Source organism: Trematomus bernacchii, unplaced genomic scaffold (assembly GCF_902827165.1).
Source record: "Trematomus bernacchii unplaced genomic scaffold, fTreBer1.1, whole genome shotgun sequence".
NCBI classification, from domain to species: domain Eukaryota; kingdom Metazoa; phylum Chordata; class Actinopteri; order Perciformes; family Nototheniidae; genus Trematomus; species Trematomus bernacchii.
Window position 1 is genome coordinate 5,335,542 of NW_022987739.1, and position 260,462 is coordinate 5,596,003.

Below are 260,462 nucleotides of genomic sequence, written 5' to 3' on the forward strand. Positions count from 1 at the left end.
GTCAACAGACGGAAACAGGCTTAACATGTCTCCATGGGCCACTTTCAGAATGCAATGTTCCAACAACAGTTTTTCTCTCTTTAACTCTCTGTTATGGGGCCCTAGCTACCAATATCTTTTAACACACCTGAGTCCATGCATCATGTGTTTTATGTCACTTCCTTTACATCATGCTATCTCTGGTAAGGTTGCGTTAGAGTTGTTTTTCCTATGTCAGATGTGTGCTGTGCCGTCCGGGCAAATTGGCCTCATAAAGTAGTTCTCAAGGCGTAACAAATTGTGGGTGGTTCGCCTGGTGGAGCCAAAGTGGTTCTTTAAGTTGATGGTCCCTGTGCGCCTCACGGCTGAATATGAATAATATGTTGATGTGGAAGGGCTTGATGTATTTCAGAGGGGGGGTGATTTATAGGCCTTTGAGAAGAACACTGCGTCCAGGGTAGTGAGGAAACGGCTATCATGTTGAAGTGTGTTTGTGTTTACACCTTTGTTATGACTACAACAGCCATGAGGGCCAGAGGCGTTATTTTTTTGTGTTGTCCTCGTTCCCATTATCCCAAAGACATTTTCTCAGGAGCACCTAAGAGAATGTCTTCAAATGTGGCCCAATCCTCCACGTTTCGTCAAAGGTCCAGGGGCCTCATTTATAAACTGTGCGTACGCCCAAAAGATGGCGTACGCCAGTTTCTACGCAATGTTTGCGATTTATTAAAAAAAAAACTTGACGGGAAAATGTGCGGTCCTCCACGCAAACTCTGACCCATGCGTACGCACTAAGCACAACAACGGGAGAGACGAGAAACTGCGACACCATTGGCAGAAGGAAGAATGGAGAGAAATATGTGGAAATAATACCATAAATAAAATGTTACCTCTCATTTATCAAATATGAAGAATTCATTTTCACAAATTGATTAAAGCCAATCTTAAAATGATTTAACAAACGCCTGTTTGAGACTCCTCAGTGCACACAAAAACATAACTTGGAGAAATAAATAAATACGGAAATGTTATTGATCACCCCTCGATTATGTTCTCTTGTTAAGAAATGTATTCTCATAAATGATGCGGTAAATAGAAGGACATAATTACTTTAAACTGACGCCGTTTTGCTTTTCTATAGGTTGTATAGATACGAGCATGGTTTTATACTATCATGTTTAATCATGTTTTATGCCGTTCGCCAATAGCCTACTTGATAAGTCGCTCGTAAAACACAGGAGGAATGGAAACTAAGAACACCATATGTGGTAAATTGTACAGCTAATATAACACAACACATTAGTTGTATTTCCTTTAACTGGTGGATTATGGATATATAGTTGCTGATCGACAGCTGGAACACAAACCACCAAATACACAAAAATAATTCAGATCCAGTCGTCATGACTCCACTCCGGAGGGATTCCCAGATAATTTCTTACAGTTTCTCATCAATGGGGTGTCTCCTGTCCCCGGGACAAACACACTGCCTAAGGAAGGTTATGTGTATTTTTTTTGTCATTAACTTTTTTCGGACCACTTATTCATTTATTTTGGTGACGATCCGACCTCCCTGCTGCTACTCTGGTTCAAACTGCATCCACCAAACAATATGATTTATCTCGACCTCCCAAAAATAACCAAAATCTGACACGGTGTGAGATGTCTTTTTTAGCTGTTCTGTCGTTATTTCCTGCGATCTTCTTCATGCAGTCAGTCAAAATGAATGAATGAATGGGCGTTTCTTTGACTATTTATACGCAAATATGGGCGTTACGTGAAGCCCGCATTAGCTGCGCCGCATTTCGAGTTGATTGTGATTTATAAAGGGAAACCGGCATAGGATGTGCCGCACGCAAGTCCTACGCCGGTACGCAGTGTTTTATGAATCGGAAAATGTCTGTGCGTATTTATTTGCTTTGCCCTACGTAAGCAACCTTCCCACGTGAATCCTACGCAAGGCTTTAAAATGAGGCCCCTGGTCACTGTGACGGTGACGTCACAAAATGTTTCTGGACGTATCTGAATACATCATTTGCTAGTCATGACTATTTTAATTACATTTCCAATAAGATGACAATGTAATGTTAATATTGGCATGACAATTTGTTAAAAATAATATCGCAGACGCATATTAAAAGTCTTACAACATCAATAATGTTAAGTAACCACCTGCTTTTTCTCTCTCTCACTGTATGACATTTCATCTCAGAGTAATTATCTAAAACCTATAGAACAACTTCTTGAGTCTTATTTCCCACTAGCCATGCCAATCGGGGACTACAGTTTTTTGTTTATTGCCCATGAGCAAGGCACCGGACACCCCCCTTCCCCCCTCACTCCCATTGCTCCCCGGGCGCTGTACAATAGCTGCCCACTGCTCCTAGTACTAGACTCCTGGTACTAGGATGGGTTAAATGCAGAGAACAAATTTCACTGTGTGTGCTGTGTGCTCTGCATGTGTGACCATTAAAGAGGGTTTCATCCCTCCCTTTTCTAATTCTTCTATTATCATGTAGGGAAAGCAGAGAAAATGTCTCATGCATAATGACTTGATGTTGCATGGATAATAATGTTACATGCACAGTATATATGATTTTGTGCCTCGAACATTATTAAGTCCAATTATTCAGCTCAACAATGTATGCAAAGGCCTTACCACTCAACGCAAGCTGCAGTTATTTATTTCCTGAATTATCATCTAGTATGCTAGGCTACAGTTTTTGTGTTACCCTCTTAGCCACAAATCATTAACTGATGTGATCCCCGCCAGCATATATCTGATGCTATGTCCTCTAATCCAGTGATTCTCAAATGGGGGTACGCGGACCCCTGGGGGTACGTTGGGGTACTGCAAAACAAAAAAGGTTAATTAAAAAAATACCATGCATGATTACAAAAATAATCATAGTACAATAAGTTAAATAGAAAACACAATTTTATATAAAATATTCCTAGAACCACCAAGGGTTCAAGGTCCAGTCTTGTGCTTTTCTGGTGCTTAACTGGTTCTTCTCTGTTTTTACAAGTGTGAGGTCACGTTCTAATGACTTTGCTCAGCGCTACTGCTTGTTTTATTTGCCGTACTCGCCATTAACTGTTATTGCTCAGGTTAATCTCGCCCCCCTCCGACGTAAGCGTGAAGTAGTGGTACTTGCCGGGCAGCCGAGTGGGGCCAGCTAAGAACCGGTTTTCGGTACTGAGAGCCGGCTCCGCTGTGGTGGAAACAGGAAGAACCAGAGCTAAATCAGGCTCTAGCCCGGAACCACGCCGAGCGGGAAGCCAGTTGCAATATTAGATTATAACAAATAGACATTGAAATGGAATCGTGGTTAAAACGTAGCAGCACTAACGCAGGGAACGTGGACAACGGAGAAAAAAAGAAAGCCAAAATTGAGCCAACAAAATGCCGTCAATATCAGGAGGCGTATGCTTTGATGGGATTCATGTCAACAAACGGCAACCCGCCTCAGGCATTGTGTTTTTTCTGTTGGAAGAAACTAGCCAACAGCTCGATTAAACCAGCGCACCTCCAGAGACAAAACTTGCTGAGTACAGATCCTCGCAAGAGATGATGCGAAAAGCCTCCACAACATCAGCCAAAGCACTGGAGGCATCCCGGTGTCACTGCTCATCGCTATAGCCAAAAAGCCGCTCACGACTGCTGAGGACCTGTTACTCCTAAATAGTCATTGCAGTGTTATTAAATAGTTTGTTTATAATTGCAAAAAAAATTCAGTTACAACGGTTTAAAAAAAAACAACCTTTCATGCATTGTGGTCACTACATTAGAGACTGCTAATTAAAGGTGGGGTAGGTAATTTTGGAGAAACCAGCTCGAGTGCGCTAGAATTTGAAAATACACAACCGGAAAAATCGGCCACTTCCTTATGCTGCGTTCACACCGGACGCGATGCGAATATTCGCTTCGCTCCAATCGCTCAAGTTTCACCGCGGCTTGCAGTTTGTTTTATCGCGTCATTCAAAACAGACATACCGTTGACGCGCCGCGCCGTTGACGGACAGTTGAGGTTGTTTACACTTCCATGCAAGATCGTTTTGATTATTTCTGTCGTTGACTATGGAGGATATAACAACTATTGCTGCTTTGTACCTTCTGTGGAAGTCCTACAAACGTAGCAACAAACGCCGCTCTGTCTGGGTTCACAATGTAATCAAGCGTCGCACACAGTTTGGTGAATATCATTGTTTAATCAAGGAACTGCGCCTGGATGACTGCCGTTTCCAGCGGTATTTTAAGATGACCTGTGTCCAGTTTGATGATCTTCTCGCTCGGGTTGGTGTCAGGATTTCCCGGATGGACACAAACTACAGGCGTTCCCTCTCAGCTGCGGAGCGCCTGTCAATATGTCTCCGGTAAGTTGCTTTGTTTTGTTTTTTATTAGCGTGTTAATATGAATACAACCTATTTAATGAATCTTGCACGTCATGGTGAATCAATGCCACAGCACTATGAGAGATATATAGAGCCCCTCCTCCAACACACACGAACGTGCACATGACCAATGAGGGCACGAGATAAGTTTGTGCACAGATGGAAGGCTGACAGGCAGGTAGGCCATCCAGTTATTTTAGCCGGGCCTTTAAATGCTGTTATTCTTGATATGCATGGGGTTTTGGATGGTATAGTTGCACATCAGGCACCACAGTGGATTTTATTGTAATATGTGTGTATTGTATTTTATAGTTTTTGCATAATATATCATTTTGTTCAATGGTTTGTTAAATAAATATTACTTCAAAATCTGTTTTAAAAAAATGTTTCTTGCATAAAGATGAACATATCCTTAGTTTGTTGTAATTCATGCATGAAGGAGTTAATAAATCACACACTGATGGAACATCACTATATTGTAATTATTCATATAGGCTTTTTCTATCAAAAATGTTCGGGGTCGGTCAGGGGGTACTTGGCTGAGAAAATGTTTCAAAGGGGGTACATTACTGAAAAAAGTTTGAGAAGCACTGCTCTAATCAACACTATGTCCACACAATCCAACATAAAACCATTATCAAAAAGGCACGTCATGTCAGCTACAGATTTGTATTTGCAGATACTGAACTCCTTCCTCTTCACTATTTAGATGCTAATTTCTCTCACAGTGCGTCTGCTGAGCTAGGAACCTTGAAGAACAAGACGTATAGTGTCTGGATATCATCACGACTGAGGACATGAAGTAAGGAATGTAGCATAGTCTGATCTCTCCTGCAGACATGTTTGCAGTGGAGGTGAAGAGGTGGGAACAGACTTCACAGACAGTGACTCAGCGGCTCGCAGTCATGCCCTTGTTGTCTCTTAGGCACAGTTAAATGATGTCTGCCTTGACAAATTTGTTGGAGAAGAGAATTCTAAGGTTTAAGATGCTTGCATGTCAAAAAGTGCACTAAGAGATGCCTTTTAGAAAATTGATGTGAATCTTCCACTCATAATGTCATAATGTTACCTTATATTACATGTAAGGAAATGATGCTGTATAACATTACTTAAGATCACATTTATCCCGTCAGATTTCATTTCAAAGAAAATGGCATGCTATTTCTAAATGTCAGCGCTAACCTTTAAACACGACAAAATAACACTAAGCATGTCAAAGTACATTTCCTGAGAGATGAAGAACGTTGACATGTGGAGAAAGCAGACTGAAAATGTGAACAGAGTAGAAAGTGCCTGTGTTACATTTCAGCTCCATTGATCACAAAGTCCAATTTCAAAAGAAGCAAACAAGGCCATTAATCAACATTTCAAAGTTGATGATCTTCATTTCTCTTTTTAAAATGTGATCCACACCAGTAATCTTGAGCGGTCCAGGTAGGGAAAAAAACACAACACATAAAGAATGTCCTACCTTAAAGTATGCTAATCACCATAAGGTGACATCACACATGTAGGTGATTGGCAATTATCAGAAAGAGGTATGATTGCCTGCTTTCTGCAATTTTCTGTAATTGACATGAACATTTGGTCTGATGAGTCATCTCCCCATTCACCCTTTTCCCTTCACTTAGGCTGCTTTATGATTGGAAAAATCCAAAGGATGGCTTCAGACAGTGCTGCTGCCAACAGTTTATTACTGTGGCTCTGTAATTGTGTGAGCAGCCATCTCATGTCATTAGATTTGATTATTTCTCTGCATGGTCATATAACAGCAAATAAAGAGAGAGGCTACTTAATTGATTTAGGTGGTGCAAACACTGTCCCTTAACCGCAATCCTATTTTTCCAAGATCCTGATGCGCCCATAAACACTGCTAAACAAATCAAAGAGTGGTCTCATGAAGACTTTCAAGAACAAGATCCTTCCATGGCCTCCCCTGTAACCAGATGTAAACATAATTTAACTTGTATGAGATCAGAGTAAGTGTGCCTCCGTCCCTTTCCTCACAGCACTTGAGGATTTTCTTCTTGACAAATAATCCGACCACACTCATTTCAGGATTTGTGTGGCTTCGCTCAAAAGAGATGTCAGGCTGTTTTCTGATTATATGATGTTTTTCTTATAATGTCCTTCCCCTAGATGTGAGTACTGAACAGTGGTTGACCCTATTCAGGGTTTTCTTATCTGGAATGATTGAGTCTGCAGCATAAGAGGCCCAACCGTTACATCTACTTATGCACTAAGCACTGAGGGTTGAATTCTCAAAAGATTGCACAGTTTCTGTGTTCGCTTAACCTTTTTGATAGCTACTGTATCACAACCTTAAATAAAAAAATATTGTGTTGCCTAGTCAGTGTGTTTACATTGTTGAGCCTTGTACTTTGCAGAGGATTACAATCAAATGCAAAAAAAGGGCAAACTGCTCAAAAACGTGAAAGGCCTTTTCAAGCTGAACTATCATTAGCGCCATGTCTTTTGTGAAACGCACCATGAGACCGGGAAGATGGTGGTTTTAAGTATTTTGATATCTGTGGCTGCTTTCTTCCTTGAGATATACATTTCAAAGGCTTTCTTGACGATTTTCCACATCTATAATCCCTACTACCAGTATGGTTAATGTGAATCAGAAACGGGTTTATTGCCAGGTAGGTTCACACCTACGAGGAATTTGACTTGATGTCATGGTGCATACATAAAATATAAAACGCAGTTTCCACAAGCAGCAGTTAGCTTAGCAAGAAAAAGCTTGTCTGATTCTGTTTGTATGTAACAAAGCCTGACTACCAGCACATCCAAAGCTCTCTTATAAACAATTTACAGCGTATCCCGTTTGTTCAAACAAAATGTTAGCACAAAAAACTGTAAAAATGAAATGATGCAGTGTTAGTTGGATTATGTGCCAGACTATTTATTGGCCGGGCGCAATGACTTCCTGTAGCCTGGTTGTTACCCTGATGTTGCCCGGCAACCACCAGCTAAAGAAAAGATCCAGCAGAATTACCTGAAACCAGAGCCAGGCTGCTCCAGTCAATGTTACTCCGCTGGTTCTAGCTTCATTTTCACATTACGTTTGTAACGTATAGAAAGTATTTGTACTCTTTGAGACCATTTTTATCCTCCGTGGGGAAATTCAACCTCTCTCTTGATTTGCCATCAACTGTGTTGATCAATCAAACAAAACTAACATCATATAGACCAGGGGTGTCAAACTCAATTTCATCGCGGGCCACATTCGCATAAAGGTTGCACTCAAAGGGCCGGTTGTAACTATATAAATATATAATATATATATAAAATAATGTATTATATTACATTATTGCCTCTGAATTGGATTATTATCGGATAGGATAATAACTTAGTAAATAACTACGTCTGAAGCAGAAGTCCAGGGCAAATAATTGCAAGTCTCCTCAGTGCGCATGTCACAAAACGAGATGCATTGTGGGACATGTAGTTTATGGGCAACCTGCTTCTGTAAAGTGGCATGTAACCGTATAATAAACTTATTATATTCTTTGCAAGCTCTTGCAGGGCCACATAAAATGAAGTCGCGGGCCGGATTTGGCCCCCGGGCCTTGAGTTTGAGACCCCTGATATAGACTATGATTGGATGTAGAAAGTAATCAGCATATACTTTGAGCCACAGTAGAAACAACTAACAGGGCATTGCTATATGTTGGTGATTCTAGACATCCTGATGTTCCTATTTTTAACACTAAAATGCTATATATTTAGGGGTAGTCCTTTTAGGCAAAGTCTGCAGGCTATAAGGTTTGCATAAGGAGATTAAACATTTATTAAAGGGCCTTCAACCATTCATCGTATTCACAGTGGGACTGTGCAGAACCCTGGGGCTTATTGGCAATGCAGGTCTGTGAGGGCAGACATTGGGACTGGCCCAGCAGTCAGATGTGGATTCAGTTTCCTGTCCATTAAACATCAAAGTCGAGTCTGGGTTTGCATTTGAAGGGACATAACGATATTATGTATTTTAACGTTCCACAGAAGACGTCAAGCACCAAGCAAACAATTGTTATCCTAATATGAGCTCCTTGTGGGAGCTTTGAAACATGACAGTCCTCATATTGGTTTATGAAATGAGAAGCATTTGAATGACAAGATGTTTTAGAACAAAGAAGCAAAGCAAGCAGGTAGTGGTGTTTGGAGCTTGGCTCAAGCTCTTTCTTAGCTAATAAAAAACATTTTGGCTGGAGACTTTGTCTTCCATCCATCCTTGGCGGATGATTTAAGAGACATTTGAGGATGATTGCTGGGTTGTTGACAAGATGAAGCTAATGATGGATGACTTTGGACTCAACTCAAAGTCTAATACGTCATCTGAGCCAGACTTTTCTACACCAAATTTTGCCTCATACAAATAGTTACACTGTCCAGTGGTTGGAGTATTGAAACGAGAAGTCAAAGAAATTTATGGACAGAGCAGTCTGGCCCACTTCTTGCTGTTGGCACCTTTGTTTACTTCTCCCATCCAGCCTACTGATTCAGTTTTTCCACAATACATCATGGTGATGTCTGTAATCACTGTTTTTTTCTGTTTAAAAATTAAAATAATTGGAGCTCAGTTAATTTGATTCACAACTTTTGCCTTGCAGGTTTTCACACCTTTCACAGGCCAAAGCAGAGCCGTTGGTGATGTCTGTCAGTGTGTCAGTGCCACCTCCAAACTGCAGGCTGTCCACTGTACAGATTGTTGGCTGAAATACTAAAGGGACAATTTTATTAGCTCACGACCCAACCTTCTGATTAATAGTACTTGGCTGCGTTATTGAAAATAATCCCTGTTGTTGATTATCCAATCAAACCCTTCTGAGTTCAGACTGCATGATTCAAGACTACCTGCTGATCAGCACGACAACATATTCCCAGCTGTGTTTTAATGCTGCTTAGGGTTTTATTCTAGGTATTTCCACATAGTGTTAAACCCATGCTGAAGTTAACTGACAATAAAGCTACTCTAACAAAAATAACACAAATATGACTTTAATACTATGACATGCTAGTACATAAAGATAGATTACAATCCAATTTAAAATATATTATGATATGTATTAAGTTTTAAAATCTCACAGGTGGAGTTGTATGTAGAGTGAGTTATGATGATGAGGTAATGTTTCTGTATAGGGCTTTTAGCCTTGAACAGTACATATTTAAGAATTTGGTAACTTAGCTCAGGTTTCTTTACACTGGCTCTCTTTTTTCTTCAGTGATTTCACATTTACTCTTGATGAGATCCAACTTCTGACAAGACGCAGTACACATTCTTGATACCTGCCCATGACACGTTTTCATGGCTTTCCTCTGCGTTTACCCTGCAGACTTACATGATTCTCAAAGTCAGGAATCGGAACAAGTGGCCTCTGTTAAGCGTCAATCCAGTCCAGACAGTAATTCACATTACCTCCAGGCTAAACTGCCAGCAGAATTATAACTGGTGCAATAAAGCGTTGGAGACAAAGTGAATAAAAGTTTAAGAAATACAGATCGTCATTTATGTATTCTTTTTTTTTTTGCCGCTTGCCAATTGGACAAACTTGTAGGTGTTCAAAATCTCAATTTCAATTCCAATGGAAAGGTCAGTTGTATACACTGGTGATAATTACGAGACCTTTAGCTTCTATGATCATGGACAGATGGTCGACTCACAAATGCAAAAGTTCTTACTAAGGTTAAACTGACTGACAGAAGTTGTACTGTTTTAAGATATCTTTCTGAGGTTCTGTTTTATCCGTTCGATCAACTCTATTTCTGATAAAGTAGTGCTGCCTCAGGAACTAAAACACTGGCAGGGACACTGAGCTAACAAACAATTTGTAATAATGTTAAGAAACTACATTTAGGAAAAGTAAACCTGAAGGAATCAGCCAAATACCTGTCTGAAGCATCATGGTCTGCCATGAACGAACAATAACAGTCTTTGTAACTGACAATTAAGGAATAGTGTTGTACTATTTGCACAGTACATGAAAAGTGATTTTCCACATTTACCACACAGTTTGGAAACAAGTCCAATAGTGTATATTAAAGTGTTCTCAATAAACCCAACAGGGCCACCAGGAAAGCCCAGAAAATTGGCATATCTGCAGAGTTGAATTGTTCGAACATAAAACAGTGTGACCCAAATGAAAGAACAGGAGAGGTTTGTCTGAAGTCGATGAATGAAACTATTTATTATGGAGAGCATTCCCCACATTAAGGCTTTAGCTAAGGTTCAACCATAGGGTTCAACATAAAAGGCCCATTTTTGCACGCTTTTTCGACTTGTGATTTATATTATTCTTAGACCAAGATAGGCTTATATGAAACTGATAAACCAAAAAAATGTAAATGTGTGGGGATTAAATGTGCTGCTTGTTAATCATCACTTTCATGTCGCTGAAATGTGGAGCAGCCATGCTCCAGCGCACAGCGTGCCTCGGTGTGACGGTGAGACGGCTCTCTGCAGCCCGGATGGAGGAAGCTCAGTCCGCATAGCTGACGGTCACACCGCTCGGCCTGGAGGTTAATATGACATTTTTTCACCCAGCGAACTGCCAGATGCATTTCAACCGGCGTAAAAAAGCAGCTATTTAGTAGCGCAATTTAGAAACAACCGTTCATTTCGCCGTGCTTTCATGGCGTCTGGCTCCGGAGATGAAGAGGGGAACACGGAAGGCGGTTCATGGAGACTCATAGGCCCGGTCGAAGGGCTCTCCAAGAAGCGCTGCCGCCTGATGTACTGCTCCCTTGGCTTCAACTCTGATGTCTGCCTCTTCTACGTGAAGGGGGAGTTTTTCGCCATGGATGCTCGCTGTGCACATTCCGGTAAAACATCAACCTATCAGTCGCTTATGTTAACCCTTTAGCTATCTAGGCAAAATAATGCACAATATAACGTTTTTATTATTGTAGCATATGATAAGGGTATTCAGCGTATTGTAAAGAATGTAACATCTGTGGGTCAGACTAAAACTGTACACAAAATGAGTATCTGGTTTATTTCTCCCACAGCTGATAGCCTACGGAAATATCACCCGTGACAGCCCCCTGCTGTCACATAGCTTTATCAGTTTCACACCATGTTATTCAAGCCTCACCATCACATTTTCCCAGAAGGTACACATCAAAAGCTATTTGTTTTGTTTTTTTAAAGCGAGAAAATGTGAGTAACAATTTCCTGTTTCTCCCAGGCGGTCCTCTGTGTGAGGGGGACATCGAGGAGGCTGACGGAGTCCTGCAGGTCTTCTGTCCCTGGCACGACTATGACTTCAACCTCAGGACTGGGAAGTCTGGGACCTCTTTACAGGTCAGAGATGAAATATGTCCTTGCTGTATTACTTCTTCACAAAAACAGCTACATTTCATTGCTCAGAATAGAACCATATAATTCTAATGTGAGTTAGAGTAGAAAAAACATTAATTAGATCCCAAATGATTCCCAAAATATCATCACGATTCAAATATGCATCAAACTTCCAAAAACATGCCCAGTAGGCAAAGGCTTCGCTCGCTGACTGCACCTGGAAGTTAATGTGAACATTTGCAGTGACATGTAGGCAGATCATCCTATTTTATTAGATGTAGAAAGTTCCACTGATTGACACAGCATGAGGAATCAAAGTCTATTCAGAGTTAACGTGTTGTTCCCCTTTTATTCCCCTTTTCTATTGTTTGCTTGCAATGAACAATCCAAACAAGAGCTTTACTTTCCATAAACATCTTGTTCAATTTTATAAACCATTGTTTCTCCTGTACAGTGCATTACTGTGATGTCACCAGTCAAACAATAGAAGACATATAAAAACAATTATTCTGGGAGGGTTTGCTCCATTTTAACTTATCAGAAGTGACATTACATACACTGTAAGCTTACTTGGTTTTTTAGCAGCTGTATGAGTACCGCAGTAAATTACAATTTGTTTATTCCCTCATGTGCCTTTGTGTTCTCTATTTTGATTGTTACAGCAACAAGTGTATGAAGTCAAGCTGGAGGATGGCAACGTGTACGTGAAACACGCCAATCGTCTCTCCTTAGAGCCTTTTCCTGCGGATCAGAAGAGTTGAAAAACCTCAGCCCTTTGTGAGGCCCGTCTATTTGTAATACTTGTTCCACAAACCCAAGCCATCTGAAACATTCCTGAGCCTTATCTATCATGTTCACAGACGGTTTCTGCTTTGATTGCTGTGAACTCAGGACAATATCAAGAGGATTGTCTGAAGAGGACATGACATCATGAAACTGAGATATACTTTCTGCTGTTCCAGGTAGAGATTCATCACAGATACTGAGCATGGAGCGCTCTAAGGTCACTGCAGACTTTTATAATACACCAGACCGTAGCAGATATAACTTCAAAACAGAAAGTTTACTTTTCATATGTAATATTACATTTTTACTGCATAACAACTATTTTGCCTATTGACCAGATTTTGTAGGATTCTTTAAGATAATCATCTTATTATTTCTGATTTAAATGATATAGAGTAATATAGTTTTAAAGCCTATGTCTTTGCATTTGAGCTAAAACATAAAACATTTTTTAGCAAGCAATTACTGCCCTGTTTTGCTCCCAAATGTCCTTTCTTATTTAAATACAAAAGGACAATTGACAACTAACTATAATTGCAATGAGGGGATGAATTCGCATGCATCCAGAAATAATGAGTCTTGCTTTACAGTCATGTTAGAGGTAATATGATTTATACAAAATATGCAAAATGCAATGATAATCTAGTGATTTTTAAATGCAGTTCAAGTGGACAAAATGAATAGTACAGATGAGTATGAAATTAACATCAATGTCTTGGTTTATATGAGAAAAACACACGTAGATTGTAATTGTTAGTTGTAGTATGTAATTTTGAAGTCCTAAGTGACTGCCAGTCTATTTCAAAAAGTAATACAAGAGTTTCCACTAATTACAGTGGAGTAATTTGTAGAACCATGTCATGGTGGTAGTGTAATGACGTTAATATCCAACTAAAAGATCTTATTGTTATTACTACCATTAATTATCTTCAATGTCTTCAACAAGCATTACCAGAGGCTTCAAACTCTTTAACTTGCAAGCGATCAGTCACACTTGTTGAGATGTGGCCTTTGCATACATTTAGACATTTATTCCATTGATGTCACCAAACAGAAAACTCCCTTTTAATGATTTGATTTTGGACCGTTTTTTTAACCCGAATAGAGTTCCAGCAAGTAAAACACACATGAAGGGCACTGCAATTACGTTTGATGGCAGTCCCGGAGTTAAGACTTCTCACACAGCAATTCTCTCCACTCCTGGCCTGTGCACAGACAGGTTCGTCTTGTTATTGACGCAATTGGACTCAAAAGAAACAGTTAAGGCGCCGCAGGAAGGTTCATGACCTTAAATGCACCATTGACTCAAAAATAAATGTTTTTTCTAGCTTAATGTGCGTGTGCACTGATGCATTTCTTACCCAGCGGTGAGGGCAGTCACTCACTGTGTTTTATGTCAGCTCCATTTTCTGGCAGAGGCACAGGGCCCATCCTGAAGGTGTCAGAGGCAACACACACTTTCCCCCCTGCTGTGATCCTTGCTGTGCAACTTTATTACAGTAATAATTCCACTGGCTAAAAATGTCTGTAGTGTGCAGGAGTGTTTTTTCTGTGTGCATTATAACTCATCACCTGAAGGGTAATAGACACACACAATGGACATGCAGCTATTTTGAGTCAGTAGAAAAGTCGAAGTAAACATTGTCAAGATTCTGCACAGTACTTATATTCTGTGAGTACTACTAAGAAAACCAGCATTACCATATGTTTCCTTAAAGTTATTATATATGCTGAGCTAATTTGAATGCATTTAGTTTCTTATGAGAATTATGTATCTGGTTTATATGTAAAAAATGTCTGCAGACTGCATTGTTACTTTAGCCGCATTTTATTTCAACTACCTATCACATGCACTGTACTGTAAGCTTCTGTTGTTTCGTATGTTTCAAACTATATTTATTGTTGTGACTTTTGCAGAGCTCAGCATTTCATATGTATTGTTTAGATCACAAATTAAATTATTGTTTGTTTGCATCACTGAAAACAATTTGTTTTCTTACATTCAGAAATGTGAAATTGTTAAACCGTTTAAATTGTGTTCATATACTTTAAAAATTACACAGAAAATAGTTCAAAATGTTTACACAAAATTATTTATTTACAGTCTTGTTCGTACAATAATAGTAGATTTCATACAATACACAATTTACAAATAAAAACTTAATTCAGAGAGAAACAAGATGCATCGACATGCAATATTTAAGCGTTTACAGAGTATTATCACAAGTTATTTATGTAATTCTTCTACTCCCTAGAGCACAGTGGCAAATATACAACTCTTCACAAACTCCAGACAGCGGTGGAACGGTTTAAGAAAGACCCCCTGAATAAATTATGGTCTGGTTGAGACCAGCTGGACTGTTCAGAATAGAAAATGGATAAATCGGTTCATGCTTCATTTACGGAGAAAATCTTTGTGGTCTCTGGTGGAGGGAGAGTATTTTTTTGCCCTAAGGTTAAATTGTGCTGCCTAGCTTTACATGCAACCCCATTCTGTGACAAGGAGGCAAACTCTGGTTTAAAAAAAGCAATCCACTTTGTGTTGTTGTTGCAAAAACAACCCAAGTTTAGCCAGTAGGTCTGAGGGGATAAATAGACTTGATTGTCGGCTACATCTGTAACAATAGTATACTGCCAATTTGATGAGATACACATTTTTATTTCCATGCAGTGGGGTTTTATCTGTTGGAACCAGGCTTCAATTCTCTTTACTTGATTCTAAAGACTTTGGAAACTTTTTTCTTTAGTCATTAAACCAAACATTGCAGAGGTCCTTTAATCTCCTTTGAAGTTCCCCAGAAGACAAAGTAACTGTTTGGAGAGCTCAGCTAACTTTCCCATGCAAAGCCTTACATAATAGCTTACTCAGCCTATTATTGCTACCTTGTCCTCCAAATTCCCCTGATAGCTTCTCCTCATGAATAAGACAATTCTCCTGTCAAAGTTTTGTTCGCCTCTTTTCCATGTGCAACCTATTTTGAAGCCTGAGATTCTGTAAGTGATGGTCTGGGAGGCCAAAGACCACTAATATTTTCCTTTCTTTTTTTCCCTTTACCAAACAGTTTCCTAAAAATGATTAAATCCATCACTAGATAAACTTGCTGTTATTTTTTCTCTTGATGTCTTTGGTCTAACATTTCCTCCAGTTGCTCTACAGCTGTTGGGCCTCCTCAGCTGACCTCACACAACCATTCCTTTTTTTATAGGACTTATCTTCCCACACCTGGATTCAATCATCATCTTTTCTGTACGCTGTCGATGCTATGCCTGCTTCGGGAAAATGTTTGTTTTCATCTAGAGATCTGAGTCGTGGACGGCCCACAGTCCTGTGATTACAGAGGTCAGCGATAATGGCAAGGTACCATGTGTTTTCACCCTTTAAAGCTGTTTTTGAGTGTTTTTCTGGAGTGTGCTGCTCTTAGTTCATAATGGAAAAATGTAGTTTTTTTCGACATGGGGCCAAGTTTAAGTGTAGGGTTACAATATAGTGTATGGCTTCAATTTCTTGCATGTAACTTCACAATGGCACCACACAAACAATAGGTATGTTGCATATAAGGAATGATAAGGTAATCAGCTTAAATGGAGTTACCTGTACAGTTAATGGTTTGACCATACTCCTCTTGGGCTCAGTATATTGTTGATGACTTAACTCTATCCTTTGTACATTGGAAATTAACTTGTTTTTCTCTCTCCGGTTCAAACTGTTTTAATAGTTCTCAAGAGGATTTGTAATTTACTTTGTAATTAACAGCAGGCTTATGTTTACTATTCAGCCTCTCCTGGTTTCTCCATGGACCATTCCCCCCCTCATATGGTCTTCAATTAGTTCAGCTTGAAGAGTTTTTTCCCATGGGTCTGCAGTTGCAATTTTGCGCATAAACAAGTTTTGCACTTTTATGACAAAGAGACATTTCTTCCTATCACCAACCTCAATGTAAATAGCTTTATTTGTGTTATTTAAATCTAATATTCTGTCTCAATATATCTCATTAACAGGATTTATGAAAACATGGCCTTTAAGTCCACAAGTGTGTTCACTCTTTAATTGTCAGAATCATACAATAGGTATTGTAAAGGAAAATAAGTCTTCGCCGAGTTTAACCACCAGAAAGATTGCTCTCTGTGAAAAGATCACTGTAGTGTACGAATTGTAAAATCTTCTGAGCCATGCAGCAAAGTATAAAAAAGGTTAATAGGTCCTGCGCAGTTCAGAGCGTTGAAGACTGATTACATGAGAGTTAAGTTATTTTGTGTCAGAAGAATCCTGTACAAGATCTCCTACACACACCTTTACCACATTATCTGCCTCACGTACTAAATAAGTTCTTGCTTCATTTAGCAGCAGCACTCTTTATGTACTATACTCGTTTGTTACATGCTAATTTTGAGAGCTCAAGTTAAATTATATAGTTATTGCACTTGCACACAGATGCAAAGGCAGCTCACAAGCGCATTACCCGACAACAAAATTCCCTTTAGACACTGAATAAGTCTCTCGAATGGTTTCTGAAAACTGGTATATTTGGAAATATGTATTTAGGTAACATTTTCTTTGGTTTTACTTTGTAATGTGCAAAGGACAAAAAGACATTATGTCATACCTCTAAATCAACTATGCTCTTTTTAGACTGCCTGCTGCTAGTAAGATCCATGCTTGTTTTGGCCATGGTCTTGTTCTTGCACATTTTAAGTAGGTGTGAATGGACGTTTGGCTGAATCACAGTTGGCAATGTAGCATGCTAGTGAAAAACATTAAGAAGCATGACTGAAAACATCCTCTGTTCCCTGGGTGGCATGTGTGTGTCTCTTAGGTGGAGAGATTTTTTCTGGTTTGTAGAAAAAGGAATCAGTGTCTTCTGCAGACAACAAGGGCCTAAAGCTGGTTCCTTTCTGATCTTGAAAATACATTTAAATGGAAAGCAATGAAGTGCTTGGGGCGTGACGTACTATGTTCAGTTTGGTTTAAACTCAAGCTTTGAGAGAAATCGGCAAAACGCCATGGAGAAATTGGAATGCTAAAAATGAGATCTATAAAAGTAACAATGCCAAACTTCAGTCTATTTTCTTCATACATAAACTCAGACAAAAGCTTATTAAGTAAATGCCAGTCACAGCGTAACACATAGTCAAATATTTGCATGTCTTGGGAGGAGGAAACAATATACCAATCCCTTCAAGTAAGTATACTGGTAAGTCTAAACAATATCTTCAATCAATCTCATTCATTTGGCTTAGTTGCTGTCTGCCTCAGTTTTATGCCTCCACAGTTATGAAGGAGTATCATACTCATGAACAGACGGGCAACTTCGCCATCCTTGATTTGATGACATCCTTGTCATGAGTCTTGACAGAAGACCTACAAATAAAAAAGAAACGGTATTTAAAACATTCAGGTATTATTGTCAGTGTTAAGTTACATGAATTCATCCTAACTCATCCTACAGACCTTGAAACATCTATTGGCGTTGCTGTGTTTGCGTGGACACTCTCCTCCTGGTTGTAGAGCTGACTCTGCGACTCTGGGCCCTGCCCCGCTGTTCTGAAGGATAGGCCACTATCTGGCTGGATAATCCCTGCACCTGCAGACCTGCTGACTCCCTCATGTCCCTCGCCATCTGAGACAGAGTCTGACCCGGGTTGGTCTGCAGACGCTGGAAAAGGCTTTCTCTGTTAATTTTCCTCTCTGGACAGCTGAAGGTCAACGCCACCCCAGTGTCTGACTTCATCTCCCTGGAAAAACCGTCTGAGGTGCCGTCAAAGCAGCGGCCTATAGCAATCTCTTTGGCCACCCTTGGGTTCTGGTCTGTGACTGTGTAGATGCCATAGTTGTGTCCCAAAGGATCAAAAGGGGCTAGCATGGTGAATCCATGTGACTCGTTGTTGTGGGCTACTGGTGGATGTTTGATGAGATACTCTTGTAGAAGGCCATTGGTGCCCGTCCTGCGACAGTTCCCCTGTGGGAGGAGTGTTATGATGGATCTGTCTACCTCATCTTGATCAAACAGCATGCCGCTGCATTTGAACTCTACACAGGCTGCTGAGGTGTTGGCCTCTCGCATGTCCCGGGTGCTGCGGATGTCTCTTATTCCATAAAGTTTGCCTTTAGTTTCTCGGTGTGTTCCTCCCGAGTTCTTCGACCTGACCATCACTTCCTTCTGTCCATGGATCTTGACCTTAATGAAGCATGCTCTGAACTCCTGGGGACTAGGCCACCATGAGAGGTAGTCTCCTGTCCAGGTCGTCAAATCATTCTCTTCAAAGGGAACAACATTGTATTCATACTTGTCCTTTTCCACTCTAAAGAATCTGAAATGATTTGCATCGAAAGGGGCATTTTCACAACCGATTAAATTCACATATGGATATATTGGCCCATTGGTCTCGTCAAAATTATTTTGGTTAGGCTTTGCCAAATTGATTTTGAAAGCTGTTTTCTTCAGAGCTGGATCCTCATGATCTGACCGCTGGTAGTCTATTTTATCCAGATATGGCTGAGACACTCCAATGATGTTTGGATTCATCTTAGGTGAGGAAGGAGCTGCCTCCAGTTCTTCCCCACCCATCATTGCTGTGACATAAGCTGTGTAAGCATCAGGCCTTTGGGCATCACAGAAAGCTGGTAAACAGGCCCCGTTGTTTCCAGTTATGACGCTGTCAAAACGACCCCATGCCCTAGGATTAGAGGAAAATCCAGGTTTGGGTTCCAAATTTATCAAGGTGATCACAACACCCTCAAGCTGTTCACTAGATAAGAACTTATCACTCATGTAGGCACGGACTTTAACATAGCATCGTCGGTTTTCTGGCACGTCTAAATTGAAGAGTCTACGTTCTCTGATCTCCATGTTGCCTATTAGGAACGTGCGGTCCTCTCGTTTGCTCCGCCCATGACCACCAGCACTTGTTGTGGTGTAGGAGAAGTCACTCTCCTCTTCCCAGACTCCCGTGTCCGGATTTAAAGACCACAGTTTCATTTTGGGAATGTGTTCTTCCATTTTGACATGCTGCGTATCGAGAAGAACTTGAACAGCTCCAGTTCCAAGTACCTCCTTGTTGGTCTCATCTCTGAAGTCCACAGAGAACATGCCATAGGTCCGCAAAGGGAGCATGTCACCCTCGTCATCTACAAAGTTTAGATCGCCGGGGGCTGCGGCCGCCGTAGTGATATTTCTTGGGTCAATGAATGTGACGCTGGCTTTTACAGTTCCCTCATAGAGTTCTCCATTTTCCTTGTGGAAGGAGTTGGGAGGAATAACTAACTGACCAATGGGGTCTTCCCCTTCAATTTCCCCTAGATTAATAGAGTTGGTCTCTCCTGCATTGATATCAATAGGTGTCTTCTTTCTCATCACCTTCACATTATGGTAGATGGACCCACCTTTCTTATCAAGAAGGAACACCTTGGGAGTGTCAAGGAAATTCTGAGAGGGGTCAACAAAATTGACCACCAATCTCTCTGTATCAGGATTAATGTGCAAAGTGAACCCTCCTTGGAATCCAGTGGTGCCCACCCTCTCTTTACCAATGTAGATGTGCCCGAAACGCAGAGGCTCATCATTATCAGCTGTGACCACTCTGCCACGGACTATTACATTAGGCTGCAAACATTTCTGACAGCTGCATTGTGTCACAGCTCGGATTGGGAGGCTGTAGCTCCCACAGTCAATGATTCGACTTTCCATATTTTGGACTCCGCAGCAGAAACCAGTTCCATCTTTGCAGCGCATATCAAAGTCTAGGGAGCCAGCACATTTGTTATGAGGGCAACGGCCTGCGTTGAAGTGCATGGAGTCGGTCCCGGGTTGAACACAGTCCATCGGCAGTCTGATGAGGTGCCTCTCAGGGGTGGAATTGCATGCTGGCTTTCCTTTTGCTGAGAAAAGGAAAATAAATTGCATTAGCTGGTGTTGACATGAGAAATATAAAAGATCAATTGTAAAACATAAAAAGCGTAACCGTTAGAATTATCCTTTCTCTTGTCGTATCCATGAGTGGAACAAAACAAGTGAATAAATTCAAACTTTCCAATTTAGTTTTTAAAATATATTATTCCTGCCTTCCTGTTTCACAAATTGATTAAAAAAAACATGCATCATTTATTGTAACACACACACCATGTCTAAATGGCCTGGCACAGAGTTCCTGTGAGCGGCCAAGTTGGACGGTTAAATGTCTTCGAAAGAGTAATACGACATGATGAGGACATGTATTTACCAACCATCCAGATAGGAGATGGAAAGAAATATTTCTTGTTCAGCCAAACATTGACAGAATACTAAATGTGCATGATATAATGGTGGAACTTAAAGTCAAGTTTCCTTTTGAACCTCCAAATCTCCCAAGTAAGTTGATAATTGCAGACACATGGAGCAGTGTGACGCGTTTGAAATATTATTCCTGTGCTGCTAATGGCTTTACCAACAGGACTGAGAGTTTCCTTCGATGAAAGATTATGTAACTTCTACTCTGTATGAACTGTGGTTATCACATGTTATGGGAAATCTAATTCAACTTCTGAATAATATAAAATGTAAGAAGAAACCACACTGTGTTAAAGGAATAAAAGGAGCAGGTGTTACCCTGCACACATATAGCGTCTCTTGCCATAATGGCTTTTGGAGTGCAGGGATTGGTCTGTGGACTTTCATAGATTACTTTTGCATTCTTTTATAAAAAGCTTGTCGGTTAATCTGTTCCTCAGCTAACAAGTGCCTTAAAGATATAAGCAATGGGTTGCTTTCCCACAAGGATCTGGAATCACCTACTTGTCTGAATCTGAAAGAGAGAAAAAACTGGATTTATAGACAATCTTGAGTTACATCTCTCAAGTTCTAAAGATATTGGGAGTGTGGTTTTCCAGTGTACAGATCCATCTCATACAATAAAGCTTTGCAGTTGAAGAAGCCACTGCTTTAACCAAAATCAACATAATAAAAATGTACGTGTATAAGCGCCGCCAATTTGTGCAAGCTCTGATATTTGAATTTTCCTGTTTTCTTAGAATTTAATGATTTATTTTCTCAGAAGAAAGGCAGTCTATTAACAAACCCTCCATTGGTTTTAAGACACAGGGGTTTTGTTTGAATCCTCTTTATGCATGGTCATGGCTCAATAATGTCTTGGTTGGAGCTCAGTGCTGACATTCCTCTTAAAATGTGAGTTCAAGCCCAGAGGCAGCTGCTTTTTATCCACTAAAAATAAATTGTGGTTGTTTGCTTTTTGTCAGTGGTTTCACTTGGAACTGTGTAGAACTTTGACTTAACTCGTCATTGTCAAATGCACTGGGACCGCAGCCATGCTTAGCTATAATCCCTGTGTACCGCTATCATCATAGTCGATTATTTTCTGTCCAGGCTGATGATGATGAATTATGGTTTACATTACTGTGCCGTTTATGTTTTTTTTACTGTGAGAATAAACGTTTATTTTCATTTTTCTCCATAACTTTTTAGCATTTCATGCGCTAATATATGTCATTAAGCTGACTTCAAACCAGCAGATTGGTGTGGTTAGGACTGGTCTACAGATGGATGTACTCAATTGCTTTCAGTAAGAGATCCAAGAATAAACATATATACCCATCACAGTGAGGAGGGCTGCAGAGGACTTGATGCTGCCTGCAGAGCTGCTGGTCTTGCAGTAGTACAGCCCGGACTGCTCTGGCTTTAGGTCCCACAGAACGAGGTCCTCTTCATACTTGTACACCTTCCTGTCCAGCAGAGTCCCATTGTGGAACCTTTGGAGAATAGTTACAGAGACAAGAACAAAAAAATTGTTTCCATTTCTTTTTAAAAAGATGTTTGTTCGTAATGATTGATAATTATATTATAAATAGATCAAATAACTTGGAACAACTTCACCTGACTCTGCAGTTCCCTTTAGCCTTTATTTAGTGTCTTTCAGCTCATTGTTTTGGTTTTCTAGTCAGGGACTAGCTTTTTTTTTTGTCATGTCTCAAGGTCTTTATTAGCTTTTTCTGATAGAAAAGGCAGATGTTTTCAGCCAAAAAGTCTCTGATAAAAAACGTTGCATGCTACCGGCCCACTACCAAACAGCAGAGGGTATTAAGTTGCTAACTGATGAACATATTAAGCAGCTGACAAGACATAGACTCAGAACCGGTTAAAGACCAAAACATCTGAGAAGTTACTGATTAATGCTCCTTTAATAGAAATGTTAAGGGACCTCCAAAATATAGACTTACAAATATGCAAAAGTTATCACTCTGTAGCTAGCTAGTTCTGTGCTTCATCTATCATTTATCTCACCAGTAGTATTTGTCAGGTGCTGGTGATCCCGTTGCCTTGCAGCACAACATCACCCGTCCTCCCTCATAACGCACTTTGTCCTCCGGGTGCTTCACGATGTATGGCTTTTCTGTGGAAAGCGGAAAGAAACAAACCCTCAAGACCTTCCTCTGACTCTTGTGAGTGGTTCCACAGAGTTTTGAGATCTCATAAAAGTCACTCAAATGTGTCACTTTACTTTCACATTGGTCCCTGTGCTTATGAAAAATGATTGTTAAGGGTATTACTTTCACAAAAGGAGAACTGGCCTATTTTTATTTGGTCTCCACGCAACCAGCAAGTTGGTGCTCTAGACGAAATGACTTCTTACAATGGGCCAGACTGTTTAAGTTTTAGCTCTGTCAATTTCCGGTTTTCTACTATGTGAGAATATATTTGAAGGATTTAATGGCTTTGGGGAATATTAAAAGTAGGTATCAGGAAACCCTTAATTGAAAATGAAAGTAGCTCCTTTTAGAAATAGCTTGCCACATTACCGTTAATAGTTAATCATCCTGGTTGAATTGATTAAAAGCACCAAACATCAATAAATAATGTATTTATATTTCACTTGTTTCTTTATGAGCACTCACCAGCTGATTTGAGGACTGCTCGTACCGAAGACAACCCTGTGGTGTTGCTTGAGGTGGAGACGGTGATCGGAGCAAACTTATCCTTCCTGATGGACATCAAGGTGGAGCTGGAGGAGCAGATTCCTGTGACCCTGAACTGACCGTTGGCATCTGTGCGGGCTAGGGTCACTTTGGGCTTGCTGGCCAGAGCCACCAAGGCTTCTGCCACAGGAGCCCCGGTCACACTGTGGACCTCCCCCTGCAGTATGTGGTTATCACATGAGCACCGGCTGCAGTCCTCAGAGGGGCTGCCCTCAGTGCACCGGAGCTGACATTTGGCTGTTGGGAGAAGATACAGATATTTGAGCACTGATGGATGGAGACAGCAAGAAAGACATCATGACTTCTTCAGCGGTACCTGGGCATGGACTCCTTCCACACTTCTGTATTTCAGCGGGCCGTCCAGAACACTGAACCGTCACTGAGCTCCTCACACAGGTCCTCCTCCTGATCCTGCGACCCCCACCACAGGTCACTGAACACATCCCCCATCGACCCCACGGCCTCCACTTGGCTGATCACATAGAGACAAGGAATAATGTGAGTTTCAAATGATCTTTTAAGATTGGGATAAATCGTATAATTATTTCTGTCATTCAAACTTCTTACATAGTGGTCTAATGGGAGCTGTTATCTCTTTTGTGCACAGGCGCACCATTAAAGGCCACATGACAGGATAATTAGGCTGCAATTGAACAGTATTGTGAGCATAAAAAGAACAAGAAAGCTGATTAAATAGATAACTGATTACAAGACTAGAATAAAAAACACGTAAAAACGTAAAGTTTTGAATGGTGCATGTAGACATTTTTTATGTCAGTAAAGTTTTTAATATGCTGTCTCGGATTTAAAAATATCAAAATGACATTTCTGCATATCATAATTTTAGCTTATTTTCCGTATATATTTCTTATACACAGCTGTATAAAACAATAGGGTATTTTATTCACCTCCCTCTTAACCCTTTAATAAGAGTGGTTTGAGGGTTGGGGAAAATACAGAGCAGCTTCCTGATTGTTCATTCAAAGACATCTCCCCACATACAGTATTCATTCACATTCTGATCTATCTCACCTGTACATGGAGGGTTGGAGCACTCCCTCCTCTCTGAATGGTGTCCCTGGCATGCTGGCACCAACAGGAGAGGCATGGGCTGCGTGTTCACACATTTCCTCTGGCGGACCTGGATGCCGACATCGTTACAGACCGTGGTTGAACAGGGACCCCACGCACTCCAGTCAGTCCAGTAGCTCTGCACTAAACACACACATTGTAGAACAGATTAACATCTGAGAAAAGCTAATATTACGTGAATCAGGAAATAGTTTCTAATGAGCGTTTCCTTGCATGGATGTGCATATAAGTGAACCCTAAGCTGCTGTCTTCAGACTACCTGGGTGACACTGAAAGCGGACATGGTAGTTGGAGCAGACGCGGCCCTGAGGCTGTTCTCTGTTGATGCACCAGAAGCCCTTCTCCAGACTGGAGTGGACCACTTCCCCTGTCTCTGCTGCTGCAACCCAGTCTGTGGTGCGGGCCTCCATGGCCACGGGCCGAACACAAACCCTCTCCCTGTAATAGAACCGGATCGCCTCCAGACGCTCGTAGTCTCCATTCCCCCCAGGATGGTCGATGTTGAACCAAGACGTCCACTCTGTCACGCCTGGAAACACATGGAAGGGAGACATGGATATAAAAAAACTAGAGAATAGAGGGTTAGAATGGAAAATAGTCAGAAAGTAAGAAGTTCTCATGATGAAGAAATAGGGGAGGGGGGATATGAGCTGGTCTTACATTGAGGGGAAACATGGGTCAGAACCAAGAAAAAGCAAGTGGGAGGAAAACTGAAGGGATGGGTTACAAACTTTAAGAGGAGGTCTGCTACCCCCATTTGAGGCTGACTTCATGCACCCCTGGGAGCTTTACATTGTCCAGGTTATTTCCAAGCCCCCTGGCCTAACCGATGAGGCAAGTTGTCTACTTGTTTAGTCTGCTGCATGTTCTGAAACCTGAGTGTTTCCTCAGGAGGAATATGAGCGATTCAAAACCAAACAGGCATCAGCAACAAACTTGTTTCTTTTGTTCACAAAGTAATTCATTATCCTGATGAATTAAGTGTTCTGTTGGCCTGCGGGTGCACAGTTAATGGAAGAACAATCTGGAGACAGGCTAATAATGGTGCTCTTTTCTTAAATAAAAAAAAAATGGATAAAGTCATCAAACCATTGGCTCCAACTTATGGCCATGTTGATAGGCGGCTCAAATCTGCAGGTTTAACTACAGTTCTCAACCTCCTGTGGTTTGTATAGCACCGGTACACACCTGTCCCTTTCATCTCACACAGTGTGTATTTGCCTAATGGCTGTCTCTCAGTGCCACACCTGAGACCTTCACAGTTCAAAACCCTGGCTTTGCAACCAGCTCTGAATATTTATGCTGAGGAATTCAGTACCTGTCGTCTGTGTGTCAGTGAAGGTGTTGGCCGCTCTCCTGCTCCTGTCTGACGGGCTCCTGGTCCTCAAAGGTCCTGCAAACAGGAAGAAAAACATCTGGATACAAAGCAACAAGCAAATAGGATACTCAGTGTATGTCCTTCAATACACAAATACTCCTTATCGCCTCAGAAACCCAACTTTCAGTAATCTAATTCAATTGATTGTCAGGGTTTTCAGTGTATTTCAATGTAGAAATGTTATCAAACATGACATTTTTGTCAGCGTAGAGGTTGTTATTTAGGAAACAAAAATGAATCAAATCAAATCACATGCTTCAGTAAAAAAATCCGATTTAGCTCATTTTATGTTGTCTTAAAAACCTTAAGACTGCAGCTTTTTCAAAGATTTGAATGCACATGCAAATAACCTGACATGTGCAGGCTTTGTATTTTTTTCTACCCTTTATTTTGTTTTCTCTTATTTTGTTTCAATTTGTTCATTCTAATCACAGGTCCTTATGCCTTCTGGGATGACTGATAAGGGGGAAAAGGCCAAGAAATAGATGGATTTGTTGTCTATATTTTCTTTCTGTCCATGTTTCTTTCTTACAATATTTAATCTTTCTAATTTCTCTCCTTCCATATCTGCTCCTTTCCCGTCTCTTTCTGAAGATTTTTCTCACTGCTGCTTTCACTTTTGACACCCCCTTCTTCATTCAAACGGTGGAACATCCTCTCCATCCATCATCCCCCTCTTGCTCTTTGTCATACATCTTTCCATCCTTCAGCTTATTGTCCTCCTCCAGTCCTCCTTTCTCCTCTTGATCCATCAACGAGTAGCCGCTGTTGAGAATGCTAATCAAGCTCCAGCTGTGACAAATCAGCGCATGCAGTCATCTGTTCACCAGCAGCCCAACTTCACTTTAACTCGCAGAACACACACACACACACACACACACACACACACACACACACACACACACACACACACACACACACACACACACACACACACACACACACACACACACACACACACACACACACACACACACACACACACACACACACACACACACACAACCACTTCTATGCAGCAATTTGTTGCCGCTTTCCTTTTGATCTTAATTATAAATGATTATAACGTATACACATGACTTGAACACACATAAAGCATGCCTGTATCACTAAGTCATTCTTACATCATCCTCTTTCATGCATATACACACAAACACACACACACACACACACACACACACAGTTTTACTATGGCACAGTTTGAATACATGTCATGATCCACGACAGAAACTAAAGTAGCTTATGCAGCTTCAGTCAGTCACTGTGTGTGTGTGTGTGTGTGTGTGTGTGTGTGTGGGTGTGTGTGTGTGTGTGTGTGTGTGTGTGTGTGTGTGTGTGTGTGTGTGTGTGTGTGTGTGTGTGTGTGTGTGTGTGTGTGTGTGTGTGTGTGTGTGTGTGTGTGTGTGTGTGTGTGTGTGTGTGTGTGTGTGTGTGTGTGTGTGTGTGTGTGTGTGTGTGTGTGTGTGTGTGTGTGTGTGTGTGTGTGTGTGTGTGTGTGTGTGTGCAAGCACTTCGTAAAGTGTGTGTGTGGCGCAGTGGGCTAGTGAGTTGGTGTTTGGATCAGGAGAGCACAGGTTCAAACCCCACTGCAGTCAGCATGTCGTTGTGTCCCTGAGACACTTCACCCCAAATTGCTCCTGTGGGGATTGTCCACAGTATTGAGTATGTAAGTCGCTTTGGATAAAAGCGTCTAACATGTAATGTAAAGAGATCGCCGAGTTTACGATCCGAGACTTGCAGCACAGAGGCCAGTATCGATCCCCACTGGTTTTACGGCTCACTTCAACTCTTTATTGTCACGCCAGCAAATTAAATGTCTTTTCAACCCTTCTGATAGATTTAGCAAAGCAGGATAGCAGAACAAAGATCCACTGTCCAAAAATGTATTACATAAGTTTAAGAGGTAACATCGACAGTCAGCTGACCCTCATAGTGGTTAGTTGTTTTATGCCCCTGGCTTTAAAAACCATTGATGGGTTTCCATATTGGCTTTTACTCTCTGATACACTGGAATAGCTGGATAAACAGAAGCAAATGCTTTCCCACCGGTCTGCTGGACAGATGTGGCTCTGCCTGCTGATTTAGGTTGGTAAATCAAATCAAATCGTTTTTCTATTTCTCTTTTAGAAGACACAACATTTTCTTAGGGATGAGGGGGACACAAACTACCCTTTTACTTCAGATAATTAACATCGACTTCCACCCTTGTGGTAAATTAATTACTCTCCCCACTCGGATTTATCTCCAAGAAATGATAAAGCTGTTTTCCTGCTTCTGTTACCTCACATTTTATTCCTTGCTCACACCCAACACAGAGGGAATTTACAGCACAACCATTTGGCTCCTGATGATCAATACAAGATGTTTGAGAGGGAAAATAAAATAACAAACGATTGTGTGAGTTTCTTTATGAGGTGTCTAATGGTTTCAGAACGCAATAGAAGAAATCCGATTAGTTTCAGCACAAAAAAAATGTTGGGAAGTGACCTCAGTTGTGGCCGGTAAGAACTGGCCTGTTTCCCGCGGTGGACTCACAGAGCTTATTGTGTATTTCAAAGGTATGTTAACACTTTATGAATTTTAAAAGCCAGGAGATGTTATTGGTTCACTGCTTCATATGGCTGGTATGTGTGGGAATTCACCTCAAAGTGAAGCAAGTTTTTCAATCCATAGGGATAAAAGTTTGAATTTATGATTTCCTTTTAACTCCTAAAATAATCCAGGTGAAAGTGCTCCGCTGGAACAGTATATCTTGTTCATGTTGTCTTGCTGTGTGTGAGTTGTTTTTTTGTTTTGCTGACACAGATGTCTAAAGAAGTTTGACTTTCAAAGCTAACGTTGCAGCCAATACATCGTTGACACAATATTTAATCCATGCCCACGAGGACGTCACTGCCTCTATTGGCAGGATTAGCAGGACATTACAAATCACTGTGGAAAAATACATTGGAATTTTATGATGTTACGATTATTTGGTAAAGGTTTGGTCAGGTTTCGGCAACAAACATAATTTAGTAAGATTCAGGTAAACATCGTAGTTTAGGTTCATACGAGAGGCTGCAATAACTTCAGCAAGTGCCCCCAAAACAACGTAGGCAAAGAAGGAAGTCGTGAAGTTGTTAGAGGGAGGAGATCGGTGCGGAAGAACAGGTTAACAAAACATTAGTCGTATAAAGGGGTGACAATTTTTTGTTTCCAGTTTCAAACTAGAAGTCAACACGTGGTTTCTTTAAAAGCATGACTGCGATCGTTCCTAATAACGTGTTTCTTCCGAACACCATGACAACAAGCTTCCCGAACCCAAATAGAATACTTCTTTGTTTGTTTTGCAAAACTATTTTAGCCCCTTTTTTGCCTTTTAAAGGTGGGGTAGGTAAGTTTGAGAAACCGGCTTGAGATACACTTTTTGTTATATTCCATGGAATGCTCTTAACATCCCGATAGCAATGAATATCTTAAGTGCTTGGACAAAAAATCCATAAAAAAATGTCATCTGTGGAAGCCGTAATACTGTAAAAAGCACGACCAATCATTTTAGCCGGCCCGGCTAAAATAACTGGATGGCCTACCTGCCTGTCAGCCTTCCATCTGTGCACAAACTTATCTCGTGCCCTCATTGGTCATGTGCGCGTTCGTGTGTGTTGGAGGAGGGGCTCTGTAAGGAAGTGGCAGATTTTCTCCGGTTGTGTATTTTCAAATTCTAGCGATCTCGAGCCGGTTTCTCAAACTTACCTACCCTACCTTTAATTGATAATTCAAGTAGTTGGACGACATGCAGAAAAGTGTTGCTTTTCATCAGGGCTAGTCCTTAGTATATGGGCGACCAGTTATAAGTGAGCTACTGGAGCGCACTCTGTACGGTTTGAAAACCAAACCATGAGCTTTCTCTAAACCTGATTAACCATTGGATCAGAAATCCTTCATTGTCTCATTCTGGAAGAAAACCACATATTTTGTAATTTAATTTTTGAGCACTTGTTGAGTGGGGTGAGGGGACCTCATCGTTATGGACACAATAATTAACCTGTTGTTAAGGTTATGAACCAAATAAAGGCTCAGGCTGCTCTGATTGGTTAGCTGGCCGGCTCTGTTGTGATTGGTCAACCACTTAGGCTAAGGGTTGGGACATTTCTATCACATACAATTTGTTGGAGTGCTAACCAATAGGAGCATAAGTGTTACAAGGTGATGTCAGTATGTTCTGGTAGTAAACAAAGGACTAAAATTGAGGCTTTTCAGGCAGGGTGGGGAGTGTGTGGGAGAGAAAATCCCTCTGGAGTGAACTATGGGATGTATGTAACACACTGTAGGAAAGGTAAAACCCACAAAAAGCATAATAGGCCCCTTAAACAACAGATGCTGTCGTACTAGAGGACAGTATCACCTCTGTGGGTTTGTTATTTTGTTTTGCTCACACAACACTATTTACGATTTTGACTTTTCACAGCTAATATAGTCAAATACACATACAGCTGTATCACCTCTCACCTCTGACATGAACTATGCCAGGTGACGGTTATTATAAACCTCAGCCCGCCTCATAACGTTACAAGATACAACATAGTGGCATCTACATTTTAGAGGAGACCTGTATCTGTGGCCTGCTTAGCATCTCGGATCCACATATAGCACAAGGCAAGCACCTGAATACCACACTGTCAGAGACATTTGTGAAACAAAGCTACTGGATTACTTTGTATCCAACACTGCAGTCATTTCTAACTTCTCTGTAGCGACAACTGCCGTTCTTATTTTAGAGGAATATGTTTGGGTTTAACGATTTACGTCACAGAGGTTCATCCTGAAACACAGCCGGCATACTTATAGACAAGGTACACAGAGGCTCTTCTATTAATAATCACCCATGCCTTTGCAAAGGACAGCCTCTCTCTGCTTCACTTGCTGAGTGGGAGCTTTCTGCTTTTTTCCAGGATCTAATAAAAAAACTACTAAGAGAGAAGAAAATACAGGACTTTATGAAGTTGCACCCGATTGCCCCCAGAATGGTTTCAGTCAGATTAGAGCGGCATGGTTGTGCCAGATGTTTATTGGCAGAGGGACAATGCCTGAGTAATGTTTATCATATTCAAGATCGTTACAAGAAGGAGAAGACATGAAAACACCCCTCTCCCGGTATTATAACCTATTTGAAAAAGTCGCTAAGAGAACGAGGTTGTTCAGTGCCTGGCGATGAAGTCTAAAACAGCAACATTTCACACATGACACAGTGATGTGATTTGTGTGTATGTGATGATCTGTTTGCCATGTCATATGGAAGCTGTTTATGTGTTTGGCTAGTGTCTTAGACTCTTAGCTGAGGTGTGTGGTTTCAGAGTCTGTTTTTCCTCTCTGCATCTATCTCTCTCGCTTTACTCCAGCACTTTCAAAATGCAGGTCTGATTCCTAAAACATCTGTGGCTCATTAAAAAGCATCATTTTTTTCTTCCTGACATTTACTAATGATACAAATCAACCGCATGATTTTAGTATTTGCAAAGGTATAAAACGGCTTTGCTCATTTCCCCCCTGACGCTATTAAAAACAAATATGGGCAGAGTTGAATTATTTCCGTGTTAAAAATATCTGTCCTTGCATGAACCTCTGCACCTGCCCACAGGTACCGAGCCAGGAACTGGAAATGCTCAAATGAAAGCAGCTGATTAGCCCTGCAATAAATAATATCTTGGCACACTCACATTTAAGCATAAATATAAAAGAAAAGAAAGATGCCTTGGAGGTTGTCAATAATGGGAATTTTGCGGATTTTTCTTTGATCCTCTGTAATCCCTGTCTCATTCATTAAAGTCAGCTGGCCAGACAGCTCTGTGTTTGGAGCAAACACTGGTCAACATCTGGAGAACGAGCCCCTCGGTCTGACTCACGACGGCCATCCAGCTGCTGCGCTCATACACCACCTAGCTAAGCCTGACATTCATGCACCATAGAAGAAGATTCAATCTCCTTTGGTTCGAGACGGCAGATTAAAGTCATTTAGAAAAAAAGCCTTGGAGCTGAAAGCAAGACTTATGCTAAGAGGTGATAATGCTACAATGTTCCCGTTGACTTACAGTAGGCATTGAGCAACAGTCTTTAAAAAGGAAAACAGCTCGTAAATCTGTAAACTCTAAGGTGTATGGAGAGAATGACGGAGAACAAGGCAAGGAGAGAGTGTTATAGATGTAGGAGGCTAGGGAGAGAAATAAGTGGAGAAAGGAAAAGGAGGGAGTCTGATGGAGTTATAGAGACAGAAGGGGGGAGAGGTGGGAAAAGTATTTGTTAGAAATTCCTGAGGGAGATATATTAGAAAGAAAAGAGGAACAGATGGAGACGTACAGTCAGGGGTGAAGACGTTTTTTAATCTTTTACTTAATAAAAGTCACAATGTAAAAGAATACTCTGAATTCCTGGCTTCAAGTCCTGCAGTGAAACTTTTACCTACTTTGCATTAAAATATATTACCAGGAATAAAAGTACAAACTATGCAGAATCCCCCACTTCCGAATAATGTACTTTATTATTATTATATTATAATTATTGATGCATAATTATACTCCAGTGTTGCAGCTGGTAGAATTCATTTTCATCTACTGCCGGGAGTTATTTGCTGATTATTGCCAAATCCATCAAATAAATGTAGTAAAAAAAAAAAGGTCCTTAGAACTGGGGTTGAGTGGAAGACTCAATAAAGTACCATGAACTGTACCAGAACTTAAAAATGGATCTTAAGAACTGTACTTGAGTACATTTAATTTCCATCACTGCATTATCTCTTCAGTGGTAGACTTAGGGCGAGGGGGGCTGTGACCGTCGAAAAGGAAAGAGTGACATACTGGCCAAAGTGACAAGGGAAAGAGGATGGTAAAGTCATTTCACCTCCACTCTTTATCCCTCCTTTTATTCCATTTTCACATTTATCTAACCACAAACCCAGCAGGTGGGAGAGTGGGTCTCTTGGTATGTGATTATTGCTTCTTGTTTCCAAGGCTTTCTTTATATTTAGGGACTGCTGGCACTGTGTTGAAAGGTGAAGTGAGGACAAAATGCACCACCTTACTGCAAGCTGTGGATGTACCGCTTAAGGAGCGTGGCAAAAAGTGTAAAAATGTAACAATCCATTTTAAAGCCAGGCATTCACTCGCAGCTGTAACGCTGAATTCACAGTCAATCAGAATCACCATTTTTACATTTACCCTCTTTCCTAACCAAACTGTCTTTTATACACTCCATGGGAGATAGCACAAAGCCTCTGCAAGGCATTCAGACATCACGACTCTGAGGACTGACAAGATATGGAGGCTATTAAGGTGGGTTTGCTTTTGTGAACTGCCAGCTTCCTTTCTTAAAAAAAAAGTGAATAGGCAGAAAGTAAATGGGGCGCAGCTGTAATGTGGACAGAGAGAGACAGCTTTGGAACAGTGCTGCTGCTGGTGTCATTCAGGAAGAGTGGCCAGCTTTCATAGGGTGATAAGAGGGTAATTTGGGGGGGAAACTAACTTACTTTATCTGGAAGGGGTAGAGCATAATTGGTCTGTATTTAGCTGACGGGTAACCACAGTCAAACAAAATAAACTGAGACGATAGTAAGAGTTAGTTTGACTTTAATGTGAGATCATAAAGTCTGTTTCTGCTGGTGATAGAAGCAGCTACTGTGCCGCAGTCGGTCATTTTGAAGACAAATACCAGTAGCACTTTCACTGCCAATAACAGAACTTTTTACGAGATAAAACTAAACCACAGGGACCTCCTCCACTTAACCTCCTCTTCTATCACCATGTGTTGTTGATTAGCCGGGCGGTGAAATGTGCTAGTTACACACAACACAAGAGATTAGGAACTACAGAGGTGGTCTACAAAATAACACACAGCCAAACACACACACCCTTATCACATGAGCTCACCACCAGAGTTCTCCCGCTCTGACATCCTCAGGGAAATACCGTCAATTAAGTCAACTCTACTGTTGTTGTGCACATGTGTGAGCATTCAGACCGGCGCTGGCCCTCTTTTGATGAGATGAAAAATAGCTTAACTCAAAACTAAAATCATCTATAAAAGGGCTTTTTTCTTTTATGAAATCCCTGATAATTTGACATTTACAGTATTTTTGCTGTTTCTGCAATTCTGGCGTCCATTTTTTGAAAAAAGCAATAATAACAGTTGAATTTGTAATCTTCACTTACCTTGGCCCAGAGCAGCTGAAGCCAGGACAGACAGCAGGAGTGCCACCTTAATTAATTCCAACATGGTACCACACCTTCAGTTACAGTTGATTTTTCTCTGATCCTCTACAGACTTGACATTAATGTAATAACAATAAGTGTTGATTCTTCAGTTAAAGCTGATGTAGCCGCTTCAGGTGTGAGTGATGGAGCAGAGCTGCTGCTCCTTGCTCATGTGAGGGGAGTTGCTGAGTTGGAGACAGGAGCTCAGGCTTTTTAAAAAGAAGGGGCATCGGGAGTGCACACCAATCCAGCCCCTCTCTGCTCACCATTGGCCAGTGAGACGTAACATCTGGGTCCCCCATATCATCTTCCAAATAAGATGAGGGCATGGTTGGGGTAGAGAGAGAGACACACACTCATATAGAGAATGTGTTTGTGTGTTGGGGAATGCTGTTACCTACAATAAAAAGGTGTTTTCCATTTGTCTAAGCACGAGCACATCAATTCTGACGTCTTTTTCATGTTGTCATGTGTTTTTTATTTATAATACTCTTCTGCTCCTGGGTAAGTGTGTTCATCCACAGAGCAGGTGTGTAAGTGCATCTGTGCAAATACAGAGTTTTTGATGTGTGTTAATTAATTTCCTGAATAGTTTTTGAACATAACAAATATAGGAAACAAGTCAAATAAAGATATTTGACTGTCAAGCTTACTTTTTATTTCATTTTTCTTATTGGTTGGCAGTCTGAAAAACATAATGCACTGATTTTAAGTCCAAAATCCTGTATTAATATACAAATGACAACTGTGTCTTCATCAGGGTATAAAGGATATTGGTTTGAATCATAATTTATATGATTAAGTTCCAATCATTAAGGAAAGCTATTCAAGGCAACTTCATAGTTGATTCTGTGTTACATAAGGCAACGTTTTTCTAATAGTCTTTCATAAAATGTCATGTTCTTCACTGCCCCCCCCTGTTCTCTTTCTCCATCTCACTCTTTTAATCGGTCTCTATCAGACACAGGACAGTACCAGATGCTGCTCTGCCTCTGGTTCGACTTCTGGTTCAGTTTTGTAACTCTTTAACAGTCGCTGATTGCGCTGCGATGCTCTGCCAAGGAGTGGAAGTGTGGTCATACTGTATGGCATGCCATTCAGGAAATACTCCCCAGAGCGCAGACACAGGAGGGGCTCAAAGGTGCAATGCACTCAGGCTCCTTTACATTATGGAGACTGTTGGGGCTTATACCAAAAAATGTTAATTAAATGTGTTATATACATTCAGCTTTTCAACAAAAGTATAGCAACAACATCCGAAAGATGTTTTGTTTAAATAAAGGCACCTCTAAAGAAAGATGTTGTGTAGATATTTAAAGGAGTCACAATAATGTCTCCATCTTAATTAAGATTAGATAAAGATAGAAATAAGTTCAGGATATTAGTGTTCAAACCTATGGTTCAAACCCTAAAATGTTACCAATTTAATTATAAAAAATAACATTAATAAAGTATTAAAGATTGTTTTTTATATTTCTTTCAAAATTGTTTTTATTGTAATACTGTAGTTTTTCAAATAGTTCTCTACGTCAACATGTCAGCTTTAGTTTAACAAAATATTTTTCAAATAAAAAACATGCAGTGTTTAACTAAGACCCATTAGAGCCCATTTGGAAAAGACCCTCTACTATACATTGTTCAAATTTGACCTTTTCTGTGTTGTATAACGCCTGGCACTAAATCAAACTTACTTCCTCACTCCTTTAAATAGTTTGACTGCATTTCTTCTCCTTGTTAGACTCTTTATCGCTGACTGGATATTGCAACAAGTGCTGCTGTCGGTTATGATAGTTCAATTCTACGGGCCACCGACGACACCAAAGCTCATTACTCAACGGCTCTCATGAAAAACACGGACGACAGAGTGGTGACAAGTCGTTGTTTCCTGATTGGACAGGCATGAAAGACAGGTCCGGTGAACACTCAGACATATTTCTGAAACTCTCGTCAGTTTCGTTTTGACAGATTTAATACCACAGAGCACCATCAGATCGACATTCCTTTTTACTGACTTTCTACACCCACTCACACATGTGCACATACACTGGGCATTAGTATTCAGAAGAAGCCTCTTACATTTGTTTGAATACACATTACCTCATCCATAAACAGCCCAGCAGTCCGGCTGAGTCATCCTCATTGAAGCCCACGGCCCATGAGCTCAAATACAAGAGGCCTTCGTCCACAGCTGATTATAGCCTGATCACACCTGCTTATGGCTTTCATTACCAAATCAAATCCAGTTGGAAACCAATAAACAGCAGTTACAGCATGCGCTCCCTAAAGAAGCACAACACTAATTGTTTTTGATGTTCATAAGATTTTGTAAGCTTCTCGGCTGAAGTGTCCTTGTGCGAGAAACCCAAGAATAATACCACTACCACGACTTTTAATCCCCTGGAGGATTATACTAAAACATCAGTAAAATAATATTATTTATCATAACCTTACCTAGATAAAAGACCTGCGATCAGCTAATGGGAATTTAAGAGGAATGGCGTATCTTTGTTGCTTACTTCGAGAGTTTTCATTTTATGTTGAATTTGGCGCCCCCTGTGGACAAAAGCATGAATGTTTATAATTACCAGAGTCCCTTTGGTGGCTATCTTTTCATTGCAGGTGGTTCTGACAGTCTGCTCTGCTCATTTATGGTTATACTATTCCTAGAACTATCTAACTAAATAGCCAATGTTCTTGCTAATGGTCTCTTTTACTTAATAGGTCATGCATCAGTGTTACAATGAGACTCTTTCATAGACAATTAAAAGCCTCTCTTAGTTTGTCTAAATCTACCCTAATTTGGGTCTTTGGCCTAAGGGGGGCAGTGGAACAAGCTGAAAACAGAATCATCACCTAATAAAAGTGTTTGTGAACATGTCAGTAAATAGTTGCCTATTTTACACATCCAGCAGAAATAGAGAAACATTTATTTAGAGTCCTGTTTTTTTTGTACTTCATAAATGTAAGTCCAACTCCATTTGGCTCTGTTTTGTTCTCCACCAATTTGGCATTAGCTACTAAATGCTACCCCCTGTCCACCAGCTAGTTGCTATCTTTGTTGTCTAGTAGAGTACAGTTGATCAGCTAAGAAAGAAACTGCATGTGGGGGCTGCACACATGGTCGATAAGAGCAGAGTTACTGGCACCAAAAACCAAATCAATCACTCAAAATTGCTCAAAGTTAGTCTCTGATTCTTTGTCGGTCCATGAGCTACCCGCTTTCACAATACATGCAGTCATTGTTATATTCATGTGAGTCATTGTTAATATGAAATACACTGATCAGTGCAGTTTTATGTGAAGGAAAACCAAACACAAGAAATTGAATCCTTGAAGGGGTTTCTTTTGTTTTTATTGGACAACAAGAACGGTCTGGGCCTTTTACAGCTGATGAAGTAACGGAGACAAAAGTAACTCAGAAGTGCAGGCTGACCAAACAAACCAGAAACACATAAACAAAAAGTTCAAAATGGCCAATCTGCACAACATCTTATCTCGTTAGCACAGTTCAGTAAAAAGTTCAACATGAGAAGAACGTTAGAAAAGTGTTGAAGAAAAAAACGTCCCAGTGGCTGGCATCATAGAAAATTCATATTTCTTTGCTGACTGTGAACAAAAGAAGTGAACATATTTAGCAAATTAATCAGAAAAACAGTGTAATGCTACAGCTTTCACAAGTAGACTGACACAAATACTCCTCATGCCATTCCCTGCAAGGACTTGACTCAAACCACAGCTTCTAAAAATGATCCTTCTACTGCAGCTCAACATTTAGCTAAGGTGTAGCGTGATCTACCCAACTGTTAACATTAAATCACATTAACAATCCATGAAGTACAAAACAAGAGAATAGATCAACCTTACATTTTTGAAAATGAGGAGTGGACACTGGCTCTTATTTTTCCCATGTGTTACAATTCTATGAGACAGTCTGTGCCAGGGTAGTCTGGGAGGTTAAGGTCGTATTTTTTCTGGATGTCATAGGGCAAGAAGCGTCCGGCCAAAAAATGTTTCCCGGAGAAACTCATGGCGCACTTCTTTGGCGCTGTGAGTGAGATGAGAACTTCTGGGTTAATCCCATCTTGACTCGGTTCCTCTGCGTCCCAACCTGAGGAAGACAACACAGCGGTGGAGAGGAATTTAAGGAGACAAGGATTGTAATAATTTTCTGCCTGCTGTTCTCACACTCAGCAGGTAGTGTATTTGGGGTATGATGAGCTCACACTAGGCCGGCTGTAGTGTTAGATTTATCCTCCACGTGTGCCTCCAGACATGGAAACTCCTGCTTGGAAGCCAAGGCTCCTGGGGAGCTGCCTGTAGACTCATTTATCAAGTCGTGTTTCTGAGACTTCTGCCTAATATCTAGTTTGAGTAAGTGTTGCACGATTAACCGAAATGTAGCTACTCTTTCAACCTTTTTTAGTTAAAAACGGTTCAATATTTCTCAACATTTGGTACTAAAGTACAAATTTGAGAAATGTAGGCTTTAAAACGGTTCAATAGCTTAGAGCTTCTAGCTGCTTGTGACTTTTAAACTATGCTGGCACTACAGATTAAGACAGAACATAATCCCACTGTAAACGTAGAAAATACGTCATTTGAATACATTGACATTTCGCAGGGCAGGTCTATGATACATCATATATATTTAACAATAAACCAATTAAATAGTTAAGATGTAATTGTTAATACATTCTTAACACTCTTTGGGTATCATGGTTAATAGAATATCGTTTAATTTTCAGCTATCCTTTTAGTATCGTGATAACATACCAAAACTAACCACAGTCAACATTTGTGTATTGTGACAACAATAAATGTTTGAACACTTACCTGAGGGCACATCCACACTAGCAATAGGGACCTTGATTTGCTTCAGGGTGACCAGAATACCGGGGTAGGGCTCCTTAATGTTGGCGCAGTCTGTCTCTGGGCCCAGCATGGCATCAATCACTAGGTTGTAGGCATCGTTTATGAGCTGCACCTGAACAAAAACGTAATATTAATAATAGAACAGGAAACAAATCAAATATTCTGAAAGAAGCAGTAACAAGGATTCACAAGTAGAAACTTATTTTTTATTCAAAACGGTCACAACCTAGAAAGCTGCTTCTTACCTTGTTTTCAATAATCTAATGCCATGCCACTATTCAAAGCAGAAGTTTGACTTTTGTAGGTTTTATGCTCATGTGCTCTATTGAGCGTTAGATGAGAAGATTGATACTTTTAGTCTGTCTTCCTGAAAATCAGCGATGTTGAACTACTACTCTTTTTTTGAGGATTCATTTGGACATGCCTTTATTTATAGTTATAGTGTTGAGGGACAGGACATGTGGGGAAAGGGAGCATGGGAATGACATGCCACCAATGGTCCGGCCAGCTGGGAATCAAACCGTGAGGAAAGCCCTAACCACTTATCAACTCGCCTTAAAACTGTTCGACAGTTCGAGACATTCTTACTGTTAAAAAGTATTCCTCTGTGCATAGTTTAAAAATAATGTTGCTGAAACTCTTGGTGAATGTGTTATTCTTTAAAAGGCCTGCTGACCTCTGTGGGGAGATAGGAGAGGGAAGGGATGTCCATCTTCTCACACTGAACTGTGAAGTCCTGGTGTAGACTTTGATAGGAGCGTTTAGGGTGGTAGATGGTCGGCTCATATTCCTGTGTCAGATGAGGCAACAGAGAAAACAACAGAGAGAAGGAGAGAGGGGTTAAAGGAGGAGAGAAACAGAAATGTTTACATAATATTGAAACCAAAGCCTGCCGTTTCAATCAACACTGACCTGATTTAACAAGTGTGTTCAGTTCAAGACAAGTGAAAATACTGTTGACGAGTGATCAGAAGTTGTAGTTTTCTACAGTGTGCTTCCTGAATGAATACTTCCCGTAAAAAAAACTGGAAGATGAGAGGAGTAGAAATCCAGACAACCGCAGTCAGAAGATCTGTGATGCTCAGCAGGAAGCACCTGTGACCCGTGACCTACACACTGACTCAAAGATCAACTTAAAAAAACCATGAGCCACTCTCAGAAGACGTATTACTTGATAAATATTTACATGAAGACATTTAAAGAGCCAGTTATTTCCAATTACACCAAATGGTATATGGTGTATTTTGCCCAGACAAATTTGAAATATTCTGAGCAAGGTGCCATTGACCTGGATAATCCAGAACACTGTCGAACTCTGGTTTCGTTGGCACTATTTTCCGGTAGAGAGTCGTTAGCAGAGATGGGTCATTGTTTTTGGAAAGACACACTGCTATTGATTTCCTGGCAGCATGGCTCTAGGGTTGGCAATGTCGCTCAATGGTTGGTCTGACACTTTGGTCCAGACAGTTATATCCCAACAACTATTAGAAAGTTTGTCATTAAATCTTGGAAAACATTCATGTTCCCCAGTGGATGAATCGTAATGTCTTTGGTGATACTCTGTCCTCTGATCTAGCACCACCATGAGGTTCAGTATTTAGATTTTTACTGCAAAACATCACATGAACATAAATAATGTTAACAGAAAGAGTTTTTCAGATGTGGCTGAGCTGAGGCTGCCTTTTCAAAGGAAATGATCTGTCAGGTCAGACAGACTGCTGCTTCCTCAGGGACACTAAACCAATCAGACAGCCACAGAAACCCTTCACCTGACGTCATCTCCATCATGATCTCCACAGAGCGCAGAACCAGGCCAAATACAATCGCATGTGTGTGTGTGTGTGTGTGTGTGTGTGTGTGTGTGTGTGTGTGTGTGTGTGTGTGTGTGTGTGTGTGTGTGTGTGTGTGTGTGTGTGTGTGTGTGTGTGTGTGTGTGTGTGTGTGTGTGTGTGTGTGTGTGTGTGTGTGTGTCCCTCAGGGTAAGCCAGCAGCCCAGGCATGCCCTTGACCTCATCAGCAGTTACACCATGTGTGTGTGAAACTAAGGAAAGGCTCAAAATGAGTGTTAGTGTCACTGAGCATGAGCAGAAATGAGCCGTGGGACAGAAACAAGCAAAGTGTACAGACGAGGGCTTTCTCCAGTTAATGCTAACATCGCTAAAGGTAACACTTCCTCTCCCCTAGGGATCATGGTGTCTCGTAGTATTTTGTTTTCGAGGGATGAGGTCTGCAGCACAATCAAGTCTTTCTCTGGTGAAACATTTCTGCATGCAACAACACTCTAAAGACAGGTGAAAATATTTATTGTTGCAACTTTTTACGCTTACATGAGATACATGAGGTAAAACGCTTGTGTTAAACCACAATTAATGGTGAATTATGTTGATTAATTACGCCACAATATGTGATTTAAATTGTGTTTTGCTTCACACATTATAGAATATTTCATTACTTTACTGTAATGCCAATTGCAATGTGTCTCACATCAAACATGTGATTTTTCTGTTCAGTGATTTATATACAGCACAATGTAGTCAGCTGAACATTAGATCATGTCCACTTGTACTTCATATGAGCAATACAGTGGAACTAATGTACATAGGACGTGTTTATTATTTTCATCCCGCGGTTATCTTTGATCATGGATATCTATATCTTCTGGTATGCAACATTGAGCCTTTTTTTTATACCTGTTAGTGGAAATAATCAAGAAGCCGGACAGATCAGACACAACCTGCTTTTGTGAACATGGATGTCCCACAGTGACGTGAGAAGCAAGTCGACCTGTTTGTCTGCAGCCGATCAGTTATTTTGATGCTCTGTCTGATCACATTCACAGCTCTGCATCAGGCCGTGTGTGTGTGTGTGTGTGTGTGTGTGTGTGTGTGTGTGTGTGTGTGTGTGTGTGTGTGTGTGTGTGTGTGTGTGTGTGTGTGTGTGTGTGTGTGTGTGTGTGTGTGTGTGTGTGTGTGTGTGTGTGTGTGTGTGTGTGTGTGTGTGTGTGTGTGTGTGTGTCTCACGTGTATGCAAGCATGTCCTCCTGAGGCCTGTACTACGAAGCCGGATTTTCGCTTAGCCGGCTGACCTCAGGGAAAACTCGGGCTTTCCGGTCCTACGACACTGGTTCTCTTTTTAGCAGGCTAGATCTCCATGGTAACTTATGCTGAGCGGCTAACCTCCTCGGGAGGAGGTTAGGTGGCAGGCTAAGAGATCAACTCAGTGAAAGCACCGCCTGCTGACCAATCAGAGCTCCGTGTGGGGAGTTTAAAGCTATCAAGTCATATTACAGGATAGAGGAAATATCATTCATATCATATCACATCATAATGTATCATATATTTCCTTATCTGAGTCAGCTTCTTGAGCCGTATCTGGCCGTGCAACACTCACAGTGTCACATACTGTATGCAGAAGTATTATTTTAAGCAACACATTAAGTTGACGAAATACTCGAGTCAAATGTAATTAAAGTCAGATCCACTCGTGTCTTATACGGGGCAGTGATATAATAAACCTGTTAATGTACGCATTCAAACGCTTTTTCTTTTACCAGCTGTATTCACCTTGCAGGTGCAGCTATGTGGCTTTTATCCTGGATAAAGTGTTTAAGTCATGGATGTTTAAAGTTTAACTTCTTCATATTTGACTAATATTAAAGTTCACTTTTCATTCAGGAAGTATGACGCTGCGCTGTCAGTACGCTTGTCCATGTTTGAGATTGGTCGAATGCTCCAAATACCACCCCTTTCATGTGAACGCGCACCTAACTAGATAGGACACGGCTGGCTTAAGCGATCCACTTGATAACCAGCGTCGTAGTACAGTTTAGCGAGAGCGCGTATGTTTTGGATTGGGCCAACCGGCTAACTCAAACATATCCAGGTTAGGAAAATCCGGCTTCGTAGTACAGGCCTCTGGTGACAGGGATCACATTGCACCATGAAAGCACAGCAATTCACAGTTCATAGTAACTACTCAAGTTTCTCAAGTTAGAGCAAAGTCAGACATGTGGTCCCAGTCGGCCTATTGCAAAATGCAGTCACTTGAAAATAATAATAATAAAACTGTGTTTATACAGCACATTTCAGGATGCAATAAAATGTTTCACAATCGGTGATGAAAAACAGAGGATATGACAAAAACAGAAGGTGACAACATAAGAAACCGAGCACCAAAAAATAGCACACAAAGATATTTAAAAGACATAATCGATGCCTGTTGTTTAAAAGTTATGCAGGGTAATATATTTCCATCTGAGCTGACCTCTGACCTCCTGTCCTTGGCTTTGAGAAGTAAACAGACAGAGAGTGGGTGGCGAGGGAAGAGAGAGAGTCTCCATGGACAGCAATCAGAATGCATCTAACATGGTTTTAATCAGAGCTATCAATGCACAGTAAATCTAGCATGTCAGACACATATGGTAAAGTGTATAGATGCATTCCTCTCTGGACCAAAGATCTCGAAAACACATATCCAATGTTTCCCTTCCAATGAAGTCATAGACAGAGGCAGGGGTCTGTGTACTGAAATGAACTGTGAAAAACAGACTCTATTTCTGTAAAGTGTTAGAAAGGATGCGAGTCCTGCCTCTAAAAACAACCAGTCTTGAAATGTCAGTCAGCGTGTGGCCTGAGGGGTTAGACAACTTGGTCATGACATCATATCGTGGCTGTAAGAGTCAGACGACTTTAACGAGAGTAATAATAGCATGATATCATGACTGTCTGAGTGCCCTTGCGGGGAGTTTAATGGGATAAATGCTCAGAGCCGTTTACAGGAGCTGAAATGAAATTCAGCAAAGCGCTGCAAAGCCGTTTAGGAGATCCCTTGTTAGTTCGTTTGTTTCTTCGAATGTGATATCATCTAAAAAGACTCAGCACGCTACAGACAATGGTTCTTTTGTGGTGTTGTTGAAGATTATAGAGACTTACACTTTTGAAAAGTTGTTTTTGTGCACTGTGTACCCTTTGTGCAGAAGTTTACTTACATACATGCGCAGGTGTCGGGCACACACCAGGCCAATGGAGCCATTTTGATCCGGACCACAGATCACCAGCACCGTCGGCTGCTTCTTTGCTAGAGAGCTGAGAGGATAGGCCTGGTGGAGAGGCACAATAAATAGGCAGTTAGAAACAGGCCCTAATGACTGAGGGAACAGAAAAGCATGATAAATGAGATGTTCAGAAAATAGACAGGGTTATTGATAGAGTGCAGCCAAGCATTATTCAGTATTTATCTCTACGACACAGGCTTCTTATTCAGTGCAGGTAATCCGATCTCTTCCTCTGCCTCTCCCTCATTCTCAGAGTGTCTGACTGCAGCATGCCAGTCATGCCAGACGAGGGTGTTAATGGCACCACCTACATTGTCTCGTTCGTTTACCAGAAAAGGGCCAATCTCATTAAAATAAACCCTGGCAGCAGTGGAACAAATACCAGTGTCCTCGCCATGGGAAGCTTCCGGAGGCTATATGTAACACTCTTTCCATCTCGGCCCCCGCTGCATCAGGCTGCTGGCCACATATCCCCTTGTAAATCCACCCGCACCTCCAGTACCTGCCCCCGGGACTGTCAACCTGAGTGACTAATCCTCCATCTCCAACACCTCAACATAAGGCTGTGTATGTATATGTATGTGTATGAGTGTGGGTACTCCGTCATGATCATTACTACAAGCCCCAAAGGTGTCAGCCTGCCTCCATTTTCCACAGAAGCACAGAAGTTTTACTGGGACTTTCGGCATCATTTATTAAACAAGAATGATTGTTCGTCTTGTTAAAGGTCACAGCATTATTTCGTAAACTAGAAGAAGTTTGACTGAGGGAGTGAGTTCACACAGACTTCTGGATATCCATATCCAATTAAATGTGTGTCGTAAAACCAATTATCCAAGTTTTGTCAATGCAGTAAATAGTCTATGACTGCTGTAATGCTTTGGATCACAGAGCAATAAATTACAGGGTAAGTATTTTTGTTATTGTAGGGCTTATTACAGGATAACATATAAATAGAACAACACAAGAAGTTATACAAATAAAGGTGTAACAGTTTTTGTAATAGATTAATAAAGATGAAACTATTTTTCACATATAACAACTGTATGTATATACTAAGTGTTTAAAGCTATACATTTAGTACATCATCCCAGATTTTTTAACTCATAAAGACAAATGTTCCCTGGCTTCTTTTTAATGATTTCCAATACATCACAGTACCCTGTAATTATTTTATAAATATCCTGTTATTCAAAAAGTAACAACATCATCATTTACGAGTTGTTAGAAGACTTTAGGTCCCCAATCATTGTTTTATTGACACCGTAATTACTTTTAAATTATTTAAGTATATCCATATTTATAGAGTGAGTACGTCAACCATAATTTCAAAAATGATTACGCTTTAATTCATGGTTTGTTATTCAAAGATTGTGTTCATAATTCAAATTAGGACTCTCCGCATTATGGATTTGTGGCCTCCAAATGTCGGAGATTAGCTTAAAACAGGAATAAATTCTGCCACCACATTTAAAATCACTTTCACTTCCACTAATGTATTGAATGCAGGATGAGGTGCTTATGGAAGAAGAGCACATTCCCCTCATTGTATAATTGGATATAACAAGAGTGCATTAACAGGAGCTATGAATCCTGGAGAGGGACAGCAGCCGTTACCTCCATCATAAGAGCCCAGCTGAGAAATCATCACAGACTCAATGAGCCGCAGGAGAAAGGGTTATGGTCGCTTAGGGCCACCGAGCTGATGGTAATATGAGAGGAGCAGGGAGTGATTGCATGGAAAATAGAGACTGAAAATGGATCACTGTAAAAAAAAAAAGCAGTGTCGTTCATTTTCATATCTAATGAGACGGAGGCTCTTAGTGAGTTTCACACTGACTAATCTGATGTTCATGACACATTAATAGCTCATTTAAAGTGGCACCCTCTGTCTGTCTCTGTGTGTGTGTGTGTGTGTGTGTGTGTGTGTGTGTGTGTGTGTGTGTGTGTGTGTGTGTGTGTGTGTGTGTGTGTGTGTGTGTACCTATAATTAATGCAAACAGCTATTACAGTAACCATCTGTGCTCGTCACCTCCTGTCAACCCAATATACTGTAGGTGTAAAATGAAACTTCTATGGATTAAAAGGGTGTGTGTATTCATGTGTAGTATGAAAGAGTGATGGACACAGGGGATAGAATAGATCAGATGGTGTTTTAGTTTATTTTAGTTTGATTGTTTTGGCCCTACCACGATGTTTCAAGATGCTCTTTTCAACATAAATCCCTCTGATATGCATAGTTTTGTAATTGCTCAATTCAAAATGTCAGAGAGGCCATGAAGGTAAAAGTTTCTATACCATGTTATAGGACATGTGACATTAACATCATTTAAATGCATCGTAATCCACTTAAAGCAAAAATATAATTAGAGTAACGAGCACAAGTATTCATAATGCTTAAGTAACTAATAACTCTTATGTGTGCATAAATATATTTATATTCTTTTTACTACACTTAAAACAAATAATGCCACGCATGTGAGGAACCTGCTATGTGTCAGCTTATACTTGTACCATACCATGTGATTAGCAGAATATATGGCACTCTAAGTCTGATAATAATACACATGTTGAAATGTGCGTCATAGAAAGTTGAACCAGCTTTTTGTAAAGAGGGAGAGAGAATATTGGACTTCAGGTCACATGGCCAGAAACACGGCTCCATAAGAAAGCTGACAGTGCTTTATCGGATGAGGGAAAAGACAAATAGTGCTAACAGGTTTTATAAGGTGATAGATAATAGATACTTACAGTTAATTCCATTCCCTCAAAATAGCAGAAAAGTAATATAAATCGTAAAATTAGCTTGGTACTCTCTCCTCCTCTGTTTCTTGCTCCCCTTCATGCTTTTCTACGTAGAAAAGCTCACATCAGAAGGTTTAACGGCCCTGCCTCGATATGTTGAAGGCCTTCGGGAGGATCAGGGATATCAGAGCTGCAGCCATTTCATGCTGCTGGAGAAACCATTAGAGCCACACACTGCTGAAGGTAAGCTGCTATAAAGTGAGCTGGCTGGATCAATTCAGGCAGCGCTGCGATGTGTTCGGACACATTTGTCTAATCTCACTTAGAACAAAAGGTTGTTTCACTCTAAGAAATATCTGTCCTAACCCATTTACTCTGATAGTGAGCCTCCAAAGAGGAAATCAAGAATGCAATTAGCAATAGAGGCGATAAGTAACATTTCTAATAGGTTTCTTTCTCCACTGTTGGAAGGGCTCCTTTGTTTGTGTGCTATTTTAAAATGAAGACGAGGGGTTTCCACGGGACTCTCGAGGTAGACACTGAAAAAATAGCAACTTTAATCATCTATAACCTAAAAAACGTGTAAATATGACATCATTCTCTATGCTTGGTGTATTACACAATAGAAAAAGTCCACAATGATGGCCAAAACCACTAAAGTCTTATGGCCTTATAGTCAGAAGTGATGACTGCTGCACTTTTTTATATCAAGTACAAATATTTTGATACATTTCTATGATGCATTTTATACAAGAAATATTTCATTTCTTTCAATAAAATTGTTTAAACAGCCCTGGCAAGAGCATGAGATGCTATCACAGTGATGTTTCTTTGGGAAAACAAGATTTTATGATTCCCTTATAAACTCGTTGAAATGTTTTTCTAGTTTTTATGATATATTTGGATGTAGAAGGTTTCTACGAGTGCAGACAGATGGTTTGTTGCATCTGTTCTGCAGGATTGTTTTCTGGCTTTTATTATCTCTTCCACTGCAGAACTGTTGATGTTTCCCAGTTTGCTGTTGACATTAAGGCCTAAATGTATGTATGCATCCATGAAATCACATATATGGGAACCTTAAAGTATGTGTCAGTGATGTTTATGAATGACTAACACTTTCAGCATATGAGCTTTAGGAGGATGCTTTAAGAAGGGTTTGAATCAGGAAATGTCATGGGTAGAAGTGCAGGGTCTCATGCAGAGCAGTGCTAGGACCCCCCTCACACTAAAATACACATTCCCACACACACCTCAAATATGTCTGTCTTGATTGTAATGACGTCTCCAAGGGAATACCTCTTTGAAATAAATGTTAAAGACACATGTGCTTTCACCTCGAATCAATCTGAAACACACACTGAGTCTGAGAAAACACAATCATGGTCCTGCAAACGCCAATGCACTCATATGTGCAGAAAAACAGAGCTGTGTATTTGGGGAGCGAACTACAGTCCAGCGGCTCTTGTAAACTTTGAAATAATTTATTGCTGTGCGGTAACAAAAACGCCTCCTGTCTCCACCGAGGTGTTGAAAAGTGCCAGACTGATAGAAATACACGAAAACAGACTCGACCTGGTGGCTGCGGCTGCTGCTGGAGCAGTAAAAGGATTACTTACTAAATACCTATAATCTATCTGGCAAACAGAGGTGTGTGTGTGTGTGTGTGTGTGTGTGTGTGTGTGTGTGTGTGTGTGTGTGTGTGTGTGTGTGTGTGTGTGTGTATGTGTGTGTGTGTGTGTGTGGTACATTTGGACTCCAACAGCAGTAGGCCAGCAGTGAAACCAGCAGAATCAGACTGTCTGCATCTCCTTGTACTGTAATGTTCCTGAAATAGCAGTGATGTCATGTTAGCAGTAGCGTGTGCTGGCGGCTGTGGGCAGCGCTCCGCAGCGTTCAGGCGGTGTTTGTGTAGGAAGGCTCCGCTGGTGGAGGGCCAGGCATGGGGCCAGCGGTGGAAGATGATAATAGAGGGGAAGTGGATGTGGGATTAATCACACACTCAGAACAAAAAGGCTCTGATGCTGCCACTCTGCCTGTGTCAGTTTTGACTTTTTTCTATTTCATTTACTTTCAAAACGGCTTAATTCCATGAAAAAAAATACAAAAAGAAAAAATAGCAAAAAAAAAAGAAACGGCTTAATTCCTCATCCCCCAAGAATGTAATAGCTTTGTTTGGTTAAACAATATAATGTTTGAACTCCTATAAAAACGAACAAATTAAAAACATATAATAAGACGTCATTATGGATGTAATCATGACCCACTAAAACAAAAACTATAAACCGACTTTAATTGTTTTGTTGGTTTCTTGGCCACTTGGGGGCAGTGCAGAAAGGCTGAGAGCACAATATTGACTCATTATATTATCTTGAACTTATAAAAATGAATGTGACTCACATGGTTTATTTTCTCATCCAGTGTAAATAAAGAGAATAATTGATATGGAGTCGGTTTGACACCTCGCGGATATAATTATTCACCCTTTAGCTCTGGTTTAGCTCCTCGAGGTCCCGAAGGACATATCCGGCTTTAGCTGCTAAACGCTCCATTGGATGGTCGTTCACTTCGTCTTTCTGCCAGTTGTTGATGGACACGTTGTGTACATAGGGGATTTAAAGCTATTTTCACATAACACGTCCTTTTGTAGGAGCTGGAGAGAAGTTTGGCAATCTGTTCTGTTAGAGGTGTTGCTCCTACTGTATGTACGTACAGATAATTATCACCTGAATATGCAGCTCCCCTCGGAGCATGGAGCATGTAAGTGTCAGATCATTGTTTTGCTGTACCGTGTCAACATATTTCTACTGCTTAACACTTTTGGCTCCCTTACTCTCAGTGTTGTTTTTGTTTTAGGTGAGAAAAACTGATCGTAATAGCACAAAACAGCAGACAGTGCCAATGAGAGACTTGATGATGACTATAATGAAACATTTAACAGCAAGAGAACTGGATATTTCCCTTGGAAATGATTGGCGACCAAAAGCACTGCAAAATAAAAGTAATATTGCAATCTCTGTGCTGGATGTGAAAATGTTTGCCAAAGGGTTTGCCATATCAATTTTAATAGTGATGTTTCAGAACTTCCTTCTTTGGTCCCCAATTGGCCCAAAAAGAAAAACTATTTATTTCAGATTTGAAGAAAACATCTGAGAAAATTGAGAAATATTATATCTGTAACATATTTAAAAAAAGTCTCGGATATAACAATAATGTCTGCTTGTTTTCATGATTCTCTCTTTCTTCTTATATCAGCGTAGTATATAAGTATATCTTTGCTTTTTCTGAAGGGAGATATTAAATGTCTCCTATTAAACTGTCTGCCTTTTATTGATGTGTATTTGTGTAACTTTTCTTCTGTAAACCACTCATTTGGGCCTCTGCTTCAGCTTTTGACTCTTTCCTTCTTTTTCTCTTCATCCCTCCCTCTGACAGCAGCGCAGGGTTTCATGTGTCTCGTAGCTCAGACTCTTATTCATCACAGCCCAATGAAGAGACCACTGAGGAAACCAGTGTGGCGTTAAACCAAGCCAGTGGTCTGGTCAAAGGGAACCACATGTGCTCCTGACAGTCCTCCACTGACACACACACTCTGGGCCTGACACAGTCCAGACCTCAGAGAAGAGGAGCTGGTCCGAGCGCTGACACAGAGCGAGCTCAGGTGATCAGGCCCAAGGTGAGCCGCTTCAAATGTAAATGTCACAGAAAGTTAAACCATTCCCTGAACATTATAATCAGCTACTTTTTATGGAAGTTAATGCAAATTAGGAAAGTGTAAGTAGCAGCAGCTGTGACTTTTCTGCCCTCTTGTGAAATGAAACAATCACACCAGGATCTGTTTGAGTTTTGTAACGATTACTGAGGCCCAGAGTGGCAGAATGAGCAGCAGCTTTTCTAAGAAAAGTGAAAAATATTTGACCTTTACAGATGTGTTCTGAGGGATAAACAGTGTAGGCTATTAAACAGTTGGGCACAGTTTGGTTTTCTTTGACTGAAGCTTGTAACAAGTTTTCTGAATTGGTTGGGTTTATTCACAAAAGGACAGCAATTGGAAAAAATGCACTACTTTGATTTGACCATTTTCCATTATGTTAATCCTAGCTACTTCAAAATTGATGAAAGGACAGATGGAGAAAAATATTTGTGCGAGTTTTTCAAAATATGATTGAATGTTTGTTGTGTTTGTCTTTCATGTTCAACACAGAATGATGATATGATCCAACTTTGCCCATTTTCGTATTTTGTACATATTTATTTTACTTTTGCCGTTTTACTTTTAACATGGTTCGCAACATGCTAGCCGACCGCACCTACTCTGCCATACAATATAGCAGAGAGGAACTTCTTCTATTGCGAAACTTCGTGGACAAAAATAACCCTCCGACAGACAATGGAGATTCACCATGGCTACCTGTTGCTATTCTACCTGAGAGACGCAAGGAGAAAACAAAATGCGGGTGCCGGGCCGGGCTGCTGGTCAGACTGAGGAAACGAGAGAATCGACCCCCTCTTCCGAGTATTCTTCTGGCTAATGTTCAATCCATTGAAAATAAGCTAGATGAACTCAGAAGCCGGATTGCTTTTCAACGGGACATTAAGAACTGTAACGTGTTAATTCTCACTGAGACTTGGCTCAACCCCGCTATCCCGGACTCCGCTATTGTCCCTGATGGATTCTCTATTTTTCGTCAGGACCGGACTGCTAACTCGGGGAAAAGTAAGGGAGGCGGTGTGTGTGTAATGACTAACAACAACTGGTGCTCAGATGTGAAGATTATTTCATCGGACTGTTCCGCACATCTAGACCACCTCATGATCTCATGTCGGGCCTTCCATCTGCAGAGGGAATTCACATCTGTTGTGATAACAGCAGTGTATGTCCCCCCGCAGCCACTCGCCGACAACAACACGGCACTCGATCAGCTGTTTGGGATTATTGATAAGACCGAGACTTCACGGCCAGATGCGGCGTTCGTTGTGGCCGGAGATTTCAACACCGCCAACATGAAGAAGGTTTTGCCAAAATATTACCAACACATCAACTGCCCGACGCGCGGGGGAAACATATTGGACCATGTTTATTCCCCTTTCCGGAATGGATATAAGGTTCTCCCTCGCCCTCCCTTCGGCAAATCAGACCATATCTCACTACTGTTGTTGCCTGCGTACAAGCAGAAACTTAAAAGGGACAGACCGATTACAAAGACAGTACAGCGATGGAGCGAGGAGTCAGATTCAGCACTGCAGGATTGCTTTGCATCTACGGATTGGACTGTGTTTGAGGACAATAACATCAACACACACACGGACACTGTCATCTGCTACATTGGGAAATGCATCGATGACGTGGTACCGAAGGTTTCTGTACGGACATTCCCAAATCAAAAGCCCTGGATAAACTCCGATGTGCGCGGCAAGCTGAAAGCGCGCACTATCGCGCACAGGGCGGGGGATTTGGAGGAGTACAGGAAGTCTAGGTATGATCTCCGGAGAGCAATTAAAAATGCAAAGAGACAGTACAAAGAGAAGGTGGAATCTGACTTCAAAGGCTGTAACACTAGGAATATGTGGGCGGGACTAAGGACAATGACTGACTACAAAGGAGCAAGGGAGTGTCTGCGTGCGCATCTCTCCCAGATGAGCTGAACAGTTTTTTTGCACGCTTTGAGAGCAGCCAGGCTGTGGAGGTACAGAGGGACCAGGAGCTACACTGCCCTTTTGTTTTAAATAGGGCAGATGTGTGTAAATCCTTTAAAAGGGTTAACCCACACAAGGCTCCTGGACCTGATGGCATCCCTGGCCGTGTTCTCAGGGTGTGTGCAGTTCAGCTGGCAGAGGTGTTCACAGACATCTTCAACAGGTCCCTGCTGCAGTCTGTAGTCCCCACATGCTTCAAACATTCCACTATCGTTCCTGTCCCGAAAAAGACAATCATCACCTGCCCCAACGACTACCGCCCAGTAGCACTCACCTCCATCATAATGAAGTGCTTTGAGCGGTTAGTCAAATCATTCATCACCTCCTCCCTCCCTGAATCTCTGGACCCCCTGCAGTTTGCCTACAGAGCAAACAGGTCCACAGACGACGCCATAGCCCTCACCCTCCACACTGCCCTCTCACACCTGGACCCGAAGAACAGGAACACATATGTGAGAATGCTGTTCATTGACTACAGTTCAGCATTCAATACCATTGTGCCCTCCAAGCTGGCCATCAAGCTCAGAGACCTCGGGCTCAACAGCGCCCTCTGTGACTGGATCCTGAACTTCCTGACGGGCAGACCCCAGGCAGTGCGGGTGGGAAACATCACATCCTCCACCCTGATCCTCAACACCGGTGCCCCTCAAGGCTGCGTGCTCAGCCCTCTCCTCTACTCCCTGTTCACCCACGACTGCGTGGCCACACACAGCTCCAACACCATCGTGAAGTTTGCTGATGACACGACCGTCATCGGCCAGATCACAGACGATGACGAGACGGCGTACAGAGAGGAGGTCGAAAACCTGACATCTTGGTGCCAGGATAACAACCTCCATCTCAACATCAGCAAAACAAAGGAGCTGATTGTGGATTACAGGAAGCAGCAGGGAGAGGGACACGCCCCCATCGCCATCAATGGGACTACGGTGGAGAGAGTCAAAAGCTTCAGGTTCCTTGGGGTCCACATCACTGAGGACCTGACATGGTCTCTTCACACCACCACCATCACCAAGAAAGCTCGACAGCGGCTCTTCTTCCTCCGCAGGTTGAGGAGGTTCAAAATGGATTCCAGGATACTCTGCAACTTCTACAGGTGCACGATAGAGAGTATCCTCACTGGCAGCATGACGGCCTGGTACGGCAGCTGCACCGACCTCGATCGTAAGGCTTTACAGAGGGTGGTGAAAACTGCACAGCACATCACCAGGACGGAGCTGCCATCCATGGAGGACCTTTACTCCCAGCGGCTCAGGAAGAAATCACTACGGATTATCAAAGACCCCCATCACCCCAGCCACAAACTGTTCTTTCTGTTGCCGTCTGGCAGACGTTACCGCAGCATCCTGGCAAGGACAAGAAGATTCGGAGACAGTTTCTTCCCGCGGGCAGTGAGACTGTTAAAAAATTGAACTGTTGAAACAACTTCAAACATTCATCTGCTACTCAGTAGTATGTATCTAATACCTAATATATATATATATATATCATTCCAATAACTTGTATATAGACTCTATTGCACTATTCCACATCATAACTTTATCATAACTTTATTTTATTTTATAACTATTATTCTTTTTGTATTGCTCTTGCTCTTATTGTTATTATGTTGCATTGTTGGAGAAGCCTGTGACATAAGATTTTCAACTACATAATTACTCTGTAACTATGTCAGATTGACAATAAAGAACCTTGAACCTTGAACCTTGAATGGAACAGAAGGATGCAATTCTACATTCATGGAAACATATATGCAAATAAAAAATTGGATATGTCTTGTTTGTAAGAGGACTGATAATCACACGATGTGGGTGGATGGGGATTATGAATGACTTAAAGCCTTGGGCTGTATCCTGCTGTACAAGAAAGTCAGGAAAAGACAGCAAGACAGAAACAGATATATGTGGACTAACAATAATGTAAATCTAGGAAAGTGTGCAGACCTTAGTGATGGCGAGGGCGCATGCTTGTCCCCAGATCTCGATCAGCTGCTGCTGTCCAAACTTGTAGTCCCTGAGCAGCTCTGTCTCGATAGCTTCTGCCTCCCCTTTACTGTGAGACACAGAATAAGACACAGGGTTAGCAAGAGAGGTTTTGTTCAATAACAACATCATCATCAACTCAAACATCGTCGGTATCATCATGCCATCACAAGCGTGCTCGAAGCCTCATTAAAAGGCTTCACACATCATTCTTAATTTAACCCACCAGCAGAAACACACTGAATTTAAAGTGTCTGCAGTGTGAATCAAATAAATGTTCTGCCGGAATGTACTGTTCAAAAGCAGCAGGCCAAAACTGCAAGATACGGCAGGCATTGTTTTTCACAACACAGAAATAACACATAATCGAGAGGTTGTATGAACAAAGCAGTGACCCATCATTCACAGAAATGTATTAAAATCAATCAATAAACTCAAACAAATTTGAATTAATTTCCCCAATATCACAAATGACAAAGTTGTTGCAGGGGGCTTTACAGTGTGTTCAGTATACAACACTCTCTGTCCTTAGATCCTTGCATCAAATAAGGAAAAACCCCACAATGTAGGGGGAAAGGGAAGAAACCCAGGGAGAGCAACAAAGGAGTGATCCCACTTGCAATATGGACAGACATGTATTATATAGTATAGTGTGTGTATGGATTTAAAAAGATAGTAAAATGACCACATAGACAACCCAAATGAAAAAGGATCATTTGAAGGTATATAAAAAAGATTTACTTTAGCTTAAATGCCAGGATGTGCTGTGAACTGTATTTGTGAACACAACCTGCAGTTGATGTGATTTCAGTATTAATTATGCCAGGCACGAATTAGTTTTGTGATCTAATGCTCACACATTGTCTTTGTGCCTTTGCTTCCTCTGGCTGCTGTTGGCACGGTGACAGTGTGACTAATGCTTCGGTGCCTGTTGGAGCTGCTTATAGAATGGAGGTGTATGTGTGTCAGTGTGACAAATGCCTTGTTAAAACAGCACAGCAGCTGGCAGGAAGAAAAGGAGCAGGTCAGGTGAAAATCACTCAAGTCCTAATTTGGGGTCTGATCCTGTAAAGTTGAATACATCTCTTTCACTCTACAGACCCCTGGTGGTCCCCCTTAGTACTGCACCTTCATAAAGAAAACGGATGATTAATGATTATGTTCAGGTAGAAATCAGACTGGATGTCTTAACTTGTTTTTCCATTTTGCTGTACTTTAAAACCTATCAGAGACAACTTTAGAGCAGAGTGATGGATGCAGCAGGTGGAAATTTGATTTAAGAGTTATTATTTCTGATATAAAGATCATATATCAGACCGATAAGAGCAGATGAAAGATGGATCAATGCATAAAATCAGTATTGTGCTTCCATTTAGCACTCAAGCTTTCAACTCTGTTACATATCTTTACCTATCAAAAGAGAGCTCTTTGCCTAAGTGCAAGTGTACGTGTTTGTCTGTGCGCGTGTGTGTGTGTATGTGCGTGCGTGCGTGCGTGCGTGCGTGCGTGCGTGCGTGCGTGCGTGCGTGCGTGCGTGCGTGCGTCTGGGGGGGATGTTTGTTGGTTGTTTTCTTTAGATTACATTGTGATTTTTTCCTGTTACATCATATGTTGACAATCAGATAAACATACAATGTGCAGACAGACATTTGCTTACAGATGAATGGAAGTAATTGAAGAGGGCCTTTATGTGGAAATATTGCTGTTTTATATCACTGCCTCTCTGAACTGCTATTCAGCTCTGTTTTCCAGGAAGAAACAGGACAAATAAACACTATTATTGTTCTGTTTATGCTGAACAATAACAGTGAAGGGCTGTGTGTGTGTGTGTGTGTGTGTGTGTGTGTGTGTGTGTGTGTGTGTGTGTGTGTGTGTGTGTGTGTGTGTGTGTGTGTGTGTGTGAGCACGCCGGTGTATCTATGTGGGGTTTCTGGCATTTACCTGTGCCAGAGGAGCTGCAGCAGCTGTCACCCACGGCTCACCTCAGGATGTTTCCTGAGGCACTGTGACAAGATGATCTTTGAAAAGTTCACCTCAATCCACAGGGTTCTTCCTGGCAGGACCAGAGCGCCTTACAGCTATCATTTTGTCAAACTCATTCTACATGAGGATAGGCAATTTTATTTGCTGCTTTCAAAACAGAGAAATGTGTTCCAGTATGAGTACAAAAAAGTCTAAATCTATTCTGTTGGTGTCGGTGGAGAGCTCTTAACTCAGACCGATACTATCAAAGTAACAGTGCTGCTGCTGAACAGGCACTGACTATTGATTTTTAACTTTACTCACAGAGCAAAGTGTTGTGGGTGTACTGCTCAGCTGCTATAAAGTATATGGTGACAGCCAAGTGCCACTACCACAAGGGGGCAGCTCACAGTGTTCATACTCTAAAGACAGATGGCTGATTCATGCTGCATATGGCATGTTTTTTTTCCATTACCAGCTCTTATCACACCTATAATAATTCTTAATCAGACATTTGTTCACAAAAATGGTACGTATGAGTGCAAACAGTGATTGCATTTAAAGTGTGAGCACCTTGCAAAAGCCTCAACTCGGTGTTTAAGGAAAGCAGGTATGCAGATATAACCTTGCCCTTGGTTTTAATTTAACACTAAATGTGTGCAGGTGTGTGTGTACTAGCTTGTGTAGTGCACGTGCAGATAAAAAAGGGTCTTCTGAGGATTATCCTGTGTTGCACCTGTAGCCACAACCATTCAACCGCCAGCAACCTCTCCCCCAGAGGGAGGGTTGATTTCCCCATGCTTTGTGTGATGTGCTCCTGCAGTTTCTCACCTTCATTGCAGCGCTGCTCAACTGTGATCAACCTGCTTAATGACTCTGTTTACTTTACACATGAGATACGGTAAAATGAAACTTTAATGGGGCCTGTGGGGAGATAAGGACACTTCAGTAGCAAATAGCAGGAGCTTAAAGGCTGCAGCAAAGATACAAAATGTATTTACATAATAATGAAGAGGTTGGAGTTCGCAAAAACATTAAAATGGAAATGTTAACACATGAATAAATCATTGTGGAGCTGAAAGTGAGGCATTTAGAGTGTACAATATATGAGCAATATCATCACCTAATTGTTTCGAACATAACTCTGTTGTTCTATGCAGAAAATATAGCAGCATACCATGTGAACACAATTGCTGAACACAAAAATATCTGCAGCTCTGCAAAAGAAACTGTGAAAGTAAAGTATAAGACAAAAATACAAAATGTACCCTGTCATCTCAGCTGAGAAACCACCCATAAACATTGTGTTACCATATATTCTGCAGCCGTGAAGCAACCTTGTACCATGAGAGGTGAATTAGCCACTGAATGTCAGAAGGGCTTCTATTTGCTAACATTGGAATACTAAAATAGCCACATTTCTCACACCCTCCCTTTTAATTCACCTAATGTCCACCTTTCCAGCATGATCTTCTGGTTAGATAAAGAGCAAGATTAAAATAGCTGGAAGAGAAATGCTGTAGTCGAAATCTTTCAAGCCACACATTGTAGCCTAAACCTGGCAGGGGTAGCTACTGTATGTTATGAAGCAAAATCATAAAGAAACAGACAGATAATGTCCATATGAACATCATATTTTTACACTTACAGTAATAATAACCCTCCAGCTATGTTTTTAGCTAAGCTAGCTACATGCAATGCAAATGTTAGCTACCAGGCTACACAAAGAGGGTGAACATATTAACATAAACATTGGTACAAATATGTTAGCATTGTCATTGTAAGCAGTTAGCATGCTTATGTTACCATGCTTTCTTAACACTGCACTATTGCTAAGTATAGCCTCACAAAGCTGGTAGCATGGCAGTAAAATCAGGCCTTTTTAACAAAATGAAACGCTGCCTGACAAAACAAGACACCTGCAGCTCACGTTCAATGCCTACTTAATGTTGTACAAACAGCCCAGCTGCTGCTACATGCTCCAGATTTACTGTTGTGTAATTAACTAAACTGTCTTCAGTAGTAGAAAGCCATGTGATGGGAACTGTGCTGGTCCAATAAAAAGCCCTCAAAAAAATCTGCCCTCTTCTCTATCCCACTCTCTGCCCTGCCTCTTTCCCATTATCTGTCCACCCCCCACCCCATGTAGTACTCAATCGATGTTAATGATACTTCAGGCCTTTCAAGCGTCATTACAGTGCCACATCAAATGACATGCTGATAAGAAGATCACTGTTTTTATGTTTATTTCTAGTCTCTTCTAATTACCAATCTGCGGCATTTTCATACTAATTAGCTTCTATTTTTGTTGCTGTCTGGTAAACAAAGTGATTATTCAGCCTAAGTGCAGTGCAATGTAAAAGCTTTTATGTTTACTACACTTGCTAATAAGCTACATAGCAACTGTTCACTATGGTAGGCCTCTCTCAGGGATAGATATTTCAGTATGCAGTAGCTGATGTGTTCAACAGTTTGGATAAATACAAAAAGCGCAATAGATCTATGGAAAAAAACTCAGTACGAACATCTATTTGGTGACAATACTAACATCTATATTCTTTTGTTTCACAAATACAAACCTGATCCACTTTTTATTTGTAGTAATTCAATACTTTTTATCATCACTCTTGTACATAGCACACACATTAAATCAAGACTCTGCATTTAACCAATCCTAGTAGCAGTGAGCAGCTATCATATAAGAAACCAGGGGGCACTATCAATAAAAAGTCTCCTAATTGAATTAAATTCTATGTATAAAGTGTAAAATCTGTGACGGTTGCTGTTTGGAAAACTGTCAAGTTTCTATGAAAACAAAATGGCAAGAAGAAGGGAGGGTTGGACTGTGTGGGTGGATGAACAGATGGGTCTTTTAAGCATCTCCCCCGTATGTTTTTCTAAATTATCTCTAAGTCAATTGGAATATGCCTGTGCCGTTCTGTGTGAAAAGTGTAAAAGCTGACATTGGAAAATACACATAAATAAAAAAATGAAATATGAAAAATATGAAAAGAAGCTTCTACATCATGATGCAAAAAATAACTCGGTAACGCTTTTTTGACCCGCTTCACATTTGATGGTATAAATGCAGCAAGAGACCCTGAGATATTCTCTTTTCTTTCACCTCACTTGTGTTGACTCTTTACTTCTCTGTCCTTTAAAGGGGACCTATCATGCAAAATGCACTTTTGTACGTCTTTTATACATGAATATGTGTCCCCGGTGTTCCAGGGAACTCACCAAGTGTCAGAAAACACAACCCTCTCTATTTTCCTCCATACCCAAATCTCTAAAAAAGGGGCTGCAACGGATCTGATAAAAACTGATCCAGATTTGAACACTGTCCTGACGTCAGGACGGTGGCGCTACGGCTATTGGGCCAACTCCACCAATCAGGAGGAGACAGCCATGGCCATTGCCGTTCGAAAGCGCTGGAGACGCTGTAGTACATATGCCAGGCCTGTAGGTGGTGCTGTTCTCACAGAATCAGCCCTTGCAAAAACAGGGGTAAAAAAGTGCAAATTGAGCGAAATGAGGCATGGCTAAAATGCATAATCTGTTTGGTATTTTGAAAAAAAAAAAGTATAAATATGCCTTATATAGGTATGGTCCTACACTATATTATTATAATATAGCATGATAGGTCCACTTTAATTTCCAGCTTTTCTGATCCCACCTTATCATTCACTCCAGTTTACCCTTTTCAATTTCCCCTCTATGTTCCTCTGCCGCTCTCGCCCTCCTATCCACGCCCTCCGTCACTCTCTATCACGCTGATGAAGGTCACTGAACCAGAGTGATGGCAAATGGAGCGTTGACAACAATGGCACGCAGATAAAGGGAAAACATGGGCCGAGAGACCACATGAAAGGTCACTCACCCCTGTTTTTCTTTGAAATCAGGAATTGGAGAGAAAAATTGCAGAAGATAAATGTACTTTATATCACATATAAGCAGAAAGGTAAGGCTGTGGAATTAATATTACTCACCTTAAGCCTCACTTTCATCAGTACCCTAAAGATAATCTCATTATGGACACCCAGCTTTGTTCCAGCTAAAAGGTTTTGGTCATAATTTTGGCGTTATGCTGATGTAAAGCTTATATCCTTCAAAGCTTAATAGCTTAGTATATATTTGACTCCAAAGTATAGACCTCCTTGCTATTAAAACAAGATAATCTGTAGGCTTTTTCAGGTGTCAGTGCATCCGATTTAACATGTGCGTCATCTCAGGACACCTTTCATCATCAGTCAGGCCTCCCGGGGTTTTGCCTACGGGAGGTCCTACAGCAGCCAGCCAGGAGACGATGTAAAAAGGGAAAATCGCAGTGGGAGGGCGACAGAGAAAGGCCGGATGGTTCTATATGTTTTGATCAAAATAAAAAATAATGTGAATACCAGCAGAGAGTGACACATCAGAGGATAAGAAATGCATGCAATAAGATGAAAGCGGAGTCGTTTAAACAGTCCAATAATTCAAGCCGAACAAAACAAGAATCATGGTAAGCATATCTCAATTGGAATGCCCTATGTCACACTATGTAAGTGTGCAGATGTAAAGGTACCAGTCTAGTTAAGTATTGCAATTGCAGTGTGGATTACACAGCATTTCCTTTTTATAACAGAGGTTGCTTCATTCCTGGAATAATGAATAAATCACAGCATAGCTTGCCAAAAACATAAATGAGAATCACAAGGTGTTTACAGTGCCCGACTGCTATAAAAATCACATTGCTGGAGGCATAAAGATACATAGTATTATTTCCTTTTGCATAATTTGTTGATGGGCAGGAGGATCAGGTGCCAATGTGAGGGGAGTGTCTCAGCTGGCAGATAGTAGCTTGCCTTGAGTCTCCATATGGTGTCATTCTAACTGCCCAGCGTGAGCCTCTTCATGCTGCTCAATTCTTATCAAATCAGGATGGCATGATTCACTTTGTTTCAAGCCTCCTTTGGTAATTATTAAGGACTGGCTGTAGTGTGTGTGTGAGAGAGAGGACACACACAGTCACATCCATAAAACTGTCTCCGGCAGCTTCATTCTTTTAAATCAGGGTTAATCCGTTTAGCTGTCTGCTCTTGTTCCTCATATCCGGTGCGACGAGACAGACATTCTTTAGATAATATCAATCAGTGGCTCCAGCATTTTGCTCTCATAACTTATTTCATCCTTCACTCACCATGGACACATAAACCATGAACATGATCATATTTACCTAAAGCCACAGGTGTTGGCTAGCTCATGTTTTTGCTATACTTCCAGTGAGTGTTTGTTCTATCAAGCCATAAATGTTTGTCCATTAGTCAGGTCTACTTCACATGTGGTTGCAAAAGGATAAGGATGTTTATCTAGATGGAGGGTCAACCACACATGGACACAGATACACAAGACATGAGTGGCACACTAACATGCCTACAGGTTACATCATCCCCCCTCCAATGGTCTTTAATCCAATCACCCAGTTATCCTGAATATCCATTTATAACCTCTGCCTCCGCTTCCAACCTAGCTCCCTCAGTTTGAAGCCAGAGGCCATCCGCATAACGAAATACAAAGCATGCGTTGTCACATCCTATCCATTTCCACTCAGGCAGGGTCTTGTCCTTTAGTTACTGGAGGCAGAACAGGATATATAACGCAATTTTAAAAGCCGACGGCCAGGAAACGACACACTGATGACCTATCTGTTTTCAGTGACCTTAAGTAAAATAACAATGTATCAGTTGCTATGTGTTTTAGGAGACAAAGCTTGTTTTTAGAGAGATATTTGTGGCCATATATCCACCTTCTGGACATCGGGACAGATCCATATACACTGACTGCATTGCACAGCATCAACAAATGTCAGCATCGGTTGGCTATACTTTAATATAAAAACCCAATATAGCTTTTTTGCAGCCAGCAGATGATGAACCGAAAAGGTGACCTCATTTTCTTCCCTCGTGTGCCATTTATGGACAGCCAAGGTGCCATAGCAACAATGCTGCCAGAGTCATGTGACCACCCTTGAAGAGAATGCTAGAAGAAAATATTTCACTATGCCATTTTTCCATATGATGTGCTCCCCGGGTTTTGATTTCCTGCACGTATGACTGGGGTGATTTAAGTTTGGTTTGTTGGGGATCCCTCCACTCACTCGTCGACCCTATCCCCCCACTGGTAAGCCTCAGCCCCTAATTAATGTCCCCCTTTGTGTTATAGCCCTGTGTGACTGTTTTAAACTGCATTTTAGCTATTGACCTGTGCTTGATAAAATAAAATATTTTTGATAAATTGAAAACACGTCTCCTGCACCATTAGTATTCGAACCTGTGTATCTATAACTGAAAACCTGTTAATATTTCCTTGGGTGAAACTCCCAAGGTGGCGTTGTCGGAATTGTGAATTGTGTAATCAAACTAACTTTAAACAAATACATTCACCTATCCTCCCTTCTGCGGCTGCTGCCACACATAGAAAAACTGCCCAGAAATAAGCCAAATTCAAGCATTTTAGAATACCCTGTGAGCTTGCATGCTAAATAAGCTGTGCAAAGCTCTCCTCAGTTTTTGTAATTGATGTGTTGATTGAGAGCTTCACCATGTGGCTGTGACCATGTGGCCACATGCATTCACAAGTTGTTTTCCTATCTTGTTGTGAGCAATTTATCAGAGATGGACTAATTCCCCTCTTTCCTTTAATTGATTTGTTTATTTTTTTCCGTTTTACCCACATTTAGTTTTACAGAGAGGGTTAATGGTATGACCTCAACACTACATCCAAGTGCAAAGACACAGTCCCTCACTGGCTTCCTACCCATAAAAACTACCTATCATGCACCCTTCCATTTTCATCTTTATCTAAAACCTAAAAGTAGTGTTTTAAATGTCATACTTGTTATATTTAATATCTGCTGGGTTTGCAAACAGACGTTTCCCCAGCCAAAACCAACTGGACAAATGTTTTAAAATGCATTAGCAAAGATCACAGAACAATAAACATTTGCTAAAAAATACAGTATAAATATGATGTTTTTAGCACACAGAACCACGGGTAGTCTTTCAGCTGGAGTAGCTGAGTGGCATCATGTTGTGCAGGAATCAGACCCCAACATGCAGCAATCTCCATGAGTACTTGCTGTACAAACTGAACAACTTGAGTATAGTTCTGAATGTTAGCAATTTCCTAACTGTAATGGGTGCTCAAAGCCTTCACACTAATGGGGAAAAAAAGGTACCCAGAGTGATGCAGTCTGGAGTTGTAAAATCCCCATTATCGCTCTGTGGGGATAAAATAGAAAGGGAAAAATTGGCTAAAAGAAAGAGGTCTAAACTATAATGGCAAGATAACGAAAATAATTGAAGGATCGGTGGAGAGGGAGCAGATACGAGGAACAGGGGAGGAGAAAGTGACACAGCATAATTAGAACCACTGCCATTAGTGATGCTGAGAAACAAAGGAACAAGTCAGACTAATGAAACCCTGCCATGAAGAGAGCAATCTTCCTAAGACCTCTCTGCTGTATGTGACCAAATAAATGCTTTTCTCCCAGCTGTAAACCAAGAAAACAATGTTTCACTGTCGCAGATGAGCCAGTGTTTAATCAGTGTCTAGTATGATCTATCATTATGTAGCTAATGTTAACTGGGAATTGATATGGCCACTGAAACCGGCTGGAAATGAACAACATGATACTGTTTCTGTATTTCTGGTTAATCCCAAGGGGCTTCTGTCTACATCCTTTACACCCATTTGGATCCAGATGACACAGTTGGTTAGTTACACCACATAGTGTAACAGAGAGGGAACATACCAGAAAGGCCAAGTTGATGGAAAGGACATAGAAAATAAGCAAAGGACAAATAATACACATGGAAATGACAAGTTATGTTATAATTGACATGCATATTGCTATAGATTTTGAAAAGATATGAAGATAACTGTGGTTACAATATGAATAACTGCTTATTCAAAAATGTAATACCCCGTCAAACTTTCAGAAGATAAATGCTTGGTAGTGCAATATCAAAATGTGCAGTGCAGCTAACATTAAGTCAGTGTTAACATTTAATATCCTGCTGATGAGACCCAAAACATGGCTTCTCCAGGGAAGAACATTTACCAGATGTTATCTTTGTTTTTATTGGAAGCCCTTGCAATGAGGCAGTTTTATGATAATGCTTTTTTCCCCTGTTTAATTCTTATTAGTCACAGCACAAGAGGAAGCTACGGGTTGAGAAACAACAAGAATCAGTCAGCACTTAGGCTGCATCTACACGGGTATCGAAAACGAAAACTAACCGAATTCGATATCAAAAAAGTCTTCCGTCCACACGGTATCGGCTCAAGAAACGTGTCCGTCCACACGAGACCGCTCGACCCGCTGTAGTACATATGCCGGGCCTGTAAGTGGCGCTGTACTTCCGCCACAAAATACACCAAAAGCAGCTAAGAAGACCCCCCGAGCATGGTTGCCATGGTTGCCTGGTTGCACTTCTGTTTATGATTTAGCAACATGTAGTTCATGTAGTTCTCCATGTCCACTTGTTGCTGATGGTTGTGGTAGAGGAGCTGTAGATTTTGCACTAACATCTGTAGCATGGTCAGTAGCAGTAGTTACTGACCATGCTACAGCAGTGAGCAGCAGAGGTGGGGAGAGGCGGGGCTATGGCTTCATCGTTATCAGGAAATGATCGTATAGGACGTACACACGGAGCCGTTTGGCCCCCCAGAGCGTTTCGTCCGCAGATCTACCCACCTTGGGACCAGTTACCGTTTGAGGGCTCCATTTCCGCGGTTCCGTTACGGCCTCGTGTGGCCGAACCGTCCATACGATAGAGAACTGTAGCAGATACAACCCGTTTCGTGTCCGTGTGGACGGGGCCTCTTTCACACGGGAACGTTTGCGTTTATGCACAGTATGCGTATTCAAAAAAGTCTTCCGTTCACATGCATTCATTTCATTTAACGTGTCTGTTCAAACGAGGCCGCTGGAAACGCTGTAGTACATATGCCGGGACTGTAAGTGGCGCTGTAACTTCCGCCAAAATACACCAAAAGCAGCGAAGAAGAGCAGCCCTGCAGCAATGTTGCCATGGCTACCTTTCTGTTTACGCCCCGCGGTGTATTTAGCAACATGTAGTTCATGTAATTCTCCATGTCCACTTGTTGCTGATGGTTGTGGTAGAGGAGCTGTAGATTTTGCACTAATATCTGTAGCATGGTCAGTAGCAGTAGCACTAGCAGTAGCTACTGACAGGAGGAAGTGTGTGTGGTGATTGCTGGTATTCAGCGGGATATAGTCATTTCCTCAGCATATGGATTAATGCAACGGGGAAGTTAACTGAAAGAAACCGAATCTGTGGATATTGCATCGACCGACCAAGAAGCACGTCTCCGTGGAGAGGACGGCTCAGAAAGAGAGATATTCTCTACAAACACCGGGTGAGATCGCTCCTTTGTCAATATAATGGATCAATGCATGAAATCTGACTCTGTTTATTTTGTTTAAGGAGTATATTGGGCGTTAACAATTCTGGTTTGCCTTTTATAATATTATTTCATTCAAGAACCCCTTGTGCGTTTAATTAACACAGCTATTTTTGATAGTTGCTACAGCAGTGAGCAGGAGAGGTGGGGAGAGGTGGGGCTATCGCTATTTTTTCAGGAAATATTCGTATAGAGGTGATTACACGGACTCGGTTGACCCCCCAGAGCGTTTCGTTTGCAAATCTATCCACCTTGGGACCCGTTATCGTTTGTGGGGTCAGTTTCTATCGGCCTCGTGTAAATAATAGGGCTATACGCACGCGAAACTATGCAGATACAAGCAGTTTTCTCCTCGTGCAAACGGCGCCTGAGTAATCAGCATACCTCAGTGTTAGATAACCTATAATGATAATGCACAAACAATTTAAATAAGTTAACAGATTTGTTTGTGTTTTATGACATGAGATCAAAACGGTTAATATGAATAACGGATCATATTAGTAATGTTATATGAAAGGAGTAGCTTCTAGTGTTTTAGCATCTTCCAGCTAACCGTTTTGGCAGCATTGCAAGCATGTTTTTAAAAAACTCAACTAGATCTGCTGTATGCTACCTCCCCAGCACCAAACAGGTGAAAAATAAAAAGGTGAAAGTAGCTGATAACCATAAAGGAGCATTTAGCAGCTAGAGAGACATTTCTTTCAGCTGTATAGTGAGTGAATATTGGACTAACATCTAGCCAGGTGAGCAGAGCATGTTTTAAATGAACGCTATGCTGCTACATGTTAAAGGGGCTGGTTACAATTGGCAAAATATTAGTAATTGCAACTATACAGATCAGAAAATACCAGAAACAAACACATCAAAGGCATTTACTAGCTGTCGCAGAAAGCTTTCTTCACACAAGGCGAGTTTCTAATTTCTCTAAGGTGGTAAATCAGACAGCAAAATAATTCTTAGATTAGATTTTTATACTTAAAGATTTAGGTTTAAAGTTGAGATTAAACCAATTGAGAGCAAAAGGACAATGACATATAATATTAACAGAGAACTCATCTTAATTGAATCCAGAGTGAAGGTCACACAAAGGGCCAATCAAGAGGTCAACTTGTTTACGACCAGTGATTGTATTTTACTTTGTTTCTATGGTCAAGCTCAATACATGCTCAAAACTCTAAATATGGCCCTTGATCATAACATTCTGAAATCAGAGCTCTTCTTCTGCAATCTGTAGTTATTCTCCGGAAGAACATTTTATCAAGAGCAGAAAAAAAGGCTTTGGCTAGTGATACAAATGAAGAGTCTGGAGTTCAGGGGTGCAGCGTGGGTTGTGAGTGCTTGAGCATAATGCCTGTCTCCTGCCATCCAAAAGATGAATCTGCTTCATGCTCACACGTTTAAGGGCTCTTTTGTAGCATTGCCAAAAGACAAGAGACTCTCCATGCAAAGCCAGGGGAGACAAAATAGAAAATAAGATGCTTCTGCTTTTGCTGAAAACTCTTCCTTCTCACAAACAGCTTACTCTCTTTCTACCTATATTCATCCTGTTTGGTGGCCATGTGTGAATAGGTGATCTTCTTCTTCTCTTTCTTTCACCGCGCAAAAAATGGTGCCTGTTTCATAAGGCAAATGCAGGTGGGTCAACTGAAAGGCAATTAGATACAAAACACATGCAGCACACAAACAGCAAAGAGCATATCAATGAGTAAATACAGCCTCAAACTCAAACTGCCACAGCTTCTCTGGGTCTCCCACCCTCATTTTGGCCTGAAGCCTTCACACCAAACAAGCTTTTGTTTCTCACAACTACATCCTCACACCTGCACACGTACACACACACACACTCACAGGCCGTGCATAATTGATGAGCACAGCGGTAGGGGGAACCATGAGAGGGACCAGAGGGCCAGTGCATCTAAACTGGCATTCGGTCGACCTTTCACAGATACGCTGGCATGTGCGTATGCATGAATGCTTATGCGTGGGCACATGTGTGGGTGTGTTTACGCTGCTTTGGTGGCAGGTGGCGGGGAGAAATGTGTGAGAGTTGCAAAGAGACCAAGGCTGATGCCAGAGATGATGAAGAGAGTATTCTTCGGAGACGCTGTGAATAAAAATCATGATGAAGAAGTTGGAAATACGGCTGAGGAGCGGGAGAGTAAGACTCCAGTGAGTTTCCTCTAATGAAAGCAGAGCAGCCAGACGTTATGATAAACATTGATAAAACAGGAGCATATAAACTCTAGATTGAGACGCGAGTCAATCACACAAACAACAAAATGTTCTTGCAGTCAAGTATCGTTTCAGACAAGCAATTAGTCAGCCCCTGTGGCATAGTGGTGTGTTATTGACACACACACTTGTTATAGATGTAGCAGCCTCATGACTTCAGAAATGCATACTAAATTCCATCTGCTGATCAAACTTTCCCACAGCTCTAGACCCGACCTTGGCGTCGTCCTTTACTGACAGTAGAGTTTGTTGAGCAGCAGAAACCTCCGGTCCCCCAATGGCTTTTAACCGTCAGGCTTAGCTGTAATGTATGCATGTGTGGCATTTCCCATACATTAGGAACAGAATGTCACACAAGCTGTGCAGCCCTGGGAGACTAGCAGGTGGTAGTATGGGTTGTAGGATTTGTTTTTGGATGGGTGTGTCTGCGTTATATAGCCTACAAATGGTGCTTATGTGAGTCTGAACACGCCTGCGTTACAGTCAATCTTCCTCACCTCCCTCTGAAATGATTAGGTGGTGAAAGAGCAACAGCTGCAGGAGGGGAAGGAGGTACAGATGTGTAAGCCTCACACCATACGTGTGATGTGGAGGAGGAGCCGTCACGCAAAGCCTGCTCCTGCCACTGCTTCCTCGCCTCAGTTTAACTCCACAGGCTTGTATCAGAACAGCCAACTGGCAGCTATTAAACTGATGGTATTCTTTTTCTTTCATAAATTGTCAGTTTTGTCACTGCAATAAGAAGGAGACTGAACTCCTGCATGGATAAGGACAGAATCACAGTCGTTATAAAGTGATTTCTTCTTCAATACATCTAATAATGACATCATCTTTTCATAGTTGCATGTTGCATTATGGGACTTAAATAGGCACAGCCCCTCCAATAAACCTGTATCTCCTGCCAACGGTTACTACTGGTCAAGGCAATTATACACCTCATAAAGTCACTGACCCTTACAGTGATGTCAAGAACAGCCGTTTTTGGTAATATGCATGACTAAATGATTGATCATCATTAAACCTCTTCAACACTGGCTAATCCCATTACCTCGACTTTGAGTGTGCCGTGGAGGAAAATTAAATTGACAGAGGAACTTGATTTGACTGTTACTGCTTCATAAAATCACCCTCGTCCCACTTTATTCTCCGTTTATTGGAAAACACTTTTTAGCAAATCCATGAGAAATATTTTTGCTCTCTTTTACAGTGGCGCTTCTTTGTAAATGATACATGATCATTTCAATACTGGAAGCACTTTCTTATGACTCTTGTTGCATGTTATAAAAACAATATCCTACATTTGGAACAATAGATTAACCAACCTCGATTTTGACAAGTTGTGCCAACCAGCTGGACAAAGCAACTGCATGAAGACACAGAAGAGAAGCCAAAGATAGCAAGCTGGAACAAAAAAAAGGGCTGAAGAAGTATGAGTGAGCGAAACAGACCACAACACCATTACTGATTTGGGTGCAGTCAAAGCTAGAAGTCTGCAGGCAAATTAGTGTTGGAGTGGGTGGAAATCCATGCATTTATTCAGTAGTGTTGTACAGTATGTATATGTGAGTGTATGTGTGAGCTGAGTAGGGGTGAAAGAGTTGAACAGAAGCTAAGAGACACAACCAAGGGCTATTAACTTACAGCTTTCAAAGTATGACGTGATTTCAGAAACATCTCTCGATATGTCCAGGTCTGCTCCAGGGTATGATTGTACAATTTTAACTTGCGATAGCACAAAAGCAGAGCCTTCTCTTTTTATTTTTAACCTGAGTCTGTGAAGTGTCTTTGAGCACCTTAAAAAGAGCTCTACAAATAAATATGTTATACATTTATCACTATAGAAGTAAAGTAATCAGCCTGTAACTCTAAGTCAGTAAGATGAACTGTGTGGCATAACATCCTGATGGGAGTATTTGTCAGATTCCTCTTGGTAAATTATGTTTGCCTGGCGTGCCCCTCCATCATAACTGTGTGAGAGATAGAGCCGGTGGATGTTTGTTGCACTGAGGGTGGTCTATTAGATTTGGGGCAGTGTGGCCATTTGCAGCCGCGAACTTGGAAATGCTGCATTTTTACCAAGAGTCACAGCCTTGTGTCAGGGAGCCATTATTGGCTTTGTGCTTGTTAAGCCGCTAGAGACGGTTAGAGGAAATTCACATTTTGTAACCCCAGTTCTCATATTTCACTTCAAACGTTACGCTTTTCAAATCATTGACTCAAGAGGTTAATAACGATCATTCAGAGACAGTGCCACGAGCATCTGAAGAGCTTGTCTTGAATGGCATGAAGTGCATGCAAATCACTGGGGTCTGCCCGCCTGCCATCTCACATCCAACAACAACAACAATGCTTTCTTTGCTGTCTTACATAATACAGCCTCTTGGGAAAAAACTCCAACGCTGTCAATATAAGCACCACACACTCTGTTTGTTTGGTACTAAATATAGCAGACCTTTATGATTTCTAAATAACATTTACAGTGAGCTGACGGAAATCCCCAAACTGTCAAAAGAAAACTCATGTTCCTCTCCTCTTATAACAGCAAATATTAGATAATGCCATTTTTTGGCTGTGAGAGCAAGAAAGAGATATCAATGTGAGCTCTGAATATCCAACATGTGCAACCATGTTTCAGAGATTTAAAGGAAACCCAGAGCTCCTGTTTGTCTATTGGTGCCTCTCCTTTCTTCATTTTCTCGTTGTCTATTCCACATCTCTCTAGGTATCAGCTCTCTCTTCATAAGCATTTCGTTTTTATTTTTTGGCTGTCGGGGTTGCAGTCTTTTTAACTACATGCCTGTCTCAGCATCACCATTAATCCGCTGGTTCTTGAAGTGGATTCTAGCAGTTACTGGAAGCCAGTGAAGCGAGCGGAGGAGCGGTGTGGTGTGGGAGAATTTAGGAAGGTTGAAGACCAGACGAGCCGCTGCATTCTGGATGAGCTGCAGAGGTCGGATGGCACATGCAGGTAGACCAGCCAGGAGGGAGTTGCAGTAGTCTAGGCGTGAGATGACGAGAGCCTGGACCAGAAGTTGCGTCGCTTTCTGGGTCAGGAGGGGACGTATCCTCCTGATGTTGTAAAGCGTGTATCTGCAGCAGCGGGTTGTGGCAGCGATGTTTGCTGTGAAGGACAGGTTGTTATAGGGTCACACCCAGATTCCTTGCAGTCTGAGTATTGATGAAATGGGTGAGAAACGGTAGAATATCAGGAGCGATAGTTTGAAGGAGGTTTGATGGGATAGGGTCCAGAGGACAGGTGGTAGGACGGGCAGAGGTAATGAGGGTAAGAACCTCACTTGGAGAGAGAGGGGAAAAGGAGGTTAGTGTGTGGGTGAACGGTGGGTCTGGTGACCCAGTGGTGAGTAATGGTGAGTCGGAAAAAGAAGAGCGAATATCATCAACCTTTTTTTCAAAGTAGTTAACAAAGTCGTTTGGAAGAAGGGAGGAGGGGGAAGGGGCTCCAGGAGGGTGGAGAAGATAGAATCCCAATTTGGGATTGGAATAGGAAGAATGGATCTTATCTTGAAAGAAAGTGCTTTTTGCCTGAGAGATCGAAGAAGAGAAAGAGGAGAGGAGAGCTTGATAGGTTAGGAGGTCGTCAGGGTGTTTGGATTTCCACCATTTCCGCTCAGCTGCCCGAAGGATGGTTCTATTAGCACGTAGTGCGTCATTTAGCCAGGGAGCAGGAGGGGACTGACGAGCCTGCCGAGTTGTGAAAGGACAGAGAGAGTCCAGTGCGGATGAGAGAGTAGAGAGGAGAGTTTCTGCAGCAGAGTTTGGAGGCAGGAGTTGGAACGAGTCAGACGAAGGGAGGGCTGAGAGCACAGATGAGGTAAGAGTAGAGGGGGAGAGGGAACGAAGGTTACGGCGGACAGGTGCAGAGTTAGAAGAGATTCGTTTGTTATGTTTGGAAAGCGGTAGAGAGAATGATATGAAAAAGTGATCCGAGGTGTGGAGTGGGTTTACAGAGAGGTTAGAAGTAGTGCAGTTCCTTGAGAATATGAGATCAAGGACATTGCCAGCTTTATGAGTAGGTGGGGATGGAGACAGTGAGAAAGCAAAGGCAGTTGAAAGAGATGTTAGTTCACATGTCTTCCCTGTCTGGAGGTTGAAGTCTCCGAGAAGTACAGTGAGAAGTACAGTGGGAGGGCCAGTTTCAGGGATGTGTGACAGGAGATTATCTAATTCCTCCAAGAAGTCCCCCAAGGCGCCTGGTGGACGGTAGAGAACAACAATGGTTAATTGTATAGGATGGGTTACAGTAACGGCATGGAATTCAAAGGTGGAAGGAGTGAAGTTAGGTAGTTGGTAGAGGGAAAAGCTCCATTTGGGAGAGAGCAGGAGACCAGTGCCACCTCCTCTGCCAGTGGGTCTGGGTGTATGGGTGAAGGAATATGCTGTGGAGAGAGCTGCTGGGGTGGATGTGTTGGATGGAGTAATGCAGGTCTCAGTGAGAGCAAGGAAATCCAGAGACTGCAGGGAAGCGTAGCCAGAAATGAAGTCAGCCTTAGGAACAGCTGACTGGCAGTTCCACAGGCCACCTGTAACTAGATGTTGGGTCTCAGTGGAGCATGTGGGATAGACAAGAGCAGGCCGGTTATAGCGATTAGGAGATGCACGGGGCCAGTAATAATTGCGAGAAGACACATGAACAGGAATGGAGAATATACACATGTTTTTAGCAAGAGTGGATATAAACACCAGCGATACTTAGCTCATTTAAAGTAGGATTTACCTCCTCTTTGCCTCCCTCGTGACTCCAACAGGACTCTATTGTCTTTGTCAGTCTTCAACGGGACTCTATTGTCTTTGTCAGTCTTCGTCAGTCTTTGTCAGTCTTCGTCAGGCTGACGCTCCTGGAAAGTGCTACCTAAAATGGACACCTGATTGCTGAGTTGTCACAGCTGTGGGGCCACGCCCCTTTAATTAGTTAACTCTCTGCAGCTGATGGGCCTCAATAGGGAATTGAAACTGGCTCACTCCTGAGTTGTTAATGAAACTTTTTAGTGGCACAATAGTTTACAATTACATTAAACCCTAAGTTATAAAGTTATGAGTTTAACCCTTAATACAGTTACCCCTACTAAATCAAAGATAACCCTAGCAGCCAGTTAGTTCAGTTTTAAGGTTTCTGTCAAACTAATTGTCCCAAATTTCTGCCTGAACAATACTGTAGCGGTTTTGAGATCAAAATCACAATTTCAATCAGAGCAACTACAGAGCATTTATACAGAGTACACACACTGAAACAGAGAAGTCTAAAAACAGAATGTTACTCACACAATTCTAGAAGTCACCAGTTGTTATCCTGTCAAAATCGAGTTGCACACTTAAAAATAGATCCTAGGATGGGTATCCTGGGCTGAAAGCTTGTTAGTTTGTTGTTAGGCAAAGAAGAAGACACGATATGTTAGTTTGAGGTGAATACTAACAATAAAGATCACTGTAGGCCTGTTTGCATGTACATTGCATGAAGCTTAGCATGCGTAGCAATTTGTACATTATTCTCCTTATTCTGAGCATTATCATGACTTTCAAAGCCAACTCTAATTCATATAATCCATCAGTGAGTAAGGGAGGACGTGGTAAACAACAATAGAGAGCTATATGAAATACATTAACATAATCAAAATACTGCTGCAGCACTCCTCCGATGGGAATGAAAACAAAAGCGCAATCAGGACTCAGCAAAGCAAGACTGTGAACCCAATTACTGACATTTGGGAAAGCCTTCCTGGCTGAAACCACTGGCACACACTCCCAACTACTGACAAACACACACATGATGAAGGCACAGTTGGAAACACAATACCTGAGGACAAACACATAATGTTCCTTTCTCGAACTTGCAAGGACACAAATGCATTCACAGAAAGGAAATACACCAACAAAAAATAATTTATACGGAACATATCCGCTTTGATCTTTCACACATCGCTTTTTGCTTTTTCTTTCTGCCAATTCAATTTCATTTTCAATCATGGTCTACTGGAAGTGCAGAACACAAAAAGACTTAAGAGTAACACCCTCACACAAAGAAAGAGCATTATGTGGGGGAAATCTGTTCAATAAAACTATATGTAACGGTCTTTAACAGACCCATCACCTACATGTCTCAGCCAGCCACGAAATGTCTCTCGCCGGTGTGTCTGAGGCATGGTTTCTATGGCAACTGGCACGAAGCTGATGTGAGTGACAAATGGTAAGAGCTGAAACAAAAGTGGGAGATAAGACACCAACCCCCCCTCTGGATCTTATTGTCAAATTTCTGGTCCTCGCCCTCTCTTCTTTCTGTCTCTTCCCCCTCTCCTCGAGCTATTTTTGTTAATCTGCACCTTGCTCCCTGCATTGATTTCCAGTGGCGATGACATAAGGTGTGCTGAAGTGGGCATTCCTCCCATTCTGTCATGAACACTTTCCTTTTTAATCCCATTTGTCAAAATAGCTCTGACCTGTGTACGCGAGTGGCCCATGGTTGAGAGGAAAAACTAGTTTAAAGGGTAGAAATTAAGACCAAAAGTTTGCTAGGAAACACGGATTATACTATCTACCGTTTAAAAAAAGGGTGTGTCTGATTCCAATGCATTAAAATTATCATTTGGGAAAAAAAGGTAAAAACCTTGGAGTAGAAAAGACAATCCGAGGTGACATTTGTATCTCAAGTTGCTGCTGAAATGACATTGACAGGAGTTGAGATAATGAAAGTCTCCCTGCAGCCTCTTCCTTTGGGGATGTTCCAGAAATAGACGACTGGAGGCATCTCCTAAGTACTTATAAAAGGAGAATAGGACATTTTGTCACTAAGACTCCTCTGTGTTTCATATCAAATTAACCTGACAGGTATCTAATCAAATCTCAAACAAGTTCAGAGAGATGTACACTGGCAGGAAACAGGGTTAAAAAATGCACAACCAGGATAAATCAAGCCAAGGCTAGCATGACGGCAAGCTAATCTGCGCTACCGCTAACTAGTTTGTGTGCTGCCTGCTAACCACTACTGGTTCTCCCAAATGTTACAATGTTATTTAATAGACAACACTGATTTGGGTAATAATGTAGTTTTGTAAGAGTTAATTTTTTAGTTTTTTGTTTATTTTAATGTTACACTTTGAATAACATGTATAACCTGTGCAATTATTCAATTTAGGATTAGGATTATCATTTATTGAAATTTCGGGCAATAATCTGGTTTTCTGTATTTATGTCTAATACTGTACTAATATCGGTACTTTCTGATGGATTATTCCTGCATGCTAAAGCCTCTAATGATTGGGCACACATGCACACCGCTTAGCCAGGCTTTACAAATAAGAAGTCTAATCGACAATTATAAAGTAAATTCCTCACATCTCACACTGAAATCAATAACGCAATACAAGACAGAGCTCATGCTGGGTATACGGCACTAATTAGTGTTTTCCAGACAATGAGAACTAAGATGTTATACTAATGAGCTGCACAATAAATCTGTCCACTTGTTCAAAATATTGTTTTACCTGTAGCCTGTGTTGGGGACTGTGGTAAGATCTGAATTTTGAAGAAATGTCAGTGGAGCCAGCTCAAGTGTTCTTGTTGAAACTGGCCCTTATTATTGTATTTAGGAACAGAACAGGTCACAGAGGCAGCATTCGTAATAAAAAAAAATTCAAACCCATACCACCTAAATCATCTGCAAATATATAAACCCCCCATAATCTCTCTTTCTTCTCTTCAGGCTCTCATGCCTGTCAGATTTCTAAATATCCAAGATATGCTAAAACCAAATGTCAATGTATTCTTCTTAGACAACATTAGACAAACATATATGCTTTAAAGTTCATGGATTTTCACACAAGTCAGAACCTTTTTATGGGTAGAATATCTGAAGCTGACACAACGTATTTAATGTAATGTAGAAAGATCCATTATTATCTTGGAATAAAATGTCTATCGAAGACTTTAAGCAAACCGAATGGGCTTTCATGTTGAGGCAATCCACAGAGATATTAATCAATTTGAAGAAATAACTGATTCAGACAGGTCAATGAGCAACTGTTAAATAAATATGTGTTACCAATTCCATCGAATTATTTGTGCTTTCCCAAAAAATATATATTGTTTATTTTGTCAACAGTGTCTGCAAGTGCAATTGGTGACCAACCAAGGTAATGAAAAGTGTGTAACTAATACTATGACTGTAACCTTTAAATGTCATAAATGAATTACAGAAGGAAAATACTAATTGAAAATAAAAGGCAGGTGAAAATGTTACTTTGGCAATGACAAACCTTGTGTTTTCACTCGTTTCATTAACTGTAGTTAATTAAGGCACAATGTGGACCTGCCAAATGAAATAATAGTCTTTCTCTAATTATAGCCTCGTGCTCTGTTTCACTGTGACAAAATGAAAGCCTGTCTCATTACTTTTATGCCTCAGAACACCTTTCAAATGGCGTACAAAAGGCCTGTCACAGATGGTAGTCACATGCTACAAGATTTACAACTAAACAAATCCTTTGCTGCCGAGTGCGCGCATTTCCTTTTACAACCAAAAATCTGTCTGTGGCAGCGACGACACTGTCACTAAGTCTTTGTTTGTTAGACTAAAATGAGCATTAGATTAGCTATACTGTTCAGCTCATGGTGAAAAACACAAATCATCATTGAAGACTGACAGCAGTTTGTTCGTATTTTAGTCATAAAAAAACAGTTATGACTTTTATATTGAAAAACATGTTTGACTGCCTTCCAGCCATTGCTTACCTTCTCAGCCCCTTTTATTTAGGTTCTTTTAATGATTAAAAATAAGCCGAGAGGTGCCCTGCAGGCAATAAAATGAGAGCATTTCAACAGATGCTAAGTTGAGTGCATTCAGCTGCCTCCAAAGAGACAACATTGCTCACTTCAATCCTGTCAAATCAATCTTACACACATTGATGCATAAACACAGAAATACAAGCACCCTTAACATTCACACATTCATTCGTAATTTGGGTTTCCGTGACTCAAGTGTGTCATTTTTTCTGTCTCGATTACAGTTTCTGCTAAATCATGATAGTAAAGGTAGAATATTAGAAGAGCTCTGTTTCTATTAGAAGATGTATTCTACTAAGCAGCTCTCCACTACAACCACCACTAATTTATGTTTGTAAAATAGTAGCAGGAGATCGAGAACATGAGTATGAGGGATTTACTACTTATTTAGTAAAGAGACATAAAGAATTGCACCACGGCCTAAAGTTAATCACAGTCTCTTTCTCTTGTTATGTCATCTTTATATATGTGTTTATGTAAAGCTTGTAGCCAGGGCCGTCCCTCCCTACAGGCCGATCATGCAGACTGTGTGGGGCCTCACCTTGCGGAGGGGGCCTCATCTTGCGGAGGGTGCCTCAACTGAGCCGAAAATATGCGCTTATGCGGCGCAATTAGTGTGGCGCGGCACGGTTTCGCTGCTGCGAGGCTCCACTAGCATCTAGCAGAGGGCCTCATCACATAACTTTGCGTGGGGCCTCATGTTGGCCAGGGACGGCCCTGCTTGTAGCTGTGAAGGAGGCAAGAAACTGATAAGGGTGCAGCTTCCAAATCAGAGTTTCAATGCACTTATTCCACATTCAAATAACACACACACTTCGAAACTCACAAAATCCTCGAAGTGTGAAGGTCAGGTCACATAATAGCGGTTAAATAAATGACATAAATTGACCTTATTAAATAGTGCCAATTTCTCACCTTCTTGCAGTTTGCCAGAGCCAAGCCAGAACAAAGATAAGCTTTGTGATTGACCTTTTCACTCTGTTCTCTTCTCTTTTCCAACCAACTTGCGCGAGAGCAAGATTATATTTCGTATGAATGTGTCATTTTTGTGAATCAATGTCCCCACAAGTTCCGTGGAATTCTTTAAATGCTAAATATTAAGTAGATTGCCATGACATTTTCTTAAATGTGTCATCAATTCCAATCCTGCTAATTAATAGTGACTCCATGACTTTAACTTAAGCAAGACCATGATCACATATTGATTAAAATGTCTCATCTTTAGATAGAACTGTAGACATTTGATGGATATAAGAATACTAATACTAATTAAAATGTTCCTTCAAAACTAATTCATATCATCCTCAGCTGAAGCCTATTGCTGTTGATGTTATTGCATGCTATTGTTAGCATTAAGCTCAAAGCTGTGCCAAAGTACGCTTCAAACAGTAGCATGTGTAAAGACTACAATGTGGCTCTAAGGATAAAGTTAATTCTGGCAATTTGTTATTGTCAGTTGATGGTGGGAACATGCAGTGCTAACTTTAGCATTTAGCCTAAAACAGCTGCTAACATGGCTAACACTCTTGTTATCACCAGATAATTGTAAACCATAAAAAAGCAATGTTCTAACTCTTACCTCAAGCTAGGTAATACGCAAAGTAACTAAATTACCTTAAATTAATGGATTTATACCTGTCTCTTTCCTACTTTAATTTAGTTAGTTTACACTTTACAGATATGTATTGCTACCTACTTATGAAGCAAAGATGGGAAATAGAATACTTCCTGTAGATCTAATTACTAATTGTATACCATCAGTCCTCATTTTGGTTTGCCCTCCCTCTCATCCACATGCTCTTCTTTTAAACATGTGAGGCGTAGATGTAAAACTTTTATAGGCCTAGCTAATCTGACTTTAACAGTAGAAGACAATTATGTCTAAACAGTGCACTGATATCATCTCTCCCCTCCCGTCTCCCTCTCTACTTCTCTGTCTCTCAACCTCAATCATTTCATTTGGCCTATATATAAATGCCAGACCTGTCACACAGGCAATTGGAACTACCATGGGAATTTGTGGCAGGAAGCTGAAAAGAGGGAAGCAAGCCAAATGAATAACAATAAGCCTGAAATGCATCATTGCCATGGTAGGAGAAATGAAGCCAAAGCAGGTAAAGTTAGACGGCTTTACTCACTGGCAGCAGCTCAGATAGACAGGTATAGGCAGACCAGTTAATAGAGAAAGGACAAAAATAGCTCAGGCTGTTCTAACAATTCTCTGAGCGACTGGCCCCAGGCCTCAGGTCAGGTGTGCTGAGTGAAAAGTCCAAAGAGTCAGAACATTCATTACTGTCAGAGTAGAAGGTGTAGGAGGGGGAAACAACATCATAAAGATACAGAAGGAGAGAAGTTGTCACGATCTGTCTGTGTTGTGTTTTGCCATGTCTAGATCTGTCTTTGGTTTCCTGTTTTATTTTGAAAAGTGTTCACCCCCCGTCTTGTCGGTTGCTTCCTGTCTCTGTGTTCCCTCCTGCCTGATTACCTGATTGTGTTCACCTTGTGCCCCTGTTTTCTCCTCCCTCCTCACCTGTGTCTTGTTTGTGTGATTAGTCTTGTGTGCATTTAAGTTCTGGTTTTTCTGTCTGTCGTTGTGAGAGTCTTGATGTTGCTGGAAGGATTTTGTTCTGAGGGATTTCTACGGATTGCCTTGCCTTGCCTTATTTTACTTTGTTGGCCTAGTTCCGCAATAAAAGTATTTTGGATTTCAAACAACATTCTGCGTTTGGGTCCTGTGTACCTTGCCCTCCAGCCGTGACAGAAGTGTTGCATTCTCAACGTTTTTGCGGTAAAGGGGCCCTGTTCCCTGTGTTCATTTTTCAGGTTTATATTTGCCTTTTGCTCCTCTACTGTGACAAGCTTCCATGCTTTAATGTTCAAAAAGCTCTTTATTTTTCTCATGATGCCTGTGCTGCAGCACCTCTTGTCACCCTCTGTCTGAATCCAGAGCCCAGTCTGCTCTGATTGGTTAGCTGGCCGGCTCTGTTGTGATAGGTCAACTGCTTGGAGATAACGCACCCCTTAGCCACGGCAAAATGTTTTGGAGCGCTAGCCAATAGGCGTGAGTGTTACATTGATGTCATTATGTTCAGGAAGTAAACAAAGGAGTCTATTCAAGGCATTTCAGTCAGGGAGGGGGGGAGTATGTGGGAGAGAACCTCTCTCTTGAGGGAACTTTGGTATTTACATGCACGAAACTTTGGTATTTACATGCACGAAAACCTATATAACACACTACAGGAAAGGAAAACCCCATAAAGCCTCAATAGGACCCCTTGAATTTACACAAATGAGACATGTTTTGATGGCGTTTTCTTTTTAGGAAGTGCAGCAAGAACATTGAGTACAGTTAATCTCACGGCCGATTAAAAAAAATGAAATCCTTTTGTAATACATTTCTTAAGTTCTCTGGCGTGCTGATTGGAGAACATTATTTGCTGTTATTTACCTGTTAAGGGTAGCCTAGACACAACAGAACAACTAGTGATGTGGTCAGAGCACTGACCTTTTAGAAATAGAGGTGAAACCATTTTATTCGGCACAAAAATCATGCACAAAAGCCAAACATTTGCTCTCAACAAGCCATATGAACTTTCACAGCTGAAACCAGGGACTGTGCCAGGTGTGGATTAACTTTGCATTTTTAAGAATTTGTGAAACATATCCATGTCAGTTTGGCTAATCTGGTACTGTGGAGAAACAGCAGTGAGGGAAGTCAGCTGTGCTTGGAATTATTTTTGATCTTTCTAGTTTCACGACCATTATCGCACTAAAACAGCAGGGTTGTCTCATATCGGGATTTTCATTAATTAACTTAGTGAGTTTCCGCTTGCCACTGGCAAATCCATTTCTTAAAACTTCTATATAATTATATCAGATCATTAAGCAGCTTTATCACAAAGATGAATCTGGGCTAATGGATGCATGTTTTTTAGAGTTTAGAGATCTAGAAAGTAATTATCTTCATCTAATTTTAGTTGGTTTCAAAATCATCTCCAAGCTTTTGCTTAAACAGGTTGCTATAACAACTGGGTGTCGTGTATTTTTTGGCAATAACCATGGCAAATATCTACATCATTTTATAATTGATTATGAACAGCAGGTTGGTTTAAAAGTGAATAAATGAGGCGCATGGAGGACCTATAAGTGCATACATGTTTACATGCCTGCACACCTAGAGACATAGAACCTGATGGTAATAGAAGCTGTATAATTAGATTCCACGAGAGGTAGAATATGGGGTTTTTAATTGACTGTCTTAATTGACTGCCAGCATGCACAAATCAAGCTGGAGAGATCTGAGAGATTTGAAAACTGAGACAGAGCCTCTTGGGTAATAGTTAATCAGCCTCAGCTCCTCAGAGTGCAAAGAGCATAATTACATACATTATAGAGGGGGTAAAAATAAGCTCCAAGAATAGATGTAATGTGTAGGTGCATGCATTGATTAAGGTGGCTATATTGTGCAATCATCCTTTGAAATGCACGGAGGAAAGAATGACTGCTGAGTGACAAAACATCGAATTAATAATAGTTTGACCAAAGACAAAAACAGCTTTTTTTGTATTTAAAGGTTGTCTTACGCAGCTTGGGTGTTTGTGAATGTGTGTGCTTCTAGTGTGTCTTTACATGGCTTTATACCCCTAGTGCTGCACAGAAATAAACACAGATTAAAGATGGACAACATAAGTGAAAAAGTCATTGATTCAGCATCTCACTTCAACATTATTGTAAATCTAAAAAAGTAACAAATGCTGCAGGGCCAGAACTTTATTCCAGGCGTTGTTCTCTTTGTCAAAATCTGGCAAGTACATTGCATTAATGATGCAACAAAATTGCCGATGTTGCCTTCAGTCTACAGCATATCCATAGAGACCGTGTTATTAATGGCTGACACAAAAGACCCGTTTTTTTTCAGGTGAACCTTTTTATAATGCTTTTTCTCAGGGAGGATGGCCTAGTCATTACATTACATTACATGTCATTTGTTAGATGCTTTTATCCAAAGCGACTTACATACATTCAGTACTGCGGACAATCCCCACAGGAGCAATTTGAGGTGAAGGGACACAATGACTTGCTGACTGCAGTGGGACTCGAACTTGCTACCCTCTGATTCGAAGTCCACTAACCACTAACCACTGAGCCACAGCCTAGTCTTTCATTAAATGCATTTCTTGTGTGACAAGTTGGATCATGATGACTAAGGGCTGTGTACTAGTTGTGCATTTTAGGATCACAGACTGATATTTGAATTTTTAAGTGGATTCAAATTGATAAATCAATATATGTGCAGTTTGTGCGTGAGTGTGTGTGTATGTGTGTAAAAGGTGGGTAAACAACCTGCATATTACTATACAAATGTCAGGAAATACCAGCACATAGATGCCAAGCACATTAGAAGTAGCGCTATGTTCCTGAAATTCTCCTCCTCTCCGTCACTCTGAGAGTAAAAGTGGTGCTACAGAGGCAGCCAGGGGCGAACCACAATAACCTCGATTGCATAACTGATTACACCTCTCATCCACTAAAAGAATTCTGAATCATAAAATGAGTGGCATAGCTGGTAATATGTATGATAATGCCACATCGAACATAACCTCCCTAATTCAATAACAGCTTATATTTGTAATTTAATTTGAGGCTTCAGTGGAGTGGAAAAGAGCAATGAAAGAAATTCAACACTCCCTAAGCAGAGCAGGAGTTTCTCAGTGCGTACCAAGGTATTCCTGCTGGCACCACCACCACCACCAGCATCATCATCATCACTGGTATTGATGTGGCATTTGCAAAGCAGGTCAACTTAAATAATTGATATCTCTTATTACTTCCTCTACTCTGTTTTCCTTTTAAAGGCTTTCTCTGATTCAAACAGACTTCCATATGAATACAAACTCTAAGTCTCGTGTAAAGACTTTTCTCCTGGGTCTCACAAGGGGATCTAAATGTTTCTCCTCTGTAATTCTGCACGCCACTCTCCATCTGGAATTGTTTTCACACACTGTGCATTGATTTAAGAGCCATCCTGTGAATTGGTGTGAGTGTGAAATAAAACAGAATTGAAGAGCAGACAGAGAAATAACAGAGAAGAAGAAAAAGAGCAAATCATCATTAGAGAAAATAACAGGTGCCTACCTGAGGTAACGCAGTGCTATGGTTCCAGACCCTGCCTCAGCTGAGCTTTGGTTCATCTTGTCCATCTGATTTCTCCCAGCACGACTCTGCAAATATGAGAAAGGATGAGCTATGCCGATCCAAACAAAACACTTCCGTCCCTTCTCTCTGACTCTAAATCAATCAGCACACTGTCTCCCTCTCAGCCCGGGGAATAGACTGAGAATGTAAATGGGCTTCCTCGCTCTGTATCTCTCTGTGATTGGCTCAGAAGCTGGAAGGTAATTACTGGCTGATACTCGCACTCTGAATATTGCCTCTATATATCTGCCTCTCCTCTCTTGCTTTCCTCACTCTGGCCCCGGCTCATTCTCTAATAAAACCAGCTGGCTGTCTGTGTATCAGCTGTGCTCACTGGGAGCCAATTAAGAATCAGAAGGCACGGTGCTCGCCGGCTGATTGGCTCAGGCTGCCTCGATCATAGCTGTTCAGTCATCCAGAGTGCAACCTACCCCCCTCCCATCCCTCAAATTCACACAAACACACACACATTAGTCCTCAGTGGAAAAATGCTCCCTTGATGTAGAATCTCGAGCACGCATCATAGTGGGGAAACACCTTTCATATGGTGTTGGGAGGTAAATGAGGTCCAATAGTCAAACTGAGATGGTAACAGTAAAGAATGTGAGTGGGTACACAGAAGCACTTTGTAGCTACAGCACAAATGATGGGTGATAAACAGAATAACAATGACCTGAAAAGGATTTTGAAGCATGCAGATGGATCAAATGGATTTATGGCAGCTGATGAAAACATGGAAGGAGATAAATAATATCATTAAAATGTAAATGCACGGTACAACAAACATGCCAAGGGAAAGATTTGTACAGTAGTATCACGGGACAACTGTGGCTGCCAAGGAATGAAGCTCATAAGTGGGTCGATGTGAAAAACAATAGCTCACTTTCTTCTCCTTTTCTCTCCCTCCCTCCAGACTTAACGGCCTTTCCTTTCAGCTCAACTGACAGAGTTAAGTCCGTGGTCTTGTATAACAGTTAAGCGTGCAAGTCTTTGTTTTCATGCCACATGACATTACACAAATGTACCTCTTAGGAAGATTACATTCATGTAAGGACAATTGAAGACAAAATGCTGAATGAAAAGTTGGAGTACTTGGCCATCTAGGGGTAATACATTGTTATTGCAGTTTACAGCGAGAGACATGGTAGACCAAAAAAGGGCTGCAGAACGTGTTAAACATTTTTGACAGATAAAAGCAATATACAGAATTTTGTTTCTATATTCAACTTTATAATGAAATCCAGGCTTGACATAAATGTTAAATCCACTACATCTACAATATGTTCCCTTGCCTTACTTAGGTTCCCATTTGAAATATTAACAGTTTCTGTAATTGTTTCCCCTGTTCATACTTCCTGTTAGGAGATCTCTCCGAAAAGCAAGTCAATGCATACTAAATCACAGATTATTATTTTTGGAAATGTGCATATGGTTGAGTAAAGGAGAGTATTATTTTTAAAGGTGTCCTATCATGCAAAATGCACTTTTTTATGTATTTTATACATAAATGTGTCCCCGGTGTGCCAGGGAACTCACAAAGTGTCAGAAAATAAAACCCTCTCTCTTTTCCTCCGTACCCACATCTCTAAAAAACGGGGGTACAACGGAGCTGATCCAGATTTGCGTGCGATATGACGTAATATCGGAAATGTGGACCCCCGGACCTATCAGAAACATTGCTATCAGAAACAATGGGCAACATGTTTTGGACGTAATATGGTCTTTGTTTACATTAGCAAGCATCACTAACACTCAGAGCTAACCTGTACTGGAGAGAGTATATGTAAAAAATCAGGAAATAAAAAAAGGAACTCACCTTGTGGTAAACCCGCAAGAGAATAAGCATTTGAGCTCCATACTGTTTCAGAAATAATTCTTGAAGTGGTTTGGAACATGATATGGCGTTTAATCACAGGAGCATTTAGCTGCATCTGAGCAGAGCAGACAGCCTTCTTCACATAACTCACATGTGCCTGGTGCTCAAAAGGGGGCGGAGCCAGCAGAGAATCAGCCAAACAGGCCTGAAATAGAGGGATATGAGGGATGTGTAAAATCAAATGCATGATCTGTTAGGTGTTTTGAGCAAAACACATCTTAGATATGTTTTTTATATATCTGATACCCATAATATGTCTAAAAATAGCATAATATGAGATCTTTAAAGAGGCCCATTAGGATTTTTGAGGTTTTCCCTTTCCTGTAGTGCAGTGGCGGACTGGCCATCGAGACGTTCGGGACGAATCCCGATGGGCCGGTACCGAATTGGGTCGGACAATTCCCTAGCAAAACCCCCCTACCGTTGACAATTTACTAAAAAAACATGAAAAACAAGATTTTAACTTTAGTTTATTTTTATCTAGCTTTTTCTAATTTAGAAAAAAAATGTTTTATATGTCCACTCAGGTGGACAGTATGCGTTAAAGTCTAAACTGAAAACTTGTAAATTTGGAAAAAATGATAAATAAAGATGTGCAAACTTAAAATTACATTATAATAACTTAAGTATATATATTTAAGGCCCAAAAAAATATTCCAAATGAAGTATTTTCAAGAAGAACAGTAGCAGTAACAGTATGAAGTTTAGTTGAAATATAGCCAGTGATGCATGACGTCCACTTTAGTGGACAGGCGAATAATCATGATATCCTGCAAACATAAAATCAATACTTTGACAATTTATGAATTATATGATTCCTTAGTTGTAACTTGATGTCACCAAATGTTTTATACCTGCAGGAAGCGCTTTCCATGAAAGGATTGGCAGGATATCGGCAGGTGACTTGGTCCATCTGGCTTTCTGTCGTTCATCTTGGTTTAGAGACATTTATCATGCACTTGCACTGACTTTCCACTAAGTGGCAGTGTATGGGATGATGCAATAGGGTCCTATGTAGTGGCTGATGGTGCAACTATGCCATCAAAACCCATGCATATACAAGAAAACACCTCTCTGCGTGAAAGGGTTAGCCCTTTTGGGGAAAACAGGAACAATTCACAATGTTTTGAGAGCTTGCTCCTCACTCACATCGCGGTCAGCAACAGTGGATCAGTAGGTGCGTAAAGTTGTTGTTTGTCTGTAGAAGCTCTCCTTTTTTGCTCCACACACTGGTGATGTAACTGCTAGAAATGAAAGCACTTTCTATGTACACTGCCTCGTGCAGATGCTTGTGTGCAGCAGGAAGATTCAACCAAATAAAAAAAAGACAAGTGTAATGAAATCAACTACAAATGCCATGCAATGATTACTATCACTGTGAAAGTCTCAATACATCCAGGAAGAAACTCAAGATTATTATCCTATTATCATGTTTTTGCCTGAAAAAAAAAATCTAGGGGCTTTACTGGGAATGCAAATGACATTTCTCAATAACTTAAAAAAAAACAGAAATCGTATTTCAAAAATAGTTACCGTTTAATTTTCTGGCGATCAACTATTGTTGTGCTCAAAAATTGTGAATGAACAGGCAACCCAACCATGAAAGAGGGGTTAAAATTAGTTTTATTATTATTTGATAGAGCAGAAAAAATCCAAAAAACAAACAAATACTTCTCATACATTGTTTTCTTTTCCATTTGGGCCGCACTGCATTTCGCAGAGTTCTGACCCCAAACAAACGGAATGGTGAATTTGTTGTCAAACAGCAGCAGGCAGTAGTCAGGACAGCACAGGGTTACACTCAGGAGGGCACAAAATGACCGGCTCGTTCCAGATTGCTTATTTTTGCATCCACAAGACGCGGGCTGCTACCTTGTGCCTGTCGGGAATGTACAGACTACCAGGAAGATCCCCGATGCTACTCTGGGACAGAAATACAAAATCTTAAGCGATTTAAGTTAAACTTCATTTACTTGTATTTCTATCAGCAATGTTGTTGTTGTTGCACCATCCTAAATGATACCCAAAACCTACAGCGATGATACCCCGGTGCAGAGGGATAAACTTCTACCCAGTTACCGAGCGCAGTGCACCATCTTTAGGTATGGATCCTGATAATCAGGGAGCTAAAGAGCGCACCCAGGATACAGGACACACATCCTGACAATGTCGCATTCGATGATCACATCATGGTTAAATTATGAAAAAGTGAGGCAACAGGGCAGCAAGACTCCAGGTGTGTAATTACATAGACATTTAAATCATCATCCCCATTGTTTCCATGTGAAAATTAAAACGAATAGACAGAAAATAGATATTGAGAAAATAACTGCAGGGATGGTCCACCTCTATTGTCAGTTGGGTTTGAGTTGGTTTTTTTAAACATATTGCTAGCAAAACATCCAGATTATTTAAAATATGCACAATCATTTTAACCTTCTTAAATTCAACACGTCAATATTTTAAGTCTTGAATGTAGTGACACTTTCAAATTGTCCACAGAAATGTCTGAGTGGGCCATCCCAGTGAGTGAAATGAAAGAGTTTTTAAAATAACTCCACGAGCAATTGGAATTCCCCTGTTGAATGTAGTCATGTATAATGTTCTCCTCTAGCTTATCCTGTGCTGCTGCAACCTGATAAAATGCACTATAGATCATGTGAAAGGCATAGTGAGCTCAATTCAAGGACCCGACATAAACCATACACACCTTAATGTTAAAGACTAAGAAGTTCATGTCATTTGTTGCTATAGGGGTTTTTGCATAACTACATTCTGAAAGCTGTCCAGCTTCTCGAAGACCAATCGTAGGGTGAGTGGGAGCCACTGGACACACAAGAGAAAACAAATCATTTTAGGTGGAGATCCATTCAAACGTAGGGCATAAGCATATATCTTTACTGACATGACCCTATAAATAAACCCAGAGACAGTTTGTCTATAGAAGAAAAAAAAGAATGCACCACAACCTATATCTAAAAGCAAAACAATGTCAGAAATATGACATTACTTACACCCCCTCAGTCTAGCATGAATTCATGTTTATATCCAGAGAGGGTTCAAATAAACTAGACGCCTTCTAGCAGAAGGGATTCCATTTGGGCTCCACTAGTTCTTTGGAAGTTTTTTTTCTTTTTTGACAATATTCAATACGAATAGTCCTCCAAACATATGCTCCGTGTCTTTACATGAGTAAGTGAAACCCTAATCTTTATTCTTCCTCTTAAGAAAAAACTAAGTATTTAAAAGTAGGTCACAACATGGAACCCAGCAGATGTAAAACCACCTCAACAGTAACATTAGCCTGTAAATTCTTACCTCAACAAGAGGCCACTTCCAAAGTATCAGTGAGCACAATATTCCAAACACAGTATATGACTTACAGATGAAAAGACAAAATCCTAACATTCAGCCATACAAAAACACACGTCAACTTCTCTACTATACACGCTGTGGGTTTGAGAGAAGAGGAAGTCTGTGTGCAGATAAAGATATTTTTTAGTCTTTTCTTTTTTTGCAAAGCTGAAGCAGTTATTATTGTGGATGGTCCTCGAAGCTCAACCACAATCCCTGCGGCGAGGTCTTCAGTAAAGTTCAGTTCGGCCACCACATGGGCCTGAGTCTGACGGCTCAGACTGGAGAGGGGGAGGACGTAAGGCGAAGATTTGAACGTGTGTACGAGCGATTATTAATTTGCCCCAGCCTAATCCAGAGGCAGGGGAGCTCGGGTGTTATTCCTCTTGGTGCAACAGAGAGGATCAACCAACATACAAGGAGGGAGAGGTAACATCGCTGGAGAAGTTTGAAAAATGGTACACGCCCATGTAAACCCCAACCCTCAAAAAAGGTTCCCAAATTCAATTCGACATATTCCTTGTGGGTCAGAAGCCCACGCTGTTGCATCGGAACTCCGTTTGGGGTGAAGGGTTCAGGTAAGGAAGATGGTTGCAGAAAGATCTGAGAAAGAGCTGAAGGAACACCTCTATCCAAAATAAGAAACTAGGCTGATTCTTTCCTGCACCATTGGGCCAGAAGCAGAGTCCATAGAAAGGATTAGAATGATCATGAGAATGGCTGTTATTGATATTAAGAGAGGGAATAGTTATGATGTCAGTAGGGAGGAAGATTGCATTATTTCCATGTGTTGGCTGCTTGGGAGATAGAGCGGGAGGGAATCATGTCCAGCAGGTACTCTCGCTGACGCTCAACAGCAGAGGTGGTCTTATGGGCAGACAGGCTGGGGTTCACATAGGCCATAGTCACACCTGCCGGGAGGAAAATGGCAGGGTCAGTGTACTGGAAAAAGAGCTGTTTAACATTTGTGTATGATCAAACATAACAGTATTTTGACTCATGTGGGAAGAAAGTTAAAGGTCCTATGTCATGGCCATTTCTACTGATCATAATTCCATTGTTGAGGTCTACTAGAATAGATTTATATTGTGCAATTTTCCAAACTCACATTGGTTTCTCATACAGCATCTCTGTATAGTATGTGTATTCACTCTCTGTCCTAAACGGCTTGTTGGAGCTCCTGCCCCCCCCGCCCTCCCTGTGAGCACAGTGGCCGTCTGCGAGACAGCAAGACACAGCCCGAAACACACACACACCCGCAGCCTGGCTGGGAGTTTATGTGTGTGCCAATGCTGAGTTCCGCGGTGTCTCGCCGACCCCACACCAGTGAGCCAGCTCAGTGTCCCGCTCCTCGCAGCAGCGAGCCTCGCAACGTCCCGCCGAGTGTGTGTGTGTGTGAGGAAGTCCGCGGATTGGTCCAAACGTAACGGCTCCGCGGACGTAACGCAACGGCTCTATAGTTACGTCACTATACCCGAAATCCGTCACTATACCCAAGAAGTAAACAATGGAAAAAGAGAAATCTCCAACGAGGCATTCTGGGGCAGCATAGACAGGTCTTTTCTGTGTTAGAGTTTTACTCGCTACAGGGTGTACTTTGAGGGTTTGTGACCCTGCAGACCGTTTACATGCAGAAAAAGCTACATAACACACAAGGGGACGGGTAATAACCGGAAAAGCATGACATGGGACCTTAAAGAAAAAAGTTTGCATTGAGCAAGATGAGAGAAATGTTTGACATATTTTTCACAGGTGATTACCAAGTTGCGTTTGAGGATACAAAAACCGATAAGAGCTACTCAGTATTACTAAAATGAAAAAGCGAGAAGAGAAAAAGCAACTGTGGCACTGCCATGGAGAAATTACTCAAAAAAAGGAGCAGAAAGTGAGAACTGGTGAAGAACTGTGTAACCTTGTCTCATGTTTAGTTACCTGTGTTGCCCCCAGTCTGCTTCCTCCAATTAGCCACGTTGGCCTGGTTACTGCTCCCGGCGCTGACCTTACCCCCGTGCTGCATCGGGCGTGCGGCGGCGTGCTTTCCCGCCCTGCTGCTCATCGCTGCTGCCGCCATGGCACTCTGCAGCTGAGAGGAGGAAGTGAAAGCGTGGGCCATCCCACGAGAGCTCATCGACTGGATGCCGTGTGACATGTGACCCTGTGTGGAGAGAAAGAGGGAGATGTGCTGTGTGTTGGTAGAGGATTCATTTATCATGCTGAAATTGTGTAGGAAAGGTACTTTTTCATCATCAAAACATTTAAAGACCATGCTAACCTGCTTCATGGAGTGGTGTCCAGCCACAGATCTGTGCTGCATGGCAGCCCGGACCTGCTTGTACTGCTGCGACACCAGCACCTCACTCTTGGAGAGTGAAGGAGAGGAGGTTTTAGAGGCAGAGGCGGAGGAGGCCGCCTGCTGGAGGATGCGCTGCTCGATCTCCTGCTCCTGTTGGAGAGCCTTAACGAAGGCCGCCTTCAGCCGACTGGTGTGCTCAGCCTTCAGGGCCTTCTTCTGATTGGACGACATGCATTGGTCACAGAGGATGGTCCCAGCCTTCTCCTTCCTCCAGCGGGAGGTAAAGTCTGTCTTACATTGGGCACAGGTGTATGGCTCTTTGGGAATGGAGCTGGCAATGGCAGCAGCCGGGCCCACATTACCTATGAGAAAACAGAGAGCGTCTTTAGACTACTTTAATCCAGCATTGTACTACATGTGCCTAAAATATCTAAATAGAAAGATCTACCCACCCCTGCCGTGCATCTCCAGAAGTTTTTGCACCACCTCCTCCAGCCCCAACAGGTAGATAAACTCATTATTGGCTGCTGAAGGCAGGAAGTTGAACTCGGGGGCGGGAGGTTTAGGTGGAGGGATCTCCAGCAGCGTCTTTTCCAGCTGCTTACGCAGAGCAAGCTTAGCAGCCGCCTGCCTGCTGGCTGGGGAGTCATTGATGTTAGAGTTGGATGAGGCTGAAGAGCCTTTGAGGCTGGTTGGAGAGGCCTGGACACAAACAACAGAAAACACTTTAGCAACTACACAGGGCATGTCACTGCTATAGCTGATCGTATGCATGAGAGATATGAAATATAACTTTCCCCTTTGCTTACAATAAAAAGATTAGCGTGCAATCTTTTCTTGTGTATTGTATCCTCACCTGAGGGATGTTGACCATGATATTACTGTTGGCCACATTAGCCACCCGAATGAGTCCCTGCTGAATGATCCTCTGGCCCTGGATCTGGACATTGGGCACAGAAGCCCTGGGAGCCAGCAGGAGTGGGGGGGGGCCTGAGCCGCTGTGCTGATGCTGCTGCTGGCGTAGACTGGCTATCTGCTGGGGAGTAACCGCAAGATGCTGAGCGCAGCACACAGAAGGAAACATCATGAAGGTCAAGTAAGGTAGAGACAAAGACAGACATTCACAAAGAGATCTAGACTTCAAATCAAATGAGTAAACTTTATTTGTAACTTTCTAATAAATGCACGGTTTAAAACCACCTCACACTAACCTGGGCCCCTCTGACCAGGGGTGGCATGGAAATCTGAGAGTTGTGTTTGGACGGCATGTGTTGCCCACCCCGCACCAAAGGAGGAGGGATCACTGTGCCTGAGCTTCGACCTATCGCCTGTAAAAACAACAATACAAATATACCATGTTGCTCAGTATTGGCGCGTTTCCACTACAGCGCGGAGCACGGTTTAAGAGGGCTGTGACGTCAGCGGCCCGTCTTTGGTTGCGTTTCCACTTGGCCTAGTACCGGCCGGCGGGTCCTAATTCACAGTTTTTCTGGCCTCATAACATTGTGGGTCTAGGGCCAGAGACAACGAGGCTGAGTCGGGCTGAGTATGCTAAACTAGAGAGAGCATCGCTGGCAAGGGGGCAACAACTACAACAAGATGGACATATTTGACCGTGATTTAATTGTAATACACGTTTCAAAATGATGCCGAAGTAACAACATACTGATACCGGTTAGTAAAAACCATGAATTAATGCTTTGTCAAGTCTGCAGACAGACGGCAGGCCTTTTAAAATGCGTGTTTTCTAAATGGAGATTGGCTAAGCTAACGCAGTACATGCTCCGACCGTCCACACTCACAACAACAGCCTATACAGACATAAATAAAGCAGCGACTGTATTCGCCATGACACAGGCAGTCTGTGGTGTGTACTTGTTTAACTTTTGTCTAGTTTCTGAACAGATATGAGGAGCTGTGAGCTCTGAGTGCTAACAGCTAACGGCTGTGTTGTTTTTCTGGGGTTCTCATTGAAGATCACGTCACGGCTCCGCCTACACTGCGTTACTATAGATACTACCCCAGTTCCTAAACTGTAATGGAAATGCGCCATAAAGTGAGCCAGTCCTAACGAGGCCCAGCCATACCGAGCGGGGCCGAGCGAGGCCGTGTAGTGGAAACGCGCCATATTTCACTTTGTATGAGGTAGAAGGTAGAATGTATCATACATGAATACAGGCTTTACAATACAAGTAGAATCAGGAGATGTGGTAAGTACCTGGAGGGGTCCTTTGCTTGATATGAGGCTACCTCTCACCAGAGGAGGAGGAGTGGCTACAGAGCCCGAAGACTGAAAATACCAAGGTACATTATTAGTCTCTAGAGTTGTATGTACTTGAAGGAAAGAATAAGCAGGGATGTTAAAAGTCATTAATGATGTGAATTGTAAAACAACAAGAAAGTCTTGTTCTGTTTATGGCAGTTGTGTGTTCATGAAACCTGAAAAGACAACACTGATGGATCCATCTCTCTTACATCTACGTTTTGTTTACCTTTTGCACGTTGCTCTCCTTCTGAATCTGGCTCTGTCGTAGTTTCTTTAGCAGCACCAGCTTGGCCTCTTGGAGTCTGAGTTCCTCCTTCAGCTGTTTGATGATGCGCTCCCTCTCCTCAGGAGAACTCTTCTGTTGACACCATGTGAGATAGGAAAGGAGACAATTTGAAGCTGTCAGTAGGGAATTTAAAGTGGTCTTTTCAACAGCTATCAGTAAGAATGTTGTATTTCTCACCATAAGTTTATCTGTGTCAGGTAAGCAGTGGCCATTCATGACAGGACTGGATGGCTCGTTGTCTGACAACACGATCACATCATCGGGCGATGGTGGCTGCCGCTCATTCTTAATGTCACTGAGGGTAGAACATGAAAAGAGACAGAAAACAATTATATTGAGAAGGTATTCAATCATTTGGTTAATACTTAACACTGTGTCCCGATTCAGTCCAGAACACTTTAGTTACTATCGACTCACTAGTTTTATCTTACATCCAGTAGATGGCAGTATATAATTATGATTTCATCGTCCCTGTTGAAGTGCAAATGTGCACTGGGACACACAAGAAGACAAGAACCAAGAGATCAATAATGGAGTAATGGCGGCAGGGGAAGATCGCAACAACCCATTATCTCTAGCGATAGGTAACATCAACGACCAGACCTCCTCTCTCGAGACAGCAAAGCCAGTCACAAAAACATGTAAACAGAGGGCAAATTAACTGCTTTTTAGTTTTTGTATAGGTGGAAAAGGCTTAATGCCTTCGATGAAATGTTAATGGGCTTTTCCTGAGGACTAAGGAGAACAAAGGCGACTCGTGGTGAGCTACATATGCATCAATCAGGAAAGGGGTGGAGATTAGAAGTAAAGGGTGGCTGTCATTTTACAGCGAGTGGACCATGGCGAAAGAATAGATCTGCCTCCATCACAGTGCGAGTCCTATCAGGTCCTGTGGGCTGTGCATGAGAAAATAGAAGTGGAGGCTGAGGTAAGGTAGGGAGTGTGATATGTCAGTATATGAGGGGTAATGGCTTGGGTCCTAATGTGATGTTATGCATGCAAACATGCAAATAAGTTATATAATTGCTCAGACGCTGTCGAGCGAGAGCCTCCAGGGCTTCAAGCTTAGGCCCGGGTTTACCACCCAGACAGGGCCTCACCCCTCCCTTGCCTCCGTGGTGAGGCCTGTGGCCTAGCCGGAGCAGCACAGCCTGGGCCTCGGCTCTGCCCTCCCTCCCAGCTGCCGACACTAGAGTCACAAGCTGAGCAGAGCGGAGGTCCGCTGGAGACGCAGGAGAGGGTGACAGTGAGGGGGAGGGGAATACATGGCCAGGAGCCAACCTATTGTGTACACTCTCTCACTCACTCCGTCACTACTTCACACCCCTCCCCCATCCTTACTTACTTGTTCATCTTTTATACTCAAACTCACTGACTCAGTTCTTCACACTTTTTTTTTTTCCTTTAGCATGCTGCTATCTTCAGACACGCTTCTCTGCTACCAACACAACAGCTGTCTAACAGCTCCCCTCAACACACATCCTATGCTCAGTTCAACAAGGTCAACTATATGACAAAAAGCATATTGTGAAAGCTTAGTCAGCTGAAATACTTATAGTTTTAGTATAAACAACACAAACCATAAACATGTACTGCATTACACTACTTTGTCCAGCTGCTAAAAACTAAATCTATCCCTGTTGATACTTACTTCCTGGAAAGTGCATTTACAAACACCACGGCACTTCTAGAGGCACTACCCTCCTAATCCACGGTGAAAACATGAACAAGCATCAGTTTCGCTCAGAGGCCTTGTTTACATTCCTTACAAACGATATGGCAAATTATTATAAGTAACATTACAGAGGATTGAAGAGCTTTATAATGTTAACATAAACCTAAGCATGCCTTGCCTGATTTTGCCTCTGGTTGCTACTACTGTATTGGGAAGAGCTTACACAAGCATCACAACGAAGTAGTTGGTTATGTAAGGTCCAGTATTTCTGCACGTCTCGGCCTCCCTGATCACGGCTTCCCACTGACCCCACTATAGGATTGCTGATACAGTCATTATTAAGAGGAGTGGAATTCTCAAAGAAGACTAAGAGCCATTTTAAGCCACGTAAGCTTAATGTTAATTGCTGGGCTATAAATAGGCAACAGGCCTGAAAAATGATGTGAAATACTGACATTTGGATGGCATTTATACACACAAAGCATGCAGACCACTTCGTAAGGCAGCAATGCTTCTCTCCCGTGACTCTCTTTTTATACATGAACCCATTCATGTTGTGTTCAGTAAGAGTGTCACTTTCAGAGATGTATCCAATATGGTTTGACTTATATTTTGTATTGATTGGTTTACAAAGTTCGTCCACACAAACTAAGTCTTCTGCAAATAATAAAGTAATCACCCCGCAGTGAGTACGCACACAAACACATGCCGAGGGTTAATCAGGGGTCAAAGGTGACTCCACAAACAGGGCCGACACACTTTGAGCTAAATCACCTCTGTTCATTTTAACTGCCATCCCATCAGTGTGTGTATGCATCGCTCTACCAAACACGTCACATGACATCAGGCATTTCTCTGTGTGGTCATGTGACACACCCACCACCCCCCCCTTGGCCCCTCCTTCTTCCAACGGCTCCTTCCACTGTGGAAACCATGGCAACGGCCAGTTGGAACCAGTTTGTGACACGTAGCCTTCATTTTGTGTGAAGTGTGAGGCAGAGTTCAGGTGCTGCTGTGGGAGAAAATGGAGCCTGGGCCTCAGGAGCCTCAAACTTTTCAAAATGGGGCCAGGCTGCCGACAACCACACAGCGACTTCCTGTACGGCTTCTGTCAGACCACTTGCTGGTGCAAAGTTAGAGAAACCCGAAACGCCAACAGACTCGTCTCCACGCACAACTATGCACTGTTGCATGCAGGCGTGAAATCAAGGCCTATAGAACATAAATAATCCTGGAGCAGCTTTTAAACAAACTTTTACGCAAAAATGCAGGAAAGTATTTGCCCTCGGCTGTAAGTCTGTGTGAAGTCCACCACACATCCTGTTCATATAACCCATAAGATGATCCAACATCAGTGAAGCATAACAAATCAAATGTACAGCAGCAAACTATTCTTTGGGTCTTATGCCCACACAGATATGAACGGTTGGTAAGGAGATTATGCTGTATGTTGGCCAGCTGGAAATACTGACAAAGGCTTTATTGTGGACAAAGTGTTCTGACTATGCAGTACTGAGGCCAAGTGCACAGGAATAGAAGTACTGTTTAAGGTAAAGTGTTTACAGCATTCCTTTCAGGGTTGGCCACAAACTAATGACTCTGACACCATAATGTAAACTGAATAATAATTATCTTTCTTATGACCAACAAGCTCTCAGTCCCCATGCACTAACACTGTGAAGCAATGCTGCTATTACTCCCAGAGTTCAAAAACTGATTTAACCCTTGATATTTGTCCTCTTCTCACCTTTTAGATGTGCTCATATCAACGGGCATGTCTCCAGTCGGCACCTCCACCTTTATAGTGGCCTTCACTTCCCCAGTTTTTAGGATGCTGGTTGCTACTTTAGCATCCGGCTCAGTCAGCTTGTTTCCCTCAGCTTCAGATCCAACCAGGGCCACAGGAGCTTCAGCTGCATCACCTTTCTCCAGCTTTACCCGTTTACTGTCTATCTCCATGTCCTCCAGGGGCTCCTCTGGAGCATCAGGGTCCTTCTCCAGAGCCCGCTTTTGGCTGCGCGTTAGACGCACTGCCTCCTCTGACATGGCTGCTCTCACCCTGGGGAAAAGGAAGAGACATGGATACAGTTACACAGTGAAAATACATTTGCAAAACAGAAAACAAGGTGAATAGACAATCTTGCGGCTATGTATGGATTCAACCTAGATAACAGGGTGCAGGTTTGGACAGTTGATATCTATATAAAGATTAAGATGTAGGATAACCCAGCCTAATTTATTCATTCATGATCAGATTTTGTCTTGCGCGAGATATGTGCAAAGTAAAGATTTTTTGTTTGTTTTGTTAACATGATGCGTCCCCTGGATGGTAAATAATCATTGATGGTCATTGGATTAAACGTTTTTTGACAGCAAGGTCTTTCTTGCTTTATTTCTATGATTTAACCACATTTGTTTTTATAATGTAGGATTATCAGGGGAAAGAATAGCAACCCTGAGACACAATGATAGTTTACTGCATCTTTTCAGCCGTTATTGTGTAACGCAGGATGCATGTCAAAACCAATGTCTAGTAATATGATAAAGGAAAGAAGTGAAATGTAATGTAATGAAGTAGAAGCAGTGCCACCAGTACAAATAAAATAAAGATGTCAACAACAATGTGTTTATCTGGTTTCTATCCACAAACCAAACCACCTGCCATAACCCCAGTTTATGGTGGAACAAATCCTCCATAAAAAATACACTTTTATGTTGAGTCATGTACATGAACCGTGGCCATGTTTGATGTAACTGATATTCTGAGTGACAATCCTGAAATGTATAGGCATCGCCTCTTACTGCCAGTGTCTGATGCTGACCCAAATCTCACTCAGTTCAGTAACAGCAGGGGATAGAGAGCCACTTACATTTCTGGGGGAAACTTATTACACAGCTGAAAAATAGCACCAAACAACAGTCACACAATGTAGGACATGCACTCATTGGAGAACAAGCCCCAACACAGTCTTGAATAAACATTTTTTTATAATTCAAAATGTGATGCTTATAAACATTGTGCACAAGGATGAGCACTTGAATATCCCAAAGAGATCTGTTACAACAGCCTTATTATTAATGTGAGCTGAAAGCAAGTGCACATACACCATAATGTATTTGTTTGAGAAGGCTGACTCAAGGTCTTCCTAGTCCAACATGACGTTGCCAAAGCATCACATGACCTTATCCCAAAATTCCATGAGAGACAAAAAGCACTTCCCAGAAAACCGCTTCAAACTGGTCTGCAATTGAGGCGAAGCGCAGGTTTAACCCCTGGAGAGAGAGTGGCAGCAGGGAGGGAAAGAGACGGGAAGGCCAAAGGCACATCCCACACAGGGAGGGAAGGAGGAGGGAGGAGGAAACAAAATGAAGTCGCACATTCCAAAACGTGTCTAGCAGACAACAGCGGGCGGACGCATCATGACATGATGACTAACTTCTGTGGCAGTCAGGAGCCAACAGCTGCTGGCAGGCATCCAAGACTTGTCATCCAAAAGCCACCTTTTGATAGTTTATACGCATCACAAAAACAACATATTGGAAAGTTTCCTCTTTAATCATTTAAAGCTTCCAAGATTAAAAAGCCAAGCGAAAGGTCATAATTCACCATGAGAATATAGAGTAGAGTCTGGTGTGTATAAAACAAAACCCTGAGTGAACTATAAAGTAAGGGGAGGGAATAAAACTGCTTTTGTAGCATTTTCAACAACTCTCTTTCTGCAGTAACGCTGCACATTGTACCAACACTTCACATCTCTGATTTCAGCCTAGGTTTATTTTTTTACTGCAGATTAAGACACAGGCATGCTTAGAACTTTACAAGATGTTAAGATTCTAGCAGTTAATAAACCAACCAAGACAACCAAAGCAGCTACTATTGAGCTTGTATTGGTGTGCAGGGAGCTTAAAATGAGCCCTGCTCTGGTACACAGCAAGGACAGATGTGCCCTGCTGTACCATCCCTGGACACAAAGGCTATCTATCTGCCAGAGATGACAAGCCTGCGTGTGGGAGGGTAACTGGGTATATGTTCATGTCCATACACCGCACTTCAGAAACCACTCTTTACTTTGTAAGACTGCTGAAAAAGTGGCTGCACATTGTTCCCACTCTAACGATGTGGTGGTGAACCGTGTCAGGTTCAAAATGTCTGTAACCCTCTGGGACGATGCAGTCAGATCTGCACGTTACTATGGTGGCTGCGGTTGCTAGTTTCAGGTCTAGAGACACGTGGCTCCTTCTGTCCCAGAAGAGATGGATAGCATCATGAATCCAGTGATTCAGATGCACTGCTGCTAAGCAACAAGAGGAAGACCAAATGCAGTTGTTGTCCATGCATAGGTTGTGATTATGAGTGTTATGTACACACTTGAGACTGACTGAAGGATCTCTGTACTAGTCCTCATTGTTGCATCACACTCCACCTCGGTAAGCCTTCCGTGAACCACCACTCACTGGAGCCCATTTTCTATTCAGCGCCTTGGGTTCTCTTGTGTGATTTAGGAGGTCATTCACAGCCTCCGGGTTATAGAAGACTCACACTAAGAGCTATGAAACATGTGAAGAACACAAAGAAACTGTAGAAGATATATCTAGAGCAGGGGATTCATAAATACTGTCAGTGTGCCAGAACTGACCCCACCCAGGAGTCCAATCCGGCCCACTGGATTACTTTGCATAGTGTGAAAATCACAGAGAAGTCATAAATTCCAATTTATCATTGGAAAGGCTAGTACGTGCCAGGTTTTCTGAGCAAGATAAACAGTGAGCAGCCTTCTTTGTGTAAAAATACGCTTTTCAGTAGATTTTCTACCATGACCAGACTACCGAATGTAATGTAATCAGCTGCTTTTTGACAAATGAATCTGTATCAAGCGTCCATCTACAAACAATATTGGTAAAACCCTATTGATAAAGGCATAGCAAAAACGTTTTTTTATTTTTAAATGTTATTTAACCACTTACTCAATAGTTTCATTTAATTTGGTGTGATGCAGCATTACTAAATAGGGGTGTGACTATGGAGTTCAAATAATTCCAACACTCGAAAATCGGTGTAAATGGCAAAGAAGGAAAGTAATGTCTTGTTCGGTTTCAAATAAATGAATATTTCCTTTGTGGATTAATGGGGAAATGTACTTTTTGTTTTCTCAAGACATCTCAGGAAGTGTATTCATCTTGTGAAACATTGTTAAAAGGGAAACATTTGGAAGAGTTGTTATTTGTAAGTTATTTAGCAATGGTGTTATTGGTCAGGAGCACTTAGGATTAAATTGGCCTGTATGTAAAGCAGTCTATCTATGTCTTTCACAGTGACACCTGAGAGGATTGGAGTGCAGGCATCGGGACTTCAAGCCGCCAGGTGCTGAGATAATGTTGCACTCAGACACTGCTCAGAGTATTTGTGATGACAGGAGATGACGTAGGGACAAACACAGGTCTATGAGCCAAAATTAAAACTCATTATGATGGAGACAAAGTCACTCTCTCTGTCCAAGTTGAACCAGGAAGGGCAACGAGACAAAATGCCCTTGCTGCAAAATTAAGTATTCAGATTTGGGATTATTTGTATTTTATTTTGAGATACATTATCAATGCTTGTGAATTTGCCAGCAAACATGAGGTCATGCCGTAACGCGGCCGTAACGCGGCGCAGACGGACCCGGTGAAATCTAGGGGTAAGTCGGACTATGTATTTGAGGTAGAAAGACATTTTGCTTAAGATTTTTGTTTTAGTTTAATACATTTAACTGTCCAATGACTAAAACTCATTTATAAAACTCCATTTGTCTACTCCATTGCACTGATTTGTCTTATGTTGTTGTTATTCATTATTCACTGTTTTGTCTCGTCTGCACTTGTGAGAAATTATTTACACTTTTACTTTTTTTTTATAGAATCGGAGGGATGAAACCCTCTTTAATGGTCACACATGCAGAGCACACAGCACACACAGTGACATTTGTTCTCTGCTTTTAACCCATCCTAGTACCAGGAGTCTAGTACTAGGAGCAATGGGAGTGGGGTTGTCCGGTGCCTTGCTCAAGGGCACCACGGCAGGGCCCAGGAGGTGAACTGGGACCTCTCCAAGTAGCAGTCCACACTCCATATTTTAAGTCTGTTCGGGGACTTGAACCAGCGACCCTACGGCTCACCGTCCAAGCCCCCTACTGTCTGAGCCCCTACTGACTGAGCTAATGACACACTAAGTTCCTATTTGTATTCATTGCAAAGATGGCATTAAACGGTGTCTGAATCCGATTAAAACAATGCATGTTGTTGTTATGTGTTAGAAGCTAACATTTTGGGAATAAATAGCACTTGTTAGTTTAGTTAGGATAGTTTTTATTCATTTTTTATTTTCATTCTCATTTTAATCCTTATAAACTCTATTTATTCCCAGTTAAAAAGCGTCTCTCTGGGATCCTCAGGGTGAAACTTCAAGGTCGATGAGGGAGGGGTAAATGTTGTCAGATTGAGAAAAAAATTCACCAGGAGAGTTTTCTCGACTAATAGAATGCATTTTGGGGGTTGGAGCTTAGACTTTCCGACTTTCAATTTTTAATGACCACCCTAATGGTCAGGCAATCAACTGAGAACAGATCCTGAATCAATCAGTGCTAGTAGCGTTCCTGCCAGTTCCAATGATCCCCCAGCTCCATCCATCCAGCTTGTAAAGCCAAATGAAACTGACACAACAATCTCACAAACAAGCCAAACTTGTGCATCAACAAGTCCATCGGGAGATACTTGGAGGGAACTGGTCGACCAAAACCTCGCTGCCTCAGACTCAGAAACCCAGGGTTGCAGTTTATCCCATTATTGTCCACAATAGATGATCAGAAGGCCAGTTCATACCTTCAAACCTTCCAGCCTTATCACATTACTGTTCTTTGATTTACAATACACATGTCCCATGTACTCAGTCCGGTTCAGATTGAAGGAATTTCAAAATGATTACTTTTAGATCAGGTTAAAAATATGACCTGCTCCCAAAAAAAGATTCTGTTGATTTTGCTGTAGGTGAGTCACATTTGATTTGCATGGCATGCTTCCTGTTTTTGGTATATACAAGCACCTTGAAACAAAAAAAAGATGAACTCTAATGTCACTATAAACCTGCACATATCTGGGTGCCACATTAAAAAAGGATTCTCTATAGTATGTAGTTGTGGTTGCTACATCACTACATACAACATGAACACAAATGGCGAGAGGATGATAAAGAGCGCAGGAGACTGAGCCAGTGATTAGCGATCTGTGTCTGTTCCTCTCAGGAGACTATAGAGAAGAGTGTACATCCCTCTCATTTTCAACAGAGTAAAAAAAGCATAAGGGCAGAGCAGATCTTAGATCAAAACAAAAGGCCTATTTAGATCAATCTTAAACAAATATGAATAAAAAAGGTCTGTACTAAGCTGCATGATTTTCAGTAACAAAGCCTCAAAGAAGGCTTCAATGCATTTAGAACATTTGCATTTTTCTGTAAGGGTTGTATAAACCGACATTTACCTTCTTGTCTTTAAAATAATGTAGATGCAAATAATCTCCCATGCATGTGTGTAGTACGGCAGCCGGCAGGATTAAGGTGCAATTGCCTGAAGACAAATGGAAATCGTGTGATCTGAACTGACACTACAGGTTTTATTCTCCGGCGCTCTCCTTTTGTGTCCAGTAGTTCATAGAGTGCAGATCAATGGAAACGGCTCATCCCTCAGGTACAGGGCAGCCTCTCATCTGCTGCACTGTAATGATCTCCCCACTGGGATTGGACCCAGCCAGCCAACACATTAACAGCCATTTTAAAAATACTGAGGCTTTTCAAGTGTGTCCTTAGGGTTCAATAAGAGGGGAAACAACAATTATAATTTCCAATGAAAGCAATACAAGTATGGATTATTATTGCCTAATAAAAGACAGCAAAGAGACACCTATTTTTTTTGTGTGGCTTAAGGATCCTTGTCTTTGTAAAAATGTAATTAATCACTCAAACTGCCGATTTTCTTACTAGCAGCTATGGCTAAAGACATGACAATCTTACATTTGGGGGGGGTTACTTACTACTCGTCGCCATAAAGGTAACTCCTAATACTTTACATAAGTCTTATCGTAGGTATCCAATACGCTTTTTCAATTCCAAAATCATTTCAGGTTGTCAGAGTAAAGATTTTTTCCTTTGGGATATTATCTTAATAGAGAAAAAATACCTGACTACCTATGCTAATCTGTGTTCACCAAGCTAGGAGTGGGGGCAGGGACCCAGCTGAGATGGTGCCATGGTTGGGGGAGGGAGAAGGGTGCAGAGCGCATGTGGTTAGCTGAGCCATAATCTAACTGTACCCAAGTGAAAAATACTCTTCCTTGTCTTCCTTGTCTTCCCTCTCTCTCTCTCTCTCTCTCTCTCTCATTTGCTCACTCTTCTTCCTACCCTCAACCCCTCCCTGCCTCACACACTCCCCTCCTCCTCCTCAGTTGTTCTGTTGTAGGCTCGGCCAGCCCAGAGTGTGTGTGCGAGAGTGTGTGTGCCCCTACTGGTTGTGTCCCGAACGCCAAGGGTTAAACCCCTGCCATTTTAACGCCACTGACAGATCAGACCATTAGGGTGTTACCTAACAAAATGGAAGCCTTTAACCCTGAATCTGCCAGGCCGCCTCTGTGTGTGTTCCTGTGTGTGTGTTTGTGTGTGTGTGTAAGAGAGAGTCAGAGCCCGAGCCACGCAGAGTGTATGTATGTGTGCGCATGTCTCCACCTGGATTCTCCCTCAGCAACGTGACAACGACAACAGCATTAAGTTCAGGAAGTGCAAACCAGACTTTTATACGTGAGCACACAAGAATGCCATATTGCCGCATTAAAACAACTATTGCTTTGGTTGTTTTTAAACAGAGACACACTGATGTACTAGTAAACGGACCCTTATAACAGATGACTAACATACAAATAAGAAAACCTTTATAACTTCCCACATCTCTTCGGGAGTTGGCAAGCACACATAAACACACATGTGCAATGCACAAAACCCGTACGTAGATCTTTTTTAAGTAACCACCTGACCTTAAAATGACATAAGAAATGTCCAAATGATGACATTGTAAAGCATTTTAACATTTCAGGTCAACCTTCTGTCGTGCTTTTCAGTAGCATCAAATGTTTACTAGCTATAATAAAAAGGAACGGCTAAATGTTTTCTAAAACCGTAGACAGGGATAATCTCCAATTTCAGCCAAATTGCTTCCAAATGGTTACTCCATGATCATGTAAAACCAGAAGCCCATACCCACAAACAAACTGAAGTGCCAGGACACACGCAGAAAGCTATCAGATTACATTTCTCAGAAATGTATGGTAGCAGGAAGTGACCAGAGGGAAAAAAGAGCTTAAAGGGTGTAAAGCAATAAAGCGTACCACTCAAGGCCACTAGGAGATGAGTTGCAAAAGAGCATACCACACAATACAAGTGGCACATTTTGAATTGAATTGGCAATCTTTCATTGGGATTAATTGCACATTTTGTACACATTTAAATCATAATATAAGTGCGTCCAATAGAACATCCTTCACTCAAATTTTAGGCTTCTTTGGAGTTTGTCGCTAGTGAGTGATCTGGACCACCAATCCCAAATATTAGTCATAGACCAGAACCTGTAAATGAGCGAAGAACAGGATTGTTTCAACCCCTTCCCCTGCATGGCTCAGCCTAGACTTCAGGTCCGCAATATAAATGTCATGTGACAATATTGCATTATGTTTTATGAATTGATGATTTGTGTGATCAATCCATCAAAAAGACAGACATTCAAACTTAAAATCATCTTAAAACACAGATCTCAGATGTACAGAATAGTGGTAATTAGGGCTGCACGATATTGGAAAAAACTGACATTGCGATTTTTTCCCCCATGCGATATATATTGCGATATGAAAACATACAGGAATTGAAGAAAAGACAAACCATCCTTTCTTGAACTTTAATGCTATACAATTGGTATTTTTTTAACTATATTTAACCGGATGAAGGATTTTAGTCACGGACGTCTGGATCTTAAGTTATCAGAGCAACAAGCTGAGCTAGCTCGGTTAGCAGCGCCGAACTGCCCTGGAGAAACTACTTTATTCAGTGTTTTTACCTTTAATCACCGGGTCCGTTTGCTTTGGAGATTTGATTGTGATTGGTGGTTTGCTGTGCATGCAGAGCCTGCATGTCACTCACTCAAGTACCCCTGACATGAGAGCCGCGCAAGTTTTCCTTTTGTAGCAAGCAGCAAAATAATTGTAACATGACGTGTTTGAGTTAATTTGCCTACTTAATATCGCAAGTCCTTAAAAAAAAAAATTAAATAAATATTTTTTTTTTTAAATCGCACGTCCTGCGATGTGAATATCGCGCATGCGCATATCGCGATTATCGTCACGACACCATATATCGTGCAGCCCTAGTGGTAATCGAACATAATAATATGGCATAGGCAAACAACACCCTCCACTCAAAAAGAAAATCCTCAATCAACAATTCAGCACGCAGAAAAACTTGCCATGCCACATTGTTGACTAGTAAGCCCTCGGCAACCAAGCATTTCCTAAGAATAATTAAAATGAGGGACTATACAAGTTCCAATGAATGAATGATTCATTTGGATGATGTGCTGTAACCTGCAAGGTTTGTTTAGGCAATGGGCAAAGATAGGAAAAGTAAAACCTGTACAATGTAGCATCATTTTCACAGATCAAAATGGTTTACTTGGTAATGGTCTAGGATCATGGTTTTTAACCTTCTTAAGTGCTGCATCTAAGGGGCAAGGAGTTTAACAACCAGTACAGTTTAGCAGTTTAGCCAGCAATTAAATGCTGAAAATGGATTTACATTTTTTTATTACAGTCTTCTAGATTGACAAAACACAGGACAGAGAGAGAAGTCGGCTATTCAGTTGGTAGACAAGTATATTTATTTATTTATATATAATAAGCAAGTCTTCCTTTTCAGCATCACTACTGTTTTGAAAATGTATCATAAGGATTTACCGGTTTACATTCTTAAAGAGTTTTTTACACCAGTTAATCCTTTTTCAACTACATTGAGTGCATTCAAATATTTGGTCAAATTCTTTGTCTTGTACACTTTGGAGGCGGGGGGGGGGGGGGTTGATATGTGGAAACAATCTCACTATGTTTGTTATGACATTGCCATCAAAATGTATCTCTTAAAAAATATAAACTTTGCACTCTAAGCTGTGAAACACAAGTAGTGTAAGAGTGTCCAAATGTGGCTGTAACCTGGGTTATTTCTGCTCCAGCTGAACTTAAAAATGGGTATCATCATCATACATTTAATGTACTTTCCCTTACACTCATAAACACAATGTGTAGTCTTAACAATACTCCACCCAGAGTTTAATCTTTGAAGTATCAAACACCTTCCCTTTGTAGACGTAAAAGGGGGTTTCCGAGAGTAACTAAATGGTGATCAGTTTTTCAAAACAACAGTCTAACAAAATCCAGCACCAATTCACAGACCAATCCAGCCCTAAAATACTCCAACGAAAGTATAGAATAGTTTTGTTTGAAAATGTTACACGTTGCGGAAACTGTTTTAATACAACAATGCCAGTTGAGCTGGCAAGACTGATTAACAGTGCAGTCCAATATCTGCTCTTACTCTCCAGTAGTAAACAACTCAGCTTCCATTTCTGTGGGCAATGAAACAAGTCAGATTAGCCTTCGCCTGGTTGTCGCTCGCATCGCATCAAGTTTGCATCAAGTTGAGCTTTTCTCTACTATCCCCTGTAGTGCCGCTGAAGGCCTTTGGAGTCTCTGTAGCATTGCAGGCGATGCTGGGCTGCAACACTGGGTCACATTTACAATGACTGCTATCTTATCGCTCTCTTAGCTATTGACTCTGTATGAGTGAATGGCTCGTAGGGTTAAATAACTGCTACTGCATGCACTTTTTGTCCCCCCTCAAAACTGTGGCGCAGACAAATAAAGGGTTATTTGCTAGCAGTGGTTTGAGATGTTAATTTAAAAAATATGTTTTTTTTTTTTTAAATGTCCATTCACCAATTGAATCCACTGCAACTGACAGAAGCAAAAGTGACAAACTTTCAGATCTCAATTATCGCCCCAAACATTCACTCTTTACTCTTAAAATACCGCAAAATGTTACGAATGATGACACAGTATTTCTTGTAACAATGATGAACACATGAATTCTTGGGAGACTCATGCTTGTCTTTTAATATGAAGACCAACATTTAAAAAAGGGAACCAAAACATCTTCACTAAATTTCTCTGCAAAAAAAGAGCCTATACAAAAACACAGGGCAATCTCTTAACAAGCAACATCGCGTCTTACTTTTTAATCAAGGTCAATTAATTGGTCTAATTTTTATTTTATTTATACGGCACACTTGGTCAACAGGTGGCTATTTACCAAAGGAAAACTACTAAAATCGGAGCGATAACAAGTACGGGAACTATGGTTGTGGCTTTGGACTAGTCTGAACTCAAAATGTGTTTGCCGTAAAATAAAAAATGCTTAACTTCACTCCATGCATGTACCTCTAACTATTTTAGAAAGGTTGGTCACAAACTGTAAACACACATGCTATAGTTAATATGAAGTCCAACAGGATAAACAAGAAATTGTTCCGTCAGTCAAACATTGGAGGATTGCTCTGCTCAAGCTCCAATAATTGCCCAAGGCTTTTTGTTGGGACCCTGTGGCCAATACGACTACTCCTGTCAGTCCTCTTCAATCTGATGCAATAAACTGGTAGAACAAAGACATTTCTCGAAAGATAGTATATAGATCACCTAGGTTGAAACAATACTATATTTACAGATTTAAGATAGTTCTTATGCCTAACACAATTATTATTGGGCAGACCTGTTTATAACCGACTGAATTTCCTAATCTTTTTATTCTATCACTACCTGTTTGTAGTGCTCCCGTCTTTCCAAAAAAGAAGTCAGCAGGCTACGGTGGCTTAAAACAGAAAGTCTGACTGTGTAGAGATCCAACCCTAACATATATTTCACCTTAACTTTCAGTAATTTTCTTATTCTTTTAACTTGACAAACCTGATTATCATCCTTACAGCTGATTTGTTCTCCGTCTCAATGTATCTACAAAGCCTAGCATTTATAGTTAATGATTGTCTTGCAGACAAGGATATAGTTAGATTTTTGAGAGTCAATGCATTTTTCTAACCCTCTGTTTTTCCACTATCACACGGGTCCAAGCTGTATGACTATCTCTCCTTCCCTATTCTCTGCCCCTTGTCCTCCCTTTTTACTCAGGCTATGTTGAACTATCAGCCGTCCTGGGACCCCTCTTCTTCCCCTGACTGTGTCACCTCATTCCAGATGTTTTGGATTGGGATCTTCATCCTTTGGGGATTCAGCCTCATTTTTAGTCTCTCTCTTCTATGTGCTAAAGGCCATGTCTCACCCCCCCTCTATGTGCTTGTTTCCGTTCTCCTATCTTTTAGAATGGTGTTCTTGAGTTTTGCATGTCTTTCCTTCCTGGAAGACTTTACTACATGTTCTCAACCAGACTAAAGCATCCTATTACTTTCAATACTTAAGGAAAAGTCTATCTAAAAAAGATCTTATAACTTAAAGAATTCAGCTCAGTGTAGCCAGCAGTACGTAAAGCCTTTTTTATGATCGCAAAGCTGATATGTGACATGCTTTACTGGTTGCATTTCCTGTTAACCTTTTCACAATGACTGGGCTCACACCTCCGACCAAACTAACTGCTGTGGTAAAACTGTGTCCTACAGTGGGCTACTCGGAGACTATTGTGACAAAAACACAGCCATATGTGGATGGATGCAAGCAGCTACGCCTTACTAAGCAGATATATATAACACATAGTAGGTCTCAAAATGGTGGTTAATCAATAGAATAGGTCCGAAACTAAGAATATTGTGAGCTATGTTTCTTTGGGGGGGAACATTTACTGTTGGGCCATGTTTGTGTAAAACAGATGTGCTTATATCTCACACCTTCACAAATGATTTCCTGACGAGACCAACAAAAACAATGATGCAAGTTAATCTAGTTAAATTCAGATATATAAGAAGAATCACAATGTTATGAATAGGATCTAAACGTTGACCATGCTTTACATGTATGCGTAACATAAGGGTTGAACTATACAAGAAGGAAGGACAGGAAGAACATGAAAATGCCATACTATATAATATAACCATAACAAACGTGACAAGGGCAACAACGAGCAACCTTTGATCCTGTGACAAGCTAAACTACCATTGGTTGGTGGAAAATACAGATGTATCATCTTAATGTTTCAGCCCTGATGCAGCAGAATAGTAGTGGATATCGAGTCCTGCCTGTCTGGTCATATCACTCTCAGAAGGGTATTTCATCAGAGGCACCCCTTCTCAGGCTAATCCAAGGGCCGATCATAAAATGCAAAGCGACATGTGTCCCCCATCCCTAGCCAAGGGTGCCAACTGTCTGCTTGCTAAAAGGAGGGCACTTGCTAGGCAGAGGTAGTGACACAGACACTATTGTTTGTCTTCAACACTTTAAAAGACAGGTGAATAAAAAAACTCAAGCAACATGACCCCCCTAGCTGTAAAGGATGTGACTGCCTTGAAAAAACATCAAAGGCTAAGCCCAGAGTCATTAAAAGACTTTATAATATACACACATCTCACAAGTTATAGATCCCTCAATTAACAGAAACTGTTTAATATCACAGGAATGTCTTCAGATGATTGACTTCCACGAACAGTATATGTAGAAATAAAACATACACTTAGACCCCTCATTACATACATAATAAGGTGTTTAATTGTATCTCAAATACAGAAATAATGCTATTCTGGTGAAAATGCAAAGTAGGCGTTTTGTTGTCTATAGTCTGGCGTGGGTGATAGCTCCTACCCCGTCGTGGACAGACAGACACACACCCTGACGGAGGCAAACACCGTCCACCATTACGCCTCCATAAAAAGGCTTTTCACGGTTGAGCTAATCTGACAAAGTTGTGAGATCAATGGCTCATGAAGCCATAATCAAACCCATCCGCAGCTCGGAACACTCGGCGAAGAAAAACCCAATGACAATACTGGTTTATGATGTTCTTAAACTTCAGTGACCCAACTTTGCCCAAAGGAAAAGCTACCTTTTTTCTAAAAAACCCATCAACAACAACAAGCTATCTCATGCTAACGTTAACTTGGCTTGCCAACAACAACCTGTCCATCTGTCCGGCTACAAAACCAGCGGCTTACTAACGCGAGCTTACTGCCCTATTGTGGTTATGAACTATTAGAGAGGTTACAATTAAGTAAGTCACTGAACACTAAGAGCACTTACGCCTTTAAATGTAATTCTAGATATTATAATATTTCGATGTCTGCACGCGTCCAAATAGCGATACACGAGAGACAATGAAATCGACCCCATCTCAGTCAGATGCTAGTGTTAGCATCTAGCTAAGCTATCATGCTAACGCCAGCTCCCTGGACACTCGCTTGCCAAGACAGAGAGTCGCTACATGTATTCAATATTCAAAGGTGTTATTGTCATATGCACAGTAGCTTCATTGTGGTCATGGCAAGGGAAATAGAAAGGCTCCTTCAACAATGCAACATACATATATATGAGACATAAAACATTAAAAAAAATAGTGCAAGCAGGACAGAACAGAAATAAAATAGTGCAAGAGAATGTTGAAAGTGACCAATTTGCAGGTAAGAAGTTAACTACATACATGTAAAACATAATAAGATGAGCAAATAACAAATAATAAAGCGTTAATTACATCCACATATCCCCTTTTTATCTCAGAGTTCTGTAGCTTCATTGTAGTTTTAACATATAAAAACTTACATTGTATCTTATTATCGGTCCATCCCAGTATAATGTTTCCCGGGGAAGTTTGTTTAAAATATTCCTCCACTTGTTTAAGAGTCGGTTTGTTCCTGTGCTCGGTTCGGTGTATGTGTGTAACGTTAACTGAGACACACACACTGTGGACATAGCACGTTAGCTTAGATCAAGCTATGCTAGCTAGCCTAACTTACGTTAGCCTGTGCTAACACCGAAAGAGAAACTTCCATTCGTCGTCATAATTTAATTGAAAATTAAAATATTGGATTAGTCGATTTGATAATTAAATACTTGAACTTACGAAGTCTGGGAGGAGCTTGACCGAGTTTCCCCCCGCGATTTTCAGATGTTTGATGTTAGTATTACGCTGGCTTCAGTGTAAAAATCCCGGGGATCCCCTCTCTTCTGTCCGCTGCCACTCCGGTTGCCAGATAATGAGCCACCACAGGCGGCGTCATGCTGCGTTCATACACACCTCGGAAATGTTAAGTTCCCAAGTGCTGCCATAGAATGACAGTGCTGCGTTTTGGGACAGTAAAAGCAGTGAATAAAATGCTAAACTCATGCGTGATTCAAATTCAATTATGATAACATCATAACCTATTATTGTACTAATTGAATTGTATCGCATTTTATTGTATGCCTGTGTGGCACTGGCAATAATGTGCTTGTTTGGGATAGAAGTCTGTAGGCATATGTGAGGTAGGCCTACAACAAGACCATAGAATTATGAAATCAAATATTTTTATGCTGAAGCATAGGTAAGGGTGATTAATTGTTCTCATTGAAACTTCTTACAATCTTTACCAAGAAACTTCAACCTATGTAAAAAAAAAAATAGACATACATAAAAAGTAATGTATCAATTTGACCCTTTTGTTTTAGATGTTTAACTATCTATTACAGATCATAAGTCGAATGTCTATGTGAGTTCCTGCATTATTGACAGTCCAAATGATCAAATGTGTGTACTTTCATTACAAAACTTGCATTTGCAAAATAAATTAACCATGGTAGTATCTTGTCATATGAGTACCTTATCTTGGCATATGTATACAAGCTGTATTTGTCATGAAGCTTCTTTGTGTGCACAAGTCTCTGTGTTTCTACATGCATATGAGCATAGGCACCTTTATTATGGTACTCTGTTGTATTTCTTGTGTACCACTGTAAACCAATTTGAAACTATTCCATAAAAACACCTAGAGTAATAGATAATGATTCTGAATGTATAAATGTATGAGATCATCACATGGGACGACAGTTGCGGCAGAACAGAACTATTGGTTAAAAGGTAGACTTTTTCTTGGATCTGAATTACCGCTTCCTCTTGATCTTCATGTGACCACAGAGGACCCTGTATAAGCTTCACGATCAACATAAAAAAGACTTCAAACTTTTGCTGTATAAGAAGAATACCAAAGTAGCCGCTCCACCTTCCTGTTTTTCATTTTCCTATTCTGAATTGTTGTCCTCAGGGTGTATCTGGTGAGTCTGCTCCTGAAGTCTACCCATGGACACAACAGCATGCTGGCATATGGCTGGACTAACTAGCTAAACATGTCAGAACAAAGCATGTAATCTGGTGTTGCTGTGGAAATTCCTGTGGTTCTCCCCACTAACTGAAAGCCACCTATTATTATTGGCTAATTGCAGAACTGTGCAAAAGAGGAGAGAGTCCTTAAAGTGTCTCAGGCTTATTCTATCTGCTCTATGGGACCGGCTATAATGTAAAGGAGGCCTAAGAGCTGCAGCCTTCTTCTTTTTGTTTGTCACCTTTACACCATATTTTAGAGTTGCAGGAAGAAGATGGACCAAGATATTATTGTCAACTGGGACAGCTCAACAATTATTCATAATAAGCTCAAACCTGTTTTGTTTCTACAGTTTTAACCCCACAGTATACAAAAACCGCTGAGTGTGTAGACTTTTTGTACTATTATTATATTTTAGTACAACACAAGCCGTGAATAGATTGTTAAACCCACTTTAAACTAAATTAATCACACTACATATTGCTTTTGAAAGTTGATCGTTTTGAAGAACCACAACATTTTTGTATTTGTTTTGGTGGTGCAAAAGCCACATAGATGTTAACATTGAACAGGCATTTTCATATATCTTTCTTATGAAAATCCTTTCTTGTTGTGCTTTATATTATGGTATTTTGCCCAAAAAATTAGATGCAGATAAAGTTGAACCGCATATATTTTCTTGAGGAGCCTAAGCAGTGCAATATCATGCATGAAAACACATTGGAAAACTCTGGCACACACATGTCAAACTCAAGGCCCGCGGGCCAAATCCGGCTCATGCTAGATTTAATTTCGGCCCGCAGGATAATTTCTAATTACTATTAGATCTGGCCCACCGGTATATTGCACGCACACCTTCACTCAATCCTGAGGATTTCCTCAGCTCAGAGCCTGACCCCAAACATTGATGAACTTGCACCCAAGATGAGATGCCAAGTATCTGGCTTGAACTAGCATCACAGAGCAGCAAACTGAGTTTCAATGGATGTTTCCTTTTGCACTTTTTTTCAGAGCAGGTTTGGTTTTTTCTTTGAGGGAAATCGTTTTTTTTAAGCTGTTGTTGTCCTGTGGAAAAATGTAATCATAAGAAATGACTCCGGAAAAGCTGCAGATAGAGCCATAAGAAATGAATGCAACTGATGTTTAATGTTGTTTTTATTGGCAATAATTTAAGCTGTGTTAGTTCCAGGTTTAATATGTGCAATAAGTTCATTTCAATAAGTTTTGCAATAAACATTGAACCAGTCCTTCCATCGACTAGTACCTATTTTTTTAAATGTTGGCCCACTGTGTATTTGAGTTTGACACCCCTGCTATAGCACCACCTGCTGTCTTCTTATAAAACATGCCTACTAACTCACGATTACATTTCTTCCTATTGTTTTGCCTGCTGATGTGTTAGACTTCAGTGATATGACAATTCATGTTTGGCTCCAATACAAATAATAATTAAGCATCACTACCCATGCACTGAATGGATTGACAAACAAGCAAAAACAACTCTTAATGTAATAGTATAATGTAGACAATATGAAATGAAATCAGCCCATTACACATTTTCAATCTTATTTTTATTGGAAAATTATTGAAAACAATGTAAGCATTAAAAACATATGCATTGGATAGAATATGGCTAGTACTCAAGCTAAACTGTGTTCTTACAGAGTGCCTCAAATACCAAGCATCCAGATTTCTACATAGGATAGCTAAAAATACATATCACACTTTACTAAATTGACTTTATAAAATGTCACTGTACAATAAAGGTTCAACGAGTGGCAAATCTATACAAACATACTGTAAAGAAACCATTTAGTAGAACTATCAAGACAAATTAAAATATAACAAAATAAAAATAAATTTGCTTTTTTGAATATCTGAAGAATACCGCAAGCTCCAAAAGGCTAAACCTGATTTGTAAAAATGAATACAACAGGGAAATCGTATAATATGGAAGTTCAAAAAAATCTGGTAAATGTGTTGCTTTAAAGGGTTTGTGGCAACCCCAAGCCACCAAATGATATACAACTCAGAAATATTTAAACATTGGAGGCATATTCTGGTCCAAAAAGGAACTGCACACAGTGAATTGTGCACCATCCTAATACAATGTACACTGCCAATACATATCGTGAAACCTTTCAATTGATTATTGTGTGAAAATATATTACAAGAGGTCACTATTCTTCCTACTATGGATTTTGTGCAAAAAAAAAAAAAAATCAACCAAAACAAAATGTATTGTTAGCAACCCAGGTCAAAATCTATTGTACAGGGAGTCCAAATCAGTTACTTCCATGCATGAAAAAAACAAAAAGGATCCATACAAAAAAGGCAAGGTGTAAAATATTTACCAACAGGTACAAAAATATCAACATGAATAAATTAATTTCTTCTACATTTCTTTATTGCCCTCTATCTACCCTCTTCTCTTTCCAACAAATGGAAAAAGAAACCTGGCAAACGTAGCGAAGGCTTCTCTTTATCTGAGGCGAAGAAGCTCTTCATACGTCGCTGTGTGTCCTCCACCACTCTGATCAAGAGCCCACACCTGCCCTGCATCCATGCCGTCAAGAAGTGTGAAATACATGTACAACAGAAGTTGTAACTGCTTTACAACAAATAAAGAAGGGATAGCAGACAATCAGGAAGCAATCGTGAGAAGCTAATAAAGTATAGGCCTGAACTCTGTGACCTGCTATAACCCGTCCTCTCAGATCTCAGCTGCAGTGGTCTGATGGCAGGTTGTTAGGCATCAATCTGCTGCTCGTGATAATGTACCAGCTACAGACACATGTGAGACAGAAGGTCTCTCATAGCAGGCTTGCAAGGCTGGTGGTCGGGCCGTTCTGAGCTTGGATCTGGACAGGAGGAGGGCCATCAGTCCACTGAAACACACAGAACAATACTTTTAATATCAGCACTACAAATCCTAATGAATCATATAACATGTTCTCTTTAGGAGGGTCATGAATCTGTTTCACATACACTGATGAGGTTGTGCTCGGGGAGGCTGCAGGCAGCGATGTGGTCCTGCAGCAGCTGCTGGGAGAAGTTCTGGTGCATCTGCGCTGCTTCATGGGCATCCATGTTGTTCCCGAGGGCCTTGTTCAAGTCTGCAAGCACAACACATGGTGAATGTCTCCCTTCAAACACAGCTTGTTACAAGAGACCAGAGAGTTTGTGCAAATCTTTTTTAACAGATACCAATCCTAAGAAGGTAAAGGGATTAGGGAAAGGACTACATGTACCTTTCAACAGCGCTGAGGACCAGAGCTGAACAGACATGTCAGGGATCTTGCTGGCCAGCTGCATGGCAGGCACAACCATGTTGTTGCTTTCCTAAAGACAAAAGAGAAACCTTTTAGAAAACATAATGGGTGGGAATCACAAAAATTCTCACTTTTTAATACTCTGAGCTTACACCATAAAACATTAGTTAAGTTTGTCCTCCGCAATTAATCATTTGTACAATTTGCATTTTGCTCCGAAAATGATAAATAATCTTCACAAAAGTAACTCTGAACCATGAAATAAGCTTTTGTAGAAACAGCAATTACTTAAGTCAATAGCTCATTTGGCCTAAACTTGAAAAATAAGTTGATTACTGGGCATGTCTGTATTTACCAACAGACGCCTCATTAAAGTTGGTTTAAGGTTAATTTAGTGAGCTCACAAGGGGGGATATAAGGCATGGATTCAGAAGGATTCATTAGTCCTTTGTTATTACATTTTTACAAGATAGGACTAATGTTTCCAGTTTGATGACTTGAGTTGATTATAGCCAAATTAGAGCTGGATGTAAATCAGTTTGTGTGCAATCATAACGCAAACTGCTTTTGTTTTGATGAGCCTTACTCTGTGGTTGCCCAGGACGTAGAAGATGTGGCCCAGCAGAACCAGGGAGCAGGCGGTCAGTCTGTTCAGATCCTCAGCATTAGACATCTTCAGGGTTTCCCTTAGGAAGCGCCTGCAACACAATCATATTTACATGTTTAAATGTGTAAAAAAGGGACAGGGGTGATTTGAAGCTGTTTTTACATGAAAACATTTCAGATTTCACATACTTAGCCTCGTTGTAGCGTCCCTGAAAGAAGGACAGCAGTCCCCTGATGTAGAAAGCTGCAGCACGGAGGCAATGGGAGCTGAATCCAAAACAAACACAATGTTGGAATATATCATTACCAGAGAAAATATTGAACAAATGCATTGCTTTAATGTATTGTGCAGTGTTATATGTACACATCAACTAGAAAGCATCTTCCGTCTCTTACCTTACTGGGAAGTTATGGTCTGGGTTTATTCTCTCTAGGAGGCTGTACAGCTGAAAAATATACAAAAGAGGGAATACGTTTAAAACGGCAAATAATAGTTATAATGTAATGGTTCGAAGGAGAAGACAAGGATCATACATTCATTTATATGCATTTTATACATTTCAAAGGACTGTCCTGACATTTTAGCTGAAGAATGACCTCACCAGCACCATCTAGTGGACAAACTATGAAGTGGCAAACCTTTCTACATTACAACATCAAACATAGTATGTTTGGCTTTACTTGCAGCAATTTTCTGTGGCCATCATAATACAACAACAACATAAGTATATTTTATAAGCCAGCCTACTTAAAGATGCAAAACACAAACATGGTTAGGGGTGGGGATCGAGTTGCAGATCAATCAGATCACTGAATCAGTCGTGCTGCATGCCCCAGTCAAGGTAGGCATGCAACAGTTTCATACTTTTAACACATTTTTACAGTACACACGAAAATCGTATCAATTCCCATCCCTAAAGAAATTGTATAATTTAAAGTGATTCTTTGCTGTAATCAGAGGTGACCGTTATTACTTTACTGACCTCTTGGTGTCGGTTCCCTTCCCGTATGTAGACACTGGCCAAGTTGGTGACAATGTATGTCCACAGCTCCTGGTGTGTGGTGAGCTGAAACACAATCAAATCTTTGAGATAAAAGGAGAGGGCAGCAGCGGCAGAGAGTGAAAGAAGAAAAAGGATGAAGCAAATGAAAAGAAAGAAAGAAAGAAGATACTGGTGGTGACATTATCTGAGGAGAGGCAGCTAATTCATAGTGTACTTACCCGCAACGCTGTGGTGAACTGTGCCTCTGCATTATCCATACAGTTCACTGAGATACAGTACAGACCCTGGGGTACGACAAGAGGAAAAGGTCCCAAAAGTTATCATACTTTTACTTAGGTTTTAAATTGAAATTTAAACAACTGTATAAAAATGTTTTTCTTGCTATCGCTAACATCTGCTACCTGTCTATTTTCTGTATATATATCCCTCTATTAAGAAACGTTTGAACTCCTTAAAAATGTGGTATTTGTAACAATAAATCCCTAAAGAAGACCCTGGAATAATCAATCCAAAACAATTTATTGTAACTAAAATAATAAAGTAACACAGAATGTCTAACACTAAGAATGGCTGGGTTTGTTTTCAGTGGGTATTAAAGGGAACACACTCGTTTCCGTTTAATGTGACTTTTGTTACTTCGATTTGTGAGCATGACCTGAAACTTTCTAATTAGTCTTGGATGGCAAGAGTAACCCAGAGGCCCACACAAATGTTTGAGAGGGTTGGAGGCGGAAATACTCACTAGTAGCGTGTGAAGCTGCGCAGCGTGGTTGGTGAATAACCTCGGGGACTGTTGGCACAGCTGACACACCTGCGAGATCTGGAGGAACACAACAGAGAGTCACCTTCACATCCCCATTCAGGTATGCAAATAGAGCTGTTGGCAGGGCTCTCGACTAACTTTTTTCACCATCCTCCCGGAACCGTCCCGAAATACAATCTAAGCCGTCCCGAAATTAATGTGGACCGCCCCGAATTTAAAATATTAGTTTTTCTACATTATCATTAGTTAAAATCATTCAAAGTGACCTTTAACATAAATAAAACATCCTACAAATCATTAGATGATAATTCATCAACCTTTTTTTTTTGAGTAAATCAGTCAAACAAATAAACAAAGGCCAAATATATTTTTTTAAAACACACAAACGAGAAAGTTACTCTAATATTGAATCCGTCCCATCCAATTAACAAAAAAATCCAACACTGTCCTGAAGACAGAACCCAGAGTAACCACTAACCAGGATGACAGTCTGTAACACAGTCAGGAGACCTTTACAAACTGCCCCACCCCCTCGCACACAGACGGGAGAGAGAGATCTCTCGTCTGGATTGGAAAGATCGAAAATATATCATAGACGCATTTTGTAGTCTTATTGCATATTAGAAACGGAGTTGGCGAAACTAAAACTGCAATATAATGTTTATGTAGCAATAATACATAGGAAATATATTTTTTAAATGTCTCCAGTACCGATAAAAAGTCGGATAACGTTGGAGCTTAACGGTACCACTGTCTTTAATAATTCCGGCCCAGGGCCCGTTTAATACCGGGGCTTGGTACCCATCCCTACATGGGGAGAGGCGCAGCATATTGCTAAGGACTAAATACGATGGAGAGTTCTCATCTCAGCCTTATTACCCATAGGGGATGAAGAGGAGTAAGTAAATAAAGAGGCCGGCGCTCCAGGGTCTGGTTCTGCTGTGCGTCGTGATGTAACGGTCAAAAATTGCAGAATTCCTCCACGGGATGTCATTGTCATTGTACATCACTCAACCCGCGAAATACACACACTCAGTACATAGCTAGACCGACAAATTTGCGGGCACAGCTGTGTGTGTGTGTGTGTGTGTGTGTGTGTGTGTATTTCGCGGGTTGCTAAATGTTTTGTGCGTGTGTTTTTGTTGACAAGGAGGTTTAATAACTGTGTGCTACACAAAACGTGCAGTCAGTTTCATTTTCATCGCCGTAGAGTTAGCAGGGTATTTTTATTTTAACTCTCGTCCCAAAATTATTTTTTATCCTCCCCGACCCTATCTTTTTCGGCCCCGGGACGACGGGACGTCCTTAAGCTCGAGCCCTGGCTGTTGGGCTGGATCTTTTTCACACTTTTCATATTTAATACAAATAAAAAAACAAGCATGACTACATTGACAGTTTACCTCTTGCAATGCAGTTGCCTTGTGGCCCGTGACAAGTCTACACATGATGATGTGCTCCAGTAGAATCACTTGAAAGGTAGAGAGGATGGGGCTGCAGTCCAACACTGAAACATGGAGGTAAACATTCAACGGCTTACAAAAAAGAAGTGGTGCAAAATCACAGTTCCACATTATAGTAATCAATCTTGATGAAATCTGTTTTAGAGAAGCACAGGAACACATTGGGTAACTCACTTTTTAGTTTCTCTAGTTGCATAAGAGCCTTGTCTGTGTACTTCTGAGCTTTCTCCAGATAGCCTGCTTGCATGGAGTGCATGACTGTCACCTGAACAATTAGAGGAGGGGTTCATTTTAGACACAAATTAGTCAAATAAAACATACAGTAATGCACTTCTTCCTCACATTAAAGCAGTTATTCTGCTTTGAACAATCAAAGTTATGTTTAATGAGTGCATTCTACAGAAGTATGAACAGTGAACAAAACAGTGTGCATCCTTTATCAATAAAAAATAATAACAGAACATGAAAAAAGTAAATATTTTAACACATTTTAAAAATGCATCCCGCAGAAACTGTGGTCCTCTAATTGAGGAGAACACAATCAAAAGCAGGGTAAGTTTGGTGTGTTAAGCTGAAGAATTTTGTAGTTTTTTTCAAAGATTTTTGCCACTTTGACAGCAGAGGCCTGAACTACGAAGCTGGATTTTCGCTTAGCCGGCTAACTTCAGGGAAATCTCGGGCTTTCCGGTCCTACGACGCTGGTTCTCTTTTTAGCAGGCTAGATTTCCATGGTAACTTATGCTGAGCGGCTAACCTCCTCGGGAGCAGGTTAGGTTGCAGGCTAAGAGATCAACTCAGTGAAAGCACCGCCTGCTGACCAATCAGAGCTCCGTGTGCGGAGTTTAAAGCTATCAATTCATATTACAGGATAGAGGAAATACAGAAAAACTGCCGTTGCAGGAAAGACGGCCGGCAAAAATCAACTGACTGTGTGAACGTGAACGTGAACATTTATAGAATATCCCCTCTCATCTTCAGAGCAATCTGACTATTATAATATTAGCGTTAAGAAAGCTTACTTAAATATCTGCCACGACATAAGTAACCCGACATTAAGTACAGTCCGCGGCACTGTGAGTGCAGACGTCGATGTGTCCCATTATCATTCATATCATATCACATCATAATGTATCATATATTTCCTTATTTGAGTCAGCTTCTTGAGCCGTATCTGGCCGTGCAACACTCACAGTGTCACATACTGTATGCAGAAGTATTATTTTAAGCAACACATTAAGTTGACGAAACACTCGAGTCAAATGTAATTAAAGTCAGATCCACTCGTGTCTTGGACGGGGCAGTGATTTCATAAACCTGTTAATGTACACATTCAAACGCTTTTTCTTTTACCAGCTGTATTCACCTTGCAGGTGCAGCTATGTGGCTTTTATCCTGGATAAAGTGTTTAAGTCATGGATGTTTAAAGTTTAACTTCTTCATATTTGACTAATATTAAAGTTCACTTTTCATTCAGGAAGTATGACGCTGCGCTGTCAGTACGCTTGTCCATGTTTGAGATTGGTCGAATGCTCCAAATACCACCCCTTTCATGTGAACGCGCACCTAACTAGATAGGACACGGCTGGCTTGAGCGATCCACTTGATAACCAGCGTCGTAGTACAGTTTAGCCAGAGTGCGTATGTTTTGGATTGGGCCAACCGGCTAACTCAAACATATCCAGGTTAGGTTGAACCAGCTTCGTAGTACAGGCCTCTGGTAAATGAATGACATCCCTGGTGTTGTTTACGGAGATCGCAACTTTCATGTGGCAAAGAAAGAGAAGTGGCATTACCAAATAGACAAGGACACACATGTGCTCCTTGGGCAGCCAGTGGAAGAGGTCGGCTGGGTTGCTGGGCAGAATCTCATCATCGTGGAGTGTAGAAATGGTCTGGATGCACTGCTGCAGCTGCTTCAGACACGGCTTCACACTCTTCACCTGAGGGGACAGAGACATGACAATATATAACATTCCAGATTCAAGTGGTTTTAGACGACTTGACGTTATAATGGGCTTATCATCCTTGATCTTTTATGCAATCAATGTGTGCATGCATGCTGATCAACAAGTTTAGTGAGTGTTAGTCAACAGTTTTTTAGACCCCTATGAACACGTGTTCCACTTTAATTTAAACGTTCAAGCTAGTTTTCTTACCTGACCAGCATCCAGGTAGTGTGTGACCTGTAGGACCAGGAAGAAGACCCTGAGGGACTCCTTCTGGATGGGGTTTCCCTGCCAGTTTTCTACAATGGTTCCGCACAGTGTGAGCAGAGGATGCACCTCTCCAAGCTTCCTCTCCATTAGGAGCAACTAGAAGATAAAGAAAAATATATATGTTTTGTTTACAGCCAGTATTACTGCTGGTTAGATAATAAAGTTATTTATATAGACAGAAAAATATACATGTAAGAAATATTTGGGTAGCGTTGGAAAAAATCCTTGTTTATACTGCCAGTACAAAAACCAATACAAATGTAAAAAAGAGTGGACAACTTACCATTCCTTTACTGAGGAGAAACAATGCTCTGAAAAAGAAAAACAACACAACTTAGTAAGACTTTTACAATCCACCAATATTGATAAACACTTTTTGTCATAGTTGTTTTGGAAGCAAGGGTCAAGGCTGTACCAATTTAAACTACAAAGTACTTGAAACTGGTGAAATATGTCTACTGTAAGAGAGGGTTGTACTTATTTCAAAAGAGCAACACTTTCACTGAAGAAATAATGCATTGGAAATGTAGAGATGTTTTGTCTCACTGCATATTAGGAGTTTGAAATATAAACATTAAAATGTAGGATGTACAATTTGATATAAATTATGTTTCCTTTATTTAGTGTCAATTACAGAATTGCTGTATGGTTTCTGTTTTCCATTTATTGGTTTGGAATAGATTAGATTACACTTAATCTCCCTTGTTCTTTAATAATTGAGTTTTTAAGCTGCCTATATTAATAGTAAACTTGGTCAAATGTGAGGCACCATATTCTAACCACTTATCGCATTAAATATGGAGCTCACATAGTATGGACATTTACCTGGTGTATTCAGACCCAACCACCCGGGCGTACTCAGCTCCAACACCCAGCAGGTCACATGCTGACACCAAGTCTTTCTCCAGTGTATGAAGTTGCTGAAAGAGGCAACAAATAGGAGCATTCCTGTTATTACTGGACTCTTGCAATAGTTAACTAAAACATAAATAGTACAAGTGTGCTCAAGCAGCCCACAGAAAAACCACCAGAACTGTATTTGGGATGATGTAAATGTGTTCTTTTCAACTCAAACATTGCTGGGCCTGTGCATGAAAATGACTTTGTGATTGTAACAATGTCACCTCTATTATTTTGCATTTATACATACCGCCAACTGGAACAACAATCTGCAGTGCCAGTATGGTGTTTGTTGTGAAATCTGGATGGCTTTGCGCAGGAGGGGCTTTGCAGAGTCCACCAAATTCTGAAAATGCATTGAAAGGATCAATAATCAATAATAAATAATAGATAACAATACGCAGCCTACGCAGAATGCACCACCATGAAATCTCATATACATGACGTATATCAATTTGACTTAGTATAAGGAAGTGATGAATGTATGCAGCCATGCTAATGTTACTTTTACCTCCCAAAATGAAATGAGCAAAAATGATCTTACCTGTTGGCAGAAGAGTTCCGACAAAATGCTGGCAGCTTCGAATTTGACATCTTCAAACTGAGGGACTTGTTGAGATATAAACCACTGCAATAGAAGAAATGCAAAATGTTAGCTGGTTCATTTTGTCGGCGTTTGCTCTCTTTATAAACCAATAATAATCCCAAAGAGCGGCTTATTTTTCTAAGAGCAGGGAAAGAGCGAAAGCGGTCGACCCAAGGCCGTACATTGAATAAAATGCTGCTAAAAAGTCGTAAAGGTCTATGTCTACACATATATAACCTCCCATGATTAGCAGCTATTTAAAATGTTCCGCGGTTCGCTATTTTCTCTGACTGCGGCCTACACCCGTCCCCCCGTCTGCGCTGCATCCCCGCTCTTTCCTGAATCAAACCCCCCTCACCGCTTTCTCCAGGTGGCTCCGAGCCAGCTCGCTGTTCTTGGTGTGGTGGTAGAGAACCGAGCCCAGCTGAAGGTGTGTTCGGGCCTCGATCCTCTGTGGAGGCTTAAACTGGAACACAGCCTGTAGACAGTGCACACAGAGCCGTATTTTGGGCGGACTGGAGGTTCTGAAATGCTCAGCAAAGCCGAGTAGGGCGAGGTACCAGCGCTCCGGGGCCTCTACGTTTGACGCCATTTTCCCCGACAACAACAAGTTTTTCAGCGCTATGGCCACACTCCCGGGTTGCCAGGTTTGGTCATGTAGAACCCACGAGCAAAGCGACTAAAGTCCGAATATATTGCTTTTGTTTACTTTTATTATTTTCAGTAAACATTTTATCATGCATGTTGGACAAACAAGTGTTATTGGTATTGTTCTCTGCATTTTTACAAGAGAATGAAAGACACTTCTTGTTAATCTATTTTTTAATTTAGAGTGATGACATTTGCATTTTAGGCAAGTTTTAAGCATTATGTTATTCCTGGTGTTAATTTGACTTTTACGTTTTAAGTAATTTCCAATATTGCTAGTATTTATATATTGTTCTCTATTTTTGTTTTAATTGCATGTTGTTTCATCCTTGCTATGTAAAGCCTTGTAGGGCAGCCTGTCTGGATGAAAGGTGCTATATTAAAAAAGGTTGATTAGTGGTTGAATATAATACTCTGTACCTTTACATTATTATAAAATAAGTTTTCAAAAATACCTTGGGGGGTTCAATATATTGGTACTAGTGCTTTGAATCATTTCTTGAAGACCTTAGTTATTTTTGTTATATTGCGAAATATATATATGCCTCTACTGAGTTTCAACAGAATGATGAATATTTGCCATCTCTAATATCAAAATCTAAAGTATGTATTTAAAGTAAACGTCATGTCAGTTATTTAACCCTCTGAAATAGATAAGTAAGTTAATGTTGTCGGTTTACAAAGCATGTGTTGTATTTATTTAAGTTACATTTGACTGTGGTTTATGTTTGTGTGGAAACTGCTCTAAAAATAAAATGTTCTCACTGCATGAACACCAGTATTTAATCAATGCAACAACCTTTGAACACCGTTAAATGTTATATATTAGCGAAACTGGCAACTCAATGTTGAAGATAAACTCGCGAGATTTCCTCCGAATAACGTGACTCGCTGATGGGTAATGCAGTCCACAACACTGGCGTACGTGGTCCCAGTTTCTTTAAAAAAAGCCCACATTTATCTAGTGCGCAGAACCAGACAGCTGCAGCATTTCTTCGCGGGCGTCGTCTAAAAATAGACTCACACTCTGCTGCAGCTTGACACCTGTCGTTTAAAATCATCTTCCGAAACGTCAACAACAACAACAACAACGAGAAAAGAGCTGCAGAGTTGCAAGTTGTGAGAGCGACAGACCAGCCTCCTGCGAACAAACAAGAAATGTGCGCAAGGATCTGCAGGGCACAGTGGCGACAGATCACATCGTAGAATTGTAAACAAGGGGTCCTTTTAAACACGAAGGTAACAAAATAGAGCATAGATGCATCAATCAACATCTAGATGTAACTGCATTACTGCGTATGCATGTTTATTCATTCTTACAACTATAATTCGCAGATTATCTATTTGAGTTTTTTTGTTGTTTTTTTTCTGCGCTTATTTGTTTGAGGAAACTGACAAATATAAGCGGTGTGTTCAGATGTGACGGAAAGTAAATGATTAACCAGCAGAGGTTTTGTAAGACTGTTTGTGTGAGGCGTGTAATCACGTCCTCACTTCATGAGTAGTACTACACGGCGGGGCTGTTGTGTTGATAAATAAAAAGAGTTTTCTCTTTGCTCCTATTTATTTGTTCATGTACATTCGTCTGCAGTGGGGTTTCCTGAATGAGTGACCGAGTGTCCGACAGCCTTGGTGATCTGTGAAGGGCACCCATGGCCCACAGTGTGACCGACCATCAGAGCCCTCTGCCCGTATCCGAGGCCACCGTGCTGGCTCTGCCCCCCTCCGACCAAGCACAGGTGAGCATTGTTTCTCCATGACTCACTAGAATATACTTGTTGTGACACGTTTAAACAGCTTGAATGTGTAGTTATGCACTACAGTTATGCCTATGAATGACCTTGTTTACAAAAGCTTTACCACCTGGTCAAGTCAGGGTGTCTGTGTTAGCTATTATAGCTAAATGTTACACGTTTAACCTCGAATTTTGAAAGGATATTTCATTTCATTTAAAAAGGTAATGTTTTGTAGAAGTTACTATGAATTGTTGTGGTGTAATTCCTTTAGGATGGACATTTAAACATTTATTCTGTGTGACTCTGAGACTCCTCTCTGTGTAATGGAGCTGTTGTGACATACAGTAGAGCCTACACAGACTTCCTACGGACATTCCTCTAACGGTGCATTGCTCGAAATAGCCCGAAGGTGCCAGATAATCTGAAGCTGGCCTTGCTTTACAAAGCAGCACTTTGCATAGTGTTGAATAAGAGGTATCATGACAGCTGTTTAATTTATTTGGAGGTTAGGGTTGGTCAGGGGCTATGCAGGACACATTTATCAACATTTTGCTATTAATAAAACTTAAGCTCTTACAATTTTAAGACTTTATCAGGGGCTCAAATACAGCTTCATTTCAAAACTTCATGGAATGTGAACTGCAGTTTATCTCAAAAGGTATTTGCAACTAGGCAGGGAATTGATTATATATCCTAATCTGTGTTTTGTTTGTTATTTGTGCAAACTGCTCTTTTTATCAGTTAGTGGGATTTTTTATTGGGTTCAATTGTCCCTTCCACACACACACCCAGCACACACAGATTCAGTAGTGCAGCTGTTGGTTATATCTCTCACAGGCTCCGCCCTCTACTGGACTCTATTACCCCTTTCACACCAAGGCTTTTCCCGTTCTAGCTCCGTGCTAGAGCTTTTCTGGTTCAGAACCGGTTCTTCGGTTCAGCTCCCGCTCTGTTCACACCGCTCAGAGCCCGACTGGTGCTGCCGCTGCTGCGTCATGACGTCACAGTTTACGTCGCTGATTTTCTCCCCAACGGAGCTCACAACAACAACGGGCCGGGGACTGCGTCGGGTCGATGATCGTGTTGCTTTTAATCATACGAAGCCAGATTAAATTAAATAACGACTTCTCCAACCTTATACTTTTCTCCAGAGTGCCGTGGTTCATTGTTTATTAATGTGTTTCAGCGGCATTTACCGACCGCTGCAGTGCTGGCTGCACTTCCACGGGAGTTTATTCTCCCGTTAGCTCCGGGTTAGGTCACACGGCTCTAAAGTATTCACTGTCTGACTGTCACACAAGCAGCTGTTACATATCCCCAGTTCCCCTTAAGTGAATGTGTGTCAGTCTGAATTGACGCTGTTTGGCATCACAACGCTGTTATGAAAGTTTCTCTGGTATAACATGGGTGATGTTAGCATAGCAACCGAAGCTAAACTGACTACTTGCTAAGCCGTTTTCTACAGGCACTTTTTACCGGCGTATTTTTCATTATGATTCTACTTGTGATAGTCGGACATGACAACCTGTGCAGCCCATGTATTGATTCCACCCGATAGCTGCTATAATAACAAACAAAACGTCTGCCTGCTCTCCACAATAATCAATAACAGCGAACGGATGGTCAAAGTAAGGTACAAATAAACAGAATCACACGAAGCCTGGTTAGTGTTGCCTGACTTTATAAAGCGTGTTTTTTTTTAACAAGTGTGTGGTTGCGTTCTAGTCACTTTGCTCAGCACTACTGCTTGTTACAACTTTTATTTGCCATACTCGCCTTAACTGTTAGCTCAGGTTAATCTCGCCCCCCTCCGACGTAAGCGTGACGTATGCGGTTCTTGCTCCTAGACGGACAACTTTTTGGTGCTCGAAACGAACCGGATTCCGGAGCTTAGAGGCTGCTCCGCTGCGGTGTGAACCGGAAAACCCGGTGCTTTTCAAGCTCCAGCTCCGAACCGGCCCTGAAACACCGTTTGTGTGAATGGGGGTTATGGGTACTACCTTATCATGCAAGCATTCACCTACTGAGATTTCTATAGACGTAGCCGGCCCCGGGGCGGGCCTACCTGAATGCGCGTGCATCTCACTTCCGTATAAAAGGAGGCCTCACCTCCTGACCATCATCCTTGACTCTTCAGCGAGCGGAGGTGATACCTAGCACTGAGTCCGAGACGTTTAAAGAGAAAGGAAAGCGAAAAGAAAGAATATTATCGGAATGGAGCCACTCCTGGAGCATCGAAACTGCCCGTCGTGCCCTGGCCTGATTGCGGGAGCGGATCTGCACCGCCAGTGTTTCCAGTGCCTGGGGCCGGACCATGCCGAGCAGGGAACGGGCCAGACACCGGGCTGCGTTGCCTGTCGCTCGATCCCGATGCTGAACCGCCGGCATCGTGCGGAGCACTTCTGGAGGAAGCTCGGCCCGCAGGTGCACGTGGAGGTAGAAGATCCGGACCTCGATGTGGTGGACATGGACGATCTGGAGGATGTGCCGTTTGAATTCGCTCTTCCGAGGGACCGAGTGGTCGACTACACGGAGGGGGAAGATGACGACATCTCCTTGTCCGACACCCCCGTTTCCGATGTCCAGGAGGGTCCAGCACTCGCGTTTGCACACGAGCCACGACTGTGGGTCAGTGGGCATCTGACCCCCTCCCCGGGCGTAAATGCGCTTACATTTCTCCGGACCCCTGGAGGGTCGCGGGGTGACGTAATGCGGTCTGGGCCCTTACAGGGCTGGAGGTATATCCATACTATAGTCTGTACACACTCTGCACGGGGTCAATGTTTGAGTGTGGGGACATAGGGGGCACTTGCGCTCTCCCCGTGCTCTTTAGGGACTCAGGAGAGAGGGTGCATAGTGAACCCATACAGGGCTGCGGACTTTCCCTGGCTGCCTATAGGTGGACGCAGGGGAGCCCTCGGCACTGTTTTTGAGCACACTTTTTTGCGAGGCAAGCTTGTCAGGGTGTGCTCTGTCGGCCGCAGCCCGGACTTCTCCACGGCTACAACCGAGGGAGAGGTGAGTGAGGCGCAGCGGCTGCTAAAGCCGGTCAGGGACAGTGAGGTGGAACAGTGAGGTGGAACGGTGTGCTGGACGACAGTGCGTGTATACATCTGTGAGAGATATAACGCCGGGTTACGTATTGTAACCCTTGTTATATTAACACAGGCGGAGCCCTCTACCCTGGGGCACTGTCTGTCCTATACCGCTCGCTGAAGAGTGGTGTAGGATGATGGTCAGGAGGCGAGGCCTCCTTTTATACGGAAGTGAGATGCACGCGCATTCAGGTAGGCCCGCCCCGGGGCCGGCTACGTCTATAGAAATCTCAGTAGGTGAATGCTTGCATGATAAGGTAGTACCCATAGAGTCCAGTAGAGGGCTCCGCCTGTGTTAATATAACAAGGGTTACAAAATGTAACCCGGCGTTTTATCTCGTGCGATTCTGTCATAAGGGTTGTGTCACTAACTTGAATCCACTTGCAGATGATATTGTGGCAGTAACTTTGCTGAGGGATACACACAGGAATGTTTGTGCTGATAAGAAATGTATGATACATTTTTGTGAGGGTCAAACAACCACATAATGACAGATAAATGATTAAACATACTTTCTTTATCCCCACTAACAGAGTAACCAGTGTAAGGTTGCATAGAGTTATCTGAAGGGTCAGTGTTTATCTTGGTTTGTTTAAGTATAATGTTACAAAATATCAATGTGATGCAAACTTGTCTGTGTGTCCAAACAGGACCTGAGTTCCAGATGGACGGCTGTGGACTCCCTGCTGTGCGGGGCATTCGCTGGAGCTGTTGCCAAAACAGTCATCGCACCTCTGGATCGGACCAAGATCATTTTCCAAGGTAAGAACAACATTCCTCACTAATGCTCCCTTCCAAATACAGAATCTAGTGCAGAATATGGGCTACTGTATGCAAGTGACTTACATTCTGAAGATAATGAAACTACTGTTTTACTGTTTACACCAGAGTTTTCACTGACTGTTGTAACTCTTCTTAGCTCATTGTTAATCCTCTTAGTAGATGTTTAGCCTGCTTGGGAGAGTGTGTTATAACCTGAGGTTCACTGTGTTTCTTGTTTTGTTTCACAGTGTCCTCCAACAGATTCTCAGCTAAGGTGAGTTCAGCTTTTAATCTTTTAATATGTAGCTAACAAAATAATAAAGGACAGCTCTCACCCAGGTCACAGACTGTTCTTTCTCCTGCCTTCTGGGAGAAGATACAGGAGCTTCGACTCACGGACAAACAGACTCAAAAACAGTTTCTACCCCTGGGCCGTCAGGCTGCTTAACCACCACACATAATGCAATAACCGTAACCAGTCTCACACATACACACACTTTTAATGCACTTTATATACTATTTTTATATCAATATTTTTAACTATTTATTCCCCCGTATGATTGTTTATGGTGTCTGTCCTATGGCCGTGTTTTTTTAGTGTTCTTTATGTGTTTGTATTTTTTGCACACCGGGACAGAGTTGCACTCTGAATCTCGTTGTACTCTGTGTACAATGACAATAAAAGGCTTTAACTTTAACTTCACTGGCCGAGTTATAATGCAGGATTTTTTAATAACTGTACTTAATAAAAACAAATAAAAATACATTTGGTGTGCACAGCTTCTCATATTAATATTCCTTAAATGTATACGATTTTTAAATTTGAGTATTTGTGTATTTCTTTGACTGAAAAACCAAGAAAACAAAAACAAACAAGTAGGCATTTTAGGAATCAATACATTTTTTTAAATGTTTTTTATAATAAACAATTATTAAATGATTTGTTTATTCTTAAAGATCAATAGAAAAAACATCCCTACATCCGTCTAAGCTATCATATTATTTGTTATGCCACGTTACAACCACACTCACCCTCGCATACACATTAATTATTAAAGACAACACTTGATTTTGCACCTTAAACATATTAAGATGATCATGTTAGATTGTTAGATGTGGAAAACATGAAGGGAATGTATCTCAGCTCCTGACACGACATATCCACTCCCTGCAGGAGGCGTTCAGGTTCATCTACTGCTCCTACATGAAGGGCGGGCTGGTCAGCCTGTGGAGGGGGAACTCTGCCACCATGATCAGGGTCATGCCCTACGCTGCCATCCAGTTCACCTCCCACGACCAGTACAAAAGACTACTGGGGGCCACCAGGGGCCAGTGAGTAGAGACATTGTCAGAATCAAAATCAGATATCCTGTTTTATTTTGTTCTACAGCACGGAAATGAACATTGTTACAACAGAAAAAGCATTGTGAGGTTAAATGCAACAATACAATATAAATAAAGAGGCAAACACCATGTTATACAATTTAAATAAGTACATGACTAATGTACGATGCAGTGTGGCTGTAGGGATGAAACAGTGTGTTGTTGTTTGGGACACTCCACAATGTGAAACACAAGGCGGCATTTCTAGTTTTTGTATATTTGTTATTATTATTATTATTTACGACAGATTGTTGTGTTGTTTGTTTCAGAGCTCTGCCTCCTTTCACACGCTTCCTGGCTGGCTCTCTGGCCGGCACCACTGCTGTGATGCTCACCTACCCTTTAGACATGGTGCGAGCCAGGATGGCCGTCACTGCCCGAGAAATGTAAGCACCCATCCGCTGTCTGTTACAATCCAACATGTGCTGTGGGGTCCCTCTCTGCTCAGATTCACCCTTGTGTGTATTAGTCCCATTGTTGTCTTGCCTTTTTCAATTCAATTTCATTTCACGTTCATTGCATTTATTCAGAGATGGCAAAAGTACACACATCCTTTACTCAAGTAGAAGTACAGATACTCGTGTTTAAAAATACTCTGGTAAAAATAGAAGTACTGACTAAACGTCTTTACTCAAGTAAAAGTAAAGAAGTATGGGCTTCGAAATGTACTTAAGTAAAAAGTACCAATAACTACCAACTGTTTTAAAGAGTACCTGACCTCCCTTTATATTATTAGAACAATAATGTCATTGTTAGCTAATGAATGTTTCCATGCTGAACAACGGCAACATGACAAAGTTTTCATTGGTCCCTCTTCTTTAGAGAAGACCAGGAAATGATGGATACACGGATCGTGTTCAAATCAATAGGCACGCAATGACTCTAAATAATAATGATCACGCCACCAAACACAGATTAAAACTAAAGTAACGAGCCTGTTTGGAAAATGTAAGAAGTAGAAAGTACAGGTATTTGTGTTAAAAATGTAAGAAGTAAAAGTAAAAAGTCGTCAGAAAAATAAGTAGTGGAGTAAAGTACTGATACCAGAAAAATGTACTTAAGTACAGTATCGAAGTATTTGTACTCCACTACTTCCCACCTCTGTATTTATTACAATACAATGTGTTATGTTAAATGGTAGAGTTTGGTATATAAGGTCTTTGCTGACCCTTTTTCTTTGGACAGGTACAGCAACATCATGCATGTCTTCATGCGGATCTCCCAAGAGGAGGGTATCAGGACCCTTTACAGAGGCTTCACTCCTACTATCATGGGTGTCATTCCATATGCAGGGATCACATTCTACACCTACGAAACCCTCAAGAAGATGCACGCAGGTACTGATACGTTTGTTGTTTTATAATGTCTACATTCATGTCATTAAAGTGCCATTTTACACATTGAGTTGAATAAAATAAGGTGTCATTCATATCTTAAACTCTTATTGTTTTGTGTTTTCTCTCACTTTAGAAAAGACCAAGCGACCGCAGCCACACTCCCATGAGCGCCTGGCTTTCGGTGCCTGCGCAGGCCTCATTGGTCAATCTGCCTCGTACCCACTGGATGTGGTGCGTCGCCGCATGCAGACGGCCGGCGTCACCGGGTCAGCGTACGTCACAGTCCTGGGGACTATGCGTGCGATCGTAACACAGGAGGGAGTCATACGTGGGCTATATAAAGGCCTGAGCATGAACTGGCTTAAAGGGCCCATTGCCGTGGCGATTAGCCTCTCCACATTTGACATCACAAACGACCTCCTGCTCAAAATGCACCAGATAGGCTTCTCTGCACACTGAATCATTTCAAACAAGGAAGAGGAAAAAGCAAAGACGGATGTCAGGGAGGCGTTTAACTCTCTCACATGATATTAATATGTTTGTGCACTCAGTCAGAGCTAGGCCTGTTGCACACTCCTTTTCCCTTCACAGTGTCAGAGGAGGGGAAGAGTGGACAGGAGATGCACGTAGGAACACAGTTTCTCACACTCTGGTAAACAGGATTCACTGACAGAGAGGGCGAGGAGGCAAAATGAATTGTCTTTAAATCGTTATTGAACCCACGTTGCCATCATTGTGGCTAAAGTAAATAACAAGTGAACAGTAGACAAAGAAACATTTTGTTCTTGGAGGTTATGGAGCACTTGTTTGTGTTGTGTTTATAAGATAATGCTTGCACTTTATTCAACCTACAATATTCTTTCAAATGAATCCACCAGAATCAACAGAGAGAACGTGTTTGTAATGAATTTCATTATTTTAATTGGAGGGGACATTTTATTTTTATTTTAATCAAGTTGCTTTGTTTTTCTTTGATTATTTTTAAATAGTCTAATCGTGCAGGGGTTGATTTTTTTTAATGAAAGGAGATAATGCAATATGTTTTTCTTAAAATTTCAATTTTATGATGGTGTATCTGTGTGTTGAATTGAGATTGAGAAAGTTAAATGAAAGTTGGTGATCATGTCAGCAGGACTGCACGGTTTCACTATCCGTCCATCCACCACGGAGGAGACGTGGTGTAGTATTAAAATAAGTGGTGGCTAATCATATGATAAATATATAACAGATTTCTATGTGATTACTATTAGGATGTCAGTTGTGTACTGTGTCCCCGTTGTTGTGCTTTGACTTGACTGTAAAGCGTTGCTTGACTGAAAAATCTGCCAAAGCACTGAACAAAGGCATGCATTTAATGTAAATAAGGAGTTAATTTGCTTCCACTGCTAATGTACATTTCAAAGAGACAGTATTTCCAAAGATGTACGTTTACAGGCTCATGTCAAACTGACCCTTCAATAAAGTATCCTTCCACAAATCTGAGCAATGCTTTCTTCTGTCCACTTGAGGGTGCCATGTGATAGGCAAAGCTCACACCACCAGCAACACCACAGAAAAGACGTGTCTTAGGGAATCAGGAAAAAACAGCCCAACAATCTTACATTTGTCGGTACTTGTGGGTTTTCAGACTCTAAATACGCACTTTTTTCCGACTCTCTAAATGACCCTAACCCTAACCCATCACTGCAAAATAGGATTAATGTTTGTTATTTTGAGAAATTAAAAAGTTCATGCGTGGAGGAGCCAGCTACCCGCTATTAAAAAGTGGCGACAGATAACCCACAAGTACCTATTTGTCGTTTCTTTTTTATGTACAAATGTGGTCTAAACACATTACGATGTTTTGTTAGTGTATTGTGCAATATTGCCCTCTAAGAATGTGAAATTCTAGTTGGATTTAAATGAGAGCAAATTATGATATTAAATATCTTAAATATCTAAATATTATATATCTTATATAATAATGTTTAATTTCAACACTGTGTGTGTGTGTGTGTGTGTGTGTGTGTGCGCGTGCGTGCGTGTGTCCTCTCTCTGTCAGTAGATGGCAGCATTGAGTCTCTCCTCTCTGTGCACGAGGACCATCATGGAGGTTAGTTAGGCTCCGATCTCCTCATGGCCTGAACTTGACCTGCCCTCTGCTCTCTGAGACACTCTTACTGTTATTGAACTTGTCTTTGTTTTATTTAATTTGAACAATTCTGAGAAACAAATCTCTTAATCAAGCTTTTTATTTCACAATCTATAAAAACATGTTATTTACACTACATATGAAATATACAAACCACTGCACACACTAATTACACACAATACATTGCTTACATCATTTATTTATTTATTGGGTTAAATTCCCATTTTAGTTTTTTACACAGATGTTTGATGTCAAAATTATGTTTGAATATAATTTTTAACTAAAGAACTGAATCTTTAAAATGAACTAAAAGCTCTTGAACCATCATTAAAAAATATTTGATTTGTATTTTTTATATAGCAATTGATAAAAAATAAATAAATACAAATAAAAACTAGTAACAAATTCAACAAAATACCCAGAAATAACTACCAATTATGAAACCATTTTTCAGCAACACATTTATTAACATTTGTAATCACATCATACATTTTGTAATAAATAGCATTTTACACTTCCATTAAATAAAATAAGACTGAGGTCACCACACGTAAAAAAATCCTGATATCAAAATGATCTTATTTTCTATGAAACATTACTCAAAACCGCACAGGTCAAAAACATTTGTATTTATTAGTGACATTTCTGAATAATGTTTAAAATGTATAAAAATATATTTGTATAACGGTATGCTGCATTCAAAGGTAATCATATTTGCCGTGCTCGTCCTGTTTTGCTGCACCGGTCAGTGCGCATGAGCTGTGACTAAATCTGACTATCAGGTGAGTGTGTGCCCGCTCTGTCGCATTGGTGATCATTAACCACCTGAAACCGCTTCCTGTCTTCAGCAGCTGCTCAGAGCCGTCTCCCCAACTTCTCACGTCCAAGGATGGAGAGACTCTGCCCTCCTTCCATCTGTCCATCCTCCATCCCTCCATCTCTCCTCCTTTCCTGCCTCTATGACCTTGACTGTGAATTATGGGATATCCTGCCACCCCACAGTGTACAGCCACCCAGCCTGGTATTGCAACAATCGAAACAATACTGGGTGGATAACATGGTCGGAGGGCGGGTGCCTGAGAGAAGCAGGAGGAGGAGGAGGAGGAGGAGGAAAGATGCTTCTTGAAGGCGCCGTTGCCATAGGTAACCTGGATCTGTGCCAGGAGAGGGGAGTGAACCATTTGCATGTATTCAAATCTCGCATGAATAATTCACTTTGAAGCCCCTGCTGGAGCACTGGCAGACAATAGCTGCTCACACACAAAAATGCACAGTATACAGGGCGAAAATGCTCACAAATACAGCCGTTCCGCAAACACACACACACACACACACACACACACACACACACACACACACACACACACACACAGCCTGCGTGAGAAAGGTGACAAGGTTACACTGGGAGGCACACAGGAATAAAGGCTTTCTCACAACTAAATCAGATTGGGATGTGTTGAGACAAAGGCTGCGGCTGTAACATTATTTCCTTGTATTTCACGGCTTAAAAATGTTCTGCTATGTTCAGAGGAGGCCCTCTTTACCTCAACACAATAGATTCATAACCAGGCGTAGATGCTGTTTGACTTTGAGCTTATACTGTGCATGTCCCACCACAGGAAGCTGAGGAGGGAATGCGTAGTAAACATATGCAGATACACACATGTTCACACCCCTGTGGTGCCCTGCGAAGGCCACACTGGCTGGGATCCAGTTCACTTTGAAGGCCGGCTACGTGTTAGCTTCTCCACCACCTGGTTACATGGCATAAATTCACCGGCATTTAAAAAGCCTTGAGAGGCATTTTATCAAACATAAACGGGCCTGTAAACGTGTCCCCGTAAAGTAGCCTTGGAAAAGCCAAGAGATGTGTGAAGAAATACCAAATCACACTGCTGCGACTATAAAACTCACTCAAGAGCAGCTATAATCCCTCCGTGCATGCATGCTGATATTTACAAGTGCTTTATGAACGTCATCCTCTCCCACTGCACAACCTCGGAGCTCCCTCTCCCCATAGCTCAGTCTTGTTAATTTTATAAGATCCAGCATATTGCCACTTATCGGCTGGCAGCAGTGTAAAAGCTCTGGGGTCAGTGCATTACTGAGCTGCTGGGCTCCACTCTTCCATTAGAGGGAGTGTTCAGGCTACGTTGGCCTTCACTCAATCAAATACGGGCTCCGAAAGCTGCTCCAAGTGCAGATGAGGGGGCACAAACACACACACACGTTCACACATACACACATACAAATGGAGACTCCTTCAATCTCAGGTTGTGAAACTATAGTACGCATAAATCTGAGCACATAAATCCAGGCACCTACACACACACACTCACACACACACACACACACACACACACACACACACACACACACACACACACACACACACACACACACACACACACACTCACACACACACACACACACACACACACACACACACACACACACTGACACACTCTGTGCTGGCCCTCACACTTTCCAGCCTGGAGGGGGTGACACATTCATTTGCATGCAGTGTTTGCATTTACAGGGAGTAAATGTATAGGTGTGTGTGCTTGTACTGCAGCTGACATTTTCACCACTTGGCATTTGAACAGATTCAACACTAAATGAAATGTAGCTTCCCCCGATCTCTGGATCAGGTGAAACAGATGAGAGGTGTGGAGACGAAGCAGCGAGCAGGAATAATAACTAGGGAGATGGGATTTAATAGAGATGCAAAAATAGAAATGTTAATAGAATTTGTGTTTGTTGGAACATGCAGTACAAAATGACTGTTCATAATCAGTGTGGAAATGAGGTCAGTGTTATGCCAATGCCTGTCAAGGTAGTGTCAAGGTCATAGGAAGTTAAGATGGGTGTTAATGTGAGCTATGGTGCAGTGCTCTCTCATAACTAATTATGATTATATAGTGAGTACATGCAGCTGACTGCTCCACCATTTTATAGTATTTCTATTGTCTGACGCTGCTGAATAAAAATGTTATATTTACGTTCCAGGAAGGGATTTTAATTCATATTGCTTCAAATTGAAAACATGGTGTTTGTTTGTTTAAAATATGTAATGTTTTGTCTAAAATATAGCCCCTTGGACATGTATGCTTTAAACAGACAGCGTTATTGATGAATTTGAATCTCAGCAATCTTATTTTGTAAGTCATTGTCCTTTCGTATTTCTACAAATGTTTCATTTTCAAATGTTTGTATTTGTTAATATGTCTTTACAAAGCAAGGGCCGTGCATTAAAAATACACTCATCTAAAAAAGAGAGATGATTAATGCTAAATTGATCTATTAGCTAATTACCATTTTTCACATGTTTGCAGACACATAAAGAAAGGGGCACCCTCCCGAGGCCTCAGTGCATACATGTATGTATTTCTCCTGCAGGAGTAAACGGTGGGGTGGGGGGGGGGGGGACGGACGGACGGACGGAGAAGAAGGCTCTGACAGACTTTGCATGAGAATGGCCGGGGTCCTGTGAACCTTCTGCTCCCTGTGTCCACATTCAAAAGCATCTCTGCAGTCACAAACTAGGCTCCAAGTTCTCTGACTTTTTAAAGCAGCCCCCACCCCTCCATGTCCTGACTCCAACATAACCCCCTGTTTGGCAACCGCCCCCCCCCCAAACCTTGCTCCTCTGTGTGCACCCTGGGCTGAGCCTACAGATTTTAGGAGGTCTCTGTGGGGTTACCAAGTTCAGGGAAACAGGGAGACAAACCCTGCACACACACACACACACACACACACACACACACACACACACACACACACACACCACACACACACACACACACACACACACACACACACACACACACACACACACACACACACACACACACACACACACACACACACACACACACACACACACACACACACACACACACACACACACACACACACACACACACACACACACACACACACACACACACACACACACATACAAATGGAGACTCCTTCAATCTCAGGTTGTGAAACTATAGTACGCATAAATCTGAGCACATAAATCCAGGCACCTACACACACACACACACACACACACACACACACCACACACACACACACACACACACACACACACACACACACACACACACACACACACACACACACACACACACACACACACACACACACACACACACACACACACACACACACAAAGAGAGACAGACGCAGATACAGCGAGCTTTTGAGGATGAGAGAAAGTTCTGAATAAAAAAACAGCACTAATATTAGATTTTTATTAGCTTTACATTTCAAATACATCACAATGAAAACTCACAATCTGAAACTGTGGAGCGTCCACCGTCTGCTTTTCTTAAATCGTTGCTACGCTTGAACATCACATCACACATCACATCAACGTGTCTCTAAAGTCAGCCTCTCATTACACCTGATTGTGAGAACAGTCATTGGGGTCTGAAATTAGAACGCTTACATAAGAATTTAATTGTGCATGTGTGCATGCTGGGATGGGCCACAGATGAACTCTATGAACTTGAATTCCTTGGATACTGATGCATTAGAAGGAAAACATTATTTTACATTAAATACCCTTAGCGATGTAAAAACACAGATGTTTGCACTCTGCTTTATCATCATGCACCCTTTTATAAGTGTTCATTGGGGGCAGGCACTCTGGCTCCACTCGTTTTGCTCGAATATAATAGTGATTTAAGCTTATTGTGTTAATGAACTTATGGTGAGTATATAAATGAACAATTTATATATATATATATATATAGATATAATTATCACTGGACCATGTTGTGTCAATGGGTGCTTTATATGATAGTGGATTTAATGTACTCTTGTTAATCAGAATTGTATATTTGTTGTGTTTGTGCAGATGATGCCATTATAAAACCCGTTTTAATCCTGAGGGCCGAATACACTCCTCATAGTCGGCTCTGTCTGTGTTATGATGGACAGTTAAGATGCTATTTAATTAACACACTCGGGATATACAAATGTACTTTATTTTGGAGTAGATTACAGTCTAAATTGTAAAACATATAATTGCATCATTTCTAAAATCTAGTCATAGTTATTTTGACTAATATGACAAAAGGGCAATTTAAACACATTGGTTTTTATTCATCAAAACTAATGACCACATTTTGATTATCGTGAAATAATTCTGTGTGCTTGGTTGATTTGTTTCTTCTTCTAATAATGAATATAATCTCCCTCTGGTTCCTGTGCGGTTTGTGTGGTATGCACATTTAACCAATAGGAATATATGGGTGTGGATGCTCAAAAAAGGCCGACATTAAAGGAAGATATTTTATTCTTTACATCACAGGAATAAAATAATATAAATTATCTAACTTTGATATAATTAAAAAAGATGTGATGATGATCTAACTTTGATATAATACAATTCAAAAAGATTACTAATTTTAAATGAGAGCCTGTGGTTTTATTCCAACACTTGAGCTTGTCATTGTAAAGCAAAAAAAACACAATTAAATATAAATAAAACTACATTATCTTCATCTCTCCTTAACTGCAGTTCCCATGCAGTGAAGACACACACCCTCCCTTTTAATGCTCTTAGTTGTGTCCACTGCTGGCGAGCTTTGTGCAGCATTGTCCTGCTGTGTAAGGCCTTTGTGTTGTTAACGGACCATGTTGTTAGAGACTCCCGTCCACAAACAAACATCTGAGTAATTAAAAGACAATTAGATGACCCCTGAGGGTTTGTTAAGGTCAGCTTTTACAAATCAGGGGGCTGTTGCAAACCAGTGTAGTCATAAACCCTGAGAAGCTGTGTTGATTATGTATTTGTATGTTTGTTAACTCTCCTTAAGATTAATTGTACATTGCCCGTGACATAAATAAACATCTTTCCTAATTTGTGGCCTTTTAATGGTTTATTTAAACATATATATTTTTGATGTAGTCTGTTTTAGTTTGTCTGAATGTTTAATTTAACTTTCAGTTTCTCCTTCCACTTAAATGTTGTTTTATTAAATGTTAAGTGTAAGACAATCTGGAAAACAAGATGACCCTTCTACAATAACATCTTAAATAATAATGTATTTGATTTACTCCTTTTCTATATCAAATTTGTACAAGTACAGTAAGTATATAAAATAAATGGATTACATTTTTCTTATACGGATATATCAAACATAACATAACTCAAGAATAAATATAGATGTGTAAAGTCTTTAAAAAGAGTAACAAGTAATTATATCTTTTAACACAAATGTTTCACGCTGGTCTCCACATTTTCAGGAGGGAGCAGGCCTCGCTGTCAAACACTGTATACAGAGTGTATGTGACATGATCCGTAACTCTATCTATAGGTGTTATGGTATCATTCCCACCATTAAAGAGCTTTTCCACCTTCCCAATGACCTCCGCCTCGCCTCACAGGACACAGAAAACGACCTGATGGCAATGCCTTTCACTGTACAGAGGCTACGCTCAGATGTGTGTGTGCTTGTGTGTGTCGCAGTGTGTGGAGGGTGGGTCACTCCGTGCACAGACTCCAGTGTCTGTGGACAGCCTGTAGAGTTTGGCCTTCTCCCTGGTGTTAGTGGGGGAATCTAGCATGGCCAGTAAGCATGTATATCAGGCCATCTCACGGCTGGCTGGACGCTCCCTGGGTGGCCCACCATGGTCAATACTGCACTGGTGACTGGACACACAGAATGGGATAATCTCCTACTTTCTTTCAGGGCCATGGTGTGCGCACACACACACACACAATCACACACAATCACAGACACACACACACACAAGCCTTTTATGCTGGCCTGGCCATGGAGGCTTGCCTTGCCCTAATTTCAGGTCAGGACTAGTCAGGGGGAGGCCGAGGGTTTGGGAACCCGGAGCGAGCGAGGGGACAGTGTTGTTGGGTGAGAGTGGAGGGTGAGGTTGGGGGGGGGGGGGCAGAGGGGGAGCCCATTTCAGCCAGAGCAGTGGAGCACACTGGGGGCACTGGGGCCTCGCCTCTACTGGCTGTTGGGGGGAAAACAAAAGGAGGTGTGATCCCCATAAAACATAGGACCAGAATGTGTGTGTGTGTGTGTGGTTATGAATGTGTATCATTGTTCAGAGTTTCCTTCAGCTCCAGCAACTCGCTTCAACACCCCTGCTGCTCACACACAAAGGCACCTAATTGACACCACAGATTTAGGCCACTAGGTTTAACTGTTCCCCTTCCAGCCCTTCAGCCACTGCTGGAATAATCAGAGTAATCCAAGGGAACATATAGCTTCTCATGCCACATCTTAGAGGAGTGTTGGATATGAGGCAGCAGTGCCTGGTAATATTCTTCAGTCAATAAAACCACAGTTTGTTGATGATCTAGTAGGCTCCTTCTTCTTTGCACCTTAATCTCAGCCCCGAGTTGATTTCCCTCAAGAGACGTCACAAATACAGTTTCATATTCTTTAAAAAGCTCAAACAAATATGAATCTTCTGAAGTTTTTACTGTAGCAAACGTCATTAAAACAGGAAAATAAAGGATATGTCTGGGACTATATCAGAAGCAAATAATACATATTTTAAAAGGAGTGTTTAAAGTATATACCAGAACAGTGCCTCATTGTTATAGGAAAACGTCAAGGTTAAAAGGCACAGAGGGATAAGACAGATCAGGCTTTGGACACACACTTCATTCTTGTTTGTATTAGCTAATTCACTTTTTGTATCTTTTTTTTAATTTGATTGACAAGAAGAAAAATATAGGATATCATAATCAGATCATATAACGTTTTCTTTCAGCTTATATATTCTCAGCAAGAAAATAAACATGACTGACATACATAGAAACAATAATTGAATAGAAGAGAAAAAAACAACTTAGACAAACTTTCATTTCAAATTGTTCAACTTTATTGAAAATATATATCAGGGCAACACTTTTGGGATTCTGCAATCATTATAAAATAAATTAGTTCATTATTCTATGAATACGATTGTGTAGTTATGTATGGGTACATCATGTCCCACAGAAAAGAGGAAAGTAATTCAACCGTGACAAACTCTTGTCAAACGATTTTCCAGTCAAATACTTGACTACGTTTGGAAAGAAGGACCCCTTGGGGTCTCATCCAATCTTCAACCTAAAATTGCTCTCAAATATAGTAATTCATATCTAATGAAGCTCATTTTGAAAAATATTGCAGAGCAGCACAATGTAACACTTAAGACAGCTCTTAAATTGATTCAATCTCTTAAACTTACCTTTTAGAAGTGGCTCCAACTTACCTGTCCACATCCACAAAGACTGACGACTAGAAAACTGAAATCACTTTATTGATGTGTGTCTAACTGACTGTTCTTGCACGTTATCCACATGTGGCCAGGCTAAACATGTTCAGAAAAATGAGCTACAGACAGCATGTGTGCTTTGTCACTGTCGCTGCTTTCCCCTCCATGTTGGCACTCCTGACTGGCTGCATCTGTGGAGACATGAACAAAGGAAAGGACAGTGATTAGTGAAAAGAAGGCTCCTTACACTGCACAATTATTTCAGTAATATTCTCTATGTTCTTAAACCACATCAAATAAAATACAGGGAGTCGACATATGTAGCTGTACGTTTAAAAGAAGCTTCATCATTTGTGCTTAATCATGCGCTCTGCATACAGCCAGCTGGGATGACGCCGTCTGTGTCATCATCTTTCCAGACACACCAAACTGTTAATTTTTACTGCAAGGAGGGGAGGGGGGGCGTTGCGTTTGTGCATATACGGGTGTGCGTTTGTTTGTGCGTCTATCAGCTGTCTGTATCAATGCTGTGCATGACCCCTGAGCTAGCAGACAGTCATGGGTCAAAGGTCTAGGTAGAGCCTGTCTGGGCTTCCTGGCTGACCCCAACGCCTGCAGCACAAACACACACACACACACACAGAGGGGGGATGGGTTGCCCCCCACCAGACTAATATCACCTTTGGGATTAGGATCCAGACAGAAACACATTGACCCCAAACGCACGCACACACACACACTGAGTCTCAGACAGATCTGCTTGGTCATAAAACAGGACGGTCGCAGTGCATGACGCAGAGAGAAGCAGCAGAGATGCTGAGTCTCAGAAGGCCATCTAATTATCTTTCAGCGACGAGTTAAAAGGGGAGACTGGGGAGACTCCAGCGTCACCATGGAGAGCGGAGGAAGCAGCTAACACAGAGTTAGCTAGCTACATCGTGGTGTTGTTGCACCGGGTGAAAGAGCAGCTAACAAGAGCTTTGTTTGTTGCTAAATCTCCCTTTCATATGTCAAGCTGCTAATTGCATTTCACCTCAACACTGATGTAGCTAGCTGCAGGAAGAGAGAGAGACCAGAGCACCAAACCTGATAAAGCAACATCAGCATGCCAGACGCTTGTATAAAAAAAAAAACGCAAATCAAAGAGAAGCGAGACTGCAGGAAGAAAAAAGGTCAAATTCAGAGAAGCTGACGGGCTTCGCTGCCAGGCCATCGGGAAAACTCCCCAAATAAGCCCCAGTGTTAAGCCTGCTAATCCCCGGTATTATTGCAACATCTGTGAGGTCTAGAGAGGCTCTGCCAGTGATTAGCAAGACAGATGTAAACAATATCCTGGCTGTAAAGGAGAAGAGAGGAGAGAGCTTGGCTGATCTGAGTAACACTTTGCTGGAAGGACAAGAAAAGTAGAGATGGATAGAGATGAAATGTGGAGAGTATAAAGCAGGTAAAGTGGGAGAGAGTGAGTCTAGAGGGTCAAATTAAGAAGAGGAAGTGGAGGAGAAGAGATTTTGGAGGAATGGGTGTGAGATGTAAAGAAAGGAGCTCTGTTAGCTTGAGGACGTCAGGTTGGAATAAGTCGAGGGTTGATAGAATACAGTAGATGGGGGGGGGGGGAGGAGGGAGACAGAAGGTGACAGCATGAGGGGAGAAGGAGCAGCAGATTGGGAGACGGCGGACCCTGGGCCGGTGGGTGCCCCGACCGGCTGACGAGACACCAGGGAGACGTGCCTAATTTATGCAGAGTTAGGCTGAGGAGTGGAGGGTGTCTGGTGGGACCCCCTCAATAGCCCTGAGAACCAAGGGGAGCAGCTATGGGTGCTAGCTGTGTGAGCGCATGGGGGAGGGGAGGAGAGGGGCGATGGGGGAAGTCTCTCTTTTTTTTTTAGAGAGACAACAAGGGGGGGGGGGGGGGGGGGGATGCTGCTCTCTCTGCTCAATTCAGGCAAGGCTGTCCGTCTGCGTCCCATTAAGGTTCGGGACAGGGCATGGGGAACGAGGCGGTGAAGGGGAGAGGGAGGACGGGAGGAGGAGAAGAGAGGGAGAGGCCATGCTTAACTCCCTCTCCACCAGAGATGCTCTCCCCCCCCCCCCCCCGCTCCAGTCTTCTTCTCCAGTCTGGCCACCTATTAGATCCACAGAGTTGTCCGTCTGCTTCTCTGCATACTAATTCCCCATTACCACAGCCTGCCTGAACGTGAGCGAGGAGCAGAGTCGGGCGACATCAGACGAGGACTCTGTGATGGGTTTGTTGTGTGAGAGGCTGTGAGAGTACTTCAGCATCAAGGCAGGACACAGGAGTGGGCTGTGGTGTTTGCCTAAGATCGGCCTTTGGTGACATTAGACATAATCTTTTCTATACCTTATTGTTGTTGTTATTATTATATTTGTTTATACATCACTAGGGATTGCTTATGAAAACCAAAGTCCATCCTGCATTACGGTACCACCAGTCATTCTTAACCTGGTGGGTTGGGACCCCCTGAGCTGTCCATGTATTTGCTCTAAAAATCCCTGTTCAGGTGAACTGCTCACATTCTTGACAAGAGATTTCAAAAATAGATGCTGCTAGACTGTAAGGGTCTATAATGTATGCAAGAACACTGTCTATAAAACTAACTAAATACAGGCCCTGCAGCTTTAATATCAAAATATCAATATTAATGTCCGTCGTTCAAATCTTGTATCAGATGTTCGACGAGACATATTGTGTGTGTGTGTGTGTGTGTGTGTGTGTGTGTGTGTGTGTGTGTGTGTGTGTGTGTGTGTGTGTGTGTGTCCACTGAGAGGCAGAAAGGACAGCCAGGCAGGGTGATGGTTGAGTGTGTTGATGCAGGCAGACAGTTTAATGACAGTCCTCACCCCTGAACATACAAGCCAATGAGCGCCTGGCACGCTCGCAGATGTACACACACCGTATGACACCTGCACATATATGTGTGATATATGGTGTGGCTTTCTCTGAAAAAGACACAGGCCGGTGAAAATGAAACAGAAAGAAATCTCTCTGTGTATGACCCTGGAAAAAATAACTAAGAGGGCTAGAAACAGGCGCGTCTTCTGACCCTCGCTTTATTGTGTTAATAATAAACAAAGAGTTTTGAGTTTGTCCCTTTGCACATTCACACCTTTCACCCCGAATCTTATAAACAAGATTTATATAGATGACAATGCACAAAACAATGGCAAACCTGTCATAAGCAATGATAAATGAAACTCTGGTATGTTCTCAGAATCTACATGCTTGCTACCAGCACTGTTTTAGTAAGGAACAGTGCAGAGCAAAGCGCTTTTCAGCAGCTCCACAGAAGCCTCGCACTGTGCTTTCTTTGTAAGTTGTGCCTGGCCATGGCCTTGCATCTTATTCAGCAGGACCTGCTCAGGTCTGGACTTGAATTTGGAGCCCAAACAAAGACATAGAGCCACCTCATTAAAAAAACATGTCATTGGATCAGGCCCGGGCTGAATTGTGTGATTTTCCCTCCTACCATAAGTGGCCGTGACTGAGCGTCGGGCTGAATGAGAGGCCGTATAGAGGCCTACCAATGGAGCGCCATGCCACATCCCTATGGGAACCATCCCCTCACAGAGGGGGGCACATTTAAAGCTTTGTTGGTCTGTTAACACAGCTTTCTAAAACGCCTCTTTATGGACTCAGCTAAGCAAACTGCAGCCCCTGATTTTCTTGCGCCAGACGGAAAAAGTAAAAAAAAAAGGGAAACAAGAAAGGAGACAGTGAAAGGAAACAGAATAAGAGGAGAAAAGAAGCTGTTTAAGCAAAATGAAAGAAAAAACGTGATACAAGCAAGCACCAGAAATCAAGTAAACAGATTAATGAATTAACAGCCACATTTAGAAATTATATTTTAATAGTTCAAATTGACCCTTAATGCCTCGCCAAGACTTGAAAATATACTCCGATGCAGAGGACTCTGAACACCTGCTCCCACTGCACTGAATCACCTGAGAAGTGAACTTTGCAGCAGCGGATGCAGCAGAACCAGGTCATTGACAAACTGCACCGTCTCACCGTGTCCTCTAATACTGTCAGAACACGTTTACCCAGAGGACTACAGCATCCTGCTGCTGGAACAATAGGTTTGTGTGGGACTGTGTATGTGTGACAAACACAGTCCTGGCTGGGAAACCTGCGCTAGAGACTTAGTCAGTCTCACAGGGCGCTCAGGATGACAGTGAAATGAATAACAATGAACTTGTTCAGAGTCAAGTTCAGAACATAAGAGATGAACCAGAGCTGAGGAGCACAGCCATACACAAAGAAACAATGTGTGTGTGTGTGTGTAGGTCTGTGTGTGTGTGTGCATAATTGTGTCATCGCGCTCAGGAAATATCTTAATATGTGCCGAGCACTGGGCTCCATAGAAGAGCACCCACAAAGATGAAAATGCACACACACCTCCTCTTCTCGCTCTCTCACTCCCCTCCCCTTCCCATCTTGCCGTGCACATGCAGCAAGGACCCCATCCTCGCATTTCTATTGCCGTCTGCTGCGCGCCTGATGAAAAAGCAGAACGACAGGGGGGGTGCACATGTCTAAAGGCAAGAAAACGCACATTTGTAAATCACAGCCCCAATATAAACATTGGGTATAATAGGGGTTTCTCGTGCGCATTGGCAGGGGTCCACCTCGCCGTGAGCTCCATCAGGCGTGTTGCACGTTTCTCAGCCTGCTACAGGAGAAAATGTGACTGAACAGCCTCCACCTCCACCCGGCAGAGATGATGATCCGCGGAGCTGAGAAAGCATCTGAATACATTTACATAAAGATTGTGCCACGTTGACAGAGGCAAGTGCTGAGAATGCACCGTGCTCATCATTGTCCCCAAAAATCAGAGTAATGATTGAAATGTGGAGCGGAGGGAGGGGAGAGTAAACCGGGAAATGGTCACTTTATTCTGGGAAGAAACTGGGGAGCTGCTGGCAGCCCCTGTCCCCCTTTATGGTAATGACATCAGCGGTGCAGGAACCAGAGATGTACGCAGAATAATACAGAGGATAGGAAATAGCACTATAAGAGCTAAATAAACACAAATAATTGTCACAGCCCATGAGATTAAGACTCTGCTGGTTGGAGATTAAGTTTGTGCCATTTATGATGAACAAGGTAATCACATTGCCTTAACTGAGACGCTAAAATAAACACAATTGCGGACAAATGTGCCAACACTCACGAGACACAAAGACAAAGCTCTTCACCAGCGCTCTAAATATCTCATCACAATGTAATCACGCAGTTTAAAAAAAAGATTTGGTATAACTGATGTACGTAGATAGTGCCAACATATGCAAGGATATCTAGGGATATCTACAATTTATCTTATAAAATGTAGTATAGGGAAACATTGAAGAGTTGAAGAATATTTCTGGGTGAATTATTTCGCTTCCCTCTGGGAAAAATAAATCCTGCAAGGATGTTCTGTAGAGTAGCTTCAAAATACTGCAGATATGAGACCTGTTTCCGTAACACAGCAGAGATATTCCGGCTCCAGATTTTATTAGGAGATAAACTGACCAGATTGTACTGTAACAAATTTAGAGGATAGGATTCCAGTAACCTTTTAATCAAATAGATGGGACATAAAGGTGCGCATGGCCTCAGGTACTGAGCGGCTTTTGGAAGCAGCACTTTAATTTAGAAAATAAAAACAGGCAGGCAACAGTGGAGCGCGGTGAAGCCCTGTGATAAACCTCTTGCAGATATAGTCAGCTAGCCAAACCATCCTGTCAGATCAGTGCCTGAGGAGAGGCAGAGGGGGAAAGGGAGGCGGCGAGAAGGGGAAGAGAGCAAAACACGGGTGAAAAGGGTCAGCAGGGAGGAAGGCTAAACCCCAGAAGCAAGCAAAAGATTGTGTGTGCAGTGCATTTATATTTCTGTGTGTGTGTGTGTGTGTGTGTGTGTGTGTGTGTGTGTGTGTGTGTGTGTGTGTGTGTCAACCCCAGCTGGGCAGACATTTACTTGACATGCTGATAGGGATTTAAGCAGTGGGTGGGTGGTGTGTCGGACCAAGGTGAGTGAATGAGCAGAGAAGGGGAGCTGGTGGGTATCGGAGGATGATAGGGGGTTGGGGGTGGTCAGACCAGAGGGGCTCACAAAACTGCCGTTACTAAGCTTGATTTCAGCGCCAGTTGAGACGATTAGAAGACGGAGGCAGAAATGAGGAGGAAAACAGGGAGGGAGGTGGGTTTTTATAGGAGAACCCTCCAGGCTATGGAAGAGAAGGGGGACTGGTCTATTGAGGTGATGAGGGAAAGCGGGTCTTTCTTTCAGACAGTCTAATGAAGCATGAGTCCCCGATGAAGAATGGAGGCAGGCTACCGCGGGGTGGGTTAGCTTGCGTCTCCTCTCCCCTCCATCTCTCCCCTTTCTCCGTCCTCTCTTTTCCACATCCCCTCTTTCTTCATCCCCTTCCTCATGCGCTGCATTCCCCGCTTCCTAAAGGGCTTCCACTGTTTATTTCAAAGAGGCGTAACGTGCCGCAAGCTCACGCACTAGCCTCTCAGATGATTTGATGAAATGGCAATGATACAGTGGCGAGCTGCATTTCACCAATAAAGAGGATTGCTATTGATGGGCAGCTTCATCAAGGAAATGCAACATACGGCAAGGCAATATATAATATAAGCAAATAGCCCGGGGTAAGATTCAGTAAAATATATTAGATCAGAAATCTATTTGAATTTTAAAATGTGATGAGTTAAAATGATTTCCTTATGGATCCAACAAAATCCTTGAAAACAGGTCCATTTAATGGCTGACATAGATATCTGATTGTGGTGTTCACATACGATGAACCCCGAGCAGACATGTTAAATTACAAGAGGCAGCAGACTGAGACAGACAGGGGGGCTGTCAAAGTGTCTGACTGGGTTTGACTGTGTTTGACTGGGGGTTGTTTGACCAGGGGGTTGACGGGGGGGGGGGCTGCAGGACTGATTTCTGGCTGGATTTGGCTCCGGGCCGGCTGGAGACTGGCCAGAGGCTGACAGAAGGGGGGTGGGTTCCCCTGCTTCTCTGCTCAAGTTGTCCCTGAAGCAAAGCAATAAGAAGCAGCTTATAAAATAAGCAAACACGGAGGCAGCTTACTGACAGTCAGCCAACCAGCCGGGGATGAACGGCAGATGAACCACACACACACACACACACTATACGCAGCACTGATACCCCCCACACCCCTGACCTTGACCCCTGAGGTCCCTCCTAACCCGTTTCTGAATGGAAGTCAGTGCAGCTGGGGCGTCTAGCCATGAACTAACCGCATCCCCTCCGCCGCACAGCCCCCTCATCCCCTAATCATTTAGCCCGTTCCCACGCTTGAAGACTGGGGATGCTGTCCCTGCATCTGAATGGTGCAATTTAATATTTATATGGCCGCCATGGTCCTTTTCTGTCTGTTTCTAAGGGCAACAACAATCCCAGGATTCTCTGTGGTTTGTATGAATTACCTGCCAAACATTAATCCCAATGTTTTATTTTCAATTCGGGAGGCTTTTCTTTGATTCCGCACAATATTATTCCTCGCTGCTTTAAGCCTCAAATTGCATCTGCAGTCTCTCTCAATGTTTCACTCGTACAAACCATTCAGCCTGAGCACATACATACGCCGTATAATGTATGTGTAAGTGTGTGCGAGTGTGTGTGTGTGTGAGCTCATACACGTCATTGAGGGGGTTCAAACCCCTCCACCTTCACATTTTCATTACGGCCAAATCTCAGGCCTGTGCTACAGCAGCGTGGCCTTTTGCAGGCGAGCAGGCAGTTTAATCAAATATACAGCACTACTCCATTTTCATTTCCTTTTCATACAGCCTCCATTCCACTACGGCTTCATAATTCTCCCCTCAGAGCTGTCTAGGCCGTCTGAGTGTTTGCAGCCTGTTGAAATGACATAATCAGTGACTTGGATAAATGCCTGACTGTTTTTCCCTGAGTCTATAATCAGACTTGGGGCTCAGTGTAGCAGCTTTGAGGAAACAGCAGCAACACTTGACTCAGGATTCACTTCGTAAAGAAAAAAGTTTCACATAGGGAATTTGGTTTAGTTTCAATGAATTTTATTTATTTTGATGTGCCAAGTAAGTCTTGAAAAATAAAACGATTGTCATTACAAACAGAAGCTCGAAAATATGCTGTGTTTCAAATAAATATTGGTCAGAGGCAATCTTTTTAACAAATGATGTCTGAATTGACAGGAATTTTGGACAGAGTGTCATAATACTTAATATGTTATAAATAATGGGCATAATGTTACGCCTTAAATTCAATGCAAAATAATTAGCATTGTTAATGATATAGTGTATATTACATATATTTAAATATACAGTATAAGCAAAGAAAGACAAATGTGGATTAAAAATACTATTCTGATTATTTGGAAGCTTCTACATAAAATGTTAATCGAGGCATTACATCCACATAACAAAAGGTTACTGCGATGATAACGTCCAATAAGGAAAATATGCAAATGAGAGAGTTTACCCTTTGTGCTATATTTAGAAAGATATAAAAACAGCTATTCAAATGTCTTCTTTTCATTAAAGTGATCAAGTGCTTGGAGGAAGAAAGCGATCACTTATTTGTCCAAAGAAAGAAAGACGTGGATCTGGATCTGGCCAAGATGAATTGAGTGATGGCTGTAAATGCTTTCAGCAACTATTACTTCAGTGGGCGGAACACATTTAATCAATACCTAAGCAAATAAAAAGCAGCAGTGAGCAGTCTGAATGAGGAAAGCTGCAGCATTCCACAATCACACATCCAAATGAACAATCCACTTCCATGCTGCTCCACGGAGAGGACGTGAATACACGCTTAAAGACCGGGTTTGGATCATTTGATAAAACGGTCCAAGGGTTAAGGCCATTTCCAAATGTTTATCCTGTGTTGGGAGATCGTATATTTCACTCTAACCGAATGATGTATATAATGTTACAATCATTTTATAATAACATTGTATCTCTAACAAAGGGTTGTTACTGTTCTTTTAGTAATATTCATAATTTGGACAGAAAACTATGTGATTAAATGGTTAAGTAAAAAATCGTAAGCATGCGAGGCATGTGAAAGAATCCTATATGTGGTGTTTCTGTTGAAGGTCTTTGGATTTATGCCTATCTAAATGGAAAAGAGTGGATACTGTCACTCTGACATTCACACACACACACACACACTACTATATTCATGCAGTACGTCCACCTAAAGACTACAGTGCCATCCTGCCGGTTCTCTTTGTGTTGAATTATGCATAATTGCAGCCACGTAGTAACACACATGGCTATAGCGGTTATTAGCATAAAAGCTTTCTGCAGGAGATGGTGTTGGGGTGCATGTCCTTTTCTTCCTGAGAGTAAGAGTGAATGGATACATTCATACACGCATGATATGGATTAGCATGCAAGTGCGTGTGCTTCTGTGTTCATACGGTATGTGTGCATTAGTGGGGATGGAACAGTTAGAGTGGCCGACTAGCATACGCTCTAAAAAACATATGGTCCACATTTCAATTAAAATATGCAAATAAGAATTATAAGGGCTCCACCTAGTTAATCCCCCATGAAGACAAACTACTCTTTAATCTTGGAAAGACTGCGTCCTCCCTACATCAAGAAAAAAACGGTATCTATAGTGACCACACCGACTTCCACATTCCAAATAATGCATGTTAAACACACATGTTAAATAGTTTTTAAGTAAATTCTGCAGATTTTATTTATTTTTGTTCACCGTCTTTTTCTTGTTGATCTACAAATCTAACTCTTTCTTACTTCTACTAACTACAGTAAGCGCGGGCACTCGACACTAACCTGCTCCCCACCTCAGCCTCATCAGTGTCACTACGGGCTGATTAGACAGAGAAGCTTGATTAAAACTGCCTGAGTCTGATAGAGAAGAAGATAACAGCGGTGAACCAGCCTTTTGTGGATTGCTAAATGACAGCAGCGGTTACCACACAACTTAAAAAGATAATTCATTTTCCAAATCCCCCCAAGGCTTTCAAGGACAAAACGCCTGCATGTAAATTGATGTACCATAGGCAAATATTTTAAAATATTAGCTTTTTGTCATGGGCTCTTCTCTCGAGACAGCATGTGTGTGTGTGCATCACACTCCCTGTGAAGTTAGGCTACACTACAGACTAAAAACAGAAGGCATACAGCAGGTTTTCAGAGTGGATGATAGCCTATATCCAGGACACGGACAATTCGCTCCCTCCAATAATTAGCACTGACAGGTGAAAACGACCGCGAATGCCACGGGAGATCACAATGTAACGGACAATTTCACAAACTATAGACATCAGAAACACACACACACACTTACACAAAAACATAAACACACATGTCAAAGCACAACAGCAACAACAGAGGATTCATCAGCACAGCTAACACCACATTAAGACCATAAAGCACCAATACATCTCCTGCTCCACGTACACAGCCCGTATCCTGCTGCTTCTGCACTGATACCCCTGATCCCCCTGCGCTTTGACAAGGCGTAATAAAGCCTGTATGAAGCGCCGCATTGTGTGGGGAGAACACAATGTTGCATGCTGAGTGCTGTGAGAAGGGCGTACACCGGTGGGTCCCACGGCGCAGCAGCGCACCAGGGCCTATAGCGGGGAGTGCAGAGCATGCTAATGAGGTCATTATGTTATGCCTCTCCCTCGCCCCTGCTCTCCTTTACAGTGTGGGCTTCGCCTGTCACAGGAGGCAGGGTACCCTGGTAATGCAGCCAACCACAGATGTCACATGTGACACAATGAGAAGACACATGAGCGTCTCCGAATGAGTCGCAGAGAGAAAGACAGGGTGACGCTCCATTTTTCAGCTAGCATCAAAAGCACGGCATCAGTGATTTGCATAAGGTGAGCTTAGAGAACAGTAAAGAGGAGGGCAGCGACAGGCGACATTCATTTGCTAATTGTTCCTGCTGTGTATTCAATCAGCAGCCGCGCAGGATTGTGTATCCTTTTTTCCTTTTTACGATAGCGCTATTATTTACAATCGAGTGGGAGGGGTTAAGTACCAAGCACATGCAAATGCAATTACATGATATTTGCATAGCCGTTAACAATTAGAGGGCAGATGGCAAACAGCGGGCATAAAAAAGCGACCGAGCGCCATCTTGGCTGAGGAGACAGCTGGCAAACAGGAATCGGCCATTTTGTAAGCACGGGGCGCTGCCAGGCTGATGCGTGGAGAGGCGCCAGTCTCTCTCTGTGTGCCAGGAGATTGGCAGGCTCCCTGGTACAGGCAACAACAACAAACTCCTCCAACAGTCAGTGACAGTATGATCACAGCCAAGGGCTCCTGCTGAGAACTGACTGAGGAGATCAACTGCAACATTATGTGTCTGTGTTCACTTTAAAAAAACACACTCTGAGAAGAAATGGTATGCTATCATAATACTGTTACAAGGGGGAGGTTATTTATGATCTCCTTGATTAGTTCAATATGTAAAATCACATCTGTGGTGTTGTTAAACACACTACAAGCTATTCAATTAAGACATTGTACTCACCAAGAAGTATGAATCCCGTTCCAACCTCTTCCAGTTTTCCTTCTGGCAAAGCTGCTCATCTGTCCTGTAATGTCCTTCCAGCTCCACGGATATGTACAGTACAGTATGTTTTGCTGCTTGACCTTTCAAAACTTTTTTTCAGCCGGATGTTTCTGCCAGTGCATGACAAACTTAATTTGTACTCAAAGCTTTCACCTCTACGCTGCAGCCAAGTACTTTCATTCCTGAAGATTTTGCCAATTTTCTTTAGTCACCACCAATTTTGCTAAAACGTCTGAGGGGCGAGTCTCTTTGTGTGGAGAAGGACTTTTGTAAATGTGAAGGGTAAAAAAGTCAGATGGAAAAACCTGGTAGTAGGAGGGGGACACGGAGCAGTTACAACTACTGTCCTTTTCATCTCTCATTCAATTAGCAGCCATTCACTTGTGCTGCCATGGGATCCCTGCTGCACAGCAGTAAGTGGACTTCAGGTGCTATTTCCACAGAGAGACAGAGAGAGAGAGAGAGGCAGAGAGACAGAGAGGTATGAAAGCCTGGGCCCGCCTTCCTCTCTTCCACCTTATAGATCAATACTGCACTGCCATATCCTCTGATGGGAGCTGCTGTAGTGAGGGTAAGAAAATCTAAGGCGAAAAGACAGGTTGTGTCTGATACAGGGGATGAGAGAAAAAGTTCAAATTGTTCTTTCATCCTGGCTCATGAGATCTTAGGAATATTGTGCGCTACGTGCTTGGAAGGTGGACTGAGCAGAAACGTCCTGTGTACCGTCTCCAATGGATCCTTATCAAACAGTTCAGGTGGAATGGGTAATAAGAGGGAGGTAGCTGGAAGAAAAGCGACCTTCAACGTCCTGTCTTATTCTTCTTCTGTTTTCTCTCCCTCCCTCGCTGTCTCAGTGTCTCTCTGACAAAGTTTTATCAAGTGGTGTTGGACGCAGCAAAAACCCCTCCGGCTGAACCACACACAAAGACTCTCTCTCTCTGCCTCTTCCCTCTGCCTTTTTCTCTCTATTTTACACACAAATGTGCACCTACTGACACGCACACTGCGTGTGGGGCGGTGAGGGCCCTGGCCCTGGCTGATGCTGGGACTGTTGGAGGAAGATAGAAAGAGAGATGGAGAGAGGAGCTGTGAGCGGTGGTGCTGGTTGGTCCCTGGGCTCCGGGGCCTGCAGGCGGTGCTGGGCAACCTCTGCTAGCCTCTCTCCTCTGTATTGATTTCTGCTGCTCCGCGTTGCTCCGCTCTGCCGTGGAGGCTCCTAGCCGGCGGGGATGAGAGCTCGACTCACCCGCCTCACCTGCCTCTCTCCTGGCTTGCCTGGCCTAGCCTGCCCACTCTGCCACAGCGTTGGCTGGCCCCTGCCGGCTCCACGGGACCCCTGTATGCAGTGCCGGGGCCACAGCAAGAGGGCAGCCAGAGAGCCCATGGCGATCCACAGCTGTGTTCACCTGCTCTGGGTTCAGCCGCTTCCAACCACCTCCTCGAACTGCTTCTATCCTTCTCTCCTTCCATCCTTCCACCCACTCTGCTTCTCTTGTTCCTCCTCCACTGCCTCCTCCTCCTCTTCTTCTTCCTTCTGTACACAAACAACCAGAGAGAGAGAAAAAAAACAAGTTAGTGTTAACTTTCAGCATTTTACACACTCTGAATGTCAATCCTGGTCTTTGATCAGCGAGAAGTCGGGGGTGAGGATTCTGGCATCCTCTCTCAGCCGGTAATGTGAACCCGCTAACCTCACAGAGCAGAAACTGCGGGGATTGGAGGCCTGAGAGTTAAGTGTGTCAGGCAGAGAGATGCTGCCTGCCAAAGGTACTCTCAGCTATTAGATTCTGATGTGCTGCAGATAGCAAAATATAGCAAGAGTGGGCCCATTATAAAAATCATCACCGCATCAATCGAATACATTAGAAATATTTACAGGAAAAGTTTCTCTTCAACAACCACCCTCATTTGCTCCTCCTTGGCCGCACAAGCCCACTGAGATGTATATTTATTAGTGGTTATAAAAAACAAAAAGCCACATTTAAACTGACAGGCTTTTTTTAAAGACTCCCCTCTCTTTGCGCCATAGTGAGTGTGAAGGAATGGAAATGTTTTGGCCATGACCGGTGGTGCTCTAAGGAAACTTTGTCAAAGAAAACATCTCAGCTTTTGTATCATCTAGAATTATTCAAATGGGTTCAGCAACCCTCTTCTTATGATAATAGCAGTTGGGGGGGACATTTCTTTGAGGAGTCATGGTCCCATTGTGTTCCTCAACAGGGAAAGAGCCGTGGCCAAATTCAACCCCCAACACCCCACATTGCACCGCGCCGCACCAACCACACAATCTCTGAAATATCCTGGCCACAGCCACCACAGAGCTGTGACAGCCCTTCTGTCCACCTCTCTCCACCTCCTCTGCAGGACTGAAAAACAGACTTAAACCCACGGGCCGACTGCCAGGGGAATAGAGAAGTAAAGTGCGGAGGTTTAGAGCGGGTGGGCCAGCAAGGCTTTGGGAGTTAGCGCTGTCTGTTAAGGAAAAAGCAAAGGGGGTGCAGGAGTGGCATGGGGGGGGTTACACTGCTTGGACAAGAGAACCAAGTTTGGGAGAGGGGGGGCAAGTTGAGTTAGGGGGACATGGATTGGGACCGGGTGTGCGGTGCATGTCTTAGACACAATAATACTATTCATTGGGCTCAGACATGGGTGTTAACTCCCCTCTGACAGAGCACAATGGGACTCGGCAGCATTCAGGCAGCCTTGGTGATATTGTTAGTTCAGGGCTGCATTCTCCCTGCCGCAGGATAGAGCGCCCGCATTGTACCCGTCCAGCAGGATGGATGGAGGGAGGTTTGAGAGGTGAAAGGCAAAGAAAGAGAGAACAGTACGTTTGTCTATTCGTCAGTGCTTGAGGAGCGAGGGGCAGAGGGAACTGAGGGCAGAGAGGGAGGGGAGGACGGAGTGGTGGCGTTAGGGGTGTTTTGCCCCATGGCACGAGAAAAAATAAAAAAGGACAAAACTAGAAGTAAAAGGGACTGCGCAATAAATATAACCCAAGCAGCCGAGTGCAGGGCTAAAGAGGCATTACAGGGGGTGGGGACACAGATGTAGCAAGGAAGGCATGGTGGTATTTTTATGGTAAAAAACACAGCAGGTTTGTATGCTGCCTCTGAGCCTGGATGCATTATGTTCAAAGAGGGAGAGTGGAGAGGAGTGGAGAAAATGAGAACTGTGGAGGTGGCTGTTTGTGCCTCGGATGAGATGACATGCAAACACCACGAGACCTACTTTTCCAGAGGAGAGGAGAGGCCAGGAGATGCATGAAACTGAGAGAGTTGAATCAGCAGTCTAAGACATGAGGCAGACAAATATCAGCAATACAAATATAGTGGCAACATTATCTGAATGAATGTGCATCCATTGAGATCTGCTAGTTTAACATTATAACAAATTCTATATGTTTTTGTCTGCAATTTGGCTGTACAAACCACACGTTGACGTCACCCCTGGTCTTTATAAATATGTGAGGGCCATTTCTAGACATTTGTCTGATGTTACAGGAAAAAAATGTCCGTGATTAATCACTAAAATAATTGGGAATGAAAATGTGCATCAGTTGAAGCACAAATGTATACAGAAAATGAAAGTTTGATATGTGGGCTTATAGACATATCATCAAATGGCTTTGGAAGCTGCAGTCACTGAGCCTCTACCTCCCACTGAATACCTAGCAGATATATAGTAGCATATATAGTAGCAGTAAGGTATGGATATAAAGGGCAGAAATATATAAGGGTGAAGTATGCATGTATCTAATCACTCACTAGACATGACACACACACCCCCCCCACACACACATACTCAAGAGTATCACTGCTCCTTCTGCACTGCACAACCTGCTTTCATGAACAGTACTTTGTTTGTTTCCCCTCTGGTAAACTCTGACCAACCGTTGCCATAGCAACCGTACCTACTGTTTCGCTGTTCATGTGTGTGTGTGTAAAAAGAGAAAAAAGATTGTGGGGTTGTGAGGAGGATTAGAGCAGGAATTCCTGATCCTAATACGACAGATTTACTTCTGTGTGCCTTTTTATGTGTGATGATTACGGGGTGTTTGAAATACAAATCAAGGGACCCCAATAACGTAGGCCTACATCTTAATGTCTGATAAACTGGTGGTGAATCTGGCTTAGAGCAACATGCCAAACAACCCAAACATTACAACTTGTTCCCCTTTTCCTAGTCATCTGCATTGACTCTCAGCAGTGTGGGTTTAACCTGCCAGCCCAGAGGAGGAAGAAGTCAGTGGGGAGATGCTGGGTGTCAGGCAGCAGGGGCACGGCTCTCGTCAGGGAGCTAATGCCCTTCAGGGGTGGCTGAGGTAGGTACTGCCCTTTGTCCCTGGTGGGGGGATTACACTGGTCAACCAGCACAGACAATGTTCCCCCCTCCTGGGAAGGGAGGACCAACCTGCTCTCTACCAATGATAGGGGCAGTCAACTGATCACTAACTTAATTAAGGACAAGGGAAAGTAAGAGAGGAGGAGGAAGGGTGAAGCAGGAGACAGAGAGTAAGGTTGGGAAGAAATCAAGGTAAGGGAGATAATAGGGGGGTAGAAAAAGAAAGTGGAGGGTAAGAAAGCGATGCAAAGGAGCACAGGGATACGCTAAAATAAGAAGAGGCATGGAGTTAAAAAGAGAATAATGGTAGGAGGCGAAGGGGTGAACAGAAGGCTTCTCTAGCACAGGATTAGGGGAGGGAAGATGAAAGGATCCGGTCTAACAGAGGACAGGAAAAAGGACAGAGGAGGGAGACCAGCGACTTAAACTCAAAGCAAGGAAATCGAGTAAAAGAGCGAGAAACAGGGGGGGGGGAAGACAGCTCAGGTATCCATGACCTCAAGGCACTGGTGGAAGAGGCCTGTTCTTATAACAAGCGCACCATGTGATGTGAAACCCCTCTCTCTGTTCCCTATTTATGCCACAGCACACACACCTATTCAAATCCAATGAGAAATGCAGCAGATAATTATATTACAGAGGACTGTAATAGAGGATATTTAGGGGACAGTTAGCGGGCCCAGGTAGCATAGCTCAGCCCGCTGCAGACAGATATGGCTCTGCAATACTTAACAGGGATTTGGCAGCACTGTTGATTGAACATGCCAAATCCCATTTGTCGGAGGACTGTGCGCGGTTGTATCGACACTCTGTAACCTTGTGGCTCCGTAAAAGGATACCTGAGTATGAGTGAGTGTGTGTGTGTGTGTGTGTGTTTTCCTGGCGGGCAGGCAGGTGGGTGGCACGGCTCTAAACTCTCCTCCATCTATGCTCTCCTCTATCCCTTCATCCTTCCATCTTTACTATGCTGTCCGCCTCGATTCCCTCTCTTCACAAAAAAGGGTGACAAGAAGGAGATGGAGAGGCCTTCTCAACACTTATTTTCTTGCTTTCCCTCCCTGCTATCCTCCCCTTCCCCTCCCTCCGCTCCTTCCATCCCCTATGGTAGTAAGCTGCCAGACAGGAGTGCTCAGCAGCTCTCCAAACGTTATTGATCCTGAGAGCAAGCCGGCCAGGGAGTTGGTGTCTCTCCCTCTATCTTCCCTTCCTCCAACACACCCGCATCCCCCACCACAGCGCCACAACTTTTTCCTCCTTCTCTCACTCCCTCCCCGCCTCTACTTCATTTATCAAGGTTAAAGAACTCTTATAAAAAAGGGAAGAGGGGGTCGCCTGGATGTTATCTGACTTCATGAAAGAAATCCCCTCAGGCCACTCCACTAGAGGAAGATGCTCTCTGCCAGATCCAACTCTACACACACACACAACACGCAGTGGCACCAAGCAGCGGCCCACTCATCGCTAATCAAAAATAGAAAGTAGCATGTCCGGTTTGGTAAACAGCAACAGGACAATCAGAAATAGAAATGGAGAGGCTGTATGAATAGACAAGGGAAGAGAAAATGAGTCACTGTGGGTTATCATAGTAGGCCAAACATGAGCGTTAAAGTGCTAATTTATTTGAAGGCACAATTTAAGAGTTTATATAATTTAAAAGCCACTAATAACAGTTTCTGTTGCCAGGTGGGTTGCCTCTCCTCAAGAAGGTAAGTGCTTGAAAAGTTCATTTGGCTTGAGGTCAGCAGCATTATCCTGGAGGAGGATTTTTGACATCCTGGCTAAACAAATGTTGCTTGCCTCTTTATTCAATATCTTTGCCAAATTATTTTATTTTTTCCTTTTACCTGCACTGTCCCTTCACCCAAAATGTTGTGTGACAAATATAAAGTTACTATTATAAATCCAGTTTTAGTCTGGCCTGTCAGAAATGCAGGAAACGATAATAAAAAGTTGCAGATTCACCACTCCAAATCTTTGAGGGTTTTTTTTTTTTTTTTTTAAATGTGTCATTAACATCAGATGGAGAAGGCCAAAACAAGTTCCTCCTTTCTAGCCGGTGACCGTAAATGTATCATCAACTAGTCTGTCACTGAACTATTAGCTGTAGCTAACCTTAGCAAGCGCTAGCTAACTAAGCTAACGCTAGCTCCGAGAGTTGTTTGAAATGCTGTCCACGGCTGACTTTTTAATGTTTCAATTCCGCACATTTTTTAACAAAAACCTGGAAACACAATATTAAATTCATTAACTTACATTTCTGGTACACTCCACGCTGCAGTGCATATTACCGAGGAATACCGCTTCAACAGGTGGAGAAATTCAAAGCTAGTTACGTCGCTAAGCAATGATTGAACAATCTTGGGGGAGGGGTTTGTGATCACGTGATTTACATATTTTCTCCATTTAAAGACTAAACTATTAATTACTAAAATAATAATAGTGACCATAGTTATTTGGATTAATGAATATAACAGATGCACGCCTATCAATTATTAATTAGGTAAATAAAGCCATTTCTATAAAGGGTACCTTATTAAAAAGCTGTAACAAGTCCTATAGTAAAAATCCTCAGAAAAGTATACAAAGAAGTACGGCTGAGAGGCGCAAAGCCACCAGACCTGTACATTTTAAGCTCCATTATCCATCTGTAGGGGGGATACAGTTTATGCATTTTCGTTCTTTAGAAGACTGTAGCAGCTATTGTCCCTGTTTGTAGCCTAAAAGGACTGGAAATGGCTCTACGCGTGGAGTACATCCTGTCTTCCATTGTTACTGCTTTCACTCTACCCTATAAAGGCCTGCCTGCACTCCAGGCTACAACAGCAAGGCAAATACACACAGCAGCACATTACACAGCCATACCTTCCCCTCCCTTTGTGCTCAGTAATTGCCACAATGCATCTTCTCGTCCAGCTAATTAAGTGAGTCTTTCCCATTGTCTCCCAATACTATCACCTCTTTACACAGCCAGAGAGAGAGAGAGAGGGAAGAGAGAAAGACACAGCAAGGGATGGAAAGAGCAATCGGGTGGAAGAAATACAAAGGCAAGGATCCAAATAGAAAGACGATGAATGACAAAGGCATGTGTCTGTAGTAAATGTTTACCTGTTGAAAAAGGTACAGTGTCTGTGTTTGTCGGTGATCTGTAAACAACGCTTTTCTGCTGTCAGAATCTTTTTTTCCATAAAGTAATTTCAGGAAATTCACGAAATGACAACATAAGTCCGGAAAAATCCCTGGCCATTACAATTACCGAAATTGGAGTGCATGAGTTATTTGGCTGAGTACCATGACAGGGAATGCACGTGTGAATGTATTTTGTTGTTACGTTTCTCAAATGTGTTACCTTCACTGTACAGAACGATGTATGTACAGACACTAAAGACAACCATGGTCCCATATTTACCAAAAGGACGTATAATTTGGAAATGGACTTGAAAATGGACTTTATCAGTAGAAGCAAAAATCTTTTGTCCACATTTGACATTAACAATATTTGCATTTTAAAATATTTCATTTTTCTCAATGACAGAGAAAATGTAGATGTAGGCCTAATTTAAATAAAATGTATGAGGTAATTCAACCTTTTGGGAAAACGGCATTTATAGTCTATATATTATTGTCTGACACCTACTTTCTTTATGCCCATTAAGTCTTCCAAATTCAAGAAAACAAGTCTTCATGTAGGATCACTGGTCTCTCTTATCCTACACAAAAAACAAGAACTATTACATATGTACAATAGAGCACAATAAATGAATGTAAATACGATTTATATATGAACACTTCTGGAACAAGTCCAGGGGTGAGCCTCGGTGTTTGAACTTAAATGGCCCACGCCTTCCACATTAAAAAAGTAAAGACAAAGGAAATATTAATAGCTTCACTTTGAAGCTTTCCTCTAGCTTCACTAAGAATGCATTTGGTTTAATCGAGCACTGAATTCCACTTTTATGTGTAATAACAGCTCTTTCGTTTTCCTTTCTTCTTCATACCTTTAGAACTGTAGTGTGGCTAAACAAGGTTTTTTTAACTCATATTGTCCTTGCCCACCGTGTGTAAAGAAAAATGTTCATCATAATTTTATTTTGAAGCGAGGCTCATTTACAATTGTGTTGAAGGAGAGCACTGAATTCCACTCTTATGTGTAATATCACATCCTGCATTATGCTGTTGCACCAGTAAGGCTTCATGAGCTTCAAGCAGTCATGACTTTACGTCTGTGCACAATGGAGGATAGTAAACACAGGTGCTTTTGATTCCCCTTCTTTATATCCTCAGATGTCTTGTGTGGCTTACCAAGGAGTTTGAACAACTGAATTATTGGAGGACACAGACCAAAAAACTCATCTAAATTCCACTTCTCTTCAGAGTTGCTAGGAGAGTCCCCCCCTACAAAACACACACACACAGACACACACTAGCTTCATGCTCAAGTCCACTTGCTGACCTCTCAGGCCAGACACTCTCTACCCAAACCCCCCCCCCCCAAAAAGAAATCCCCTCCCAATCCTCAACCCCTCCTTGAACCTCTACAACCCCCACCTCCCCCCCTCCCATACTGAAGACCTTTCCTTCCCACACTCAAGTTCCTGTCAAGGCCCTGACAGACAGACAGACAAGTAGGGTGACATCATGGTGCAGCGAGAGAGAGACAGAGGAAGGGGGCTGCCTGCCTGTCTGCCCTCAGCACCCACACAATACAGCAGGGCATCTGGCACTGGGGTGATGGTGGGGGACTGGGTGGGGGTCTGGCAGGACAAAGCGTTTACATCCCCCTCCCTGGAATATGATTATAGTTTGTAAATGGTGGCTGAGAAGTAAACGTGTGAGGAGAAGAAAGGGGTTGAGATGCGGTGGCGGGAGGGTGGGTGGACAACACAGTTATGGGTTTAACAGTGATGACACCAACAGATATATTAGTCCTAACATAGGAGGAGGACTTTGGGATGCTCTCATGTCTATATGGAAATTATGCTCCAGTATTTGCGACAAATTCACATTAAAAGAACTGCAAAGTGTAAATGTAAAGATTTCAGGTTATGCAGTTTTTGTTAGATTTCTTCACAAAAAATCCCAAGAAATGATATTGAAACTTTTTGAAACGAGCAGGTGCATTGGTCATTTCTATGTATGTATGTGTGTGAGTGTGTGTTTGTGTGTGTGAGTGTTTTGTCACTCACACCTTATTAATTTGCAGGACGAAACAATAGTGCCAACGGTGTCATAATTCTCTCTCTGCAGCGACCCCCTCCTCTGTCTCTGTCTGAGAGGCTGTCTACTCGCTGTGTGCATACAAGTGTCTGTGTGCATACATAAAATAAATGAGCTGTGCGTATGCATTGTGCGAGTCCACAGGCCCAGTGTATATATTAGAAATGTGACTTGACCCTGGCAGGCTGAAGCAGGGTTTCTGCGTCGCACTGGGCGTGGGAAAAAGGGGAGACCTCTTTTCACAGCTGCTTTGGCCGTTGCATTGAACCAATGGAGGCCCCCACCACCCCCAACCTGCCTCCACCGCTAATGCCCCCTTCCCTCCCTCCATTGGTCCCCATTTCCCATTCACTCCGCAGCCTGCTGCCTTTCAGTGGACCCCCGTCCCCCCCTCCTGCGCTCTGTTCGTCACCCGGCTGCACCCCACCATCACAGCCACCACCAACCCTTTTTTTGCAGCCACCTCGCCTTTCAGCCAGTGTGCATTGAGAAGCCAGAGGCCTTTAAGGAGGAAAAGATAAATATTGCATCTAAGTGACTTGTGAAATAATGCGAGTAGCCCCAATGCAGAATAAGTCAAAAATAAATGTGCTAATGAATGTTTGTACTGACAAAGCTCAACATCAAAATCAGATCTTATTTCTCACTCTTCTTCTTCACACCATGAGATCATTAGTTTCTTCTTTAAACTCTTTTTGTGTTCTTCAAATCCTATTTTTCTCACTCTCACATTCTCTTTTCTATATCCTTCTCTGAGCCCTTCTGCGATAGACTTTAATTTATGTTAACATACGCCACCACTCTACTCTCAGTGCCTGCCCCCCACACATTCCCCATCCAGTGTATTCATTTGAAGAGATTTATTTCCTATCAAGCTGCATAATGCAGAGGGTATAATTCAAATCAACTTTTAAGAACAGCCAAGCAGCACAGTTTATGTATACAACATCTTGAAAGCCTAGTAAGAAGAAATTATAATTCCCAGCAAACAGCAGGGTGTTAAAAGCAGATTGGCAACTTTAAGAAGCCATGGGTGGGCGGTGGGTGTTTGGTTTTGCCATTAAAGATAACCTATTACTGATAAACCTCACAATCAGCCTGTTTAAACACATAAAGCAGGCTTCATTTGTTTCAGATACTCTTACTAATCTGACAGTATAACCATGGAACGGCAGGCTCAGAGTGGAATCATTCAACAAACACACCCACAAGCAATTTTAGAGAAACTTTAAAAGGTCACATAATGTGCAGAATAACTCCAGCAGATTCTCAGGAGCAGTCCTATCGTGCTGTCGAGCTACCCCGCTGATACGCCAGGCGTGTTGAGGAAATGTTGAGAAGCAGCGAGGGGGCAGCGACGGGGGAGGAGGGAGGGAGGTTGTAGCCCGAGAACCTGAAAGGACTCCATCTCCCTTGGCCAACATGCCATGACGGTGTGGAGCAGCAGTCTGAATTGGTTTCTCTGGGGTGGTGGAGCTGGAGAGGTGATGGCAAGATGAGCCCGAAAGGGGATGGAAAGGGGTGGGGGGGGTTATGGGGGAGGAGATACGGTACACTGAGGTGTGTTTGTGTGTTAGAGAGAGAGAGAGAGAGACTGGAATCTGAGGTACTGTAAATGAGCGGGTTACTGCCTTCCTCTCTTCAAGTCTTTCCATATACATGAGAGTGCTCGGCTGTGGAAGCAACACTTCTATGTGGGAAATCACACATCCTGCGGCCTGCACTTCCTATATGAACTATTGTAAAAAAAATGCACATATCGTACATGGGTCCTGTAAGGGTAAACTGATGCGTGAATGCAGACCCGTGCGGGCTAGCTCCTAATTGCTGTTATGAATACAAAGAGGATGTGAGGAATGTCACTTCTGGATTGATGTGTCTCTGCGTCAGATTTAGCCTGTAGCTACGCCTTCACTTCTGAAGCCCACGTCTAACCGAAGCTTGTTTGCATCGATTTATCTAGTTTGTGGATATGATATTGACTAAGTAGACCGGCAGCCCTTATCGAGTTGGAGCAAAGCGAAGGAGGTTTAAGAGGTGGTCGAACGCTATGGAGAAGGATAGCCACAGGCTGTGAAATCCTCTCTGATCTTCCCTTGTCTGATTCTCAAACGCAACTCTTTCTCTGGGGGGGGGCATGCTGATATAGAAATAGGCCAATGTCACAGAACGCTCATCTAACCCTGGAGGGAAATTAAAAAAATCACTTCTTCTGTTTCTCCCCAATGACGGACCTCAATCTCTGCGGATGAGGCTTCATCTCCCTCTGCTTCCCTATTCAACGCTCCCTCCATCACACCGGGTACTTTGTTTCTCCCGCAGGAGGTTGAACATGCACGAGCTGAGCATCATTCTCGGCCTTGATGGCCTGCTACAGCAGCTGTTAGAATAGCAAAGGTAATCTTAAGTCGTGTCACTCAACACTGAGAGGGAAGCGGGAAGTGAGTGAGTCACCTAGTTCTGGTTTCAGCCGTTTATCATATTAAACATTATGCGCTGTTATAAAACACACAGCTTAGACGTTTGGACAACTAGTGAGCAGAGCTATGGCAACTGGGGGCCTTACTTCTATTTTCATACTTACTAATAACTTGTTTTTTTATGTAATAGTGCAAACAGTCAAAGATCTGCTGCATAAAAACTATTTTAAAAACCACTTTCCCTCATCATGAATTATACCAAAAACCAAAATGATATGGCTACTTCATATTTAAATTGACAAACTTAAACAAAACAGTTTGTATGTGTTCCATGCTCACAGAGAACTGCAGCAAAATGTACACAGATATTAAGTGCAATCTTGCAACTATTTAGCAACTTAAAACAGAGAAAGAGAGTTTTGTTATCCCTGTAAGTGTGGAAGAGAGTATAGGCCTGGACACAGAGCAGAGGAGAGGAAAGTAAGTACTTGGAGGGAAGTTCAGAGGGAGGGAGGGAGGGAATTAGAGAAATAAGGGACTTAGCCACCCTGGCAGTCTTTCCACATGAGTACACCTTGCGCACACATCAGGCCAAGGCCCCCCATTCCTACCCATGTATCCTTAAAGGGATAAAAAGCATGGACAAAGGAATTAAAATATAGATTACACAAGTGGCCACCCTGCGTCTTATCTGCCAAAACCGAAGAATCTAACAAATTGGATCAGACGTTATAAAGCAGGGGGCGAGAGGCCGGCCAGTGAGAGGGTGAGGAAAGCACACAAGAAAGTGAACATGTAAAGAATTAGAGGAACAATCTTTTGTGGGGAGATAATTAATAAAAACATAAGGACTTTGTAATGTATTGTGTGACTTTTTAAGATTGACTGTAATGATGTAAAAGTACTGTATACTGAATAGTTCAAGTTCAAGTGTGTTTGTAGTGTGAGGTGCTTTCACTGTCTCACCTGTAACTGAGAGATGAAGTCTTGTTGTGACCTGCGACCTCTGACCTCAGAGCAGGAGGGGGTGGTGTCTCTTCTGACCTTCAGGTTCAGACGCAGGCCTTCAGATGGGGAGTGTGTATTTCTGTGTGACTGCACTCCTCTGAGTCCTGCAAAAAACATAAAGCATTAGGTTAAGAGAGGGTCTATTTCTGTTCTTGATACTTAATGAATATCACTCTAAAAACATTTCGGCCACAATTGAAATACTTTATACGCATACATTGAGTCAATTTTAAAATCTACCTCTATCTTTAAATTGTAGTATTATTCGTAATTAAGTAATACCCCATATTCTGCCGACGGTTAAATAAGAAAAGAAAAAGCCAAGAAAAAAATATTTATTATACAAATTCTAGTTTTCTTACTCATATTATACAGAGTAATAGATTGTTAAAACTACAAAACATACGTAAAGAAAAGTATACATGACACTGGAAAAAGAAAACAGGAAATGCCAAACAGATAAGTCTAACGTAACCAATTAAGATAATTAAAACATAAAGACAGTGTAAATTGTAAAGAAAAGTGCAGCAGTGTTATGTTGGTGGACTTCTGTGTGGAAAGTTTCTTATATTTCCTTCTTCAACTGTCAGCAGTAAATGCATGACAATAGCAATCTCCATGTGCACACACACACACACACACACACACACACACACACACACACACACACACACACACACACACACACACACACACACACACACACACCACACACACACACACACACACACACACACACACACACACACACACACACACACACACACACACACACACACACACACACACACACACACACACACACACACACAAAGTAACAAACACACTTCACAAGCGATTACAAAAAAATACTCAAAGATTACATCCGCTGAAACCTGATGTCCTTTGCGGGTTTAAAGCCTCCACGTCAGCCTTTCAATTTTTTTCTCTTTGCCTTGCATGGGTCAGAGGCTGTTGCTAGGCTACCAAACCCAGAATTCATAAGTTCAGAGGAGAGGTTTTTATAGGCCATTTCAATTCAAGGTAAAATGATAATAGAAAATTGATAACGCTGTAATATATGGACTTTGGTGATATGGAATCAAATAGACCATGAGCCATAAATAGTTTCAGATCTGAATCAAAGTGTAATGTTTGTGATAATAATAATAATAATAAAAATAACAATAATATTGCTAATAATAATAACAACAATCATTATTATTATAATAATAATACCAGTCAAGTGTATACAGTTTGAATAATAAATGTAAAACATATTTTTTTAAGTAAAATGTAACACTCTAATAAATGAAACCAAATGAAGATGCATTTAAGGACGTATTGTTTTACAAATTTAAATACGTAATTTAGCGAAGCAGTTTTTACTAAAATACACACTTACTCAATCACAGTCCTGCAGTCAGTTGAAAATCAAAAGGGATTTCCCCTTATTTAAAAAGACAAATTCTATATTTGACAATATATCAAATCAGGTGCAGCAGGAGCCCGCTTGAACACATGCAAAGAAGTACATGTGCAACTGTACAAAAACATGTGCACAAACTCATACACACACTCATACACACACGCATAAACACAGCTCTGCAATCTAGTTGCCAGGTGTGACACACACAAGATAACATCTATAGGATGGGGGCTTGGAAATGCACCGAGCTGTAAACCTAAAACAATGGCTCAGCTGCGCATTGGACAGAGTACAGGCAGGCTGCTTTGTTCCCACATTTCTGTCACAAACAACACTCACCCCTATGCAACAACCAAAACCAGGACATGAAAATATTCAACGTTATCAATATAGTGCAGAGAAAGAGAAGAGAAGGAAAAGAGAGAAGGGGGGGCATTCTGACATATCTACGCTTCAGCAGGAAAGGCTACAGACATGACAGGTTGGTTAGAAATGCACGGCATGCATGCATAAACACTCATGCTCTTCTCACCTCATTCTTCTACAACATTTTCTACGCTATTCTCTCCAGCCATAACCTTTTTTTATTTTATCTATTTATTTTTTTAATTCCTCCTTTGTTAAAGCACACATAAATCCAGGCTGGTGAAATAATTAAATTACTGATAGACGTTTAAATCACTGTGCAAGACAATGGGGAGTGCAATGCAGCCTTATGGCAGGTGTTGGTGGGCTAGACGTAGACTAGACTGGGCTCCATCTGGTGTGGAGGGCCTCCTCCTGATGGTGGAGAGGGCCCAGACAGACACATATTAATGTGGGAAAACCAACGTCTAGCCTGCCTCTCAGACTGCATTTCAATCTCAAAGGGCCCTCCCCATCTCCTCCATTTATTACCCCTCAGCAATGCATTAATTTATACTGCAACTGGGCCAAAGCTGGGAGGGTGGAGCTGTTGGCGTGGCGGTTGGTGTAAGTTATAGCACAAAACGCCATTGTCAAATCAAATGGAACCATGCCGTATTATTAATGCTTTTGCTGAATATTGCAATTAACCCTCAAAAGGACAAAGGGGAAACGCATTTGCAAAATATATGGCAAATTCTGAACAAGGATATCCTTAAATCGGGTCTCTGCTGCACCAGAATTACTGCCGTTCACAGACCATATGGGTAACTGAAACTATACAACTGTTAATTTTGTGTATTAAAAAAACAGGGTCTCAATGGGACATGATAATTTACTGGTTCCTGTCACATTCAAATTGAGACATGGGTATCCTGACACTCCTGCAGTGTTTCCTTGATGAAAACATTCATTTGCAATGCCCCATTAATATCATAATTACAACAGGAAACAAATTAGGTTTGTAGCTTATTGTTGCACATCACTCACAACATTGGGATATATTCAGTGTGGATTAACACATACAGCAGTATAGCATGTTGCCACAAAAGCGAGAGAAAGCATTTCCTTGTTCGGTTCATGCTAGCTCCTTCTCCACCTGCGCTGCTCTGTGACGCAGTAAGCTGGGGCCTAACAGTAACACCATGCTCTGTGCTGCTACACACTCACACATTCTCCACCATGCAGATCAGCTCTGTAGCTGTTAGCAGCTAACACAGGATTGGCTTGTTTAAAATTCAACAGGCTCCACTTCAGAGTGCAACCTATCACTCAGGCAGTGCTGGAACCAGACAGGAGCTCCTCTCTGACTCGGATGGAGTGAGGAAAGAATGTGATGTGCAGCCCAAACAGCATTTTAAAACAGAAAGACCTTGTCATCCTCTAACACTTCCTCCAAAATCCCTGCTTGGCAAGCTACTGTACTTCAGCAATCAAAATATATATATTGGTGATATGTGTTAGTGTGTGTGTTAACATAGTACAATTCCCTGATCAGATATGGATATTGTTGATGAGAGAGAATACATGTCAGCAACTAATTTGTAAGCTACAAAATGTTATTTTCATCCTGTGGGAATAAACTATATCTACAAAGACCAGTTTATCAGCAATTGTAGGCAATGCATTTCTTTTAAAAAGTGTACATTATGTTGCCCTGACATCCCGCAGGCCTCTTCCTTAGCAATGTGACACATTGTTCTCCGGTTTTGTGCATGAGACCTGAAAGCTGCTGTTAATAAGCGCATCAATCAAGCTAAATCCTGGGATATAAGATGATCCCGTTGACAAACCTGAATCCCAATATTGTCCTCCTCTCCACCTCATAACCAGTGACACATTACTTTGATGACCTACTACTCATTCTCCTGATCTTTGCTGTACCTGCTGTAAAGCACCACACATACTAAGCTCAGGGAATGCACCTGATAGAAGGATTATTTCTCCTGGCATCCATCAGTGGCACAGTAAATGCATCATAGCCTACAATCCTCTCTGGCATGTCGCAGTAAAGCTCCCCACATCAACTTTTTGGAGACAAATTAAACATGCATTTGCAGAGGCACAGCAGCTTGCTAACACAAACAAGTGCATTAGTGCTGATTGTTAAAACTATTTTCCATGATACTACAAAGCTAGTCCAGCATGCAGCAATGAGATATGGGGGCTACTGGTGGAACACGTGACTCCCAGGATTCATCCAATCAGGTGCTTTCCCAGCTACAAACCGTGTTCATCTCCCCTCCTGGTTATCAGCATCCAACTAACTACACAAAAACACATCTAAAACATGCTAGTTGAACTGCTATTTTGTGACTAAATGTGTGTTCCGGTAAGAGCAACAGCAAAAGCACCACTGCCGAATCGCCTTCCTCCTCCTCCTCATCCTCACTCTATGAATGGAGCATGTGTCCGGTTGCTAACTACTGTCACTACATGCATCCCCCGTGAGAGAAATAAAAACGACATTAATCCGTTTTTGTATGGTTTCGTTCTCCTCCGCACCGCTTCACGTCCAGGGAAGCAGGAGGCGTTTCTCGGTGCAATGCACGGACGCTGCCGCGGGCTTCCAGTCTCTCCGTGAGGGCTGCATCCATCCATCCGCTCCGCCAGCAGCCCCCCCCGCCATTGGTCCCGGTTCCGTCGTGATGAATGCAGAATTAGTTTGTACATTCGGTTCTCTAGCTTTATGATATTACATAACTCATACAGCTAGATAACCAAAGAGAAAAACTAACCCACGTCTCTTAAAGGAACCGCCGCCGCCGGAGCTGCTTGTGTTGTGGTCACATGGAGCCATTGCAACCCGCCTGCATGCCTCTCTCTCCCCCCTTCTCCCTCTTCTGCTGCTCTCCCGGTCGCTCTGTCTCTCTATCTCTACACACACACATTACTGCGCGCATGCACAAACAGGTTATAGGTAATACCCGGTTTTATTATTACGCGTAATGTTCGATTTTATTAAAAACGATGTCCCATACTGCTTTGGGATAGCTATGAACTGAAAGGCTATGACCATAACCTCCTTCACCATCAGTTGTATAATTTTCAACAAACGTAAATCCTTCCGTGGTTACACTACAATCTCAGATTAATACTAATTTCCATTATTTAAAACCATAGGTGATCTTCCTCCACTACAAGCCTGGAAAGCATCTGCAGGGTGAAGTCATCCAACTGCAGGAGGAGGGTGACACATTTTCCTGTCATCCATGAACATGTGTAACAGGAAAGGCTTCATGCCACTAATAACCTTAATATAGCGTACATTTCCCCACTAACTATACCATAGCATGTCCAGTTTGAGCTCCTGGGGATTATACACTCATACACCTCTTAGGAGACAGTGTTACTTCAACTGTCTCCCTAAAAGATCACACTATGGCCCTCACAAACAACCTTATTGTTGTTTTAAATGCCAGCTCACATCGACCCATTTCAGAGCATATAGACCATCGTTTCCGCGTTGAGTGGATTAATCCACGAATTGTTAGAAAACATGACAAACTATAAAGACATACAGTATATAGCTTACAGTAGAGGGGGATCCAGCTAAATGTCAACATGAACAAGTCCAGGCTGACTGAATGTCACTGTACTATGGATTAGTTCATTACATGTTACATCTTGACAAACTTGCCTTTATTATTTTGTAATCACCAAATAATGCTCTATAAATATGCATCTTTAAAACAGCTATACTGCTAAGCGTTTAAAATCAAAATTTAAATTCAGAAAAATGCACATCGTAGATAATAATGGTCAAACGAGAGGATAAAATACTTTTGCCATAAGTCTTAAGTTTAAACTACACTTTCCCTTCATTAAATCATGTTTTGAATGTTACTGAAGCTGCAGTCTATCTGAAAAAGCATACCTTGCATTTAGAATAACCACAGCATACTCACATATTCAGTCTATTTGAAACGGCAGTTTCGTCAATCGGACAGTCATGATGCTTCGTTATTAAATAATTTGAAAAATGATTTGAAAAATTCACAAGCGGCCGATATATTCTTCAACACTCGATCCGGGACGGGAGCATCTCTCCCCGGCTCTGTTCAGCCGTAATGCTCCCTGTTTGGCCATGTGGGATGCCGGCACATGCGAGAAAACAAAGCACATTTTACGCACAGCACCACCATCGGTGTATGAATATGAATCCTTAGAGGAAGAATTGGGTAGTAACGTCCATTCTTAGCCGTCAAAAACACTGCAGCATGGCCCGAGGAAGGGAAAATGAGAGTGAGGAGAGAGCGCCTCGGCTATCGAAGTGTCAGAAGAGGGGCGCAGGAGGCGGAGGGCCGCCCAGGGGGCCCGGGGTCAGACTGCCAGGGGAGACGCGCGGTGTCCACAGAATTAGGCATGCTCATTGGCACACACTTGGGTGAGCAACAGAGCTATGGGGTCGACGTAAAGGACAAGGGGAGGAAGCATAAGGTAGAAACTGCATGGATAGAGTTTCACTAAAACGCGTTTACATCATGCTACAGGCTCCAGAATACTAATAAAGGTATTCACTATTGTCAGCAGAGATTATAATTGGATCTCGATATGGGGTCCAAGAAGCCCTCCAAAAATAAATTGAGTGGGTCTCAAGAGCATCCCAAAAAAGTGAGGAATAATTTAAAATATGATCCAATACATCCACTTAGAGAATGCATGCATGGTGAATTCACAACCAAACGTGTGCAGTACACGCAGTAGCAATTTTCAAATTATCGAGACAACATTCATATATTGTCCTGAATAAAATATACAGAGTTCAACAATTGCAAAGTCACCTGACAGGCTTTGGGCAATACATGGCAAAAGTGGCCATGTTTAAGGTGTGGGCAATGGCTACCATCCGTCTCACAGGCTGTCTGTGTAAATAAGGACACAAAGTTTGTTCCCATAAAGAAACACTGAGCCAGCAGTGAGTCATGAGTACTGAGCAACCTGCAGGTTACAGGACAGAGCACTACAATGCTAAAGAATGGCAGTTTGAAGTACAATTTAATTTAAATGTGAAATTATAATAAAAATCACCATCATTTTCTAGACGCCACATTTATGTTTCAATGAGCAATTTCAGCTAGTCTGATGAACCAAATGCAAATACTAGCTGAAGCATTCCGCTCACTACCCATTTGGACCACATCCCAGACTTTGCTGCTATATTTCTAATGGGAGTCCATGTGTTAGCGTATAGCCTTTGCCCTTTACCATTCTCACTGTATTAAAAACATATATTCAAAATGATGAATTTATTTAGAAACGTCAAGGGCACACAGTTCACTTCTAAATGCTATATAATGATAATTGCATATATTTTCATGGTAATTGCAGTCTTTGATGTTTGTGTTTGACCTGTGTTTTAATTTGAATATTAATAAGACAGTTTTCTTTAGGCCTGCTCCTATGCGAATTATTTCAGGAAAGATACACAGGGACATTTGGGGAAATTATCATGGATTCCCCAAGCTGCATGTTTTCTTCACTTATATGGTAAATATTTTTCATATTTTCGAAAAAAACAACAACATTCTCATTAATCATTATTTGGTAAGTAATATTTAAGAAATACATTTTTTTTTTTTTTATTATTATCTCAACTTCCATTTAATGGCAAATAAAACAGGCTGACAATAACTTTTTAGGTAGTTAACCATTTTTGGTTTTGTACAAAACACGGGTTGGATTAAGTGGAAATAATAATTATTCGAAACAAATATGTTTAAATTAAGTGAATAATTTAAAATATTAGCACATTTTAAAGATCAAAAGTCAAAGAGTTTGTGTGTGTGTGTGTGTATTATTTTTGCTCTGCCTTGATTTTACTGTACATTAACTCTCCGCTCAGCCTTTCATCAGCCTCACGTGAATGAATGTGCACACGCCCCCTGACTGCGTCACTTCCGGTCACAGGCGTACAGTAGGCCCACGGCACAGTGCAGTGACGACGAGCTCAACATTCCATTCTATTAAATTATAATATATTCCGTTCTATTGTATCCCATTATATTCAATTCTATTCCATTCCATTCTATTGCATCCCATTATTTTCCATTCTACTCCATTCCATTCTATTCCATTCCATTCCATTCTATTGCAGTCTATGCACATCTTGCTTGCCCAGATTTGTATTAGAAATACAAAAAATGTAACGTCGTTGTGTTTATGCTGTCTGCTAAACGCGCAGTAAAAGAAAGGATATCTTTTTATTTCGCTTTTGTTTCTGCCCTGAGCACAACCTCAAAACTAAATCTAAAAAAAGAAAATAAGATGCAAAGCAGTGTCTCAAATATGTTCGGTAAAAAAGGCTTGAATTAAAATGTTTTAGGGCGTTGTATTAAAGAAAACTAGAGAGTGGAGTTCAGCACCTCTAAGTGAAAAGTGCAGTCTCTGTCCTTGGTGCTGAAACGAATGTAATAAATTCACGGCGCTGTTTAAAAATGGAAGGGTGAAAAGAAAAACACTTAAACAATTTGGGTTTGTTCAGGCAAGGTTAAACCTATTTGGTGTTTAATGAAATGTAAGAAAATGTATTTGGAAATGAAAGTTACCGTATTAAAACGTTTAATAATGGTCATATTCTGATGCGAGTCACACCTTAGCATTCAACTGAACAGTTCATGTACATTGATACATTTCCGTTTTAGCTCTTTTTAAATTAAAGAATTAAATAAATGAGACTAAGAAGTATCATCTAAATCTGATAATTATAAGAAATCAAATCTATTTTTTATTTTATTTTAGACCAGAAGAGTACACTCGATTTGACTTAAAATATTATATCTAAATATTAGAATTTTTTGGCCGAATTTTATGTCTGATGATATAAGTTGGAATGTTAATATAAGATGCTTAAATATATTATTGATCTTCATAGGCAAACTGTGTGTACTGTCTTATCATTTCAATTAAATCTCGTTTTAATAGAATGAATATAGCACGACTGTTACATTTTTTTATTTGGCCAGTGAAATTATGTGTTCAAAATGATATATATATATATTATAAAGGGGGCTAATAGCTTAGTTCTGTCAATTCAGTGTACAATAGGCCTACACCTTTTGCACTGGAAAGAAAGAAAGAGTGCATTTCATCTTTTTAAAAATGTTATATTAATTTGATGGATTTATTTTTGCCTATAGGTTTAAAGACTACACTTAAACATGTTAAGATAAAAAGAATACTATTATTTACCTGATTGAAACCTGATATTAAGTAAATATCAGGTATTTTAACTTCAATTATTATGACTTAACCATTCATTTTGCTTTGCTATAGTTTTGTGGGAAGAAGTACCTCTTACCCTTGAAAATATCAACCCTGTTTTTTTGTCTTACTCTCTTGTCTGACGAACTAAACTTTAACACTACACAGTAAACACCTGAAACCGAATAAAAATGTGTGTTCCAAGAATATAATGCCTCTCTATTGTACTTAACTGCAAAGGCCTGATTAATTAATTTCACACTGTAGCTCCGGAGAAAATTTTCCCACAAACAAGTGACCCAAAAAAAAAAAAAAAAGAAAGAAGAAAAAAAAACGCCCAAAAGAAAGAAAGAAAAAAAGTCAACATCAAGTTCAACAACGTGCTGGTGCTCATTAGCATCACAATGCTGTCTGGGAGCACACAAGTCTTCTTAACAAGAGGCTCTGGCGTCAAGTCCCTCCACCTCCCAGCCAAGGGGACATTTTCCCAGGCTCTGCTAACAATCACACAACTGTTTGCTTTATAAACGCCAGCTCAGGGGCCACTCAGCCCCCTCATCACCGCTCAATGGAGGCTCCCGCTAATATGGGTTGGAGCAGCCTGCTGCCACTCACCACAGGCTGCACTATTTATCAAAGTGCAGTTTACGGTTTTATCATAATGTCAATGAAATGTCATATTGTTAAACATTATTTTGGGTTATTATTTACTTATTTCGATAATTATAATTTAACATTGGTATAACATTTGGTCACTTGCCAATCATCCACATATCTCATAGCCTCAAGGTTAAACATCCACACATGAAACATTCAGAAATCATACTCACAAGGCACGAACTTTGAATAAATCCCGCAACTCCGGTTCAAGTCCATTCAGTATTTTTGACGCAAGTTTCTATCACCTCTCAGCTGTAACCAAACTATAAGAGCCAGGATTCCAGAGAAACTCAAACGCTGCATTCACTGTAAACCTTCAGAAAGGATTTTGTTATTTAAACACTGGCAATACTTTTAATTCAGTGACCAGACACCAGCCGAGGCCGAGGCGATACTGCTGCCAGCATCCTCTCCGCATCCCAACATCTCCTCACAGCCTCGGATGACAGTGTGCGCGGAGCTGCTGCGTCGCAGGTCCCCTCCTCTCTCTCTCTCCCCCACTCTCTCTCTCTACCTCTCCCTCTACCTCTCTCTCTCTCACACACACACACACACACACACACACACACACACACACACACACACACACACACACACACACACACACACACACACACACACACACACACACACACACACACACACACCACACACACACACACACACACCACACACACACACACACACACACACACACACACACACACACACACACACACACACACAGCTATGGACGACGTGCACAGAAACCCAAACGCATTTTGCACCGCTTATGCATTGACCATTGTGAACTGGTGTCCATTGTTCTGTTTGAATGACGCGTCTCCCTCTTTAGTGGCACCCGGCATGGTTTTTGGAAGCATTTGATAGACGTGCTGAGCGACGTGCAGCTCACGGCTGCAGCGTCTGTGGCAGCACGTCGGTGCATGAAGGGGTGGAGGGAGACACCACTGAGGACTTTTAGCAGACTGATACGACAGAACCTCATTTTGGATTGTATGGGTGTAGGCAGGAATGCATGAAAAAGGTTTTACATCGATGCCACGTGATGTAAAAGCAGATCACATCAGCTCAGTAGAGAGTGTGTGATCCCAAATGTATAGAAGTACCTACACTTTTTTTTTATCATCAGCACACTCCATTCTCGCCCTGTCCCCCAGCTGCACATCCTGAAGGCACCGGACAGAGTCCGTTTTTGGCAAGAGAAGCAGGCAATGATCTCCAAACCTGCACCTTGCTGGACTGAAACACCTGAGTCAACAGCTTACAGGAATACCGAGCCAATACGAGCCTTAAACCAGTAGAAACGACTGTAGGTTTAAACGGAGTGATGTCCTTACGTTTCTAGGCAGGCTGCATGAAAAATGCGTAAAAGAGAAACGATTTGCCAGAGATGGGCACGATCAAAACGCAGCAGCAGCGGAGTGTGTGGTGCTGTTGCCGCAGCAGCGCCAGGAGAAGCAGATGCTTTCCCGGACTCCTGCGGGTCACGTTGCTTTTACGTGGAGCGACGTTTCCTTCCTTTCTGTGCGTAAGGGAGCGCACGGTGGACATTCATGTGCCACATGCTAATCATAAGCAGGGTACAACTAGTGAATTAAGCCAGTTAAAAAACAACTTCAGGCTGAATGTGCACACAGATAAGACTCAACGCTGCGTGCAACAAATCTAGCCCTTGAAATTAACGTAATTTTTACGCGATGACGTCAGTGTCATGGTCATGGATAGGTTATTCCAAACGTTATCCAATGCGCCTGTGTGAGGGGTCCACGGTGGAGGATCGTTTGTGGGGTCTTAACAAGGCTGATTTGTGTTATAGGTCTACTTTACTGTCTATGGCACGGTGGCATTTATAGGCATAGCCTATCTGTAATGCATTATATTTAAGGAGAAATAAATAAAAAAACATATAAGGCAATGAATGAAATGAAAAAATACTTGAGTATTTTTTTTAATCGCTTGTGAAATGTGTGTGTGTCTGTGTGTGTGTGCGTGCGCGTGTGTGTGTGCGTGTGTGTGCGTGTGTCTAGCATCTTTAGCAGAAGTCATAATTGTATGGAAACTAGAACATTACAAAACGTTAGAATAATTTCCATTACACGTGTAACCCCAAGTTTTTCGGTATTGTACTCTTTTTAGCTCAACGTTTTAAGCCACCATACAAAGACATAATAATTATTATTATTAAAAAATGTTGGACCACATTCTCAAACAATTGGGTTGTGGGTAGTGCACCAGCATGTTCATATTCACATAATTAATGACGACATTAAATTAAGCTTAAGGTATATTTGATACATGTTTTTTTATATATATATATATATATTGGCTACCTACATTGGCTTTTTTTCTGTTCTATCGTATTTTCTATAAGTTAAAAAGGAGTAGTTAGCTAGACAAATAAATGGCCAACCAGCTTTGAGCCCTTAAAATAAAGGCAAGTGTGTCCTATTTCATGCACTAATGTAAGGATTTATTTGTGTACAACCTAACTGGACGGTACGGTAACGTTCCTGAAGCACTGCACACATCTCATCATGGGAATTAACAACCAGATATTCAGAGTCCTCTAGAATCTTCACATCTCAGAAACTATAGACAATAGGCCTACTCATAATCCAACATGTCAGTGAATATCGAGTCAATATGAGCTAAACAGGGACATCTATTGGCTGAAAGCAGTACTGCAGCTTGGGCCTGGTCAGGTCTGACTGGCCTAAATCCACAACACGTTAAAACATTAAAAAAAAACGAGAAAAGATTTTAGCAACGATATAATTACAACACAGCCTCTAAATTGATGCAGTGAAATATGTAAAACATCTCTACATTGGCAGATAGAGTGATCGTTTATTTGATGCAGGAAGTGACAGGCCTTTTCGAAATGTGTCCAAAAAGAAAAAAAATCTAAATAAATAAAACATCTAAAACGAAAATGAGTGGAATGTTGGGCGTGTAACGATAATTATGTATTCGTTATTAAGGCCCCAAAATACGTGAATATTAACGAATAATGACCCAGTGGGTCCACGTGATGGTGCAGAATAGAACAAACGATTGTACAAATGGAAACCTTAGCTCGAAAATGTGATTCACGTTTAACAAACGACCTGGAAACGTACATTTATACAACAGTGTGATCTAGTTAACAACATTTCGGTTAACACAACAGGCTATCACCTCTTTCAGAACTGTAAAGTCATATTTAAAATGAATATTAATTAAAGAGATGTTAAATTATGAAAACAAAGCTTCGGAGATCTTGTTGTGTATTGAGTTTTAGTGTAGTCTTTTGTTTACATTGCTCTAGCAGGTGATACATTTATATTTATTTAAGTAATGGCACAAAATGAAGGACTTTATATTCCTAAAATGCTCTAAAACAATAAGGGTTTACACAGATTTAAATTACATTTTAAAAAGGGAATTATGTCGTTGTGATTTTAGATCTTTTAAATCATCAATATTATCATCAATACATCTCGTTATTTGAGTTACTGAAAAATAAATGCGAATTATTATCCTAATAGGCTGTTATCTGGGTTTCAGTCTTTTGATTCAGCCTATTATTCTTCTAGAAATGTCTGGAATTAATTGGCTTAATACTTAAATAGGTATTGTTTTTAATATTGTATTTAGGCTGAAATGTAACCGAAACAGAAGGAGCAAAATCATTTTGGCAGCAACAGACATGCATGTGCTTACATGACTTCAGAGGACTGTTATAAGAAGGCACGAATATAATGTTCTGTATAAATTACATAATTCTTTTTTTTTTAAATGTCATTTTCAATGTTTAAGTATTATATTTGAGTTTAGAGTCAGTAAAACGAACAGGCAAATACACAGAGCCAAACGATCAAAGCGAATTCAGCGCAAATAGGCACTTAGTGAATGAAGCACATTGATGTTCATTCACTTCTGAATTACCTTTATATTTCTGCTCTTTGATTTTCGCTTTTTATTTGTATAAAGCTAGTGAAATAGTTTTCTCCCCATTTCACTTTTTTTTTTTAAATAAAGATGTATTTAATAAATTAATGCCCATATGTATTTATTCAGTAAGCAGGTCTCTCTTATGTTTGGTGTATTTATTGGCATTTTCATTACAAAAATGTAATAAAATGAAAAAATAAAGATATATATTCTTAAGTAATTAACTTCGTAAAATAATTATTTTGCTGAGAACAGATACTTTCAAGATTTTATTTTCAAGCACATAATCCAGTATAGCCTGTCAGTATTGAAATAAATGAATTGATACTGTCACATTTTACACACACATTCACACACACATTCAGAACACCTCAGGCAGAAAAATTCAAATCCTAATTCTCCCAGTTCAAACATGTCTCCATCATAAATTCATTCATTTCTGTCAAACTTGTATGACTGTCATGTGGCCATGCGTGACCACACCGAGCCCTTTTGAGTTCACTTGTTAATAACCGGCCAATTCAAGTGGCCACTTCTGGGAATTGTAATGGCCGCTCTTCAAAGAGGCTTGACCTGACACAGGGACATAAAGGAGTCAGAGGTCACACATGAAGACCAACAGGGAGCAAGTGTTTGTCCTTCCCAATGTCATGCCCACCAATTAGCAACTAGCTGCTGATTGTAATAAATTATTATTTTGTTATGATGTTGCTGTGGTGGTATTACAAAGGATTTTAATCAAATCCAAGAAGTGAACACTAAAAATTGTGTGCTTTTTAGGTCAATTCAACATGTGTATTATTCTTGTATATATATAACATGTATAAAGGAAATTCTTGTGACAACTAACATTAAAAGTGTATATTTGTCAGTAATACCACTTTGAAATGCATATTGAGAGCAGCAACAGCGGGTGTCTCAAAGTCTCTGATCTCTCTTAAATCTATTCTGAATTCCTCGGTGGTTTAATGGAGCAACATTATATAGATCTGTTTATATGTTTATAAGAATGTAAAGCCCTATTGGTTTTCTATATTCAAAGAGTGCTGCCTCATCAGACAAAGCAGCATGATGGGAGCATTTTTCATTACAAACAAAAATGCATTCCTTATGCTAGGCAGGGTATAAAATTGGCAACAAATGCATTGTTTGCAAATGATATAATACCTCAATAGTCACTGCACATCCAATTCCCACAAAAGATAATAGGAGATTGTAAGATTTCACAAACAGGTGAGTAAGGTAGCTCTAAGACTGTCAGTAAGAAGCACTTAGAGACTCGGCTGACATGACCACACACAGCAGGTCTACTGTAGATTCACGCAGCACCAGTGATCAATAGGCATAATGCAAAGACTTTCAGGAGAACAGTTACCTATAAGAAATCAAGTAGACCTGGAATTAAACCTCCACACTCGTAAAAAGACATCAAAGGTGCAGCATGTCTTACACATTCAGGCAGACAGGCTGAAGCAAGAGACAAACTGTCATGTGAACACCATCATTCCCACAGCAACAAGCCTCACTTTCATGAACAGAAAGCTGATGAAAATGATAAAAAATACTATAAAAATATACTAAATGTAGAGTAATTCCAGCATAATTTTCAAACGCAGATTATAACTTTGAAATTAGTTAAAAAAACATAAATAATGTACATTTAAAACACTTCCAAATGAATAAAGCAACTTACATTGCAGCTTCTTCTGATGCTCAGAGAGAGAGAGATGCTGGTTCATTCTCCGCCATGTGCAAACAGACTGGTCCTCTTACTGCTTTCCTGGTTTAATTGGGAACAGGCTGAAGGTTATGCTAATGAGCGCTGACATCAGTCTTAGCGCCCCCCCCCCCCCCCCCATAAAGGAGAGGAGCAAAGGGCCAAAGTCGCGCCTCTTTTCCCAGGCAATTCCGCCGGTCAAGTTCAAGCGCAGCGCACGATTGTCATTCAAAACACGGTAATGCACAGAGCTCATTCATGGAGGGGGGGGGGGGGGGGGGGTCCACTGTTGGCCTGCAAACACATTTAGCTTCAATCGTGAAGCTCGTAATCAAAGCTTATCATTTAAAGCACAAAAAATGCATGATTGTCAAAAAGCAAGTCCACAAACAAGCTAGGTGTTTTTATTTTAAAATGTATATTAAGACCTTTATATATACAGTCTATGATTAAGACACATTGTGCATTTTAACTGTGGACAAAAAAATGACAATGTAACAGATAACAAGCACTATAAATAAATACATTAATATAAGCATTCATAGGCCTACTGGTTTTTACACCCTTTTAACTTTAATCAAAATGTTGTGAAAATGCTTGTTCCTGTGGGAATGATGAAATTGTCTTACTCGTTTTTTTTAATATTGACACTTTGGTACTTTCTGTTATATTTTCCTAGGCATGCAGTGTTACTCTGGGTTGGGAAAACACAAGGAGCTTCTTTTTCTCATGAAGCATGAAGATGATGAGGAGAGTCCAAGCCATTCTTACATTTATTTACATGAAATATAAATACATTCAAATAATATTCATATGCATCTATCAAAAAGTAGGGGATATCATAAAAAAAGGAAGTGTTGGAGATTTTTAAGATAATAGAAAGATGTCTAATATTGCATTTATTAAGTATCAATAAGCATGTGTGCACATATTTTCACTGGCACAGATAAGAAGAACATTGTATACAAATAAAGCCTATTGTAATTCTTTAAGCACAAAATGACACTTGTGTTTGTCTTTGTGTGAGCATCGCCCATCTGTGCATGCTGGATCATCCATGGAATCCTCTATGCTGCAAACTCTCAGTGAAATAGAATTAGCAGCATGCATTAGGGTAATTACAGTATAAGTGTGCAACGATTCATGTCGTCCAAATCCAGAATCTGTGTGAGGACGAGCCAAAGTACCGGCTTAACACACTCAGCAGAGTCAGGCCGAGCTAATTCTCTTCCGTCTGGCTCTGGACCTGGAAAACAGACGAGCCAGATGCAGTGAGTCAAAATGCAGATATGAAGCTTGTATGCATATCTTCATTTCTGTGTATCTTTTAAAATCCATAGCCCTGGTTTAATCTTGGGCCATTACAGGAGGAGGAAGGTCTGTGACACAACAAAAGATGGCTTTTTAACTCTCAAACTACAGGTGAATAACTCCAAGTTTAAATATTCTTGCTGTGGGATAAATTAGGCCTTTCTCACTGGAAACAATGTGAAATGTCACATAATTAACTAAATAAATGCTGGCTCAATCCATTTGGTTGCTTTGGAGGAAGAGTCCTATTGTACATAATGAAAGAAGTCATCGTTAGGGCCAGTAGTCTAAATATCTGCTTTTAAAATAAAGCTGTGAAACTAAGCTACATCTCATTTTGTCTTAACGTAATAGAACAATGTCTACACTGTGGTTCTTGCCCTTGTCTTAGAGTACAAAGTCAGACTCCAAATTAAAACCAATACGCTATATAAAAGGTTCTTATTTTGACTGTAATCAATAAGTCATGTGATGTATTTGCTTGCCTCATGACACATGCTGCATGTTTGATTGAAAGGCATGTATTAGTCAGGCAACATCTTTGCTTTGACTGTTCACAGCAAAGACATTAAGGAGTTGAAGGATGGTGTATTCCCAATACACTTGTTTTCTCTCTTCCTTGAGATATACAGTAAATGTGTGTCTTTGTAATTAACAGTCATGAGACTCACTACTAAATAAATCCCTGTGACAAAGCAGATCTGGCCCTCCATCGTTGGTTCCCACAGCATTCCCCGCTCAATGTAGCATTTAGGAAAAGAAACAAAAAGGAAAAGAGCGGGGAAAATGAAGGGAGACGGTAAGTGAGAAAAAAAACATGGTGGTGGCTGTGGGAGTTTCCTTTGACGGGGCACCATTGCAACATTTGCATATATTCAAATCAGCAGATGAATACCGTGCATGGGGGCAAACAAAGACAAGCCAATGGGAGGGCTGCATCCCTACTGCGGGCTCCGAAACAGCCGACGGTATCCCAGCAGCACCCTGGGAGAGACACAGGGAAGTGGTGTGGGAACCGAGAGGCCCCCCGAGCTGGGCAGAGAGGGGGGGAGCCACTTGTAGCCCGTGGTGAATTAGCATTTTATTTGTGTCCATTTTCCTCAGTAATTTCTGCCCCGCCACTTCAGCCACAGATGGCTAACATGGAAGAAGGATTAGCATTTGTGTCAAAGATGATGATTAAGGAAGTCTTTTTCCACCCAGAGAGAGACATTTCCTCTCACAGTGTGACTGACAGTTTAATGCCAGAGATGTTGGAAGAATGTACAGAATATTTATCGTGTTTTCATGCATTTTTCCTGCTGTCAAATGTTGATAAGAAAAAGGGTACATGTTAAACGATGTTATGGCAGTGAATGGAACAACATGCATCTTTATGTTACACTAGTATCCATATGGAAAGACGTCATAATAATCTCAAATGCTCTGGTTGGTCACATCATACATTTCATCTTCAGCAACAGCAAGAGATGGAGAAAGAAGCCACTTTTTGATTTAATATGCAAAAATGTGATCCTAATTAAAATGTGATCGCTCCATTTCCTCTTGTTCAAAATGGCACAGACTAATTGCCTCAGGGTATAGGCTGGATTTGGATAAGCAAGACTCATAAGGATCAAAACACAACACAGAGTTTGATATTGAGCTGAACAACTAATTTCATGTGATTTATGTTTACAGATGCCTGCCCGTTGGTGCATGCCTGCCCACCTGAGATGCTGTTGCTTCATCGCACAAAGCTCCATTTGATCAAATTCACAGCTCTCATTGAAACGTCATGCTCTTTTGCACAAATTCACGCGGCAAAGGATCAGACACATCTTCAGCAGAAGGGGTGGCACCAATTAGCAGAAAGTGGGATTTCAATCAACTTCTGCAGACCACCCAAATAACATGAACGCACATGCTAAACACAGATTTGAATGTGGTGAATGGGTTTGGTAAAAGATCTTTAGGAGGGCGTGCGACTGGAAACCCTCCGCACTGTTTGAGGCACAGGGGCCTCCGCTTTACAGAGGATGAGCTGACATTATAATGCATGTACAGGCCAGCGTGTGTGTGTGTAGACAATCATTCTCATCCAGAGTCACCAAGCATACCACAGAGGATGCATCAGTGCACCAAGAGCTGTTGTCCTTTTACCACAATATTACCTAAACACCTCATGGTTATAATAATCTGTGGTTTAGAGGTCATATGACATAATAAAACAAACACATTGCAAAGATATAAACATGCCTGCAGGCTTGATAGTAACAATGTTAGTATTATGGGGTTTTTCCTTAATTGTATTCATCAAAATGGAAAATTAATACTTTAATTCTTTAGATTACATAAACTCCCTCCTGCTCTCGCCCCCTCCCTGGTGACTGTGTGTTTAATGCCAAAGCAGAGAGTAACAGAAGCATATCTGAGACTTTAAGCTTCACTATTTGCATACTGTTTGTTTTCATCCAATGAAATGTTAAGATGCATGATGGTGCAAGCATCAAACATGGAGATTATCATTAGGAGGATCTCACAGAGGTGATCTATAGGCAGGAAAAACTCACTAGAGACTGAATTTGTATACGAATGATATTTGAATTTGTCTTGCTCAATGTGAATAATTGCATAAATACTGAACCTGAAAAGGCAGCATTTGAAATTATATTCATTAGTTTGGAACTTAATTAAAAAACCTAAATGTTTATAGTATGACATTGAATTCATTTGCTCTGAAAATGTATTTGATCCTTGCTGAAAACTCAACTCCCGATACATTTTATACTACCACATTCAGATCATGCAATTACATTTAAGCAAAGGACACTACCAGATGTGTTCTTGTTTTTGTATGTAATCTGGTGTACAAACTCCAATGCAGTGCAAACTGAATTTGAATTGTAAGAACTTTAAGTTTTGAGAGGGTTGCATTTTTCAGCGAGGATCAAACACACTTTCATTTGGTGAATGAACTTTGCCTTGGTGATTTTAGTATACAGTGATCCTAAATACATAAGTAATGTTGTTCTAGATTAAACAAGCTAATTAAATGTACATACAGAAAAGGACTATCACACTTTATTTGACATTTTAACATTCATTCAGACCAGGGAGAAAAGGTAGCATTCATTATTTAATATTCAATAAGATGACTTGTTTTAATTCATACTGTAAACTCTATTAGCATAACAGGCCATTTGAATTATTCATTGGTTAGAGGCCTACAACTCCCAAAAGCCCCCTAGTGGGTAAATCCAGCCCTGAATGTATGCTAGACATCTAACAACATGACAAATACACAGAATTGTGGAAAACCAAAGACTAACAAGTCGTAACTTACACTTGTGTACATGTCATCCATTGTATTGTATCAAGGCCAGTATTAACTTCCCTGGGGCCTCTCCCTATTTGTGATTCCAGTTCAAGAAAAGTATCAGATTTGAGTTAATGTCCCATTTGTAGGGAGTTATAATCACGTTTGAAAATGTCCCCAAATTATCATAGCAATGTCCTGACATGAAGCAGAAATGTTTGTAGGCATTTGTAACACGAGAAACACTCACCTGTTTGACCTGCATCACCTTGAAATCACGTCAATGGAAAACAGGGCAAAAGTAGTTACTTCCGGGTTAAACCACCTTAAAAGGTGATTTTTCTTTTTTTGGATGACCCGCCCTCCTCTGCTTCTGATTGGCTGGCTGAACAATTGGCACAGGTAAAATGGACCATGGAGGCTATTCTTTACATTTGATTATCACTCGTTATACAATACTATGATAAATATGTAGATGTATAATGGGTTCTTCCTAAAAATATATATAGGCCTACGTATCCCGAGTGTATCTGTGTTCAGAAACGTCCATTGAAATGGGGTGAAAAGTAAATGTGCAGCATTATCTGCAACCTGTTGTTATGGGTGAAACAAGCAGTATTGCACATTATTTTCAAGTCAACTGACTTTAGCAATAGCTTCGAAACGTAGCATGAAATCAATTGGAGGTCCTTCTAGGTAAATATTGTATCTTTCCATTGATTCTCTATGTGCATAAGGCATAACTCAATTTGAAAAAGTCCTTAATAACCACAACAGTCAACTAAATGGTTGGCACACAGTCTCACAGTTGCACAAAAGTAATTAAAAAGTAGTTTAATTTCCATTTCTGAGAGGAAGCAGCATAGATTAAGCGTCAGTAGAAGCTACTGTTGTGCTGTTATAAGTCTTCCGATTTACGAAGCTATGGGGAAGTACCTGAAGGCACCGCGCGACTCCACTACTACATCCGGGACATTCAGCTTTTCACATGTCAGTTGGATCAGCTGTCAAGACTTTCCTGCATGTGAAGAAGCTTCGGCAGCTATTCTGATTTACAACACGTATTTCTTTCGACAGAAGAGATGGTAAGTTACCCCCATTCCAGTAAATCCACAAGGATCAAGTTAGTGTTAACAACCTGCTGTAAAATTAGCCAGCGAACTGTTTTTGTTTCTATTTCTTACAATGAGAGCTAGTATGCTAATGCTAGCTAGCTAACGTTTGCAGCAGCAATGACAGGTGGTGAAGTTTAGCTAAATTTAGCTCGATAGCCATTTGCTAACTTTCATTCATTTTGCAGGAGCTTTCAGCACATTCTTTACGGTTGTTAAACGTGGTTAAATATGGTCTGTGACTAAGCTTCTTCTACAGGCTTTAACTCGAACTGTTTCTATGTCCAAAGATGGGAGTTTGAAAGTTGGCTCTCTTACTTAAACATGTGTGTTTCCTCTGACAGGCGCTGATGGGAATTCAGCTGGTGGTCAGCTTGCTGGCTGCCTGCATTATGCAGAGGATGGCTCCACATTACTCCTTTGCACGCTGGCTACTCTGCAATGGCAGGTATAATTATCCTTACGATCAGGTTATACACTATACAGTACATATCATTGGATGTGCACTATACAAACACATGCCTGTTGTTCCTTTCAGTCTGTACCGGTTCAAACACCCGTCAGAAGGAGAGCTGTGTGCCCTGGCCGGAAAGCAGATGCCCAAACCGACCAGGAAAGACAGGTGGGAGTTGGGGGAGGGTCTGGTAATGTAGGAAGGACTAACAAACAAGTAAAGCTGCCTAGAAACAAACAACTAATAAGTAGATATCTGCCTTCTCTGACAAAAGCTCCAGAGTTTTACCTTTTGTTGTAACTTGTGTGCTTTACTTTAAAAAACAAACACGTGTTTTACTTTAAGACTGAAAAAAGACTGTTTGTATTTTTTTAACATGTCATGTGTCTTTGTTTGATGACTAGGAGACAAAATGGGGAGAGCAAGCCTCTCACTGTGCCCAAAGACATCGACCTTCACCTGGAGAAAGCTCCAATCAACGCTCTTGACGCTCTTGGTAAACTAAACACTCCTTTATCTTTATCACCGTGACATTGAGCAAGTACAAACGCTGCCACAGCTCAGCTTTTACTCGCTATGCATTTACAGTATTTCAATGTTTTTCTCTCTGCATCATAAAATGTATGGATCATAGTTCAAACCGACTGGTATAGCACAAAATAATGACTCGGTCTACATCTTTTTTTGCCTTGTTTCTACTTTCAGTGCTGCGGTTTTTCCTGGAGTACCAGTGGCTGGTAGACTTTGCGGTCTATACAGCAGGCGTCTTCATGTTCACTGAGTGTTACTACAGTTCTGTGGATGCCAGCACAGAAGTCAACATCGGAGCCATCTGGTGTGTCCTGACTGTTCTCTTCAGTCTGTATCCTTCAAGTGACTCATCATGACAGATTCATATGTATGTATCAATAAGGTTTGCTATTACAACAAATTGGAGAGAATGCACCTTTTGCACAGCTGTAGAAGCCTGCCGTTGTCAGCTGATTTGCTGTAGCTTGCCGATCAGTCTCATATTTATTTCTTTGCTGTGTCGCTTGGGTTTTTTTACGCCGCACACAGAACATGCACGTTTCACACACAGTATAACCACACACACACTTATTGTAGAAGTGTTTCAGCATGAGTAAAGAGGACATAACACTTGCAATTTGTAATACCAGCAAATTCCAAATGAGCATAGGAGTACAACCCCTAAAAATAAACAACAAGCACTGATATAGTTTTGAAAAGATGTAAGTTTTTTTAATTTTAAATGTTTTTATTATGAACATTCACCTACATTTTTATTGTGCATGACAGAAAAGAAAGTATAAACATTTTTAAATATGCTTTCACTTATTGTTTTTAGAAAGAAATAACATGTGCATCGTCAGGTCTTTAAAAGAAATGTTTGACCTGACCAAGAAAATCGTAATCACTGCATCTCTATAAAACGGAAATATCTCATTCTACAGCTGCAGCCTCTCGCTTTTTATATGAAAATGTAACAGACTTAGTAAAGTATCAAAACACATATGCAAAATTCCAACTTTTCATCATGATTTATGCTAAGAAAAATACATTTGATTAAAAATGTAAAGATAAGATGGCATTGTACATGGCTACTTTTCCTCTGGTTGTTTTAAACTTAACTCAAACCTTCAGAAAGACTCTTAAAACTCTGATGAGTCACTACTTCAGCTCTGAGGAGGGCGGTGAGCGCTCGGTGTGTCTGGCCTTCGGCTTCCTGTCTCTGCTGGTGGCCATGCTGGTGCTGGTAGTCAGAGAGGACTACCTGGAGTTCGGCCTGGAGTCGGCCTTCTCCAGCCTCTTCGACAACTTGGAAGTGTTCGCCAGACAGCAGGGCTACGCTGAGTGGTCGTAAGTATCTGTTCCAGGAATTTGTGTTTATTTATTATTTCTTGACATTGTAACGTGCATCAAGAGACACCACATTGGTTAAAGGTCCCCTAATATACTGTTTTTCATCAATATATTATAGGTCTCAGATATCTACAAAACATGTCTCTGAAGTGCTTGGCTCCAAATACCAAACAGATCAGATCATTGTAGCATCCCATAATCCCCTCTGTTTCAGCTCCGTTTCAAAAGGGCTGATTCTCTGTCTGTTACTTTAGATGAAAATAAGGAGCCACTCCCCACACCCCTCTGTGAGATATTTGGTTAAAAAGAACACAATGCTGCTCTACATTACATTTCATCTAGGAGGAGATTCAGGTGATAAGGGGGGGGGGGGTGGTTACCTTGGTTGGTGATTGGCTAATGGTTACACAAGCCAAAAAATAGTTATGACATCATAAAGTGGCCAAACTGATGGTGGTGAAACTTTCAGGGGACACATGTTTATGTATAAAAGACATGAAAAAGTGGATTTTGCATAATAGGTGACCTTTAAGTATTATTATGCATGAGGCAATAACAGACTTTACTTGACAAATATCTGATGCCTAACGTTTGGTTGTTGTCTTCAGAATCCCAGTGACCAAGCTGTCAGTGAAGCTGGGTCTGGCCGCTCTCTGTGCGTACATCGGTGCTCTGCTGGCCTTCCCCGGCCTGCGCATGGCTCAGACTCATCTCGATGCTGTTCAGATGAACACAGGGCGGCCACACATCCAGTAAGAACTGACGTATTAAGAATGGCAGCAAGCAATGTACTCCATGTCTTATCAAATACATTAGCTGTGTTGTTGCTCTCTTACATGTCTATAATGTTTCCTGTAGGATTCTGCTGCACATGAGTTTCCTGTCTCCAGTCATTGTGATGATTCTCTGGGTGAAGCCCATTGCAAGGGACTTCCTGGCCAATGCACCTCTGGGGAAGACCACTGTCACAATGTGAGGGCACATGCATATCTGCTATATATCCACTAATCTCTCATAAAAACAAAGGACACTAATGTAAGTTGTCCTCCATATGGCTCATTTGACTTTTTCTGATCCTCTCCTAATCTTCCCCTTGCAGAGTGTCCAGTGAAACCTTCGACAGCCTGCGCCTGTGGATCATCGTGGTGCTGTGTCTGCTGCGGCTGGCAATGACTCGCTACCACATGCAGGCCTACCTCAATCTGTCTCAGAAGTGGGTGGAGCAGATGAAGAAGGAGGCGGGGCGTATCGCTGCGATTGACATTCAGAGGAAGGTCAGATATTCAGACAATGAAGGGTTGAAACTTTTAAATTCAGAAGTGTTTACATGGAGAAAGAAAAGTAACTGAATGTGAAACTAAGAATACATGTGTTGTTTTCCAGGTCACTCGTATCTTTTGCTACCTGACTGTGATCACTCTCCAGTATCTGGTTCCTGTTTTTCTCATCCTCTTCTCCACACTTGCTCTTAAGTCACTAGGTAAGTAAAAATAACCCCACCACCAAAACTACCACTACATTGAAGAAGAAGCCACACTTGATCTTATTGTTCTGCACTTTTCCCAGAGATTCAAGTGTAGATTTATGGCAATGATTTGCTCTCTTCTGGAGAGTTAGATGAGACAATCGATACCAATCTAAAAAAACAAACAGGCAATTTACGGACAAAGTATTCCCCAGAACATAACCCCCCTGTATTTACACGCTAGTTTTAGAAAGATTAAACAAGATTTAGCAAGTTAATTAGTGAGTTTCTGAAATGCTTGTATATTTTGTAACCTACTCACTGAGCAAGAGCAGTTGTTAATAACCTGAATATCTAACTAGCTGCTGGCTGTGGTCATCTATTTTTAGAACAGATATGAGAGTGGTAAAGCATATTTCCCAACATGAAGAACTATTTATATAATAATATTGAGACATCAGTGGAGTTTAAATATGAAAAACATCCACCGTCGGTATTTACTGATCTCTACCGGTCTTGTAGGGGACTTCTCGTGGAAGGCCGATGCAGATCAGACCCCCGGGGTGACGCCAGCGCTCATAATGCCCATAGCAGCGCCCGTGCTGCCCGGTGGTTTCGATGAAGATGAAGAGGGGATGGACGACATGGAGGAGGACGTCCAGGCCACAGTTGCCCACCTGACAGAGGCCTTCATGGCGCTGCGCTCCGTCCTCACTCCACTTTTCTTCCGAGGTTTCTTCGCCTTCCTGACGTGGTGGGTGGCGGCCTGCCAGGTCATCAGCTCTCTGTTCGGCATCTACTTCCACCAGTACCTGATGCAGAACTAACTGAGGGAGACGGAGTGCCATAGCTCTGCAGTCACAGCCCTGTCTGCAGGTATCCTGTGCAACGGCATACCAAAAGCTATGGGGACATTAGTTTAAGACACACAACCACAGATAGAAAGCACCTTGTTTGTGGCTGTAACCGAAGTTTGATTGAGGAGAAGGGTGATGAACACTGTCTGTTGCCAAAGTGGCTACCTGGTTGCCCTTATGGCTTTTTGTCACCAGCAGGGTACTGGTATTATAACACAAATGTACAGAGAGCACTGGGGGTCTGCATCACAAAGCAAGTTAAGCTTAGTCTGGCTGTCCCTGGGTTACCTAGCTTCACTGAGTCTACCATCAACAATCATTAATAACCAGAATCATAAAGCTTGTGGCTCCGGTAGCTCTGTGTTTATTGATCCAGCTGCAGATGCGTTCATGTGAAAGAGTTTTTAATTACATGAAACATCAAAAAGAACCATGAGAGAATTACTTAATGACACAGAGACACCCACAGGGAAATTAGAAGTGTTAGTTTGTTTATTTATATGGATACTCATTAGTTACTGCATTGCAACAGAAGCCATCTTATTGAAGATATTTTCAAAAAGGTTGAAAAGGGAAATATTCAGTAAAATCGCACAAGTAGAAGTTAGGAAGATACTTTTTCTTTTAAACATGGCTATGAATAAGTGTAAGAATTAGGCTTTTTAAAACATTTCTGGCTTTTTCAACAGCTGTATAGAAAAGTGAAGTGTTGCTTTTGTTCCTTATACTGCAAAACACTAATCTTGATTTATGATACAGACCCCTGCCCGATAATCTTCTATCATATTCAAACGAAACATTTTTCTGCAAGTTTTCAGATGTTTCTATGCCAGTGTTACCTGAATTGTTCTTCAAAGAACACTGAATGCTGCATTTAATATGTTTTAATTGGTACCAGGGCAAGTCATAGTACTTAATCCCTGTGTAAATGAGACTTTATTTTTGTGAGGGACTATTTGTCCCCCAAAGGAACCGATTTAAGAGTGCTAAATGTTTGTTTTTTTGAATCTCTTCTCTGCTGTAACGGCTTGATTGCAAATACTTAGTAAAGCTTCTGATCCATCCTGTTAAATGAAACGCAGCTAAACGTAAATCCAAACTGTGGTTGTGGCTGTGAATCGGCCAAAAAACTGAAGAGCTGTTGCTTTTATCTAAAAAGTTTCTTCAGTATTCCTAAGTGCCTGGGAGTTTAGGGATTTTAAATCAATTTAAAAATCTCCTGTCTCCTTGATCTTAAGTATTTAGATATTTAGAATAAATTAACAGTCGCAACTCATTTCTGTTTTTCCCATTCATTTCAAACCACTACACAATGGCAACATTTTAGTTGCAGTGTCTTAATTAGATGCATTCATTTGAGGTTTATTGTTCTTTTGTATTGCCAATCCATGTAATGTAGCTTACTTTAAACCAGTTTTGCATCAGTGGCTTTTATTTATTTATTTATAATACATTGCATTATTATAATATAACATTACATCTGTTCACTCATGTATTCTGTTTGTGGCAATTTCTCATTTTTATTGTGTGTTTTTTCTAGTTAGTATATTTGAATGGAATGCTCTGAAATCAATATACTGTGAACTTCATATGGAAATGTTGCTTTTTTCAGATGTTCTGAATGCATGGTGTGCAAACTGTTGGCTGTTTTGTTAGTATGGCTCAATAAAAATCATTTATTATTTTCAGTCACATGTCAGTTTGATATTCCCACTTAATTCTGCCTTCCCTCGAGGAGCGTGGGAGATGCTGCGGATAAAACATTTCCTTCTTAGAAGTCGGTGCTGCAATTGACAAAAGCCATCGTGCATGTCAATGGAGTGTCTCGCCGCTGAGAAGGGTCCTGACCTCTGACCCCCACCCTCCTGAGAAGATCATTCTTTAATCACTGATAATTACTATGAACCTGATGCCCCTCAACCGTCTGGGAAGAAATATTGCTCTTGGATGCTCAACTTGGCCACAAGAACCAGTACTTTTCTGGCAATCTTCCTAATCCTCTCCATTCTCCATCCCAACATTCAAACTAGATTTATAAGCTTCATGACATTATCAAAACATTCAGATTTACATGGCAGTCGTGAAACATCAGTGGAGGAATGTGACCTTTCTTTGGAGCGAGGCTGGAGAGGCTCTTTGTCTGAAAGCTGACGTGATTTATTAGTGATATCATTTGACTTCCACGTCCAATCTGAAGCCACAAAGGTTCTCCACTTCAGAGGGACGGCCACTTCACTGTCTTCAGGACTGACTGCTTAACTGGATGATATATATAACAAACACAAGACAAGTCAAGATATTTGGGAGGGTACGAGTATCCGACACCCTTTATCTATTAGCATGGCTGTTTAAGTTTTAGCATTGATGTTGTGCCATCAATTGTACTTGCATAAAAGAACATTTCCAGGGTACAAAATGTCCGTTACTGTTAGATATCATGATTAAGGAGCAGTGGTGGTAGAATAGAAGTACTTGGATTTGTTACTTGCATATAAGTAGCAATACTCATTGTACAAATATTATGTGAAATTGACAAGTGAAAGTCCTGCATACAAAGTTTTACTTAAGTAAAAGAACAGAAGCCTTGGCATCACAATATAACTAAAGTACCAAAAGTGAAAGTACTCGTTAAGCATAATGGCCCTTTTCAGAATCATATATTTTAAATAACTGAATTTCGATTTTGTGTTAACTAATGAGTATCACAGCTTGTAAAGGGAAGCTAATTTTAATTACTTTACTGCTGCTAGATATCTTGACCTATACATAGGTTTCAGTTTTTATTTATTAGTTGATATATTTTGTTTTAGCAAATAATCTGATGCTGAAAAGCAATTTATTGAAGGTGTCAGAAAAATGTGGTTGAGTAAAAAGTTCAATATTTGCTTACAAAATGTACTAGAGTAAAAGTATAAAGTATATGCTCAATGAAGTACTACCAACAGATAGTAAACTTGAGTAAATTCTTTTCTCATGTACTTCCTTACATTAAACCCCCGTTGAGGAGTACAGTTTGAGATTAGCATTGGGATCTTCTGCATCATTGGTATTTACTTTTCCTTAACATCCAAAAAATTAAAGGAAATATTTTTCTTATTTATTTTTAAGGTTAACGACTAGTTTGAGCGAGTCATACTGAAAGGATGCTTGCACAGCAGTGCCTGTGTGTGTGTGTGTGTGTGTGTGTGTGTGTGTGTGTGTGTGTGTGTGTGTGTGTGTGTGTGTGTGTGTGTGTGTGCGCGTGCGTGCGTGCGTGCGTGCGTGCGTGCGTGTGCGTGTGTGCGTGCGTGTGTGAGCCTCTGCTGCCTGATGTACTGAGAGGTGACAAGATTGACATATCTATATAATCACATTAATTATGTGGCCTCAGGCCCCCTCAGTCTGAGGACTGCAGCGGGCCAAGTCAGGCAGCCATAACTGTGGTTGCTATAGAAACCAGGATTTGTGTGCCTTGTGTGTGTGTGTGTGAGGGACACAGACATGCCCTACAGACCGGGCCAGCCTGGTCTCAGGGGAGCAGACCAGACATGACCCCAGTGAGAGCCTCTATCCTTTGGGGAGGAGACACGGAGGAGGCTCCTCTCTGCTGGTCGCTGAAATGCTCCGTAAGGAAACAGTCTGGCAGGGGGACTGTGAGACATCCAGCTGTGGAAACGAGCCTCTTTGTGCCCAATGTATTTCATTTGAAGACATAAAGGTCTCCAGGCTTTTAAGTTGTCCATTCTTGTTCCTCTCGTTCCAGGGCTGCGTGCTGAGCAGCCTGACATGATAAGGAGGGAGTGTGTGTGTGTGTTCAGAAGATGGAACTGAGGTGAGTGCCACTAAATAAATGGACACATGAAAGCTTGATAGCCACACAGTGGATGGTGTTTTATGTGTCCTCAGATTAAATGAAAACGGTGACAACAGAGTCCCATTTTTAGGGGAGAGGAGAGATGATAAACACGAATTCCCTTTGAAGACAAAAAGCAGGTTAAACGTACAAATCAAACCATTTTTATTTTAAAAAGATTCACTACAAATGTCAAATAAACATATTTGTTGTATTTTTCCTGCATTGTATTGTTGTTTTTGTTCTATTAGAGGCATTCGGCAAACATCAGAATACTGATCATTTGGTTCTTCATGCTGATATTTATCCACATACATTTTTTAAAGGACTAATTCCACAGCAGCTCTCTCGAACTTGGAGACCTCCACCAATAAATCGTGCACAGTTTGTCATGATGTTTTTGTTAAATGTCTTTACGGTGAACCACTGAACCTGTGTCTTGTCAAAGAGATTCGTTAGATAATGAATTGCCTATACTTTAGGCTGGTAGTCTCTGCTTTGCACTTTCTCATTCAAATCTAAATCGTGGAAATAAGACGACCCCTTGTGGACAGTAACTGGAAATCCATTCAAACCAAAGTTCTGAGTATATTTTTTCATTTGCAGAACAAAACTATAACACACATAAATCCAGTGCACAAAAATACAGTGCAAAGTAATTTTACAGATAAAATGACAACAAACATACCTCAATAATAAAAAAAAACTCATTCATTATATATTTGTAAATATCACAGCTCAATAATATTAACTATAGGCAGTAACTAAATATAGCCCTTCAGTGAACATTACTTACTTTAATTAAATTAGACCCAATATAGATAAACACATGATGTCTTTGGCTGCTGCAGCATTTGATTGTAATCCATAGGGACACTATTTAAACACTTTGGTCTTTATTTGAAGTAGATTGCCATTATTCCATTGATGGGGTGAGGTTATAGTATAAAACTAGAATTATTTGGAGGAAAATACAACTAAAACGTAGCTTATTCACATTTACAGTCTCAAAAACTAACATAGACCATTTTTAAACTCAAGGAAAACATAATTTAAGTCCCTGAGAGACAACCAGAGTAAGGATAGGTTTATATTTGAAGCAATACCTGCATGTGATTTCTGTCTTCAGATCTCTGCAGCCGCCAATTGGTCAAATTGTAGACTGCAGTTAAAATAGATAGTTTTTGCTCTCGTTTCTTATATTAGAATATCAATAAAAATGGAATTTTTAACATCCATACTGGAGGGACAATTTCATAAACAATTTTAGTGTGCGAATGAGATTGTAAGAATTGTTTGAAACATACTTATTGTCATCATCCCTTAAAATGTCCCTGTGTATTTAAAAAAAGAGGTCAAGGCTGAAGTAATGGGTGAACAGTTTTTCTGTCGGGTGACCATGTCAGTGATTTTGGGTTAAAAGCGCAAACATTAAAGCTTATACAAGAGGGGCATAAGGTGTAAAGATATATTTTACACAGACTAAGTTGTTTCTTCTGGCTACTGTGATGAATCATTTCTCTAATGCTTTTGCCTGAAATAATTACATGAAGGCAGTGCTGTGTAATTTTACAGCTAATTTCCAATTCTCACACCCAGCTTCAGTCAAACACAGTTTTGGAGTAAACTCAGCTGGTCCCGCTGAAGCTAACTTCAACAAAGTCACAGAAAACCAAAAAAAATAATATATTTTTGATTCACATTAGCTCCACACAGAAAACTAAAACTAACCAAACCAAAAGCAAAATGTCTGTATGCATCTGTCTCCTCGTGGCATCAATCAAGTGACGCAGAAAAAAAGATTCTCCATCGGCCCGGAGAGACCAGCTCTGAGTGAGGAGACAAAGAGAAGCGGGTCCTCTCTGGGATGAAGGGGACACATCGACCCCACCTCGCTACCTTCTGGGTGATATCTGTGTGTGTGCGTGTGTGTGTGTGTGTGTGTGTGTGTGTGTGTGTGTGTGTGTGTGTGTGTGTGTGTGTGTGTGTGTGTGTGTGTGTGTGTGAGAGAGAGAGAGAGAGAGAGAGAGAGAGAGAGAGAGAGAGTGTGTGTGTGTGTGTGTGAGTGATCGTGTGTGTGTGTGTGTGTGTGAGAGAGAGAGAGAGAGAGAGAGAGTGTGTGTGTGTGTGTGTGAGTGATCGTGTGTGTGTGAGTGTGAGTGTGAGTGTGAGTGTGTGTGTGTGTGTGTGTGTGTGTGTGTGTGTGTGTGTGTGTGTGTGTGTGTGTGTGTGTGTGTGTCTGTGTGTGTGTGTGTGATGAAAGATAGCTGATTGGATGGGAGATGGTGTTAGACAGCAGATAGCTATCTCTGCCACCCATCACTTATCTCTAACTGCCTGAGCGGCTGCCCTCCTTCCTCTCCATCTTGTGGGTATCCGGCTTTGGGAAACTCCTTCGTATCATTGGCCGGCCGGGCTTCTTGAGGGGTTTGGCGAACTGAATCGGGGTTGCTGATTGGAGAGTGCTGCCTGAGGTGGTGCAGAGGAGGGGAGGTGGGTGAGGACATGTGCTCCGGAGAGCTGCGCTCCAACTTGATGCTGAGGTTGAGGGAGGGCTGATGTGGAGAGGTGGAGGCGCAAGACTGAGAGGGGAAGGAGCACCCCCCACTGGACATCCTGGAAACAACAAGACACAACAAATGTCAGAGTTGAAACATCGATTCTGCAATTGTCTTAAATGTATCAGATGCAGCTTGATGACAATTTATTGCATTTTAATTTTAATTTTCCTATTTACCGCCCTATATTTCTTTTATTAATTTATTTTGATCATGTGGTTTTTTTCATATGTTTTTCACTTTTTTTACTCTGTCTTACTGGTGGCCATATTGTTTACCATTGTGTGGTCACAGCAGAAAGCATTTTTGTATGATTACTTATTCCTACATACTGTATGGTTGCCTTGGGCTGATGATTGACATCATATTGAGATGTGTATATTAAATGTGATGTTTGTGTAATTTTGCACAAGAATGATGATCTGATTGATCAAAACATTGGACAGAAAACAAGTAAATAAAAAATCTTTATCAGAGCAAAAAGGACAGTGTGCCGATTCAACCTCCTGCCATATTTTATCCTCAGAGTCAGAGAGGTACCATATCATGCATTAATATCCTCACCCTGGGTTTATATGGGGCTCCTGAGGCGACTGCCAGGGGTTCACTGATCCTCGCTGCAGACTGACGGAGTGATAAAAACCAGGTTGGCTGTACTCTGAAAAGAGAGGTAGGAATTAAAAGGTGATGAAAAGGAGGACACAGGCATGGATTATAATAAACCAAGATCAGTGAATGACAGGATAGTATATTTTCACTATAAGAAAATGTTTCAACGTTTAAGGAAATACAGGTTTGTAGAGAGTCAGAAGAGAAGATTGACACTTAGCAGGTTATCTTAGATTGGCATAAATACTGGAACATGGGGAATTCTGTAGTTTAGAATGTGCACAACCTGGTAATTATTATATATATATTTTTCAATTAAATCAATTGTTTAATCAATTCGATCTGCGGTTATGCGCAGGAACATTTATTTTATTTGGACGAATGTAGTAACTTCTGGTTGGTGAAATCACTGTGAAGTTTGGTGTCAACAAGCGGAGATTTGAAGAGCTCACAGCAGCCGATAAAGAATAGTCCTGCACAAAACTCCTAAAACCACAACTTTTGGTAAAACCACCACTTTTATATTTTGTATATGTGCTGGTAGGCAGATTTTGTATCTTTTGGACAGATCCAGGCTAGCTGATTCCCCTGTTTACAGTGTTTATGCTAAGCTAACCAATTAAAGCAACCACCATAGAATAGGTGATTCATAGAAGACGTACCAGAGACCCCCGGAGAAGGGAGGCCATACCCTCCCAAACTGTGACCCAGCAGGCCTGCCTTGCCCATGGCTACCATGGAGCTGCCGCTGTGCAGGCCCTGGTACAAGACCCCCCTCTGACCAACAGGGAAAGAGAAGAGTCAAACCAAGAATCTCAAGTTTGTGGGGAGAGTGACAGCATGACACTTTTACTGTAAGTGCAGGCTGGATAGTAACAGCTTCTTACAGGAGAGTTATGGTTAGCTCTCGTGGCCCCCAGCCCCACGTTAGCAGCATCCCCCCGCAGGTTGTCACTGCCCAGGTTCACAGGAGGAGGGCTCTTCATGTCCAAAGCTCGATTCAGGTTACCATGGGAGAACACGGAGTAGCCGATACCTACACAGCGAAAGAAAGGAGCAGGAAGTGAAAAGAGATGTGATCTTGTTTCACTCACAGAAGAATAATTTATTCTCTGTTATACATTCTTCCCCCCCGCTCTGTTCCTGTCACCAAAAGTGTGATAAAAATGAACTTCTTCTTTTAGTTTGAGCTTAAAATTGGTATCTGGTCTTTTATAAGACTAAGGCTTATGTTAACATTTGAATATATTATTAGTGCATTGATGACTTGACAGAATCCATTTAATCTAAGCAATCGCAGAAATCAGTGTCATATATTAAAATAAACAGAAATAATACATCTTAAAACACAAAGGCTGTTAGGATCGGTGTCTAATGTGAATCACGGTGTTAGCTATGGGTGTTAGTATTAAAAGAGGCTGTAATGACTGGCAGGTGTGATACGTTCTGTACAGAAACTACAGAACTGGTTGCAGCCGCTGGTGTAGGGCCAGTTTCATAAAACAGACCAACTGCACGTGTGGATTAGTGCGCATACACACACTCAAACACGCACACTTCCTGTGTGATCCCAGCCAGCTGTGCAGTGTTTGACAGCTCACATAAGAATTGTACAGCAAGTTTTGAACAAGGAGCTTTAAATCAATGATCTACTTTTTTGGTGAAAATGATAATATGTTAAACATTTTATTATTAAGTTAGATATTGACAATTTGAAAATCAATAGCTGTGAACTGCAATTTTTTTATATAGAATTTTTTTTTTGTTTCATTTGAGAATTTTATTTTCCCCCACATTTTTCACATAATTTGCATTTAATTTTGTAATTAAACTCTTTAATCAGTCAGTCACAAAGAAGTAAGATTGTGGAATTGTAAATGAGTATAATTGCATTAAACACATTGAGGAAATGTAATCATTTGGTTGTCCTTCAAATCTTCAACCTTGTTATTCAAATCATTCTGTAATGTTACATAGCACTCTGCTCACCTGAGTGTGGAGACATGAATGCAGTGTGTGCGTGCGGCACAGCAGGACTGGCAGCGCCCGGTCTGCAGCCCAGAGATTTAAAGCCAGAGGGTCTGTGGGACGCCATGCCGGATCCAGAGGAGTTAGGAAAGCCGTTCTCACAGCCTGCAGACACCAGAAACTGGGCCTCCGGGGAGAGGAGCGACGGAGCCTGGAGAATAACAACCATGTATCAAAACAGCCAAAGAATTAAGATCAAAAACCTGTCCAAAAATTAGGAAAAGTGTCAATATCTTATTGTGTCTTTGGACATTTTAACGTTTTACCTTTTTTATTTCATTAAAATTATAAGAATTCACTTCAACCACAGATCACCTCAGCATGTGTGTGTGTGTGTGTGTGTGTGTGTGTGTGTGTGTGTGTGTGTGTGTGTGTGTGTGTGTGTGTGTGTGTGTTTGTGGTGAATGTGCAATAGCAGAAGTGTGTGTGGACTGACATAGAAGCGTTGGCGAGCCACAGAGAGATCCATGCCCTCGCTGAGAGGATATCTGTCTGCAGCCACCTGCATGCTCTCCTCACTCTCCAGCTCTGAGGCTTCCAGACCGAGGCCTTTCCTGCGCAGAGTCTGAAACAGAAGAGAAAGTGCGTGTGGAAAATTACCCACAATGTTATCAGGAAGGCTTAGAAAGGTAACATATAAAGGATTTTTGTATGAATTTGAAACCTGAATGTAATGTTAAAGCTCCCTGCTCTGAACCAATGTATTATTTTGTATTGAATCATGCTTCTCCGTCATCTCCTTTAATAGCACAGTACCTCCAGTATGTCCGTGTTGGTGCGACTCTCGTGCGGCTCGCTGTACTCCGTGTACTTGAGAAGCACTTTGTCCATGTCTGTGCTGGCGTACTGGAACAGACGGTTGGTGCTGTTGAAGATGATCAGGGCGATCTCACAGTCACACAGCACACTCAGCTCGTACGCCTTCTTCATCAGACCAAACTTACGCTTGGTGAAAGTCACCTACAAAAACACACAGTGGTTGGGGTCATATTCCCTTTAACTTCAGCCAATTACTAAACATTAAGAGGAAGATGTCAAATGTAGGTTGTTAAATCAATTCAAGTCAAATTGTCTAAATAATTTAGTACGCACGTGCTTAAATATTTCTGCAGGAATTAATAATAAATAGAGCCAGAGTGGGTTGGAGCAGAATGGACAAATTAAATCATAATAATAATATTTTTGTACAACTTGGATTTGCTGCCAGATAATAAGTCTTGTAAGATTAATGCATGTGATCTTTTTTTATTATTATAGTTAAAACAGCAAGTTTGCTTTTTTAAATGGAAAAGCCAAACACAAAAATCCAAACTGATTGCTAGCAAATACTGAAGGTGTTGACAAGTGGGTATATTTATAGTGCCTAAAATCACAAGTTTGTCCATGAAGGGTTTACAATCTGTACAGCATACAGCAACTGTCTATCATCAGAGCCTTAATACAGATAAGAACAAATTAATCCCCAATAAACTATCCATATCACCAAAAGACCTTCAGTCCTGAAGATCAGATAAACATATTGTATTTGCCAGTACTCTGGGCAATATTTAATAAAATATTCTCCTTGTCTACACTGATTCATTGTGTGTGTTCGATATATACTAATGAACATATGAACAGGCCACGTCTATGATATGATATTTTCTGTCACATCGCGACATTACCGACATTACCTCAGTCTGTGGTGAAATGTACAGGAAATGTGCAGTTCTAATTCTTCACCCAATGTTGCATTAAAACCAAATTGACTTTAATATGAGCCTCAATATGCAAGTTAGAGCATGCATGCTGTAAAAATTGTAAAATGTTGCATCATCCCATCTGATTGTTCCAGCTCCTGCACCCTCTTTGCACTATTAGGAACTAATTCATTTAATCAAGGATCATAGGAACATGTGCTACATACAAAAAACAGGACATAATGCAACAGAACAAAAACAGAAGAAGTGCATTCCTGAATTGCTATTATTTTTAAATGTGCAAGAATGTATTTACAGCTGTCTGAACACGCCTTGAAATCACCCGCTAAAAATATTACTGTCGCAGGCAAACTTTGTACATACGTACATATAAAGAACATCTTATGATAAATGAAATAATGCCCACCTGTCTATTTCTCTGGTCCAGAATACGAGAAATTTGTATTTTCTTTCTTCCCATTTTTTCTACCGTTCTGCTGCACACTTTGACACCTGTAAAATAAAACATGACAATGTTAGAGTAGCAGAAAGAAATATGTTATTGTTCATCTGCATTTAACATCAACAAATACATCTGATTTCAAACACAACACAAAAAAATCCTTATGTTAAAAGGATTTCTTGAGGTTAACATTTGAACATTACATTACATTGCATTTTGAACGCAATGGCAATTGAACTAACTGTTTATTCTTCTGCATGTATGCATCTACATTTTGAAAATACAATAAGCCATAATACATGTCATAACATTCTTGTGAGAAAGTGGCATTCATTTGTTTTAAGCGACTCAAGTCCCTTTCCCCGTGGTAAGGGCAGGGTGTTTATTTATACCACCATGAGGCGATGCGGTCTAAAGTTAGAGCGGACCTTGCCGGGCCAGCAGTCCACACAGTCTGACACCCCCGCAGTCTGGGTTACCCCTGGGCCAGCAGCACGACTCCACTGCACCGCACAGCCCCAAGAGACAGGGTTAAAAATACAGTCCACAGCTCCTTTTAAAGGTTCAGCAGGCAATAGCTAAAACCAAACAGTAAAAAGAAAACGGTGTGTTTTTGAATGATGGCTGAAGCTAAAAACCACCCACTCCTCTCTCATGCATGGTCAGAAAAAAACAAGCAGAAGGCAAAGACATGGATGGTCTGTGGTTGGCTTGAGAATGTCCATTTTTTAAACGCACAACCGCTGTTTTTCCTTTTTTTTCTTGGTCTAAAAACCCCCGCTCCTGTCCCTGCCCCTGTAGGACCGTATAGAGCTGGACACTATAGAGAAATGTAAACTCAGCATTTAGTTTTCTCTGAAATTGTTTGCATTATGGGAGACAGCCATAAAACATTGATGCTAAATCATAAACACTAAACTTAAATGCATATTTGAATAAGCTGTCTGGATTACTTGTGCACGCTACTGTTAGTAATACGACTACGCTAAGTGGTGGTCTGACTCCTCTGACCTGACAGTGCTTCTCCAAAGCCCAGAGCAGTTTTCACTGGTTTTCCCCCTAATACTGAACATGTATTGGACTTCTCTATATTTAGTCCCCTGTCCCTCCTGATGGTGCCTGAGCGGATATGGCTCCTGTGTTCCCACGACCCCTCAAGTGCACGCTGTCCCTCAATGTAAGCTTGCCACACAGGCATCTGGGGCATTTTTGAGAGGAATCCACCTCTTTGCCCTAATTATTACCTTATAAAGTCCTGCATTATCCACTGTGCTGAATTTGCGGCAGAGACCAGACACACCTCAACACTGACAGCAGCAGATAAACCCATCATTGGCGCTGTCTGGACGGTAAAACAAGGCACGCTGAGGACAAATGGCTCTAACTTATAATGAAAGGACCACAACAAACAGTATTGGTTGGACTTCCTAACACTTTCAGCCACACTAAAAAAAAATTAAAGTCACACAAGGTCTGTCTCTCAGACATGAGACAATTTATCCTCATATCAAGGCCTGCTCATGGTGAGAAGAGAGGGAAGTGGGACATGTGTTCTAAACAGGGCAGAAAGATCTTTATCTCAGGGGTTTTACAGAAAGTTCCTCTCCTCTCAGATACATCCAAACGACCACGATCACAGCCCCGTTAAAACACATGACTAGCTGTATAAATATAGCTACACTTCCAGCCAAACGCTGTGGAGTTAGCTATAGAACGTATGTGGTTTAGTAGGTTTGTCGAAGGCCTAAAGGTCGAGACAGGCAGGAAAAGGACTGGCTGAGCCTCACACATCAGCTAATTCTGGATGATTTCCCGCAGCACAACTGTCGTTTGAGGTCTGTGAATGCACCAAACACACCTTCTGTCTGTGACCTTTATATCTAAGGTCAACACCTGATCGTGTCATCCCTGAAAATATTTGGAAAGTGAAAGAAGTATCAGATCTTTCTTTTCTAAAACATGTCAGCTAGTGCTATGATAAGACATGGATGTAAAACAGAATCGCTTTGTGTCCTGTAATTGTGCAATAATTGCACAAATGAACACTTGCCCCTGGGTCTCAGGCCTCTATAGGGATAGATAAGACCTTTGTCAGACGCCTTCCCAGAGGCGAGAGAGTGGAAAAAACTGAGCTCAGACACACAGCAGCACACAGTCGCCCTGCAGCTTCACACCCTGGGAGCTTCTGGCTGATCACCGGGGAACTCACTGGGACAACAACGCACATGCAAAAAAAACTAAACGCTTGTGCATCAACAGACATGATCACTTTAATAGGTTTAATCAGATCACGTTAATGCATTGCACTGGTGGGTTTTCTTGCTGCAGTGAACTGTACGCATCAATGAGAAGGGAAATAAGTCGGGCATTTGTAGAGTATTGGGGGTTCTGCTTCAACGGTTTTCTTTCCATGAGTCATTTAGGGCATGATGGCTTGATAATGTTTCAAAAACATGCGTGCACGTGTACGCAGATTAAGGAGCTAATGGCTTATGATAGAAAAGCAGATTCCTATAAGTGCCAATCACATTTTGTCCATCACAAAGGAATATTTGGAGTTTAGTTGTTGAAGTGTAAAAAAAGTAAAAAAACAGCAACAATAAAAAATGTAGTTAACACTCTAAGCGTGTTTGTGAACCGCTGTGTTCCTGCTGCTGCTGTGAAATATTTGTTTCATATGTGTATTGATCATACAATGAAAGCAATCAAAGCAGAAACTGTTTGACTGCTGCGCTACAGCGATATAATGAACTCTGCAGCAGCAACATTTGTGTGTATGACACATAACCAAGTCTTGGTTCTTCTGCTTAAGTCATTTTAGTCATGCCTGTGTTAGTCACATCACAGTCCCGTGTTAAACTGATAAAATGTGAAACCAGGACTAAAACTGGAACCTAATTTCACATGAAACAATACAGAATTCCTGCCAAACTCATGTCAGAATAGCCAATTACCAAAGGTTGTGACAAATCAAAACGGACACATACTATAATAATAATAAGCCAATAGTGTAACTCTTCTTTTACTACTGAGTGTTTAGTTCAAAGCTAAGGAATATCATTTTTTATTAAAGCATCAATATATAATGATAAGTCAATAACGTGTGTTTCTCTATGTGTGTCATCTTCAGGGTCAGACAGTTCATGCACTCATTGGGTCTTTGCTGAGTAATGGTGAGGAAATATTTGTCTAATTTTACCAGCAGATAATTGAATTGCCTTGATATTACCAGAATAGCAATAGTACCAAGCAGAACATTGGATCTTTCTATGAATAGAAAGAAAAAAATGTTTTCATGACTTTTAAAAGTTGTTCCACTGAAGATGAACCACACCTTAAAGGGAACTGACAGAAGGAAACGTAACGTCTGCTCATTTGAGTGAAACACAGACAGACAATAAAGGAAATTCAAAAAGTGATATTTTTGAACGATATCACACTCAAAACATAACAATAATCCATGTATATTTTGAAGTGATCAGTGAAGTGATTGGAAAGGCAACAGGTTGAAGGGATGAGAAAGATGGAAGATGTCTCTATTAACAAAGAATTCAGTATGCAAGGCAGGCTTTTTAACGCTCAAAATAAAAACTGTAAAAATACATAGCATAAAAAGTGATACTGGATAATTAGGCCTGATAAATTGCTGACGTCATTCAAAATAGACCGTTTAAGAATAGCCTGTCTGTCTCTGAGTTGCCAAGCATCCCTGTCTAATATAGCCTCATCTATACGCTGCTTTCAAATACACAGCAACAGGTAACTTTACCCATATATTGCATAAATATGTGCACAGTGGAAGATTGAATAACAGAAATCCTAGCAAACTAAACGCACAAGCTTTAATAAAGAAGCAGAAAAACATCTTTTCTCACCTGCTATCGATCTCCTCTTGTTCACCTCGGAGATTCCCCCACTGGCTCGAGACAAAACAAAAAGGAAAAGTCGAAAATAAAATAAAATGTCTTACTGAAGTGTTGTCTTGTGTTGTGGTCTTGCGCTGATGCAGAGATAAAATCACCTGGTGCAGTAGTAGCGGATGGTTCAGCTGCTCTCCAACAGCTGGCTGCTGCAGCCCGCCTCTCGCTGTCATCTCTCCCCGCCTCCTCCGCCTCCTCCGCCCGCCATTGGACACTCCCTCCGCCCCCCTGCTCCTCCAGAAGCACCAGCACTCACTGCAGGCTGACAGCGAGTTCACAGCAGAAGTTACACCTACTGTACATACACACACTCCGGGTTTTATAAAGCTGTGGATAATAAGATCCGTGTTGCAGAGCAGAGAGTAAACATTTGGTAAGATTGTGTCCCGATTAGCCTCTTTAAACAAAAAAAGGTTTAGAGAATAATAATGTAATCACTGGATGGTGAAGAGGTGACCACAAATATAAAAAAAACATGTGTGGCTATTTTGTTAGCATCTTTGGTTACTTTTAGCATCAATTTATGAACACACAGCTATATCCACATTTGTGCAGTTTTGCACATGTGAATATGTACACATTTAATTGTATTGCATTTTATTGTCATTGATGCATCCTTTTAACACTTTTTTAAATGTATTTGTGTCTATTTTTATTATTGCATTGAGAGATGAAAAATAAATGATATAAATATCTTTATTGTCATCATACTATACGTTTGTATGATGACAATAAATATATTCTGATTCTGATTCTGATTCTGAAAGTGGGCCCCAGTTGAAAGTCCTGTTGTATTGTGATTTGCTATGTCTTTGTTTCCTACTGTTTAAAGGAAAGGTGTAAAAATGTCTGCAAAACCACATACAGTAAAATTGTTTGTAAAGACATGCATGAAAAATGTAAATGTGCAATTAAAATACGACTGGCTGACAGGAACAGAAGCTCCCTATTTGACTGTCAGAGGCTCCATGACCGCATTTTGGAAACCACTAGTTGACATAGTTGATTTCCTTATAAAGCTTCAAAACGTCTTAAATAAAATCAATCCTTAAACATTATTTAGGATTGGGGGGAAGCTCTCTTTCCTAATTTCCTAATTCAACAACGGTTTCTAAATTCAAGAGGACATTTTGTGTCTTTTAGGTGTTGGTGATTAAAGGATATAGCCTATAGAATGAGATTACATGGTGTTTAGTGTCTGCAGATGAAAGTGAATGGACCCAGGTTGAGGCTACGATCCTTGCCATGCTTGCTGTTATGTGAATGATGTGAAAAGACAGAAAATGAATGTAATTTTGATGCAACAGAACCTTTTTTCTCGTTTACTAATTTAACAATCTGAAAGTCCCAGTTAAGTTAGAGAATCAAAGCAGTTGATTGGCAACAGATTGTTCCAAAACACTTTCTGAATGGGAAGATTTAAGTTGGTGCACATTAATCAGAATCATAACCAGGTTTATGGTAGGTTTACACGTACGAGGAATTTAACACAGGTAGAGGACTAGACAAATATTAAAAATAATTAAAAATATATAGTAAAATATAACAGTAAATTATTACAGTATTTACATTGCAATGGAATGAAATAGAGGAATAACATATGGAATAAAAGTCAGCTGTAATACAAAATAATGTTTATTGTGTACATTAATGTAATGCATAGAGTCTAGAATAGATCAATGGATCATAATGATGAAAATGCAGAAAAAACATGTGTCCGTCAAAGTAGCCCATATCAGAGTGGCCTTCTGGCATAATAGACCTTCTACGAGGGAGGAAGGTTCACATATATTGTCAAACAGTCACTCCACTAAAATGTCCTCAGGCAATTCACCAAATCCCTACAGATTATTGAGGTGACGTGTGTTTAGTCTCTCAGTTTCATCAGGTAAATAAACTGAACACAAATAAAGCTGTAAACTGAAACTAATTATGTGATTTAGCCACCTCTGAACATACACTACTGGATTAGACTATAATTCATTACAACACCACCCCAAGTTAGAGCCCCAATACAACCAAAAGTGAATTCAACGACTCTGATGTCTCGGCATACACTTAACATGAGCTTCAAAGGGGGGCAAGGCTGCAATATTACAATGCACTATATCGTACAGGTTTGACTATTGTGTTTACCTACTAAACACAGGGCCTAACCATGAACACAACTGTTGTACAGGCTACCACATTTCTGTTTGAGTGGTTTGTGCCCTAACTGATGCATAGTCCACCTTGATTTTATTATGTGTTTATTAGCTTTTCCTGTGTATGAATAAAGAAATGCAGTGGGGTCACAGTGTAAAGTCAAAAAAGGAGGAATAAAAAGCCCACCAAAGCTGAGACAATTACACACCAAGACATTATTGGAAAACAGACACACTGTCAGCTTAATAGATATATTAATAACTGAATCACTGCATGAGCTGCATTATTGACTATTTTTGGGATGCGACACAATGTGCTCCTAAAAATAATATAGCGACAAATGTGCTAATACAGATCATCTGTTTAAGTGTGGATAACAGCTCTCTCACACGCACAGTGAAAAAAAACAGAGACACATGTAGAGCTAATGTACGCGCAAACACACACACTTTCCCAAGAGGCTACCTAAACTGAGCATCATGATGCAATACTTAGCAACATCCCTGCAGACTGCTGCAGCCTTCACCTCCAGGATTCACCTGCGTGGGCCCCATCAATCCAACAGGGAATAGTGCCAACCCATATCTGTAAATACAGCAATAATTACCCGCAGCTTAGGGGAAATTATACCTTTCCTCAGTGTGCTGTTTACGCATGTATCTTCGTACATTTACTCTAAACAAGTGAGAGCTCCATCAAGCTGAAGGAAGGAATAACAACCAGTTACTTAAAATTAATAATACATACAAAAGCCCTAAAGCAGAGATGTGGAAAGGTGCCTTTGAGAACTTTCCGTGTCAAGTCCATTTTTTTTTTCATTTTCCTGAAACTTCTCACTTCTGCTTTCGACAAGATCAGCCACGGTCCTTTTAGAGCATGTGGTGAGGCTGTCGAATTCAGAAATAGTCTCCATGGTCAGTGTACATGTGTGAGAGCAATTGTTCACATTGTGTACCTTTATAGCTACAGTCTTATCTACATCTCAACAGAATAATGGCTACACCTTTACTACCCCCCCACTCCTCCACCAAACCCCAAACTTTAACAGAACAATAAGGCCTCTGTAACACAAGTCACAGACTTTAAGGTGTTTGCGGTCCAGCAGCGGTATGTGAAATGAAAATGGAGTTAATTTTAAATATCAATTCTATGAAATCAGGCTGGACAAGTAACTTTCACAAGGTTGCAATGTGCAAATAAAAGCAAAGGTGACAGCTATTCTTTTGTAAAATAAGCGGAGGCAAGGGGAAAAAAGTGCATCCCCATGATAAATTGTGCTTGTTTCCGTGGCAACTGTTGAAAAGATAATTAGATTCAGAGATTCCGAGGAGCTGCAGGAGGAATAAAAGGGGTATTCTGCAATGAAGAGGGTCTGCTAAGGTGGCCCCTGCTGCTTCGAATTCCTCAAGAGTTAGCTGAAATGCACACCTGCCGCCGGTATCATCTTGCAGAGGAAAAACGTAAGGACTATCGGGACTTGGAGTCACATTTGATTTAGCTTTTTATGAAGTTATTTGAGTGTTTGTATGAGCAGGCAATTAATTGGCCCTGTTGAAATGAGCCAATAAATCTTTTAATCACTTGGAGGTGACATCACATCATAAGAAGTAGGCTAATCTATTAGCCCAGGAAATAAATGTACTATTACACTAATCTGTATTATGATCTGTTATTAATTGTTAGTGTGAAAGGCACTAGGAAATGTTTTAATGTTGTTGTTATGTGTGTACCTGCAGGGATTGATGGAAATTAACTTTTGGCTATAATCTGGCATCTCTTCCTTTTGTCTTTTTGAGATCATTGTATTTTATGCACGGCCCTTGTTTAATAAAGATATTTAATAAACATATAGTCTACGTTTTCAGGTCTGTTTTTCTTTTGGAGTATGCCCTAAAAGTTAAAGCTTTAAGTATGCATTTCTCCACTTCTCACATTATAAAAAGGCACTTTAATTTGGTAAAAGTGTGTAGGGGGGACTGCACTGTTTAAATACCCTTTGTTCTGTCACGGTGTTTTTACTTTGGTCAGTGAGCTCTCCCTCTCCCAGCAGCGCGTCAACACATTGTTTCCGAGGATCCAAGAGAAAAAGTCCATTGTTGTTGCGAAGTTTATAATCTGGGGATTTAAAGCACATCACATGCTCAGACTGAGCAGCGGGGCGCTCTACCACAACAGCAAACTACTGCAAAAATCCATGCTGCAGAGGGAACCATTCATCCCGAAAGGACCGATAAATACTTTTTATTCGCACTGAAATGCCTGCGCACTTTTGGGGAGTTTAGGATCGCCGGAGAAGTGTATTTAAAGTAGTCCGAAACTTTATTCTCTGGAGAAAGCGCCTGCATTTGAGGATAAAAGATGACGCTCCAGTACAGCCAGCGGTCCCTCATAGTTCTGTCTCTACTGGGGATTTTATCGGCCATCATGTCTGTTTTATCGGTCATTTTGATTTTCCAGCTTCAGTCTCAACAGGCGGCAGTGAAGGAGTCTCCCCCGTCCACCTCCTGGTTGATCCCCGCTCCTATCTGGGCCGTCCTGCTGCCAGTGTCCACGGTGCTCTCCGCCCTGTCCCTCACCCTCCATCTGAGCTCGGTGGTGGTGTGTCTCCTCCACAGCTACTTTTCAACAGAGGTCTGCAGAGGAGAGCAGGACACTGAGAGGTATTTTAGCCTGTATATAACGCACCTCCTCTACCACAAAAAACCTGCTGAAGGCCCTGTCAGCGGCTTCACTCACTTGTTGTCCTGGTGATTATCCAAATGGTTCAGAAACAGATAGTTCCGGTCAGTTCTGATAGGCTGGTCTGTGATCGCTTTTCAGCTAACTGCAATATTAATACACACCGAAAAAGTGACTTTTATAGAATATCTGTGCACGTTTTTAAAGAAGAAATAACACAACTTGTATTTCTGTAACAAATACAAGTTGAATTTATTAGCAACTAACTAACCATTGCTCAATTCAGTTGGCTTGGTATTATGATTAGCTTTAGTGGGTAATGATAGCAAACATAGTTGTTTATTGGTCAACCAGGCTAGCTTCATTTTAGCATCAATAGTATCAGTAACTGTTAATGGAGGCCACAGTGGCTAGTGTTGAACAAATGTCAATTCATTTCACTTTAATAACAATGAATGACCATGAAAATATAAACTCCCTGTGTTATGTAATCTACTCAAATACAAAGACCCTATAATAACTCATATGGGCACACTTAGATTTCTAACTGTCATTTACACTATGCTAAAGAGATATTCATTCAACTGTACTCATTTTTTAAGGTTGTTCATGGTGTATATGGTTGACCATACAAATTTAAATGAAAGGCTAAGTTTAGTAAAACGTTTAAACATAAGGTAAATCAAGGGTAAAACAGAGTCCAGCATTAAATAAGAAACAATAATTCAATAGATGCATTGATCAAAAACATAATGCTTTAAGAAAGGTAACAATGATTAAAATGATAAAAGAAGCTTTTTTTTCATCATAGGCTACTATTTGCTGTTATCTTATGTAGTGTTTACAACACTACTTAAACAAACATTTAATCTGTTTTGTATGCGTTTCTTTCTCTGCCCACACACTTTTCTCTAATTAATCTCCGTAAAACCCAGCAGATTCTAGTTGACCACATTAAGTTTCATTAAAAGAAACACAGTTTCAGAAGTATAAAGGGCCTTCCTTATGTGTCAGAGTGCAGAGGCCTGTGCTACAATGTTGTTGGCCGACCCCCACCTCTCAAACCCTCTGAATCCCGTCTAAACAATGGCCTTCCTCTCATTATGCACCCAGCACACGGCTTCTGGCTGGCCCTTTCCCACGTCGCTTTATAAACCCACCATAACCCAGGACCTCCCTAACGACAGAGGGGACATTCCAAGAAGATGTGAATAATAATGAGCTTGTATAGCAACCAACCTAGATAATCAATAATCAAATATTATAGGACTTTTATGTACATATATTTTAGGGGAGAAATAAAAAAAGGAGGAGAGAAGTTGGATGGTTTTGCACAAAATGCATTGAATTGTGTTAAAATAAAAGTTTAAAAAGAAAATGTTGCTATAAATGGTCTTAATTTACGAGCTGATGATAAACATTGAACTTTTTTGTTTCAACAGAGCAGACTGGTTCCTTTTGGATAGCAGAGGTGTGCGACACGTGGCTATCGGACTCTTCTGCCTGGGGGTTTCTGTCTACTTGGCAGGTAACAATAAAAATAGTGAAAAACAAGATGCTATTGTAGTTGTTTATTTTAAGGTTCCTTTTAAAAACATGGCAGTTTATATATTTAATCCTTAAATAAAGTTTGCCTTGTAGCAGATTTTCCTTGTGTAAGTGAGTTTAGCTTTTATAATTTGCATGCATGGGACATCCTAGTTTTTGACAACAAATTCACAAAGACTAAAAAAGTAGTGCCCAAAACATTGGCTGTGCTATGGGTTTTCAACAGCAGGGGCAGAACCAGCACGGCTGCTTTCTCTCTGGTTTGTCCAGCGAGTCCACGAGAACAATGCATTCTTTGAGCAGCGTCCATGACTTAAGTGTTTTTAATGCTGAAACTGGCAGCGCTGTGGTGCCCTGTTCCACTGAGCGGCTTGTACTGGGGGGGGGGGTCACTGGAGGCAGCCACTCCATTGTGATGAGGAGGTGTCGGCCTTCTGACCCCACTTTCAGCCTCAATCAAAAGGTAGTGGAGCAAGAGACTGTAGATGCAACACACCCAACTCAGGAAGTCACGTCACATCCCAGAGTTGTGCTTCTCTCCCCCTTCCTTTAGCATGCCTGAGTCCATAGTCCTTTTCCTGGAGATAAACATAGAACAACTCTAAGAATAGCTAACCTTTATATGACATTTCAACAACATTCAATACATTTTTGTTAAGCATCAAATTGCTGTGAAATGGAGAAAGTAATGTGAAAATGAAGCCAAATTAAAGAAACTAGCAGCAGACCCAGATGCAGCTTAAAAGTTATTTTGTTTAAAATGATTTCACTCACAGATCAACATTGTTTGTGGTTATTAAATGTATCTGTTTTAAATAAATTCTCTATTTGTCTTCCATTTCAGCTATGTCCATCTTTATGCTCCTCATATTTGAAGTGGAGACAGGCATTGCGAGTGCTTGTGTTCTCTCATCGGGGATCCTAATCCTGCTTGTCGTTGTGATCCACTCTCTGGTGAAAGCTTCTCAGAGTGCCAAACACTATCACAGCGACCACCTCGGCACCCTCTACCAGAACGACCACAGAAGCAACATCGCACCCGTCTCCCGACCCTGCGAGCTTAAAATTGGTGTGGATAAACCGAGGATGCAACGCAGTCAGTCTCACCTCCAGCATCAGATCGCCTACCCTCAATGTGGCAACCCAAGGCAGCAACAGTACCAGCAGGAGCATCAGTACTCCCCTGCTGGGGGCTCCCAGGGCCATGCTAGTGATAAAGACGGCTACAGCAGCAGTAGCAATTGTCCCCGAATGCACAGGACCCTGTCTACTGAGTCAGGTCTACTTCAGGCCCAGGCTAAACCCTGGAATGGGGTCAACAATGAGATGAGGAGTGTCCTTGCACGCAAGTCAGGGATCACCGCAAAAGACTCTACTCTTGTTTGAAACAAAGGAAGCTGAGCTTGTGGTTAAAGACACTGATGACCTTTAAGCTTCAAAAGGGGACTGCTAGCAAGAGTTTGACTTAGAACTGTCAGTTTGTACCATTTGACACTCAGAATGCTGATCCTGAACAGATCGGACTCAGGTGGAAAAAACATATAACATGTTCATTTTATCAACTGATTTCTCCTGTTCCGATTTTTAAGTATTTTTAAATTCACGAAAACTTTTTGAGCACACATTTTGTACAATGTGTAGTGCTTTATGTGAATGATCATTGCTCATCATTGTTGCCCAAATATCAATCTGGCAAATGTATATCTTTCATTGTAATAATGTGAATACTTTATTCCACTGTATATGGTGGCCTTTGCCAAATATTTGTGCAGAGATGTTTCGTTATGCTTTGTTCAAAGTGGTTTCACATCAACTGTAAATTAAATGAATTTAGAGAAAAAGTGAGTGCTTGACACCCAAAATGAGATTAAAATATTGTGCACAAAAAAAAACTTGTTGACTTTAAATGTCTTTTAAATGCACATTTTAATCATTTCTAAAAAAGAAAAGAAAAGATTTAATATCATCCTGAATGTGATTACATCAAGTCTCGGGAAAATACTGACCTTCCTCAGTCCAGAGGTCATGAGGAAGTGGGCTGGGCATGTGGAGGGACATCATGTAAGCTGCATGCAGGTGTCAATGGGAAACAAAAAAACAAATAAAACAGAAAACAAAAATGAAAAAATGAAAAAATGAAGTTCCCATTAACTGCAAAATAGTTCAGAACAGACCTGATAATTATTTTTGCAGTTATTGGGGAAATAAAATGGCAAGAACTGATTAGCTGATGTTCCAAAAATACTAACTCTCATTATTATAGGATTATACAAAACAAAGGTAAACAAGAATTTGCATGAACAAAAAAAAGGTGTGATGTGGAGCAAAGACTGAATCAAAAGGGGATAAAACTCAAGAGTCACTAGTCATTTTACTCTCAAATGAGTAAATTGTGTTAAAGATATGGGGAAATATGAAAGTACAGTGACTGACAAGAGTATCTTTGACACTTTTAAAAGGTGTGGATGCGACAGCCAAAAAAAAAGCCTATTTTTAGTTTGGAAAGATGAACATGTTTAACTGTTCCTTGTCCAAATGATTGAAGAAGTAACCCTTGATTTGTACCCCTACACTTCCGACATCAATGTATCTCAGTCAGCATGTTTACTGCTGCCTCCTACCTGCGTCCTTGAGAGTTGCTAATCTGTTCCTTCATGTTGATGGCCTGACGAAGGAGGCCGTCAATGTTTTTGAAATACAAGCTGCTGTTCGTCATGCTCTTCACAGCACTGCAAAAACATAGAGATCAATAAAAGTGTTAACAGTCAAGACAAGAAGTCTGCGAAATATGTATGTCTATGCTTCTCCTCACCTGCATGCATACTCTACACTGTAAATAGCTCCTTGACTCTGCTCCTCCCAGCTCTGCATGTCAGTCTGTGTGAAACATGATAACAAAATACCAGCATGAAATACAGGAAAAATATATAAGACTAGTTGGTACTGTCTAGCATTTGAAAGCAAATAACTTGTTTTAACACAAAATCCATGATAGTACAAATCCAGGACTGGAGAGCCGAGTTCCCTACATCCAACTGATGCATTGTTTAGGCAAGTAAACAATTAATTATAGTAATACAGGTGGGAGGAAGTGAAGGTGTGGATAAGTTGTTCTACAATTTTTGGGGAGATCTTTGGTTTGACTTGGCAATATTTGTGTATCATACAAAAACTACTCCCAACCAACAGGCAGAATTCAATGTTACCACAGTGTTAAATGTCTGATTTAAATAACAATGGTCTTTAATTAAATAGCAGACATACAGATAATGTCATCATAAAGAGAACAGACGGAACACATTAGGGGACTGTGCTGTTTGCTGTGTTTCATAAGTCCATATGAAATAATAATAATGACATTTACATTTTTTGTTTCTTGATATAAAAATATGTCTTCTTCCTAAATATACTTGAATACGATAATTATTTTTAAATATATTTTTGTTGACTTTAACTTTAATGTAGTAGCTGTTTAACATGTATTTTGCTTTCTCCAACAGTATAACAAAGCAGGTTGTTTACCTTGTGTTGCACCAGTTCGGGCAGGGACCTTCTGACGTGCTCCTGCAGTCTGTACAGAGCCACTGACGGCTCGTTAGCTAGCACGTACATGCTCTCCGTGAATTTATCACTAACTGCAGAGTCAAAAAAGTACAGACAAAAGCAAGAGAATTCGGGACATAGGTTAGAAAAAGAGGGAAACATTCAACAGCACGGGAAATGGACAAATACGCGATGTACAACACTTGCATAGCATTAGCTTAACAGCTCATTTGAGCCAACAACTGCTGGCTCAGTTACAGCGTTTACAAGGTAACAATGATGTAGGTTTATTTAATTGATATTTACCTCGTCTCACTTTCAGTTGCATCTCCTGGTCCTCCATAATGCACGTAGTTAGACACAACAAAATGTAGATGTATGTCAGCTGATTCTCGCTTCTTCCGTATTTTTGTTGTCATGTGTCACACGACAATCTTCCGGACAGAAACATCGATCATCAAAAGTAAGTTCTTCCTTCAAAAAGCACAAACGGCAGTGATACGGAACACGATTTGATTCAAACCTTAATTCATTGTAAACTACGATTGTATAACTAGTTAATCAACTGAGCGGAAAGATATATATCTCGGTACACTTCAATGGTCAGAAAGACCCATCGTGCGACTGGAGATTATTCACTTTCAGTTTTCACAAAAGGAAGTTAGCGCGCATTAGACTGAGCCTCGATGTGGTGAGTGGACGGGGACATTTGCTTTACAAAGTGATTTGTGCTACTTTTTCTTGTCTTGAGAGCAGTGCAAAATGTTTGGGTAGTTCATGATTTGTTTTTATTGCAGTGATCATGGAGGGCATAGGTGATGAAGAGGTTGCAGATGGCCAACATATTCGGTCATCAAACGCTAATGTCTCTCCTCCCGAGTCAACAGATGAGAGGTCCAATGGTATGTGTGTCAAGTGTATTTGTATCTTTTAGTTTAGGTTTCCTATCTGTTGTGACTTTCTTGATACATCATGTATGTGTAGCATATGTCCCCTGACGTTTGTAGTCTTAAAATAATAAATAACAGTGACACAGACATGACTGTAGTTGATCTGTTTGGGCCAGTGTCTCCAGAAATCATGGATGTGGATGAAGAGTCCATACATCCCACCACTCTGACTAACAAGCAGCGTGGGAATGAGGTTACAGTCCGCCCTGCAACATTGGACTGTAAGTAGGATGCTTTTTGGGCAAAGTGCTTATACTATTTGTTGGAATCATGGTATTTTTATTGTCTTAAGCAGATTAAGTTATTCATATTTGATTGCCCTCAGCTCTGTCTATACATCAGTTGGCAGCTCAAGGCGAGGTTTCACAAGTGGCTGCACACCTGAGTAAAGGTGAGGAATCTGGCTGTCACTAAGCAGATATAAATAATGTTTATTTGGCCTTGCCAGTAAGTTGTACAAAGATTCCCACTGACTGGCTTTATTTTGCAGACAGTTCACTGCTAAGTCAACAGGATGAACGGGGCTTCACGCCTCTCATGTGGGCAGCAGCGTTTGGAGAGAAAGCTGTGGTGGATTTCCTATTGGAAAAGGTTAGAAGTAAGCGATTGCTGTCCATAAAGACGTGCACATATTATCAAGACCAAATGCACCATCTTACCCTGTGTTTTGGGGAATTTTTGTTCTAGGGTGCAGACCCCAAAACCATTGCAAGGGAGCGAGAGAGTGCCCTGACCCTGGCCAGCTCCGGGGGTTACGTGGACATTGTGGTGTCTCTTCTCAGACATGGAGTAGACATTAACACATTTGACTGGGTACATCATCACTTTCTTTATGTCTGGCATTTCATCACAAGTCCACAAGATGTATGACTTATGGCAAGCAACACACATGTCTTTATCGAATAAAGATGGATACAACATATTTAAAGGAAAATATAACTAGAATGGGATAGTTTATCTTTTTAATTAATTATTTTCTTTTTTTAACAGAATGGGGGAACTCCTCTACTTTATGCTGTGCGAGGGAACCACATCAAATGTGTAGAGTCACTCCTAGGTACATTGCATGTTTATTATGTAGAACCATGATTGTGGAAACATCTGTTTGAATGCTTAATAATTGCCCTTACTCTCTTTTTAAGCCAAAGGCGCAGACATGACCATCGAGTCTGACTCTGGGTACAGTCCAATGGCCTTAGCTGTTGCCCTTGGACACACAAAGAGTATGTATTGTGTTTTTAAATCTAACAAATACATTTTTTAAAAGGTTTACGTTTTTTAACGGTTACCGTAAAAAATGTTTTATTTTGTTTTCTAGTTCAGAAAGTGTTGGAGGACCATATTCTGAAGCTGTACACACCACCTACATGACAAGAGTAAAAAAACGGTCGGACGCTGTTTATCTCAGATCTACTAACAGCTCTTCAGAGACATTACCATCATGTAAACTACATTTGCTATTTTATACCTATTGTTTATTCCACTTGTATGCATTACATTGTTCATCTACTATGTACAAACAAGGACTAAATGCTATGTTTTGCAGCAGATTTTATTTTTGTTTGGCTGAAGCACAGCAATGAACAAGTTTGAATAAAAACATATTTTTATACTGTGTTCCACTGGTCTGAGGCTTCAATTCAAAGGCACAATATAAGTAGAAAAAAAGCACCATTACAAGATATGAGAACAAAAAACCCATTCAATCTGCAATTAAAGCTCAGATTCAGAGTCAGTGCCAAGCCTTATGTGTTTGAGTAGCAAGATGGCTTGACAGGTCCCAGAAATAGTCCATACCAAAAAAGGCCACTTTCACATCAGTTCATGAGGTGGCAGAACAGATGACATGTTTCCCAAGTGCCTCCACACCATGCTGCACTTTACTCAGGAGCCCCCTCTTCTCTCACGAGAGGCCTTAAAAAAAATGGTCATGAGGTTTTCCCCCCCAGGATGTCTAAGGAATAAACAATAATCCTCCCAAAAAAGTCGGCACTATTCTCAAACATTATTTTTACTTTGTCCACAGCAGGGGCCTCCTGTATGGGAAAGATGTGGGTGTGGAGTTAAGAAAAAGATAAGCATAGTGAAAGGCATAGCCAGGAAAATATTGTCTGATGCTTATTATGAACCATGTAGAACAGTAAAAGGAAACACTGTAAGAGTGACAGATACAGCCAAGCTGCTGTAACTGAATGGCTGAATGAATGTTTGAATGAATTAAAGCAGAATTGAACTGGAATATCTTTCTGATACAGTGGCTTTTTCATGTTATATTTGTGGGAAACATCCTAATTTGTCATTATTATAATTAATGCAATGAATGATGTTTTGTAGAAAATGTAGGTTAACTATATCTAAAACATTTAGCAAGGAATATTTCAAGAAACTACAGGGCTATTGTCTAATGCTGCACAGTAATACTGAAGGATATCTGGAGAGAGTTGTCGTCCTCTGGATACAAATCGCAGATCTGGGTAAAGGCTCCATCTTTCGGGCAACCTGTTGTAAGAAAAAGTGGAAAATAATGTACCTTATCTTGTTACACCTTAGATCTTGTCTGTAAAATGAAACACGTGAGAACACTTAAGCAAGTATGGATAAGTAAACAATTTGTGACCAGGCTTAAAGTTAGAATATTTTATCTCTGAGTTTTACCGTGTAGTCTGCATGTCTTAGCTGAGAAGCCTCCCTGGAACTGGACCTTTAACTCTGACACTTTGACAGATTGAGGGAACTCCAGAGACACCCACTGACAGTCACCCTGTCAAAGAGAAGATGCGAATGACTCTCTCAGACATGTACAGTAGAACAATCACTTTCTGTGAGAAGTCTTAAAGAATATTTGTTTATTATTATTTGGTTTTTGATATAAATTGTTAGTGATTTTGAATACCTAGTGTTATGCTTACACTGGAAAACCCACCAAACAGATGTGACTTTGTTCGTTTTTGTATAGCCTAAACCAGTTTGCCCCACACAAATTATAAAAAAACTAAAGAAAACATAATTTTTTTCTTAAAGTGTTTACAACTCTTTGGAATTGAACTAAGACAGCTATAATATAAGAATATAAAGTACATATACAGTATATGCAATAAGTATTTTTCATGCTACTGGGACACATATGCAGATGTACCTGGTCTGAGTTCCAGCACGTCTCTTCGTTGCAGTCAAACATGTACTTCTTTCCATACTGCTTCACATCTCTGTTTAAAACTGTACTCACCCTGAAATGACAACAACACTAGCCAACAGGAGGGTGACATACAGCAGAACATGTGGCATGATCTACGATAAGCGTGGTATTGATTTAAGTTAATGAGGGACAGCCTTACATATAAGTTCATTGGTTATCTTTAAAGTAATAAAAACGATTCATTTACAGTTGTAATTTACCTGCTTTGAGTTTCGTTGCAAATCAATGAAGATGCCATGTCGAATTTTAAAAACACAAACTAACGTAAAGCGATGTTTGTTTGTTTTTGCGACAGTGACGTCAATGGGTAGCTTTTCCTTTTCCCGCCACAAGATGGCAGTCACGTTTCGTCCATGAATGCACAAACTTTGAATGGAAGTTCTGCTTCTCTGCTGCTGACCTAAATGAAGGTAAGACATTTTCTTGATTTATGACCTTTTCACCGTTTACAAAAGACAGAGCTTGGATTGTGGGGGGAACACCACATGTGATAAATAAACTCCAGCGTATCCAGAGTGACGCACACAGAGTATTTAGCAAAAACAAAATGTTTGGACACATGGGTCCTATTTTAACTTCTCTTCACTGGCTCTCATCAAAACCAAATCTATAAATGGCTTATCTCTACTTTGTTAAAATGCTCAGTGAACTGCTACTCATGAAATCTTCCACAAACTGACTGCAACACTGTCCTCTTTTCAAAAACAGACTAAAACATAGTTCCCTTTGCAAGCTTTCAGTTAGCTTTTAACAGTAGTTGAAGATTCAGGTATTTTTCTTACTTAGTAAAAGTAGTAGCCCTTATACCACCTTTTATAATTATTCTGTTACAGGTAAAAGTCCTTCATTCATGATGTACTTAAGTTAAAGTTGAAACACATTAGTATCAACATAGATTTAATGTGGTCATTGTGCAGAATTATCCATTCTGAATGACATTGGTGCATTTGTCATCATCACAATGTTGCAGGATTGATTTTTTTACTAGATTAGTCTACTGTTAGCTAGCTTGTGAAAAAAGGGATCAATAAAGGCTTGTCTTTAGCCTTATTATTTAGACATCATTTGTTGATTGTAAATTGTATTACTAATCTCAATCTTAGATAGATAGATATTTTTTTTTTTAGATAGGATCTTTGATGTCAATTAACTAAAGCTAAGCATAGCATGCTATAAAAAGTGCAATATCACCCTCTGAGATGTAGAGGAGTAGATAGGACCTGGGAATACTTAAGTAAAGTTAAATTACTCGAGTAAATACAGTCAGACACATTCTACCATTGGTTTGTGTGTTGTCTAAAAGGTTAAACTATTATACTATTATTCCCTTTTTAATGATAGCACTAACAACATCATACCTTCTTATTTCTTTCCCTTTTCTGTAATAATGTATATTAAAAAAAGTATTTTACATGTTTTATATAGACTATCTTATGCATAATTTATTCAATGTTATCATGTTATGTTTTTGATTTGTCATGTATGATTTTTGCCTATTTTCTGGTATTCTGAAGCACATTGAGTAGGCCTGTCGTATGACACATAGCCAAAATAAACTTGACTTAACTTAACTAAGGTCCTGCTAGCTCGAAATGAATAATTAAGAGCATAATACATTAAACTTAATTTGGCTCTTACAAATCTGTTTGCCCAATAGTCTGGCCATTAAGAGGCTGCGTGCTATTCCCCTTCATATTTGTACCTGCATGTCTCACTGTGTCTACAGGAGACTCAAAGGTCAAAGAATCGATTAGGAAGAGAGGACTAGCCTACAGATACTGCTTGGCCTCAAAAGAAGGGGATCGATCAGCTAACCAATGACAACCTTTAGATCCAAACATAAAGAATAATATAGGAAAGATATCTTTAAATAATACATCTGTGTTAAATTAGAGCTGTGAGGTGAACGATTTTATTGATTCACAGCAAATTGGATAATCCCATTAAAGAACCAATACCAGTATGAGCTTTAATGTTTTGTTAGTGAGCATACCTCTCTCTCATAACCAGGGGAGCAATAACACAGCAGACTAAATGTGTGTGTTTGTGCATGGCTTATTGCAGATGGAGGACTCCTGCTGGGGTTTTGTCACAGTGCCCCTCACTGCAGATAATCAATAGGTCTGAAATACAAAACCTGATGAAACCCAGCCTCCGTGAAAATTGCACAAGGGGTTGGGGGGTGACTGGATTTTAAGGTTTGGACACACACACACACCCTCTTACCCATTCTACATCAGCACCGCACACACACACACTTTGACTTTGTGAGCCTTGCACTTATATTACGATGATGGTTTATACTACAGGTTTGGTTTTACACTTGGTCACCTGTCAAGTGAGATTGAGTATAAATTGTGATTTAAAGCAGCTGTAATATTTCCATAACTATGAATGAACCTGATGTAAATCATTGGGATTTTTGTAGAGTTGTTAATCAGAAACCCTGGCACAACAATTAATTTTCCAAGTGCTAAGAATCTGGCATGTGCCCAGCATACTCATTTTGTGGTTATGGGTATAAAATGCCAGCGCCATTTTGGTCCTATGTATGTTTTACCCATGTGGGCTGCTAATCATCTCAAGGTGGGCTGCCATGGATTCATACCACATGGGCTCTTTTTGTGTCAATTATCGAAATAGTTCACCAGGTAACTAGTGGAGACTCCAGGAAGTAACTGCATCCACCTGAGATACATTCTGGCCATGTAACAAAACCACAACTGCAATCTAACCACACTTTGTTTTTTGTAGACGTCAAGCAAATTAGATATAGTGTTCAGTCTGAGTTTTAAAGGAGTTTGTAGTCAGATGTTGTTACCTTCGGAAAGAGCTGGTCTAGCTATTTCCTCCTGTCTCCAAATGTATCCAATATGCTGTAAGCTGAGCTATCTGATTGTATCCTTTTATTAAACAGATAAGTGATATTGATCTTCTCATCTAACTGTCTGAAAGACATTCAATAAACATCCTTTAATAAATGTCAAACTATTCTTTTTACTTGAGCTCATGATTGGGCCAAGATGGGCACAATTAGGGGTTCTTTGTGGTTGTCGCTACTGTTTCGATTGGTTGTTTTCAATATATCCCATGCAGAAAATAAGCTTTTGTTCACATCTCCTGTCTAACATCTCATGGTCAACTTTGATGAAACATTTTTGTCCTTTCTCGCTCGCTGAGCTTGTTAGAGGATTATCTTCACCTCTTTGCTCTCTGAGTTTTTGTCACCTCTGTTTCTGGGTTGTGTCCCATAAGGCAGGATAAGCGCTGAGCAAACTAACTTTTGGCTTAACCTAAGCTGGCTTGTTGGTCTCACTGCAGTAATGCAACTGAGCAATGGACCAAGTGTAGCACATGCATCCCCATTATTGAATTAGGGCGAATACAGCTTTAACGTTACTACACCACTTTTAGGAAAAATAAATATCATTGTCATGCTATTTTTTTTAAGCATGATCATTTTACGATTTCAAGAAACTCACAAAACAGGTAATTAAAAAAAAAATCTCACGCTGGCTTGGACCTTTTTAAAAGCACCTTTACACACCTTTTTAAAAACGTAATAATTACTTTTGTTTAGCTGACGTTAATAGTGTTACCACCTTTACTTAACTCTACATAACCTCTGTGTTTTGTCCAATTATGTCTAATATGAGGATAATTTGCTGCCACGCTCTCTCCCTCGCCCTGAACCTGCTCTAAACCTATATTAGAGCATGAACCCCTTGTTCAGCATGTTTTCCATCTAACCCTTCACCACAACCATCTAAAACCAGTACATCTGGCGAGCAAGGGTTATTTCTCAGGTGGAGCTCTCCTGAAGTGGTTTTAGAAACATTGACCCAGAACAACAGTTGAGAAAGTAATCCGGCCAAAGTGAGGGGGCTCCTGAGTAAAGTGCAGCATGGTGTGGAGGCACTTGGGAAACATGTCATCTGTTCTGCCACCTCATGAACTGAAAGTGGCCTTTTTTGGTATGGACTATTTCTGGGACCTGTCAAGCGATCTCGCTACTCAAACACATAAGGCTTGGCACTGACTCTGAATCTGAGCTTTAATTGCAGATTGAATGGGTTTTTTGTTCTCAAAGAACTTTATTTCTATCGCAGGGAGGGATCTGAGTGGGGAACAGCAGACATTATCCTCACGTCAAATATCACATGACATGGAAACCAATTAAGAAACAGAAACAAAATGCAAAGTGGACCACTTTATAGAAAGAATCTAAATATTAGCCTGAATTAAGGGATAATTGGCTTGTCAATATTTGAGTGAATATTGCATTATTAATTCAAGGTCTGCTAGTAATGCTTGTTTGGCAACATCAGGGAACTGAAAGCCTGCTGCCTGAAAATAGCCAAAGTGCCCATTACTAGCAACTAATGTGTTTTAATTTCAGCTAACATTAAGCTGCGACAAACAAAAGGAAATACAACCAGGAGAAAAGCACCAAGTCTACACCAAGTGTCATTATTGACAGAAACGTACTATTAAGTTACGATTCTGATTATCAATCGTCCTTTAAGGAAAATGAATCTTGAGAGACAGGTGCTGCAGTGAGTCAGATGAGGAGAGAGACCAGTTCAAATGTAAATAAATGTAAATGGCTGATTGTTGGAAAATCATCCTGAAAAATTAGCCAAACATTTTTTGTGCACTTCGGAAACAATGTCCTTAATTTGGTATTACAGGATGTCACACATGAGGTACATCTTGTACTGGACACATTTGACCTTTTCCAGGATAAAGTGAACTTTGTCACAGGTAGTTTAAAGCAGCCTACCAGGTTCTTTAGTCCAAAACATGTGGAGTTATGAACACCTCGCACACTAAGCCCCACAAGGTGCACCCGCCAGAATTCCTCTATCAGAAGTGTACTTGACAATGACCAAGCTTTGCATGAGGCTCTGCAGGACATCTCAGAACATGACAAAGGACCTGCTGGAAGTAAATTAGCTGGTCTGGCAAAGAAATTCCAATCTTCGGAAATCTTATTTGGCGTGAACATTTGCATAAATGTATTCTCAAGATCAGAGTTATTCAGTAAGTCAATGCTCTCCGCTGGCTTTGTCGTTGGTTTTAGTGATTACTCCCTACTTGGCTCAAGCACCGCTTTAAATTGTAGGAGATTGCTTAGAGTTGGAAATATTTCAATTCTGACCTTGATTGTCGCTGATCTTTCAAAGGGAAACCAATAATATGAAAGTTGCATGAAGGGCCAGGGAAGGTAACCATACAACTAAACTAACTAGCTGTCTTTACCTCAAGGCTCGGCATCTACCTCACTGTGAGCAAAGAGCACATCTCTTATCATGTGAAGGCAGCTCTAAAGAAAAAGAAACTTGAACTGAGCATCTTTCCTAACCCGATCAATATCAACCCAAACACAGGCACTACTGAGGTGGTGAAGTTGGCAATTGCTGAAATACAAAATCTAGGGGAAGCTTGGAGGCTTTTCAGTGAGGTCAGGACTCTGCTGAAAATACTGTTGGCCTTGCCAAGCTCATCAGCCTCAGCCGAGGGGAGCTTCTCATCACTCAGACTGCTGAAGACATATTTGAGAAGCACAATTTCACAAACAATAGACTACTTGTCCTGCAAATTCAACAGGATGAAACTGACAATTTGGAACTTAATGCTATTGCTCAAAAATGTGCTGCCAAGAATATGAAGTGCCAACACATTTTTGGAGAGTATCAATCGGAAGAAATGATGTTGCATCCCATTCCCTGCATGCCTCTAACTGAAAAGTTGAATAAATGTCCAAACAAATGGTTATAACACAAACATATACTTGTTTCCAGATATTATAGGAATTTAACTGTTGATACTTTCACACATTGTCCTATTGTTGCCATGATAAAAGCATTTGATAGATCTCAAGGGTATCTTTCCTAACATAAAACATTTCTGACATTTTGTTTCGAGGGATGGACAGTCTCAACCTACGCCAATCTTGTTTCTTTCCAAGTTTGCTCCCCTATTTGAACACATAACCAGGCTCCCATCACCATGGCAACTTAAGTTGTACACGTAACCTTCGGGCCATTGATGTCAACATGGAAATGTTGCCTTGAGAAGAGAAAGGATATACAGTAGTGTGGGGGAAACTTCTGTAGCAATGGAGAGTCGGGACTCAGAGAGACACGAGGAGAGCTGGAGCTTTGATGGCAAACACTGACAGTTTATTTGGAGCTTCGGCCGGAGAATTCACAATTGAGATGCCACAATCAATTCTCAAGAACCCTCCTGTAGTTCTAGGTTTGAACTATAGTTCAGAGTGTAATAATCAACATTCTTCAATAGATAGACTAAACAGCTGGTGAAACTGAATCACATTTGTTGTCGCTTATGGCTCGGAGTCATCTACACCCCGAGAAGGATGTGTTCCAGGTGTCCCACAACAATAACTATCTCTGACCGAGAGTTGCCCGGTCATAAACTGGTAACAACAACAAAATGCTTGGGCAGCCCCTCCTTAAGGGAGATAGCGGCTGTCCAAGGTTGGGCATCTTCGTCAGAGGGCAAAAGGCAAACATGTATACAGAATTATTCCCTGACAAGTAGAGAATGGCATTGCTAATTTTAGAGGCTTCAAGCAACTTCACACACAGGTCTTTCGAGAATAAAACCTTTTTTTACCCTAGGTGTTAAAACCTTTTAACACTTTTTACAGTGTATTTTCCATAGACTATATATTTTCACACTCACTTATCAAGAGCGCCTCTACCAAAGTGAACTTTTTACCTAACTTACGAGTGGGAGATTGCACCTGTAGTGTTCCTTTCAATGGAGCCTTGGGCGAACATAAGGCTCTCCGTGTGAGCAGGAAAATATTTTCATAGCCTCAATGTGACCATGAAATATTGTCTAGTTTGAAAAGCATGCACATTGTCCCTGGATGGGACCTTGAGTGTACTATTGTGTGAGCTGTCTTTTTGTGTGTGAGCTTTCTCCGCTCTGCATAAACAAAGCCTTGTAAATATTTATATTTCACATAATGGAAATGTTCAGTATTTAGGCTACACTCTCTGCAGTTTACCTCCAGCAATTCTCTCCAGCCTTGGAAACAGAATTAGGATGTATTGCTCATTTTTTATTCATTACAATAGTGTATTGTTCTCGAGAGAAGTGAATCAATGTTAAGAATAAGTTTCTGTCTCGTATTACCCTTTACGATTTCAGTGCAATTCCTCGGTCACCAATGTTATTGATTAGGATGTTGCTTTTATTGTTCTCGCATACCTGAAGAAAGACAATGCCGTGTGCTATGAATAAATATAATGCAGATAAACAGCCAAAGTCCTTCGTCATCTGGAATGGGCTGGTTGACTGTACTGAGAAGTAAATAAGCAGATGCTTCAGGAGGTAAAAGCCACTATGGTCTATTCCAGAGTTTATGAGCTGTGGGCACTCGGTGCAGATCGTCTTAATGAGTTTGGTGATTAATGTCTGTGCGGCTGTCAGCGGAGGGAGACTGTTTTCAGGCTGGGGCACCACAGCACATCGGGCTGTCCCTTCAGGTCCACAAGACGGACTGACTCTTTGTAGTTTAGTTTGATAAAGTCGGCCTTAAAAAATGAAACTTTGTGGGGATTGGGGAGTCAGTTGGTGTTAAAATACTAGGTGAGTTGAGGCTTAACAAAATAGATCTGAAATCTCTGAAAGTGGTTGTTTGAAGTTGTACATTTTTTAAATGTGTCATCTGGGACAAATCAGTAGCTGTAATGATTTAACACACGTTCAATTGCCTGAGGCCGCAGACAGCATGCTCTCTAAACCGAATAAAGAATGTCGGAAATTATAACGACATTATGCATCTTAGCGGTCGTAAATCATTTCGTTTAGGAAGACAACATTTGGCATTTTCGGGGGCTAACTAATTTTGATAAAGCAGGAAATGGGCGGAAACGTGAGGCACATCTGTCGACTGCTGCAGCAATTAACACAGGCTCTTGAGTCGTGGTGCTGTTTTCTGGCAGCGCTCCTCGCTCATCTCCATGTTCGAATTTTCTGCTCCAGTTTGAGTGAGGTTCTCTAATTAAATCATTAAAAAGCAGAGCATTTGCACAATATGCTCCGCTGCCTTCATTACAAAGCACAATCACTTGTAATTTATTCACTTAAAATGGGCGAGCGTTTTTTGTAGCTCTGTATCTGTCTCTGCGATATTCGTTGTGTGTTTAGCTTCCAGGCAGTGCAAAGGTGGACATGCAAGCTTTCAGAGTTTCAAATGACTGAAAGATTGATGGATGTCTGGAGCATAATGGAACTCTAGGATTACTTAGTGTTGTGTCCAGGAGGTTGGACACACTTTTTTTTTTTACAGAAGAGAGGGAACAAACTGTAATTTCAAGCAAATACAGAGCTTCAAATATATGTTTTAATTAACCAGAACTTGTTTACAAAGGCAAGATATAGCAACGTAATAATTCTGCTGGCTGATGATAATAGACTTCACTTCAGGTGCATGCCCACCACTACGTATAGCTGATTGATTGATTGATTGAAAAGTTTATTAACAGCTTGTATATTGGGTACAGTACAGTACAGCTCAAAACATACAATTGTTAAGGGGATGCAGACCAGAGAAAGACTTTCGTCTTGTTTACATCAGGGTCCCCCATTTCCAATTCATCATATCATTTAAGACATATAAGACATATTTGACATACAGATGGCTTATTTACAATTTACATACAGGTGGTTTTTTACATATAGATGGCTTATTTACAATTTTCATTTTAGATTTCGTTCTAATACATCCTAACCGGACATTTAAGACATACCAAGTCTACAGATATACAGTTAGTAACAGAGTCTAAAATGCGAGTATATACATAGATGGGGGGGGGGAAGCTGTCCATTGTACGACAGGTTGAGATTTGTACCATTACCGGGGCCAGTTTTGCAATGCTCTCCCCCGAAGGTGCTCTTTAAGAGAGGTTTTGAAGGTAAGTATAGTTTTACTTTCCTTTACAGTTGTGGGAAGAGCGTTCCACCTTGATGTGGCACTGAACACAACAAGTAAGAACTGCAATTATTTTGTTCCCACAGGCATTGCATCCTATGTGCAGCCCCGCGATGAGCAGGATTTATGAAGTGTGGCTGCTTCTGCTTCATGCTCCAGCAGTCAGAATCCCTGCCTGCTCATGATGTGGTTTGGGCCCACAGGACATGCCTCGCTCACCCCTCGCAGCCTCGCTACCACTACGCGGTGTGCCCAGGCCTCTGATATCTCAGCAAGGAAATGGGCCTTCGGTAATGACTGAGCACTAGCAGGCGCTCACAGAAGACAGCAGTGCAAATAGAAACCGGAGCATATCATTTCACGGTGAGGTCACAGGGATTTGTCATGAGGAATAGCCAGCAGCATTACGTTTGAGCAGATTTCACTTAAATGTTCAGGTTCAGGTTAAAGTTTAAAACTAGAATAGAAGTAAGTTGGCTCAACAGTGCTGTGACATTCATGATTTGAATTTCTTATGTTTATAAGTGGTGTTCTTTGAAGTCCTACACATTGTCGTTTTCACCTCTATTCAGCTCTAACAGTCTAGACGAGCAGGAGGACTAATCCTCGTACTCTGTATTCCAGAGGGCTGGCGCAGCTGCAAGCATGACCCCACCTCCCATCCTCTTAATCTCCTTGTCTCACTTTATTCGCAGGAACACACCTTGTGAACATGAGCAGCCGAGCATCAGAGCAGCACTTCACACACCCTCCTCCTCGCATGTTTTCTCAAGGTAAGAAGAGGCAAAGCACTACATCGGCAGAGATCAGGCAACACATTTTGTCAGTTGTTGTTCTCAGTGTCAGACTGGATCATTGAAGCTGGTGTGTAGTATTGGATATTCCAAGTACTTGTTGTTAGATGAAGCAGAAATCTTAAGTGCTGGTTCCTTTGACTTTATTTACCTGCTTTAGCTCAGATGTTTCGTAGGCTTTGGGTTCAGTTATACCAAGCTGAATCTTCTGACTAATAACATTCTCCACATGCACCTCTAGTGATAATCTAGTGATAATGTACACTTTGTATTTGTACTGCCAGAAAGTGTGCCTGTGTGTGTTACAAAAAGATACTTACAACACAATAAAAAAGGGAAAACTCTTGCCAACTTCTGTAAAACACCTGAGGTTAGGTGTCTTTTTCTACAGTATATATTTATTAGTAAATCACTTTATAACAGGGAAATCAATACTGGTTTGTTGTGGTTGTTATACTGTCAGAATGCAAACAATGTCATTACAATACAGCATGAACACACTTATACTTTAGATCATGTACAAAGATTTTAAAAAGCAAAAGTTAAGGAAGTTACATCACGTCTGCTTCCCAAGTTGTGTTTTAAATGTCTCTAAATAAATAAATATTATATTTTATAGATAGCCATACCTTTTTTAATTATCACACAACAATAATCCTTCAATTTGATAAATTACATAGGAAGGAAAACTTTAACCTCTTACCTTCTCTATAGATAGCAGAAGCTATAAGACTTCCTACATTTACCTGTATTTATTATCTCACTATGATTTATTAAGCATAGTAGTATTGAGCTGAAGGGGAGGGGCAAATGAGGTAAATAGTTTTTCCAAGCACAGTGCAGTTATTCACACATGAAGTAGATAATGATGTAATGACAGGTGGAGAATAATGGGAACATAAAAAGACTGTAATAGTGAAAAGATTAGCCTGCTCTCCCGAGGTCGAGTCTCAGTGTTGGAGGACCTGCCACAGAGCGAGGTCAGGGACACAACCTCCTGCCAGCCGTGATTGTGTAGACACCTGAACAGCCACTTCGTCTAAACCGGCAAATTGTTTCTACAACAATTAAAAAAAGATGACACCTTCAATTAGGACCTCCCATTCTCATTATGGCTTGTTGTTTCTTCCTGGATGTGACAGACAGCAGCGGCAAACACCTGCCGTGTGCTGTTTTTTTTGTGCGTTTGTGTAGGTGTTTATATGCCGTTGTTAGGGTCAGGTTTGTTGTGCTGACAGATGTGTGTGTACGAAGGTGTTGCTGAGTGTGTGAGGTAAGTTGTTACACTATACAGCAGAGCAGTCAGGGGACGTACATGTGCAGATGTCTGTAGGCATGTGTAAGATGTGTGTGTGTGTGTGTGTGTGTGTGTGTGTGTGTGTGTGTGTGTGGTGTGTGTGTGTGTGTGTGTGTGTGTGTGTGTGTGTGTGTGTGTGTGTGTGTGTGTGTGTGTGTGTGTGTGTGTGTGTGTGTGTGTGTGTGTGTGTGTGTGTGTGTGTGTGTGTGTGTGGTGTGTGTGGTGTGTGTGTGTGTGTGTGTGTGTGTGTGTGTGTTGTGTGTGTGTGTGTGTGTGTGTGTGTGTGTGTGTGTGTGTGTGTGTGTGTGTGTGTGTGTGTGTGTGTGTGTGTGTGTGTGTGTGTGTGTGTGTGTGTGTGTGTGTGTGTGTGTGTGTGTGTGTGTGTGTGTGTGTGTGTGTGTGTGTGTGTAATTGGTGAAGGCAGCTCTGTAATTGGAGCATCAAACAAAGAGGGGGGGACTTGCAGCTGATGGTACACCCACCTTCTGAAAGATGGAGAAATAATAGAGGTGGAGGATGGGTGTACGCGGTGTGGGGGGGGGGGCGGAGTTTTCTGAGAGAACAACGACTGGCGGCAGCAGACCTTTATACGGCAGAGTTTATCCTGCTGTTTTGTCATTAATCTCACTAATGCACACCTCATTTAAGGAATATTCCTTATTTTAGGAATAATTGGGATTATTTTGTTGTAAAATCAGCTCAGTCCCCACGTCCACAGTCAGCCGCTCATTTATTATCAATTGATTCATGCATTAAGGGTACGAGTCATGGGAATTAGACATCTCTATTCTTACTGAACACGAAAAATGTAGATCTTCAAGGCTTTATAAATGTGTTAAATTGTATTTTTTTAATTCATGGAACACAGTGATTTTGATTTTCTGAGAGTACAACAACTGGCGGCAGCAGTCCTGGGGATTTCGGGTTCCTGGAGCCGTCACCGAGGCAACAGCATCATTGTCTGGATCGATTCACTCGATCCCCTCCTGTTCACCCAGTCAATCTGGTCAAAGCCAATTGAGTGACTTTCTGAAAGAATTCCAATGGCAGCCAATAAGAGGCTGCTCGCTTTTCATTTCAATGCATTTCAAACGCATTTCAAACAGTTTCACTTTCAATTCCCTCCCATTCGAAGGGCCCGCCGTAATGTGGTCCTCTCCTCTGGTCCCGGCCTCCTCTGTCGAGTACAACCACCGCACAAGAGATGAACTCACCAGACAGGTACCATACAGCTCAGAATGACAATTTGCCTTTTGGAAATCAGCCTCTGGCTCCATTGTGTTCCCTGAAATTGAGTTAGCCCATCAGCAGACACTCAACAGCTCCCTCTGGTCCCCTCCTCTTACCCCCCTCTCCCCCCATCTCTCCCTGTCAGGTCCTTTTAATGTTAAAGCTAGTGGAGGAGAGTGCTTCCGTTTGAACGTGTTCACAATGGAAGCATATTTTAAATTGGAAAAGCATTGCTTATTACGCAACTGTTAGGGAGATGTCTGTCGGAAAGGTTGTCATAAAATGGACTGTATGCAAGTGAGTAGGCCGCAGTATTCAATTTCATGGGCACAAATTGTATCGGTACATTCTGATTGCTTATTTTGATGTAATACCAAATAGACAGATAGATAGGGGTGGAAAAAACACTGCCATCCTTTTTGAATAAAAGGCAAAATGACACATGGTCATTTAAAGCAACTACCTTATCTCTAACAAAGCTGACCAGCAGTAACTGACATGATTTATCATTGGGTCAGGCATTCTGCAGAGCTCTGCTAGTTGGCCAACAGAGACAGGGTGCTTGGTCAAGCCTAATTACCCACTGTGACAAAAAGCAAATGAGTTATCCATCAGCAGAAGTGGTTAAGAGATCCACCCTTCTCTGGTCATCCTGCAGAACATACAGTCAGAGATGTACTGTATTGCACAAGTAGCACATGTAACCTAGTTACTGAAGCAGTGAGGCTTACAGAAGTGCAATGATGGCACAGGAAGGCAGAGGACCGATCTGTTCACTTTAATTACTTGTCCAAGTAGAACTTATTTGCTACCACTTGGAGCTTTTCATCTGATAAGGTTTCCTGTAAAACACTTGCTGTGTGTCACATTACTAAACAGTGACAGGAAAGCACACAGCATACAGTTAATGTGGCTAATAGATGTCACATTAAAGGCTTTGTGTCTTTATTCGTAATCGCAGGTCAGGTTGTTTAACTGGAATTTGCTGCTGTCACTCATTAAAAGGCAGAACAAAGAGTTTATAGCGCTGTTTTATCTTTGATCGCACTAAATGCACACCTCATTTAGAGAATAATAAGGAACAAAAGACAATTATCTTGGGAACAAAAGGGATATTTTTAGTCAGAAAATGTAAAATCAGCTCAGTCACTTTTTATCCATAGTCAGTCCATTCTTTATCAGTGGATTAATACCTTTAGGGTAAAAGTCATGTATATTTGACATCTTTATTCCTCGTAAAGATGACAAATGTGTGCCTTTTTTAGAATTATCATACTACTTTTATATATAAGTCAAATTGTATTTATTTTATTTATTGAACAGAGTGATTTAGATTTTAATTGTGAACTTGTGGAAGTCAATTCAAGCGAGCTCTAATCAAGTTTCAAATCCGTCATCTGAAGTATGAATGTTCACACATGAACTAATTACGCTTTATTGTACTGAAACATTCACTGGCATTAAATGTTTCATGATTTTCTTCTAATGGGACTCTGCTCCTCTCTCTAAGTTGTAAACCATGTGGGTTTTTTTCCTAACAGAAATTGGAAGAGGATTTATGAACAGAAGGGCCTGGACTTAAAGTGTCATCTAGAATGAGAGTGGAAAATGATCTACGCGAGAGCAGCTAATTACTTCTCTCCTACTTTGACATGAAACCACAGAATTTACAGCCAATGTTGTTGTGGTGGTTTGGATCTCCTTCATACTGTTTCTGGGTCCTTCTCCTCCTTACAGAAACAAGCAGTCTTCATTTGAAAACTCGGCTGTATACGCATCACATTATTACATGTTTTTAAAGTTTAGGAAACATTGTCATACATGTATTGATGACTGGATAGAAGAGGGAGAAGATGGAAGGAGAACAATGTGCAGTGGCATGCAACAAAGTCCTTTGATGGACTTGAATCTTGAGTTTACTTGAGTATTTCAGTTTCATAAAAGGCAAAGAGTCTACAGCTATGCTAGCGTTCTAAAGTAACGGGCCGTCTCCACAGCAGCGTTAAAAAATCTTGAAACGCTTCTGCCCATTCACTTTGAATGGGGTGACGTCACTTTCCCTCACTTTTCGCCGAAATGCATTGTGGGCAGGCGAGCGGAGATTCTCAGGATTTTCAAGATTCAAAGTTGAACAATGTTCAACTTTTGAAGCTGAGGTGGAAGCGGCAGCCAATCAAATCCCGTGTACGCAAATCTGGCAGTTCAAGCTCTAGCCAATCAAACGGCGTGTATGCTGGGAGAGACATACCGCAGGTCATTTCCTCATATTCCAAAAAATGGAGGAGAAATTAGCGGTAGCGAATCAATCACCCGGTGCTTTATGACCAGACCTACCGGGATATAAACCGGAGGAGCCAGGCATGGAGGGAGGTGGCAGAGACAGTGGTATGTTTTCGCCTGTTTTGGGGAGTTTATATCCAGTTTACTTCGGGCTTTTTGGCTTCGTATGTCGCGGGCGGGAGATTCATGTGATTGGTTGATCGCAAAAAAAATCCCCAAGCCTCAGATACGCCCACCTCCAAGATTTTTTTTAACGCTGCTGTGGAGACGGTCCGTAAGATCCTAGCATTGTCATTTATAACCATTTTGGTTTTGCATGTTAGTTTGCTATCATTTGCCAATTACCATTAAACTCATAAACAGAAAGTGCAGCAAGGATTGATTGGAATGATTTTAGTTATCTAGTTATTGGTCAAATGTAAATGTTGTCTTGATGATGGCACTAAAAAAGTAAAAGTTAAGGGGTCACAGAATTAAATACAATGTATCCTCTGAATGTCAACGTCTCATGGGGATCAATCTAATAGTTGTTGAAACATTTCAGTACTGGACTGACAGACTGACAGACCATACGCCATCCCTAGAGCCGTGTGACTAATATAAACCCATCCATCAGTTGAACCCCAACGTTAATCCTGAGGGTAGCGGGGGCCGGATCCGATCCCAGCTGACACTGGGCAAGAGGCGGGGTGAACCCTGGACGGGTCGACAGTCAATCACACAGAGACAGACAAGCATTCAATCCGAGGGGCACATTTTTTTTTGAGTTGCCAATCAACCTGACCTGCATGTCTGTGGTCTGTGGGAGGAGACCAGAGTTTTGAACCATGACATTTAGTGCTGGGATGCGACGGTGCTGACCACTTCCGACATTGTGCCACACCGCACATTGCTTTCTCATACGCAACCAGCTAAAATCATAAATATGTGACAGTCATATCCACTCCTTAGAGAATAAAAGCCATTTTACACGGACATTAATATTTATCTCATTAGGTCTGTGGACTCATTTCATGGGTACAAGTTGAATTGGATTCACAGCATGTATGCAGAACGAATTAACTTTTCATCGTCATCAAGGAATCTATGTTCACACAGTTGGTTCATAAAAAAGCTGATGATTGATTTGATTTTTAATTAAAAGACCAGTGTATGGGATGTTGTGGCATCTTGTGGTGAGGCTGCGGATTGCAATTAATTGAAAACCCCCCCTGCCTTTCCAAGGGTGTAGAATAACCAATATAGGCTTAACAATTGATTGAAATTAGCGAAAAAGTAATTGACTGGTAATCCTGATAGGACAAATGGTTAAAGGGGCTTAACTGCAACATCTCTGCTTTCATTCTAGCCGGCAACCTCTATGGCAACTGTTTACTATCAAAGAAAGGCACATATGCTGACAAAATATATTTTTTTAAATCAGTAATGAAAATAATGTACTGTTGAACCCTTACAGATAACTATAGGCTTGTTATCACTAAATGCATGATTATCATGGCAGAGAAAGAACAGTGGATTTTCATGCATGTTCTCTTTGAGCACAGCACACAATGCATGCTTTGTGTTGATGTGAGCTCTATCAGTGTCAGTCTGCTGTAATCAAACTTCATATTGTCTCAGACAGTATGATCTTATTTGAGCTCCCTCAGGCACATTTTCAAAAACTGGATATTAGATAATATGTTTCTGGTTTGTTTACATTTCAGATTTTTCTTCCAGTATGCAGGTGCTGGAATCCAAACGTAATTACTTGAGAAGTGAATGGGAATGCTTCGACCAGAGTAATACATCAATGTCAGGCAGCACTGGTGAAATATGATTTTCTCTCTATCTGTAGAAATAAGTTCCCAACTCACTAAAATGAAAATAAACTGCTATATTCGCCAGCCATGGCCCATTTACCAGATGGTGGATGTGGACCGTGGGTAAAGTGATAAAGAAGAAATAACTTGATGTACCTCACATCTACAGGAAGTAGTGAAGAATATGCTTAGTAAGGCAAAGACATTTCAGATGGATCTGGAGCTCAGCGTTCCTCGGTAGCGAATAAGATTATCAAGAGAAATTGGATTTGCAGTTTCATTTCTCCAGAGACTGAGATGTATGCTATAGTTCAGAGAAAAGCAATGTTTTGTTTGTGCTTTGATATTAAATCCAGCTTTCTAAAACTTTAATGATCATTGCAGCCCAACAAAAGGTTTTAAACTGCACTAGTATAACATTTTGTGAAACTCCTGTGGTTCAGAAAAGCTAAATCTGCATCACATGTACATCTGCTGTAACGACTACTAAACAATCCTTCTGTTATTTTCTCTCTCTTTCTCATAGATGTGCTCTTTCTCTATCAAATAGCCCCAAAATACCATAAAAACAGTAACTACCTCACCGCAGACATTTTATTATGTTGATGTTCAATGAATTGTCAATTATTGGAGACCAGAGGAAACTAATGGCATGTTTTGGCTCATTTCTCCTATCTTTACTCCACATCCTTTCAACCACAGGCCATTTCCCTTTGCTCATGTACAACCTGTAAAAACCTTACGAGGGCCAGTAACCTGAATGGAGCTCACTTGACTGAGGCTTGGTACAAATCACCCGAGCCATCCATTCCACTTTGTAGTCATCCTGGTGTCTGGGTTGATTTCAAATACCAACTGTCATCTTATGAAAGGCTAAATAACACCTTGAAGGTACATTATTTCAGAAAATAGCTTTTTATTCTTAGTAACAGACTGAGGCTTTGGCAATTGCATCATAAAAGGCACGAAGGTCATTTGATTTGAAGTAATTTTGACACAGACTGACAAGACCTGAGGGATGAGAGGCTGTATAGAAAACCTGTAGTACCCCAACGTCAGACTGTATTTATTCTCATGTCCCATTTGTTTATGCTTGTTTGTTTTCATTTAGCTCAGTTTATCCATTTGCATTCCTGTAAAGCGAGCCAAGTGAAGTCCAACTATTGAACTATTGGTGGCCCTTCTCTCAATATGTGAAAAATCAGGTTTGTAATTTTTCCTGAGATTTCCCTTCACACATGAAGCACAACAGGAGATGTTTTGTGCCAAATGTTCTCAATTCCTAGAAAAGCTCAGTTTAGGCGAGGGGTGGCACCTGGGTAGAGTGTGCAAGAGAGAGTACATGACCCTGTTTACACCTTAGTCACCTATCCTACTTGAATTTGCTTAGAAACCGAGTCGCTTGTTGTCCCTTGATTATTCTGGCAAGATCGTGTAAGCCCAAACCGACGGAAATTCTTAAATCTCGTCGTTGCTACATTTAGCCATTTCTGTTGGTGTCTTTGTGTGTTAATTACTCTTATGCTCGTTTCTTTTGATTGACTAATCAGTTATTTGACTCGTATGTTTTTTCAAATTTGATAACTCCTGATCTCACTCATAGATGTGCCCATTTGTGGGTCTTTCAACAGATACGCAGGGCTGCAGGGATAATGCTTTTGCAGCAAGGTTTAGGGAACAGGAAAACTAATTTTAGGGTTCTTTGGTTACTAATTTGTTTACTTCTCATAGTCTTTCTCCCCCTTATATGGTAAATACACACATTAACATTGCACAGCTGTGAGTTTTGGAGAGAGAAATAATACATTCTTGGATACATTGAGATTGTTTCTTAAACCATATAGCATGCAAAAAAACTCCTTATTTGGAAATGTACAATTATTATACTATATTTCAGCTATTAACATCCTCAGTTTGGTTGCAATATCAAGAACCACTCACTGCATGCTGCCTGATACAATTTGTTTGACATTTGCAACGGTGAACATTGGTATTGTTTAAGATTCCTACAAACAAAGCCTTCCGCCATCACAATCATTTGAATGAATAAGTTCATGTGCATTTTACACACAATAACTCTAGGATTACATATATATATATAAGCTATATGAAGGGCTTTTGTTGAGGTAATGGTAGTAAAGGTCATTCAACATCATCAATCATTTCACTTCTTAAGATCAATGGTAATGATTGTGCTGCTATGAATCTAGTCAAACAGTGAGAAAAAGCAATTCAAAATGCCATTCATCAACATGTATCGAGCATTGCTTTTTTTTTTAGCATCATTAGAAACAAGGAATTTCCCAACCTAGCTCTTCTTATTTCCGACGCGCACAAGGACATGGCACTGCTTCAGATGTGTTAGAAATGTGATGTATTAAAGCACTTGGGTTGCAGGAGTCTGATCACGGATGTATATATGCAGTTTGATGTGTTATGTCTGTGCTGCCGTGTAACTTCCCCAGCTCAGACGCATGCATATCAAGTTGTTGAGATCAGTGGTTGTGTCTGCTAGCAAACATAAGCTGTGACATGGCCCCTGTTACTGTCAGCCTACTGACTCATTTAGAAATGGATACATATTTTGACAGGAGCCAGATATGTGTAGACAGCTAAAACACTTATCAGAACTACCACATTATGGTGCCAGATACAATTTGATCAGTTTCTCCGAATGTATCTGATTGCTGCAGCGTCAAAGAGAGAGGATAATGAGCGACAGATAAAGAGCAGGAGAAAAAAGGAAAGACAAGAGAAAGCAAGTTTCACACACCCTAATTGTCCTGCTCTGCCAACATCAAACAGAACGGTACATGGTGAATGAGATGGCACCTTGAAAGAGACTTCATCCTTAATTTCAAAAGCAGCTCAACAATGTGCTGTATACACTCGAATAAATAACAACTACAAATAAATCGGGCAGAGATTTCATGACAGGACGACAAAGAAAGAAAAGTAGGGAGGTGGTGTGCCCAAACAATTTCTAGGTTCAAACGGATGATCACAAATAAATAAACTGATGATGGATAGAAGCAATCCTTATGATGTTTTGATCACTCACTCCTCCAAACCCCGGCTAAGAAACCTTGTGCAGCACTTTGTATAATACTTCCAGTAACTCAAGCAGATGCTGTATGGTTCCTTTGTCTCTCGCCCAATCGAAACATCTTTGTTTAAAGAAACCATTTGTTTAATTACCCCCAGTGGTGGAGCCAATTAAGAATTTAAACTCAATTAAATCTTACGATTGAATTTCTGACTTGAAGTCGGATAATGAGGTTGCCCCGACAGGAGCCCCTGTGGTGAGTACAGTCTTTCGTATGGAGGATTGATTACACGTTTAATTACTCTCTATGGCTTTTTCCACCACAAATAAGATGCAGAAGAAAACACTCAAATTATTATTTCAGCTTCAGCATATTTTTTCGCTTATACAGTATTAAGTCAGATTGTACTTGTGTACAGTGGCTTGAAAAGACACATACATTATCTACCTTTGCCTATGTGTCTGAATGTAACACTAGCTTTCTAGCTAGCCTTCGGGGTGTTTCTCAATGTCGAGGAAGGCTGCTTCAGAGCCACTATTTCAAGCATACTACGTCATCGAGTGCCGCCGAAGGACTGTTCCAATGTCCAGCATACTTGGAATTCTACCGAGGCCGGCGTACTTCGTAGCGAGAAATTTCGAGGCTGCACATGTGTAGACTCCGCGGTCTTAAAATCCCCACAATGCTTTGCGCACGGACCAATTTCCAAATCTTTGGCGGAAATCGCGCTCCATTTAAGGCGGGGCCTCGCATATGACGCACACCTGCACACCTGTTAGCCTGTTCCACAATTCTTCGTTTTCCGAGGCTCGGAGGGATTCTTGCCTCGCTTCTGAAGCAAGTGACTCGGAAGACATGTGCTACCAAGCAAGCGTCCTCGACATTGAGAAACACCCACAGTCTCTGATTCTTCTCTGTAGCTTCTCCACATCACCATACTGATTCATTATCAGTCTGCCAAGAACTACATCACAGCTGTCTTGTGGCAATTACAACCAGCTGATTTCAAGTGGTACCAATCATCTCCTTCACCAACACTTTCAATAATAAATGAGACACAAAGTTGTTGCAGCTACAGACAAGTTTTCTTCGCCAATTAATGAAAAACTCCCGTGCTAATGGACTTCTGGCAAATTGTCTGCAGGGCTGTTGCGAGTGTGTCTATGCATGATCATTTTCTTGCGTGAGCAGAGCTTCTGTAATGAGCTTCTTTTGCTCCGTGTACCACCTTTAATCAACTCAATTGGATTACCTACAGTAACAGCCAATTTCACTACTAAGCAACACATTGTGTTCAAATGATTGACCGCTAGCCGTAAATGGGTTTTGGGTTATGGCCGCTTCTCTTTCATGCATCATGCCTTATGTTGGGGCTCAATACCTAAATACAATGTGCTCTTTAAAAAAGAATCTCATAATTGGGCTGAACCTACTCTATAGCAAGCAGTTTGGTCTTGTCTCTGCCATACAGTGAGACACAAATAGACACTTAAAGCATTTGTGGTAATCTAGCCAAGGGTGTTTTGTTGATGCTTTAATCTGGTATTTGTCCGTTTGCTTGCTCCAATACTCCAATAGCTCCAATCATAGTTTCTTCAAATGTTTAGACTTTAGAGGGATAAAACTGCCCATGCTGACATTCTAACCTAAATATGTTCAGTGTGAGAATAGAAAATGCATAAGAGAAGCAACAATAACTTAAAATGCAGGGTTTAATATAATCCACTGTAAATATGCTATTGCATAATCCAGCACATAGGTGAACGGCCACCTTCTACTTCCTCTCTTATAATAGAGTGAGTGACTTTCAAAATGATTGATTTTACAATAGGAATTGTGGGTACTTACAAGGGTTTAAATAATCACTTCAAGTGAAAAGCTGTAAGGCTTTAGCGCATATTGTTTTGAAGTATGCACACTAGCCATGGTTGATAAAAGAACAAGGACTTCAACTGTCATGTAAACACGACATGTTTTCTCCGTCATTTTGGTTTGCCCTGAAAAACACCGCATGCCAGACCTCTCTCCTGATTATAACACAATGCTAAGATGAGGTGAAATACAGTGTGAGAGGGGACCTGCGCGTAGGATTAAAGCTATGTTGATTTGACAGAAAGCTGAGGTTGCCTGGAGTTTAACAAGTCAGGGAGACAACCACAACAGTATGGCTGTTTTAGGACAGGACTACAAAGACTAATGCTGGTCCCAGTGGAGCCACATTGTGGATCCCCTTCTGCCACTTCTGTCTCACTAACTCTTTGGCTTTTGCCTTTCTCTCTCCCTCCACTTCCCCAAACCAAGTCCCCTTCCACCTAACCTCTTATTCATCCTCTTTCTCCTTTCTTCACTGTGTTTCTTTTCTCTCTGCCATCTATTCCCAGCCAGCAGTGTTTGTTTGTTCCCCTTTAGCTCCCCTCAAGCTTCTTCTCTCCTTTCTATCTCTCTCTGTCCGTCTTGCATTGTGAGTCTCTTAGCTTTCACACTTTCCAAATAATGGCGCTCACTTTTAGATATTTGTGGTTGGTCAATATTATCACATATCCTGTGAATACAATAGAAATGTTTCTACTGAGATTGTTAAGTTCAAATGGAGGTAAGCTTTCCTTTAGATGTTTTCATTCTTCATTCAATTTCATTTATCATGCATGCCAAACATTTGTACAAAATATTTTTTGGAATAGTTTTTCACTTTGAGGAAATACTAAAGCTCAGCTTCATCCATACCACAAATAGATGTAGTGGGTGGAACAAAAAAGCTCATGCCTTTTTTAAAACACAAATATTTGCACACATATTATTACCGACATATCTTAAAGAGAGATTTTCAGGCATTTCTTCAGTGTTTTTTTAAAATAACATTGATTGATTATACGAGGGACAGTATTATAATGCTTTAAACATGACATTTAATACTCAAGGCACAGAGTCATAAATGACATCAAGTTTCCTTTTGAAATAAGCCATTGCAACCAGCCGTGTCAGTCACAGAGATGTAACTCACGACACACTTCACATATACGAGACATTTAACTCGAGCTTGGGGAATTTCAAAGGTTATGTATAAGAGAAGCTGACAGGTTAGCAAAAGGCAGATGAAGAGAGAACATCTATTTGAGAAAATGTCACTTCTAAAGATGTGGGATGAAATGTGTGTGTGTTTATGTGTGAGTGAGAGACTGTGGAGCCTTTTCAATACCTACCAAAAACCACAATCATTTTATTTGCCTTGGTTTTTGTTTAAGTTAAGAACAAATGTCTTTTTCAGGCTTTGGTTAAGCTTACACCTGCTTTCCTAAAGGTGTCTATTGAGCCTGTTTAGCTCCACGAGGCATACATCCCTCCCTGAGAAAGTAGAGTGCTCACAGCTTTATCTCTGAGCCTCTCCCCCTGTGAGCATCTGAGTCCTGATATCTATTCTCCACTGAGATCATTAGAGAAGGAAGAGCTGGAGGCGGCCATATGGACACGACTTCTGCTCAGCTCGGCCCATTATTTAAATAAAGATCCTGGGAGACCCTAACAGTCGGCTTTCTCCATGTGTTTCGGATGCATGGCATTGACTTGATGGCCATATATATAACGAAGTGACAGTTCAATTTGGAAACAGTTTTTTTTCTCCTAACATTTTTTTCATTTTCATTTTTGGGTTTAATATTAGTGACAAAATAGATGCAAGGTATTTTGAGCACCAACAGGGGTCAAAATGGCTTGCAATGAATATCTTTCAAGTTAAAAACATCACACTACAAAGGAAAATACAAGCGCTGAATAACAATGACATGCAATAGTGGTGCAAGCGAGCGCCGTCACCTTTATAAAAAATGTCCTCAATACACAGACGTTCGTGTCTGAAAGAAAGCAAAAAGGTTGCAATTTGTCCTGAAGTCATCAGCCCATAAGCGTGTTTCAAAACAGAAGATGTTTTGCTTTGTCTTTTTTGGCATGAACAGCTTACTTGAGCACCCTTTTCTGCAGATGTATGACATCTGACATCATACGTTACTGCATCACCACAATGGAGCCACTAAAACAGCAGCTTGTCTGCTCTTTTGTTTTTGTTTAACTCCAGTAGACAAGAGAAAGATCAACATGAAAAAGAGGCAAACTCATACAGCCCCAGGCATGCTTTTCATGCTAAAATATGCATAGGAAACTGTGATTATTATGCCTGCCTCTGTATGGAAACTAATGGAGCACGATTATTTGGTTTGAAGTAATGTGCAGCTTAGTATGCTGGTTATCAGTGGGCTTCCATAACCTTGATTGTAGAGGAGAATCTCTTTATTTGGGGAGGGATATATAGATAGATAGAGAAGTATCTCATCTATCTATCTCATAAAAAACAACTAAATTCAGTATTTTTCATTTTTGTATTTGAACCAACACTTATTCATCATCACATTTAACTACAAAGGTTGTTTGACGTTATGGCTGGCAGGTTGAATTTATGATTCATCAGAGACTGACTGTAGTGGCAGGAATTGCTGGAGGTCAGAGAAAAGTACAGTGTGATGCAAGAGAAGTGAGAAAGAGCGTAGGAGTGAAATGATATGCAGGAGGTAATTATAGTCTGAGGTGAACAGATGAATGGAGCCAACCGCCTCCCAATCCCAAATGAATGAGCAGCCCTACAGCTAGCCTTCGGGCTGAAATTCATATCCACTCTTTTTCTGGCCCCCGACTGTACAAATTGTTCCTTGCGCTGGTCCATCTACACATGCTGTCTGTTCAGATACAGTAAAGCCACGGCAGGGGGGTGCGGTGCGCTGCGTTTGGAGGCTTGATTGTGCCGGGTGGCAGACTGCGAGAGGCATTTGGAGACGCTTCAGCAGACAGATCACTGCTGGGCCTCTATGGGCTGTGTGTGTGTGCCGTCCAGCACCCAAGCATCACTGACAGAATTGCTTCCTTGTTGACTGGCAACACTCAAAACACATTGACTGAGCTCCCTGTGGGGATCGGGAGAAGACATGGGGGAGAAAGGATAGAAGAAGAAAGAGAGAAAAGTTCACACAGGAAATCTATGATAAAGGGACATACTACACTTAGTTAAAGAATTGTAACGAAATCACCCTTTTTATATAACAAAAGCAGTTTTTCCCTGGAGCCTAACTGAGCTACTGCCAGCATGTTCAGTGCAGTAAGCAATGCTAAATACTGTCTAGTCTTTACTTCCTTTTATCACATCTTTTTAGACACATTTTACTTACCCTCTACCTAATCAGAGTCAATGCCGTGTTTGTGAAAAAGTCTTCTGCAGTACTAAACAGCGGCACACATGGTCTGCAAGTCCCACAGTACACTGATTGCTGATAATGATGAGCTGGCGTAGAGCGAGAGATGAGGTGGTGATTGCTGCTACTCTATGCAAGTCGATAATGGAGAATATATGTCACATGCAGTTATGTATCTTACTGTGTGCCCGTAACCCATATGCTAATTAATGCTGATTTATGCCTCATTATGATGATTTATAGCAGGGCAGTGCTGTAGACTGACTGTAGGGGGGAAAAAGAGTTGGCTCCATTAAAAGACATGATGTTAGCGTTACTCTCTCGCCGCTTCAGGATGGCTCAGTGAAGCTTTGTCAAATGCAATTCTCCTTCTAGAATTATTTTAGGATAATGAAATATAATAAAGGTGTGAAAATAAACCACTCAAGTACCTAGACTGTGGTTTGGCCGATTTCAGCGGATTAAAGGCTCATCAATGTATACTTAATAATACTGCTGGCCATTTTCTAAAGCATAACTTGAAATACCTACTCTCTAGTCTGTGCATCCAGCACGATATGTCAATTAGAGACTAATAACTTAAGAAACTACTTCAGATAGGCCATCCATCACAGAGAATATGTAGTCAGCCACATTTTTTTTCCGGTTACACTCTGCTTGGTTGTTTTGGGGATACTATGACATTCAGGATTTGATAGTCAGCTACTGAATGGCACCACATTCATTAGCACTGTTATCAGTAATCAAACCTCGGCAAACTTATGCAAATCTGGCAATTAGCTCTATTAAATTACATTTCTCTGCTGGTGGATTGCCGTCACCCACAGTGTCTTTTCCCTTTTTGAATAAAGGCACTACGCGTGCATTGCCCCTGAAGTCATAACACAACATTAACATATTATCACTTTTTAAAGTTTAAAGTTGACATTCATTTATTTGTTGACACATCCCACAGACATTGGCCTTCATTTCAAGGTTTATTTATCACATCACACTTAAGTCGACATAAATTCAGTATTTCCTGTATCCATGGCTTTGTTTCGGTCTCCACTCTTGAGAGAAATATCTGGTTGAAAATGATTGAGAGCGAACCAAAACATTTCAGTTGTCGGCCATACATCTAAAGATAATAAACTTAAAGATGCTAACATGCTCTGTAGATCTGAGGGGAACTGTAAATGGGTTGGGTCTTTGTGGGCATGTCATTATGAGGGGCACTACTCAAACCAGACGTTGATAAAGAAACAATCTGGATTAAATAAGGCAAGGCAAGTTTATTTATATAGCACCTTTCAACACAAGGCAATTCAAAGTGCTTTACAAAAATGGAAGACATTATGAAAATGGCATTTAAAATCAGTCATTAAAAAGAAAAGAAAATAAACATTAAAAGAAAAAATACATGGATAAAAGTTAAAAGTTACAGTGCAGTTTAAGATGTGAATAGTTCAATTAAAAGCAGCGGCAAAAAGAAAAGTCTTCAGCCTGGATTTAAAAGTAGTAAGAGTTGCAGCGGACCTGCAGGTTTCTGGGAGTTTGTTCCAGATATTTGGAGCATAATAACTGAATGCTGCTTCTCCATGTTTAGTTCTGACTCTGGGGACAGAAAGCTGACCAGTCCCTGAAGACCTGAGAGATCTGGATGGTTCATAATTTAGCATTAGGTCAGACATGTATTTTGGGCCTAAACCATTCAAAGCTTTATAAACCAGCAGCAGTATGTAAATAAGCAGTTTTAATTTAACAACATAGTAAATTGCATGGTTGAATTTCTCTTCACAATGAATTTCCAGGTGACAATGCAGGATGATTCGGGGCTTACATTGTTATATTCCTAAATAATAAAATCTGCATATTAAATTAAATTGAAACTGTTCATCTGGAATGCAAGAAATCAGTCTTAAAATACTTAAGAAGATGGTTAGCAGTGCATATGCAAGTTGTACTTAATGCACTAAATGATGCAAACTACTGCGATGACTTTACTTCAATACCAACAGCTGCTACTTTGCAATCCCTTCAAGATACAATTTGCACAACCAAATGCCAGAAAATGCCCACTGATCATACATATATTACATTATTAAATAGTTAGAATTTCATTATGGGTAGCCTAGACTTATGCAAAGAGGACTTGACAAGTGTGTTGATATCCTGAAGGAAAACTGAAACACTGGACCCAGATCTTTCCACTGTCTTCTCCAAACCTTCTCGATTCATTATCAAGCTCCCAGCCTCTGGACCGTGACAGACCCGACACAATAACTGTCCTTTTCACTGAACTCTCCTCTTTACTGTTATCTTTGTAACAGTCAGCACATGTGCATTTAAAGGCCATGTGCTGGAGGATGAGGAGGTCCTGCCCTCTCCAATGGGGCAGTTGTTTGGGTGACAAGGCTCCCTTTTAAACAATAAAATGATGGAACATACTGTAGAGAGGAAGGGGTCTCTGTGTCGCGGCTGTTGAAGCCAAGCATCCTCTGCTTTAGTTTAGACTTGTTAGTTTTTAGCAGTCTTTGATCATGACATTGTCTCTCTGCTCACAGCTGTTTTGAAATTGAGTTTGGTCAGCACAAATAAACACAAGTAATTTATGAAATTGGTCACTACAGAGTTGAGTAATTGTTTTAGGAACTCTTCAATATATCGTAAAACCCCTTACGCTACATTTTTTAAAGAAACATACTCCTAATCCTCTTGTTCCAATGGGGCCGCATTCATTGTGGTATGACTAATGCTATTAAGCCTCATTAACATGTAATTGCTTTGACAAGGGCACAAGATAAAATCGGCTTGGCGCACATTGAATCCAAATATAAAGAAAGTTTGCACGTTGTTCTCTCATCACTGAGTTTCTCTTACAATGATGGCACAGTCTATTTCCAGGGATTCACGGCTCTATAGATCAGCATTTTAAGCACAGGGTGTTATTTTGTCTGATCGTACTGTTCATCTGTTTAGCTGACGAGACAAAAACGGGGCGAGAACTGTTGCTTGTTTTTATAAAAAGGGCTGCCGATAGAAACCATAAAGTGGATACAAAAATGTCCCTCGAAATTGAGAAGGATGTTACCGTTTGAATGCCATAAGACCCATCTGGATAAATATGCTGAAACATGACAAGTCTATCATCTATAACATTGCTGGATTTGGATTTGTCAGCAAAATATTCATATAGGACACACTTTGAAGGAGGTTCCACACTTTTTCATTTGTGACCATCTCGATAAAGGGGTGTCACAATACTAGATATACCGTAGCACCAAGACCAGCGAATTTCTATGATTCTCGATACCTATTTCAATTCAAAAACAAAAAACCCATTAAGAGTACTTCACCATCCACTCCTTTATTCTGTTTTCAAAGGAAATTAAAAGTCATATATCCAGTTTAACATTTCTTCATATCTCCCATAAACGAGTTATCAATAATGTTGGATATCTTGAACACACTAATGTATTATTTTTGAAGTCACACATATTGAAGTTCACTGATCTGGTTACATTTAAAACGGCACAAATCATGTACAGAGCAAGACATAATCTACTTCCTCGGAAATTAAAAATACTGTTCATAGACCGAGAGGGTGGGTATCATTTGAGAGGAAATCTACATTTTAAACAACTCAAGGTCAGAACAACTCTGAGAAGTATGAGTATAACAATCTGTGGGGTGATTTTATGGAATGGTTTGGAGCAGGAGTTAAAACAAAGCACAAGCATAATTCAGTTTAAAAGGATGTACAGAAACACTTTTTGGGAAAACTATGAGAATGAAGAGAGGTGATTGAAGATGAGAAATGATTGTATATATGTATAAATGTAAATGTAAGTAGGAATAACTTGCATATTGATTTAAAGGACATCATTGATCAAGTAAGGGGTGGGAATTAATAAGCATTTGCTTCCTCCTGCTCCCTTTCGGACACATATGATTATTAATATTATTAATATGAAGACTTTTTTTTTTGTTGAATATATAAATATTATCATGAATGTGAATAAATACTGTATTTTAACAATACGGTCTTCTGTTTTTCACATTTGTTATTTTGTATTTGTTATTTTTTTAATCTGTTCGAAATAAAGATTGAAATGAAATGAAATGAAACAACTGCATTTATTCAAGTTTCTTGCTTAACGTATAAAAGTTAGCGCTGAGTCTGCATTGTTCAAAACAACAGATAAAGCCAGACATCCAGGTGTAGTCATGGACCCTGACCTGAGTTTCAACAGTCACATTAAAACAGTTACTAAATCAGCCTACTATCACCTAAAGAACATATCTAGGATTAAAAGACTAATGTCACAGCAGGATTTGGAAAAACTTGTCCATGCTTTTATCTTCAGTAGACTCGACTACTGCAATGGTGTCTTTACAGGTCTCACTAAAAAATATATTGGAAAGCTGCAGCTAATTCAGAACGCCGCTGCTCGAGTCCTCACTAACACTAAGAAAGTGGATCACATCACTCCTGTTCTGAAGTCTTTACACTGACTTCCTGTGTGTCAAAGAATTGATTACAAAATACTGCTGCTGGTTTATAAAGCTTTGAATGGTTTAGGCCCAAAATACATTTCTGACCTACTGCTAAATGATGAACCATCCAGATCTCTCAGGTCTTCAGGGACTGGTCAGCTTTCTGTCCCCAGAGTCAGAACTAAACATGGAGAAGCTTTCAGTTATTATGCTCCAAATATCTGGAACAAACTCCCAGAAACCTGCAGGTCCGCTTGCAACTCTTACGGCCCGTCCACACAGCGGCGTGCGTTGAAAGCTTCACCATTCACTTTGAATGGGGTGACGTCACTTTTCGCCGAACTGCATTGTGGGAAGCGAAGCGGAGCTTTGCTGGCGTGGCTCGCTGCAAAAATTGAGCAATGTTCAACTTTTGAAGCCTCTGCAGAAGCGTCAGCCAATCGAATCATATGCCAGTACAAGCTCTAGCCAATCAAACCGCTGCTTGTGTGTCAGGGGCAGGAGATTCATGTGATTGGTTGTTGGTCGAGTTTCAGACACGCCCGCCGGCACGCTTCAACGCACGCCGCTGTGTGGACGGGCCGTTACTACTTTTAAATCCAGGCTGAAGACTTTTCTTTTTGCCGCTGCTTTTAATTGATAAATTCATATCTTAAACTGCACTGTAACTTTTATCCATGTATTTTTTCTTTTAATGTTTATTTTATTATCTTTGCTTTTTAATGACTGTTTTTAAATGCCATTTTCTTAATGTCTTTCATGTTTGTAAAGCACTTTGAATTGCCTTGTGTTGAAAGGTGCTATATAAATCAACTTGCCTTGCCTTGCCTTAACATTTTAAAGGTTACAATTGTGCACATGTTCCCAACTTTTATAATTTATTGTGGTAATTGTGGACATATCAGGCCTGTGACTGCTGACTGTAGAAACTGAGGAGAAAAACACGTACATGGACCCAGCAGGTCACCCTTGAAAAAGAGATCAATGATCTCAATGGGATTCACCTGCATAAATAAAGGTTTGAAATTGAAATGAAATGAGACTGAGATTTAACTCAAAAACCTATTTTTTTTTTTTTTTTTAAAGCTGTACAGTTCATTGCTTATTGCATTATTATGTCCACCCCTCTTCATTTGCACCACATAAACACATTGATGTAGAGTAAGCTGCTTTGGGAGGGAAATGCAGGACATTAATAATGGCCATTATTTTGAAACCCTCTCAGCACATCCCTGCTTTGTGCTTATTTGCTTTAGAACATCATTAAACACAAAGCCAAACCTCCCCTGCCCCCTGCCCCCTGCCCCTCCACCAGGTCACCCAGGGGTTCTCTGATTGGTCATCTCTTTATTATAGACCAATAAAAGCCCAGCTAAGACCCTCGCGTCTCCTCCCCTCTAAGCTTCATTCATTATAGATCACCTGCTCCCACCTGCACGGCTTCATTACTCTCTCATTTACAGCCTCTCCGGTCTGCTGACTCTTCTTTTTTTTCCACACTGATCCTCCCGGTGCCGTGGTCTCAAACCCCACCAGTGTTCCCCCCCTCTTTGTCTGCCTCCTCTTACATCCTATACACCACTCTCCACCCCCCATCCTTTCTTTTCTCCTTTCTCCATTTGGTCATTTCAACCCTTCATGCAGTCGGTCATCCTCATCGATGACCAATGAGGGAATGCAGTTTGTCGATAGGCTGTTAGTGCTAAGGCAGTCATTTATGGGTTAGTGAGATGTGAAAATCTGCATCGGCACCACGAGTAACCTCACGTTCGATACTCGCATATACCTCCCTTTGTCTCTTACACACATTTACAGTTTTTAACCTTAACCCAGGAATCCATTTCTCTGTTGAATTGCTAACTACAAGTTTCTCCAAGGATTCCACAAAGCCAATAATTAAAAAAATAAACGCCTACAATTATTGGCACGGAGCCCATGCACCTTTCACTGCCCTGTTTAAAATACATCTCCATCTGTTTCTGTGTTAAGGTTGGTTTGCTTTTTTCCCACTGACCTTGTTTAGTACTTAGCAGGCAAGCCACCCAGAGAAAAGTACAAGCAGAGAATAGGCTTAAGGCAACATAACTATCATAAACAAATGGTACGCTGTGTGAGGCCAGTGTGTGTTCATTGTGGCGATGGAAAATAAATAACAAATGTGTAATTTAGGCAGTTATGATCAAGTCTGTTCACAAATATACACACACATATTGAAACGCATTGCAAGCAAGGACAACCTCCTCCACCATTTAAATGTTTGTTTACCCATGCTGAATGTGCATCAATATGTTTTTAGTTGTATTTAAATGAAGGCAGATGGTGTGAGTCTGTCTTCTGCCCTCCAAAAGATGAACATCAGCTCCTTAGGATGCTTATGTAAATTATTACATTTGTTTCCAAAATGCAAGGATTTCTTAGGGTAATTTGGGAGCAGCAGAGTGTCAACAAAACATATTTAAACTCACTAAAACAGATAGTTTGTGAAGGAGTGTTATTGTGTTTTTTGAGCCATGCTAATGTTTTGTTCCATCGCTCTGGTCCAGACATTAATGGTCCCCAGAGGATGAACCCTGCTTTGGTTATTCATTGACTTTTCATCTAGCAAAACAATGAGATTGACATTGACCTTTTTGAATGGATTACCAAAACTATTTATATAGTTTGGAGACCCCATTTTTTTCTTAGCAGTACATATTTTGAGTAAAAACGCCCCACAACTATTTTATGTATTGTTATGGACATTAGTAAACACACTCCGGTCCTAACTATTATGACATGTTGTGTTTTTGGTGATCCCTAATTCCCCCAAAGTTCATTTTATAAATGATTTGGTTTATGACCAAAATACCTGCAAAGGTATCACATTTCCATTAGCCACTTGTGTACTCTTTCTTAGTGTTACTGTATTGAGCAGATGGCAAACTAAAGTGTTGATAAACATCCTGTAATGGCATGGTCAGGGTGAGCATGTTAGTATGCTAATGTTAGCATTTTGCTCAAAACACTGTTTTTCCTAAGTGTAATCTCCGAGAGCTTCTAGCATGTGGTGGTGTTGTTGATATGAAGTCTACTTAAAGGGCCCATGTCATGGCCATTTCCACTGATCATAATTACATTGTTGAGGTATACTAAAATAGATTTATACTGTGCAATTTTCCAAACTCACATTGGTTTCGCATACAGCATCTCTGTCAAGCATGTGTATTCAGCAGTATTCACTTTCTCCACTAAACGACTCGTTGGAGCTCTTGCCCCCTCCCCTCCCTGTGAGCCTAGTGTGCTCCGATTGGTCAGCTCGGCCACTCGTTCTGATTAGTCAACCACCAGAGAGGCTGCGCCCATGTCTAACAGTGCTTTTCCCGGCTGCTCTCAGCGTAACATCAGTCTTATCATGGCGTCGGTACAGCGGTATATTTTATATACATATATATTTTTAACTGTTGTTATAGAAGAGTGTGACGGCCCCAGGGCCTTTGTCTTACGATGGGGTGGAGCTGAAGAGGCTAATCAGCACGATCACGGACACCTCCGGACACTACGGCCCCAGTCTCTCTCCAAAGCGGCTGCAGGAAGACTAACTCTGCGATCCTCTCAACCACCTATCTCTGCATTTACCACAATAAATGTGCCGTGGTTTTGTAAACTCGTGTATGTCTCCTTGTCTTTGTGGCCTACGAGCCGCTCATAACAAAGAGTAAGTTATTTTTACCCGTTATAAACTACTACTGTTTGATGAGAAATTAAATCATGGTTTGCTATATATGAATTCAGGGAAGAAAGGATAGGCCTACTAAGTATTTCCATTAAACTTTATTTTTAGAAATGTACAAAATGAACATAAATATACATATATACACGGTATATCATCCATTCCTCCTCCTTGCATCTTGCCTGCGCACAGTAGGTGCGGTGCCTTTTAGCACGACGCCTCAGTAGTAGTAGAAGTGCCTTTTAGCACGTCATGGATTGTCCGCCAGGATCTGGCTGGACGAAATCAAATGCAAATCACAAAATATTAGAGAAACTTAGTTGTTTTAGATTCGTTAGTAGTAGTTGTGTAATGAACAGCTTGCCTGCTAATATGCTAACCTAGCTTTGTTTACCTTGGTAGCTAACACGATATGAACGTTAGCTTGGAGGAAAGGCAACTATAATGCAGTGTAATAAAACTACTATGAACAAAAGCTAGTGGTTCATATTAGGCTAGCAATAACGTGTTTATAATTGCAATCGTATACGGGTATTCTGCTACCATACAATGTAACTTGCATGAATACATTGTTTTGCGCTAGCATACAGCTAGCCTCGTTAGCTACATGCAGTATATGTACGGTCACAATGTACGGTAAATCACAGTACAGTATACTGTATGAGTATTCCGTGTGTGTGAATGCAGACATTCTCCTGCTATGAGATACATGTATGCAAGGCCATCTGCTGATATTAGAGTTGATATATGGAAACTCTAGCAACTTAGTTAGCACAGTTAGCACTGTGTCAATGGCTTAGCAGTCCAACACAGTTTACACATTTAAACAGTCTTGTTTGATAAATACACAAATAACAATGCAAACTTACAGGTTGTATACCCAGATCTTCCCCTGCTCCAAACGGTCCAAACAAGCTGTGCATATCCGGCCTCAAACTGGGCAATGTTTTGGAAGCTTTCGTCTGTGAAATGCCGGTTCTTCGAACCTCTGGAGGAGGAACACACCGCTGCTGGTGTGGCCATAGCTCTTCGGGATTGGTCCATTTCGTTCCGGTACCGCATGACATCAGGCGGTACCCGGAACTAAATGGAAGACTCAAATGGGCAGTGACGTATCTCCAACGAGGCGTTTTGGGGAGGTATTTTCTGTGTTAGAGTTTTACTCGCTACAGGGTGTACTTTGAGGGTTTTGACTCTGCACACCGTTTACATGCATAAAAACCTTCATAACACACAAGGGGACGGGTAATAACCGGAAAAGCATGACATGGGAGCTTTAAAGGTAGGGTAGGTAAGTTTGAGAAACCGGCTCGAGATCGCTAGAATTTGAAAATACACAACCGGAGAAAATCTGCCACTTCCTTACAGAGCCCCTCCTCCAACACACACGAACGCACACATGACCAATGAGGGCACGAGATAAGTTTGTGCCCCGATGGAAGGCTGACAGGCAGGTAGGCCATCCAGTTATTTTAGCCGGGCTGGCTAAAATGATTGGTCGTGCTTTTTACAGTATTACGGCTTCCACAGATGACATTTTTTTATGGATTTTGTGTCAAAGCACTTAATATATTCATTGCTATCGGGATGTTAAGAGCATTCCATGGAATATAACAAAAAGTGTTTCTCGAGCCGGTTTCTCAAACGTACCTACCCCACCTTTAATGCAAAAAGATTTTTAGTCTTATCGAGTCCTTATTGCTTTCAAGTTTTGAAGATATAGCTCAATCATTAGGTCAGTTTGTCCTCGCTCATGTATTTGTTCCGTTTGATTGAGGCTGCAGAGAACACAGCATTTGAGATTTGTTTAACAAAAGTGAAAATAAAGCTTGAAGAGCAGCAGTCTCCCTGGGCGTCTCTACGTCAGCTGACTGTTTTTATTCTATCCACTCACCTCACAGACCTAAAACAAGCAACAGTCAATTTCCTAACAAATATATCTTGTTTTTATTATAAACGAATGTCATGGCTTTGTTGTGCATTGTTTTGATGACTTTGTTCACCTACATTTGAGATCCTCGCCTACATACTGTATCTGGAGCTATTTTCATGAAGTTAGCGGGAATGTGAAATGCTCTATTGTCATCAAAGCTGATTTGGGCTTTATGATAGTTACGCCTTCATAATGTAATCTTCGAGCGAAACAAAAGCGCAGCCTCTGTCTCAGACGAGGAGGTAGGAGTACACTTTATTCTAAAATCCTCTCGGGGCCAAACACATTCCTCTGCTAGGTCTAATTATTCTGTTGGGTTTCAGGGGTTGCTGGACGATGTTTTAAAAGAGAATTCTCCAGGGATGAATTTCTCGTATGGTGTGCCTAATTTAGGTATTAACTAAATGTAATAAACTCTTGCCAGAGGATGCTTCCAAGCAGCGCATTGCTTCTAGCTCCAGCCTCCACATCAAATATGTATTTAATCTGAGTATAATGTAGTGGCTACACAAGATAAACACATTTACTCAGAGCTATAAAGCCCAAGGATCGATATAAGCTGCTTCTGTGTTTACTCCCTTGCTTGTAGATGATTGCCTTTTGGTCATCCCGGGAAGTAGAGAAGAATAGAGGTAAAGGGAGCCAAAGCAGAGAGAAAGGAAGCACTGTCTCAGTAGTCTTCATCTCCTCTCCACCATCACCATCATCATCATGAAAAGGTCTTGCCCTTTTGAAGATTTTGTGTGTGAAGAGATCTGATAAGCACAATCTTAGGGATGGGGCACTGCAGTCCTTTTGGTGTCAAGCCCACTGGAGACTTAATGCCAAAGTCAGACTCAAGCACACAGCCAACGTTAGTTTGAGTGTAACGATCTCTCATGTGCTGCTTTGAACAGGATGAGGACTTCAGCTGCCCCCGCAACACAGCAATTATGCCCTCAACGAAGGGTCTGAAAACATCAGATGATTGCACAAAGCGATGAGATGCGCCTTTAAAAACTCTCCTGACTGTGATCAGTAAAGTTGCATCTCAAGTTATCTTAAATCGATGTATATGCCCAATAGAGCCTGAGCAATACCACTCTACTGTACAGTATGCTGTTATGATTTTCACCGTGTGGTCGATGAACCGTTTTCTCAAGATGTGAGTGTAAATTGACTAGGTGGTCAAGAGCAGGCTATAGCATTGCTTTGTACGTTTAATGTTGCAGTCTAGATATTCTTCCTTTTTCTGAGCAATCGACTCCAAACCGTCTTTTGTGAACTTAAAAAAGACACATTCTTTTCACGTTCAGTAACTGAATAACATGCTTTTACCTCAACCAGGCTTCACTAATTGTCTGTTTCTGCTCGAACAAAGCTTTGAATAAACTGCAGACCATATACAATGCAGCATTGCAAGTGCTGACTATGGCCAGAATAAGAGAATACATTACACATGTTTTTAAGTCCCTTTGTTTGCTGTTATTTTTATACTACTTCTGTTTTGTATAATCACTTAAGGGACCAGCACCTTATTACATAACTCTTCTCTTTACAGGATAAGTGTTGTCCAGAGTGTTTGACCTTTTAGCTGCTGCCTGGGGCTGCACTACATGCATACATGTGTTGAAGCAGGCTTCAGTGCCATGGTCATCACCTCTAGAAAAGCCAACCAGAGAACCTGCGGTCATCACAACCTGCTGACGTCTTTGAACAATTTCAAGGTATATGTGTCAGCAAAGTATTTACATAACGGCGTACGATAGATGCCTAAATAACATAGAATATAATGTTATCAGACGATGTCAGCATTAAGCACTTATATCACATGTTCGTATTTCTTATTGTTCTTTTACAAATACATTTGCTTTCCAATTGCTTACTTATGGTAGTTTTTTGTTTTAGATACAAAACAGTTATATGGACCATATCAAGAGAACATTCCAACAAAAGTTCAGGAGAACAAAGTAATTAGGAATCAACTTTTGGTGCACCATTTTATGTTCAGGTACATAGCCATTAGCTTTAGGCTGGTTTAACAGACTCATTGACAAGAAAAGTCCTTTTAATGTTGTTGTATATGTGAGATTGAAAATGCAGTCAATTCAATGTGTTATTGCTGGTTATATGGTGCATTTTCAGGCTACAGTTTTTAGTATCATTTCTGGAAATGTTCCACTGGTTGGGTGTTTATTTATAGGGAATAATACATTGAGTTGTGTTCTAGATAGGAAACCTTTTTATGCCAGAATAAATGTAAAGACCCTAGGACAGACAGTACAGTGTTGTTACAGTATGTTGTTGTCTTACACACATAGTTCACCAGTGCAGTTTTACTTTTGGTATTTTATAAATCCATGTGAGCGGGTAACTTGTGCTGTGTTTGCTTTACTTACTATAATATATGCTAAATAGTCAGGTGTTTTTGTTACTGGAACAAAATGTTCTACAGTGAAAACTGATGCAAAGTGTTTTTCATGTTGACTCTTAAAGGTAAGGTAGGTAAGTTTGAGAAACCGGCTCGAGATACACTTTTTGTTATATTCCATGGAATGCTCTTAACATCCCGATAGCAATGAATATCTCAAGTGCTTTGACAAAAGATCCATTAAAAAATGTCATCTGTGGAAGCCGTAATACTGTAAAAAGTACGACCAATCATTTTAGCCGGCCCGGCTAAAATAACTGGATGGCCTACCTGCCTGTCAGCCTTCCATCTGTGCACAAACTTATCTCGTGCCCTCATTGGTCATGTGCGCGTTCGTGTGTGTTGGAGGAGGGGCTCTATAAGGAAGTGGCAGATTTTCTCCGGTTGTGTATTTTCAAATTCTAGCGATCTCGAGCCGGTTTCTCAAACTTACCTACCCTACCTTTAAGAAGATGTTATTTTTAAATACCAAAGGACATTGTTTGCAATTGGTGTCTTTTGTTTTTTACCCAGTAGGTAAGACTTTTTATAGTCAAAAAGAGCCTTTTGAAACTAATATGATGGATGACATTTCACCATGCAACATTTATGAGTGAGCTGGCGATGATCTATTCGAGGTACAGTATACCCTGGGCGTACACCCTGGGCGTACACGTGTTTTCCATGTGAACGCACACTTATATTGCTACACTAAGCGGGTTCAGCACCACAGACAGCTCCTTGAGTCTTTAGTTTAGAGGCTGCACCGATGCACTCTTTTTTTTATACTCCACTAACCTTCATTACAACATCTCATCTCAAGCTATAAAAAGAACAATGCTTGTAAAAATACATTCATAGCATCAAGAAAGAAATGTTAAACCAACAAAAAAATAATGAAAGCAGCCCATGCTTTGCTTAAATTATACAACTCTGCTGAACAAAGCGTTAATCTGCCAGGGGCTCGGAGTCTCGTGGGGGATCATTATTCTTTATATGCAACAAAGCGGTGGGCCGCTCACACTGCCTATATGTGAACAAATACCAACACCACTTTTGCAAGCTTTTTTAAAAGACTGTAGGCACCATGTCTGCAAGGGCACTTTTTAAGGACCATAATCATCTTTATGTAATCTGCCATGCACATTCTGGGCTATTCATACAAGGTCAAATCAAGTCATGTCAGTCAAATTATCAGGTTAAAAAAGTGTATGTTTGCTGCTCAAGCCTGCTAAAAGCTTGGCAATTTCAGCATTAGGTAAATCTAATTTGAAAGCCGATGTTAGCCCATGGCAAGTAAATCTCAGGTCTGCCAAACAAGGTAATTCTAGGTTGTTAATTACAGCGCTTGGACAGAGGCAGAACGGGATTATCGTGCCTGCAGTGGCTGAAATGCCAAATCATGTCTGTCCAAACAAACCCTCTCCCTCCTTTCATGTCTCATAAATTACAGCAAGGGATCCGGGCAAATGTCTCTGTGGGT

At 41.1% G+C, this 260,462-nt stretch overlaps 12 protein-coding genes and 1 long non-coding RNA gene across 21 annotated transcripts; 5 read left to right on the forward strand and 8 right to left on the reverse strand.

The window, feature by feature from the left end:
• The first annotated feature begins 10,812 nt into the window (after positions 1–10,812).
• On the forward strand, positions 10,813–14,445 carry si:ch211-212d10.2 (uncharacterized protein LOC557710 homolog). The gene is made up of 3 exons (XM_034147688.1): positions 10,813–11,197; positions 11,563–11,678; positions 12,338–14,445. Exons 1-3 carry the CDS (start codon positions 11,008–11,010, stop codon positions 12,434–12,436), a joined length of 405 nt encoding a protein of 134 aa, XP_034003579.1. The 5' UTR covers positions 10,813–11,007; the 3' UTR covers positions 12,437–14,445.
• An 86-nt stretch (positions 14,446–14,531) lies between these two features.
• On the reverse strand, positions 14,532–34,226 carry cilp2 (cartilage intermediate layer protein 2). The gene is made up of 10 exons (XM_034147687.1): positions 34,075–34,226; positions 25,835–25,909; positions 24,776–25,045; positions 24,457–24,639; positions 23,741–23,896; positions 23,344–23,661; positions 22,733–22,841; positions 22,043–22,200; positions 17,911–20,337; positions 14,532–17,820 (listed from the first exon to the last, which is right to left on the reverse strand). The coding sequence occupies exons 1-9, from the start codon at positions 34,136–34,138 to the stop codon at positions 17,921–17,923; spliced, it is 3,750 nt and encodes a 1,249-aa protein (XP_034003578.1). The 5' UTR covers positions 34,139–34,226; the 3' UTR covers positions 14,532–17,820; positions 17,911–17,920.
• A 3,220-nt stretch (positions 34,227–37,446) lies between these two features.
• On the reverse strand, positions 37,447–84,957 carry yjefn3 (YjeF N-terminal domain containing 3). Of its 2 annotated transcripts, none has more exons than XM_034146448.1 (7): positions 84,929–84,957; positions 83,053–83,138; positions 54,424–54,532; positions 43,976–44,086; positions 39,665–39,778; positions 38,950–39,100; positions 37,447–38,224 (listed from the first exon to the last, which is right to left on the reverse strand). In XM_034146448.1, exons 2-7 carry the CDS (start codon positions 83,115–83,117, stop codon positions 38,028–38,030), a joined length of 747 nt encoding a protein of 248 aa, XP_034002339.1. In that variant the 5' UTR covers positions 83,118–83,138; positions 84,929–84,957; the 3' UTR covers positions 37,447–38,027. The 2 variants fall into 2 exon arrangements, with proteins under 2 accessions (XP_034002339.1, XP_034002340.1); XM_034146449.1 differs by lacking the exon at positions 84,929–84,957 and having other exon boundaries at positions 37,447–37,722; positions 37,981–38,224; positions 83,053–83,362.
• Positions 84,958–86,593: 1,636 nt separating this feature from the next.
• Positions 86,594–111,180, reverse strand: gatad2ab (GATA zinc finger domain containing 2Ab). 4 transcript variants are annotated; one of them, XM_034146992.1, is made up of 11 exons: positions 110,727–110,863; positions 96,610–96,921; positions 93,365–93,482; positions 93,128–93,259; positions 92,854–92,925; positions 91,847–91,963; positions 91,492–91,692; positions 91,088–91,337; positions 90,615–90,997; positions 90,275–90,497; positions 86,594–89,253 (listed from the first exon to the last, which is right to left on the reverse strand). In XM_034146992.1, coding segments are annotated over exons 1-11 (1,944 nt in total). In that variant the 5' UTR covers positions 110,729–110,863; the 3' UTR covers positions 86,594–89,119. The 4 variants fall into 4 exon arrangements, with proteins under 4 accessions (XP_034002883.1, XP_034002884.1, XP_034002886.1 ...); XM_034146993.1 differs by lacking the exon at positions 110,727–110,863 and adding an exon at positions 111,028–111,180 and having other exon boundaries at positions 88,996–89,253; XM_034146995.1 differs by having other exon boundaries at positions 88,996–89,253; positions 91,492–91,668; positions 110,727–110,867.
• Positions 111,181–113,810: 2,630 nt separating this feature from the next.
• mau2 (MAU2 sister chromatid cohesion factor) lies at positions 113,811–123,696 on the reverse strand. The gene is made up of 18 exons (XM_034147125.1): positions 123,427–123,696; positions 123,027–123,110; positions 122,733–122,828; positions 122,408–122,502; positions 121,866–121,893; positions 121,523–121,678; positions 121,160–121,306; positions 119,541–119,631; positions 119,307–119,410; positions 117,886–117,963; positions 117,362–117,427; positions 117,123–117,206; positions 116,536–116,585; positions 116,329–116,406; positions 116,120–116,231; positions 115,513–115,603; positions 115,250–115,377; positions 113,811–115,149 (listed from the first exon to the last, which is right to left on the reverse strand). Exons 1-18 carry the CDS (start codon positions 123,658–123,660, stop codon positions 115,075–115,077), a joined length of 1,797 nt encoding a protein of 598 aa, XP_034003016.1. The 5' UTR covers positions 123,661–123,696; the 3' UTR covers positions 113,811–115,074.
• A 900-nt stretch (positions 123,697–124,596) lies between these two features.
• On the forward strand, positions 124,597–133,507 carry LOC117495688 (mitochondrial coenzyme A transporter SLC25A42-like). Its single transcript, XM_034147127.1, has 8 exons — positions 124,597–124,955; positions 125,308–125,455; positions 129,199–129,310; positions 129,559–129,584; positions 130,485–130,642; positions 130,963–131,079; positions 131,879–132,030; positions 132,164–133,507. The coding sequence occupies exons 2-8, from the start codon at positions 125,369–125,371 to the stop codon at positions 132,487–132,489; spliced, it is 978 nt and encodes a 325-aa protein (XP_034003018.1). The 5' UTR covers positions 124,597–124,955; positions 125,308–125,368; the 3' UTR covers positions 132,490–133,507.
• Positions 133,508–142,057: 8,550 nt separating this feature from the next.
• On the reverse strand, positions 142,058–167,179 carry LOC117495990. The gene is made up of 3 exons (XR_004557230.1): positions 166,934–167,179; positions 153,948–155,523; positions 142,058–142,602 (listed from the first exon to the last, which is right to left on the reverse strand). It is a non-coding gene; the product is annotated as an uncharacterized LOC117495990 (long non-coding RNA).
• Positions 167,180–187,871: 20,692 nt separating this feature from the next.
• On the forward strand, positions 187,872–194,358 carry tmem161a (transmembrane protein 161A). The gene is made up of 11 exons (XM_034147708.1): positions 187,872–187,998; positions 188,370–188,473; positions 188,564–188,647; positions 188,884–188,975; positions 189,185–189,341; positions 190,124–190,339; positions 190,951–191,094; positions 191,201–191,314; positions 191,442–191,616; positions 191,726–191,822; positions 192,330–194,358. The coding sequence occupies exons 1-11, from the start codon at positions 187,996–187,998 to the stop codon at positions 192,632–192,634; spliced, it is 1,491 nt and encodes a 496-aa protein (XP_034003599.1). The 5' UTR covers positions 187,872–187,995; the 3' UTR covers positions 192,635–194,358.
• Positions 194,359–198,687: 4,329 nt separating this feature from the next.
• mef2b (myocyte enhancer factor 2b) lies at positions 198,688–207,875 on the reverse strand. 2 transcript variants are annotated; one of them, XM_034147513.1, is made up of 9 exons: positions 207,709–207,875; positions 203,798–203,883; positions 202,448–202,651; positions 202,128–202,256; positions 201,653–201,842; positions 200,551–200,699; positions 200,326–200,440; positions 199,619–199,712; positions 198,688–199,112 (listed from the first exon to the last, which is right to left on the reverse strand). In XM_034147513.1, exons 2-9 carry the CDS (start codon positions 203,849–203,851, stop codon positions 198,800–198,802), a joined length of 1,248 nt encoding a protein of 415 aa, XP_034003404.1. In that variant the 5' UTR covers positions 203,852–203,883; positions 207,709–207,875; the 3' UTR covers positions 198,688–198,799. The 2 variants fall into 2 exon arrangements, with proteins under 2 accessions (XP_034003404.1, XP_034003405.1); XM_034147514.1 differs by having other exon boundaries at positions 198,800–199,112; positions 207,804–207,871.
• Positions 207,876–211,828: 3,953 nt separating this feature from the next.
• tmem221 (transmembrane protein 221) lies at positions 211,829–216,120 on the forward strand. Its single transcript, XM_034147568.1, has 3 exons — positions 211,829–212,558; positions 214,020–214,105; positions 214,970–216,120. The coding sequence occupies exons 1-3, from the start codon at positions 212,257–212,259 to the stop codon at positions 215,509–215,511; spliced, it is 930 nt and encodes a 309-aa protein (XP_034003459.1). The 5' UTR covers positions 211,829–212,256; the 3' UTR covers positions 215,512–216,120.
• On the reverse strand, positions 214,134–218,131 carry borcs8 (BLOC-1 related complex subunit 8). Of its 2 annotated transcripts, XM_034147574.1 has the most exons (6): positions 217,975–218,131; positions 217,648–217,760; positions 216,938–217,002; positions 216,747–216,854; positions 216,132–216,191; positions 214,134–214,703 (listed from the first exon to the last, which is right to left on the reverse strand). In XM_034147574.1, the coding sequence occupies exons 1-5, from the start codon at positions 218,009–218,011 to the stop codon at positions 216,149–216,151; spliced, it is 366 nt and encodes a 121-aa protein (XP_034003465.1). In that variant the 5' UTR covers positions 218,012–218,131; the 3' UTR covers positions 214,134–214,703; positions 216,132–216,148. The 2 variants fall into 2 exon arrangements, with proteins under 2 accessions (XP_034003465.1, XP_034003464.1); XM_034147573.1 differs by lacking the exon at positions 216,132–216,191.
• rfxank (regulatory factor X-associated ankyrin-containing protein) lies at positions 217,710–220,235 on the forward strand. 3 transcript variants are annotated; one of them, XM_034147571.1, is made up of 9 exons: positions 217,710–217,938; positions 218,466–218,570; positions 218,735–218,839; positions 218,944–219,009; positions 219,109–219,209; positions 219,306–219,431; positions 219,609–219,675; positions 219,761–219,841; positions 219,937–220,235. In XM_034147571.1, the coding sequence occupies exons 2-9, from the start codon at positions 218,471–218,473 to the stop codon at positions 219,987–219,989; spliced, it is 699 nt and encodes a 232-aa protein (XP_034003462.1). In that variant the 5' UTR covers positions 217,710–217,938; positions 218,466–218,470; the 3' UTR covers positions 219,990–220,235. The 3 variants fall into 3 exon arrangements, with proteins under 3 accessions (XP_034003462.1, XP_034003460.1, XP_034003461.1); XM_034147569.1 differs by lacking the exon at positions 217,710–217,938 and adding an exon at positions 218,015–218,131; XM_034147570.1 differs by lacking the exon at positions 217,710–217,938 and adding an exon at positions 218,170–218,359.
• nr2c2ap (nuclear receptor 2C2-associated protein) lies at positions 220,153–222,114 on the reverse strand. Its single transcript, XM_034147572.1, has 5 exons — positions 222,015–222,114; positions 221,755–221,845; positions 221,274–221,379; positions 221,050–221,117; positions 220,153–220,669 (listed from the first exon to the last, which is right to left on the reverse strand). Exons 1-5 carry the CDS (start codon positions 222,050–222,052, stop codon positions 220,547–220,549), a joined length of 426 nt encoding a protein of 141 aa, XP_034003463.1. The 5' UTR covers positions 222,053–222,114; the 3' UTR covers positions 220,153–220,546.
• Positions 222,115–260,462: the final 38,348 nt, after the last annotated feature.

Bases quoted from the DNA above. Each gene is read 5' to 3' on its own strand.
- tmem161a (XM_034147708.1), top strand. The intron at 191,095-191,200 runs GTAAGAACTGAC...TGTTTCCTGTAG, and splicing joins ACAGGGCGGCCACACATCCA to GATTCTGCTGCACATGAGTT. The intron at 191,315-191,441 runs GTGAGGGCACAT...TTCCCCTTGCAG, and splicing joins GGGAAGACCACTGTCACAAT to AGTGTCCAGTGAAACCTTCG.
- tmem221 (XM_034147568.1), top strand. From the start codon at position 212,257: ATGACGCTCCAGTACAGCCAGCGGTCCCTCATAGTTCTGTCTCTACTG. The intron at 212,559-214,019 runs GTATTTTAGCCT...TTGTTTCAACAG, and splicing joins GGAGAGCAGGACACTGAGAG to AGCAGACTGGTTCCTTTTGG. The intron at 214,106-214,969 runs GTAACAATAAAA...CTTCCATTTCAG, and splicing joins GGTTTCTGTCTACTTGGCAG to CTATGTCCATCTTTATGCTC.
- mef2b (XM_034147513.1), bottom strand. From the start codon at position 203,851: ATGGGAAGAAAGAAAATACAAATTTCTCGTATTCTGGACCAGAGAAAT. The intron at 199,713-200,325 runs GTACGTCTTCTA...CTCTCTTTTCAG, and splicing joins CCCTTCTCCGGGGGTCTCTG to AGTACAGCCAACCTGGTTTT. The intron at 199,113-199,618 runs GTGAGGATATTA...TGTTGTTTCCAG, and splicing joins GAGCCCCATATAAACCCAGG to GATGTCCAGTGGGGGGTGCT.
- borcs8 (XM_034147573.1), bottom strand. From the start codon at position 218,011: ATGGAGGACCAGGAGATGCAACTGAAAGTGAGACGAG. The intron at 217,761-217,974 runs GTAAATATCAAT...TTGACTCTGCAG, and splicing joins GCAACTGAAAGTGAGACGAG to TTAGTGATAAATTCACGGAG. The intron at 216,855-216,937 runs GTGAGGAGAAGC...ATGTTTTTGCAG, and splicing joins AGTGTAGAGTATGCATGCAG to TGCTGTGAAGAGCATGACGA.
- cilp2 (XM_034147687.1), bottom strand. From the start codon at position 34,138: ATGTTGGAATTAATTAAGGTGGCACTCCTGCTGTCTGTCCTGGCTTCA. The intron at 23,897-24,456 runs GTGAGATAGATC...CTATGTGATCAG, and splicing joins CTCCAACCCTCCATGTACAG to CCAAGTGGAGGCCGTGGGGT. The intron at 22,842-23,343 runs GTGAGTGCTCAT...CGCTTTCCACAG, and splicing joins AGCAGTCCTCAAATCAGCTG to AAAAGCCATACATCGTGAAG.
- LOC117495688 (XM_034147127.1), top strand. From the start codon at position 125,369: ATGGCCCACAGTGTGACCGACCATCAGAGCCCTCTGCCCGTATCCGAG. The intron at 129,311-129,558 runs GTAAGAACAACA...TTTGTTTCACAG, and splicing joins GACCAAGATCATTTTCCAAG to TGTCCTCCAACAGATTCTCA. The intron at 130,643-130,962 runs GTGAGTAGAGAC...TGTTTGTTTCAG, and splicing joins CTGGGGGCCACCAGGGGCCA to AGCTCTGCCTCCTTTCACAC.
- rfxank (XM_034147569.1), top strand. From the start codon at position 218,047: ATGTCAGCTGATTCTCGCTTCTTCCGTATTTTTGTTGTCATGTGTCAC. The intron at 218,840-218,943 runs GTAAGTAGGATG...GATTGCCCTCAG, and splicing joins CCGCCCTGCAACATTGGACT to CTCTGTCTATACATCAGTTG. The intron at 219,676-219,760 runs GTACATTGCATG...TCTCTTTTTAAG, and splicing joins ATGTGTAGAGTCACTCCTAG to CCAAAGGCGCAGACATGACC.
- si:ch211-212d10.2 (XM_034147688.1), top strand. From the start codon at position 11,008: ATGGCGTCTGGCTCCGGAGATGAAGAGGGGAACACGGAAGGCGGTTCA. The intron at 11,198-11,562 runs GTAAAACATCAA...TGTTTCTCCCAG, and splicing joins TGCTCGCTGTGCACATTCCG to GCGGTCCTCTGTGTGAGGGG. The intron at 11,679-12,337 runs GTCAGAGATGAA...TGATTGTTACAG, and splicing joins AGTCTGGGACCTCTTTACAG to CAACAAGTGTATGAAGTCAA.
- mau2 (XM_034147125.1), bottom strand. From the start codon at position 123,660: ATGGCGTCAAACGTAGAGGCCCCGGAGCGCTGGTACCTCGCCCTACTC. The intron at 119,632-121,159 runs GTAATGCCACTT...CTAATTGTTCAG, and splicing joins TGTGTGTCCTTGTCTATTTG to GTGACAGTCATGCACTCCAT. The intron at 115,604-116,119 runs GTAAGGCTCATC...TTTTGTCTTTAG, and splicing joins ACGTCCTGGGCAACCACAGA to GAAAGCAACAACATGGTTGT.
- nr2c2ap (XM_034147572.1), bottom strand. From the start codon at position 222,052: ATGGCATCTTCATTGATTTGCAACGAAACTCAAAGCAG. The intron at 221,846-222,014 runs GTAAATTACAAC...TTGTCATTTCAG, and splicing joins TGCAACGAAACTCAAAGCAG to GGTGAGTACAGTTTTAAACA. The intron at 221,380-221,754 runs GTACATCTGCAT...TCTCTTTGACAG, and splicing joins CGTGCTGGAACTCAGACCAG to GGTGACTGTCAGTGGGTGTC.
- yjefn3 (XM_034146448.1), bottom strand. From the start codon at position 83,117: ATGGACAAGATGAACCAAAGCTCAGCTGAGGCAGGGTCTGGAACCATA. The intron at 44,087-54,423 runs GTCTGCACACTT...CCTCTCCACCAG, and splicing joins GCGCCCTCGCCATCACTAAG to GCCTATCCTCTCAGCTCTCT. The intron at 39,101-39,664 runs GTCAGCAGGCCT...GTTTTTGTTCAG, and splicing joins TCTCCTATCTCCCCACAGAG to GTGCAGCTCATAAACGATGC.
- gatad2ab (XM_034146992.1), bottom strand. The intron at 91,693-91,846 runs GTTAGTGTGAGG...TGCTGCGCTCAG, and splicing joins CCCTGGTCAGAGGGGCCCAG to CATCTTGCGGTTACTCCCCA. The intron at 91,338-91,491 runs GTGAGGATACAA...GTTTGTGTCCAG, and splicing joins TCATGGTCAACATCCCTCAG to GCCTCTCCAACCAGCCTCAA.